Here is a 288,358-nt window from a genome sequence, read left to right on the forward strand (position 1 = left end):
AACCCAAAAATAGCCCGTGTAAACTTTACAAGGTTTGAGAATAAAAGGAGAGTAGAGGATGGGGAGATAGGTTAAGGGGGATAGGGATGGGGCTAAAAGAGGAAAAAAGAAATAAATAGAAATTATATAAATAAAAATAGATGTGTATATAGATATTTACACATCTATATACCTGTACCTGTCTATACTTGTACCTGTCTCTGTATCTACATCTACATCTTTATTCCAGGCCAAGATGTGACTATTTGAAGACCTGAAGTAGTTCTGAAAAGATTTAGGAAATATAAATCCAAGGTGTCTAAAATCTCACAAAATTACCAAGGATGATGATTGAGAAAGCATAGAGAGCAAAGTTATGAGTCAGAAATACAAACTTCTTGTGGAAAATGACTGAAACAAATCCTTCATACAGTATCATATTTCATGACAAAATTAGATTAAGAAAATCCCATCACATGCAGGGGAAAATAATTGTGACTTGCCAGCTTCTCTATCTTCAAATAAGCTTATGCTGAAGATAGAAAATCAAGGAAGCAGACAAAATGTTGAAAATTCCATAAGAGACTGCATGACACACCTGGCATATGAGGCAATTATGATCTTATATTTACTAATATTACTGTTCTAACAAGCTCCTCAGTGCGATATTCTGAAACATTACCATCTGGCAGAAATCAAAAGTAAATGTCTCAAAATTCACTACATACCCTGAAAGAGAATTTAAAGAGACAATTATATATTCAGTATCTTCAAATCCATAGAAATACCTGTTACACTGAATTGGTTCTAGGATACGGTACAACAGTGAATTTTGTGAGGATTAAAAATGCCTTCATGGGATGGAAGATTATCATATCTCTACTTCCAATGCAAATGAGAGACTAGTTCCTAAATCACATACTATAGTATCACTATATACTCATGAAATAGTACTTCCAGAGACAGAAAATCAAGTTGCCCTAAAAATGACATCACGAAGGGCTCACTCGTATACAAATGGCAGCAATAGCCTGACAGCCTTACCACAAAAGGTTACCTCAGGCAAGAAAATGATATATGTGATCATTTTACCAAATGTTTTGTCATGACATAATGAGTTGCCATTTTTCTGTTTCCTGTAACACTTTCCTTGCCTCCTCCCCTACCTACATGGTTTTTGTTCCATCAACACCTCACTTCTAGGTACCAGTAATTGAGTCAGTTTTTGCTGTGGTAACGCTGCAGAAAAACAAGCTAAATATATTCATTTTCACAATACATGTGGCTTCAGGCTGCAGATGACTGAGGGCTGGCTCTATGTGTCTTCTCTTCTTAGTTTGAGACTTGGTCGAAAGAGCCACCTCTCACTGCACATGCTGTTCTGTCATGGCAGAAGATGGGAACAGCAAGCTGTGATGAATCAAGCAATTGTGCTTAAAGCTTTTGTGCAGAATCGGCACATTGCTACTTCTGCTCACATCCTGTTGGCCAAAGTGTGTCATAATATCACATGGCCAACCCCCAAAATCAAGGAGGTGAGGAGAAATACTCCTTTCATAGTGACCACCTTACACGACAAAGGGCGGGGGTGGGATATTCTATTACAAAGAGGGGCTGGGCATGGTGGCTCACACCTGTAATCCCAGCACATTGGGAGGCCGAGGCAGGTGGATCACTTGAAGTCAGGAGTTCAAAACCAGCCTGGTCAACATGGTGAAACCCCATCTTTACTAAAAATACAAAAATTAGCTGGGCGTGGTGGTACACACCTATAATCTCGCTACTCGGGAGGCTGAGGCACGAGAATCGCTTGAGCCTGGGAGGCAGAGTTTGCAGTGAGCTGAGATTGTGCCACTGCACTTCAGCCTAGATGACAGAGTGTGACTCTGTCTCAAACAAAAACCAAACCAAAGGAAAAGAAAACCCCAAAATCAAACAGGGAGCAAGGAGTTGGAAACAATTATCTAATCTATTGTCACTTCAAAATAGTTCCTTATTTCAGGGTGACATTAGTTCATTCATTCATGAATTCAACACTTATTGAGTACCAAATATATACTGGATATTGCTCTTAGTGCTTGGACTACCTCAGCAGACAAAACAGACAAAGCCTTCTCTCATGAGGTTTATATTCTAGCTGGTATTTCTAAATAGAGTATTGGAACCTACACTTCAGGTTTGCTTGCTATTGTCCATGAAGTTAGGTTTGGTGGTGATCTTTCACTTGCTGTTGGACTGCTCTTTTTTTTGTTTTGTTTTAAAATGATTCTACCTCTGCCTCAGCAATGCTAGTTATGAACATTTTGAAGTAGGAAGTGATGCCAGATTATAATTACATGAGTTTATATATGTGAAATCTCTAAAATGTTGCCAGATGATGTTATGTAAAAATGTTAAGTATAAATTGGGAGCTGAAATAATGCCCAGAGAAATATTTGTTATCCACACTAACCAAAATTTTGAAAAAGGGTACAAAATATTATTAGAATGAAGAAGATCTAGCATTCGATAGCACAACAGGGTGACTATAGTCAATAATAATTTATTGTACATTTAAAAATAAAAGAGTAAAACTGGATTGTAACACAAAGGATAAATGCTTCAGGGGATGGGTACTCCATTTCCCTGATGTGATTATTACACATTGCATGCCTGTGTCAAAATATCTCATGTACCTCATAAATATGTACACCTATGTACCTACAAAAATTAAAAATTAAAAGAGTAACAAAACAGAGGAAGGAAAGAAACAGAAGACACCATCTGAAAAGGCAGAGATCCAGCATACAGAGAAGATGGGGAGTTAGACTTTCTATGTCCCTTCCTAAGTCATACGTTCACTCATGATTCAGTTATTTATCCAGTGCTTCTTTCGCATCTCCTACTATGTTACCTGTTCTCTCGTAGGTGCTGGGAATACAGTAGTAGGCAAAATGGACAAATCTTGACTTCATGAAGCCTATGTTTTAGTGGAGGGAGAAAACAAGTAATTAAGTAAAATACGTAAGATGCCAGATGATGCAGCAGTTTGGAAAGTAAAGGTCACTGTCAAAATGGTGAGAAGAGTCTAATTAATGTAGTTAATAAAGAGCTTAATAAAGGTTAGTAATTAATAAAACAGTGCTTAAAGCACAAGGGATATGCTATGCCCTGGAGCTAGTAACAGGGAGGGGCTCTTAACACCTGAAAGTAAGGAGAGGGAGAAGTTACTCAGAGAAGGGAGCTGAAGGGAGAGAGCTGCTTGATAGGGAGTGTGGTCCTCACAAAAGGGAGGCAACCAGCTGGCCATGGTGGCTCACACCTGTAATCCTAGAACTTTGGGAGTCCAAGGCAGATGGATCATCTGAGGTCAGGAGTTCAAGACCAGCCTGGCCAGCATGGTGAAACCCCGTCTCTGCTAAAAAAAAAAAAAAAAAAAAAAAAAAAGGCACAAAAATAATTAGCTGGGCATGGTGGCACGCGCCTGTAGTCCCAGCTACTCAGGAGGCTGAGGTAGGAGAATCACTTGAACCCGGAAGGCAGAGGTTGCAGTGAGCCGAGATCACACCACTGCCTCCAGCCTGGGCGACAGAGCGAGGCTCCATTTCAAAAAAAAAAAAAAAAAAAAAAAAGGGAGGCAGCTAACACACTGGGACTTGGCAGGAGCGGAGCTGGGAGAATAAATTCCCAACCTCTTTCTCTTCCCTCCTTGGATCTCGTTCTGCTGCCTTTTATTGGTCAAACCCGACAGGAAGCGGAAGGACAGCAGAGCTTGTTGATGGAGAGCATCCGGTCAGCCTCCTGGTACACGTGGCAAGGCTGAGACGGTGGCAAGTGAATATGGGGGTGGGGCTGGAAGACATCCAGGGCAGATGACGGTAAGTGCTATGGTGAAAAATAAAGTAGGAAAGAGAGACAAGGAGGAAATAGGGTAAGGGACTGACATTTTGAAATAGGGGGCTCAGAGGAGGCCTAAATCAACAAGATTGTGATATTTAAGCAAAGACTTGGAGGCTGAGGAATCTGAGGGAAGAGTATTTCAGGCAAGGGAACGCAGATGAGAAGTCTCTGAAGCAAAACATTCCCTTGGGGCTGGAATGGAGTCCAGCTGCAGCCACAGCGGGGATGAAAGCAGTCAGCGAACTGCCCCAAGTGGAGCAGCTTCTGTGACCCCTCCACTTTGGGGTCTGAGTGGGCACCGCTCCTACCTGTTCTCTGCCTGTGAGCACCTGGGAGAGACTCTTAGGGTGTAAGTGAGGAGGGGTGGTAGTGGGGCTCTATCTCTTGTGCCATGACCCTGAAGAAAAGAACCTTTGTCCTTTTGAAATGGCATCGTTTGTGTGGGATAAAACTTGAGGTTCGTTGTCTAATGCCAAGGAAATCGAGGACGCCGACAAACACAAGGAGTGAGTTTAAGAGTAGAGGCTTAATAGGTGAAAGAGAAAAGAGAAAAGCTCTGTCTCCTGCAGAGAGAGATGGGCTTCCGAGTGGGTCTTCCAGTTTTGTGGTGAAATGCACGGGGTTTTATAGACGAGCTTGAGGATGCGGTGTCTGCTTTACATAGGGCCTGAGATATTGGTCGGACCAGGTGTGCTGTTTGCATAGCACACGAAGAAACTGGCCGCCCCACCCTAATCTTTTATTATACAAATGGGTTCCCTACCTGGCTAATGCCATGTTGCCTGCTTCTTTACTGTACACGTGGTTGACAAAAGGGAAGATGGAGACTCCATGTTGAACACGCCTGGCTCCCATTGTAGCCTTTTCCTGTTGGCACAGCTGCCAGCATTCACCCGTGCGAGCTTCTAGCTTGCTTTTCTATGCTTGCAGCTTGATTTTTCAGGCTGCTCTTTGTTAGAAAAGAAATGATTTGGGGGTTGCTTTTACATTAAAAGAGAAACCTTGCCAAGGACTCTCTTTCCCTCACTATCTGCCTTAATAATTTCTTTCTAGCTCCTGTATCACTTTCTCTCCCTCTCCCTATCTTTCAAATTTTCCTTGGTTAATAGAGGCAGATGAAGGAATAAAGCAATCTTTTAGAGATGCAATGTTTCTGACTTTTCTTCTTAATTTCTAAGCAGATTTGAAGAAAATTACCTGATTTATGTATGTATGTTTGTATTTATTTCTATTTTTTTGAGATGGAGTTTTGCTCTTATCGCCCAGGCTGGAGTGCAATGGTGTGATCTCGGCTCACTGCAACCTCTGCCACCTGGGTTCAAGTGATTCTCCCGCCTCAAGCCTCCTAAGTAGCGCCTGCCACAACATCCAGCTAATTTTTGTATTTTTAGTAGAGATGGGGTTTCACCATATTGGCCAGGTTGGTCTGGAGCTCCTGACCTCAGGTGATCCACCCACCTCAGCCTCCCGAAGTTCTGGGATTACAGGCATGAGCCACTGCACCTGGCCAAATTACCTGTTTTAAAGAAAACTATTGAGAACCTTAGAATTTTAAAATTTAACCTCCCCCCACCCACCCCATTCCTGTGAAGATATATGTGAGGACAGGAGGGGAGCTATAGCAAGAAAGCTCATCCTCTCACTTGTGCCATGGTGTGTACACCATTCTTTTCTGAAACACAGAGAACTGTACTGAAAGATATAATAACATATTTTTCGAATTAACTTTTCCATGGTGACACTAAAGTGAGTATGATAGAATTGTAAGAGGAAAAAAGCAATTCTGAACAGTTGACCCTGTCTTTAGAGAAAATGTAGTCATTTTACTCATCTATTTTATCTGCTTAAATCATATGGATCAAATAAAATCTTAGGTACAAAGGGTGAAAATGCTTGTCAGAAGCCTTCATAAGAATAAATTCCTATTCAATAGACAATAACGATGCTGTGACTGTGTCTAGATTTTTAAGAGGATTTTGGGTTATTATTCATGTCTCCAGTGGGCCTATGCAGACTTTATTATTGATCCTTCAACAGCAGGAAAATAAAAGCAGCAGAAGTGTTAAATGTATAGAAAAATTATCTTTCATGAATTATGAAGAATATTCCCATGAATAACATTACGATATGATCTGCCAGGAGAAAAGCGAGAAAGTCAGATTTTCTTGGAGTGATTTTTCTAAAACAATCATTAGTTTGATGTTTAAATGTTTTGAATTTCTGATTTCCATTTCTTTAGAATGCAGTAGAAATTACAGATTATTCCCTTACCGCCTTTTAAAATGTAAAGTCAGTCTGTAGTCTATAAATTGGGTTTCCTTTGAATCCACAACTACACTAGAGTGAAAGGTATATTACCACTTTGATTTCTGTTCAAGAAAGAAATATATTCAGTATTAAATTCAGTAAAGAGAAATTGAAGCAGGCTGCTGGATAGTATATCTGATCTGTGACTTTCTTGGATTTGGTGACAACAGAGATGAATATTTCACTCTTAGTTTTTTAAAAAAGCTGTTGAAGTTGCATTGGCTATTAATTTTATTCTCTTCTTTCCCAGAAGAGTCTAGACTAATGCAAAATCTTCTGGAGTCATGAAAAGTAAAATGTTGTTAAAATGTCTGATTATCTGAGCGCCAGTGCTCATAAGTGCCATAAGTTATCATTATGGAATCTGTAAACAATTAATAGAGCAGCTAACTTTCCAGAGTTTCCTAATTCTCTTCTCATCCAGAACGATGAAATAATGCTGAGTAAATAGAGGATATGTTACATACTACTGAAACTGCATATGGGTAAAGAAGGCTGGGAAAAGATGCTGTGTTTAAAAATAAGTATGGCTGGTTGCGGTGGCTCATGCCTATAACCTCAGAACTTTGGGAGGCCGAGGTGGGCAGATCATTTGAGGTCAGGAGTTCGAGACCGGCCTGGCCAACAGGGTGAAACCCCGTCTCTACTAAAAATACAAAAATTAGCCGGGTGTGGTGGGGCACGCCCGTAATCCTAGCTACTGGGGAGGCTGAGGCAGGAGAATCGCTTGAACCTGGGAGGCGGAGGTTGCAGTGAGCCAAAGTTGTGCCACTGTACTCCAGCCTGAGCAACAGAGTGAGACTCCTTCTCAAAAAGAAATAAGTAAATACATAGAGTAATACACTATTGTCTTGCAAACTGACACAAACCTTTTGGGCATTTATACTTCTTAGATAATTTTTTGATAGCGATAGATTATAGCTAATATTTGAAAGTAGATTTGTTGTCAACTTGACTGGGCCATGGGGTGTCCGGATGTTTGGTCAAACATTTTGGGTGTCTGTGTTTTTGGATGAAATTAACATTTAGCTTGGTAGACTGAGTAAAGCAGATTGCCCTTCTTAATGTGGATAGGCCTCATCCAATCAGTTAAGGCTTGAGTAGAACAAAAAGGCTGACTCTTCCTCAAATATGAGGGAACTACTCCCTGACTGCTTTGAGCTAGGACATTGGTCTTTTCTGGCCTTTAGACTCAGACTGAAACATTGGCTCTTCTTGGGTCTCAAGCCTGCTGCTTTCACACTGAACCTTGGCTCTCCTGGAGAGAACCTGGCTCTCCTGGTGCTCAGGACTTGGGACTCAGGCTGGAACTATACATTGGCTTTGCTGGGTCTCCAGCTTCCTGACTGCAGACCTTGGGTCTTAGACTCCAAAATTGCATGAGCAAATTAATGATTATCTATCTGTCTGTCTGTCCATCTGTCCGTCCGTCCATCCATTCGTCTGTCCATCCATCTATTTATTCTTTCATCCATCCACCCTCTTGGTTCTGTTTCTCTGGAGAATTCTGACTAATACAACACCCAAAGAAATTACACACACACACACACACATATATATATATAATGTGTACATGCGTATCCCCTAGAGAAAAAAGTAACTTCCTATTTTATGGACCAGGAAAGTTGAGAACATTATCCAAGAACACATATAGAAATAGATGGACTTGGGATTTGAATCTAGGTGTGTCTGACTCCAGAGGAGACCTCTGATGAAGACTATTATCTTTACTGGCTTGAACAATGAGCAGTTTACTTAGCAAATTGTGGATGAAATATACATGAGGAATAGTATATGAAAAAATAATTCCTAGGGAAATTTCTATTTTGTATTTAATATTAATTCTCTTGTTCTTTAGAATATATCCTGGATCCTTAAAACAGCACAGATGAGTTAAATCTATGAATTTATTCCCAGCAAATGAGTGCTTGGGAATATGTCTGATGCATATTTGAGGGTTTAACAACTCCGCAACATGCTCTAAAAATAAAAATAACACAGCACATGCTGTACATTCACTTGTCAAATTCCTTACATCACTGTGTGAACAGTTTTGTGATTCCTGGAAATACTGACTCGAATGTTTTTCTCATTGGCCCTTACAACTCATAACAAATCGAGGAAGCTTCTGAGAGACTCTCTTAATGGAAATCATCTTTTAAAATGAAGAAGCTTTATCGATTAAAATAAAACAGCAAGTTCCAAACATGTGGCTCTTAGTTTTAGGTTTTATCAATACTTGTATGGCTTAGGCAAGTTTAGGCATATTACTCTGATAAAGAATTCATTTTCTAGTAACAGAGATGGAAGTTAGCAGCAGATTCTTTTTCTCTCCTTACATGAGTATGCCTTTCCTCAGAAATACCAACCCACAAGGTACAAATAAGGTTAGGAGTCATTAGTGCCTCAGCTTTCCTTTTTTGAGGTCCAGTGGAGAATGGAGATGGAAGTGCTAGCTAAAGAGAAGAGATGTACCACAGTTTATTCTCCAGGACAAATGGAGCATGGATGTTCTGTTCATGGACACTTGAGTTGTTTCCAGTTTTAGTTTTTATAAAGATGCCATGAACATTTTTTTGCACAAAAAATAAATAAGGAGGAGAGATGGAGGCTACAGTTTTTTTACTCCAGGGAGAATTTAGCTCATGCTGGTGTGGAAGAGGAGGGTTGGGTCCTCTTGGCAGCCTGCGGGTCTCTGAAGGAAATTGGGACTTCCTAGTTGGTTTGGTGGAGTCACTTTCATCAGAGATGGAGAAGCATTGACTGACAGTAGAGGTGTGGACATGATGTGCACTGTGTTGTCTCAGGGTCAGCAGCAGTGTGGCCACCAGGCATTCCCTGGTATGGGGCCAGTCAGGGACTGTCCTTCCTGACTCTTATTCAGACTAGCCAGCAACTTGGGGACTAGTCTGCCCAGGCACAAGTCATCACCAGTTCTTTAACAATACACAGTGAAAGCCAATCATGTTCTTATAATTCATAGAATAGATGCCTAAGTTAAAATAGCTACATTATTGTTTTCAGCCAGCTTATCAACTGAGTGTTTGTGTGTGATGCCCAGGGAAATAAATTCTAAGTATAAACTGGCATTTGTTCCGTGGGACTAAGTCTCGGAGACTCTTAAGGGGTGGTTCCCAGAACTCCTACCAAAACACAGCTTTGCATTAATATGGTTGTGCGTTAATAAAGATATTTCACCTAACTTTGTATAAACTGCCTGAAAAAATACTTTTTTTTCCTTCAGTGTTTCTGTTTTTTTCCTACCAGTGTTTTTCCTATTAGTGTATCAGTACATTCTGTTCTTTTAAAAAACTTCTTTTATACTTGAGAAATTTTTGCTACTCTTTATATAATTTTGTTCCTTACTTTTCTCCTCCATATTATGTCATATACATCTTCCATATTGGCATAGTTAAAAAAATGTATTCAGATATCATTCACATACTATAAAATTCACCCTTTAAAGGAATATAATTCAGTGTTTTTCAGTATATTGAGGTTGTATTACCATTAACACTAATTCCAGAAATTTCAGCCCCCCAAATAAACTTCATACCTGCTGGCAGTAACTACCCATTTCCCTCTTTCTCCAGCTCCTGGAAACCACCAATCTATTTTCTCTCTATATAGATTTGTCTATTCTGGACATTTCATGTTAAGTGGAATCATATGATATGTAGCCTTTTATGTCTGGCTTCTTTTAGTTAGCACAGTGTTTTCAAGGTTCACCACTCTGTAGTATAAATCAGTACTTCATTTTTTTGGCTTAGTAGTATTCCATTGTATGGCTTAGTCTTTTTTAAACAATATTTTTAGTGAATACACAGTATTGGAAAGGTGGCTATACCATCATTAATATTATTCTATAGAAATTTAAATTTTTTTTTCTGTTACAGATAATGCTGAGGAGAATTACTTGTGTGTGTGTGTTTTTTTTTCTCTCAGATTTAGAATTGTTTTCATAGATAGTGCCTTCTCTCTGTATCCTCACATGGTGGGAAGGAAGAATGAGTTGCCTTGGGCCTATTTTCTAAGGGCACTAATTCCATTCATGAGGGCTCTTCCCTTATGACTTAATTACCTCCTAAAGGTATCACCTCCTAATACCAGTGCCTTGAGCATTAGGATTTTAACACACAAATTTAGGGAGGATATAAATATTCAGCTTATAATGAGAGAGAAAGAGAGAAAAAGAGAGCAATATTAATAGAGGTTGAAAGAGATAGAGAGGCCTTCAAAGACAGAGGTGGCCCAGCCAGCAGACATCTTGGAGGACAGTGGATTTGATTTGGGGCCTAAAAGAGAGTAAAATATGGATAGAAAGAATGCAGCAAGGAGGATATTCTTCAGAGAAAGGATTTACAAAAATAGATGTGGCTAGAGTAAATCTAGCATCCATGGCAAGTGAGAAGTGAAAGGTAGGACTATAGGGTAAAATTGCAGAAGGTTAGTAGGCCAAGCTAAAGAGTATAAGCTTTATTCTAAATGTAATTGGAGGCGGGGCCCAGTGGCTCACACATGTAATCCCAATGTTTGGGAGGCAGAGACAGGAAATTGCTTGAGGGTAGGAATTCAAGACTAGCCTAGAAAACATATGAGACCCTGTCTCTACAAAAATTACTTAGTCAGGCATGGTGTTGTGCACCTCTATAGTCCCAGCTACTTAGGAGGCTGAAGCAGAGGAACGTTTGAGCCCTGGAGGTCGAGGCTGCAGTGTGCTGTGATTGCACCACGGCACTCCAGCCTGGGTGACAGAGTGAGATCCGGTCTCAAAAACAAAAAATGTAATGGGAGATTTTGAAACTTGTTGAGAAAAGTAGAGCATGAGAGGAGTGGTATTTTTTTAAAAATTCATATAGACAGCAGGGAGACACATTAGGAGGCTGTAGTAATAATCTTGGAATAGAACTGGGCCTATTCTTAAGAAAGTGGACCTTCTGGAAGTATTACCAAAAACAGAAAACAAGAATCATTTTAAAGAGATAGTTATAGGACTTTATTAAATAAGAATTATAAATAAAATTAAAAAATAAAGTCAACACATCTGCGTTCAAGACCAGGGAATAATGGGTGTTTCATTATTGACAGGTTTATTGAAGACAGAAGCGGGGGATCTGATTTGGGGATGATTACAAATTCAGATTTGAGACATACATATTTGGTTGAGACCATAGTAGACTATATTAATACACACTTTCCTAAAACATATGCTGCTTTTGTACATCTAATGAAAATTTGCATTGGGAGTACTTACTCCTTCAAGGAATCTTTGGTCAACCCTTTTGTAAAAATAAGATACTTTATTTTATTTTTATTTTTTTGAGACAAGTTCTTGCTCTGTTACCCAGGCTAGAGTGTAGTGGCATGATCACAGCTCAGTGCAGCCTTCACCTCCCGGGCTCATGTGATCCTCCCACCTCAGCCTCCCAAGTAGTTGGGACTATAGGCACATGCCACCACACCTGGCTAATTTTTGCATTTTTTTGGTAGAAACAGGATTTTGCCATGTTGCCCAGGGTGGTCTTGAACTCCTGGGCTCAAGCAGTCCACCCACCTTGGCCTCCCAAAGTACTAGGATTACAGGTGTGAGCCACTGCGCCCAGCCAAAAGAAGATATTTTAATGTAAATTTTGTTTTTTCTCTTTTTGTTTTTTTTAGACGGAGTCTTACTGTGTCACCCAGGCTGGAGTGCGGTGGTGTGATCTTGGCTCACTGCAACCTCCGCCTCCTGGGTTCAAGTGATTCTTCTGCCTCAGCCTCCTGAGTAGCTGGGACAACAGGTGTGTGCCACCACGCCTGGCTAATTTTTGTATTTTTAGTAGAGATGGGAGTTTCACCATATTGGCCAGGCTGATCTCGAACTCCGGACCTCATGATCTGTACCCCCTCAGCCTCCCAAAGTGCTGTGATTACAGGCGTGGGCAACTGTGCCTGGCCGCCCGTTTTTGTTCTTGTTTTTTTTTAAGACAGGGTCTTGCTCTGTTACCCAGGCTGGAGTGCAGTGGCACCATCTCGGCTCACTGTAACCTCTGCCTCCCAGGCTCAAGTGATTCTCCTGCCTCAGCCTCCTGAGTAGCTGGGATTACAGGAGTGTGCCACCATGCCTGGCTAATTTTGTATTTTTAGTAGAGATGGGGTTTTGCCATGTTGGCCAGGCAGGTGTCAAACTTGTGGCCTTGAGGGATCTGGTGGCCTCAGCCTTCCAAAGTGCTGGGATTACAGATGTGAGCTACTGCGCTCAGCCTTAAATCATTATTTTATAAATTTTGGTTTTCCTTCGTTGAATTTTTGAAAGCAGCATATACTTGTAATGTTAGCTGATTGTCATCTGTGAAAGCTAAGGAAGAACTTCGCTATGTATCCTTCCTTTATTTCCACCATGGCCCAGAGTCCTTTACACTGCAGCCCTAATTCTCAAATTTGGCTCTATATTGGAATTGTCTGGGGAGTTTTAAAAAATACTGATGCCCGGGTTTCATTCTTAGGGCTTCTGCTTTAATTGGCCCAAGGAGCTCTGGGCATTGGGATTTTTAAAAGCTCCCAAGTGATTCTAATGTGTAGCAAACTTTGAGAATCACTGATTCACATCCAACAATCATGGAAGAAAAACATTTTCCTGTGGGCTGAAGCCTAAAGGTAATCAAGATAAATTTAGTGAATATTAGAAAGTTTAAGATGAATGATCCTTGCCTTTGTTTAATTCTGTTTGCTTGTTTTTTCAAATGTTCACAATCAGCGAAGGAACGGTGAGTACTGGGAGGCAGCCAGTATTTCCAAAGAATTCAAGAGATAGAGGTTGCAAATTCTCCAGATTTCTAGCCACTGTGTGGTACTTGGGGGAATGAGTTGGTGCACTCATGGTACCCAGGGAAAGAGTTACAAGAGTGGATGGGGCTCATGGAGATGAGTGCCAGAACTGGGGCCATCCATCCTCAGGAGGTGGCCCTCCCTGGCTTGCTAACCACCTCCTCTGCCTCAAATGTCCGGAAGCTCTGACATTAACACCCACTCATGATGGGTCTGCAATTCCACTACTCAGACACTCAAGCATTTTCCATATTATATTCCTTCCCCCTTTACCAACTGAAAACAAAAATAAATTGTAAAATCTACTGACCCAAAATGCCTTCCTATATTTTATAATTTATCCCATATTCTATATTATTTCCAAATAAATGGGTTACCAAATAGTTTGCCATAATGTCAAAAGCCCTGTTGACGCTAGCTACTAAATAGAGTGAAGAATGGCACCTATGGCAACACCTATAAGCAACAATTTATTTAATCAAGGGAGATTAAATTAACTGCCCAACAGTTATTGTAACTTTATGAGCACAAAAGAATTTAAAATATAGAACAGTTTAATCTGAAGGTTAAATTTCATTACAAAACAATAAAAAAGCCAAACAACTTTCAAAACATATTGACTGGCCAGGTGCAATAGCTCAGGCCTGTAATCCTAGCACTTTGGGAAGCTGAGGTGGGTGGATCACCTGAGGTCAGGTGTTCAAGACCAGCCTGGCCAACATGGTGAAACCCCATCTCTACTAAAAATACAAAAATTAACCCAGCATGGTGGCAGGTGCCTGCAACCCCAGCTACTTCGGAGCAAACTCAGGGAGACTTGAAGATTAACCTTGAACAGTTTGTGACTGTTTCAGTGGATTGGACATATCAGTTACTAAACTGAGTTTATGTTTTTGGCTAAGTGATGGAAAACTTTTTATTGCCTAAAAATGACGATCAAAGTTGTAGAAGTTGCTCTAAACATTTTCAAGGTCAGAGAAATACCTAGTCTCACTGAAAGGCTGTGGAAAAAATGAAGCCATGTTTTGAATAGGCACCATAAGTTTTGCATGCTCTATTTATTTTATTATTATTTTATTTTGAGAGGGTCTTGCTGTCACCGAGGCTGTAGTGGGGTGGAGCAGCCAGAGCTCACTGCAGCGTCAAACTCCTGGGCTCAAGTGATCTTCCTGCCTCTGGCTCTGAAGTAGCTGCAACTGCAGGTGTGCACCACCACGGCCTGCTAATTAAAAACATTAATTTTTTTTGTTTGGTAGAGACAGGGTCTTACTATGTTCACAGGCTGGTCTTGAACTCCTGGCCTCAGGCAGTCCTCCCACCTTGGCTTCCCAAAGTGTTAGGATTACAGACATCAGCCACTGCACGTAGCCTGCTTGCTCAATTTTAGGGATATAGGCCTGTTGTACTGCCGGAGAATTGCTGGTACCAAAACATGAATCCTACAAAAGGAAATTGCTAAGTAGTAGACATTGCCTGCTGGAAACTCACCTGAAAAAAGTATAATAACATTTGAAAACATATGCGTTTTCCACTGGCCCCAGAGAAAAGTAAAGAGGATACCCACTACCCATTTATTTCCAGAGTGGGTTCATTAACCTCTGAGCACCACTTGACTTGGGCAAGCTTAATATGCAATCAAAAATCTGACTTTAGGTAATACTGGCTGCTCTAAAAGGGGTGGTATTCTTTTCTCTTTCTACTAATGTACAAGTCAGAATGTTTGTTTGTTTGTTTATTTATTTTTGAGACAGAGTCTGACTCTGTTGCCCAGGCTGGAGTGCAGTGGCATGATCTCAGCTCACTTCAACCTCCACCTCCTGGGTTCATGTGATTCTCCTGCCTCAGCCTCCTGAGTAGCTGGGATTACAGGCATGTGCCACACCTGGCTAATTTTGTATTTTTATTAGAGATGGGGTTTCACCGTGTTGGTCCAGGCTGGTCTTGAGCTCCTAACCTCAAGTGATCCACCTGTCTTGGCCTCCCAAAGTTCTGGGATTACAGGTGTGAACCACTGCACCCGGCCCAGAATGTCCATTTAAAAGAATCTTATTCTTTGTATTTCTAAGGTGACAATATGCAAATATAGGAAATAATCAGACATGAGGAAATGATTTTGACCATCTAATAAATATGGTGTCTAGTCTCTGAGGCAGTGCTAATTATTCTAGTTTTGATAATTTTACATCAGGAAGGAGTAGACAGTTGTCCCACGGCAGTGGAAAAATATTTCTTCTACTCCTATTATATTTCATTCCCTCTACTGCTAAATAAATACAGTCCTGGAGGTAGGTGGTAGGGACAGTTAAAAAAGAAGGGTCAACATGGGAGAGCTGAATGCAAATTTTGGAAACTGAAGCTTATACTATTATTATTTTTCTTTTTTTTTTTTAATGAGACTCTGTCTCGTTCTGTTGCCCAGGCTGGAGTGCAGTGGCACAATCTCAGCTCACTGCAACCTCCGCCTCTCAGTTAAAACGATTCTTATGCCTCAGTCTCCCGAGTAGTAGCTGGGATTACAGGTGTGCGCCACCATGCCTGGCTAATTTTTGTATTTTTAGTAGAGATGGGGTTTCACCATGTGTCCAGCCTGATCTCAAACTCCTGGCCTCAAGAGATCGGCCTGCCTTGGCCCTCCCAAAGTGCTGGAATTACAGGCATGAGCCCCTGCACCCAGCTTATTACTGTTATTATTATTTTTTAATTTAAGAGATGATGTATTTCTGATTATACTGTGGATTCTTTTAAACCTCATCCCCTTGATTTATAGCTTAGTTTTACTTCTCAATACTTTCTTGCCTTTCTGTCTTACAGTTCATCTCTGAGAACATGTTTTGCACTTTTTAAAGGCCCTGCTGACGTTCTCAGTACCATTTTCTTTATAAATTGTTTTTAGTAACCTGGGACATTCTAAAGGTAAGTCATTCTATAGCTTAAGTTTTATCCACAGCTTTATTGCTACCATATTTTATTTGGCAAGTACTATCTTCATGGAAAGTACCAGTTAGACAGAAAAATCTAAATAGATTTTTTTTTGATTTCCCAGGAAATTTGATTTCCTTGAGATTAACCTGAGGCTTACTTTAACCTAAAGGTTATTATTAAAATTCTTGCCTGGGTGCAGTGGCTCATACCTGTAATCCCAGCACTTTGGGAGGCCCAGCGGTCGCATCGCTGGAGTCTAGGAGTTTGAAACCAGCCTGGCAACATGGTAAGACCCCATCTCTCCGAAAAAAACAAAAACAAAACAAAACAAAACAAAAATTAGCCAGGTGTGGTGATCCATGTCTGCAGTCCCAGCTACTCAGGAAGCTGAGATGGGAGAATCGCTTGAGCCTGGGCGGTCAAGATTGCAGTGAGCCGTGATTGCACTACTGCACTCCGGCCTGGGTGACAGAGTGAGACACTATCTCAAAAAAAAAAAAAAAAAAAAAAAGAAATTTTTAATAATCATTTCAGTTTTATCATTATGACCAAGCTATACATGATTTAGTACCATAAATGCCATTCTGTTTTTGCTTTGCATATTCATTTGCATAAACTAGGAATTGGGGAGATGAGATCACTTGGCTAAGGATTAAAGGACTAGAAACTCACAGATTCAAAATTTTTACCCAAGTCTGTCTAACACCCCACTGCTTTTCTAAACTCTTTTATTTTTTTCTCCATAAATAATAATCTGGCCTCTTAGAATATGTGATTTCTTATTTTAGAAAATTTAGACATGCGTCCTTTGGTCTAACTAGACTAGCAAACCAAAAGTATTTAAAATACTTGATTTTTAAAAATAGGTAAAACTTATCCTTCAGATGACCTCTCCCCCTACCATTTTAGAAAGGACACTTGAAACAATCTGTGTGGTTTGCAGTTGTTTTGGTAAAATGTGATTCACAACAATGACTCTGAAGTATCTTGTGAAAATGATTTGCCTTAAGGCTGGAAAGGGTAGATCCATATCTTAAAATTGACTTTGAAATTGTAGACCATTTGGTTCTTTCTTGCCTCATTGTAATTTGGCCTGTTTAGCAGTATGAGTATGTAAAATTCAGTACTTTCCATCTTTTTGTTGTAGATAATTTTGAACTCAATGCATAAGTACCAGCCAAGGGTGCACATCATTAAGAAGAAAGACCACACAGCCTCATTGCTCAACCTGAAGTCTGAAGAATTTAGAACTTTCATCCTTCCAGAAACAGTTTTTACGGCAGTCACTGCCTACCAGAATCAACTGGTGAGTGTACAGTTCACAATTTAGTTCCTGCATAAGAGAAGGATTTAGGAGGTTCTTATATTTTCTTGGAGAGAAGTGATATCCCAGTACTCAAAATGGATGTTCACTTTGCAGAGAGCTATTGAGTTTCAGTGCTAGGACCTCTAAGAGTGTGTTGAGTGACTGTATTACACTATATTTTCTAGAATCTCTACATTATGGGTCAGGTTTTTAACTGCCCACTTCCCCACCCACACCTACCCCAATCTGCCTTCTCACATTTTCTTCTCCAGAAGGTTACTTGCCTCCTTTTACTCCTCCTGGTAACATGTATAACCATGTTCTTGTTGCTTCATAAAATTTAAAAGTTCAGTTTCTCTGCTGAATTAAACACACCTATTCTATCCAACTGCCCAAACTGCTGATACTTTAGATATTTTGTGAGGTTTTATTCAGCTATAATTTAGGGTGAGATAATTCTGGTAAAATGATTTTAAATGTCTTTTTAGATAGTAAACTATAGTATGTAACATCAAGATATCTAATTTATATTATTGAGTTATATGCAGGGTGAGTATCCCTAATCGAAAAACCCAAAATCTGAATGCTCCAAAATCTGAAACTTTTTGAGCATTGACATGACACTCAAAGGAGATGCTCACTGGAGCATTTCAGATTTTAGATTTGTGGATTAAGGATGCTTAACCTGTAAGTATAATGCAAATTCCCAAATCTGAGAAAATCTGAGATCCAAAATACTTTTGGTTCCAAGCATTTCAGATAAGGGATACTCAACCTATATTTTTTACTCTCTGTTGTACATCACATTTAAAATTAATGCATTTTTGGCCAGGTGCAGTGGCTCACGCCTGTAATCCCAGCACTTTGGGAGGCCAGGGTGGGTGGATCACCTGAGGTCAGGAGTTCGAGACCAGCCTGGCCAACATGGTGAAACCCTGTCTCTACTAAAAATACAAAAATTAGCTGGGCCTGGTGGCACGTGCCTGTAGTCCCAGCTACTCGGGAGGCTGAGGCAGGAGAATCGCTTGAACCTGGGAGGCAGGGGTTGCAGTGAGCAGAGATCTCACCACTGCATTCCAGCCTGGGTGACAAAGCGAGACCCCCACCTCAAAAAAATAATAAAATTAAAAAAAATAAACTTAAATTAATGCATTTCTTCATCCATAGGGCTTATTCCAACTTAGTAAATATTTATCAAGGCCATACTAAGGGCCATGTACTGATAGACACTTCCCATACATTTTCTTCTTTTGTGCCCAGCGTAAGCTTAAGGGGCTGTGGCAGTACTACACTCCATAGGTGAGGAAGCTGAAGCTAAGAGAGGGTGAGTAACTTCTCTCCATCAGAAAGGACCAGAAATAGAATTCCTTTTCATACACTTCAATATAAAAGGAAGTCACATGCTCCGTTTACTTGACACATTCAGTTGTTTATGACCTCTCTGTGTCTTTGTATCTTGTGTTTGTTTCATTGGTCATAGGTAGCCAAGACTATTGCTCTCCTCTTGTCTTGATGTTGTTAGGTTTTGGGTTCTGAGTGAGTAGCTATTAGATGCTGCCTGGTAGATGGCTCAGAGTCCAGAGGAGGATGGTCACCTGGAAGCGAGGTGGTGTGGAGACCCTCGGGACAGGCAAGATGAAGCTGACATCACAGCCAGCCTCACAGAAATGAGGTAGTAGAAGCCTGGAAAAGGGATGTGGGCAGATGGCCAGAGTGGATGTATGTAAGGCTTACTCTCCTAGGATTTCTATACAACTTTGAGTAGATTTCATTTCACCAGTGGCTGCTGTTTTCCTTACCTAGCTATTAGGGCCAAGAACTGACCAGACCATTTTAGGGGATTGCTGTGAAGATCAAATGTAGTTGTGTGTGTAGGCTTGTTTAAGCCTTTGGAAGCTGTAAGGTGCTCTGTAAATAAGACGTGGTTATGATGGGGCTATCTCAGAAATGTCAAAAAAAGAATTTGTCACCATTTGTATTTTAAAATTTTAGTGGTGTATTAGTTAATGAGATAGAGAAATTAATGCATAATTGCTATCATGCTGATCATCTTATAGTAAAGGCAAGTATTGTAACCTTTGAATTATCTCCAAGATCATAACACAGGAGTGGAAACATTCAGAGAATGCCCAAACTAAAAGTTGGGGTTTAGATGGAAGCCTACAAAGGCCTGAAGCACTAATGCTGTTTCTTTGCGAATCTGGAACACTGAAACCAGCAATCCTGTTTTTAATTTATTTGAGGGCACGTGGGATGCAAATATCATAGGCTCCAAAAAGATTCCGAAAACATTCCATTCATTTATACTAATTGATTTCATAGCTTTTATGATATACACCATGCTAATATATTCTAACAATTTAAATTTATGCTCACTTAAGAAACCTTATTGATGTTTGGGAATAACATAGACACTTGTCATGTGGAAACCTCATTGCTTTTATCATAATTCTTTTTAAAGAGGGCCAAAGCAGGAGGAGGTAAATTGTTTTCCTCTTTATTTTTTTTAGTGAAAATTATAGAGATGAACAAAAATTAAAGTTTCTAGTAAACTTTAAAGTATAATGCCTGAGATTTGGTTTAATAGGTGAGAGAGCAAGACTACGTAAGTGTTGGCGGGACCTCTCATATCATAGGAGGGTCTTATTTACATAATACGAATAACAGCTAACATTTGGGTACTTACTATGTGCAAGACACCACTTGAATTCATAATCATACTTGATCTTCTCAATGATATCGTGAGATAGGAACAATTGTATTTTTATTCAGCATCGTACAGTTGGGGTAATTGAGGCACTAGTTAAATAAGTCATCTGAAGTGACCTTGCTCCTCCCATTGCAGATTTGAATTCAGGTGGTTAAGATTCAAGAGGGAGTGCCCTTAACCCCTAAGCTGTGAGTGCCTGCTGTTCCCAAAGAAGCAGAACTTCATCCTCTCTCAGCTCTTGGCCCTGATAAGCTCTGAGACATCAATTTTAGAGAGCATCAACTCTTTATGCTCATTTTTTTTTAAACAAATGTGCTGCTCACACCACACATCAGCAAGTGTAACACGATGATGATCATCCTAAACAGGAGGTCAGAATATCTGCTAGTACTCGCTTTATCCAACTGGAACCACATCTTTAATGACATTTTCTAATTTAATTCTTGTTTTTCTACTCGATTTTTTATTTAGAACAAATTTCAGATATACAAAAAACGAAACAAATAGTAAAATGAACCTCACATGCCTTCCACCCAGATTCAGCAATGCCAAATTTGCTTTTCCCCCAAATTTTCTCTTTCCTCCCTCTTCCTCTCTCTATATGCAAACATACTTCCCCTCTTCCTTCCCATTTTCTTCCCTCCCCTTTTGAAACTAAGTTGCATGCTTCCTGACACTTCTAAACACTCTGTAAGCCTATCCTGACAATTAGAACATTATTTTTGTAATCCCAACATCTTTATCACAGCTAAGAAAATTTATAAGAATTTGTTCTTTATATCACCTAATATTCAGTTTATATTAAAATTTTCAGGATAGACCAACTGCCCCTAAACCCCCTCTGAACTAGGATCCAGCTAAAATTCATGGTTTGGATTTATTACTTTTAATTTAGAAAAATCTTTCCACATTTTTTTCTAAACACCTCATTTAATTCTGACACTGTATGCCTTGAAGAAGGCCCCACGAGTCCCATTTTGTAGAATTAGAAACTGAGGTCAGAGTGGTTAAGACATTCACCCAAGGTCACAAATCTGGTAAGTGACAGAACCAGTACAAGGTTTTGATCTTCTGGGTTTTAATTCCTCCTTTTTGGTGGCATCATAATAGATTGCAAGGCCAAGGAAGTGGTGACCACTGACAGTGTCATCGAAAACTGACTTTGAAAATATGGGTAATGAAAATAGCTGAAGATAATAATACGCACATTTCAACATAAGTTGCTCCTTTGGCAAAGGTTTATTTCTAATTAATATCATAAATGGGATCAAAATCTAGCCATCAGTGCCCAGCTATTCTTTCTTGCATTAAGTATAATATTAATAAGATTAGTATGTCATTTCATTGCTGAGTAACCACAATGGAAGTGACTAAATTCAGAATTAATTTTCTCATAGATTCTACTATGTCTGAGTTTATATTTTGATATCCACCTTTAAAACCATAGCCCCTTGCACAAAGCCATATGCCTTTAAAATAGAAATCCAGTTAATAGTCAACAATTTGATTTGGTATCCTAACAGGCCAGTTTTGCAAATGGTTTATAAACCTCGTAAGACCAATCAAAATTCCTCTTGTAGGTGCTCAGTAAACATATGTGCAGTGAATAAATGAACTTGTGGGTTGGCATTTTCATTAGTCCTATGTCATTTTCTAAAGTTATCCTTGACTCTTTCTAGGCCTTCTACCATCTACTGTGACTTCACTGTTCTTTTCCTATAGCATACGATAATGTATCCTGCAGCATATAATAGCCTATAACATATAATAAATATATAGGAAATAAAGTAAATATATACTAGGTATAGTATTAGAATTTTTTCACATACAAAGAACAAAGAGGGAGGAGAAAAGAGAGGAAGATTTAAAAATTCACATTTAGGACCACTTTCATATATCTTAAGCTTTGGATATGACTGCTATTTTTATGTCTATTGAAATCCAAGTCAGAGTTTCCAAAACAATTTGTGAAAAACTTCCTCATTTATTGTGCCTTGTAGTTTCATTTATAAGTAATGAAAGTAGGACCTTTTATTTGCTATTTCTTTCTCTGGTTTTTGCAAGGGAATGATTGCATTTCTTTACATTATTGGATAAAAGCTAAATACATTACACTTTCAACAAACTATTTTATAATTTAAGATTGAAAGGTCATGCATTGTTTTTGAGCAGGCAGACCATTGCTGTAGAGTTGAAGTGTAGGTCAAGTTTCATTTTTAAATGCCTTTGGTCAGATATTTTCCTGCTAATTGGAGAAATGGTCTCTGAGGGCCAATTTTACCTTGTGGCTGGGAACGCTAGCTGGATTCAGAGTCCAGTGATATTATACAGAATAACCACTGCAAAAGGTCCCCTTCTCTTTTGCACAGCAGGTAGTGTCAAAATCTGCCCTCCACACATTTACTTAAAGATAATAGAGATGCCAAAAGAGTGAACATTTTGGTTAGGAATTGCATTATGTTCTATATTATTTAAATACATGAAAAAGCAGGGTTGTGTTTTGGACTGAATTAGTAACTTGGATATATGTAGACCCACACTAAACAGTAGCATTTCTTAAGCACATACTACTAACCTTGCTTGTTAGTGTTTTCTCTTGATGAAGTGAGAAACATTGCTGCTTTTAAGAATTTGTGAGTTATAAAGAAGCCATATCTCTGGTTTCTGTACATACAATGTTTGGTAGCTGATTTATTTTTGATACTTCTTTTAGGATTACTTTTGATAAACGTGATTTGTTCAACAACATTACAAGCTGCAGGCATCCTCTATTCGGACATGAATGAAATGGTGTCCACCTGAAATCACTGTCTGTAACTCAGCTTCTTTTTCTCATCAGTTCTCAGTGTTTTTTTTTTTCAGTTATCCCAAATTTCATAAAGAGATGTAAAACTACACCTTAAAAATGAATTTCTGTATAGCTACTGGTCTTTATTTAAATATTGTGGCATAAACTCTATGTCTGACCTTTTAAAACGTATGATTACCTAGAATGTTAAAATTTTGCTATTTAAAAATTATTTTATCTTAAAATTTAAAAAGTGAAATGCTTTTCCTGTAAATTCATGGTTTCACTTAGTTCATAATTGGTGAAAAGGTGAGATCATATTTCTGACTGTGCTTGTTCTTGAGGTAAAGCTCAACAAATACTTGTGGGATTCTTAATTGTGGACACTCTAGTAGATTCAGAGTCTAGTGACAGTGGGCTACAAGGAACATGGTGGGCTCACAAAGAAGTTTAATCCACAATCTCTGTGCTGCTAATTATTAATACCCCATAAAAGCTGTTCAGGAATGTGTAGCATCAACCCAGAGCTCCCATACAATTTTAGTGATAATAGATCCATTCAGTTTTTTTCTGCTGTCACGTGCAAAAGCAATTATTTTCCCTAGAATTAGATTAAATAGAAATAGAGAAAGTAATTGTTTTGAATTCTTTTTCTAATTAGTGCACTAAAATTAAATCATTGCTGTAGCTAATTGGTAAATCTGGGTGTATAAGAGCACCTGTACTATTCTTGCAACTTTCCTGAAGTTTGAAATTATATCAAAATGTAAAGAAATTTCCACTGATACTCCTAGGAATTATGAAAGTTGGATTAAAATGATATTAGCAGTAGATAATTCTCATAATGAGAGAAAATTCGAAGACATCTGAAAACTCATGTTGAATTTAAGTTACTCCTTTGCTCAGAGTATGGCAGTATTATTAGATATGGTGACACATCAATTGAGCAACACGTGTTTTGAGAGTATGTATTTTCTGTGGTATTAGAGCACTGGAGAATTTAAGATAACTTCTCAATCATATTCTGAGCCAATAGTCTTTATCTTTTGAAAGAAGAACAAGAAATGTGATTTTCAAAATTCTTTTCAGAGATAAAATATGTCAAAAGTCCATCTTTAATCATTAGAACAGATAGGTAATACCTTCTACCCTTTTCATTTGTAAAGACTCAGAAAAAGCTTGATATGATTCATATCTTAGAGAGATGGCTGTAAAAAGTTCTTTCAAAATGAATTTTTTATCAGATATATTATCTGTTGTTGTCTGTAGAAAATTTTATCCATTGGCAAGCCTGTTTACTTTTCAATTTTATAAATGTGCTATTTAAAGGCAGCCTTACCTTTATTGCTCCACCTCACAGTTTCAGTTTGAAATTTTCATGTGGGTTTGATTTACCCTTAATGTCTCTGTTGGAGGTGGTGTCACCTTCTTTAGCATCATTTAGAGCCAGTTCCAGCTCTGATTAGCTGTGCATGTCATCCGACATCTAGCGCAGTGCATGGGCATGGTGATTTATCCTCATTATTTGCTGATGAATTATTGTGAAAGCATATTAATGAACTATAAAGTACTTCAGAAGTAGAACGTATTTTAAGTATAGTTGTTTGTTACAAAGAGACATAGCTCATGTCCTGGAGGATTTTAAAATCTTGTTGATATTTGTAATCGTAGACTCTATCGATTGCCTGGGCTTTAGAGGATGTTTATAATTTATTTCAAACAAAAAAATATTTTCCCCTTCCCTCCCAAAACTGACTTTCAAAAACAAGTCCTAGTTGGAATAAGTGGATGAAACAAGGCTTCATTCTTCAGAGAGTGGTAGTTGTGTGTGAGAAGGTTCGCTGTAAACTCTTTCCTGTATCTCTCTTCATATATATGTCTTAGCTGTTGCTGTCCATGAGAACAGGTTTCTGATTTATGTAGCTTATTTGCTTCCCTGTTTACCAATGCTCATAGCATAGCTATTTTCTTCTAACTGCTCAACAGTGAATGTTCATGGACTAAAAATGAGCATTTCTGAGGCACTGTCAAATTTTTTAAAAATTAATATTATCAAAGAGTTAATCTTATAATTTGCCAGTGTTATTGATAGAGGAGTCTTTCTGGCTGGGTTAGTATGGGGGGTTTCATTTTAAGCGAGGCATAAATAGCTTCTTTGCAGCTTGTGCCTTGGTTCTGAAAGTCTTCAGAAACCATGAAAAAGAAAAAACCTGAAAAAAGAAATTCCTCATGTGTTAACAGTTTAAAGTGTTCTATAGATATACTTTGACTGGGGAGAAAGTTGCTTTTTGGCAAGAGTATTTCTTTTTTTCGTCTTCTTTTTTTTTTTTTCTTTTGAGACAGAGTCTTGCTCTCGCTCTTGCCGCCCAGGCTGGAGTGCAGTGGCGCGATCTCGGCTCACTGCAACCTCTGCCTCCCAGGTTCAGGTGATTCTCATGCGTCAGCCTCCTGAGTAGATGGGATTACAGGCTCATGCCACTATGCCTGGCTAATTTTTTATTTTTAGTAGAGACAGGGTTTCACCATGTTGGTCAGGCTGGTCTCGAACTCCTGACCTTATGATCTGCCCACCTCGGTCTCCCAAAGCGCTGGGATTACAGGCGTGACCCACGGTGCCCGGCCTGGCAAGAGTATTTCAAACTATCTGTTTTGATTGTGTACTCCTTACTTTGAAAGAAGAAGACATGCCTGTAACTTTTTTCCCCTGTTAAGAATCTTTAGCATGCATTTCTCTCTGGAGATGAACATGTGTTCTAATTTTGATACTGAGAAGCTATGATTCCTTAAAGGTTTTCTTGGTTCTAATTCAGTTACTGACCAGCTGAATCTTGGCCCTTGTGCTCTTTGAGTCTGTGTGTGATTATCTGTCAGATAAGACCATGGGCTAGATGGTCTCTCAGCTTCCTTTCAGCTCTAACAATTCCAGTATTTTCCATGTTGAGTATCTTTTAATCAGTGTTTCCTTTATTTTTTCGTTACAACTTAATGTATTCTCCTTCAGAGGCATGGGGCATATAATTTCATGGATCTTTCTACACTAATATTAGTACTATGGGAATTCTGAATACCACAGCATGAGCATTTAATATTTCAGACTGTGATTATTATTAGAATGTGTTTTTCCATAAAAACATAGAGTTTATAAATAACATTTCATGGAAGGATAACAAAAGATGGACTAATTTGATTCTGATTTAGTCCAATGGAAAGGGAAATAGGAGAAAATTTATATTCAGAAGGCTTTATGTCATGTATTTATGTCATGTATATCAATATCATATTGAACATGAGGCTATTATTGGCCATTTTACCTTTTATCTATTATGGTGTGTGTATGTACTCACAGTACTAAAAAAGATGTCACCAAGTCAAATGCATTCTTTCTTTCATTCTCTATCAATGCTGGAATTCTGCATAATTCTCCCATTTAGGTGGTTCTCCCATTCCTCAGTTCAGCCCTAGCCTTTGACATATCATATAATATATTAAATACTGCACACCCCAGTTCACATCTACTTTTGCCTCAAAGGCTCCCGTCCCTAATTGTATCTATCTGTCAACCTCCAGCCTGTCCTCAATACCTCCTCTCTGAGGCCTTCCCTTACCATCCCACCTGGCTGGGATTTGTCCCTCTTGTGAACATGTGTAGCATTTTCCACCCTTCTCACGACACTGAGAAACATTAAGATATTCTTGGTGTGCTATGGAGAATGAAGAAACTATTTATGATTTTACTTCCTTGACCTCAGAAATGATATTGTTTTGTACCCATTCTTTCTCCAGATAACGAAGCTGAAAATAGGTAGCAATCCTTTTGCCAAAGGATTCTGGGATTCCTCCAGGCTCACTGACCTTGAGAGGTAATGAGAATTTTCTGTTTACTTTCTTGTTCAGATAAGATCAAGAGAAGAGGGAGTTTGTAACAACATGCTCCTTTCGACACCAGAGAATCATAACCTTACTATATATAGTCTTCTATTCTCTGCACCCTATTCCTTGTACATATGCAATTGCCTAAGTCTGACAGCTACTGTGACTGGATCTATTATATGCTTAATTTCTGAGTGAAATAGTTTCTTTGGTCAGGACATTTATTCTACTATAAAAAATAGGGCTTTGTTGTTATTAAAGACTTAGTCCTCTTGACATTTTTAAGCTTCATGTCTCAATGAGTGGCAGTCTGTAGAGAAATAGAACCTTGATAGCTTTTTACCTTCCCAAGTAGATATATTTGCTAACACAAAGAGTGTAAGGGTAGTTGGGGAATTTTAAAACAAGGAGATGTAATTTAATTCAAGGTCACATAATTTTACCAATATAGTAGACTGCTTTTATTTAATAGGAGAGACATCAGGCGTCTAAGAAGACAAGTGAAATCATGTGCCTGTAACGTACCCTACTTTTTATTCAATTAAAATGGTTCATGCAGTTTGAGACCATTGAGGTGATGAGTAATGACTATATGGAGATACATATTTTGCCCAGTATGAATGTCAAAAATTGTTTTTCAAAGAGAAGATTTTTAAACCTAATTGATTATTTTTACTTCTTAAACACACTAATTCTTTTATGTGGCCCAATGTCTTGATTGACCAGGGAAGTTCCCTAGCCACCAGAACCACTGATTTTCTTATCTCTACATCTGTGTAATTTCCCTACTAACTGCTGCACATTTCTGCTGCACTCTTTGTTACCTACATAGCCACATCTGCTGACCTCAGCACTTCTGTCTAATGTATCTTGGCAACTCAAATTAAAAGATAATTACATATTTTAACAACCTCTGTCTCAGCCTTCCTAAGCCTTCCCAAATGGCAGAATGTGAGGCGGAGGTTTGATTTAGGGGAACAGACTTAGAGGCTCAGTGGGGAAGCAGAGGAGCAAGCAGGAGAGGCTGAATGTTGGCCAGGAACTATGGGATTTGAGCAGAAAAGAAAGATTAAATAGTTGGAGAGCTGGACAAATTGGTTGGAAGTGTTGGGATCAGGAAAAGAAACTTGAGCTTGTGATTGAAAATCCATTGCAAAGGGCAGAGAGAAGGCAAGTGGTAACTCTCAAATTAGGTGGGATACAAGTCACTGAGAATGTGGTACCAGCAGTGTGGGCAACAAAGGAGTCCACTTGCAAAAGACAACTTCATTTAGGCATGACTTTATTTCCTGTTTCTGAGGGCCAGAAGCCCTGCTGCAGACCGGGTTTATGCAGTTGGGATTGTTATAAGTGAACTTTTTCTCAGTTTTATTCAGGTATTAAGTAAGAATGGAGACAATGATGCAGTGGGGTGATAGTGATCTGTTTTTATAGTGTGTGTCATATTTTCTGTCTCAGACCATGGGGGTACGCATGATATATTGGGAGAAAAAAAAGTTAGGGCTTAGAGTCTCACCTCTGCCTTTTCCTGGGTGAGTGATCCTGGAGAAGTCACCAGACTTCTGAGTCTGTACACTCATCTAGAAAATGGAAAAAATAACCCTGCTCACCTCAGAGGTTTATTCTGAGAATCAAATAAGCTGGCATTTATGACAGCATTTTATAAATCTAAAAATGTAAAATAATTACAAGTTCTTCATCTTGTTATATGAGCATTTCATCTAACCACTTTTATCCCATGTAACTCTATGTTTCATAGTCTTAATAAACTACTCCTAGAGTAAAAATAGCCTTGTAGTTGCACATTGGTTTACAAGATAGGAGGTACTCAGTCTGACTGCTCTTTAGAACGGCAGATTTGATAATGCATACGGCCACATTTTCCACTTATTGGATAAGCATCCTGATGCGGGAGCGCTCACATGTACATGAAGCTAAGTAGCTTTCAATGGTCTGAGGGCAAAGACAGCACTCTTATATGACTAGCTGAAAGTTTGCAAGATGACCTAAGTAGTGTGAAATTGGCCGAGGTTTTGGATTTCATTTCCAGATATTTAAGTCTGAATTTTTCATAAACAGCCCTTGGGGATGGGACAAATCAGATCAATTGATCTTTAGAGACCTAAAGAAATTAAATTAGTCTGGAGTCAGTTACTGCACTAAACCATCCAGTAATTGAATTGCTCCTTGTAACTGATTGAAAACAGCCCTATCCTTAACAATATAGGGAGCTTTTCTTTATAAGAGATCTGAGAGAAAAACACATCTTTTTATGACATGATGACAGATATTGCACTTTTCTAAGCTAATTGAATATGATGTTATAAATATGTGGCCTTAATGATTTCAAGTTTCCTGTTTCAGATTTACAGCTTAATGTGTGGGACACCCAAACAAAAATGCCATTAGGATTGGATCTGTTTGCCTGTACCTCTAAATTCACAGTTTTAATCCTTCTACAGCTACACAAGCTTTTGAGATACTCTTAAAGGTGTTTTAATTTTCTTGCTCTAATTTTACTAGGTTCCATTGAGGTACTTGAATGTCTCACTTTGTGTGTAGCCTTACTCTTCAGGGACATCGTCTTCCTCATTTCTAAAAGAAAACCCACCTCACTGGCAAAAATAGAAAGTGTTTTCATTACTGCTTTGTAATAGACCTACTATGGTCAACCAAGAGGCAAACCAAAAGCCCAGAGGGATATCTTTGTATAATCTAATGTCTAGTTTCTCAGATTGGGAAAACAATTATTGGCTGGTTCCATATAATAACAAGCTTTAGACAGTCATTCAGTTGGCATTTTATGTTTCTTTTCTGGGGGGATGTGGTTCACTTTGTCCAGTACACAAAGGCACAGTGTTACTTCTGAGAAAAGAAAAATAACTGGGAGGAGTTATCTATGTTTTATTCAAAATTAAGTTTCTTTTATTAATTTTTTTCTTTTTACTAAAAGAGTTTGTGTGCATTGCCAAAATATCAGAAAATACGGACAAGTAAGAAAAAGCATAAAAAAGCAGTTAAACCCCATTTCCTTAGAAATGACCCCTGGCAAAACCCCATTATATATTCTTTCAGATACTTTCTTATGCACGTATGAACATTTACTTCCTTTAAAGTTTATCTTGTCAACCATATTATTTTTAATTATTTCTCCTTAATATAAATAGATATATGTCTGCAGCACACTTTTTATTGGCTTTCTAATTTTCCATTATGTGCCGTAATTTATTTGACTAATCCTATGCATTAGTTATTTAGGTTTCTGATTTTTTGCTGATACAAATAGTGCCAGGAGGAAAATACACATCTTTACACATCTTCTTAATTATTACCATGAGATAAATATCCACAAATTAAAATGCTGAGTCAAAGGATGTATTTTTTTATCATAGTATTATTTTTAATTGTTTAAAAATTTAGAAAAAGAACCCAAATATTCAATAATAGGAGAATGGTTTAATAAAATTCATAGTCATGCAATGGAGGTTTTAGAAATTGTGGTAAAATATACATAACATAAAATTGACCATTTTAACCATTTTAAAGTGTACAATTCAGTGACATTAAGTACATTTATGATGTCACATAACCATCACTGCTATCCGTTTCCAGAATGTTTTCATCATCCCAAACAGAAACTCTGTATCCATTAAAATAACTTCCAATTTACTTTCCCTTCGAGACCCTGGTAATCTGTATCCTACTTTCTGCATCTGTGAATTTATCTAGTCTGGGTACCTCATGTAAGTGGAAAGATGTATAGTCATGAGTCACTTAACAGAAGGGCTGCATTCTGAGAAATGCATTGTTTGGAGATTTTGTCATTGTGAAAACATCATAGAGTGTATTTACACAAACTCAGATGGTACAGCCTACTACACACATAGGCTATTTGGTATGGCCTATTGATCCTAGCCTATAAACCGTACTGTGCTGCATGTTACTGTACTGAATACTGTAAGCAATTGTAATGCAAGGGCAGGTATTTATGTACCTAAACATTAAAAAGGCACAGTAAAAATACAGTGTAAAACATAAAAAATGGTACACTTGTATAAGGCACTCATCGTGAATGGAGCTTAAGGTCTGGAATTTGCTCTGGGTGAGTGGTCAGTGAATATGAAGGCCTAGGACATTACTGTACACTACTGCAGACTTTATAAACACTGTACACTTAGGCTACACTAAATTTATAAAGAATATTTTTCTTTAAGAATAAATTAACCTTAGCTTATAACTGTTTTACTTTCTAAACTTTTTATTTTTTTTAACTTTTTGACTCTCCTGTAACATTTAGATTAAAACATACACATTGTACAACTGTACAAAAACATTTTTTCTTTATATCCTTATTCCGTTAAGTTTTTTCAATTTTTTTTTTTTTTTTTTTTTTTTTACTTTTTAAACATTTTTGTTAAAACCTAAGACATAATCACACACATCAGGCCTACCCTGGGTCAGGATAATCAATATCACTGTCTTCCACCTCCACATCTTCTGTCACTGAAGGTCTTCAGGGGCAATAACACACATCTCCTGTAATGATAATGCCTTCTTCTGGAATACCTGCCGAAGGATCTGCCTGAAGCTGTTTCACGGTTAACTTTTTTTTTTTGATAAGTAGAAGGAGTACACTGTGAAATAATTATAAAAATTATAGCATAGTACATATACAAACCAGTAACATCATTGTTTATTATCATTAATCAAGTATGATGTATTTTATACAAACATGTGAGTAACATGTTGTGCTGCTGCATTATGATGGCTATGATGTCACTAGGTGATAGACATTTTTCAGCTCCGTTCTGATGTTAGGGGACCGCTTTCATATATGTGAAACATTGTGGGCTGAAACATGACTGTATATGTTTTTAAGGCATTTTATGCATACTGCCAAGTTTCCTTCAGGAAAGGTTGTTCACAGCAGTTACCATTCCTTTACACCTTTGTCCGCCATAATCATCGTCTTTTCATCTTTGCCAGTTTCATAGGTGAACATTTGTATTTTCTCCTGGGAATTGGCCTGTTTATGTCCTTAGGTTTTTTTTTTTTTTTGGATTGTTCACCTTGTTCTCTAAATGAGCTGTAAAAGCTACTTATGTATCAAGAGTATTAGTATTTTATTGTTCATATATGTTGGAATCATTTTACCAGTTTGAAAATTAGCTTTTTATTTATGCTTTTGATACATAGATGGTTTTATCACCAAATCTGTTGCTCTCGTTCTTTGATTTCTATCCTAGAAAACTTTTCTCACTCCAAAATAATACAAACATTTACTATAGATTTTTTAATCATCTTACTGCTTTTTAGTTTTTCATTTAAACCTTTGACTTGTGTAGTATTTATTTTGGTAAACATTATAAAATAGACATACAACTTTATATTTTTTACAAGTGGCCTGAATACTATTAATATGTATTTACTAACGTATTCATTTCCCACTTATTTTTCATTCTCCCTTTGTCACATGCTGTACCAAATTCTTATGCATACTAGTTCTTACAGTCTCTTTGTTGAGCTGCCAGTATCATATTGTTGTAATTTTCATAAATTGTAAATACTTGATATTTAAATATCTGATATGGCAAATCCCAATCATTTTTACTTGTCATTTTCAAAGTTTCTTGATATTCTTTTATCTTTATGCTTCCAGTCTTTGAAATCTTTTTGTCAGGTCTTCTACATAAATGTTACAGGAATTTAGCTTAGGCTTGTGTTGAATTTATATAATAACCTGGGAGGGAAAATTGATATCTTTACAGTGATATCAGTATTCAAAGACACATATTCCTATTCTCATCTATGAATATGTAATATGTTTGTCCTCTTTCCGAAATCTCCTGTGTTATGTAGCACTTTGCCATTTTCGTGTTTGTATGTTCTGCACAGATGTTCTTAGGCACACATCTAGGCCTATGAGAGCTGCTCTGTCTGATACAATAGCTGCTGGCCACAGGTGGTTAGTGAAGATGTGAAATAATACTGTTAAGTGTGCAAACACACAAGCAGGTTAACTAACTACCAAAAACCACTAGAATTTGAAGACTCAGTATGAAAAAAGTCATTTAAAAAATATCAATTAGATATATTGAAATAATAATTTGGGTTATTATGTTACATAAAGTATATATTTTTATTTTTTTTAATGTGGCAACTGGGCTTATCTAAAATTACATATGTGACTCACATTACATTTTTATTGGAAAACACTAGAGAGATTTTTGGAGGTGCTTACTTTTGTAAAGAGAATTTTAAATTAGAAATCTGCCTAATTTAGTCTGCAAAAAGCTGTTGATTCCTATGTGTCTTTGGCATTGTGCCATTTTACTGAACTTAAAAAATCAGTTTTAATAAATTTTCATTTCAGTCTCTTGTGTTTTCTAGTTAAATTGCTATATCATTTGCAAAAATGATGATTTTATCTCTTCCTTTCTAGTAGTTATACTTTTAAAAATATCTTTTTCTTGTTTTATTACACTGATTGAAATTTCTGGGACACCATTGAAGGATAATAATAGTTGGTATTTTTCTCTTGTTCTTGATACATTGCATATGGTTTTTGGTGGCTGTTGGTTTCAGAAGAATATTCTTTATTATACCAAAGCAATAACTTTCATACCTAAATTAATAATTTTTATCTTAACATTAATTGAATTTATAGTAAATGCTCTTTTAACATCTATTGAGATTATTTCCTTTTTTAAAAATTTTAAATGACATTATAATATAGTCATATTGTCTCTGTTGAACCATCCTTATATTCCTGCCTGGAATTTTTTTTTTTTTTTTTTTTTTTTTTTTTGAGACAGAGTTTTGCTCTTATGGCCCAGTCTGGAGTGCAGTGGCGTGATCTCAGCTCACTGCAACCTCCACCTCCCAGGTTCAAGCTATTCTCCTGCCTCAGCCTCCCTAGTAGCTGGGATTACAGGCATGTGCCACCACGCCCAGCTAATTTTGTATTTTTGGTAGAGACAGAGTTTCTCCATGTTGGTCAGTCTGGTCTTGAACTCCCGACCTCAGGTGATCCGCCAGCCTCGGCCTCCCAAAGTGCTGGCATTACAGGCTTGAGCCACCGCGCCCAGCCCTCCTGCCTGGATTTTATTTGTTTTTCTTAAATTACTGGATTTAAACTACTTATATTTTATTTAAGACCTTTTGTATCAATCTTGAAACAATTAGTTGATTTTGTACCTTCTCTTGTCAGTTGTTGGTATTGGTTTCTGCTAATTTGTTCAAATTAATTGAAATCTTTTCCTTCCTTTTATTGTCAGAATCAGTTTGAAAAGCAAAGAAATGATGATTTACCTGAAGATTTTATAAATCTTGTCCATAAATTCACCTGGGTGCAGTATTCTTTTGGGGAATACCACTTTAACAACTTTCTTAGTCTGTTCCATTGTTTATTGGTCAAATATATGTTAATGTCTGTCCCACGTAACTGTTTTTGTCTCAAGTTCTACTTTAATCTTATATGGCTACCCTTTTTAAATTTTTGCTTTCTTTTGTTTACCCTTTAATTTTTAAAAATCCATAGGACTACAGCAATATTCTCTCTCTCATCAATATCCTGTCATTTTCATTAAGAAGAAAACAACCCTTTCTTGACCCCATTTGTCTTCTGAATTACTGACTTTCCCAGTTCTCTGCTCCTTCTTAAAGTTCCTCAGAAAAAGTTTTATATGTTCTCTTTTCCCATTTCTTTCCTCCCTTTCTGTCTTCTCCTCTGCCTCTGAGACATCCCCACTACCCTCTAGTCCACCCTTATCAAAGTCACCAGTGATCTCCTCATTGCTAAACCCAGTGGTCAGTTCTCAGACCTCATCTTCCTTGGCCTGTCAGCAGCCCTTGGCACAGTCATTCATTCTCTCCTCTTTCCTTTCTGGAAAGAGGCTTCCCAGACCACTCAGTCTTCTGTTTTTTATTCCACTTCATTTACCATGCTTTCTGTATGTCCCTCATTGGCTCCTCCTCATCTCATTCATCTCTAAACACCATGTGTTCCAGACCTTAGTCCTTGCACTTCTCTTCTCAGTCTACATCTGGTCTCTGGGTTCTCTGTCTCGGTTTTATGCCTTTAAGTACCATTATATGCTGATGACTATTGGACCTACATTTCTGGTTCTGGCCTCTCCAGATTCAAATATCTGACTGGCTATTGCTTTTAATTTTCCCTGTCCCCCTAAGAGCACCTCAGATTTCACACACCTATAACTGGCTGCCTAACCACACTCCTCCACACCTACTCTTCCCTTACTGTTCCCATCATAGCTGCTCATAACTGCATCCTTCCCAGTGTTCTGGCCGAAAAACTTGTAGTCATCTTTGACTCTTCTTTTTCTCATATTTTACACATCCAAACAATTAACTCATCTTGTCAACTAATCCTTCTAGTCCAGAGGAGTCCAACTATTTACGGTCTTCACTGCTACCACTCTTATCTAGGCCACTGTCCTTTCTTTCCTAGATTATTACATTAATTTTCTAACTGATCTCTCTGCCTTCATTCAATATTGGCCTTATTTTTATTCAATACAGCAATCAGAATAATCTTTCCAAAAAAAGGAAGTTTGATCCCATTGCTCATACTCAGAGCCCTCCAATTCCTCACCTTCTAATTTAGGGTACAATCCAAAGTCCAGACAAGGCCTCAAAGGTTCTGTAGAATCTACCCCACCTGACCCAGTTGCCTCTCTGAACTCTACTCTCCTCTGCTTGCTGCCTTCACCACACAGACCTGATTACATTTCTTGAACACGGCGAGGGCTGTCCCAGCCTGAGGGTCTTTAACCTTCCTACTGGATTGTGCTGCCCTGCACAATGGTCAAAGCCTTTGCGTTTTGTTTCCTGACCATATCCTCAGATCCCAGAATAGTGTCTGGCACACAGTGAGCACCCAAATATTTGTTGAGTGAGTGAATGATGTGTCTTTATAAAAACAGCATACAGAGTAGCTGTATTTTTAAAATCTTATCTAAGGGTCTTTATTTTTCAATAGAAAAACTTAACCCAGCTTCAAGCATTATGATAACTGATATGTTTGGTGGTGCTTCTTTGAACCATTTCTGTTTTCTGTTTAATATAGCTATTGGCTTTAGTTTTTAATCTTTTTCTGTCTTTTGTTATATTTATCAAGTTTTTTTCCCTTTATTATTAACAATAATGGCCAACACTCCACATGTGCCATGTGTCAGACAGTGGGCTATATATATATATATTTTATTTCAAAATAATCATATAACAAAGAAACTTATTCTTATTTTGTAGATGAGATCACGAAAGCTTTGAGACTAATAATTTATCCAAATTCCTATGATTTGTGATAGCTGAACCTTAAACCCAGTTTAGTTCATCTGAAACCAAAATCTTTTCTCTAATCTTCATTATATTTCTTTTTAATAATTATTGCCTTTAAATTCCAATAGGACATTATTGTAAAATTGATATTTCTCAATTTTTTGCCAAGAATTAAAGTATATATTTTGTTATCCTATAAAATAGGATACTACTCCTCCCTCAGCCAGTAATTTTTGTTTAAATAATCTGGGACTTAAAATCAGATTTTTAGCCCTTGGTCTTTCTTATCATCTTTCTTAAATTATTTTCTTAATGAACATCAGGATTGTGATAGATTAGCCACAATTATTTTTAATTTAATTGCAGGCATATTCACTGTTTACTGCTCATTTCTTCTGTACTCTCTTCAATTATTGGAATTGTGTTCTGACTTTATTGTCAGTTATTGGTAAACATTCAGTAATTGGTTGCGGAAGGATATAAGTGGGTCATCTTCTTTATGAGTTCTTGCATAACTGAGAGGCTCCATTGCCATTATGTATGAACCTAACTAGAGTCACAGTCCTTTTGCTTAGAACTCTTTCAACCTTCCTTTTAAGTATTGTCATCTAGTTTTGAAGTATTGTGGAATAAAAGCTAATGCCAAACCCATTGTCTTTCTTTGTTGGAAACTTACTTGTTTCTTCTCTGTCTGGACAAAATGTTTCTAGAAAGTTTTCTCAGTCTTTGAAATTCAGAAATTGTATCATCTGTTCAGTTGTAGTGTTTTTATTAGTATTTAAATATAACTGAGCCTTTTCCATTGAAAATTCAAGTCTTAATTGAGCTCAGGAAAATTTTCTTCTTTTCTTTTTCTTTTGATATTTGTTTTTTTTTTTTTTTTTTGCCAAGAGTGAAAGTGTATATTTTGTTGTCCTATACAATAGGAAATAGAGATTTTTTTTGTACTTCTCCCTCAATGAATAATTTTTGCTTAAATAATCTTGGACTTAGAATTTTATTCATTGGTCTTTCTTATTGTCTTTTAGAAATTATCTTCTTAAAGTTAATGTAAACATATGTTGCATCTCCTTAATCTACTCCCCATTTATCTTCTCTCTTTAGACTTTAACTCTGAATTTTGGGAGAACTTCTTATATCTTCTAATTTGCTGATTCTGTTTTCTGCAGCATCTAATATTCTGTCTTCTGTCTTTACTGAGTTCCTTTAAAATGTAAGAATTTCTGTTGTGTTATTTGTAAGTGTAATTTTACATGCTCAGATTGTTTCCTTTTCATGGCTACTAGTCCCTATTTTATTAATACAGGGTCTTCTTAAATCTTACTAAAATTTTAAAAGCACAAATTAGAGATTTTAAAATGTGTCCTTCTGTTTCTTGCAATAAGTCTGCTTCAGAAGAAGTCATTTGTTCTGCTCTGTTAATGAATTTTCTTTTGAACTGTTGAATATTTTGTAATGTCCAGTTATTTTTCTTTAGCTCATCTGTAGAATAGAATGTCTCTTTAATATTAGGAGCTGAAATCGATCCTGAGTAAAAGCCTGAAGCTGTTTGTTAGATCTTCCAGGTATAGACTGAAGAAGGGACAATACATTTATTGTCATTTTACCAATGTGGAAATTCTGTTTAAGTTAGAGAGTTGTCGCAGATAGATAAGGAAGTAGTTTCTGAAAAAGGAGTGTTGACCTGGCATTGATGTGGCTACCCTCTCTGTCTCAGCAGCTAGAAACCAGCTGGGGCAGTGGTGGTTCCCTCACCTAGCACAGCAGCCTCATGCCCTCCTCCAGAGCTGGCCATCGTGATGGCCCACACTGTTCAGTGTGCCAAATACACCATGTGCTGGCTGGGAGGGCTGCCGTGGGATTCCTTCCTCCTAGACTCCAGCTGTGTGGCAACCTATTCCCCAAAGAACTGCTCAAAGATCTGCTTTCATCTTTAACCCCATTTGCTCCAAGTTGGGGTTTTGATGAAGTTCCAACAGAAGCCTTGTTTATTTCCACCCCGGGTATCTTTCTTCCTGATGTGCTGATGGATGGCATGCCGGCTGGTGCTGCCCTTACTCCTTACCTGTCTGTGGCTGAAATATTTTAATATATAGTTGGCACCCTCCCTCATTTCTTGAGTTTCTCTTGTTTTCTTGTTCATATTAGTAGGTCAGGGAATTAAATATAAAGGCTTATGTCACCCTATTGTCCAAAATTCATACTAAGAGTCTCTATAAAAGTGACTTTAAAACCACTTGCACTGAATAAAACTTTCAAACACATGAAGTTTGGACGTAAGCCCGGTGGGATTTGGCCCTTTTTGCTCAGAGCTCAGGTGTACTCTATTAGTTTAGGTGAGGAAGGAGACTTTAGGAAAGCAAGTTGCAAATCTAATATTCTGGGAATTTGTGGAAGTTTTATCTGCATCAACATAATGAAGAAGTAAACATTTTGGCAGAGTTGCTAAAGAAGTTCATGGTTGTGAATAATTCCTGGGTCTTTCATAATAATTTATGGTGCTGGAAAGAAAGTGGTGTTTGGTTCTAACACAGCTCTGGGCTGGGTTGTAGAGTTTTCAAAGCATGTTTCCTTAGGAGCAGTGCAGGGTCAGTGGGGCACACATCTAATCAGGTAAATAGCCTAAAGCAGGGGTTGGCAAACTGCAGCCTGGCACCTGCTGGGTACAGCCTAAAGCTAAGAATGCTTTTTTACCTCTTTAAATGGTTGGAAAAATTTTTAAAGTAATATTTCCTGACATGTGAAAATAATATGAAAGTAAATTTTATTGCTTACCAATACAGTTTTATTGGAACACGGTCTGTTTTTTTGTTGTTGTTTAAGTATTGTATGTGGCTGTTTTTGTGTTACAATGACAGTGTTGAGTACATGTGACAGAGACCATATGACCTGTAAAACTTAACGTATTTACTATCTGGCCCTTTACAGAAAAAAGTTTTCTGCCCCCTGCTCCCACTGACCCACAGTGTTCCCCTTGAGACCCACATTCTGTAAGAGGAGTCACAGAGCAGACTAGGCTTCTGAGATAGAGGAGGACAGCTGCATCACCTCTGCTTGGAGGGATAGGATCCAGGAATACAGTGGTGCTTAGATGTATCTTAGTTCATCTGGGCTGTTATAACAAAAGACCATAAACAAGGTAGCTTATAAACAACATTTATTTCTTACAACTCTGGAGGCTGGAAAGGTCCAAAAGCAAGGTACTGGCAGGTTTAGCATCCGGTGAGGACATGCACTCTGCTTCATAAACGGTGCCTTCTTGTGGAAAGGGCAAGTAAGCTTCCTCAGGCTCTTTCATAAGGGCACTAGTCTCATTCATGAGGGCTCCACCCTCTCATCCTAGTCATCTCCCAAAGGCCTGACCTCTCAATATTGTCACATTGGTGATTAGGTTTCAACACATGAATCTTTAGGGGACATAAATGTTCAGACTATAGCAGATGTCAGAACAAAGAGACAGAAATCAAGGAGTGTAAATTGAATTTTATTTCTGGAATATAGAGCAACATATTATAATATTATAATCCTGTAAAAATGGAAATAACTTTAATTATTAGTATGTGCTTTATTCTTTCTCACATATAAAAAATAGTAAAAACATATTTTAAAATTATATTATATACTAAAGTGTACCCTGGTATTTTGATTTTAAACTTCCAGAATATAATTAATTGGTTTTCTAGGAAGTATGTATTTTGAAGTTAGAATGAAATTTAGGAGTTACCTAGTTTATCTTTGTCATTATAATCACACAGCAGTTAGGGCCCCAGGAGCTCAAGTGACTTGCCCAGTGCCACACGAATAGTAGAAGACCTGGGGCTAGAACTCAGGGTTTTTTGCAACTAGTACTGGGATTTTTCAAAACAGTTTTTTTAAAATTTTTACTTTTGTTTATATATTTACAGATTTATAAATCATTAAAACCACAGTAAATCTTCAAGATTGTCTAATCCATTCCACCACGTCTTTATTTTATAGAAGTTCCTTACTTTATAGAAGATACCAAAGCCCAGATATAGATAAAGAATCTGAATGCACAGCTTCTTGGGAAAGAAATAATTTTCTTTAAATCTTTAGCAAAGATAGACTTAGTATAAAAGTCTGCATGCATAAAATGGAAGCAGATTTGCTTGGTAGACAGATTAAAGTCTGCTTTTGGGCCGGGCGCAATGGCTCACACCTGTAATCCCAGCACTTTGGGAGGCCAAGGTGGGTGGATCACCTGAGCTTAGGATTTTGAGACCAGCCTGACCAACATGGAGAAACCCCGTCTCTACTAAAAATACAAAATTAACCAGGCGTGGTGGTGCATGCCTGTAATCCCAGCTACTTGGGAGGCTGAGGCAGGACAATCACTTGAACCAGGGAGGTGGTGGTTGCGGTGAGCCAAGATCGTGCCATTGCACTCCAGCCTGGGCAACAAGAACAAAACTCCATCTCAAAAAAAAAGTCTGCTTTTAAATAAAGTATGTTAATTTAATAAAATCAAAATCTATTGACAACAACAGCAAGAAAGAAGGAATGGCGTTTAACAGAACTAATTTTTTTTTCAAATTATAGAAGGGGTCACCACAAAATTTTTTAGTTAACAAGATGTGTTTCTGCACTTAAAATGCTACTCATTTATCCACAGCTTTTTAGAGGAAGCATTTATTTTATAAAACCGTATGAACTGGAAGTGCCGGACCGGTGAGTCTGATGGAGTAGAGTTATTCACAATTAACTTACGGTTGTAAATTATCCTTCTTTTCTTGCTGTGTCTTTCTATCTGTGTATGAAGAATATTTGTTGCCTGCCTCACAGTTTACTGATGTTTATTTCTAAGCTGAGTAATCTGTACTTTGTCAGAATTTTTTATATGGTTGTCACAGCCATACAACTTAGAAAACTAAGCATAATAGTTTTTGGGTTTTTTCAGTGGTACAGTTTACTTATTTGAGTTTCTAATGATAATACAAAACCAGAAATGTATATTACTGAAAAGAAAAAACAAGATTAAGTCAAATAATTAAAAATAAACTAAAGCCTAAAAGCTTTTTAAAAGATTAAGTTAGAGTCATTTTGTTTTTCCAAAATGGATTGTATATTTCAGTTCTCAAATGAAAATTAATGATTTATAATACCTCCTAAATTGTATTATCTAAAGTTTTAATTTATTAAGTATTTTGTGGAAGTTACGAATATTGATACATTGTCTTCCAGTAATTTATATCTGTATCAATCTTTAGAAAAATGTTGTGACAAGGAGTTATTTACAAAGACTCAGTAAGATGTGATGTAAAAATGAACAAATCAATGAGCAAAAACAACATTATGTATTTTGTTTTTTATAAATTATATTTGATTTTAATGGATTTGACATTTTCTCTTTGAACACAGTTTTGCCAGGTCTATATTTAGGAGAGAAAATGAGAATGTAAATTGAAATAACATTTAATATTAATTTTGTCTCTGGCATGTATAAGGAAGGAAGGTTTAAACAAAGCCTGGCAAGTTATAGAGACTGGTAGTCTCAGGTTCATCTAAAATGATTATCATCATGTAAGCACCTTCTGGAACACATAATCTCAATGCTCAATAATAACAATAAAGATAATTTAATTTTGTTATCTATAAACATTTATTGAGCACTTATGTGTCAGGTACCAATTAAGCTCTCTGTGTATTAATTCACTTAATCTTAATAACTCTAAGAGCTTTATCATATTGATATCCTTATTTTACAGATGAGAAAAGGGAGGCATGAAAAAGTGAAGTAATTTGCCCGTGAGCACACAGCTGGCAAGTAGCTGGTCAGGGTTCAAGATATGCAGACTTGCTCCAGCAAACATGCCCCTAACCACTTCACTAGGGCAGTGGTTCTCAGCAGCATCAGCAGCACCTGGAACATATTGAGCAGCACCTTCTCAGGCCACACCCCAGACCTACTGAGACAGAAACTCTAGGATGGTGCTTGACAATCTGTCCTTTGATGAGCCCTCCAGGTGCTTCTGGTGAACACTAAAGTCTGAGAACCCCTGCCTAGATCAAGAAAGTAGTAGTATTACTTTCAATCAAGGGCCAGCAGCGTAGTAGTGGAGACAGACCTGAAAACATATAATTGCCGTCAATCTAGTAATTGCAGTAAAGGAGGATTGTATTAGGAACAATGGTGTTGCAAAGGAGAATGTGAGGGGAAGGGAAAGTTTTGCTTTTTGAGCATTGAGAAATTTGCACTTTAGTTTCAAAGATAGAGGAAGGGCAACCAGTTTCAGTACTGATAGAGTGCAGGTTTTGCTTGTCTAGAGGTTGAATAAATAGTCCAAATGACCTCAAATGGTTCTGAATGTTTTGGCAGAGCAGGATAATCATTGTAGTGATCCTCTGTTTTGCCCATTTTCTGGCCATGATTGTGTCTCTGACGTGTGTACCATTTCTGAAATTGATGGTTGTAAAGTAGTCAGAGGAGATGTTTTAAAGATCAAAGAAGGTAATGATGGCCTTTTTTTTTTTTTTTTTTTTGCCTAGAAAAAATATTTAGCATTAGATGTTAGAAAGACTGACCTTCAATAACAGTACCCACTTTATCTACCTTATTAAATCCAAAGTTAAGTCTACTAAAACTACAGTCTGTTGCATTGGGATGTGACAAAATTAGCATTACAAGATGGTGTCATAGCTTGTGATACCTAAATCACTTGACCTGTTCGGTGAGCCATTCTCATTTTTCAGGGTACAGTATTTTAGAAATTCTCACAGTGGGCTTCCAGGCTAAACAGATTCTTTGCACTTCTCATTCTGCTGGAAACAGGGATTAGACACAAAGTAAACATCATGGCCTGACTACTCTTTGTAACATCTTCGAAGAGATGGCCCTGATATGCACCACTGTTTTCAATCACTTAAAAGGCAATAATTCAATTATGCCATCCTTCATATAAGAACTGCCATTGCTTTCAGTTCACTTCCAGGCCTGACACAAGTAAATCACTTCAATAAAATCCCTCTTTTCCCCTCCTAGAGACTAGCATAAGTAACGATACCAGTGATCTAGCAAGGGCAAAATGAATATAATGTTCTTTCAGAAAAGCAAAATGTTTCACTGTGTTACTTGGGAAATTATTTGTCTTGTGTGTGTTATATGAAAGATTTAAATCTTATTAAGTGTGCTTTTTAGAGATGTAACTATTACACTCTTTTTTAAAAAACAAATTAAATGCATGAATTTAGCAGTTATGTGCAATTTGTGGGAAGAGGAATACACCTTAGAAAAACACCATCCAGAATTTGGGCCCATGGACAGCAAATCGTTTATAAATGTACAAAAAATATCTTCCAAGATATTGAAACAAGTTCTTTTGCATGTGAAAATAACCACCTAATTCTTTCCTACGTTCATATAAAATTTTGTTAATATGACTTATGCTTCAGACTTAAAGGACATCAGCTTGAATGTATGTTGTCATTTTATTAGAGGTTGCTCAGCTCACTTGACTTTCTTCTTAATGACCTCAAAAGACAGTCACTCTCTAATATTGTAGTAAATTAAGCCTTTGAGTAAATAACATCAGCTGTTTAGGCTGCTGGGGGTTCAACATTATCAGGTGTTTGTATATAAAGATTAAAATATATGGCAGCTGGTAAAATAATTAGGGTCCGTGTTATGCCAGATTATCCTCCCCATTAACTTTTGCTTTGAATATATTCACCAGTACCTTTCAGTGAATGATAAAATGTTTTCATTTCAACAAGCCTGACTCATGGGATTCAATAAGTCTGTTCAAGGGATATTTAAAAATAGGTTACACTTTTAAACAAGTGATAATGGACCCACTAAAGCTTAACATTTCTCTTTGATGTCAGATATAGTTTTATAATAGAACTGCAAGTAATATTCTAGTCAATTTCTCCACCAACTTTAGCATTCAGTCACTGAGAAAAATCCTGTTTGGACCACATTATTCTGAATTAGGATTATACAGACAGGCAGAATAAATTGGAAAAAATATAATCTAAGAGGATAAAATATTTTTACCTGTTTTAGATATACTTTTAAAGGCACTTATATTTACCATCTTCTATGTGCCAGACACTATTTTAGGTAATTCAAATGCATTTTCTCATTTAATCCTTATAGTATTGTTATTCTCTGTTTTATTTTTATTTTCCATAGCACTATTATCAACATCTAACATACTACATGTTTTTCTTGTTCTCTCCCCCACTTTTCACCCCAACACCCAGTCTTCCCTTTACCCTCATCACTCATTAGACAGGGAATTTTTTTTTGTTTTTTGTTTTTTTGCTATCTCTGCAATTCCTTGTTCATAGTAGTGACTCAATACATTTTTTTTCAATGAATGAGTGGCCCTGTGAGGCAGATGTTAGGGTCCCCAGTGTATAGATAAAGAGAGGTTAAGAAAGTAACAAAGTCAGAATGTGAAAATGGTTGTAGATGATCACCTACTCATCTATTCATTCATGCATTTGATAAATGACATTAAAGCCCATGATATTTCCAATATATTGCACTGCTTACCATACATAAATTACATTGATAAAAAAATCAGCATAATTATATTTTTTAACCAACTCACTATAATGGGTTCCCAAAGTACCAATGTTAGACCAGCAGTTCTTTTGTTTTTGTTCATTGGTGGGTTATCATAGTCTCATTTTGTAATGTGAAATTAATTTTAAATAAATAGTACACACATCCAAAATTCAAAAGTTATACAGGAGTATATGGTGAAAAGTATCCATCCTCACACCTATCTTCCATTTCTAAACTTGCCTGCTCATTGGAATCACCAGGGGGGAATGTTAACAATTACGGAAGCCTGTCTCCCACTCCCAAAGATCGTGATTTAATTGGTATGGGACTGTGGTGTTGGCTTTGGAATTTTTAGAAGTTCCCCTGGGAGACATTGCTTTTAGTAAAGGTAAAGCCACAAGGGCCAAATATACCCTATTTCCTGAAACAACTAAGAAACATACAAAATATGCAAAACAATGTTTTTTATGACACTGGATATCAGGCAACAAAAGACAATAATCTCTGAGGGATGGGAAACAAATGAGGTGAGCCCTGTGATGATGCAGCTTATTTCCTGAGGGGGTATAGACCATGGCAGTGGGGGAGAATACAGGCAGAGCCCACCAGACTCCCTGAGTTGTGAGGTCAGAGCTGAGTTTGCAGAGACCAAAACAGTGAGATTTCACAGGACAGGCAATAGAAAAGGTGAAAGCTGCATGGAAAAAGCACTCAAAGATCTACAGAGGATCCCTAAAGAACTCCAAAGATTTATAGAGGATCCCTTTTGAGTGTTCAGCTGAGATTTGCTAAGGGAATCCATACGATGAAACTACCAGAGGCTGCAGGGAAGAGTACCTGAAAAGATTAGGGGGAAACAAACAGTACCTCGTGGTCACCCAGGGATAATGCCTGATGTAATCAGCTGGACTGGAAAACCTTGTGATTTAGAAGGCATTTGGTAGACTATTCAGAAGGGTTTTGCTTCAGTATTGAGGAAGAATTAGCTCTCAACTAAATAGTGTTCCAGTCCTACTTAAAATATCTTGAAAGCAAACTCCCAAAGGATCAAATTATTTCCAGGTAACTTAACTATATCCCAAAAGAAACCTCAAGACATGTCTTATATTTATGTCCTTATAAATAGAATACAAAAATATTCAGCACCTGACAAAATTCACAATGCCTAGTATCTAATTAAAGATTACCAGGAATGCAAAGATGCAGAAAAATATGACCCACAGTGAAGAGATAATCAGTTGAAACTAAGTCAGAACTCACATAGATATTCTAATTAATAACAAGGACATTCAGACACTTACTATGATTGTATTCCATACATTCCAGGAATTAAGGAGAGATGTAGAAGATTTACCAAAAATCAAAGTCACAATTCTAAAGATGAAAACTGCAGTGTATAAAATGAAAAATATACTGGATGGGATTAGTGGCAGATAGACACTGCAGATGAAAAGATTAGTGAACTTGAAGACATAGTGATAGAAACTACCCAAAATGAAACACAAGGAGCAAAGATAAATTTTTAAAAATTGAAAGAGTGTCAGTTGTGGGAAAATTTCAAGTGGCCTAATATCTGTGTAATTGGAGGCCCTAAAGGTGGTTGGGAGGTGGGACAAAAAATATACCCAAAGAAATAATATCTAAAAATTTTTCAAATTTAATGACAATTGTAAACACAATCCAAAGAAGCCCAACAAACCCAAGCTCAAAAAGCATGAAGAAATAATACCAAATTATGTTACAGTCAAATTGCACAAAACTAGTGATATAAAGAAAATATTAAAACAGCCAGAGAATGATAGACATATTACATAAGAAGAACAAAGATAAGGATGAGTACAGATTTCTCATTAGAAACAAAGTAAATTAGGAGACAGTGAAGCAACATCTTTAAAGTATAGGTGCTGTTTGACTAACAATGGGGTTATGGTTGGATAAACCCATCATAAATTGAAAATTTCATAAGTCAAAAGTGTCTAAGTCCAGATATAACACCATCATAAGCTGAGGACTGTATTGAATGCCTACTGCTTTTGCACCATTGTAAAGCTGAAAATTTGTAAGTTGAACCATTGCAAGTTGGGGATCATCTGTACTGAAAAAGAAATCAAGTCTGTTAACTAGAATTCTTTACCCAGCAAAAATATCTTTCAAAAAAACAAAAGAAAAATAAAGACTTTTTCAGACATACAAAAGGCGAAGAATTCACCACCAGTAAACTGCAGTACAGATATTTTAAAGGAAGTCCCTCAACCAGAAAGAAAATTATACCAGATGTCAATCTGGATGTAAACAAAGGCATGAAGAGCACAGGAATAAGAACTACATGGATAAGTAGATTAATTTTTTATTATTTAAATATTTTAAGAAGATAGTTAACCTTTTAAACAAATATAACAATTAGAATGGAGTTTATATAAAAAATAAAATGTTTGACAAGAATGGCACAATGGCTGGAAGGGAGAAATGAAAATATATTATTTTGAGGGTCTTATACTAACTTGAAAGATTTAGTGTCACTTGAAGGTAGATTGTGACAACTTAAAGATATTTACTATAAATCCTAAGTCATTTGCTAAAATAACAAAAGAAAGTTATATCTAATAAACCAACAAAGAACATGAAATGAAATCATTTAAAGAAAACCCAAAAGAAAGCAAAAAAGAGGAAAGAGATAAAAAAGAACAGATGGGACAAACAGAAAACAAATAGCCAGACTTCAACTTAACTATATCAATAATCACCTTAAATATAAATGCACTACATATCTCAAAAAGCAGAGATTGTCAGTTTGAATTAAAAAGTAAGACCTGATTATATGTTGCCTACAAGAAATGTGCTTTCTATGTAAAGACATAAGTTGAAAGTAAAGCAATGAAAAAAAGTAGCATGTTAACAATAATTTTGAAAAACTTAAGGGTTGTATTAATATCAAAGTAGATTTCAGAGAAAAGAATTTTACTATGGATAAAGTAGATAATTTCATACTAATAAAGGGCTCCATTCTTCAAGGGTAATATACAGTCCTACATCTTTATGTCTGACAGAAGTATAAAAAAAACAGACAAATATACAATCATGGTTGGAAATTTTAATATCCCTTTCTTAGTAATTGATAGAACAAGTAGACAGAAAATGAGTAAAGACCCAGAAAATTTGAACAACAGTATCAACTAACTTGACCCAATTGATGTTTAGAAAATATTATCTAAAATTAGGCCGGGCACGGTGGCTCACACCTGTAATCCCAGCACTTTGGGAGGCTGAGGCAGGTGGATCATGAGGTCAGGAGATCGAGACCATCCTGGCTAAAGTGGTGAAACCCGGTCTCTACTAAAAATACAAAAAAATTAGCCAGGCGTGGTGGTGGGCGCCTGTAGTCCCAGCTACTTGGGAGGCTGAGGCACGAGAATCACTTGAACCTGGGAGGCAGAGCTTGCAGTGAGCCGAGATCACGCCACTGCACTCCATCCTGGGGGACAGAGTGAGACTCTGTCTCAAAAAAAAAAAAAAAATATATATATATATATATATATATAATCTAAAATTAGCAGAATATGCCTTCTTTGCAAGTATACACAGAACATTTATAAAGATCTTACAGTCTATGCAAAAGAAGTCTCAATAAATTTAAGGGCATTCAAGTCATACAAAGTGTGCTCTCTGACCATAATGGAATTATATTAGAGAAAATAACAAGAAGATATCTCTAAAGTCCCCAAATATTTGAAAGTCAAATAACACATGTCTAAACAACCCTTGGGGGAAGGAAGACATCAAGAGGGAAATTAGAAAATATTTTGAACGGAATAAAAATGAAAATACAGCGTATAAAAACTTGCAGGATTCTGCTAAAACATTACTTCCAGAAAATTTATAGTGCTACATCTCTGCTTTAGAAATGAAAGGTCCCAAATCAATAACCTCATCTTCAATCTCAAGAAACTAGGACAAGAGTGAATGAGACCCAAAGAAAGTAGAAGAAAGAAAATAATAAATATCAGAGTAGAAATTGATGGAACAGAAAACAGGGAAGAAGTAGAGAAAAATCGATGAAACAAAAAGTAGAGATTAATAAAATTGACCATCTGCTGGCCAAACTGACCAAGAAAATAAGGGAAGAAAATATAAATTACCATAATCAAGAATGAAAGGAATAATATCACTACAGGTTCTACAGGTATTAAAAGGAAAGATAATAAAAATATTATGAACACTTGCAATTAAAATTTAACAATTTAAATAAAATGGACAAATTTCTCGTAGACAGAATCTACCAAAGCTCATTCAAGAGAAACCAGATACTCTGATAGTTTTGAATTTGTAGTTAAAAAACTTTTACAAAGAAAACTCTAGGTCCAGATGGTTTCACTGGTGAATGATACCAAACATTTAAGGAAGAAATAATGACAATTCTACCTGAAATCTTCTAGAAAATTGAAGAGGAGGGAAGAGTTTTAACTAATTCTATGAGACTAGCGTTATCTTGATACTAAAACTAGAGAAAGACCAATATTCTTCATGAATATACATGGAAAAATTCTAAACAGAATTTTAAGAAATTGAATTAAAAAAACGATAATATGTCATAAATAACTAGGGCCTAGTTCAGGACTGCAAGGTTGATTTAACATTTGAAATTCAATGGATGTAATGATCGTACTGACAAACTAAAAACAAAACTATATGATTGTCTCAACAGACACAGAAAAAGCATTTTGCAAAATTCAACCTCTATTCTTGAAAACTCTCAGCAAACTAGGAATAGAAGAGAACCTTTAGTCTGGTAAATTATATGTACAAAAAACCTAGAGTGAATATTATACCTAATGGTGAAAAATTGAATGCTTTCTGTAAGATAAAGAACAAGTTATTGATGTCTGTTCTTTTTTTTTTGAGACGGAATTTCGCTCTTGTTGCCCAGGCTGGAGTGCAATGGCTCAATCTTGGCTCACTGCAACCTCCCACTCCCGGGTTCAAGTGATTCTCCTGCCTCAGCCTCCTGAGTAGCGGGGATTACAGGCATGGGCCACCACGCCCAGCTGATTTTGTATTTTTAGTAGAGACGGGGTTTCTCCATGTTGGTCAGGCTGTTCTTGAACTCCCGACCTCAGGTGATCTACCCACCTTAGCCTCTCAAAGTGCTGGGATTACAGATGTGAGCCACTGTGCCCGGCGCATTCTTACCACTGCTAATTCAACATTGTACAGGTAGTTTTAGCCATTGCAATAAGTCAGGAAAAATCAAAGTCATTGTGATTGAAAAGACAGAAGTAAAACTATCTTTGTGTACAGGCATCGTGATTATCTATACAGAAAACCCAAATCTCCAAAACCCACTAGAACAAATGTGTTTGGCAAGTTCACAGAATACAAGATCAATATACAAAATAAATTGTATTTCTCTCTATTATAAATGAATATCAGAAATTGAAGTTAAAAAGCAATATTTACTATAATACAAAGTAGGGATAAATCTGGAAAGGATATGCAAGACATGTATACTTAAAACTACAAAAACATTGCTTAGAGAAATTAAAGAAGACCTAATGAAACGGAAGGATATACTGGTTCATGATTTGAAGGATGCAATATTAAGATGTCAGTTATGCACAAATTGATATGTAGATCTAAAATAATCCTGATCAAAATCACAGGAGTCTTTTTTGTAGAGATTGACAAAGTAATATTAAATTTTATATGGAAATGCAAAGAACTAGAATAGCCAAAACAACTTTGAAAAAAAAGATAGAGTACTAATACTACCTAATGTCAAAAGTTCTAATACTTTTATTCAGCTACAGTAATCAAGACAGTATAGTTTTGGTGTCAAGTTCCACAAACACATCAATAGAATAAAGGGTCCAAGAGTAGACCCACATGTATGTGATGGAGAAGGGACAGTCTTCTCAACAAGTAATGTTGAAATAATGAGATACTCATAAGCACAAAAATAAACAATTCATAACTCATTCATATATAAAATTAACTCAAGATGAATCATAGACACAAACATAAAACCTCACACTATAACACTTTCAGAAAAAAACTAGGAGAAAACTTTTGTGGTCTTGGGCTAGGCAAAGATCTTAAACTATGGCACCAAAAGCATGATCCATAGAATTACAAATGGATAAATTGCACTTCATCAAAATTAAAAACTCTGCTTTTAAAAAGAAACTGTTTAGGAGAGAGAAAACACAAGCCACAGCCTAGAAGAAAATATTTGCAAATCATATATTCTATAAACACCAGTGCCCAGAATATAAAAAGAAATCTCAAAACTCAGAAAACAAAAAACCTAATTTTTTAAATAAACAGATTATTAACAGCTAGAAATATGGAAGCAAATAAGCACAGAAAAAGATGTTCAACATTGTAGTCATTAGGGGAACACAATTAAAAGTATGATGGAATACCAGCACATGCATATTACAATAGCTAAAATTAAACGTTGACCATATCAGGCGTCAGTGAGAGTATAGAGGACCTGGAATTCTCATACACTGATGGTGGGAATGCTAAATTGTATGACTACTTTGACAAATAGTTTGGCAGTTTCTTTAAAAATTGCACATATATGCAATTTAGTCATTTCATCCTTAGATGTCTTTCCAAGATAAATAAAAGTATATGTCCATTTGTTAAAAAGTATGCATGAATATGTGTAGCAGCTTCATTTTAACATTCAAAAACTGGAAACAAGTCAAATATCCATCAATAAGTGAATAAACCATAATATATCCATGCAATATAATGCTACTCAGAGCAAGAAATATTAATGTATGCCCCAACATGATAAATCTTAAAATATGCTGAGTGAAAGAAGCCAGATAAAAAAGAATATATTAGGTAAGATTTCATCTTTGTAAAAGTTTAGAAAATGCGGACTAATCTGCAAGAACAGAAATTATATTAGTGGTTTCCTTGGAAAGGTTTGTTGCGATGGGGACCATGGAGCATAGGAGCTTGAGGAAGCTAGCTTTTGTAGGTGTTAGATATTTTTGTTATTGTGCTTGTGGCAATGGTGTTACTGGTGTGTACATATGCCCAAACTGATCAAACTATACACTTTATTTTTATTTTTTTAAGATGGAGTTTCACCCTTTTGTCTAGGCTGGAGTGAAGTGGCACGATCTTGGCTCACTGCAACCTCTGCCTTCAGGTTCAAGCAATTCTCCTGCCTCAGCTTCCTGAGTAGCTGGGTTTATAGGTGACCACCACCATGCCCAGCTGATTTTTGTATTTTTAATAGAGACAGGGTTTTGCCATGTTGGCCAGGCTGGTCTTGAACTCCTGACCTTGGGTGATCCACCTGCCTGGGCCTCCCTAAGTGCTGGGATTACAGGCGTGAGCCATCGGCCCCGGCTCCGGCCCCATACACTTTAAATATGTGCCACTTTTTGTATTTTAATCATATCTCAATATAGTTTTTTTGTTTGTTTGTTTCAAGATCCCTAGTTGAGTCAAACATACACACAAATTTGAGAATCACTACTCCAATCCTTCAAGTCCCTGATTTCACCCTGCAGAGGCAACCTCTTCTAGGCAGTTTCTTGTTCTGGAAACTGGAACATTCTAGAAATCCTGTGCATATGCAGGCATATATGAACATACATATCCTGTGTTCTAACTTCACAAATGGTAGCATACTTTACATATCATTCTGTATTTTACTTTTTTCACTTACTATATCTTGAAAATTATTCCATATCTATACATACGGAATGACCTCATTCTTTTTGACACCTGTGTGTTAATGCAGTGGATCTGGATCCTAATTATTTTGACTATAAGAGGTGGTACTTTATTCTTACTCTAAAACAATTTGAGAATAGAGATGTAACTTAAATAGTTGCGGAGTTAATTTTCCTTTTACGCATATCCTTAAGTCCTCATAGTCATAGTCATACTATATATTATAAAATGCCTTCATCTATGTGGGTATATAAGCTTTCTACAACACCAAATTTACTGTGAATTAGGTAGTAATTTTTCACAGGTAAAGTTTGCATATTTATGTGAAATGTTGACAAGTGTTGACATTTTAAAAAGTTATTATGACATTTTATTTGCTTTGCTTATTCCCTCAATATGAAATGTGGTGTTTTGTTTGTCCTTCCTCATTTAACACATATTTTATAAGTCTTCTTTTGTCCTTTGCTGGTCAATTTGGCATTGGTCTTTGGGCCACAGCTGTTCCAGAAATGTGTACCGTGCAGACTAATCTGTTATCAGTATGCACTTTTGGCAAACAAATTGGCTAAAATTGTACTGGCTCTTTTTGTTTTTAAAGCAGAAGGTCAAATTGTCCAATGCCAAAATTTTTTTTTATTTTTTAAAGTTAACCTCACTGTTTGGTTGATAGACTATGTTACAGGAGGAAGACCATCTACAAGACAATGTACCAATTTACCTAGAGGCTAAAACTCCTTATTGGTCATTTGTGTTTTCTTCATGGGTTTTTTGTAATTTTCAGTCCTACAGCAACAAGGATCTTAGTGTTCATTACCCAAACTATCTATATTGTAGGATAATCTATGAATTTGTTTGATTTCTTGGTGAATATTAGAGTCTTTCGCTGACTAATGATAATTTGAACTTTTTGCCAATATTTCATCGGTTGTTGGATCAGTGCAATTTGTATCAACTGAGTATTTGTTTTGTATTTGTTAGGTGATGATGTCAGTAACAAGAGTCATTGCAGCTCCTTGCAGTAAATTCATTCACTCATTATTTTTCACATCATGGAATTCCATATTCCTGTGGTCAGGTTTCATAGCTCCTGTTCACCCCTTTGTCCTTCATTTTAAAGTATTTCAGGGGATTGTCCTTGTCCTAGTCAGTGATGTTTGCTTGCAGTCATACACCTGAGGTCATGTCTCTGAGGACTCACTGTACAACAGAATAAATGTACATGTTTTGAATTTCATCTTTCTGTGCAGTGGTTGCTTTTTGGCTGAGAAAATGGTTTTACTGATTAGTGAGTTACCTCTAAGACCTCTCTCTATCTCTGAGTCCTTTACATTTTAGTTAACCTGTGATATGTCACTCTAACCTAGGGAAAGTGTGGAGAGCCTGATTCAAAAGCATTCCTATGCACCTTCACCCATCCGTACCTATGGAGGAGAAGATGATGTCTTGGGGGATGAGAGTCAGACAACCCCAAATCGAGGTAAGGTAGCTTCCAAGGCCATGGAATTCTGGGAGGCAGAGCACCTAAAGGAGAATGGGGGCAGGTCGTTGATGAGATGGCCAGTCCTCAGAGTACATGATGCCGGGAAAGGATTTCAGGAGCCTCCCTGGGAAGGGAGAGCCCCGACACTGATCCTCACAGATTTCATTATTTTGCCTTTGAATCATAGGCGATGATGCTGCCTGCAGGTTTCCTATGGTTTGTTTTTTTTTTTAAGTGAAAGAATACTGAGCCTTTGAGGCAGGGATCAGGAGTTACTTGTCCATGATTTAGTACATAAGAGCTGTTGAACTTTGGGGGCAGTCACCAAGTCCTTCTGAACCTCAGTTTCATAATCTGAAAGTCAGGGAATATATCTGTTCCATCTATGTCAGGTATAATTTGTTAGAATCAAAGACCAAAATAGAAAACACTTTTAAAAGAGGATTGTCCTAATGAAGGATATTACACAGAGGAAGTGGCCCCAATGTTGACAGCAGGAACTGAACAAAGTTTCTCTGTTCCCAAGGCTTAGAGAGCAGCACTCTGCATCTGGGAAGAGAGTCCAGAGAAAAGAGCCCAGAGGGGCTCCATTCTGGGAACAGTAAAGTTCGTATGGGGAGAGAGTCCTCTGCATTGTTTTATGTCCTTAATATGAAATTATATAATCTGTGAAAACATAGGACATTTCTTTTTTTTTTAATTTTTTTACTTTTTAATTATTATTTTTCCATAAATTATTGGGGGTACAGGTGGTATTTGGTTACATGAGTAGTTCTTTTATTTATTTATTTATTTATTGATCATTCTTGGGTGTTTCTCACAGAGGGGGATTTGGCAGGGTCATAGGACAATAGTGAAGGGAAGGTCAGCAGATAAACAAGTGAACAAAGGTCTCTGGTTTTCCTAGGCAGAGGACCCTGTGGCCCTCCGCAGTGTTTGTGTCCCTGGGTACTTGAGATTAGGGAGTGGTGATGACTCTTAACAAGCATGCTGCCTTCAAGCATCTATGTAATAAAGCACATCTTGCACCACCCTTAATCCATTTAACCCTGAGTGGACACAGCACATGTTTCAGAGAGCACAGGGTTGGGGGTAAGGTCATAGATCAACAGGATCCCAAGGCAGAATTTTTCTTAGTACAGAACAAAGTGAAAAGTCTCCCATGTCTACTTCTTTCTACACAGACACAGCAACCATCCGATTTCTCAATCTTTTCCCCACCTTTCCCCCTCCTCTATTCCACAAAACCACCATTGTCATCATGGCCCGTTCTCAATGAGCCGTTGGGTACACCTCCCAGACAGGGTGGTGGCCAGGCAGAGGGGCTCCTCACTTCCCAGTAGGGGCGGCTGGGCAGAAGCGCCCCTCACCTCCCGGACGGGGTGGCTGGCCGGGCGGGGGGCTGACCCCCCCACCTCCCTCCCGGACGGGGCGGCTGGCCGGGCGTGGGGCTGACCCCCACCTGCCTCCCGGACGGGGTGGCTGCCGGGCAGAGACGCTCCTCACTTCCCAGATGGGGTGGCTGCCCGGCGGAGGGGCTCCTCACTTCTCAGACGGGGCGGCTGCCGGGCAGAGGGGCTCCTCAATTCTCAGATGGGGCGGCTGCCGGGCGTAGGGTCTCCTCACTTCTCAGATGGGGCGGCCGGGCAGAGACGCTCCTCACCTCCCAGACGGGGTCGCGGCTGGGCAGAGGCGCTCCTCACATCCCAGACGGGGCATTGGGGCAGAGGCGCTCCCCACATCTCAGACGATGGGCGGGCAGGCAGAGACGCTCCTCACTTCCTAGATGGGATGGCGGCCGGGCAGAGACGCTCCTCACTTTCCAGAGTGGGCAGCCAGGCAGAGGGGCTCCTCACATCCCAGACGATGGGCGGCCAGGCAGAGACGCTCCTCACTTCCCAGACGGGGTGGCGGCCGGGCAGAGGCTGCAATTTCGGCACTTTGGGAGGCCAAGGCAGGCGGCTGGGAGGTGGAGGTTGTAGCGAGCCAAGATCACGCCACTGCACTCCAGCCTGGGCACCACTGAGCACTGAGTGAACGAGACTCCGTCTGCAATCCCGGCACCTCGGGAGGCTGAGGCTGGCGGATCACTCGCAGTCAGGAGCTGGAGACCAGCCTGGCCAACCCAGCGAAACCCCGTCTCCACCAAAAGAATACGAAAACCAGTCAGGCGTGGCGGCGTGCGCCTGCAATTGCAGGCACTCGGCAGGCTGAGGCAGGAGAATCGGCAGGGAGGTTGCAATGAGCCGAGATGGCGGCAGCACAGTCCAGCTTCCGCTCAGCATCAGAGGGAGACCGTGGAAAGAGAGGGAGACCGTGGAAAGAGAGGGAGAGGGAGGGGGAGAGGGAGGGGGAGGGGGAGAGGGAGGGGGAGAGGGAGGGGGCGGGGGAGGGGGAGGGGGAGAGGGATTTCTTATTACTTAGTCCAAGTGAACCACTAGTATTACAGTTGACTCTTGAACAACACAGTGGTTGGGGAACCAACTCCTGCGTGGTCCAAAACATGCATATAACTTTTCACTTCCTAAAACTTAACTGCTAATAGCCTGCTGTTGATCAGAAGCCTTACCTGTAACATAAACAGTCAATTCACACATATTCTGTATGTTACATGTATTACATTCTGTATTCTAATAATAAATCAAGCTAGAGAAAAAGTTATTAAGAAAGTCATAGAAAGGAGATATATTTACTATTCCTTAAGTGGAAGTGGATCATCATAAAGGTCTTCATCCTCATCTTCACACTGAGTTGGCAGAGGAGGAAGAGGAGGGGTTGGTCTTGCTGTCTCGGAGGTTGTAGAGGCTGAAGAGGTGGAGGAGGTGAAAGTGAGGCAAGAGGGGTCAGGCACACTCAGTGTAAATTGTAGTGAAAAATATCTGCATGTAAATGGATCTGTGCAGTTCTAACCCCTGTTGTTCAAGGGACAACTGTATACAGTCAGAAAATTCAGTGTCAACTCTATTCTAAATTTCTGGATGCTGTGGTAGGAAAACTTACTTTCTTAGGTTCTCACAACAGTTTTGGAAACCAGACAGCCTGGTAGAGATTTAATACATTCAGCTTTCTTTATGACACTACAGACGTCAGAACAGATATCAGGTATTTGCAGCTTTTTTAAAGAGAATCAGGTCATTACCTGCAGGCAGAGTATTAATGTTTTGGTCAGTCTGTGGGAGTGTGCAGGCTATCCAATGAGTTGTCTTTTTCCATTTAGTAAATTCTCTATTCCATGCAAGGTGTAAATATCACCTTCTTACCTAGAAAAGTAGATTTGCCTCGTGACAGATCTCATGTGTGTTTGTCTTTCTAAATTACAGATGTATTAAATATTCTTAAACACAAATTGATCTTTACAGATAATTTAATTCTTGATCTGTACATTGACACAGTGTTTCCAGTCTAATGAGTGTTTTTCCTTACAGGGTCAGCCTTTACAACATCTGATAATTTGTCTCTCAGCTCCTGGGTATCATCTTCTTCCAGTTTTCCTGGGTTTCAGCACCCACAGTCCCTGACTGCTCTTGGCACCAGCACAGCATCCATAGCAACACCCATTCCTCACCCCATCCAGGGTTCTCTGCCGCCATATAGCCGACTGGGAATGCCTTTGACCCCATCGGCCATTGCCAGCTCCATGCAAGGGAGTGGCCCCACATTCCCTTCCTTCCACATGCCGCGATAACATCACTATTTTCAGCAGGGGCCCTATGCTGCCATTCAAGGACTATGCCATTCCTCTGCTGTGATGACGCCATTTGTATGACTCTTCTAAAATAGGGAGAATCCAGATCCAGAATGTGCAAGTGGGTATGGAAATATAGGACAGGGCTGGGTGGGTGGGATGTGGGGTATTGGAGCAGGGGCTTTCCAGGAGACACAGGACCTATCAAAGAGGAGAGCTGGACTCACAATAAAACCTACCACTGAGGGAATGCACCACGGACCAGGATTCATCTGAGGGACAGCTCTTGGGTTCAGGAGAGAATCCATGTAAAGTTCTCAGCCAGCCTGAAAGTTTACTAATACAAGGCTGATGAATCTTAAAGTGCATTATTCCTCATGGTTAAAACGCTGTGTTGATGCAGTAAAAGATAAAAGAATCTTCAAAGAGGCCATACTATATAGCATACTGATCATAATGACTAACTGAAGTCAATTTATCCCTGTAGAAAATGGGAGCCAGTAGAGAAATATTCGTAGTGCTGTAGCATAAGCATGTTTAGTTTTCTTTTGTGTTAGTCTGCTGGGGAAGGAGCTGAGATAATGCTAATGCATCCTGTTTTGTGGATGAATACATGGTAATGACCTCACAAAGTTCTATTTGTAATATTGAAGGGCAAGTAACCAACAAGCTCAGTTTTCACAGTCTTCTTTCTTCCCAGTTCTCTTTATTGCAAATACTTGCCAGAGTTAGGGTTGGGGCTAGAGTTATGGAGGAAAAATCTTCCATATACAGTTTTGAAGCAAGAGCCTCTCTATATTACATGGTGAAACTGAAGTTTGATTTTTCTGGGCTGCATTCTAAACACACTACTGACTAATTCACTGAGGAACACTCCAAAGCCTAGGCATGATGTTCTGTGAGGCTTGCTTTCACTTACAGCTGCAACAGAAGGATGGTTGTTCTATTCCAGAAGGATTTCTCTGCCGTTGGTGCCAGAGATCCCTTCATTTTCACTTCAGTTTTGGAAGACCTTGTGGATGTTAAAATGCATCTGGACAAATTCTCATTTTCAGTAAATCTGCCTTGTGGTTGCTGACGCTGATTGACAAGGATTTGAGAATGACCATTCTAAATGCCAGGATAGCCATGATTTAACTTATGTTCCTGAGTGGAAATGTGTCCATACATCTAATTTGGCCTTTTTCCTTACTGTGTTACATTTAGTGACTCCTTTACCGTTTTGCTAGGTCTGTAATCTTAAATTGCTTGATAACATGATGGCTCCATAACTGAAATGTTGGCAATTCTTATAAGTAATCTAAAGCATTCTTCCACTTTATTTTCAACTTTTGCTATCTTCTTAAGCCTTCCTTTAATGTTTATAATAGTAACAAATATTTTAGTTATATATGACCTGTATATTGTTTTTGAACAGCATATATATATATCTAGATATCTAGATATATATATATATAAGCATTTACAGTCAGGGTAACACATTTGGCATTTTGCAACAATTTATTTCCCTAATAACATAGATTTAATGAAATTAATAGTTTTTCAACTTTAGATTTAATGCACTTCAACTACAGGATGTAACCTGTCGTCTTAGCAAATTTCTCCAAAACTCTAATTTAATTTTTGTATGTAATATTCATTCTACTCTTCTTGCTACAAAAGTATTGAATCTGTTAAAAGGGATGGGAAATATTTCTACTGACAGTAGAAGTGTATTTGGGGGGAAATGCAATATACTATCACATCAGACTCCCGTGGGATTTTATTTGGTGGTTTTAATGTTAGCCTTTTTCATATCACATGCCTTTCTGGGCACTTCCAGCCTATGAAACAAGGCATCATGGCACAGCCTGTCTAGGTGATGCTGTTGTTGGATTTTGCACTTGCTATTCTCCACTGTACTCCAAAGTTTACTTACAGAAAAGCATGGGCTGCGTTAACAAAGCATCTCATGATCCTACAGCAAACACTGTGGGCCAATTTTTAACTCGTTGCATGTTATGCTGTAGTACCCACAGGTAGTTTGTTTTCAAACAAAGTACAGGTGTGCATTTCTTTAAAAAAGCAGTTATGAGTAATGTTTAACTATCCATAGAGCTAGGATAGGGGTTTACTATTTAATAGCTGGCCTGTTGCCAGTGCTCCTTTGAATATAGAGTACTGCTGCTTAAAGCAGGAATAACAAAAGATGCTGTTTTACATAATGCTACTCAATACCCTGATAAATTACTGGTCTACTAAGGTGAATCTGTATCTGAATTTTATTTTCAAAGAAGATGAAAAGATTGTTTTAATACATACTGTTTTGACATTTCTACCAATCTGTGTGTCTCAAAGAGATTTGTGTGTTTTTGTTGAATATGGTTTTACCTAGTATTTCCTGACTTCATAATTTTATTTTGTAATTAAGCAATATAAGACTATAAATAAGAGTGCTTAGGGAAAACAAAGACTAGTCAGACCTAAAATTCTAAATTGGATATATATTTTTAAGTATTATTCGAACCAGAGAAAAGAAGCACAAGTGAAATAGAGCTTAACCTCATCAGAGTCACTTGAGCCATGGAAACCAAGGGGTAGAAATTTCCCCTCCCTGGGCCTTTCTGAGGTATCCTGGTCATTGATTCTTATTAAACCCTTGGGAGTTTAGTATTTAAAATTCCAACGCCCATTCTGGCAAAAGTAATTTCAAGAACTACCTATTTAATGGGAAAGCCAATTGAATAATAAAGGCCATGAATTATAATATATTTAGAATATATTCAGGGTTCCTCCCACGCCTCACCCCGCCCCCCGAGTATATTATAGTGTCAAAAAGCATGGCTAATGGGAAGTGCTGCTAAAAAGAGGTCCTGCCAGACCTGCTTTATCTGATCCTGAGGAATTAATTCAGAACTTAATAGGTTTTGCAGTTGTGGTTTGTTTTTAAAATATCAATAATTCTGAGTAGATTCAAGGTCTTTTTTGTTTTGTTTTGTTTTGTTTTGTTTGAGATGGAGTCTCACTTTGTTGCTAGGCTAGAGTGCAGTGGCATGATCTCGGCTCACTGTAACCTCCGTCTCCTGGGTTCAAGCAATTCTCCTGCCTCAGCCCCCTGAGTAGCTAGGATTACAGGTGCGTGCTACCATGCCCAGCTAATTTTTGTATTTTTAGTAGAGACGGGATTTTACCATGTTGGCCAAGATGGTCTCGATCTCTTAACCTTCTTATCCACCCACCTCGGCCTCCCAAAGTGCTGGGATTACAGGCGTGAGCCACTGCACCTGGCCTCAATTTTTTTTTTTTTTTTTTTTTTTTACTAACTTAGTCTTCTTCTCTCCTCTGTCTACGCTTAGCAATATATAGGTAAACATATCCAGCTTGTCTAACACATCACAGATTATTAGTTAACAAGGTGTAGATTAATGAGCTTATATTGTATTGCTGGATCTTTTGAGTTAATAACAATGGTAACTTGTCCAGAAGGCCTATCATCATTCCTAGTAGGTGGGCACAGAGTAAGAGATATTAAGAAGCTTCCTGATGAGTCGTCATCTAGCAAAGGCCCTGTGTAGGGCTATATTATAGGAGTTACATTGACTTCTGGGGCATTCGAAGGTCTCCCCCCTTATGCATATCTCTGTCATTTTGCTTCTCTAGCCATGACAACACACTTTCCTCTCCAACTGCTCCCTCCCCACCAAAAAAGAAAACCGTCTAAAAGGCCAAGGAATAAATATTCTTAGAAGTAAAGTATCTTCATCCCATGCTGCCTTTTTCAAAGAGGTGTTAGGATATTTATCCTATTTCTGTATTTCACAGTAGCTTTTCAGGCTGTCCTGCTTATGTATAAGCTGATTTATATTGAGAAAAATCACTTTTGAATAAAGAGGATGAAATGACTCTACACCCCATTAAATACTCAGTCAAGCTTAGCCATGACTCAGTAACTAAAAAGTTCAAAAAATCCAGTTATGTAATGTGCACAGTAACAAATTGCAAGAAAAACAACTTAATCTTCCAGTGACTAAGTAAGAAAAACTGTTGTCACTATTAAACATGTAGGAAATTGATAATTATTACAAACAAAGCAATACTCTACCCTAAATCTAGACAAATCACTGGACAGATGATAAGATTTTCAGCTTTCTCCTTTAAAGAGCTGTGCCTGGCTGGATGATGGGTTTTATACAAGTTTTTATGTTATTTTAGAATGTATGGATTTTTTTGTAAACACGCAAAGGGAAGGTTACAAACTCCTTAAACTTTAAAAAACCATCAAATCCTTTCTTTGCTACTTATATTCTATGCCAATTATAATATTCCAAGACTTACCTTTCTTCAGAATGCTTACATATGGAAAGGTTTATTTGTAAATATTTGATAGGTAAATATTCCATAAGTATTTTCTAGCCCTTCTTTCTCTGTCCCTCCCTCAAATAACTTCATTACCCGCTCCTGGATAAACAAAATATCTTGATAATAAGAAAACAAAATCATTTTTTGTGAAATAATACATATGGACAAAAAATACAAGTTGTATTTTACTTCTGGTTCATTAAAATATTGTGTTTAGTTGGATTTTTTCCTCCTTTATTTTCAGAAACATAAAAGAAATTGTTTTATTTCCTAAAGGATAAAATTGGATACAGCCTCTTTAGTAGACACTATCACAGTTCTGTTGTTTGCTGTGTTCATTTGCTTAATGAATTGCGCGAGAACAGTCACTGTAATGAAATATGTGTGCTGGGGGTGGGGGGAAGGGCATGGGAAATGTTTTATGAAAAAAAGTTATAAACCTAATACTATGAAGTAACATCTAATGCAGTTCTTTTTAAGTGCAATATATTTATTTCTGCTAGAAATATATTATCAACCTTATGTAATATATGAAGCATTACATATTATTTGTAAACAGCTTAAAATTATATATTACCCCAATTGTACATAAGTACAAATGTGTGGATATTAGTTTCTTTCATTAAAAATGGTGTTTTTTAAAAAATACATGTGCACCCATTTACACCTTTCATTCACTTACATTGTTTTATGATGTTTGGTACCTGTTTCCTCACCTGACAAAAAAGATTAGATAAGATTGTGGGTCCCAGCTGGCCACTCACAGGCTGGACACAGCCCGGGATTACTGCACAGTATTTTGGGTTTGTCTTTAGTTGCATTTGAAAGCCTTTGGAAAAGACATTGCTCTCAAGTTCCCACTGTTTTCCATTTTCTGCACCCAGTCCCCTTCATTCATGTATGCTACCCAACGAACCCTCAGAATCACATGATTTTGCACCTCTCTGTACTGAATTATACTGAAGACTCCATAAAACTTAAAAACTCCTGTATCTCATTTCAGCCATGAGCACTTGGATATGCTGTAATGATATTACACAAAGCAGAATGACACCAAATAAGATTAGCCAAACTATGTCTTAATCCTCCTTCCACATGACAGTCCTTCAAAATATTTGATGTTATTATTACCCCCTGCTTTCAAAAGTCTACTCTATTACCCTTAATGTTTTGTGCATGCCTAACACCAACCTTTTAGAAATCTTTGATTTGGAAGGATTTTATGCTTAAGGAAGAGTTGCAAGAAGACCATAAAGAAACTCTGTACACCCTTTATGCAGATCCACAATTGTTAACCTTTTGCCCTATTTACTTTATCATGTGCATTTACAGTGAGTGGTGTGTGCATAAACGCACATGCACATGCATAGATATGTAATATATACAAATTATTTTTCTGAACCCCTTGAGAGTAAGTAGCATGTCATGCCCCATTATCTCTAAATAATTGAAAGTGTATTTCCTAAAAACAAGATTCCACTACATAATCACAGTAGGGTTAGCAACTTCAGGAGATTTAACAATGATGCAGTACTTTGACATATCATCTGTATTCCAGATTTGTCAAATTACACAGTAATGTCATTTGTAGCATATCTTTTCTTCAGTACAGATCCACTTCAAGATCACATATTGCATTTAGTCGTCATGCTACTTTAGTCTCCTTAAATATAGTATAGCTCTTCAGCCTGTCTTTGTCTTTCATGGCAAAAGGATTCCTATTGTATTAGAAATCATGAATTCATACTGATACCTCCAATTCCAATGCACTCCCACAGAGTCCTCTTTTCTTGCTTTGCCCCATTCGATATCTGTATGGAATACAGTGGAAGAAGGCTCAACAATTACCTCAACGTATTTATTTACTCAACTCTACCATACACTTAAAACTAATTTCAGATTTCTTCACCTGTACAACTACAACACACAAACCTTCTAAAAAGAGGTCAGGGTTTGTTTGCATTGTTTCCGTGCTACTCAACTAACAGTATATAGCCAAATGATATGTTCAGCAGTTACTTTGATTAATTCATTTTTTATCCTCCTGGATAGTTATGTTACTCATGTGCAATACAAGTGGGTTTATTTGTTCGGTTTGTTTGGAGTTTTAATGGATCTTTTCCTTCCTGTTTTTATTGATATTTTAAAAAAATAGAAAATAATGTGCTTTCAACAAACTCATACATCTAATAAGTGATTATGGCAAGGCTGAATTATAGCAAGGTTAGAGGATACAAGATTAATACTTTAAAAGACCGTTGCTTTCCTATATACCAGAAATGAACAATTGGAATTTGAAATAAACAGTTATATCATCACTAAAAAAAGAAAAAAGAACAAATAGGTATAAACAAAATATTCACAAAAGCTATATAAGGTAAACTACAAAACTTTGACGAAATAAATCAAAGAAGATCTAAATAAATGGAGAGTTAGTCCATGTTCATGGATAGGTAGACTCAATATTGTGAGGATGTCTGTTCTTCCCAACTTGATCTATATATTCAATGCAAACACAACCAAAATTCCAGCCAGTTACTTGTGGCTAAGAACAAACTGATTCTACAGTTTATTTAAAGGCAAAAGACCCAAAAAAGCCAACACAGTATTAAAGAAGAAAAACAGTCAGAGGACTTACACTACCCAACTTCAAAACTTACTACAGAACTATAGTAATAGACAGTGTACTATTGGCAAGAGAATAGACAATTACATAAATGGAACAGAGAGCCCAGAAGTAGGCCCACATAAATATAGTTAAATGACCTTTGACAATGGAACAAAGGCAATTCAGTGGAGAAATAATAATCTTTTCAACAAATGGTACTAGAACAACTGAATATCCACATGCAAAATAATAAGTCTAAACACAGACCTTAAATCTTTTGCAAAAATTAACTTAAATGGATCATAGACTTAAATACAAAATGCAAAACTATAAAACTTCTAGAAAGTAACAGGAGAAAATCTAGGTAGTTTTGGTTTTTTAGGTACAACACCAAAAGTACAACCCATTAACAAAAAAATTAACATGATGGACTGCATGAAAATTAAAAACTTCTGTGAAAAACATTGTTAAGAGAATAAAATGACTAGCCACACTCTGGGAGTAAATATTTGCAAAAACACATATCTGATAAAGGATTCGTATTTCAAATATACAAAGAGCTCTTAAAACTCAACAGTAAGGAAAAGACAAATTATGGGCAAAGGATCTCTCTGAACAGATACTTAGAGATATACAGACGGCAAATAAGCATATGAAAAGATGCTCAACATCACATGTGATTAGGGAGTTGCAAATTAAAACATGAGCTACGACTACATACCTATTAGAAGAGCTAAAATTCAAAACACTAGCAATGCTAATGCTGGCGAGGATGTGGAGCGATAGGAACTCTCATTCATTGCTGGTGGAATGCAAAGTGGTACAGCCATTTAAAAGGATAGTTTGTCAATTCCTTTCAAAACTAACATAGTCTTATCATATGATCTAGCAAGTATGTTCCCGGGTATGTACCCAAGTGAGTTAAAATTTTATGTCCACTTAAAAATCTGCACATGACTGTTGACAGCAGCTTTATTCATAATTGCCAAAACTTAGAACTAAGATGTCCTTCAATAGGTAATGGATGAACAGTCTGTGGTACATCCATTATCCATACAATGGAATATTTTTCAGCAATAAAAAGAAATGCACTATCAAGCTGTGAAAAGACTTGGAGGAATCTCAAATACATATTGCTAGTGAAAAATGAGCTATACACTGGGCAGTTCTAATTATATGACATTCTGGAAAAGGCAAAATTACAGAGATGGTAAAAAGATTGGTGGTTTCCACGGTTTGGGGGGAAAGAGGGAGAAATGAAGGGATGGCACACAGGTGATACTTAGGCCAGTGAAATAACTCTGTGATGCTACTGTAGTAGTAGATACATGAAATCATGCATTTGTCAAAACTCATACTACTGTGAAACTCAGAGTAAACTATAATGTAAACTATGGACTTTTTAGTCAATAATGCACCAATATTGGTTCATCAATTGTAACTAATGCACTACAATAATGCAATAGTTTAATAATGGAGGAGACTGCCAGGATGGGGGAGAGGGGATATACGGGACTTCTAGATTTTCTACTCGATTGTTCTGTAAACCTAAAACTGCTCTAAAAATAGCCTCTTAGTAAAACAACAACAACAATGAGATACCGCTTAACAACCACTGCTATGGCTATAATTATAATTACAATAACAAGTTGGCAAGGATGTGGAGAAATTGGAACCCTTATATATTGTCGGTAAGAATATAAAATGGTGTAGTCTGGCCGTTCGTGAAAAGGATAAAAAAAGGTTACTTACTATATGACCCAGCAATTCCACTCCTAGGTGTACACCCAGGAAAAATGAAGAGATATGTCCACACAAAAACCTGTACACGAATGTTCATAGCAGCATCATTCATGATAGGCAAAAAGTGGAGACAACCCAAATGCCCATCAACTGACAAATGGATAAATAAAATGTGGTATATCCACATAATGGAAGATTATTCAGCTATAAAAAATGAAGTACGATAAATGTTACAGCATGGATGAACCTTGAAAACAGGATGCTAAGAGAAAGAAGCTGGTCAAAAAGGATTACATGTTATATGATCCCATGCATGTGAAATGGCCAGCATAGAAATATCCATAGAGATGGAAAATAGATTAGTGCATGCCAGAGGCTGGAAGGAGGGAGGAATGGAAATGATTGCAAGTGGGTATGGGGTTTCTTTTAGGAATAGTGAAGATTTAAATTCTGTTAACACTTATAACTAAGACACTGCACTAGCCCTTTAAATATTTCCAAATTTTAATTTTTTAAAAAAGTCTACCTTGCTTTTTTTGAACCCAGGTATACAGCCTTAATTAAGAAATATAAAAGCTGCAAAACTCGATGGTTTTTCTACTAATGGATTATAAATTGTCACTAATAAGTATCTCAAAAAGGGTTTCAACGGATGGTACCGAAGATGAGAGCATTTTAAAGTTCCATATTTATCTTTAGGGGATGGGTCCATACCTATGTGAAAGCAGAGCTCTGCTGCCCCCAACAAGTCTGGTGGTCTTGATATAAACACTTATTATTTATTTAGGGCTGTCTCACTCTCCTCCTTATTCTCTAGTTGCCATTTAGGCTACTAGTAGATAGAAGTAATTAGAAAATAGGAACAAGGAGGCCCACCCTACTTAGAGACTGGGCAGTGCAGGTGAGAAGGAATCAGAGGAATAAAGTTCAGGGATAAGGGGGAGGCCAGGTTGGGGCTGGGCCGAAGAGATGAGAGAGAGATAAACTCAGCCCTCTGGGTGGGCAATGACAAGTGTAGGTACTAGAGGACAAACTGTGGGATAGATTGCAGAGTAAGACCCTCAGGGTGGAGTCTGAACACATAGCTGGAGGCAGAGGAGGAGGGAAGGAAAAAAGTGGTAAAAAGAGATCTTAGTACAGGCCACTGTATGACTTAGCAGGTGCATCTACCTAAATATTTGTACAAATACCAACTAGAATCAAATAAGTTTAAAAGACCTTATTTAGGCCATGTCATCCAAAGTATTTTATAGTTGAGGAAATCAGAACTAGAGAAACAAAGTAAATTGACCAAAGCATACTGGGCCTAGTCTAGTGATATATCTTCAACTCTATATTATAATCAAAGTTCAATCTTAAACCAAACTAAAATATTATATTATGTAAAATACAGCACACAGATTCATTATGTATCATTGGCACTTTTACTATGTTTTGCATTTAATCTGCCCATAAATATTCTGAAACTCGTTCTTTAAATCATTTCCTGTTTGCCCCAAAAATACTCATCTCTAATCCTACTGTAACATCATCATCTACATTTCTGTTACATTAGGATTAGAGACAAATTCTGTTTATAAATAACTCCAAGAACAGTTTTTATATTTTATTTTCATGTTGAAAATCAGTCAGATTTGCTTCAGCCTCAAATAAAGTGTTTATGTAAAATTAAATGAGCACTGGCAGCAAGCTGCACTTTTTTTTTTACTAAATGGGGAAAATGGACCAATATAGTAGAGGCTTTTGCTTATTAATATTGAATGTAGTAGTTCTTATATTAGTTACTTTGGTGAAAAATAAAAATAATCTCAATATGATGGAGTTTGTACATAGTATATTACCATCAAATCCAGGGAAAAATGGATTTTGTAGATTTGGGGATGTGGTACATGTATATAAGTATAGTTGTGTATATGTTGGTTAAGTCATTTAACAGTGATAACTGAGTACCAATCTGGTTCAAATGAATGTGCATATACTATGCAATTGTGCAGTCTCTCTACTTGGAGCTGAAAGAATCTCCCAATTAATTTATGGATCACCTCCCTCCCTTTGAATAAGACATGCCTTTATAAGGCATGTCTTATCTGATAAAGGCCTGGAGTTGTTTATAAGGTATGTCGTATCTGACATAGGCCTGGAGCACTACACGACCAGGGCATGGGTGGCTTACAGAGCTCTAGTTTTTTGGTTTTGGGGTTTTTTGGGGGAGGCTAGGAGTGGGGAGTGGATAGCCACCTCATGGACACAGAAAAGAGATTGGAACTCTTGGAAATTCCAACTTGTTATTACAGATGCCTTTCTCCCATAGTCCAAAAGAGCATTATGCAAAGTATCACTTAGAGATGCATTTACATCTAAACTTGCTGTATGCTTCACGGCAAGTTGGTGTCTTTCCACTTTCTCCTTGATGAAGACCTGCATCCAATATGAATTTAAAGAGGCTCTGTAAAGTAATTCGACAGCAGCAAATAACTATTTAAAAATGAGTCAATCCAAGATATGTAAATCCAAGAAAGGTTTTAGACTGAAGCAGTTGTTTTATAAAATAAACATGTCCAAAGACACTTTTTTAGTGGAGGCCATTTGCTGAAGAAGAATTTGAAAGGATCTTTTAACATTTATAAACAGACCAATTTGAAATTACCTAGAAAATAAGTAAGCTCCAAGAAGAACATACCTATGGCTATCCTATTTTTCGAAGGCAAAAATGGAGCTACAAAATTAAACAAAGGATGTATTTCATGTTTGAATTTGTAGAAAAAATCTTAGAAAGGTATAATGAAAATAAATACAATTACTAAATAAAATAACTATGAGATCCTAAGAATTTTGCCACCATCTTTGGGAATAACTAATGCTGATAAAGTAGAGACTAATACTTTGGTGCCAATTCCAACTCCTTGCACTGTACAAAGGGCGAAAAGTATCTTAATGCATAAGAAATTATGAGACAGCACAAATAAAAACCAATCTTTTATGCAGAAAGTTTCAATTAAAGTGAAATTCATATTTTAAATTACCAAATTATAACTGGAAAAGTTTGTAATGTTTTCAAAATGGTCTTCGCTAAACTACCTCTATCTAGCCTGGAGGCTAGAGATGGAACTTAACTATCCACTTAAATTATATCTATGTATTTGTGCAAAGTTAAAACTTTAAATCTAATAAATTATTTGAATCAATTAAAACAAAGTCATTATTATTTGGAAAACTAAATCTTGGCCATGATGAATATCTTAATTATTTTGACATATGAAATATGCAATGTAATTTTTATGTGGGGTTACATTTGGAATTTTCCTACATTTCATATTTAGTAAATGGATTTATTATAAGAACAGTGATTTTTTTAAAGAATGAATTTAATAAGTAACTGTTTTGAAATTTTGATTTACAGATCATTATTGCCATCTGCTGGTTACATAGTTTAATTGCATTTTTAAAAATTCCCAATTGTTTTACTAAAAGACAAAGGAAAAAACTGAGGCAAGTTTTCGATATCCATAACCGGATTAGAGATCTCTATGTAAGTCAGATAATTTGCAGCCAGGTGCAGTGGCTCATACCTGTAATCCCAATACTTTGGGAGGCAGAGGCGGCAGGAGTGCTTGAGGCTAGGAGTTTTAGACCAGCCTGGGCAACATAGTGATACCCCATCTCTACAGAAATAAACAGATTAGCTGTGTGTGGTGGCCTGCACCTGTAGTCCTTGCTACTCAGGAGGCTGAGGCAGGAGGATCCCTTGAGCCCAGGAGTTCAAGGTTTCAGTGAGCACCATCACACTTTAGCCTGTGTGACAGTGAGACCCTATCTTGAGAAAAAAAAAAAAGCTAAATCATATGCAGCCAACAGACACATGAAAAAATGCTCGTCATCCCTGGCCATTAGAGAAACGCAAATCAAAACCACAATGAGATACCATCTCACACCAGTTAGAATGGTAATCATTAAAAAGTCAGGAAACAAAAGGTGCTGGAGAGGATGTGGAGAAATAGGAACACTTTTACACTGTTGGTGGGACTGTAAACTAGTTCAACCATTGTGGAAGACAGTGTGGCGATTCCTCAGGGATCTAGAAGTAGAAATACCATTTGACCCAGCCATCCCATTACTGGGTATATACCCAAAGGATTATAAATCATGCTGCTGTAAAGACACATGCACACATATGTTTATTGCAGCACTATTCACAATAGCAAAGACTTGGAACCAACCCAATGTCCAACAATGATAGACTGGATTAAGAAAATGTGGCACATATACACCATGGAATACTCTGCAGCCATAAAAAATGATGAGTTCATGTCCTTTGTAGGGACATGGATGAAGCTGGAAACCAGCATTCTCAGCAAACTATCACAAGGACAAAAAATCAAACACCGCATGTTCTCACTCACAGGTGGGAATTGAACAATGAGAACACTTGGACACAGGAAGGGGAACATCACACACCGGGGCCTGTCGTGGGGTGGAGGGAGGGGGGAGGGATAGCATTAGGAGATATATCTAATGTAAATGATGAGTTAATGGGTGCAGCACACCAACATGGCACATGTATACATATGTAACAAACCTGCACGTTGTGCATGTGTACCCTAGAACTTAAAGTATAATAAAAACATATATATAAAAAAGCTAAATCATGAGGCATCTCTGTTTCAAAGATGATAATATAATGCAAGAATATATTGCATCTTATCTAATTATAATGTGCTATTTTAATTGTCAATTAATCATAGATTAAATTATCAACCTAACTGCTTTGTTATTAGTCATTATAGTGGTTAGTTAGTTTACAGCTAAAATGTGACTCAAATAACCATTCAAAATAATGAGGTCAAAATAAGTGACCACTGTTACAGAAGCTGTAAAAACATGAAAACATCCATGATTCTATTCAACTGCACATAAAACTAAGTGTCATGATTTCCCTCTTATACACAAATCTACTCCTCTCCTTAGTAGGAGTAGATACATAATGATTTAGGCAACTTTCTCTCAGTTAACTAATGAACCTAAAACATGTATTACTGTTTAATAATTACTAACATATCACTTGATGACAAAGAAACCAAGTGAGCAAAATATTAATTGGAAGTGTTGGCAAAAATAGCAATAACTTTTGCACCAACCTAAAAATCCTCACTACTGCACTATAGGATGGCCGGTCTAGAACATAATAAAGGAACGTTTGTCTAAGCATGTGCTGTGTTTTTGATGCTTTACAAGCATTAATTCATTCAATCATACCATCAGTAAGACAAATAATAACTGTCTTCATTTTTCAGATGAGGAAATTAATCCTAGAGTGGCTAAATTACTAGCTCAAGGTCATACATTGGTAATCTTCCTATATGAGTCCCGTGTGTAAAAGATTTAGAGCAGCACATGGCACACAGTTAATTTTATGTGTTTACTAAACATATGAATCATAAAATATATCCTGCTTCTTTTTTCCTTTAACATTATATCATGACTATTTTCCTATTTCATTAAATATCCATGCAAAATGACTTTAGTGGCTGTAATGCTTCACTATATGAATGTTTCATAACTTAGTGTTTGATACTGAGGCCACTTCTATTTTTTAACGACATAAATAATAGCACAATGAACATTCTTATAAAAAGATTAATTTTTTAAATGATAAAAATGACCAGATTTGTACTTTCAAGGGCTAGACCATGGGTAAGAGCATTTTGTATCCCATCAGGACACCAAGTGATGCAAAAGGCAATTGGAAACTCCAGAAAAAACAAACTGACCAAAAAGAAAAACAATCACTCCACTTCACTTATTGTTCCAAAACACATTAAAACAGTCATATTTTAAAATAAGGTGCTTTGAGTTTGCCTAGCCATTCAAGAATATATTCTTCTTAACCACCGTAAATACTTTGTATTTTAAATGGAGTATTGGATAGATAGAATTTATTAGCTGTTAAAACTTGGGCAAATAACTACATCCTGATGCTTGATTTTAAAATTTGCATACAGTTATTGCATGAATTAAGTGAGAAAACATTTTGAGCACCAAACACAATGCCAGGAATGTAGAAATGCTCCTTGAAAAAAATCTCCCAAAACAAAAAATGAGCAGTAGTAGCACTTACTGAATATAACTGAGTGAGAAGATAAATAGTACTGTCAGTTAAGTGCTCTAGACCTTCAGAAAAAGCATAATTAATATGGGCTGGAGAAATGGGCTGGGGCTTGGAAGGTGACAGCATTCAGATGGGCAGGGAGAAAAGGATGCAAAAGCCAAGGGATGGCTTTTCCACATGAATAAAGGAATTCAGCAGTTATGATGTCTCAGGCTGTGGACTTTACCTGAAATGACTGAGATGGAAGATTTTGTGCCCGAGGAAGTGGGAAATTAAAGTTGAAAAGGTATATTGGGCAAATATTGAAGGCATTGGTGAGCAAGCCTAGGACTTGATTTGTGGGCCACGAACATTTTTGTGCTGTGTTGCATCAGGAAAAATTAACCTGGCCACAATAAGCCATGCTTTAGATTGGTCAGTTAGGGTATGGGAGTTCAATGTAATCCATCATCAAACAGATGGGAAGTGAAGCGGTGTGGGCTCCAGCATGTGGCCCGTGACAGAGGACATGGAAAATGTCAGTGGCCCCAGTGCATCTGTGCCAGCCGCTTTGGCCTCTTGTAGGGCTGTGCGGTGACTGGGAGCTAAGCGCTTCCCTCTTAGTTGGTCCTGGCTGGTGCTGAAAGCTCTTGAGGACACCGCTCCTAGGGCTGATGACTTCTGAGGAACCTTATTGGAAAAGCATTTTGCTCTAAGATTCAGTAAACGCTGTCCCGTGCCAAGGAAGTGGCGTCAACCTGAGGCTCTGGGATCAGACCCACCGGACTCACGCCGGCTCTGCCACTTGTTGCCCGCAGTCTCGGCCCGTTCCCTCTGCGTTGGCAACGGGCACTGACTGTCCGATACCTCAGCGATCGTAGGGGAGCAGAGACGTTCCTAATGCCGGGCGCACCGCCGGCGGGCCGGCGGTTCCGTTGGCTTCCCTGACACACTTCCTACAGTCATTTCTTTCAGCTGAGATCTTTCCCTTTAATACCTCGTTAATTAACGTGTAATCTTTTGGTTAAAATGTCAGAGCTAAGACTAAACCCGAAGAAAAGAATGAAACCACGGGAAGTTCCTCAGACAGTCGCCAGCAAGGTTATGGCCCGAAGTGGTGCAGGGGCGGCGCCCGGGGAAGCGACTGGCAGAGCTGTGCGCACTGGGGGTGCTGCAGGCGCTGGGGAGAGTGTGGAGAGGCTGCGTGGAGCTGCGCGCTCGGGGTGGGGGCTGCACTCCCAATGAAGCGCGTGAAGGGCAAGAGGTGATGGGTTCTGCGCCAGTGGGGCTGGGAGCCTGTCCGGGGCTGTACATGGGGCTGCGCGCAAGGTGAGGACTGCGCATGTGGGCTTGGGGCCTGCGCGCACCGGGGGCTGCAGGCGCTGGGGAGGGTGTGGGGGGCTGTGCGTGGGGCTGCCCTCACCGGAAGCTGCACGCTCGGGGAAGCGCGGAGGCGGGGGTGCTGCGCGCGCTGGGGAGCACGTGAGGGGCCACTCAGGGACTGCCCGCGCGAATGGCTTCCAACGCATGCGCCCCACCCCACATTTCACAGTCGCCATGACGACCGGGAGGTCCGCAACGGCTGCGGGGACAGGTCCGTTGAGGCTGCCAGGCGAGTCAGGCCTTTCTAGACCTCGCCTGACTGGGCTGGGCTGTGCCTGAAATTGACCCAGCTCCACCATACTCCTTGATTATGAGAAAACAAGGAGTAAGCTCAAAGCGGCTGCAATCTTCCGGCCGCAGCCAGTCTAAGGGGCGGCGCGGGGCCTCCCTCGCCCGGGAGCCGGAGGTAGAGGAGGAGGTGGAAAAGTCGGCCCTAGGCGGCGGGAAACTGCCAAGGGGCTCCTGGAGGTCCTCCCCGGGGAGGATCCAAAGTCTGAAAGAGCGAAAAGGCTTGGAGCTAGAGGTGGTGGCCAAGACCCTTCTTCTCGGCCCCTTCCAGTTCGTCCGTAATTCCCTGGCGCAGCTCCGGGAAAAGGTGCAGGAACTGCAGGCGCAGCGGTTCTCCAGCAGAACCACTCTCGGCATCGGTGAGGAGAGGGCAGGAGAGCCCTAGGAGGGAGCCGCATGGCGCTTTTCTTGAGTCTTGAAGGAGATCAGTTTAACAAGCAAGGGTTTGTGGGTGCCTAGTAGGAAATAATAGCAAGGTCCGAGTAGAAAGAAGTTGGCTAAAGATCTTGTCATTGAACCAGGGGAGAGAGAGAGATAGGGAGTATATTGGTTTGAAGGGCTGTCAGATCGCAGAGAGTGTTTTAAGGTCTAGGAGTTTTAAAGGCTGAGGGGAAGGATCAAGAGAAGATGATGAGATTAAGATTCCAAGAGAGGAAATAATTAGTGGAGCAAGTCTTGGAATATTTGGGAGGGGTAGAATTAAAGGCACAAATTTGAGAAGCTAACTGTGGAAAAGAGGAGAGAGAATTCCTTTTCTGAGATGGCAGGGAGTAGAAAAGTCAGGATTACTATATGGAGAAATGTTAAAGTGGAAATAAAAGAAGTTGGGAGTGCTGGCATCTAATGGTCTTTGTTTCAGTGAAGTATGAGGCTGGGTCACCTTCAGAGGTGAGATTGATAGGATGCCGGGGTCCAGGGGACATTCTTCTGTCACAGCTTGGAAAGGGCATGTGATAAGCCCTTCAAGCATTTAGAATACTGGCATCGTTACACCATATCATTTTTTTTCAGATGTGGTATGTGGGTTAAGGGAGGGAGTGAGAGACACAGAAAGATTTTGAGCATCTTTGGAAAGCTGGATGAATTTGGTAGTATATTTGACCTTTTCCTTATATATCATCTGAAGAGTTTTTGCCAGTGTATATAATTGTTAGGAGAATTAGAAATAGGATACAAATATAGTTGAACAGGATAGTCTCTGTATATTTTAAAATGAATGAAGCCTAATAAACAGTTAATGAGCATCTTTACAACCATTTAAAGTTTTCAACCTTTTAAAAATTATAGCAACCGTGCTTGCATACAGTCCAAAAATGCACCATGGGCCATACTTTGCCTATCCTGGTATAAAACAAGTAAATCTTCCGAGAAGTATTTAAGATAAGCCCAGGACAGTTAGTAATATAGGAAAAGATATGGATAAGCATGGTTGAGAATTTCAACATTGCAATTTTTTAATTTTTAAAAATTTAATTTCTTCAATAATTATTGAATTAATTTGCATTTATGTTGTTAGCCAAGTGAAGTAATTTTTGAATTTTTAAGAGGCTATTATTGGTGGTTTATAAGATGACTTGCCAAGTATATTTAGGATAACCATAAGAAATACCATTATAAAATCTCAGAAGGGAGGTGGGACTTCTGGAATAGCCAAGGAAATGCACTCCTCCGTGACGACAATGAAAATACTTGGAAAATTATCAAAATCATTTTCTTCAAAACTTTGGAAATTAACCAAAGGTTTACAACAATCTAAAGGGCATTAATTCAAGAAAAGCTGCGGAACCTCTATAAGAACAGCAAAGTTTGTGGTGTTTTAACTTGTTCTATTCCCCACCCTTCTCTCTCCAGGGGAATTGAAAACAAGCAGTTCCCCAACCAAACGGGCACAGGCTGCGTTTGCAGCTCCTGTAAAAGCTCCATACCCAGAGGAGTGTCTCCTAGCTCCCAGGTGAAGTCTTATGTATATATGGGGCGTTGGCACAGGTGACTCCAGACTAGTCTCCTAGGCCATCTAGTAGCTCCTAGGTCTGGGCTCTTGGAAAGAGCTTGCAATTCATCAAGGGTTGAGCTGCACATTGGGGCTTTTAGATGTGCTGCTGAGGAAGTGATGCCTGCATTTAATCATCTTCTGATGAATGCTAGAGAAACTGATCTAGAGTGGCTCGTCTTGGTTAGAACTAGCTGAAGCATACTGTATATACTTACTTCTTTTAAAAATTTCATATAAAGGAATAGAAAATAATACTGAAAAAAATCAAAAAAGGTCACAATCATCCATAATTCCATCACTCTTACCAATTACCTGAAGTAAAAAAACCCTCTCAAGTTTCTCCCTTTGCTTGTCAAGCCCTGCTGCAGAGAGGTAAGCTCTGTTCAGAATTTGCTTTGTGTCCTGGATTTTTTCCTATGCTCTTAGAGACAGGATTAGCTGGCCGTCTTGCTTTGTGTGCTATCTTTCTAGACATGTAAAATAATACATTTGAAATACTTGTTTTAATGGTATTTTATAATAAAGCAGCTATTAATGACTTTCCTTTTTTTCTTTATTCCAGCCGTCTTTGTGGCAATTTTACATTGGTAAGATTTAGTTTCAGTTTGAAATATTTAAAAACATTTGAATTAAAAATTGCCATCACTCTTTGCATACAGTAAAACAATAACTTCTGGCTATATTTGTAGAACATCTTTACGTGCACCAATTTATACATGTATTTTGCTTTTTTACAAACCTCATATGTGAAACAGCATTTACAAAATAGATGCATTAGGGGAATAGTAACTTATGAATTAGAATATTTTTGCTTTACCAAATAATTCACCACACGTTTCTTTAAATATCTAGCTTTTCTAGTGTATTTTGTATGTGTAGTTCATTTAAAACCTTCCTTTATTTTATGGTAATTATATGTTGCTAGTGAAATAACTTTTTTTTTTTTTTGAGACAGAGTCTTGCTCTGTCTCCCAGGCTAGAGTGCAGTGGCGTGATCTTGACTCACTGCAACCTCTGCCTCCCAGGCACAAGTGATCCTCGTGCCTCAGCCTTCCAAGTAGCTGGGATTACAGGTGTGCACCATCACACCCAGCCAATTTGTTGTATTTTTGGTGGAGACGAGGTTTCACCATGTTGGCCAGACTGGTGTCAAGCTCCTGGCCTCAAATGATCCACCTGCCTCGGCCTCCCAAAGTGTTGGGATTACAGGCATGAGCCACCACACTCAGCCAGTGAAATAACTTTGGTGATAAAGTTTTAGTAACACCTGCCAATTGGAAATCAGGTAAAAAAGAAGATAAAGATTCTGCAGTGGGTATACAGAGTTAAATGGCTCTGAGTCTTTCAGTGTGCAAGCCTGTGTACATTATTTTACAAAAGTGTTTATAAAAATTTGTAAAATAATATTTCCTTCTGGAATATTTTATTTTTACCTGTGCTCAGTGATTTCTACCCTTGGGAGGTATGAGATCTGCCCCTATGTTCTATTGACACAGTGCTGCTGTAGACGTTTAGTCTGCAGGGAGATTTTGATGTTAGAACTGAGGCTGCAATGGTAGGGAATATTCCTGCAGTTTTTGGTACCCTGGCATATGGCCTACATGTAAAGAAGGGTTAGTGGAAAACAGGGTTAATATATGGAACTTTGCTTTATTTTCAACTTCACTGGAAAGTCTGACTGCATAACTTAGCTATAGCATAATTGTTGACCATAGCTAATTTTGTTTATCACATATGCTCCTTTCTTCACTGCCGACAGCTGTTGAGTTTCACTACTAAAAGGTCTTCAAGTACACACCTGTATTCTTTGGCACTTGAAAGTTGATCCTTTATGTGATATTATACTTATTGTAAGTCTGCTTTGATCTAAAGTAATTTTACTTAAAATTATATTCTGAACCCTTTTCAACAGTTATGGAGGTATTTCCCAAGGCCAGTACATTAGAATCACTTGAAACTTAAAAAACAAACACTAACCTGCCTCTGTTCTGATTTGGAGGCCTGGGATGGAAGGAAGGGTGAAAAAAGCCACAAGAATTTTAGATATACAATTGAGGTTTTGTTTTTTTTTGTTTTTTTTTTTTAAGACAGAGTCTCACTCTGTCGCCCAGGCTGGAGTGCAGTGGCATGATCTCTGCTCACTGCAACCTCCACCTCCTGGGTTCAAGCAATTCTCCTGCCTCAGCCTCCCTAGCAGCCAGGATTACAGACATGCACTACCATGGCTGGCTAATTTTTGTGTTTTTAGTAGAGACGGGGTTTCATCATGTTGGCAAGGCTGGTCTCGAACTCCTCACCTCAAGTGATCTGCCCGCCTCGGGCTCCCAAAGTGCTGAGATTACAGGCATGAGCCAACGTACCCGGCCACAATTAAGCTTAAAAACCACTGAGTTAAGGAATTTCAGGTGTGTGCCATACTGGATTATAAATGCTGAAAAACATACAAGTTAGTAAGCAAATTATAAAATTAATATTATAACAATTTATTGTTTTCTTTTTTATGGCTTTCTTATTGCTTATTTTACTGTTACTTTTGAAACTCGTTCTTATTGTAATATGATACTTCATTTTTTTCTAGGTTACATTTAGTAACACTTTTTGAAAATGATCGTCATTTCTCTCACCTCTCATCTTTGGAACGGGAGATGACTTTTCGCACTGAAATGGTTAGGTTTCTTCTTCTAACGAATTAATTTGTGGTTTAAGAATAGCGAGACTATGAGGTAGAAATGTATTAGGAATTGAAGTGAACTTCTGGTCAACTGCACTGTTTCATAAGCTATAAACCAGGTTTATTATTTAAATAGTAAAGTGTTTGAGATTATTTTTCTGTTACTTCATTATCTCTCACCCTTTCCTAATGCAGACTTCTTTTTAAGATAATAAAGATGAATTATAATAGCTGAGGAAGGAGGACAAAGAAGGCACTGAAGAAGTGATAAAGGGGAATGAAATGAGATGTTATCAGAAATTGCTTTCTCTTTGGCTACAGTTAGGAGATTCCATGTTTTACCTGGGCCTTTTAATGATGACGATTATTATTTGGCTCTCTTTTGATTTCAAGATAATCTCTTTTAAGAGATAACTTTTTATATAATTTTTAAATAATTTTCTGTTTTTCAATACTTAATCTTTAAAATGGAGTTTTGTGCTGTACATATCTCACATAATTATTGTGAGGAGTAAGTGGGATAGCAAATGCCAAAATTGTGCAATTTTACATTTAGAAGACACCACAACCGTCCATCTTCCAGATCTGCTCACAGCTGGTCGGGGGCCTAGTGAAGCATTGAAACTGGCTCTCCTCAGTCTAGCCATTGCTTTTTGTTTAAATTATGGTAAAATTTAGATTTAAATTTGTAATAAAAAATTTCAATGTTTATCATTTAAGCGTACAATTCAGTGACATTAAGTACATTCGTGTTGTCTTGCAACTATTACCACTGTCCACATCCAGAACTTTTTGCTATCCCAAACAGAAACTCTACCCACTAAACACTAATCACACCCAGCTCTATTTTCTGTCTCTATGATTTTGCCTATGCCAGGCCCCTCAGTCACTGCTTTTTAATTTTCATCCCTATATTGCCCCTATAAAGTTTCAAAGCATTGGATACATTAACATATGTATGACATTTGAACTTTTTAAAGATATTTCCAAAGACAGAATATAAAATATTGTTAAATAAAGAGTGTAACTGTGGCAGAGTCTGGACTTTGGTGACAGATCACTGGATTCTAATAGCAGTTCTGTACTTTATTGTATGATGGCTAGTCAGGTCATCTCTCAGATTCTCAGTAATCTCATCTGCTCAATAGAAATAATGCCAACCTTAGAGGGGTTTAGGGAAAATGAAGGGAGATAATGAATGGCAACACATAGCAGAATACTTAACACAAAATAATAGCTGTTACTAGTAACTTATTTATATATTTAATATTTCTTTAAATATAGTCTTTTGCATATTAGATATCCTTTAATTGTTGTATTGCTTTGCTATCCTCCTAAGCAGAAAGGAAAATTCTTTATGAATTCATATTTTGCCAATCAACTATGAGGTAATGGCCTTTCAGACATCAGCTAAAACAGACCTGTAATTTAGTAGTTACTCGTGTTGGATGAGGCAGATATGATTATAGCATATAGCATTTTTTAGGGAGAATGCATTTTAAACAATGTGGCCCTTTTTGCTTTTAGATTTTAGGAGCGAAAGCAAGAAATTGTTGGGGAAATAAGACACAATATGCTGTTGTTAATCCATGAATTTTAACTCAACAGCACTTTTGCTATCCTAATGAAGCCTTTATTTTATATGCTGAAGTGTAAGACACTAAAATAATCTGCTTTTTAGTACATAGTATTTGTGAGCAACAGTAGTCAATTGACACTGAGCTTTCACTTTGCACAGAGGATTAGATGGAGCTATGAATTAAACTAGAAGCACTGGATTCCTTGCTCATGATGCTTATGGTCATTATATTTTATTTCCTAAGAGCATGGGGAAAAAAGTAATTTTCTATATGCAAAGTTGTACAGAGGCATGAAGGCATCCCTGTTTATGATAGAATTAATGAGATGTCAACCTTCAAGCATCTCAAATGTGGGGGATAAAACCAGATTTGGGAAAATCAAACATATACTGTCTACACATTTTAAGACATTATTAGAGAAACTCTTTAAATTGTTTGACCATCCCTCCATCTCTTTAGTTTGAAAACCTATAGAAAATTTGAAAGAATGTTACAGTGATCACCTGAAAATACGTGTTCTTTAAAGACCAAGAATGCAAAATAGCGAGGAGTGATTAGGAAGTCTTATTATTAACCTTTTTTTTTTTTCAGACAAAAAGTTCTAAAGAAGTGATAAAAATAAATATTTTAAAGTTTTAATTACATTGACAATATATGTCTTTTTTTTTTAAAAAAAAAGGGACTTTATTATTCATACTTCAAGACCATTATTGAAGCACCTTCATTTTTGGAAGGACTGTGGATGATTATGAATGACAGGCTTACTGAATATCCTCTTGTAATTAATGCAATAAAACGCTTCCATCTTTATCCAGAGGTGAGTCATAATTTGAGACAAATAATGTTTGTAGAGTGATCCTCTTTGTCAGATAAAAATAGTAAGCACAATCTTCTTAAGAAAGGGAGGGGACGTTTCAGGTTTATTAATTGTGTGTATCCTTATAGTTGAGTAGAATATCATAAGTTCCTCTCTTAAAATTTAAAGACCCCAGAAACTGTTCTCTCATGAACTCGAAGAATGAACCTTAGTGTGTAAATAATGGCCAGGGTAATAGACAAGCCAAATGGAAAAGAGAGTCATAGGAGCCAAAAAGTTCTAAATAGGGATGGGCTTTTGGCTTTGGACACCTCATGGGTGAGCACGATGACCACGTGAAGGGACAGTGAGAGTGATGAGCTTGAATAGTGATCTTGGAGTTAAGTTAGTAAAGTAAGATTTATTTAGTCACACAGCCAGAAATCTATTACTATTTTCCAACACTTAGCCTGAAAGAGTATGGTTGTTATAGTAGTCTATAAATGCTAGAAATTTGAAAAACGGAGACAAAATTAGTGAACTCAGTTTGTGAACTCAAGATAAATGCTAAATTTGACATCATGGTAAATACTACTGTTGAGTTTAAAATTGTCTCAGAATCCAGCATATTAATGAAAAGTTACTGCTTTCTAGTCCTTTATTCATATTTTTATAGCTTTTAAAAATTATTATTCTTTAGATTTTGAAATGCTTAAAACTACAGACTTAGAAAATAATATTCAAATATGTGTGATCAACCATCTAAAATAAATAAATGCTAATCTTTGTTATTTTTGCATCAGCTATTTTAAAATAATTAAAATATTATAAATACAGTTAAAATCACCTTTGTTCTGCTTCTAGTCCAACTTATACCTTTATTAAAATTTGGTGTGTGTATCCATCCAATCTCTGTTTTCAGAGATTGTTTTATTGTATGCTTTAAGTCCACATAAATGATCTCATACTGAATGTGTCACTGTAGGATTTTTTCTTCAAAATTGTATTTTTGAACTTTCTGTAGATATATATATTTCTTTAATTTTAACCGTTTTATGAATTGTAAAGTTTATGTATTTCCCCATCTTAATATATTATTTCCAATTTTTTTATTATAAGCAATGTAATCTAAAATGTACACTTTTGTATGGTTTTCTTCTGTATATGTGCAATATTTTACCTAGGATATATACCTAGAAGTGGAATTGTTGTTATAGAGTGTGTGCTTTTTCAGCTTTACCAGATATTGCTAAATTGCTGTCTGAAGCAAATGTAGCAGTTCACACTGCTGTCTAGAATTTTCTCATATCCTTATTAGATTTGAATTGTCAGACCCTGTGATTTTTACTCTTATGATGGCTGTGATATGCTTTTTTCTTTTAATTTGTACTTCCCTTATTATTTATGGGGATAAATATATTTCCATGTTTAATAAGCATTTGGATTTGTTCTTCTGTCAACAACATATATAAATCTTTGTCACCAAATCAGCTTTTTTGAGGTATGACTTACATGTAATAAAATGTGCCAATTTTGAGTGTACCATTCTCTGAGTTTTGACAAATGTATGAAGCTATATATCCATCACCACAATTGAGTTACAAAACATTTTCGGAATGCCAAAAAATGCTCCATTGTGGTAACTGTCTTTTCCCCCATTGAATTAATTGTCTCAGTACAATCGTTGAAAATTGATTGACCACATTATATGTGAATCTGTTTCTGGACTCTATTATTCTCTTGATCTATAATTATGCCAATACCACACTGTCTTGAAAGAATAAATCTTGAAAGTAGATAGTTCTCTACCTTTTTCCTTTTTAAAATTGCATTTCTATCTAAATGTTAGGGTCAGCTTATTAATTTCTCAAAAAAAAAAACCTGCTGTGATTTTGGTTGGGATTATGTTGGATTTGTACATGTATCTGGGAAGAATTGACATCTTAACAATATTGAATTTTCCAATCCACGATCATGGTATAGATCTCCATTTTGCTGATTATTTTTAATTTGTCTCAGCAATGTTTTGTATTTTTTCAATGTACAGTCTTCCCCAGTACTCTTTTATTATAAATGGTATTATTTTAAAATTTTTATTTTTCCATTTTTTGTTGCTTTGGTATAGAAATATAGTTGATTTTGAATATTAACTTTGTACCTGCATCTCGATGAAGTCAGTGGTTCTAGTAGCTTTTTTGTAGAATCCTTTGGATTTTTCTATGCACATGATGATACAGTCTGTAATTAAAAGCAGTTTTACTTTCCAGTAGATATACCCTAAATGTTTTTAAACAGCTTTATTGAGGGATAATTGACATATGATAGCTGGTCATATAGACGAAGTGTAAAGTTTGATTAGTTTTGGCCCTCCTGCAAAACCATCACCAGTCAAGACAATGAGCATATCCCTCATCCCGAAGTTTCCCTGTGCTCCTTGGTAATCCCTCCTTCCTTCATTTCTCTTCGCCCACATCCCATCCCTAGGAAACCACTAATATTCTTTTTGTCATTATGGTTTAGTTTGCATTTTCTAGAATTGTATAGAAATAGAAACAGAGTTGTTCTGTGCCTAGGTCTTAATTTATGCGGTTGACTGAGTGATGACACAGATAGATCAGTGCCGCTGAAAGAAGAATTTATGAGTAATACTTCCTTGGAGAAGAGGACAAGTCACATCACACAGAGCCACAGGAGAGAGATAGTTTGGTCAGGTGGAAGCAGTATTGAGGGTAAAGCCTAGGCCATTGCTTTTATTGGGGTTTCTATGGAAAAGGCAAAACTGGGCAGAGTTTAAAAAAGAAAAGAAATAAAATCAAAAGACAGTTGACAAACTGGGAGAAGATATTTGTTTGGTTTCTTTTTGTTTGTTTTGAGACAGAGTCTCACTTCATTGCCCAGGTTGAAGTGCAGTGACGTGATCTCGGCTCCCTGCAGCCTCTGCCTCCTGGGTTCAAGCGATTCTCCATCCTCAGCCTCCGAATAGCTGGGATTACAGATGTGCGCCACCATGCCTGGCTAATTTTTATATTTTTAATAGAAACGGGGTTTCACCATGTTAGCCAGGCTGGTCTCAAACTCCTGGCCTCCAGTGATCCTCCTGCCTCAGCCTCCTAAAGTGCTGGGATTACAGGCGTGAGCCACCATGCCTGGCCAGGAGAAAATATTTGTAATATATCTCACAGATAAAGGGCTAATACACCTAATATATAAAGAACTCTTAATTCTTTATATATTTAGCTTCTGGAGGCTTCAGGTGTCAATTTGGTGATGAAGAGAGCTGGAATGATGGCACTCTCATTCCTACAACAAGGAAAATAGCCGGACAAACTGCAATATAACACCTTTTCTTGAACCCTTCTGAAAACGGAAGTCAGAGGACAACCAACACAAAATTTCAAGAAGGACGGGTGCCTGCAGAAAGCACAAAGAACTGAGCATTCTGCAATAGGAACTGCTTGACTGAGATAGATGCTTTTGAATGCCATATAAGCTGGTACAAAGATTAAACCAGACATTTTTTAATGAACTGCTACAGGCTTAGTGTGAGCTGGTATGAAATGTGAAGGTGAGCAGGCTCTGTCAGGGAAGATTGGGGAAGTATTTAGAGAAAGTTTTCCCTATGGTGCTGGCTAGGGGACAGGAAAAGCAATCATTGCTCAGACTCTGCTCACACCCATGTTGTGAAATCTCTCCTAAGGAAAAGAAAGCCATGATCTGCAGGGAGAACGGTATCAAACCCATTGTCTGAGGACACTGGTGGGTATCCAGTGAAGCTGGTGAAAGAGAACAGGCAGGAAAAAAAAAACCTAAATGTTAAAAAACAGTCATATTCCTTGAGGAAGGAACACTTATGAAGGGTGCAGCCCCCAAATCCCAAATTCACGGTACCTGTCTAAGACTGAGGCTTAATTGGAATATCAGAAAACCTGTCACGCTTCCCCCATTACATTAACAAGCCTTTGGTAAAAATTACAGTGGAATGTGACTGAGTGAGTTTTGCAAGGCATTTTCTTTCTAGGGAGCAGCACAAAGGAAAACCCAAAACCAAGTTCAAAACAAGGTACCACTAGAGGAATTTGAAATCACTAGTGTCCAAAGCGGCAACAAACTCCAGCTTTGGTAACTATAACAATTACAAACTTCAAATCCAGCCCACCCTAACTAGATTAACACAAATCCCTACAATAAAGACCTAACGGTAAGAAAGATGTTCTTAATTTCAAGCATAAAAATACTGACCTCTATGTCTACTGTCTTATACAACATGTCTAACTTTCAGCAAAAATTATGAGGCATACCTAAAGGTAAGAAAAAGCACAGTCCGAAGAGACAGAGCAGTCATCAGGCAGACCCAAAGAAGATACAGATATTGGAACAACTGGACAGGAGATTTAAGTAACTATGATTAATATTTTAAAGACCCAAATGGAAAAGACAGATGATATGCAAGATCAGATAGATAATTTTAGCAGAGTTGGACACTATAAGAATCAAAGGGAAATGCTAGATATAAAAAAAATGAAGTAAAAAATGCCTTACATGAGCTCATCAGCAGACAGCACAGCAGAAGAAATAATCAATGAGTTTGAAGATGGGTCAATAGGAATGCAAAGAGAAAAAAAAGTGGAGGAAGGAAATCATAGAACATCTAAGAGCTGTGACACCATATCAAATATTCTAATATATGCATAATTAGAATCCCAGTGGGAGAGGAAAGGATGAGGTAGAATAAACATTTGAAAAATAAATGACTGAGAATTTTCCAAAATTAGTGACAGATACCAAACCACAGATCCAAGAAACTCAGAGAACATCAAAAAGGATAAATATCAAACAAATGCATGAATGAATAGATAAACAAACCAAACATGCATATGCAAACCTAGGGGTAAATGTAAACACATTAAAGAGTATAAGACAGAGACTATCTCACAAAGCCTAAAATACTTATCGCCTGGCTCTTTATAGGAGAAGTTTTCTGACCTCTTATCTAACAGAATGAATAGACTAGGGATATAATGTGAGTTTCTTGGGCAGCACCAAGGGCTTCATTTGAGGTTGACGGTCTTGAATTGAGAACAAAACCAGCCAACAGAATTGTGTTCCTCCAGCTATAATCAGATTCTCAAGTATAAACACAGAGAAAATGGAGAGTTGGATTTAATCATGTTGGGTCAGCTTTCCCTTGGATGTAGAAAGCCAAAAAGAACATTCCTTGTGGCCTTCCAGCAATGTCAGCAGCAACAACAACAAAAGCCAGACAGTCTTCAAATTTACAACATTTCCTGAAGCGGTCAGGGAGCTGAGGTCACAGGGCAATCAAATAACCCAAAATAAATTAAAAAGATAAAGCATGCGCAAGGAGAACAGAAACAAGCATTTAATTACATGGGTCATGCCAGTAAACACAATGGTAAAGAATTAAGCTCAAATTGTTCACCAGTCAGTCGGTAAATGCCTAGTATGGGTTAGCAAGGGTATTTGCAATTGCTTACAGACATTTTTACACAGACCTCATAAGGTGCTGACAAAAGATCAAGAGTGCTCAGAAACCATCCTCCATGGTAAAGCCTGGGAGAACAGGAGCCACTTAGAGAAAGGCGTGAAACCCACCCCCCCACCTTCGTTATCTCCCCTATAAGTCTTACACTCTCTTATCTTAAACTGCTGGGGGAAAGGTAACAAACAATGTCCTTTTCACATTACTGGTACAAAAATAGGCCACAGATCCTGATATGGTCCTTGAGCCTTACTTTTGCTAACCCCTTGATGCCTGTTTCATATCTTCTCTCTCCAGTTATCCCAAACCTCCTGTCCCCCTTTCACTCTCAGCAAATGACCTTGTTTTCTACTGTTTTCCCATGCCCATTATGTATTTCCTAGCTGTATCCCAGGTGCCTACTTCCTGGAATATGGAGTTGATTCAATATCATATTTGTTGAATGAATGAAACTATGCAAATTTCCTTGTGCTACATACTCAGTAGTCAATGGATACAACGTAAGCACAACCAAAATTTGGTTTATCTGTATCACCACCTGCATTTGGTATTGTCACTATTTTTTATTTTACTCATTCTTACACATATGTAGTGATATATCATTATGGCTTTAATTTGCATTTCCCTATTGGTTAATGACGGTGTACATCTTTTTGTGCTTATTTGCCATCTGTATGTGCAACGTGTCTTTATGTATTTTGCTCCATTTCTATTTGAATTGTTTGTTTTATGAATTTTGGATCTTAGGATGTTCCTTATATATTATAGATGCTAATTATTTTTCATATATATGACTTGTAAACATATTTTCCCAGTCTGTAGCTTGCCTTTTCATTCTCTTAAACAGGGTCTTTTGCATAGTGTTGTTGAGTTTGTCTCAATTTTGGGGGAATTTCTGTCTATTTCTTCTATCAACTAAAAGAATTAGTTGAAAATACTAATTCTAGTTTTTTGACAGAGGGATTCTGAAGTCTCCTAGTAAAATTATGTATTTGTACATTTCTCCGTTGACGTCTATCTGTTTTTCTTCACATATTTTGTAGCTCTATGTTTGGCACATATGCATTTAGGATTGCAGGGTCTTCTTGTTGAATTTTTTAAAAAATAATTTAACAATGACTTTTTCTTCCTTCTCTGATAATTTTGCTTGCTCTGAAGTGTGCTTTTTTCTGATAATGGCATCGTCACTTCTGCTTTCTTTTCATTACTGTGTATATGATAAATTCATCATTTTCCATCCTTTCACTTTCAGCCTGACTTTATTATTATATTTGAAGCGAGTTCCTTGTAAACGGTTGGATAATATTTTTAAATCCAATTTGTCAATGTATCTCTTAATTGTTATGTTTACCAATTGGCCACTTACATTTAATATAGTTATTAATATGTTAGAGTTTAAGTCTGCGATTTTATTTTGTGGTTTCTATTCTTGGTTTTCAATTTCTGTTTGCTTTTATTTTAACCTTCTTGTGGCAGAACATTTTATTTGAACATTGTTTAGAGTTATATTTTGATTTATCTATTTTTTAAATATATCACTTTACAAAGCTTTTTTTAGTGGTTCTAGTGATTGTATTAACACAATTTATTACAATCTGTTGCTGCTGTCGTTTTACTGTATGTTTTAATCATCAAACTTATTTTAAACTCAAGTTTTACACATATTTTATAAACTCAGGAAGAAAGTGAAAGCCTGTTTTATTTTATCCATGTTTTTTTATTTCTTCCTCTTTGATGTTCCAACATTCCTTCTTTTATCATTTCATTTCAGTTTAGGGGATTTTCTTTAGCTACACTTTTAGAATAGATGTCTGTTCTAAAAGTTCTGCTGGCTGCATTTTTTTTTGTTTGTTTATTTATTTTTATTTTTTTTTAGTTTTTCTTAACTCAGAATGCAGTTTCTTTTCATTACTGAAGGATATTTTTGCTGGACATAGGATTCTGGGTTGATAGTTCCTTTCTTTCAGCATTCGGCAAGTGTTGTGCCATTTTGTTCTGGCCCTCCATAGTTTCTAATGAGAAATCCACTGTTAGTTGAATTCTTTTTCTCCTTTAGGTAAGGGTTTGTTTCTCTCTTGTTGGTTTCAGTATTTTTTTAAATTTCATCTTCAAAAATGTATCAAAGTATAATGTTCAAAGTTCAAACGTTTTCTAAAGTATGTTATGTTTTAGTATGGATTTGTTTAGATTTTTTTCTGTTTGAGATTTGCTCAGCTTCTTGATTATTTAGGTTTATATCTTTTGCCATATATGGGAAGTCCAGTCATTATTTCTTTTTCTTTCTTTTTTATTTATTTATGTATGTATTTATTTATTTTGAGACAGGATCTCACTCTGTCGCCCAGGCTGGAGTGCAGTGGTGAAATCTCAGCTCACTGCAACCTCTGACTCCTGGAATCAAGGGATCTGCCCACCTCAGCCTCCTGAGATGGGCAACCACCATACCTGGCTAATTTTTTTGAATTTTTTGTAGACATGGGGTTTCACTATGTTGCTCATGCTGGTCTCAAACTCCTGGGCTCAAGCAATCTGCCTGCCTGGCCACCCAAACTGCTGGGATTACAGGCATGAACCACTGGGACCAGCCTCAGTAATTATTTCCTTGAATTCTTTTTCAGCCCTGCCTCTTTTCCGTCTCCTTCCAAGACTCCAATGACATGAATGTAGGATCCTTTGTTAAAGTTCCACAGGTCCCTAGGGCTGTTTTGTTTGTTTATTCTGTTAGCATCTGTTTTTTTCTCTTTTGCTCAGATTGAGTAATTTCTATTGTTCTGTCTTCTAGTTTACTGGTTATTTTCTTCTATCTCTGCCATTCTCCTCTTGTGCCATCCATTATTTAAGGTTTTTTATTTTGATTATTTTATTTTTGAGTTCTGAAAATTTTGACTTTTCTTTATGTGTTCTACTTTTCTGCTGACACTTTTTCTTCTTCCAACTTCTATTTTACGTTCATGGGATACATGTGTGGGTTTGCTGTATAGGTAAATTGCATGCAGTGGGGGTTTGGTGTATGGAGTATTTTGGCAGCCAGGTAATAAGCATAGTACTCAATAGGCAGTTATTCAGTCTTCACCCTCCTCATACCCTTTACCCTCAAGTAGGCCCCAGTGTCTGTTGTTCCCTTCTTTGTGTCCATGTGTACTCAGTGTTTAGCTTCGCTTATAAGTGAGAACACAGAGTATTTAGTTTTCCGTTCCTGCATTAATTCACTTAGCATACTGGCCTCTAACTCCTTCCATGTTGCTGCAAAGGACATTATCTTGTTCTTTATAATGGCTGCATAATATTCATGGGGTATATGTACCACCACATTTTCTTTATCCGTTCCACTATTGATGGCATTTAGGTTGATTCCATGTCTTTGCTATTGTGAGTAGTGCTGCAGTGAACATACATGTGCATGTGTCTTTATGGTAGGCTAATTTATATTCCTTTGGGTATATACCTAGTAATGGGGTTGCTGGGTCAAATGGTAGTTCAGTTTTAAGTTCTTTGAGAAATTTCCAAACTGCTTTCCACAGTGTTTGAACTAGTTTACATTCCCACCAGCAGTGTATAAGCATCCCCTTTTCTCCACAACCTCACCAGCATCTGTCATTTTTTGACTTTTTAATAATAGCCATTCCGATTGGGTTAGTGTGGTTTTGATTTGCATTTCTCTAATGATTAGTGATGTTGAACACTTTTTCATATGATTGATGGCCACATAAATATCTGATTTTGAGAAATTTGTGTTTATGTCCTTCACCTACTTTTTTTTTCATGTTTTAAAAAAGTGACATTGTATTATTACTATCCACAGGTGGGGCCTGCATGATGTGGTAGGTATGCTGGGCTCAGGGGACATGTGGGCTGTGAGGAGGAGATGATGACAGAAAGGCTGGAAGGAAAGGGGGTGGGTTTGAAGGCCAGGCCCAAGGGGTCCTCAGGTCCACTTCTGGGAAGGGACAGCCTTGAGGAAGGAGTCATGGCAAGCCGCAGCTAGGCCACCAATCAGATTAAGAAATTTTGGGAAATCTAACTGCCCATCGCTGCTGACATCCAGTTTCTTCATGCGGTCAAGGACACCAGGGTCCTTCTGGTTCTTTGTAAAGGCAGCCAGCTCTTTATTCATGAAGCTTGGGAACTCCGTCTTGGAGAGATTGCAGTTGTAACCATCCTTTCCAGCATACTTCTGGAAAACAGCTATCAGGGACTCAATGCACCGCACAGTCTCTGTAGGGCTGGAGATTTTTGCCATGTTGGAGCTGAGCAAGGCACGGGAGGCTGTGACTGGGAGTGGCACGGAGTACCCATTTTTTATTTGGGTTTTTTTTTACTTTCGATTTGTTCCTTATGGATTCTGGATATTAGACCTTTGTCAGATGAATAGTTTGCAAATATTTTCTCCCTTTCTGTAAGTTGTCTGTTTACTCCCTTGGTAGTTTCTTTTGCTATGCAGAAGCTCTTTAATTTAATTAGGTTGCATTTGTCAATCTTTGTTTTGTTGCAATTGCTTTTGGCATCTTCATCATGAAATTTTTGCCAGGGTCTATGTCCAGAATGATATTTTCTGTTTTCTTCTAGGGTTTTCATTGTTTTAGGTTTTACGTTTCAGTCTTTAATTCATCTTGAGTTGATTTTTGTGTATGGGGAAAAGAAAGGTGAAGTTTCAGTCTTCTGCATATGGCTAGCCAGTTATCCCAGCATCATTTATTGAATAAGAAGTCCTTTTTCCTATTGACTTGTGTTGTCAGGTTTGTTGAAAATCAGATGGTTCTAGGTGTGTGACTTTATTTCTGGGCTCTCTATTCTGTTCCATTGGTCTATGTGTGTGTTTTTGTGCTAGCACCATGCTGTTTTGGTTATTGTAGCCTTGAAATATAGTTTGAAGTTGGGTACTATGATGTCTCTGGCTTTGTCCTTTTTGCTTAGGATTGCTTTGGCTATTTGAACTATTTTTTGGTTTCATATGTGTTTTATTTTATTTACTTATTTATTTATTTTAACCTTATTTATGTTGAAGGAGTATCCATATAAGTTTTAGAATAGTTTTTCTAATTATGTGAAAAATGTCATTGGTAGTTTGATAGGAATAGCATTGAATCTGTAAATTGCTTTTGGTAATATGGTGATTTTAACAATATTGAATCTTCCTATTCATGAGCATAGAATGTTTTTCCATTTGTTTTTATTGCCTCTGATTTCTTTCAGCAGTGTTTTGTAATTCTCATTGTAGAGATTTTTCTCCACTCTAATTAGCTGTATTCCTAGGTATTCTTTTATAAGTTTTTTTATTACTTTTTTTGTGGCTATTGTGAATGAGATTGCATTCTTGATTTGGCTCCCAGCTTGGACATTGTTGGTGCATAGACATACTACTGACTTTGGTAGATTGATTTTACATCCGGAAAGTTTGCTGAAGTTTTAAAAAGACATATCTAGGAGCTTTTAGTCAGAGACTATGGGGCTTTCTAGGTATAAAATTATATTGTTTACAAAAAAGATAGTGTGAATTCCTGTCTTCCTATATGGATTTATTTTCTTTCTTTCTTTTGCCTGATTGCTCTGGCTGGGACCTCCAGTACTATGTTGAATAGGAATGGGGAGAGTAAACACCCTTTTGTTGTTCCAGTTCTCAAGGCAAATGCTTCTAGCTTTTGCCTGTTCAGTATGGTGTTGGCTATGGGTTTTTCATAGATGGCTCTTACAATTTTGAGGTATGTTCCTTCAATGCCTACTTTGTTGAAGGCTTTTAAAATGAAAGGATGTTGAATTTTATCAAAAGTCTTTTCTGCATCTATTTAGATAATCATGTGGGGGTTTTTTTAGTTCTTTTATGTGATCAATCATATTTATTGATTTGCCTGTGTTGAACCACCCTTGCATCCTAGGAATAAAGCCTACTTGATTGTGGTGGATTAGCTTTTTGATGTGCTGATGGATTCAGTATGCTAGTATTTTGTTGAGGATTTTGCGTCTATGTTCATCAGAGATATTGGCCTGAAGTTTTCTTTTTTACATTGTGGCTTTGCCACATTTTGGCATCAGAATGATGTTAGCCTTATAGAATGAGTAAGGGAGGAATCCCTCAAGTTTTTGGAATAGTTTCAGTATGATTGGTATCCGCTCTCCTTTTATGTCTGGTAGAATTTGGCTGTGAAGTCATCTGTTCCAGGGCTTTTTCTGGCTGGTAGGCTTTTTATTGGTGAGTCAGTCTTGGAACTTGTTATTGGTCTATTCAGGATTTTCATTTCTTCTTGGTTAAATCTTTGGAGGTTATATATTTCCAGGAATTTAGCCATTTCTTCTAGGTTTTCCAGTTTGTGTCCATAGAGTTGTTTGTAATAGTCTCTCAGAGTTTTTTGCTTTTCTGCAGGGTCAATGGTAATATCTCCTTTGTCATTTCTGATTGTGTTTATTTGGGTCTTCTCTCTCTTTTTCTTTATTAGTCTAGCTAGTGGTCTATTAAATTTATTTGTTCTTTCAAAGAACCAACTTGTGGTTTTGTTGATCTTTTGTATGGTGTTTTGTGTCTCACTTTCATTCAGTTCATCTCTGATTTGGTTATTTCTTGTCTTCTGCTAGATTTCGGGTTGGTTTGCTCTTATTTTTCTGGTTCCTCTAGGTGTGATGTTAGGTTGTTAATCTGAGATCTTTCTAACTTTGAAGCGGGCATTTAGCTCTGTAAATTTTCCTCTTAACACTGCTTTAGCTGTGTTCCAGCAATCCTGGTATGTTGTATCTTTATTGTCATTAGTTTCAAAGAATTTCTTGATTTCTACCTTAATTTCTTTGTTGACTCAAAAAGTCATTCAGGAGCAGGTTGTTTAAATTCCATGTAATTATGTGGTTTTGGGAGATGTTCTTAGTATTGATTTCTGTTTTTTTGCTGAGACTATCTATTTCTCTGGTAAACTTTTTAAATTTTCCATTTGTTTTAAGCATGCTCATTAGAGTATATTTATGATTGTTGCTTTAAAATCCTTGATAATGCTAATATTTCTTTCATCTCAGTATTGGAATCCATTTATTTCTCATTCAGTTTGAGATCTTTCTGGATCTTGATGAGTGATTTTCACTTGAAACCTAGATATTTTGAGTATTATATTATGAGACCGGATTTTATTTAAACCTGCTATTTTGACTAGATACCTCTGGTATCACTCAAGCAAAGGAAGGGGAAAAGGGGGAAGGCACCATCTTGTTGCTTTCAGGATCATCTGAGGTCAGGAGTTTGAGACCAGCCTGGCCAACATGGTGAAACCCTGTCTCTACTAAATATATAAAAATTAGCCAGGCATGGTGGTGGGCACTTGTAATCCCAGCTACTTGGGAGGCTGAGGCAGGAGACTTGGCTTGAACCCAGGAGGAAGAGGTTGCAGTGAGCCAAGATCACGCCACTGCACTCCAGCCTGAGTGAAAAGAGCGAGACTCTGTCTCAAAAAAAAAAAAAAAAGCCCAGGGAAGGTGGAAGTCTAGCTTCCCCACTTGGCCTTTGTTTATACGGTAGGGGTAGAGCCACATTTTTTTTACTTTTGACTTTTTGGGTACTTTTTGTATATTTGTCTTAGTCTGTTTTGTGCTGTTTGAACAAAGTATCTGAGACTAGGTAATTTATAAAGAATAGAAATTTATATCTCACAATTCTGGAGTCTAAGAATTCTGGAGTCCAAGGAAGTCCAAGATCAAAGCGCCAGCAGATTTGGTGTCTGGTGAAGGCTGCTCTCTGCTTCCAAGATGGTGCCTTGATGTTGCATCTTCTGAAGGAGAGGAACACTGTGTCCTCACATGGCAGACAGTAGGAGAGTAAGACGCTTTAATCTCACTCATGACGGGGGAGTCTTCATGGTCTAATCACCTCTTTCAGGTCCCATCTCTTAATACTATCACATTGGCCATTAAGTTTCAATACCTGAATTTTGGATGGGACACATTCAAACTATAGCAGTGCCCATTGGCATTTCTGGATTGCCAGCCTCTTTAACTCCAAATCTGAGAAAATGAGGCACAAAGAGAGCCCATGGAACTCATAACCATATGAGTTATGGTACATTTCTAAATGTACATTTCTGCTTCTGGGCTCTACTCTATTGCAGTTATCTATTTGTCTATTGCTGTGCCAATATCATAGTGTCTTTTTACATTAGCTTTATAATACAGCAACAATTGATAGTGCAAATCCTCCTTTTTCAAGAATACCTTGACTGTATTTGGCCCTTTGCATTTCTGAATAACTTTTAAATCAGCTCATCAAAGTCAACAAAAAATGTGTTGGAATTTTGACTGGTAGAGCATTGAATCTATAAAGCTTTTTAATATCAAAACATGCAGTGTTTGGTTTTTTGTCCTTGCGATAGTTTGCCAAGAATGATGGTTTCCAGCTTCATCCATGTCCCTACAAAGGACATGAACTCATCCTTTTTTATGGCTGCATAGTATTCCATGGTATATATTATTATTATTATTATTAGTATTATGATGATGATGAAGAGAATGTACTTACCTCAATTATCTCTTTTTTTAATCTTTTTTAAGGTAATCATAGCCTCCTGGTATTGCACATTCATGGGAATAATGAATTTATTTGGACTAGAAACTAAGACCTGTTGGAATGTCACCAGAATAGAACCTCTTAATGAAGTTCAAAGCTGTGAAGGCATGTTTCTTCCAAAAATGCTGTCATTTGTAAACATTCATAAACATTTAATAATATTATGATTCACTTTTAAGAATTATTGTAAAATTCTGTTGTTGATTTAAAAAACATTAGAACTGACTCACATCAATGAGTATTTTACATTTTAAAATAGTTTTCTGAGAAGGCTGTGTACTTAAAAATTTGAGTATAAATTTTGGAATTTGAGTATTAACATATCCCATTGTAAGGCAATCTTGACTATAAGTTAGTCTTCTATTTCAGAATGAGAAGATACAGAAAGATGTTTTTTGGGGTAGCTGCAATATATAAATTTTGAGGATACATTAAATAGTCAAATATCTATTTGTAATAGCTAATGTATAAATTTAATTATGCATACATATTTAAAAATTGGATATGCCATAATAGATTGATTTAGAAATATTACTTTTTTATATATGCTCATAGTCCATGAGTACTATTAATAAAACTCTTCCTATTTATCTTCTACATTGGTTTCTTTGTCAAAGAACCACTTTTGGAATCATCTAACAGCTTTCCAGGATATGTAGTGGTCACTTCCATTTAAGATGTCTGCATTTCAGCACTTTTACAATTCAAGTATGGTGCTGTCCCTTGAGACTCTCATTCAGAGCCACTTTTATCTGTTTTCATAACACTAACACTGTTGTTTTTTCTTTGTTTCTTCAAATTCTTAACAACATGACTTACTATATTTTATGAATAAATTTTTAGACTTGTTTGTAACAACATTCAACTCTTGGGATATAAACTAAATCTATTTTCCTTACATTTTTTACTGATTCCCTCAGTAAAAATAGAATTGATGAGGATGTTTGAGGGGCAATTATACTTTTTTGTGTACAATGTAAAGGATTGGAGAAAATGCCTCATAAAATGAAAGACTTTGCAATGATTCAGTCAGCTGGAAGGTGTGACCCTGTCTGAGTGGTGAAAATGATCACCTAAGTATGGTATTAGTTACATTCCCAATAAGTGATAAGTTAGTGTTTAGCACTTGGGACACAGAGATGAACCAGCTAGATGTGGGGCCTTACCCTCATAGAGCTTATGCTGTAAGGGGGCTGTTAGCAGTTACAACTGTGATGGATATTACAAATAAGAAAATAAGGTTACTGACACTAGGAGTAAGAGAGGATAAGTATTTTAAGAATAGGGAATAATATATTCAAATATCCTGAAGCAAGAGAGAACTGAAAGAAGGCTAGAAATCCTAGAAGCGATGGAGAAGAAAAATGATGTGAAATGGTGCTGGGAATATAAGCAAGGATCAGATCATGAAAGGGGTGCACTGGTGAAGGATTTTATACTTTATCCATTGAAGAATTTTAACAGAGTTCCATTTTAAAACATTATTTAGTCAATGGTATGGAAAAAATATTAGTAAAGGAACAAAAGTAGGTTAAGGGAGGCCAGGTAGGAGACAATTATATTCTCAACAAGTGATTGCAGGAAAGATAATGTGGAAATGCCTGGGTATGAGAGAGAATTTGGAAGCAGAATGGACAAGACTTGGTAATTGTTTGGTAAGAGAGGAGAAGGTGAGTGAAGAATCATGTGAAACACAGTTTGGTTTCTAGCTTAAGTAACTGAGCTCCTTTGAGTGATAGGAAACATTTGAAGAGCAGCAGGTTTGTATTGTTATGTTTCATTGTGTATGCATGAATTTGAGGTACTTGAGAGACCTCAGAGTGGGGACATCAAGTGGCTATCTGGGTATAAGAATAAGGAGAAAGTTCTGGATTAAATGTAGAGTTGGAGTCATCTGTATATAGATCATTGGAGCCGTGGATGTGGAAGAATTTCCTTATGGAGAATATGCAGATGGAGAAATGAAGGGGGGATATGACAGAGCCTAAGGTGGTCCAATATTAAAGAGTGGTACATAAAACGAGAAGTTACTAGAACTGACTGAAAGGAGCGATCAGAGAGGCAGGGGGAATCAGAAGGCCAGCCTTCAGACCTTGGCTCCAGCCAGTTAAAGTGAAATAACCTTTGACAAGTTGAATATCTTATGTTCTGTTTTCTCAACCATAAGAAAAGTACGTTTATACCAGCTAATATCATAAACTTGTTCTGAGAAAAATGTGGGATGATTGTTAAGTACATATTGCCACACACACACACACACATGATCTTCTATATGGAATATACTAAGATTCTAGCTATACATAATAATGGATCAAATGACTGGATCATTTCATATAGACTAAAGGTGTACCCTAAAGTCAAAACCATATCTTAACTCTTCCTAGAACCTAGCAAAAGATAAAAATAATGTAATGGATTTTCTTTTGTATTCATTCATTAAGTGGTTCTACAGACAGTTCCAGACACTGAACACTAGCAGCATCACCTAAATAAATGTGAATCCCCAACAAATCATTACAGTATAATAGTAATTCATTGGAGGAAAGTATAAATGCAATTATAAAAAGTATAAAGTATAAGTGTAACTATATAATCACTCATTAAGGGTGAGCTTATGTATGTGTATGTGTATATATACACACACATATATATACACACACACACATATATATGTGTCTGCAAGCACACACACACAAACTCTTATAAGGGTAAATAATTAAACACAGCAGCAATCTGGAAAGCAAATGCTTTCAGCAAATTCATGAGCTCTTGATTGCAAAGCACTGAGATAATTATGCCCAATTGCTTTAGAGTCATATATTCATTAAACACTGATTATCTGTATCTTTTCAAAGGATTGGGAGATCCTGCTTGCTTTTATGTTGGTGCAATCTTTATTTTAAATGGACTAATGATGGGATTGTTCTTCATGTATGGAGCATACCTGAGGTAAGACTACTACTGAATTAAGAGACCTTTCAGTGGGCTTTTACAGACTGGCTGATATTTGTTGATTAAATGAAAAGGAAAATTAATGAGATTAGATTCATATCAGGAAAGTTTGTGGATTTACTTGATTTTTCAGAAGCTTAACCAATATCATGTAACCAGAAACTGGAGATGTCACTAAAATTCTATCTCAAAGTCATCCCTTTTATTCTGTTGTTTAAACAGATTTCCTAACAAAGGCTTTAATGGAATATCTCCTAGTTCATGTGTAAAATTAATAAAACATTGGAGGAGATCTTTGGTTAGCAGTAGTAGCAGCTTATTTCTAATTGTATTCTCTAAGGATGAAATTAAGAAAGCAGTAGGAAAAATTGTGAATCACATGTGGCAGGCACTTACATCTGCTAGCATGTCTATCTTGATAAGAGTACCACAATGAAGCAGCAGCGAGACCGGTCTCAGGTGATAAGTTGAAATTAATTTCAACGGTCATGTGTTTTGCCCCCACACTTAATTGCTCCCTGAGATAGCCATATCAGCTAGTTTTTGCCAATGAAAACTAAGTTGAGTCAGTTTTGGTTACATCTAGTAAAGTATCTGCCTTTCTCACAAAAGGACAGACTTAGCTGCCCCTTCTCTGTTTCTTCCTGCTTTTATTACACTAGGATGTCATGCCCAGAGCTGTAGCAGTCATCTTGTGACCATAAGGGAAAGGTCATAAAAATAGCAGATATATCTGGCCTACCATCCTTCTGCTGCTGAACCAATGCCAACAGATGCTTATCTTTCATTTTCTTGTTGAATGATACAATAAACAACATCCATATTGTGTAAGCCACTTTTGTTAGGTTTTCTGTTTCTTTCAGTGGAGCGTATTCCTAGCTGAATCATCAGATTTCTTTACAATGTTATTCTTGTCATGCAAAACATTTAAAATTAAAATTAAAATTAATTGATAGCTTTACTCTTTCAACAAATATTTATTGAGTTTTCATGGGGCTTATGTCAATATAGAGGTTAGTAAATATACACACTCTTTGTTTTAGGAAGTTTTCAGCATAAAAAAGACTAGCATAGAATCAATGAAAACTAGTGACATAGTCAGTGTTGTACCAGGAATACTATCCAGCACGGTACATAAAAAGAAAAGTAGTAATAAGTATAAGGATTGGAAAACTTGAAAAAAAAGAAATAAGTGTTCTTAAAAGTAGATTACATCATGTATCTAGAAAAATTTTAAAAGTTTATGGATACAGTATTTGCAATAATAAGAAAATTTACAGTGTTACTAGATGTAAGCATTAATATTAAAATTCAAAATTATAAATTTTATACTTTAGCATCAAATAGAAAATGAAATTTTGAAAGGATGCTATTTAGAATAGCATTAAAAGCATGATATTCCTCAGAATAAATCCAACAAAAGATACATATGACAGCTATGGGAAAATGATTAAAACATTCCTGAGATATGTCTAGGAAAATCTAAGTGGAGAGATATTCCACGTTCGTTGATTGAAGACTTGATATTAAAAAGCTTTATAGATTCAATGCTCTACCAGTCAAAATTCCAACATATTTTTTGTTGACTTTGATGAGCTGATTTAAAAGTTATTCAGAAATGCAAAGGGCCAAATACAGTCAAGGTATTCTTGAAAAAGGAGGATTTGCACTATCAATTGTTGCTGTATTATAAAGCTAATGTAAAAAGACACTATGATATTGGCACAGCAATAGACAAATAGATAACTGCAATAGAGTAGAGCCCAGAAGCAGAAATGTACATTTAAAGGCCTTTGATATATGGAAGAGTGGGTATCGCAGATTGGTGAGTAAGGACAGGCATTTTAATAAATAGTGCTGGAATAATTGGGAGATCATATGGAACAAGGAGAAATTGGAACTATATAAGTAATACATCCAAGTTGGATTAAACACTCAAATATGAAAGACAAACTTATAAAGTGTTCAGCGTATAATATAGAAAAAGTCACTTGGAATAAGAAGTGATTTCATAAACAAGATAAAAAATCCAGTCATGAAGAAAAACTAATACATTTGATGAAAAGAACTTCAGTTCCTCAAAAGAGCTGTAGGATAAAAAATAAACCACAAAGTGAGTGAAGATATTTACAAAGTATATACCCCACCTACTATCCAGAAATTTCATTCATTAATTTGATAAATATTTATTGAAAGACTGTTGTGACCAGGAGCACTGTTCTAGGTGCTTGGAATACAGGACAGAAATCTCTGTCCTTGTGAAGTTTATATTAGAGTGGGAAGATAAGGAAGAAAGACAACCTGATAGAAAAATGGACAAATTGTTTATGAACTGATATTTCCCAGAAGAACACCAAATGGTCAATGAACATATGTAAAGTTGACCACCATCATTAGTCATAAGGAAAATACAAATTCAAACCACAGTGAAATACCAACTCACATCTAATAGATTGATAAAGGAGCTTTCATCCACCACAGGTGGACATATAAATTGGTACAACTATTTTGGTAAACAGTGTACATTATCTGATAACGTTCAAGATATAGATACCTTGTAACTCAGTAATTCTAATTTAAAGTATATATTCCCAAAAAAGTCTTGCATGTGTGTACTGGGAAGTACATACAATAATATAGTAGCATTATTTGCAATAGCTTCAAACTGGAAACAACCCAAATATCCATTAACAGAGAAATGAATACATTTTGGTTTATTAACATGGTGGAACAGTACACAATAATGAGAATGAATGAACTATACAGCTACACACAACATGGTTGAATCTTACAAATATAATTTTGAATGAATGAATCCAGGTCCAAAATTAAAAAAAATACTCCATACTTCCATTTGTATATTGTTTAAAAACAGATTAAAGCAAATCATAGTTTGATATGTATATAGAAATGGTTATGTTGATAATCTCAAAAATCAGGTCAGTAGCTGATTCTTATCTTGGAGGCTGGCAAGTGGAGACTCAGTATAATAATTTCTGTATTTCAGTTAATTATATGGTGACTACATGGACGTTCCTTTTACAATAGATCTATGAGCTAGAAATGTTATGCACTTTTCTATGTGCCATATAGAAAAAATATAAGCTCATTAAAGTATTTTGAGGGAAAAGGATTCCTTTGAGATTGTTTGGGCAGCTTTAAAAATGTTCTTTTTTTAAAAAAAGTTCTGTTTTTGGGCTGGGAGCAGTGGCTCACTCCTGTAATCCCAGCACTTTGGGAGGCCGAGGCGGGCGGATCATGAGGTCAGGAGATCGAGACCAACCTGGCTAACAAGGTGAAGCCCTGTCTCTACTAAAAATACAACAACAACAACAAAAAATTAGCCGGGCGTGGTGGCGGGCGCCTGTAGTCCCAGCTACTCGGGAGGCTGGGCAGGAGAATGGCGTGAACCTGGGAGGCAGAGCTTGCAGTGAGCCGACATCGCGCCACTGCACTCCAGCCTGGGCGACAGAGCGAAACTCAGTCTCAAAACTAAAAATAAATAAATAGATAAATAAATGAATAAATAAGTTCTGTTTTTGAAAATGGTTTGTATTTCTTATCTTTTTTGTTTTTTCATATGGAAAATGTTACACAACAATGACTAAAATTTAAAAAATCAGTATATTTCATTAGGAGGGCTACCGAAGAGGTGCTAGTCTCTCTAAATTGGTTATATAGTCCTGGAATGTAAAATACAATATTAGGCTCTATCTAGTCTTTAAGAAGGATATACAGAGTCAACCAATATTGACTGTAGAGGTGTCATCAAAACTGTGAGGATATTGGAAACTGGCATTTGAAGAACAAAAGAAATAGAAATTTGGGGAAAACTTTTGTATTTGTTACCATGGCTACCCTCCCCACTGACACTAACTGGGAAGGTAGATATTCTGCTTCTATTCTTTTGGTGGCTAACCATAAAATTTTAACATACAGATATGATTTGTTCAAGTATAAAATACATTGATATCTTTCCCCTTCTTCCAATCAAACAAGGAATCTTGGAATGCTTTTCTTCAAAATATCCTCTCGTATCTTTTTTTAATTATTATTATACTTTAAGTTCTAGGGTACATGTGCACAACGTGCAGGTTTGTTACATATGTATACTTGTGCCATATTGGTGTGCTGCACCCAATAACTCGTCATTTACATTAGGTATATCTCCTAATGCTATCCCTCCTACCTCCCCCAACCTCATGACAGGCCCCGGTGTGTGATGTTCCCCAAACTGCGTCCAAGTGTTCTCATTGTTCGATTCCCACCTATGAGTGAGAACATGTGGTGTTTGGTTTTCTGTCCTTGCGACAGTTTGCTCAGAATGATGGTTTCCAGCTTCATCCATGTCCCTACAAAGGATGTGAACTCACCATTTTTTATGGCTTCATAGTATTCCATGGTGTATATGTGCCACATTTTCTTAATCGAGTCTATCATTGATGGACATTTGGGTTGGTTCCAAGTCTTTGCTATTGTGAATAGTGCCACAATAAACATATGTGTGCATGTGTCTTTATAGCAGCATGATTTATAATCTTTTGGGTGTATACCCAGTAATGGGATGGCTGGGTCAAATGGTATTTCTAGTTCTAGATCTTTGAGGAATTGCCACACTGTCTTCCACAGTGGTTGAACTAGTTTACCGTCCCACCAACAGTGTAAAAGTCTTCCTATTTCTCCACATCCTCTCCAGTACCTGTTGTTTCCTGACTTTTTAATGATTGCCATTCTAACTGGTGTGAGATGGTATCTCATTGTGGTTTTGATTTGCAGTTCTCTGATGGCCAGTGATGATGAGCATTTTTTCATGTGTCTGTTGGCTGCATAAATGTCTTCTTTTGAGAAGTGTCTGTTCATATCCTTCATCCACTTTTTGATGGGGTTGTTTGATTTTTTTCTTATAAATTTGTTTAAGCTCTTTGCAGATTCTGGATATTAGCCCTTTGTCAGATGGGTAGATTGGGAAAATTTTCTCCCATTCTGTAGGTTGCCTGTTCACTCTGATGGTAGTTTCTTTTGCTGTGCAGAAACTGTGTAGTTTAATTAGATCACATTTGTCAATTTTGGCTTTTGTTGCCATTCCTCTTGGTGTTTTAGTCATGAAGTCCTTGCCCATGCCTATGTCCTGAATGGCCTAGATTTTCTTCTAGGGTTTTTATGGTTTTAGGTCTAACATTTAAGTTTTTAATCCATCTTGAATTAATTTTCGTAAAAGGTGTAAGAAAGGGATTCAGTTTCAGCTTTCTACATATGGCTAGCCAGTTTTCCCAGCACCATTTATTAAATAGGGAATCCTTTCCCCATTGCTTGTTTTTGTCAAGTTTGTCAAAGATCAGATGGTTGTAGATATGCAGCATTATTTCTGAGGGCTCTGTTCTGTTCCATTGGTCTATATCTCAGTTTTGGTACCAGTACCATGCTGTTTTGGTTACTGTAGCCTTGTAGTATAGTTTGAAGTCAGGTAGCGTGATGTCTCCAGATTTGTTCTTTTTGCTTAAGATTGTCTTGGCAATGCGGGCTCTTTTTTGGTTCCATATGAACTTTTAAGTAATTTTTTCCAATTCTGTGAAGAAAGTCATTGGTAGCTTGATGGGGATGGCATTGAATCTATAAATTACCTTGGGCATTATGGCAATTTTCACGATATTGATCCTTCCTATCCAGGAGCATGGTATGCTTTTCCATTTGTTTGTGTCCTCTTTTATTTCGTTGAGCAGTGGTTTGTGGTTCTCCTTGAAGAGGTCCTTCACATCCCTTGTAAGTTGGATTCCTAGGTATTCTCTTTGAAACAACTGTGAATGGGAGTTCACTCATGATTTGGCTCTCTGTTTGTCTATTAGTGGTGTATAGGAATGGTTGTGATTTTTGCACATTGATTTTGTATCCTGAGACTTTGCTGAAGTTGCCTATCAGCTTAAGGAGATTTTGGGTTGAGACAATGGGGTTTTCTAGATATACAATCATGTCATCTGCAAACAGGGACAATTTGACTTCCTCTTTTCCTAATTGAATACCTTTTATTTCCTTCTCCTGCCTGATTGCCCTGGCCAGAACATCCAACAATATGTTGTATAGGAGTGGTGAGGGAGGGCATCCCTGTCTTGTGCCAGTTTTCAAAGGGAATGCTTCCAGGTTTTGCCCATTCAGTATGATATTGGCTATGGGTTTGTCATAGATAGCTCTTATTATTTTGAGATATGTCCCATCAATACCTAATTTATTGAGAGTTTTTAGCATGAGGGATTGTTGAATTTTGTCAAAGGCCTTTTCTGCATCTATTGAGATAATCATATGGTTTTTGACGTTGGTTCTGTTTATATGCTGGATTATGTTTATTGATTTGCGTATGTTGAACCAGCCTTGCATCCCAGGGATGAAGCCCACTTGATCATGGTAGATAAGCTTTTTGATGTGCTGCTGGATTCGGTTTGCCAGTATTTTATTGAGGAATTTTGCATTAATGTTCATCAGGGATATTGGTCTAAAATTCTCTTTTTTTGTTGTGTCTCTGCCAGACTTTGGTATCAGGATGATGCTGGCCTCCTAAAATGAGTTAGGGAGGATTCCCTCTTTTTCTATTGATTGGAATAGTTTCAGAAGGAATGGTACCAGCTCCTTCTTTTACCTCTAGTAGAATTGGGCTGTGAATCTGTCTGGTCCTGGACTTTTTTTGGTTGGTAGGCTATTGATTATTGCCTCAATTTCAGAGCCTGTTATTGGTCTATTCAGAGATTCAACTTCTTCCTGGTTTAGTCTTGGGAGGGTGTATATTTCCAGGAATTTATCCATTTCTTCTAGATTTTCTAGTTTATTTGCATAGAGGTGTTTATAGTATTCTCTGATGGTAGTTTGTATTTCTGAGTGATCGGTGGTGATATCCCCTTTATCATTTTTTATTGCGTCTATTTGATTCTTCTCTCTTTTCTTCTTTGTCTTGCTAGCGGTCTATCAGTTTTGTTGATCTTTCCCAAAAACCAGCTCCTGGATTCATTGATTTTTTGAAGGGGTTTTTGTGTCTCTATCTCCTTCAGTTCTGCTCTGATCTTAGTTATTTCTTGCTTTCTGCTAGCTTTTGAATGTGTTTGCTCTTGCTTCTCTAGTTCTTTTAATTGTGATGTTAGGGTGTCAATTTTAGATCTGTCCTGCTTTCTCTTGTGGGCATTTAGTACTGTAAATTTCCCTCTACACACTGCTTTGAATGTGTCCCTGAGATTCTAATATGTTGTGTCTTTGTTCTCGTTGGTTTCAAAGAACATCTTTATTCCTGGCTTCATTTCATTATGTACCCGGTAGTCATTCAGGAGCAGGTTATTCAGTTTCCATGTTGTTGAGCAGTTTTGAGTGAGTTTATTAATCCTGAGTTCTAGTTTGATCGCACTGCCGTCTGAGAGACAGTTTGTTATAATTTCTGTTCTTTTACATTTGCTGAGGAGTGCTTTACTTCCAACTATGTGGTCAATTTTGGAATAAGTGCGGTGTGGTGCTGAGAAGAATGTATATTCTGTTGATTTGGGATGGAGAGTTCTGTAGATGTCTATTAGGTCCGCTTGGTGCAGAGCTGAGTTCAATTCCTGGATATCCTTGTTAACTTTCTGTCGCGTTGATCTTTCTAATGTTGATAGTGGGGTGTTAAAGTCTCCCATTATTATTGTATGGGAGTCTAAGTCTCTTTGTAGGTCTCTAAGGACTTGCTTTATGAATCTGGGTGCTCCTGTATTGGGTGCATATATATTTAGGATAGTTAGCTCATCTTGTTGAATTGGTCCCTTTACCATTATGTAATGGCCTTCTTTGTCTCTTTTGATCTTCGTTGGTTTAAAGTCTGTTTTATCAGAGACTAGGTTTGCAACCCCTGCCTTTTTTTGTTTTCCATTTGCTTGGTAGATCTTCCTCCATCCCTTTATTTTGAGCCATGTGTGTCTCTGCACATGAGATGGGTTTCCTGAATACAGCACACTGATGGGTCTTGACTCTATCCAGTTTGCCAGACTGTGTCTTTTAATTGGAGCATTTAGCCCATTTACATTTAAGGTTAATATTGTTATGTGTGAATTTGATCCTGTCATTATGATGTTAGCTGGTTATTTTGTGCGTTAGTTCATGCAGTTTCTTCCTAGCCTCGATGGTCTTTACAATTTGGCATGATTTTGCAGTGGCTGGTACCGGTTGTTCCTTTCCATGTTTAGTGCTTCCTTCAGGAGCTCTTTTAGGGCAGGCCTGGTGGTGACAAAATCTCTCAGCATTTGCTTGTCTGTAAAGGATTTTATTTCTCCTTCACTTATGAAGCTTAGTTTGGCTGGATATGAAGTTCTGGGTTGAAAATTCTTTTCTTTAAGAATGTTGAATATTGGCCCCCACTCTCTTCTGGCTTGTAGAGTTTCTGCTGAAAGATCAGCTGTTAGTCTGATGGGCTTCCCTTTGTGGGTAACCTGACCTTTCTCTCTGGCTGCCCTTAACAGTTTTTCCTGCATTTCCATTTTGGTGAATCTGACAATTATGTGTCTTGGAGTTGCTCTTCTCGAGGAGTATCTTTGTGGCGTTCTCTGTATTTCCTGAATTTGAATGTTGGCCTGCCTTGCTAGACTGGGGAAGTTCTCCTGGATAATATCCTGCAGAGTGTTTTCCAACTTGGTTCCATTCTCCCCATCACTTTCAGGTACACCAATCAGACATAGACTTGGTCTTTTCACAAAGTCCCATATTTCTTGGAGGCTTTGTTTGTTTCTTTTTATTCTTTTTACTCTAAACTTCTCTTCTCGCTTCATTTCATTCATTTGATCGTCCATCACTGATACCCTTTCTTCCAGTTGATCGAATTGGCTACTGAGGCTTGTGCATTCGTCATGTAGTTCTCGTGCCTTGGTTTTCAGCTGCATCCGGTTCTTTAAGGACTTCTCTGCATTGGTTATTCTAGTTACCCATTCGTCTAATTTTTTTTCAAGGTTTTTAACTTCTTTGCCATGGGTTTGAACTTCCTCCTTTAGCTCAGAGTAGTTCGATCATCTGAAGCCTTCTTCTGTCAACTCGTCAAAGTCATTCTCCATCCAGCTTTGTTCCATTGCTGGTGAGGAGCTGTGTTCCTTTGGAGGAGGAGAGGCACTCTGATTTTTAGAGTTTCCAGTTTTTCTGCTCTGTTTTTTCCCCATCTTTGTGGTTTTATCTACCTTTGGTCTTTGATGATGGTGACGTACAGATGGGGTTTTGGTGTGGATGTCCTTTCTGTTTGTTAGTTTTCCTTCTAACAGTCAGGACCCTGAGCTGCAGGTCTGTTGGGGTTTGCTGGAGGTCCACTCCAGACCCTGTTTGCGTGGGTTTCAGCAGTGGATGCTGCAGAGCAGTGGATATTGGTGAACAGCAAATGTTGCTGCCTGATCATTCCTCTGGAAGTTTTGTCTCAGAGGAGTACCCGGCTGTGTGAGGTGTCAGTCTGCCCCTACTGGGGGGTGCCTCCCAGTTATGCTACTCGGAGGTCAGGGACCCACTTAAGCAGGCAGTCTGTCTGTTCTCAGATCTCCAGCTGCGTGCTGGGAGAACCACTACTCTCTTCAAAGCTGTCAGACAGGGACATTTAAGTCTGCAGAGGATTCTGCTGCCTTTTGTTTGGCAACGTCCTGCCCCCAGAGGTGGAGTCTACAGAGGCAGGGAGGCCTCCTTGAGCTGCGGTGGGCTCCACCCTGTTCGAGCTTCCTGGCTGCTTTGTTTACCTACTCAAGCCTTGGCATTGGCAGGCGCCCCTCCCCCATCCTCGCTGCCACCTTGCAGTTGGATGTCAGACTGCTCTGCTAGCAATGAGGGAGGCTCCGTGGGCATAGGCCCCTCCGAGCCATGTGCGGGATATAATCTCCTGGTGTGCCGTTTGCAAAGACCGTTGGAAAAGCGCAGTATTAGGGTGGGAGTGACCTGATTTTCCAGGTGCCTTCTTTCACCCCTTTCTTTGATTAGGAAAGGGAATTCCCTGACCCCTTGCACTTCCTGGGTGAGGCAATGCCTTGCCCTGCTTTGGCTCATGCTCGGTGCGCTGCACCCACTGTCCTGCACCCACTTTCCGACAATCCCCAGTGAGATGAACACAGTACCTCAGTTGGAAATGCAGAAATCACCCGTCTTCTGTGTCGCTCACGCTGGGAGCTGTAGACTGGAGCTGTTCCTATTTGGCCATCTTGGCTCCACCCCCCACCAACTCATCTTACTTTGATTTATCCGCATTTCCCCAGTTCCTCCATGTACAATTGGTCCTTGTTACTCACACATTCTTTCTTTCAATTTCTTCCTCTTTGAAGTTCATCCTTTGTATTTTCTGTGTGAAACTTTATTAAATGGTAAATCATTTCCCATGAGCTTTCCTCTGCTGTTTTCCTCCTTTCTTCATTAATTCAACCAGTATTTATTAATCTTCCAAGTGTGAAGCTGGGGATATAGTAATGAACAAGACAGATAAAGAACCTGTCCCTGTCCTCATGGTGCTTAGAATGTGTTAGGCTAGGGAAGTGGTGTATGGAGGGAAGATAAATGGAAGCATGGAAACGCTACACAGATGTGGGATTGAGCATCTGCATTGTCATACACAGACATGATCACAAAAAGGCAATTTAAGAAATGGTTTTTGGCCGGGTGCGGTGGCTCACGCCTGTAATCCCAGCACTTTGGGAGGCTGAGGTGGCCGGATCACTTGAAGTCAGGAGTTTGAGACCAGCCTGGCCAACATGGTGAAACACCGTCTCTACTAAAAATACAAAAATCGCCAGGTGTGGTGGCATGTACCTGTAATCCCAGCTACTCGGGAGGCTGAGGCAGAAGAATCGGGTTGAACCAGGGAGGCAGAGGTTGCAGTGAGCCGAGATCACGCTACTGCACTCCAGCCTGGGTGACAGAGCGAGACTCTGTCTCAAAACAAAACAAAACAACAACAACAATAACAACAACAAAAGAAATGGTTTTTATCTTTCATCTGATTTTTGTATTCTGCATTATTGCTTCTCTGGGACTCAAGTAAAGAATATTTGCAGTAGTTTAGACAGTTCTAAGTTATTGCTACATGAAACTGTTAGAATCTCGTCTTCATCTCTCAGTCCCTTAAATCCAATTTCAAAAGATAAAAATTTACTTTTATTCAGAGTATTCAAAGGATGTGATCTAGACTCTAAAGTGCTAGCCTGTTTCTTAAAAATGATTTTATGTGGCTGGGCACGGTGGCTCACGCCTGTAATCTCAGCACTTTGGGAGGCCGAGGCGGGTGGATCACGAGGTCTGGAGTTGGAGACTAGCTTAGCCAACGTGGTGAAACCCTGTCTCTGCTAAAAGTAAAAAAAATTAGCCAGGTGTGGCAGCACGTGCCTGTAATCCGAGCTACTTGGGAGCCTGAGGCAGGAGAATCGTTGGAACCCAGGAGGCGGAGGTTGCTGTAAGCCGAGATTTTGCCACTGCACTCCAGCCTGGGCAACAGAGCAAGATCCCATCTCAAAAAAAAATTATGTTCACACCTTGTGTATTTTATTTAGAAAGTATTTTAGCTATAATAAATTATAAAATTGAGATTAATTTATATGTACACTTTTTAGAATTATACATTCAGGATTTAAACTTCAACCACATGGGTATGGTTTAGTACTATGATGTTTTAAATATAGAAAACTGTGATTTTAAATTCTGAGGTAATTTTGTGAAAAACTCACTGTATTTTACATGAATTTTGATTGTATTCTCTCTTTTTTTTTTTTTTACAGTGGGACTCAACTGGGAGGTCTTATTACAGTACTGTGCTTCTTTTTCAACCATGGAGAGGTTTGTTTTCTAGAAAGCAATTTTTAAGAAATAGAAGAGGCTGTAGAGGAACAAGGAAATATACTCATCAAAACAATATTTAATTGTATACTACTTATGACTTCACAATATATTAAAGACCCTTGTGTTATAAGTTGATATTTTAAGCATGTTGATTGAAATGTTTAAATAGCCAGAATTTCAAACATGAAATCTCTTGCCTTATTTTTAGTAAATATATACATATACATATATTCTGTAGAGAAAAGGAAATATTGTACTTGTTGAGTTGAATCGTATCATGCACATTATCTGATTTATTCCCACTAAACTTTTTTTGTGGGTGGTGGTAGCCTCACCATACAAGTTATGAAATTTAAATTTAGAGAAAGTTAAGTTACTTATCCACATTCCACATTTACTACATGATGAAGCTGGATTTCCCATTCTATATCTGTCTGCCTCTAAAACCTCACATATATGTTAATTTATATTTTATAAATTATAAAATTATAGTTATATTTTATAAAAACTTATATATTATATATATAACATATATATTCAACTTTTTTATTGTGGTCAGAATAAGTAACATATGATCTGCCCTCTTAATAGATTTTTAAGTGTACAATATAGTATTAACACAATGTTGTATAGCAGATCTCCAGAACTTATTCATCTTGCCTAACTGAAACTTTGTATACATTGCACTCCCCTTAACAACAATGAAAGAGGCCTCAGGCCTGACAGCAGGGACACAGTTAAGACACTGCCACCTGCTCCCTCACTTCTTTCTGTTACATCATGCTGTCTGTTCAGTAATGCAAAATGCTCAATTCAAAATAGACATTAACTTACTAATTCAGCCCAATGAAACATAGTCCACCTAAAAAAGAGCTCATAGAAGCTTATTTCAAATATGACGGATTCATTCAACAAATTATTGAGTACATACCATGTCCATGCTCTGCTAGATGCTGAGGATATGGCATTGAAAAAGAGAGAGATTCTGACTACTAGCTCTTGGGAGCAAAACATTTAATATGTTATGACACAGGTTACATAGGGTAGAAGTACTTTTTTTTTTTTTTCAAGATAGAGTCTTGCTTTGTCACCCAGGCTGGAGTGCAGTGGCGCGATCTCAGCTCACTGCAACCTCTGTCTCCCAGGTTCAAGCAATTCTCCTGCCTCAGCCTCCTGAGTAGCTGGCATTACAGGCATGTGCCACCATGCTCAGCTAAATTTTTGTATTTTTAGTAGAGATGGAGTTTCACCATGTTGGCCAGGCTGGTCTCGAACTCCTGACCTCATGATCCACCCGCCTTGGCCTCCCAAAGTACTGGGGATTACAGGCGTGAGCCACCACGCCAAGCCAGGGTAGAAGTACTTTTATCCATTGCTCTTGGGTTAATTTTTAAAAATCAATTAGATAAAGGAATCATAAAAATTATACATAAAATCTTTATATATATTCTTTTAAAGCAAACAAATGCATTGTCATTCAACAATGTGCTGACATAAAGACAAAGGCTTTTCTCTGAGTGTTCCAGACAACTGTTGGTATAAGTTGACTTTCTTATATGTATCATAATTCCTCTTCCAACATTTACAATTTTGGTATCTTGGAAGAGAAGCAATAACTTTTAAGACTCTTGCAAAGTAATAAGAGTTCACATTCTTTCTAGAATTTCAGAATTTTTGATGGAAAATTTTTCTGATACTCTGACCCATATGTCTTAGAAGTAATTTTAAAGTTCGTATGAAAATTTAATACTTTCATTACATGCATCACATTTGTAGTTCCCAAATACTTCTAGTTGTTTTTAAAATATATACTTAACCTTTTTTTAAGGTACATTTTACAAATTCTGAGGCAATCGTAGCTATTCGAAGTGTGTATTTATATTCATTCATACTTGTTATGTAGAAACTCTCTTGGTGCTTGCAAGTGACCTAGGTGACATTTGTTTAGCTATTTGTCTTGGCATGCATATATCCCAAAGCCTGGGATGCCAGGATCATATGCCAGGATCATATTGCAGGACTGGGCTGTGGATCTAGTTGGTCAGTTCCAGAATTTTCACAACTCTTATACGTACAATCTTGTTTGTCCCTTGGGTTTCCTTTTGCTCGGTCTGATATATCTGTTGCTGGTTTCTGGACATGGTAGTTAATTGCTCTCTACATAATGGCCTCATGAGTTAAGAGAGCTTCAAAAACTGAGAAGCTATGCCAGACACTCAGAAATGGGATCTAGTGAGCCTAGTATTAAAATTACTAAAACAAACTCACCCCTGGTTTTTTAATATGTTTGTTGTAGTAAATAGGATGTAAAGTGGGCATTTTGTTGATTTCAGGCCACCCGTGTGATGTGGACACCACCTCTCCGTGAAAGTTTTTCCTATCCTTTCCTTGTACTTCAGATGTGTATTTTAACTTTGATTCTCAGGTAACTTCGATTTATAAAACAAAGGCAAATAAATTATAATTTAAGTTTCTTAAAATATACTTCAATTCAGCACTTTGGGAGGCTGAGGTGGGTGGATCACTTGAGGTCAGGAGTTCGAGACCAGCCTGGCCAACATGATGAAACCACATCTCTACTAAAATACAAAAATTAGCCGGGCATGGTGGTGTGCATCTGTCATCCCAGCTACTTGGGAGGCTGAGGCAGGAGAATTGCTTGAACCCAGGAGGTGGAGGTTGCAGTGAGCCGAGATTGTGCCACTGCACTCCAGCCTGGGCAAGAGAGCAAGACTCCCTCTAAAAAAAATGTAAATATATATATTACATATATACACTTCAATCTATGAAGTTGTAATTACCAAATTTAGACCATTTTTTTAGTTATTTTAAAAGTAAATTGAGTATAGAGTTAAGAAAATAATTCAAAATTGCTATTTAAAAACTGCTCTCCATTTAAGAGTGTAGGCTACAGGTTTTAGATAACTACATTATGTTTTAATAAACCAAAAGTTATGCGTTTGTATATAGTTTGCCAAGATTCAAAAGTTTTTGAGAAACAATTACCTTTTCTCTTCACAGTTTAAGTACTCTGACATTGTTTTCTAACCTGTGGTTTTGATAACTGTGCCATGAAAAAAGTGTTCTGTGTGCAAATGAATTTGGGAAATGCGGAGTTAGATGGATAAGGAGTACATATATTCACATATTTATGAAGCATTTCTGAACAGCCAATGTTTCTAACAGGACAACCAGTTTCATTTCAAACTTTTTTTTTTGGATACACTTTTTTTGTAAGGATTACATTTATAAGAATTTTAGATATTTAAGGGGTCTGAGAAATGAACAAAAAACCCCATAAGTGGTAGAATAGTATAAATAACCTTATCAGAGAAATAAGTTTGATAGAATACTAATGAGAACTCTCACTGAATGAAATAATGATCACTATCTCCTCCAAACTCCCAGAGGACCCCATTCTTCACCTACTAGTCCCTGGGAGATTCTGCCTTATATAAAAGTCATTTGTTTGTCTTCCTTGTTTTTTAAAACAGTAAATTTATGAATCTTCCACACATACACAAATTTTTATTTATTTATTCAGAGATGAGGTCTTGCTCTGTCACCCAGGCTGGAGTGCAGTGGCACGATCGGCTCACTGCAACCTCTGCTTCCTGGGTTCAAGCGATTCTCCTGCCTCAGCCTCCCAAGTAGCTGGGATTACAGGTGCACGCCACCATCCCCAGCTAATTTTTGTATTTTTAGTAGAGGCAGGGTTTTACCATGTTGGCCAGGCTAGTCTCGAACTCCTGACCTCAAGTGATCTGCCCGCTTCAGCCTCCCAAAGTGCTGGGATTACAGGTGTGAGCCACTGTGCCCGGCCAATTATATGTATTTAAAAGTACCACTGGAAACAGGGACCATGCCATATTTATCTCTTTAACCACAGAACACTGCACACGTCCATGCAAATATTTGTGGCACTCAGATAAAGCTAATTGAAGAGTGGTAAATAGTAGTGTACTGGGGTGGCACAAACCTTGAGAATGGAGCAGGCTAACTTCTGATTTCTTACCAACCTGACAAGTATATTCTGGGGTTGAATTTGGATTTAGGAACCTCCTCCTCATTCAGATTTCTATATCTTTGCTCTACACTTTGCCTTCTCTCAAAGATTAGGTGATGGAAGCTGCCCATTCTTCATCACCCCTTGCTATTCATTCCCAGTTTAATTCCTAGGAAGGTGGGTTATTTTTATTTTTTGAAGTGATATCAGTCTGGTCAGTCAGGGGTTTCATGGAATAAAATGTCTTAATTAGAACATTTAGGGTTGTATCATTGAGGGCATGTGCTATACTCTGTGTCTTCATCAAAAGTAATTTTTGTTTGAAAAATACAAGATTACAAAGTACATAATGAGTATTTTATGATAATATTAGTAAACAATATGAACATTTAGAATTTTGTTTTTGAAAATTATATATGATTGTACAAAGATTCATCAAAATCCAATACAGAATTTATAAAAGGAAGAGTTACAGTTTTACTATTTATGTAAAATGTTTGTGTTTCTTTTTTCATATCTAAAAGTTACTGTAATTCTCTGTGGTAAAAGGTATTGGTTCCCAATACATCTCAGTAATGCAGAATGGACAATTTAAACTTCCACATGCTTCAGCTGAATTCTAGAATGATTTTTTAATTTTTAAAGATTCCTTCTCCTTAAATTTTTCCCATAGTTTTTAACTTATTACTTTGTCAGCACTTATATTTCTCTTCAAAGTTTTTTGAAGCACAAAAGTGGTGGCATATAAAAGTTGTTGCTATACATACAGGAGAAGCATGTTGAGGTGTGCAGGGGCAGCGCTGCATCCTATTTTCTGACCTCCTTGCTGGAGTAATAAATTTCTAATGTCATGCGTATGTAGAGGAAAAAGAGCTTTTGTATTTAAAATATTTAATGGTAAATTACAATGTTAATATTAAAACTCTAATTTTGATTGCTTCATGCAAGGAATGAAGTATTTCAAGTTCTTTTTAGTATACTTTAAAAAGTTAACTATATTTTGTTGTATTATAGTAAAGGTAATGGAATAATGTAGATTTTATCATTTTGCAATTAGTCTTTCTTTTCAGTGACAGCCCATTTTTAGGGTGAAACTTACTGGTATCAATTCTCTCTATTAAGGACCTCAAGCAATGATAGAAGGCCCTTCATTGCACTCTGTCTTTCCAATGTTGCTTTTATGCTTCCCTGGCAATTTGCTGAGTTTATACTTTTTACACAGGTAAGATGATTTTTTAAATTAATTTTTATTTTTATTTTAAGTTCTGGGGTACATGTGCGGGATGTACAGGTTTGTTACGTAGGTAAATGTATGCCATGGTGGTTTTTGCATCTATCAACCCATCACCTAGGTATTAAGCCCAGCGTGCATTAGCTGTTTTTCCTAATGTTTTCCCCACCCCATCCCTTGACAGGCCCCAGTGTGTGTTGTTCCTCTCCCTGTGTCCATGCATTCTCATTGTTCAGCTCCCACTTATGAGAACATGTGGTGTTTGGTTTTCTGTTCCTGTTGCTGAGGATAATGGCCTCCAGCTCCATTCATGTCCCTGCAAAGGACCTGATCTTGTTCCTTTTTATGGCTGCGTAGTATTCCGTGGTGTATATGTACCACATTTTCTTTATCCAGTCCATCACTGATGGGCATTTGGGTTAATTCCATGTCTTTGCTATTGTGAATAGTGCTGCAATGAAGACATGGGTGCACGTGTCTTTGTAATAGAATGATTTATATTCCTTTGCATATATTAATTAAGTTGAATGCAAGATGTACTTGGTTGTTTCCATAGAAATTTTTAAATATGGTTACATTTACGCCCTAAAAGATTTTCAAAATAGGGAATAAAGTTTACTTAAAGGTATGATTTTTATGAAATAATATAATTCCACATGCTTTTACTGTATTGGTTAGTTTGACAGATTTTAAGGCTCGGCATGTGAAAGACTTTTTCTATTATTTTTATTCACAAATGTTATTTTTGGTGTTTGAGATAATATCTGTATATATCTACCTATAGATTTTCCTTTTGTCCTGGGAATCATTCTGGGTGCCAAGCTACACAGCATGCTAAGGGCCAATCCTGCTCTTCACAGCAGGCCGTTCTGCTTCTAATTCAGCTGAATGTTGGCTGTTTTGTCTGTAGAGCAGAATTTTACCTGGAACCATTTCTGTGAGCTTTAATCATAAAGCTCATCATTGCTTAAGTGAGCTGAGCCCATATCCTGTTTCTAAAGCAACTACATAACTAGTAACAAGAAACTGAACTGGGGAAGCAGAGAGTAAATGGAGAATTTTGATGACATTTCTTGATCCTAAGATTTTCCATCAGAGCTCCTTCCTACATAACAAATGCTGATGATAATAATAATATTCTATATTGGAAGTGAGAAATTCTGCCAAGAAGTCTCATGCTGCCAATAGCCTACAAAGAATGAAATTATAACCCCAGCTCAATTGGTGCTGCATGTTTAAAGTATTCCGTCTGTTTAACTTCATAATAGTTGGCCCCTTTCAGGTTATAACACAGACATTATTCTATGGTTTTCATTATTTGCACATGCCAACAGAGTAGAATAGATTTTTAATGACCATCATTTCATTGCAAGCAAATTTATTAATCCAGTGATACTGATGAAACTAAGAAGCTCTTTGGGGCCGGGTGTGATGGCTCACGCCTGTAATCCCAGAACTTTGGGAGGCTGAGGTGGGTGGATCACTTGAGGTCAGGAGTTCAAGACCAGCCTGGCCAAGATGGTGAAACTCCATCTCTAGTAAAAATACAAAAAAATTAGCCGAGCATGGTGCTGGGCTCCTGTAATCTTGGGAGGCTGAGGCAGAGAATTGCTTGAACCCAGGAGGTGGAGGTTGTAGTGAGCCGAGATTGCACTACTGCACTCCAGCCTGGGTGACAGAGTGAGACTCAGTTTCAAAAAAAAAAAAAAGAAGTTATTGGGTAAGTTTGATATTGCTGTTAATGATTTTCTAGTCATTCTCTGCATATATACTAGGCTTTTATTTTTCTTTACTAATATATATAGTTTTGTTTGTGTGTGTGTTTCATGCTTACAGAGGGATAATTCAATGTTATTTTCTGGGAGTACTTTAAGATTTTATTCTTAATTGTGTTTTTCGTAGATTAAGGTTAAAATTAGTTAATTGTGCAACCACATCTGGCTAATTTTTTAATTTTTTGTAGCGATGAGGTATCACCATCTTGCCCAGGCTGCTCTTGAACTCCTGGGCTCAAGCAGTTCTCCTATCTTGGCCTCCCAAAATGCTGGGATTATAGGCGTGAGCCACCATGCCTGGCCCAATTTTTTTTTTATGACTTCTGTGCTCTCCTGGAATTTTCAATCCTATCAGTTATTTCCTTGAACATTTGAAGCATAGTTTAAAGATATATCTGATTATGCCAGAGAAGTGTTTGAGTGATCTCCAAGCTAAGAATAGTTTTTATATATTTAGAGGGCAATAGAACAAAAAGAGAAAAAGAATATACAAGAGACTGTATGTGACCAACAAAGCATAACATATTTATTATCTGGCCTTTTATATAACAAATGTGCTGATCCCTGATCTAAATCTTTTGTGGATCTATTTCTATCGTGTTAGTGATAGTGTCTTATCTCCATCTATGTTGGGTTATTTTTGATGTGGTGCTGGACATCATACATGAAAAATTGGAGAGGCGAGTAAAAAGCACTGATAAATCTTGAACCACCTTTATGCAATCAGATTGAGATGATCCGTAGATGGGTTTCAGTCTTTCTGAGGGCTGCTTGATTTCTGGTTCACTATTATAGTATGGCCTTTTGAAACTCCAAACTAAAGCACCCTTCTTGGTGCACTCTGCTGAATCTGCTGAAATGCCTGCTCAGCTTGTTGGTCTTCCAACTGCCTCTCAGCTGGAAGGCATCTGCCTCTGTTGAAATTGGCAGATACCTCTGGGAGAAAAGTGGCCTAAAATGTCATGCTCATCGGTATAGATTGCCATCTATCTTTTTAATTCCTCATTTGCTTTGTTAATAGTCTGTGGCTTTTATACGTATTTAAAAAATATTTTTATTTATATATTTATATTTTTCCTAGCCATTCTAGTTCTTAGTGGGAAGGTTGGTTCAAATTCCTTTGCTTACCATTATTAGAACTGTAGCCCTCCTCTTATATTTACTTTGCCTGTGAATAGTAAAGTGTTAGTTTTCTATACTTTTTTTCACTTTTGCTTTTTTATATTATTTCAGATAGCATCATTATTTCCCATGTATGTTGTGGGATACATTGAACCAAGCAAATTTCAGAAGATCATTTATATGAACATGGTAACATTTTTAATATATATAAGTCAAATATTAAGATAGGTTCTCAGAGTTTATAAAATCGAAGTGATTCTGTTTTATACGGTACCTCCTCTTTGGTAATATTTAATACATATGGTATTGGTGATATCCAGAAGGAAAACTGGAAATGTATATTATAGATGACATATTATAACAGATTATACTTTCAACTGGACTGTAGATGTGTTTTATTCTCTAGAACTTTTATTTTTGTTTTACTTATTATTATTACTACTTTTAAAACTGCCTTTTCTTTCTCAGACATGAGATTTTTAGCATTTTGCCTGAATATGACACTCTAACTGAAATTTTATATTCTTGCAATTTTGTTTTTGGCTTAGGTCCCAAACATAGCTTCCTTAAAAACATAAGAAGTTAGTAAAGCTTCATAAATAATAGAAGTCCTGAAGTCTAACAAAAATATGATTAGTAAAACTGGTATTTATAACTAAGTCTTTCTTATTATATTACTCCATTGTTAAAACAATAGAAATCATAGACTTATTTTTCATTGTTCCAAGTAGCAGATGGAGAAAAAGTTAAATTCTGCCAGATAGAGTTTATGGTCTTGAATTTTAATACTTAGAATCTAGCAGTGACTTGAAATTCTGTTATCATTTGGCCAAGAGTCATTCATCTTTATGCAAATAAATTTGCGTTAGAAATGGCTATATACCTACAAAATATGCATTATGCCAATATATGTAATAACCATAAAATGTATTTTTTTCATTTTTTTCAGATTTCAGTTACCCTTAGTTTCATTTTGATGTTTGGAAATTCAATGTACTTATCTTCTTATTATTCTTCATCTTTGTTAATGACGTGGGTAAGTGTTTAGTTCATAAAGTTGGTTTTTTTTAACCTGCCAAATAGCATGTTTTCCTGTCTAAAACAGGTATAAGAGAATAAATAGGCCCTTTCCTGATTATCACTCAACATGACAAAATTCTTCCCAAGCAAAGCTTTTTATCTGTCTTATCCTTGAAAAATACTATAGTAGGAAGTTTTTCTTTTTAAGACAGTGCCCAAGTAAATATTTAAAAATGATCATAAAGTATTAAGACTTACTTTAATCATATCCCATTTTATGATAAAAATGACTTCTTTTCTCCTAAGTCACTTGAGGAGATTAAGTACTCATTGCAGTGACACTGCCATTGCCCAGAACATTTTTGGAACTCCTCTGAGTTTCCTTCACAGACTATGGCACATTCTTTAGTATGTCTTGCCTTTCAAGAGTGGATTTGATTTTTGGAAATGACCAAAATTTTGTGAATATTTTGTGTGATTGGGCTGGGTAATACAGATCTCGCTCAAACGATGGTGTGACAGTAAAGTCATAAGACCGATTATTTTGCACCTATAACTAAATTATTTCTGAAGGCAGTTTAGAAAGTGTAGTTCCAAACTACTTTGAGTGATGGCAAGATAATTAGAATAAGTGTGCAGTCTCCTCATGGGAACTACATGGAATGACACTCTTTTGGATATGTGTTTGGAAGGGTGGTTTAGTAAATCAGTTCTATTACATTGTAGTTATACTTCTGATATCTATAAGCCAGAACCTAGAATATTCTCCTGTACCTCCCATCTCCACACTGATCAGAAATGATACCAACTACGGTAATGCCAAAATATAGCACTTTTCCGTGTATGGTGCAGTGATTTAATCTTTTGGGATTGCCCTTATGTTTTAACATTTTTGCTTTCCATATCCTTCTTCCCTCATAGTAATCCCTCCTCTTTCTCTCCCAGAAAAAATGCTCTTTCTTTCCAACATTTTGTCAAACTATTTCACCATTACAGAGTAGAGGACTCCTAATAGTGTGCTCATCTACCTCTTTTAATGAAAACTTTTTTATTTTGAAATATAGTACAGATAAAACTGCATAAAGCAAATGTTTTGTGTGCTGACTTAGTGCTGGCTAATACTGATGAGTACAATGTCCCCTTCGTGTCTGCAGGGATTGATTCCAGGACACCCCCAACCCCTGTGGATACTAAAATCTGCAGATGTTCAAGTTTCTTATATAAAATGGTGTGTTATTTGCATATAATCTATGTACATCTTCCTATATACTTTAAATCATCTCTAGGTTACTTATAATGTCTAATGCAATATAAATACTATGCAAATAGTTGTATACTGTATTGTTTTTTCATTTGTACTTTTTAAACTGTTGTATTATTATTATTTCAAATATTTTCTATCTGCTGTTGGTTGAATCTGCAGCAACTGGAACCCATGGATGTGGAGGGCTGACTGTGTTATGTATTATGTGGCAAACATTCTTAAACTACCATTATATCAAAATTATAACTCTCTAAATGAGTGTAGAAGCCTCCATGTGACCTGTCCCAAAGCACTCCCTTGTACTGCCCTAAAACGATAATGACTATCTTGACTGCTATGATAGTAACTTTCCAGCATTCCTTTATAGTTTCATCACTTAAGTTTCTCTTTTTAGCTTCAAGTTTCCTGCATATCTGCCTGGTTTTATCCTCATGAAATTTATTTGTTGAAGAACCACAGTCATAGAACATGTGGAGGATTTCATGGTCCAGATTTTGCTTTTTGAGTTCTTGTGGTGTAGCTAAGCATGTTCCTTTGTCTCATGGTATAGCTTGATATATTAGAAATTGGATCTGAAACTTGGATTGCTTCAGGCTTGATCACTTTTGCAAGTCTTTAGTATTGTTCTTTCATTAAAAGGCACATAATGTCTCTCTTTATGGTACTAGCCTTCAGTGCCTTATGCTGGCTCTGTTAATTCATTAGGGATTGCAAAGTGGTCACATTCTAATCTGTCATCTAAAGTTCATTTAGGAGAAGTAAAGTAAATGTTGATTTACCTCTTTATTTGCAAGTTTTAAAAATAATGAATTGATTCCCTGTCATCTTCCAAATGTAGGCTCTTTGGGCTGTGTATGTGTGTGTTTAGGTTTCATTGGGAACATAGGGATTTAAACATTTTTGATGTATTTCAAGTTAATTGAAATTAACATCTTTACTCATTCTCAGATTGTTTCTTTGTTGACCAGGGGAGCCTCTTTAGGTTTCTCCTAAGTTCTCTGACATGACACTGGTGGTCTGATAGCATACTTGTGTCATGTATGACAAGTTTTTCCAGGTCTCTCTTGTGTACTCCTGCCCAAAACCTGGAGGAAGCCATTCCTGCAAGGCACCCTCGTTGCCTTTACTGGGGAAATGGTGTTTTAAGACTGCAGTCTGGGACCCAAGGATGCTCATTGATACTGAGTAGGTCATTGTTTCTAGGCCTTATTAGTGGGCAGAGCTAGGAAATATTATAGGTTGCAGGCTCTCTCTCTTTCTTTAAAAATCTACCATGAAAATATGTGTGTGTGCATGTGTGTATGTGCATGCATTTATGGTAAACTAGCTCACAAGTTCTGATGGGTATTTCCAAATCAAATTCAAGAATGTAGGGTTTTTACTTAACTCTTTCTATCCTGTATTTGCTTTTTGTTTCTCTTGGGTCTCAAGAAGCCAGGGGATGATAGACTATCATATATCCATTTGCCTTCTCCCAAAGTGTATGCATGAGAATTGCTATACTGCACCACGCACATGATTATGAGAAATAAAGAATTTTTTGCATATCCTTCTTTCATTCTCTTCACCCATTTTATTTTTTTTACTAATTCTGTATCTATATTGTCAGAACAGAGTATTGCATACTGTACTTTCTGCCTTATCAACCTTATTTCATGTTTTTATGTGAACAAATATGCATTTATTTATCACCAGTCTTTATGTCGTTATCTCCCAGTTATCTTGGTTATTTTAGTCTTGTTCTACAAGAGAATTCCTTCAATTCTGATGTGTTTGTCAGTTTGTTTTGTCGCCTTTTACTTGAAAGTGAAGTTGGCTCTATGTAAAATTCTCGTCTCTTTTATTTTTACTTTTTCTTTCTTTTCTTCTTTTTTTTTTTTTTTTTTTTTTTGAGACGGAGTTTCACTCTTGTTGCCCAGGCTGGAGTGCAATGGTGCAGTCTTGGCTCACAGCAACCTCCAACTCCTGGGTTCAAGAGATTCTCTTGCCTCAGCCTCCCATGTAGCTGGGATTACAGGCGCCTGCCACCACACCCAGCTAATTTTTGTATTTTTAGTAGAGAGGGGGTGTCATCATGTTGGCCAGGCTGGTCTCAAACTCCTGACCTCAGGTGATCTGCCCGCCTCGGCCTCCCAAGTGCTGAGATTACAGGTGTGAGCCACCACACCCAGCTGTCTCTTTTATTTTTTGCTTTGAGAACTTGTTTTACTTCTGTCCAAAAGGGTTGCTATTAAAAGTGTTACAAGTTTTGATACGTTATAAACATATCACTTTCTCTTGAATACTTTTTATCTTATTTCTTTTTTTATTTCTAAAAGTTTCTTCTCTTCACCTTTTATAGCTCTTAAGGCATTATTATTATGTTCATTTCGTCATATTCCTTCTAGTTTTTTATGTCTGAAATTATTTTTGTTTTATTTCAAATTATTTGATTTCTGTCAGCTCATTTCTCAGTTTTTCTAATTTTGATTTGTGTCATTCTTTCACATATTTTAGTATTTTTAAATATCTTATTTTAAATGGCTCATTTTGAAATGTAAGTTTTGTTTAATTGTTCAGTCTTTCATCCTTAAGTAACTGTGTTAGCTATAGGATTTTTCAGAGAAGCCCTTTATCAGGTTAAAGAAGTTCCCTTCTGTTCAGTTTGCTGAGTTTTTTCACAAATGAATTTTGAAGATATGATATCATATGGTTTCTCTTTTCTGTTTTGTTAATGTGCTGCATTATATTGGTTGATTTTCAAATGTTATAGCATATTTGTATTCCTTGAATAGACCTCACTTTGGTCATGCTGTTTTATTATTTTTTGTGGGATACAGCTTTCTAAAATTGTACTTACGATTTTGCACCTAAGTTCATGACAATAATTGGTTCATAGTTTTCTTGTGACATCGTTGTCTTTTTTGGTATCATGGCAATGCTGGCCTCATAAAATGAGTTATGAAGTGTTCCCTCTTCTCCAGTTTTCTGAAGAATTTGTGTAAAATCCTCTTGATTTCTTCCCTAAATATTTGGTAGAATTTACCAGTGAAACCATCTAGGACTTTCTTTGTAGGAATGTTTTTAACTACAAGTTCCATTTCATTAATAAGGTATAAGGCTATTCGTGTTATCCATTTCCTCTTGAGTGAACTTTGGTTGTATCTTTCAAGGAATTTTTAAATTTTATTTACGATGTCAAATTCATTGACAAAGGCATAATATTTTATTTCTTTTATGTATCTATAGTATCTGTAGTGATAGTTCCTCTTTCATTCCTGGTATTAGATGTTTGTGTTCTATTTTTTTTTCTGATCAGTTTGGTTAGAGGTATATCAATTTTATTAATTTTCTTAAGGAACGAGCTTTTGTTTTCATTGATTTGCTCTACTGTTTTTGTTTTCTGTTTCATTGATTTCTACTCATTCTTTATTACCTCATTTCTTTTGCTTCCTTTGGGTTTTGCTCTCCTTTTTTCCTAGTCTTTTTTTTTTTAAAGGTATAAAGCAAGGTCATTGACTTGAGACCTTTCTTGTTTTTTGTTTTTAAACACAGGTGTTTAGTGCTATAAACTTTTCTCAAAGTATGGCTTTATCAACATCCCACATATTTTGATAAAGTACATTTTTAAATTTATTTCATGTTATTGTCATACATTTTACTTAAACATGTGATATAGAAATCTCAATAAATTTTTGTTTTTACTTAAACAGTAAATTACCTTTTAAAAGTATTTGAAATTTTTAAAATGTTATATATTTACCCTGTAGTTACCATTTTCGGTGCCTTTTACTTGTGTACAGCCAGATTGACCTACTGTATTCCTGCTGTCTGAAAGACCTCCTTTAACATTTCCTTTAGTGCAAATCACCTGGTCATGAAGTCTTTATTTTGCCTTCATTTTTGAAAGGTATGTTTCCTGGGTGTAGAATTGCAGGTTAACAGCCCTTTTATTTAAGAATTTAAAAGATGCTGCTTGACTTGTCTTGTTGTTTGCATTTTTTTCTTATGAAATCTGTTGACATCCCTACGCTTTCGTCTGTAAATAATATGTTACTTCTCTAGCTATTCCTAGCTAGAGATAAGATTTTCTCTTTACCACTGATTTTGAGCAGTTTGTTTATGTAATGTGCCTTACTATAGCTTTCTTTATGTTTCTTGTATTTAGGATTAATTGAAATTCTTAGATCTTTAGGTTTACAATTTTTACCAAATTTGGAAAAATTTTGGCCATTATTTCTTCAAATATTTTTCTGCCTCCCCACTTCACTTTCATTTAGGGACTCTCACTACATGCATATGGGGCTGCTTGAAATTGTTCAGTGGTTCATGGAGCCTATGTTTATTTTTGTTCTTAATTTAATTTTGGATAGTTACTATTGCTGTGTCTTCAAGAGTTCACTAGTTGTTTTTCTGCAGTATCTAACCTGTTGTTAATCACATCCAGTGTATTTCTCTTTTAAGTCATTGTAGTTTTCATATCTAAAAATTCATTTTGGATCTTTGAAGTATTTTTGTGTCTCTAGTTAACATGTTCTTTCTCTGTTACCACTTCTTCACCATGTGTAATACAGTTATACTAACTGCCTCAGTGCCTCCACCTGCTAATTCTGTCATCTGTGTCGGTTTCAATTAATTGTTTCTTCTTCTCATATCGGGGTTGTGTTTTCTTAAGTGTTTGCATGCTTGGCAATGTTTACTTTGATGCCAGGCTTTGTGACTTTTACCTTGTTAGCTGCTGGATTATTTTCTTATTCCTATAGATATTCTTGAACTTTTTTCTGTGATGCAGTTAAGCCACTTGAACATAGGCTGATCTTTTCAGGTCTTGCTTTTAAGATTTGTTAGCTGGAATGAAAGTACTGGTTAGTTTATGGCTAATATTGCTGCTCTCTGAAGCAAACTCTTCTGTGTAGACTACCTGATGTGCCCTTTGGCTGCACTATTTTATATTCCCACCAACAGTGCATAAGCATTCCAATTTTTCTACGTTTTTGCCAAGACTTGTTACTTCTGGTTTAGTTTTGGTTTGTTTTGTTTTATAATGGCCATCCTAAGTTTTGAGGTGATATCTCATTGTGGTTTTGATTTACATTTCCCTGATGATAAGTGATGTTGAACATCATTTTAAATACCTGTTGGACATTTGTATTTATTCTTTGGGGAAATGTTTATTCAAGTCCTTTGCTCATTTTTAAAAGAAATATTTGTGTGTGTGTGTGTGTGTGTGTGTGTGTGTGTGTGTGTGTGGTTTTTTTTTTTTTTTTTTTGCTATATTCATCAGAGATACTGGCCTGTAGTTTTCTTGTAGTATCTTTTTCTGGATTTGGTATCAGAGTAATGCTGGCCTCATAAAATGTGTATAGAAGTGTTCTCTTCAATTTTTTGGAAGAGCTTGAGAAGGATTGGTGTGAATTCTTATTTAAATGTTTCATAGAATTCTCCAGTGAAGCCATCTGGTTCGAGGTTTTCCTTTGTTGAGAAAATTTTTATTACTGATTCAATCTCCTTATTAGTTATAGATCTGTTGAGTTTTTTTTATGTTTTCATAATTTACTCTTGGTAGGTTGTATGTTTCTAGAAATTTATTTCTTATAAGTTATCTAATTTGTTGGCATATAATTGTTCATAGTTGTCTCTATAATCTATTTTTCTTGGTATTTTAGTTTTTTAGGGTGAGAAAGTAAATGTGGTTCCTGTTATACAAACTTGGACAGAAGCAGAAGTTTCATTCTGATTGATTTTAGTTACTTTGGGTGAAACATTACCATGTTTCAATGAGGAAGATATATGTATATAATGATACTCAGAAAATACTTCCCACTATTCCTTCCAGCACATTCGCTCCACCTTTCTTTTCACCCTGTTACTGCCTATTCCCTGTAGGTAAGAAATCTCATTAGTTTTCTGGTTGACCCATTTAGTTGGCTTTTTAAAGTACTAATAACTGTTACATGTATATTTTTTATATCTCCTCTTCTTAAATTAAAGATAGTCTTTTGCCTTTTTTTTTTCATTTAACAACCTATCCTGGATATCAGTTCATAGAGATTTTCCTCATTCTTCTTGGTAGTTTCCTAGTGTTCTACTGTGGATTTACTGTAATTCAGTCACTCTCCTATGTCTGGGCATTTAGGTTGTTGCCTAACTTTTGCATTTACAAACAATGTTGCAATGAATAATCTGATACATTTATATTTTCCTATTGGAAGTTTAGTAATCCTGGCTCACTTTGGGAATTTCTACACCAACTAAATTATACAAAATTGGAATCCAAGTCTAAATAATACGCAAGTCCGAGAATTCAGTTTCTCATGAGAGCACTGTTTTCACCCCAAACTTGGGAATAAACAAATAACCTATCAACTTGTAGAGATGGTAGGTGAAGTATTCTTAGTCACTGTGTGTCTTAGTCAGTTTGGGCTGTTATAACAAAAGTACCACAGACAGGATGGCTTAAACAACAGGAATTTATTTCTCACAGTTCTGGAGGCTGAGCAGTTCAAAAATCAAGGTGCCAACTGATTTGGTTCTTGGTGAAAGCCCTTTTTGTGGTTTGCAGACAGAAGCCTTTTTGCTGTGTCCTCACATGGTAGAGAGAGACATCAACTCTCTAGTCTCTTGTAATATGGGCACACTAATCCCATTCATGAGGGTTTCACCCTCATGACTCAATTACTTCCTAGAGGCCCACCCTCCAAACACTATCACACTGGGGATTAAAGATTCAGTCTGTGAATTTGAGGTGCACACAAATACTCAGTTCATAGCACTGCAGGTATAGTTTTGAGGACCCTAGCTTTATGTATTAGTGTCAATTACAACTTCTTACCTTGCATAGACCCAAGGCCTCTTCTGCTGCCCTCCCCTTACAATACAAGCCTATAGTTGGAACCTTATTCTACAGGCCTTTATAAAGACTGCCAGGGGTGGTGCTTCTCTGCTGATTAATATTGTATTTTTTAAAAATAATCTTTTTTCTAGCATTGGAGAAGTTCTTTCTCTTTCACATGAGTATACATTTTTAAAACATGTTTAAATATTTTATTCGGCAGTTTGGAGAGGAAGGATTTTCATGTTAGTTTAGTTCACTAATGTTGCTGGATAACTGACATACAGACTTGCATGGTTGTTCTCATCTGCTCACATACCATTTATCTTTGTAGAGGAATTAGCCTGCAGAAAATGGCCAGGGTATTTAAGCGAGGAAATAATGAGGCAACTTTTTGACACACAAACCATTTAACTCTCACCTCAAGGAAATTTGCCAAAATTTGTCCAAAATTTGAAAAATCAACAGTTAAGGAGGAAAATGGCTGGTGATAGCTGACATGGAACAGGGTGGCTATATAATTTTTGAAATGTACCATTTATACAAAATATAAATGTTAATTGTATTGAATTGTTTCATTTTCCCTTATGTGCATTTTAGGCAATAATTCTAAAGAGAAATGAAATTCAAAAACTAGGAGTATCTAAACTCAACTTTTGGGTAAGATTCAATGTTTTTAATGCAGTTTATTTAAATTCTACTTTTTATTTCTATAAACTGAACACAGTATGCTTTAAAATGCTAATGATTTATAGTTAATAAATAGCTACTGTCTTAAAAATAGTTACCATCTAAGGTAGATAGATATGTAAGGAAATAGTCCTTAGCAAGGACTAGAAATCATTTTCAAGAAGTTAGCTCACATATTTCACAACTAACTTTCAGGCCACTCTTCCTTTATGTTTCATTCTGCTATATCCATACAGCCTTGCTTTTTAAAATTTGTTTGTCTTGAGTTTCTCTCTTTAGCTTCAATTAACCTTCCCTTCAACATAACTCAAGTATGTAGTTTCTTGCCAGCTTTCTCCTTTTCTTTCCTCTGCATCTATCTGCATCTGTCTCTCTTTCCTTCTGCTTCCAACTTTAGACTCTATTACTTTTGTCCTTTTAACATTTTCCTTACAGTCTCCCAGCCCCTTCTAATTTGAACTCAGCCACTACCTAATTTTTGTTTGGCTTCTTCCCAAATATGCAGATGGATGGCCCATATTACCTCCATGGTTTCCTAGTAAAATAAGTTATTAGGCAGGTAGTGCAACTCCTAAATTCTCTTAATATGAGACAGACAATATTCTTTTTCTCTGGTCTGTGATGTTCTTCTATTAAAAAATAAACCCTGGGCCACACACACTGGCTCACGCCTATAATCACAGCACTTTGGGAGGCCAACGTGGACAGAGAGCTTCAGCCCAGGAGTTTGAGACCAGCCTGGGCAACATGGCAAAACCCTGTCTCTACAAAAAGTAGAAAAACTAGTTGGGCATGGTGGCATGAACCTGTGATCCCAACTACTCAGGAGGCTGAGGTGGGAGGATCGCTTGAGCCCTGGAAGGTTACAGTGAGCCATGATTACCCCATTGCACTCCACCCTGGGTGACAGAAGAAATGAACTGTTATCTTTACATGTTATATATTGAAAGGATAAGTCTGGAAATGTTACAAGTTGAGGAGGTAGGTTCCCACCCACAATACAAGAGAACAAAATGGAAGGAGTTGCTATTTTCTCCTTGTTGGAGGCGTTCTCCCATCCTTTATGGTGAAAATATAGAAAGATTTGTCCACTAAGTTGTTGAATGAATGGCATGATGCTTTTTTTGTCTTTTTATTATTCTTTGTTGGTTCTACCAATTTGACTCTTTACCCAGGTCACCTGTCCTTAGGCATGCAGGCTTTGTAGAAATTCACATGTCAACATTACACTTGTAATATATAATTCTTTCACTTCAGAAAAATTGAGCAATTTAATAACTCAAAAGGAGGTCAGAATTTCAGTTGCAAACTATTGAAAAATGACAATAAATAGAAGAGTGTCCATAAACATCAAAAAAAATTTTGCCAAGGCTGCACTCAAAGGAAAATTAACTGTCTTCATTTTCAACAACATTTTCAGTAATAGACTGGAAAGAACATGAATTGACTAAGTTTTAAAATCAAGAATATCAAAGAAACAAAAAATCTAAGGAGGGAAAAGTTGAGATTTAACCAAATGTTCAGCTTACATGTTTTTTAAGCTTCCCTAGGTATTATTTTCTGTTTTTAGCTCTGTGTATCTTTGGCAAAAATAAGTATTTATTACACACAACCTGAACAAGGTATTTTTAGATCTAAGTGATTCACTTTAGAGTTTAATGTCAATAGAAGCAAATTCACTGTTTAATGGGAGACTCCAGTTTTTGGTGACGAAGTAATTGTTGAATTGAGCTCATGCTGAAATTTACAAAATTTACAAAGGGGAACTTTGTGTGCATCATGAAGCATGAGAATCATTACAAGAAGGGAAATGGAACCTCCAAGATAATCTAAAGCTCAGTACTAAGGCCAGATAAGGATAGTATGAGAAAGGATATTCTTACTTGTGAGCATAGATTCAAAATTTCACCTAGATTAAAAACATTCCTTACACACAAAAGTGTAAAAGATTAGTAACCCAAGAACAGCCATATATTTGATAAAGATAATCCACTTGTGATAAATCTGGCTTATTCTAGGAATCCAAAGATGTTTCTGGAAAATCCAAAAATGTAAATTATCACACTAAGAGATTAAAAGAGAAAAATATCTTATGATCGTCCCATTAGATGCAGAAAATAAAATTGATAAAATTGAACACCCATTTATAATGAAAACATTTAACACAGTATAAATAACAGTTTTCTCAACCCAGTAAAATTCTTCAGCAGTCATTAGTCTTACCGATAATAAGGTATTTAGAGTGTTCTGTTTAAAATCAATATAAAGATAAATGTGCTTTTTCACATTTTATTAAAGGTCCAAACTAGCCTAGTAATGCAAGAAAAGTAAATAATAGGAAAAGGAAAGAAACAGAAAGAAGCAAAATTTATTATAGTATCATATTTACCTAGAAAGAATAAAATAATTGACAGACAAATTATTAGAAATTAGAAGAATTCAATACCATGGCTAGATATAAGTTTAATATTAAAAAATCAATTGGATTTCTATTCTTTGGCAACAAACAGAAAACATATTTTTTAAAAATATGCCTTATGTATTAGGAAGAAAAATGCATAGGATCTGAATGAATCTAACAAAATACATACAGTATTTGTATGGGGAAATTTATTTTAAAATTTCTAAGATATAAATAGAAAAATAAAACACATTTATGTGTATGAAGGTTCGTGTAATGCAGTTCTCCCCAGTTGATGTTCAGATTCAAAGCAATTTCAGCAAGATTGTCTTAAAGGTCACATGTCACTAAATGATGCTGGGATAGTCTATCTATATGAGAAAAACCAGATGTTATACACAAATATCAGTTCCAGGCCTAGCCATTTTGAATGTTCCTAAGCTAGATGTCTTTTTGATATGTCTTTATAAATTTATAATGCTCCAGGCTTTTCTTGATTTTCCTTGTGCTAGCCTTGGAATCAGCCATTTTTCCAAGGAGCCCTGGTTCCTTTTAGAGGAGAATGGTATTTGGAAACCAAGACCTGAGTGGTATGTGCACTCATTACTACCAGTGTGTCCTTGTTTCTAGGCCCTTTCACTGCACGTGTGTGCACACGTGTGTGTGTATGAAATCATGATTTCATAACTATAGCTCCAATCCCAGCCTAATGCTATAGAAAGGCAGACTAGTTAGGTACCTCAGAACGCACAGAAAAACACCACAGCCTGCCATCTCCTGAAACTCCATCCAGCGGCAGAAGACACTCAGAAAGAGGTTCCAGGGAAATGCTCTCTATGCTGTGGGTCTGGTATCTACTATTCCCTCCAAGAAGCCTGCCCATGCAGGTAGCAGCAGCAGGGAACTAACAGGTGCCCTGCTAGGACTAGGCAGCCCAGGAAAGAGCCCTCTGCTCTTTACCGACCTCCTAGCCCACAATCCTGGTGTCTCTCACCCTCCACCCCATGGCAACAGGACATGGGAAGTACATTCTTCCTACACTGGTAGCATGATTTGGGGCTGAGACGGAGCACCAGGGCACCAGATGAATCAAGCTGACCAGAATAGCACTAGCACTGCAAAGGCTCTGAAAACTAAACTGTCATTGTAACTATAGTAAACAGAAGTAGGCCAGGACTCGTGTGATAAACCTAAAAACAAAGTGACTATCTGCTGAAATAGAAATTTAAAATAGGATCCACAGTCTCTAACATAATATAAAAAATGTACTGGACACAGTAGAAAAACCACTCATCATACCAAGAATGAAGAAAATAACAACTTGAATGAGAAAAGACAGTCAACAGATGTCAACACTGAGATGAATAGGATGTGGGGATATGTGACAAGGGTTTTAAAGCAGTCATCATAAAAACACTTCAATGAGCAGTTTTAAATACTCTGGAAGCAAATGAAAAGGCTATAAAAGCTCACCACAGAATTTTTTTTTTAAGAAAGAACAACTTGGTGATTAGAGAACTGAAAAATACAATAACTGAAATTAAAATTTAATAAATGGACTTGGTAGCAGAGTGAATATTACAGAGGAAGCAATCAGTGCTCTTGAAGACAGAACAATAGAAATCTCCCAATCTAAATTGAGAGAAAATCACAGGAAAAAGGACAGAGCCTCCGGGACCTGTGGTGTAGTAACAAAAGATCTAATATTTGTATCATCAAAATTTCAGAAGGAATGGAAAAAGAGAGTGGGGCTGAATAGTATTTTAAGAAGTAATTGCTAAAACTCCCCAAATGTGGTGAAAGACACACCTGCAGAATCTGTACCTGCAGAGTGAAGATACTGAGCGATTCCCAAGTAAGACAAACCCAGATAAATCCATGCCAAGATACATTATAAGTTAACTTTTAAAATGAAAAGAAAAAAGTCTTGAAAGCAGGTATGGAGAAATGACACATCACCTACAGGGCAAAATTGAGTTGAATTGTAGCAGACTTGTCATGTGAAAGTAAGGAAGCCAGAAGGTTGGGGCAGAACATTTGTCAAGATGAATTACATATCCAGTGGATGTTTCCTTTAGGAATGAAGGGGAAATAGACATTCTCTAATCAATGAAAATTAAGATAATTTGTGGCTAGCAGAGAACCTTAAAGAATGGTTAATTGAAGTTCTTTTGTAAGGTTTGTGGAAGACCAGATGGTTGTAGATACGTGGTTTTATTTCTGAGTTTTCTATTCTCTTCCATTGGTCTATGTGCCTGTTTTTGTACCAGTACCATGCTGTTTTGGTTATTGTAGCCTTGTAGTATAGTTTGAAGTCAGGTAGCCTGAGGCCTCCAGCTTTGTTCTTTTTGCTTAGGATTGTCTTGGCTATATGAGCTCTTTTTTTGATAGCATGGAATCAACCCAAATGTCCATGAATGATAGACTGGATAAAGAAAATGTGATACATATATACCATGGAATATTATGCAGTCATAAAAAGAAATGAGATCATGTCCTTGGCAGGGACATGGATGGAGCTGGAAGCCATTATTTTCAGCAAACTAATGTAGGAACAGAAAACCAAACACTGCATGTTCTCACTTATAAGTGGGAGCTGAACAGTGAGAACACATGGACACAGGGAGGGGAACAACACACACTGGGGCTTGTCAGGGGAGGGTAGGGGAAGGGAGAGCATCAGGAAAAATAGCTAATGAATGCTGGGCTTAATACCTAGGTAATGGGTTGATAGGTGCAGCAAACCACCATGGCACATGTTTACCTATGTAACAAACATGCATATCCTGCACATGTACCCCAGAACTTAAAATTTAAAAAGTTCTGGAAACAAAAAGGAAATTGAAGAAGGAATCCTAGAATGTAGGGAAGAAATATAAAACAGCAAAATAGATACACAGAGGGGTAGATATAATAGACTATTCTTCCCATGAGTATTTCCTTTCGTGTACTTTTTTTGCTTTATTTTGTTATTCTTTATTTAGATTTTTAAGTCAAGGATTTAATTCATTTATTTTCACTCTTTCATTTTTATTGATAAAGCTTTTGAGGCCATGAATTTGCTTCTTATCCTTGCTTTAAATGTCTTCCTTAGTTTCCATATGGAAATGGCATTTGCCTGCCATGCTGCTGCCATCATTCTATTTTTCACCTTTCTGAATCTGTTTTTGTTTGTCTTCCCTGTGTAGCATAAATTGAGTCTGTCTTTGCTTTGTGAGATAATGTGAAAACCTTTGTTGTAAGTTTTATGTATATTTGACTATATTTGCTTTGTTTCTGTATATGATCCTCTTTTATTTTAAACTTTTTGAATTTAGGAAAGTTACTGTTATTTCCTCAATTGTTGCATATTTGAAACTTTTTAAAATAACGTCTATACTTGAATGACAGATTGGCTAGATATAAAATTCTTGGTTCTCAATTTTTAAAGTTTCTTAAAAATACATCTACACCACTGCTTTGGTTTGTATGTTTCTTTTAACAAGTCTGATGCTAGCCAAATTCTTCTGTCCCTTATAAATTATGTGACTTTTGTGCCTGGAGGTTCTGAGGAATTTTTCTTCATTTTTCATAGTTCTACTGAAAGATGTCTTGAGTTAGTTTACCATACCAGATTAATTTTTTCCAGTATCCCCTGGATCCTTTCCAAATGCCGATTCAGGTCTTCTTTTATTTCTGGAAAGTTTTCTTGGATTATAATTTAAACACTAGTTTTGATTCATTGCTGTGGTTTTCTTTTTCAGGCACTCCAGTTATAATTATGTGCCTTTCTTCCATTTCTACCACTTTTCTCGGATACTTCTCACATCTTTCTCTGGTATCATTTTCATTCTTCATCATTGTTTTAGTGCCTTTACTTCAATTCCTTCATTATTTGAATTTTTCTTTTTATCATCTTGTGATTCAGTTTTTATTTTTTTTGATAGTATTCTCCTTTTCTTCCATTCCCTTTCTATGTCTAATAAACTCTTTATTTCTTTCTGCTTTTTTCCCCATTTCTGTTCTTGGTTTTTGAATTTCTTGTTTAAATTGCTTTTTTAATATTTCTGAATGCTCGTTTGAGGATATTTAGTTCAACTTTTAATTCTGCATAATTTTCTTCTGTTTTGTGAGATTTTATCGTTCAGTGGTATGGATTTCATTAGCTGAAATATTTGACTTTCATGTTTGTTATCTTCTTAAAGAAGCTTTGGATATTTATAAAGGCATTTTTTCATCTATTAATTATTTTGTGTTTTCTAGTCCAAATGCAAACCTCTTCTGAAAATGTAGCATAGTGTGATTTTTTTCAATGAATAACTTTTCTCTTTTTTTGTGCATGATGGCAGTAGTGATGGATAGTCTTTTGGTTTGGGTTCTCATTTTTCCTGCTGGATACTTTTTCCTTCTTGCACTCCCCTTTTTATCCTCCTTTCTTTCCAGAAATAATGCCTTTCTAACATCAGTGCTTTTGTCCCTACTCACTGTTAGGCCCTGCTCTGTACTCCCATTTACCAACCTCCCAGAGCTCTTTTTACACATAGGATGGACTTTTCTCTTTCTTGGGTTATTTTATTTCCAATTTTGACCCCTGTCTTTCCTTTTCTTCTTTATCCTTTTATGGGTCTCCCCTCATTCTCTGCAAAGGCTTAGGTCAGGGACTTGAGGTATAACTCTATAGATTCATTGCCCCCTTTTCGATTCATAGGTAATTTGAAGTTTTTTGCCATGTATGTGGTTGTATTGCTCTACTTGTTGGTTGATATATGCAGAGATTTGAATTTAGGCTGCTGTAACTTTCTCCAGGCTAACCGGAAGTACACAATTGTTCCCTTTTTAATCAAGGCTAGTCAAAAAATAAACAACAACAACAACACAGAAGCCTCATTGCCGTTCTAGTTCATATTCCTCTTTCTTAAAGGAAAGCTTAAGTTTTCACATTTCAAACTGTTATTTCTTGATGATGGGCTCATATATTTCCACAGGAGTGGTAGAAGAACTTTTAAGGTAGTGTTTTAAAAAATGGATTTTCAGCTGAGAAATAATATTTGGAAACAAACACATAAACACTCCCTTTTCTTAACAGAAATCAAAAGGAAGTAACCTTTTAAAACTTCCTTTAGATTGGCTGGGTGCAGTGGCTCACGCCTGTAATCCCAGCACTTTGGGAGGCCGAGGCGGGTGGATCACGAGGTCAGGAGATCAAGACCATCCTGGCTAACACGGTGAAACCCCGTCTCTACTAAAAATACAAAAAATTAGCCGGGCATGGTGGTGGGTGCCTGTGGTCCCAGCTATTCGGGAGGCTGAGGCAGGAGAATGCCGTGAACCCGGGAGGCGGAGCTTGCATTGAGCAGAGATCGCGCCACTGCACCCCGGCCTGGGGGACAGAGAGAGACTCCGTCTCAAAAAAAAAAAAACCAAAAAACTTCCTTTAGATTTAGGATATGTATAAGCAGCCACTTTTCCGATGCACACGGGGTTTTTTCTTTGTTCAAATCCCCCCTTCCTCTGTCTCTGTACGGGGAGCTGTTTTCTTCTTCCTTCTTTCTTTCTTGACTATTAACCTTTCACTCCTTAAGACAAAAAAAAAAAAAAAGATTTAGGATATGTAGAATTCTAGTGTTGCTATATATTTTATACCAGTGTCATCAGTTTTAATTCTTTGCTTTTAAACAAGATTTTCTAAAGGAACTTTTTTAAAAAACTTCACCATTTATACCTCACATAATTAAATTTTTTCTATGTCATTTATAGATATAATTGAATACTTTAGCTGGGTGATTTGTAGTTTTAAATACTGGACTTCTATTTTATTTTCTAGCTAATTCAAGGTAGTGCCTGGTGGTGTGGAACAATCATTTTGAAATTTCTGACATCTAAAATCTTAGGCGTTTCAGACCACGTAAGTACTTTTTAGTTAAAACATGAAAGTTCTTATAAATATGTAGCTGAATGAAAACTTTGAAACCATCTATTCTTATCTCTTCATTTTACAGAGGTTAAGTGCCTTCTCTAAGGTCTCTAGACGAGTTATTGGCAGAGTCAATAATAAAGTCTTGCAGTTCAGTGATCTTTGCAACCCACTAAAAAGAAAAAATATTCATGAATGCTGACTTGCCCTTTTAGTAAAAAAATACTAATAGTTTGTTAAGTAGTTATTTGTTTATATTTCAGTTAAAATACAAATAATTAGTTGTTTACATCATAAGTTATCCATTTATTGCAGATGTTAACATATGGGAGGCTGTCCTCAGCTTTGAAAATATAGAACTCTTAAAATCTCAATATTGTTTTATTTATTTATAACTATGGACTAAAATCAATGTATGATTTGATGTTTTAAGGCCTTGTTATATAAAAAGAGAATGTTAAAAAATTTTGATCTTTTCATTTTCTAGGACATACATGCAGAGCATTTATCTCTCATGTAGTATTTCTGTTTGTTAATGTTTTAAAGAGTAGCCCTTTTCAAGGCCTAAGTCCCTGCTTAACTAACTGGTTTAGGGAATAGAAAACAATGCATGAATCTACTTTTTATTTCTAGCACTTTCTGTTTAGAAATAAGCATACATGAGTATATCATACAATAATCAATTTTGAAATTTACCTCATTTAATGCTATCCAATTAGGGCCCTGTTTGATGCTGAAATTATGTACTTTGGTAAGGGATTATAGTATTACTTCTTTAAAAGGTCAAATGCTATCTCTATGCAATATAACATGCAACATGTTTATATTAAATAAAATTTCTAAATGTAAGCATTTGCCATTTATTGCTAGTTTTGCATGGTGGTTTATTAGTGTATTTGTTGCTGCTGTTCTCTGGCATGTCTGACAGATTTCCCCATTCTCCTTTCCTTTTTATTGTTTTTAACTTTATTATATATGTCTTATGATAAACTTTATTTAGACCTTCTAAGTTATTTATTTATCTGTTAAGTTTGTTCATGATTATGTTTCTTGCCTTACTTCACATTGACCCCCAGATCTTTACAAATCTAAATCTTTTTTTTTTTTTTTTTGAAACACAGTCTCATGCTGTCACCCAGGCTGGAATGCAGTGGCCAATCTCGGGTCACAGCAACCTCCATCTCCTGGGCTCAAGCGATTCTCGTGCCTCAGCTTCCTGAGTAGCTGAGATTATAGGCACGTGCCACCACACCTGGCTAATTTTTGTATTATTAGTAGAGATGGGGTTCCAGCATGTTGGCCAGCCTGGTCTCAAACTCCTGACCTCAAGTGATCCACCTGCCTTGGCCTCCCAAAGTGCTGGTGATTACGGGTGTGAACCACCATGCCTGCCCTACAAATTAAAAAAAAAAAAATGCAAACACACTTCCTTGGTAGTCCTGAGTGACTTCCTTTATGTGACAGTTACGAGGAATACCTGAGATTATAGTGGTTTGGTTAAATTACTGTTAGTCACCAGGCCTATTCTAAATTAGAAAAATTAAGTGCAACTCTAAATTATCCTTGAGTACTGGTAGATTAGGAAAAATAATTGAATGAAAACCACTCATAATCATCAAATTTGTTATAAAATAATTTCTGTCACTATAAAATAATTTGAATTAAGAGTTTACTTGCCAAATATTTTCCTTTTTCTGGACTTCTGAGGATGCTGTGGAAAAATAATTGTCTCACCAAGAGCAGGTTGTATATAATCAGTAGAAAAATAGAAGTTCTGCATTGGGTTTGGTTGTTGGTATCTACTTTTAGCCTTGGAGATCAAATAGCTAAGTCAAAGATCAAAGTCGTATGTATAATTATTGTAATTCTTATGAGGATCAGGTCTTATATTCAATGGTTTGAATATATGTCTATAAAATATCAAGAAGTACCAAATATTGTAATCAGTCTGCGAGGCTTTGTGAAAATGACAGTGCACAGAAAGCTTATGACCTACAATGTATGTTGAAAGAGGTTAAGTAAAATAGTTTTTCATGATAAATTGTCTTATTATAAAATGTAATTAACTACATGGTGGTTTATTCTCAGCAGATATTGATTTTAGCTCACTCTTTATCATCTTCTCTTTATTTTTTCTGACTTCTTTCTACTTTTCATTTTTCATGATATTTCTCTTTATTTTCAGTTATCTTGAGAAGTCAGCACATGGTATATTTGGTTCACTGTAGTTTTTTGTTTTCTTAGAGGGATGTCTAAATATATTGGATTTATCTGCTCTATAAACTTTGTTATTCTTACATCAATAAAGTATTACTGTCTATAGGCTATAATCACTTGTGTAATTTTAATTCATTTTACTTTATTTTCTCCCAGATTCGCCTGAGTGATCTTATAGCAGCCAGAATCTTAAGGTATACAGATTTTGATACTTTAATATACACCTGTGCTCCCGAATTTGACTTCATGGAAAAAGCGGTATGAATGTTTCTTTTTTCCTTCTCTACTAATATGAGTTTTTTGCTCCAGGTTTTTTTAAAATCTGAAACTCAAAATTTTTGCTCAGAAACAGTCAACTTATTTTATATTTTTTACTGTAACTTTTGCTAATCTACATTCCTCACTTGTTTTTTTTGTCTGTTAAAAAAAAAAGATAGCCTCTATCTTATAGAGTTATTGATGATGGTTAAATGAGATAATCTGAAAAGAGTATTTAACATACTATATGACCCATAATAATTACTATTATTACAAATCAATTACTTTTGATAATCTAGGCCACTTGGAAATATGGGACCATTCAGGAAAAAGTCTAAATTCTTGTTTCTGTTTTTAAGAAATTCAGTTTTATTACAGTTAACACCCCAAATATTATAACATTTTTAACAAGGTGTTACCAAGAAAGGTATGCTACTGATGAGTTTTAATGAACATATAAAAATTCATTTTAAATTATACAAATGCAAGGTATTATTCTTTTTAAAAACTTCATGTTATACAGCTTTAAAATATAGGCTGGGCGTGGTGGTTCATCCCTGTAATCCCAGCACTTAGGGATGCTGAGGCGGGTAGATCACTTGAGGTCAGGAGTTTGAGACCAGCCTGGCCAACATGGTGGTAACTCCATCTCTACTAAAAATACAAAAATTAACCAGGCATGTTGGTGCATGCCTGTAGTCCCAGCCTGAGTAGGAGGCTGAGACAGGAGAATTGCTTGAACCCTGGAGGCGGAGATTGCAATGAGCTGAGATCGCACCAATGCACTCCAGCCTGGGTGACAGAGTGAGACTCTGTATCAAAAAAAAAGAAAAAAAAATTGGCCTCTTTGTAGAATCATGGAACACAAGATCAGGAAGGGCTCTTAGAGACCATGCCATATAGTTCTTTCATTTGCAGATAAAGAAAAGCTTAAAAGATTTGCCTAAAGCACACACAAGCCAAGATCAGGACGTGGATTCTAATGGATTCTAGAACTCTCAATCCAGGGCTCTTTCCTCTATTTGTAGCTCAATTTTCTTCATAGGACATAACAAAGTTGCTACTGGATTGATTATTCCTTGTGTAATCATTATGAATTCTGAATTAGTGGTAAATAATAAAATTTTACATTCTTCTCTTATCCATCCAACCAGTCATCCCATTCATTCAAAAACTATTATTGACCACTATATGAGGCAGTTTGCTATAGCACGACAAATAGGAAAATGAACTGGTTTCTTGCTTTTAAGAAATGTATAATTTAGTTACATGGTAAATTACTCCTTATCACAATAACAGGTCATCAGAATTAGTTAGCCAATGTTATTTCTGTACTTATTCATAGTTTTAGTCATTAACTTTGGTTAGCGTTCTTTCTTGTTAGCTCTAGTTTCACTAATGAAAATAATGGAGCTGTGTAGTACAGAAAGTTACAACGTAGGACCCAGGTTCGGTAGACACACATTTTAAAACTTAGTATTATGTAAATAAAAAACAGAAAAGAAAAAATAGATATAGCAATTCTAGTTTTATTAAAATAATAAATTTTTCATTAAATTTTTGGAATACTTTTTGTAACTATTTTTATAATTTTAATTATTTTATTAAGGCATGGAAGACAATAAATATATATTCTGCTGATGACAAAGAAATTTAACCTTTTACTTTTAAGGAATGTTATCATGGCACTTAGTTTGACATAGATGTTTACTAATTTAATGTAAAAATTGTAAGTAACCATTTTGAATAATTTGGTATATTTCAGACTCCGCTGAGATACACAAAGACATTATTGCTTCCAGTTGTTATGGTGATTACATGTTTTATCTTTAAAAAGGTATTTTTAAACAAATTATTATTTGTTTTTGGCATCAATATAAGGACTATAAGAATGCAAATTGCTCAGAATTCCATGTTATTTTTAGGATGAACTCTTTCTCTCTCTAAAAGTTTGCTTTTTATTTAGATCTTTCATCGATCTTTTTATAAAAAGCCATGATAAAAGGTATTCTTATTTTTTCTTTCAAAAGATACATACCAGTCACCAACTGTGTATCAAGGACTACATTAACATTGTAGGTATACCCGGACAAATAAAACCTGGCCGCTCCTGTCTTGGAACTTACAATCCTGGATTATTGGGGGTGGGGGTGCAAACATGAAGCAAATAATCACACAAATGTCTAAAGAATTAAAATTTTTATAGGTGCTATGAAAGAAAAGTCCAGTGACAACAATGTTAGTATCTTTCAAATATAAAGCACAGTGAAGTCTTGATCTATTTTGAGTGGGCCTGCGTAGAAGAAATCTGTATAGCTAATTAAAAAATACTTTTCTACATGTTCACTGTTTTCATGACAGAAGAAAAGAACATCTCAATGAAAAAAATAATCTTTAAAATACCACTGGTAGGTTTTCTTGGTCTGGGTGGAGTTTATCTAAAAGCATGGTTAAAGACAGTGGGTATTTTTTTAAGCAGTCTTGAGCCATCTTTATTTATATTATTTACAAGCTATCAAGTCTTAAGCCAGTATGTATTTATTGTATACTTTTAAGCAGATAACAATAATGCAGTTTCCCTACCACCATACCAGTTGTGTTCTTGTTGAAAGGAGTTTTCTGTATTTACAGTCAAATTGCATATCTTCTCTATGTAGTTTTAGTTGCCACACTTCTCACTCCTTTGTTTACACAGAGATGTGAGTAATTTAAGAGTAAGAAAGGTATCTCCCTCGACATCTCTGTTGTTTCACCCTTGATCCAGTTCCCTGCAGACCACGTGGGAAGAGTCAGGATAAAGGAAACAAGGAGGAATGAGTAAAATGTGAGCAGGTTTACCGCCCTGCATCCTTTCGGCCCATGCTGGCTTAGAATGAAGATTTTCTCTACTGGCCTGTTTCTTTTCCATCAAGGCAAAATGTCAAATTATTCTTCTAAGGCTCCACTTAGAGGGGCCAATGCATGAATTAACTATTCAGCGGAGAGTCAGCAATGTGAGAGAAACTGATAGCTAGATCCGCAACTGCTATATTTTAAAAAATTAAGATCCAAGACTTATAAATACATTACTAGTTTCCAGACACACCACAACCTGAACTATGCATGTGCACTAGCAGGGGCATGTGCATACACACACACACACACACACACAGACACGCACACACACGTCCCTGCAGCCAGTCAAGTTTCATACACACACACGCGCACGCACACACACACACATACAAACATCCCTACAGCTAGCCAGGTTTCATACACACATACACACATACACACACACACACAAATCCCTGTAGCCGGCCAAGTTTCATACACACACACACACACACACACACACACACACACACTATCTCTCTCTCTCTCATCCCTGCAGCCAGCCAAGTTTCACTCCTTCCTTTCTGCTTTCTTATAAACCCCTCAGTCTTTATTTGTCCTATTGTGGCTTATTTTTCACCCCAAGGATACTTCTGATGGTCATTTAGTTTTCAATGATGTGAAGTCACTTCTCAGAAGGAGAAAAGGAAGGCATCTATAGTATGACCGTCCTGTTCCTGAGGACTCCCTTAAACATTAAAAAATACTTCTTTCCTTGGCAGAGTGTTTATATTAATGAATCAGAGCATTTTAAATATTGCAGTATTCCTTACAAAAGTTTCATTGATTTGATTCTATTCACAGACTGTTCGTGATATTTCGTATGTTTTAGCTACAAACATTTATCTAAGGTAATTATATCATCATTGTTTTTAAAACATACAGTATTCCATTATTAAATAACTTACTGTAACATTAATTTTTCAAATGAATATGCATTAAACTTTAGCATTGTGATTAAGAAAGGAAATATGAACCAAACTTAAATGTTTCCTTAAAAATATTATTCTTACAGATTTCTTATATCTATTTGGACTTGTTTTGGAGATATATGTATTTGTGAACCAACTCAAAGTTTAAATTGATAAATTATAATATTAGAATTTAAAGTCAGTAAGCTAAAGATTTATTTTTTTATTTTTATTATTATACTTTAAGTTTTAGGGTACATGTGCACAATGTGCAGGTTAGTTACATATGTATACATGTGCCATGCTGGTGTGCTGCACCCATTAACTTGTCATTTAGCATTAGGTATATCTCCTAAAGCTATCCCTCCCCCCTCCCCCTACCCCACAACAGTCCCCAGAGTGTGATGTTCCCCTTCCTGTGTCCATGTGTTCTCATTGTTCAATTCCCACCTATGAGTGAGAATATGCGGTGTTTGGTTTTTTATCCTTGCAATCGTTTACTGAGAATGATGATTTCCAATTTCATCCATGTCCCTACAAAGGACATGAACTCATCATTTTTTATGGCTGCATAGTATTCCATGGTGTATATGTGCCACATTTTCTTAATCCAGTCTATCATTGTTGGACATTTGGGTTGGTTCCAAGTCTTTGCTATTGTGAATAGTGCCTCAATAAACATACGTGTGCATGTGTCTTTATAGCAGCATGATTTATAGTCCTTTGAGTATATACCCAGTAATGGGATGGCTGGGTCAAATGGTATTTCTAGTTCTAGATCCCTGAGGAATCGCCACACTGACTTCCACAAGGGTTGAACTAGTTTACAGTCCCACCAACAGTGTAAAAGTGTTCCTATTTCTCCACATCCTCTCCAGCACCTGTTGTTTCCTGACTTTTTAATGATCGCCATTCTAACTGGTGTGGGATGGTATCTCATTGTGGTTTTGATTTGCATTTCTCTGATGGCCAGTGATGATGATCATTTTTTCATGTGTTTTTTGGCTGCATAAATGTCTTCTTTTGAGAAGTGTCTGTTGATGTCCTTCACCCACTTTTTGATGGGGTTGTTTGTTTTTTTCTTGTAAATTTGTTTGAGTTCATTGTAGATTCTGGATATTAGCCCTTTGTCAGATGAGTAGGTTGTGAAAATTTTCTCCCATTTTGTAGGTTGCCTGTTGACTCTGATGGTAGTTTCTTTTGCTGTGCAGAAGCTGTGTAGTTTAATTAGATCCCATTTGTCAATTTTGGCTTTTGTTGCCATTGCTTTTGGTGTTTTAGACATGAAGTCCTTGCCCATGCCTATGTCCTGAATGGTAATGCCTAGGTTTTCTTCTAGGGTTTTTATGGTTTTAGGTCTAACATTTAAGTCTTTAATCCATCTTGAATTAATTTTTGTATAAGGTGTAAGGAAGGGATCCAGTTTCAGCTTTCTACATATGGCTAGCCAGTTTTCCCAGCACCATTTATTAAATAGGGAATCCTTTCCCCATTGCTTCTTTTTCTCAGGTTTGTCAAAGATCAGATAGTTGTAGATATGCGGCGTTATTTCTGAGGGCTCTGTTCTGTTCCATTGATCTATATCTCTGTTTTGGTACCAGTACCATGCTGTTTTGGTTACTGTAGCCTTGTAGTATAGTTTGAAGTCAGGTAGCGTGATGCCTCCAGCTTTGTTCTTTTGGCTTAGGATTAACTTGGTGATGCGGGCTCTTTTTTGGTTCCATATGAACTTTAAAGTAGTTTTTTCCAATTCTGTGAAGAAAGTCATTGGTAGCTTGATGGGGATGGCATTGAATCTATAAATTACCCTGGCAATTTTTGGAATTCCTCCCTCCCTCCCTTCCTCCCTTCCTTCCTTCCTGCCTTCCTTCCTTCTCTCTCTCTCTCTGTCTTGTCTTGTCTTTCCTCTTCTCTTCTCTCTTTTCTTTTCTCTTTTTTCTTTTCTCTTCTCTTGTCTTCTCTTGTCTTCTCTTGTCTTCTCTTCTCTTCTCTTCTTTTCTTTTCTTTTCACAGAGTCTTGCTCTGTCAGCCAGGCTGGAGTGCAGTGGCATGATCTCTGCTCACTGCAGCCTGGACATCCCGGACTCATGCGATCATCTCATCTCAGCTCTGCCAAGCAGCTGGGACTACAGGTGTGCGTCACCATGCCCAGCTAATTTTTGTATTTTTTTGTAGAGAGGGGGTTTCACCGTGTTGGTCAGGCTTTTCTTTTTCTTTCTTTTTTAACTTTCAGAGGGGGTATAATTATTTGTGTTCCTGAATATTTATGAATTTTCTTCTAAACTTATTGTTAAAACTATTTATTGTATAACATTTTTGGATGGTTTTAGTAATGTCACTAGCATAAGCAGATGCCAGCAAAATGTATCGTATCAGTCACACATAAGTAAATTGCTACAAAACTCAAGAAGTAAATTGTGAAGAAAATTTCCTTCTGAGGGAAATATGATCTCAAATGACATGTTTTTTAGTGTTCAACTTTTATTTTTGATGCAGGGGGCACATGTACAGGCTTGTTATATGGGTATATTGTATCCAGGTAGTGAGCATAGTACCTAATAGTAATTTTCAAGTTACATTTTATATTTGTAAATAGAATATTTGATTTTATTTTGTGACTTCTACTTTATAGAATAGTTTTAGATTTATAGAAAAATTGTGAAGACAGTAGAAAGAGTTTCTATGAACTCCATACTCCATGCTTGTATTTTTAATAAACAGCTGTGTATGGTTGTCAGAAGAGCTAATTAAGCTCTTAGGTGCATCTGTTGAAATTGTTTCCAAAATAAAGGGGATAATAGAACCATTCTATATTGTTCCAGACAGATGGAGCACAGGGAAATGTGTCTTGGCATTCTAAAAAAGAATGAATGGAGAACCCTGGACACTGTTCCCATAAGGAGTACATGAAGGGACTTGGGATATTTAATTGGATAATAGAAGATTGAAGGGTATGTGGCAACTGTCTTCATATATTGCAGAGGGTGTAATGTGGAAGCGACAGACTCGGAGGGGTCAATGGATGGAAGATAATTACTCAGAATATGGAAGTCTATGTATTGATTACATATTTGAAAGTGACAGGCCTGTTGTGTATGGGCAGAGGGTTCCGGGTTAAATCTCAAAAATAATAATAGCAGGGGCTAGTAGTAATACATTCTGAAAAACCAGCGTATCAAAAAGAGAGGGAATACTCCCCTCTCTTAGATCTGCTCCCCTGGGTGCTGATTGTAAGTAGCTTTGTATGTTTTATTTTAGAAAATACATATAGAAACACAATATTTAAAAAAAATAGAATTGTATTCTTCTTATTCTGCAACTTGTTACTTGTATTTAATAGTGTGTCTTGGGCCTCTTCCTTGATCTTCATTATATTTTATAATGGTCTTAGGATTTTATTGTTGACCATCATGCGTGACTGCCTTTCCCATATCAATGAAAGTTTAGATTATATATAACTTTTGTCTTAAAAAAACCAATGTTTTGAGGATTGAACATCCTGGTTCGTGTATCTTGGTACACTTATTCTAAGTATTTCTATAGTATGAAATATTTGAATTTGGACTGCTGATTATGAGGCCTGCATATTTTAGAATTTGTTAAAACTGAGAAATTATAATGATGAGAATGTCCATTTCTCTGCAACTCCACCAACATCGTTATCAAGCTTTTAATTTTTTCTGATAGGTAAAAACAATTCATTTTATTGTATCAATTCTTTGTCAGTGGAGTTTTGCAGCTTTTCATGTGTTTGTTTACTATGTTTCTTTTTGACCTTTAAAAGTTGTTTTGTGGGTTTTTGTTGTTGTTGTTGTTTTGTTTTGTTTTGTTTTTTTGTCTCGCTGCTGTGTATGCAGTGGCACAATCTCGGCTCACTGCAACGTCTGCCTCCGGGGTTCAAGCAATTCTCCTGCCCCAGCCTCTGGAGTAGCTGGGATGACAGGCACCCGTCATCACACTCAGCTAATTTTTATATTTTTAGTAGAGACAGGGTTTGCCATGTTGGCCAGGCTGGTCTCGAACTCCTGACCTCAAGTGATCCAGCCACCTGGGCCTCCCAAAGTGCTGGGATTGCAGGCATGAGCCACTGTGCCCGGCTATGTGTTATGTTTTTGCTTTTTCCATAGACGTAACGTTTTGTCTCTTATGTGCATTACATAGTTTCTTCCAAGATGTCAACTTATAGTTCATTTATGGTCTCTGCTTTGTAGAACCTCAAAATTTCTGTACAATCACAGTTATATATTTTTTCTGGGTTCATATGTTGCTTAGAACACTTCCCTATACGAAAAACATGAAAATTTTTTTTCATATTTTCTTTCATAAGTTTCTATTTACATATAGGTTATTTATTACTCTTGCGTTAATTTTGTGGTATAGTGACATAGAGGAGTCTACCTTTCCCCCTCTAATGAGGTATTGTCCCAACACAGTGTTGCATAAATCTTTTTTCCAAATGTCAGCTTTTATCACTTATCAATTCTCATTGTACTTGAGTCTGTTTTAGATTGTCTCTTATATTGATCTTTTAGTTTATAGGAAAGCTGCTTTACTTTTTTTTTTTTTTTTTTTTGCAACACGTTTTTATCTAGCCACATTATCAAACTTTCTTTCTGGTTCTGATAGTTTTTCCATTGATGTCTGGATTTTCTAGGCAGGTTATCATATAATCTACAAATGGTAATAACTTTCTAATATTTATACTTCTTTACTTTCTTGTCTTGCTAGAACTTCCAGAACAATTTTGAATTGCAGTGATGATGGGCTTGCCCTTATTTTGTTTCTGACTCTAAAGTGAAGAATGCCTTTAGTGTCTCACTGTTTCATTTGCTGTTAGTATATAATAGATAGCCTTTATTTCATTAAGAAAGTTTCCTTGGCCAGGCACGGTGGCTCACGCCTGTAATACCAGCATTTTGGGAGGCCAAGGTGGGCGGATCACGAGGTCAGGAGATTGAGGCCATCCTGGCTAACATGGTGAAACCCCGTCTCTACTAAAAATACAAAAAATTAGCTGGGCATCGTGGTGGGCGCCTGTAGTCCCAGCTACTTGGTAGGCTGAGGCAGGAGAATGGCGTGAACCCGGGAGGCGGAGGTTTCAGTGAGCTGAGATCGCGCCACCGCACTCCAGCCTGGGTGACAGAGTGAGACTCCGTCTCAAAAAACAAAAAAAAAAAAGAAAGTTTCCTTTTGGTTTATATAAACCAGGATAATTTTAAAAATTAAATTAGAGATAGATGTTGAAAGTATATAATGTGTGAATTGTAACTCAATAAAGCAGTAAAAAATGAATGTTAAATTTTTAAAAAATGGCTTTAAAAATATTTTGGGGATTATATATTTTTTCTCCTTATTAATAACTACACTTGTTTTTAAAATTTGGTAAGAATGCTTAACATGTGATCTACCCTCAACGATTTTTTAATTGTATAATACAGTATTGTGGACTATAACATTCTATAGTCGATCTCTTGAACTTATTCATCTGGCTTAACTGAAACTTTAAAAATATTCAGTAAATCATGCTGTGACAGATGTGCTGTCATCCAGGCTTTGTTGTTCCATTTGTAGAGTAGAGGCAGAGTAGATTTAGCATAATTCTGAAAAAAGGCCTCAGGATTTTCAAAGTGGTAAATGAACATTGGCTTCAACCGAAAGTCACCAGCTGCATTAGTCCATAACGAGGTCATTCTTTTTTGGATTTTTCATAAAACCAGCTTTTGGTTTTATTCCTTATATTTATGAAGGTTGTTCTCCATTTTATTAATCTCTGTTCATATGTTTATGTCCTTAGTTTTTCTTTTGGTGCACTTTTGTTGTTTTTCTGTGTCTAAAGTTCACATCATTTATTATCAATCATTATTGTGTCCTAGTAAATACATTTAAAGTTATAACTTTTTCTTTGAAGAAAACGCACACTGTATCCCATGATGTGTGTAGCATTACCATTAATGTTGATTTCTGTGTAGTCTGTGATTTGAGTTTTGATCATTTAATCCAAAATCACTTAGAAGAATGTCTTAAAATGTCTAACTAGTTTTAGGCCAGGTTCGGTGGCTCATGCCTATAATCCCAGCACTTTGGGAGGCCAAGGCGGGCGGATCACGAGGTCAGGTGATCGAGACCATCCTGGCCAACACGGTGAAACCCCGTCTCCACTAAAAATACACAAATTAGCTGGGTGTGGTGGCACACACCTGTAATCGCAGCTACTCGGGAGGCTGAGGCAGGAGAATCGCTGGAACCCAGGAGTTGGAGGTTGCAGTGAGCCAAGATTGCCACTGCACTCCAGCCTGGCAACAGTGCGAGGCTCCGTCTCAATAATAATAATAATAATAATAATAATAATTTTTTAAAATGTCTAACTAGTTTCTTCTGTTGTATACTTTGCCTTTAAAATTAACTTGCTATTTATTGAGATGGATGTTCAGTTTTAGTAAATGCTCTGTGAGGATTTTTTAAATGTTCATTTCTTATTTAGGGGAAGTTCAAAGTTACATGTTATATCATGTTAATTAATAGTGCTATTCTAAATGGTCTAGTACATCAACTTATTTTTCTACTTTATCTGTTTTCTTAGAATGCTATCTTCACATACAACATTAAAAATGAATTTTTCAAAATTGTCTTGTAATTTTAATAGTGTTTGGTTTATATAGATAGTGCTGTTGTTCATTGCATGATTATTATAGGATTGTACTTTTATTATAAAGGATATTCTTTGCTTTACTTAGTGGTTTTTTGCTGTACATTTTTCTTTGTATAAAATTAATATTGCCACATCTGCTTTCTTTTTTATAGATTTTCCTGGTTTACCTGTATTTATGCTTTTTTTAAACATTTTTGTGACATTTTGATTTAGGTATATTTCTCATTGTTAGATTTTTTCTATTCAAATTCCTCTAATACTCGTTTTCTAATTGGTGAATTTAACCCATTTTCATATTAACTGTGATAACTGCTGTATTTGTACTTCTCCCTGCCATCTGATTTTATGTTTTATATTCATTGTGCTTTTCAAAAATTATTTTCTTGATACTCGCTGAATTGTTAGCTATATCCCATTTCTGTATTTCCTGGTGGTTTCTCTTAAATTATTAGCAAATATATTCATCTTGATATTAAGAATTCATCAGCATCTAAAACCTGTTACCACCAACGATAGTAGCTAACAGTTATTATTTCCTGTGTGTCTGACAGTATTTTAAGCTTCTTACCAGTATTAACTCAATAAATCCTCACAGTCACCTTGTGAGAAGGGAGTCAGTTATTCCCATTATTTGCAGATGAGGAAACCAGTAAGAAGGTAAGTAATTTTCTGAAAGGCACACAGCTAGTGAGTAGTGGAGGCAGAATTCATACTCAGGCTCTGTACCTAGAGACCTGCTTGCTTCAGCGCTGAGCTGTTGGAATATTTCTACTTGTCCCTGCCTAGACACCCTCTCCTTCCAGGTTATGCTGAAATTTACTTTCTAGATTGTTGTCTTATCTGTTATGTTTTAAGAAGTCTCTAAACATTTACATTAAAGACACCAGCAATCTTTGGACTTGACTTCAAATTTTACTGATTTATTTTTCCTTGACATGTAGAATTGGCATGCTTTCTGGGTGCTTTCTTACCTGAAAAATGGCTTTATTTTGCCCTCATATTTGATTGATAGATTGGTTAATAGATATTTATGGGTTTCATTCAACATTTTGTTGACATTGCTTCTTTGTGTTCTAGCATTGAGCATTACAGATGAAAATTCCTATACAGTTTTTCTCTCTGGAAATTCATAAGGTTTGGAGGGGTGATGTGTGTGTGTTGTTGTTCTCTTATTCTTTCACTTTAGCCTCTCTTTTTTGAATTTCTGTTATTACTTTTATCACATTATCTATTTCTTTTCTTTCTGTGTTCTCAGAGAATATCATCACTGAGTCTTTAATACTGTCAACTTCAGCTGTGTACATTTTGCTCTTCAACTTTCTTTTGAGGCTTTAAATTAGGCAAATATATTTTTCTTAGAATTTCTGAAAACTCCTTTTCACTGGAGCTTATTTTAATTATATGGATGCAGTATCCTCTTAAACTTCTGTGAAAACAATAATTGGAGTTTTCATTTGCATTGGCTGTTTCATGAGAGGTCAAGCTTTTTGCTTATTTATTTTGATGTTTCCTTTTCATGATATCTGTGTCTTGGGATTTGGTTGTATATTCACATTTTTAATTAGCTACTTGATTTAAATAAAGTATCAGTAGTTACTTTCAGGGTTCTTGGTGATTATAATAATTACTCACCTACCAGGCTTCTTCCTTGCATGCAGCTCACTACAGGAATCTGTTGTGCCTAGAAGATTTCGGGACAAGTGGGGAAACCCCACTCCGTTAACTGCATACACAGGGAAGGAGCTATGAGGGAGACAGAATAATTTGGTCTCTACTATTACCTTAAGAGACCTTCCCCTGTCTTCGATTTAAAAAAAAAACTACTGCATACAAAGGGTAGGAGCTACAAGGGACATAGAATAATTTGGACTCCACTACTACCTTAAGAGACCTTCCCCTGACTTCTCTTTTAAAAAACCTATGGGTCTCTGTACCCCTGAACTTACTTTCCACACCTATTTCTCTCTTCAGCCCCAAAATCCATATTAGAATGCCCCTGCAGGCTATAAAGCCTTTCATAAAAGTAAAATACCCAGTCTTTTCAAGAGAACAATAAAATAGGCAGTCTCCTACCTCTTGTCTTACTCTAATATAAACTCCATGAAGATAAGTATTGTCTCCATACTGTTCATGCTGCACAGCAGTTGCCCTTATCTGCAGGGCGACGCATCCCAAGACCCCCAGTGGATGCTTGAAACTGCAGAGAGTAACACACGTGATTGCCACCATCGGAACACATTTCTGTTCACGTCTTCCACCCACAGATTTAATGCCTTTTCCGTCTTAACTAAGCACTCATCATGGACTGTGGCCATAACTTTTGCAGTTTTAGATGCAACAGCAAAACTAACATTAATTTTTTCTTCTTCTTCACAATTTCATGGGTAGATTTGTTCTTACCGTAGATCTTAGCAACCTCAGCATATGATGTTTTTTCTTTTGAGAACTTTCACCTTTTCTCTTAAAGAAAGCACTTTACAGCTTCTCTTTGGCATATCTCAACTGCCAGCATCACTGCTCTTGAACTTTGGGGCCATTATTAAGTCAGAAAAGGGTTACTTGAAAACAAGCACTGAGATACCACCAGAGTCCATCTGATAACTAAGATGGTAACTACATGACTAACAGGCCGGTGACGTATACAGCATGGATATGCTGGACAAAGGGGTGAGTCATATCCCAGGTAGGATGAAGCAGTGTGACTTGAGATTTCACTATTCAGTATGGTGCACAATTTAAAACTTAGGAATTGTTTATTTCTTGGAACTTTTCGTTTAATGTTTTTGGACTACAGTTAGCCACAGGTAACTGAAACTGTGGAAAGTGAGGATCGGAGGATAAGCAGAGACTGTGGTATTCATTTCATTGCACAGTGCCTAGAATACAGTAGGTGTACTATAAATATTTTGTAAAGGGACAACTTTTCTGAAACTAAAAATATTTATGTTTTACCCAATAATTTTTCTTCTGGAAATTTATGCTAAGGAAATATTCAGAGATGCTTACAAAGTTTTATGCATGAGTGTCCATGTTATTTGTAATTGTGAAAAATGAAAATAACTCGAAAGTTTAACAGTGGTCATCTAAAGTATTGTATACACTGTATATATAGGTTGAATAGAAGGTCATCCTATTCATTTATTAATGAGAGGTACAATCTCTAGGGATCTGTAAAATCTATTTTGTCTTAACCAAAGAACAAATTTTTGACATATCTTGAATAGGATGACTATAAATTATGACTTTTAAATTGTTGTAATTTTTGTACTATTATCTGATATTTTTATTTTTATGTATGTTCCTAAGTAGTTTAGAGATAGTCACATTTTAAAAATCTAAGATCAAGCAAATGAAGCTTATTTTTATGTATTCATAGTATAAAAGACCTTCAGTAAATAGGTAATATTTTTGTTTTATTCTAGAAAACAGCTCCTTGAACACAGTGAGGTAAAGCTTTCATTTTAATCTCTGGTAGACTTGTGTATTAAATTCTAGTTTGAGGATAATTGACAAAGGTATAACCTTGCTGCTGATGCACCTTCAGTAGTGAGTAGTTCAGCATTGGTGATAAATTTCTGCTGATCCTTCTCACTCTTTCATCTGCTCTTACTTTTGAATAGTAATAAGGATTTAAAAGCTAGAAGGCTGATTTATGACTATAGTACAGAATTAAATTAAATTGCATTCATTTAACAATAACAAGCATTCAGTTTCTAGCCTGCTGAGCTAATCAGCTACAGTCCATTAGGGCAGGCACCCTTGGCCCTGTGACTGGTGGCCATCTGCCACCACGTAGATTTGCTGGTCAGTCAGTGACAAACTCAGAAGTGTTGAAGGATACACAAGATACTAAAGTCATGTTCCTGCCCTTCAGTATGGTAATTTTACAAAGGAGACAAATAAGACAACATTTTATATGGTGTAAAATTATTTTGTGGCATAAAAAGGAAAAGATCAGTGTGGGCTGGAAATATTTCCTATTTGATAGAACTTTAAGTGGGTCTTGAGGTAAAGGTCAACTTTACAGGAGTGGGTAACTGAATTTGAACTTAATAGAGATAGTTTATGACACATGTTGAGTATCCCTTATCCAAAATGCTTAGGACTAGAGGCTTTTCAGATTTCAGATTTTATTGAATTTTGGAATATTTAGAGTGTAGTTACTAGTTGAGCATCCCTAACCTGAAAATCCAAAATCCAAAATGCTTCAATGAGCATTTGTTTTAGCATAACCTTTGAACATCATATTGGTACTCAAAAGTTTCAGATTTTGGAGCATTGTAGATTTCAGATTTTTGGATCAGGGATGCATTAGTAACTTTGTCACTTTACAGTGAGGCCCACTGTGTTGGTCCTCCACCTCCTCACACCACCTCCTGCTCTCCCTAGCTCCTCTGCCTGCTCCATTTTCTTGCCAACTGCACTTATTGCCTTACAGTAGACTATGTAATGGATTTATTTATTTGCTATTTCTATGTATTGTCTGTCTTTCATTACTAAATGTAGTTAAATGTAATACAAGGACAGAAATTGCTCACTGCTGTATCCGAAGCACCCAGAAGAGTACCTGGAACATAGTAGACATTCGATAAATTATTGTTGAATGAATACTGATAGGCTTATTACTAAGTTAGAAGATCCTTGTCTTAATGAATAATATAGTTTTAATATACTTCATTAATTTAAAAATATGAAAAGTAAAAATGTGATTTTGTCTTATTTGTGTTTTATAGCTGGCTTTTCACACATTGCAGTTGTTAGTGTTTACTGCCCTTGCCATTTTAATTATGAGGCTAAAGATGTTTTTGACACCGCACATGTGTGTTATGGCTTCCTTGATATGCTCTCGACAGGTAAGGGATTCATTCTTGTATAACAATACTATAAAAACTATAGCAGCTATACTTAGTAGTTACTGTGGCTTTGCTGACTAATTCAAAATATAAACACACTAAGTGTTTTTAACTTAACTAAGTTAAATGATTTAAAATATTACTTCATGATTCACTATAAGCAAGAAAAGCAATTTCAAGTGGCTTTGAAAAGTATTTCTGGATTTTAATTGATATTTCTATAACAAGTGATTAGGCAAACATTTCCCCTCTGTTAATATCCTGTCCATGAACATAACCTTTTAGAGTTCAGGTTTGTGTAAGAGTGCCTGGCACAGTGGCTCACACCTGTAATCCCAGCACTTTGGGAGGCCGAGATGGGCAGATCACTTGAGGCCAGGAGTTCGAGACCAGCCCGGCCAACATGGTGAAACTCCATCTCTACTAAAAATACAAAAATTAGCCGGGTATGGTGGCGAGTGCCTGTAATTCCAGCTACTTGGGAGGCTGAGGCAGGAGAATCGCTTGAACCTGGGAGGCAGAGGCTACAGTCAGCCAAGATCGCATCACAGCACTCTAACCTGGGTGACAGAGTGAGACTCTGTCTCAAAAAAAGAAAAAGAGAAAAAAAAAGAGTTTCCTGGTGGCCAGGCACAGTGGCTCACACCTGAAATCCCAGCACTTTGGAAGGCCGAGGTGGGCAGATCACTTGAGGTCAGGAGTTCAAGACCAGCCTGGCCAACATGGTGAAACCCTATCTCTATTAAAATACAAAAATTAGCCGGGCATGGTGGTGTGTGCCTGTAATCCCAGCTACTCAGGAGGCTGAGGCAGGAATATTGCTTGAACCCGGGAGGTGGAGGTCGAAGTGAGCTGAGGTCGCACCACTGCATTACAGCCTGGGAGACAGAGTGAGACTCTGTCTCAGAAAAAAAAAAAAAAAGAGTTTCCTGGTTCACCAAAAGTACCCTGAAATACTCATCCAATACCAGAGTAGATGCAGAGTAATTGCTCTAATATGGTCCTGTTTGGCTCGAAGAATCTATAAGAAATTCTGGGGTTCTATCACTGTTATCTAACGTACAAAAGAACTAGATAAATTGCTAGAATATTGGGCCTAAGGTACTTCTACAAACACCTTACTTCGTTTTTATTATGAGTGTATAGCCTTAAAATATCATAATGCCTGTTTTCCTGAGAAGAATCTATATATATCATGCTAATAGGGCTTCCCTACTAACCATGTCCACAAAAGGCAACCAAGGATGAAAGGATTTAGTTCTAAGATGTTTCACAGTTGTGATTTGTTTATTTTAATCCTTAGTAGTAAATTAGTACTAGAAGGATCAGGTATATCTTCCTTAATTCTTCCCAGGGGAGAGAAAGTTCCATTTTCACCTGGGCCCTGTAATGCCAATATATTCGTTGCTTTAGAAACAATCGGAGATGATAATTCTGTATACATGTGTGCTGATATCAAAGGGTAATTCACATTGGTTTGAGTAACAAGGTGAGAATTTATTGTTGACCCTACAGTACTCTTCATATAAGAACTAGAAATAAACGGTTTCTTTCGTTTCAGCTCTTTGGCTGGCTCTTTCGCAGAGTTCGTTTTGAGAAGGTTATCTTTGGCATTCTAACAGTGATGTCAATACAAGGTTATGCAAACCTCTGTAATCAATGGAGCATAATAGGAGAATTTAATAATTTGCCTCAGGAAGAACTTTTACAGTGGATCAAATACAGTACCACATCAGGTGTGTAGGTATTTGGTTATATGCTAGTTTTATACAAACATACAGACACATTTGTGTATACTATATATAATTATTGTCATTTCTGATATATGTGTGTATGTGTGTATGACAGATTTACAAATAGGCATTCATACTCTCACAGACTTTGAGCAGACTATTGCAATGTCAATCAATTAAACCCTTCCAAAAGGCAATTTTGCACCCCTTTTAAGCCCCTCCCAGATAATTATCAAAGAATTTAAATTAGCACCAGGAAATTAATGATTTTTCATAAGTTATGTCCTTTAACTCTCAGACAGCATTATAGCATTTTAACCATAACAATGACAAATCAAATAAGTAAATCTTTAAAACTGAAATTTCACACCTTGTGCCAGGCTACAGCAGAAGATACTTTTGATGGTGGGGAGTTAACCAGCACCGCTTCTGTCACTGCAATCAGTGCTGTCTCCTCTAATTCTGTAAAACAGGTCATTGGCAGAAGAGTTAAAATCTTGGATATTCTATTTTCTTCACTAAATCATCTCACAGAGATAGTATACATCCTACTTTTAAATACTCCAAAATTTTCTTTTTAGCTTACCTTCTTTTCTTCCTGTTTTTATTCAGAACTACCTCAAGCAGATAGATATTTTTAAATACCTTTCCAGAGAATAAGTCTATAACATTTTCTGTAACTAAATTTGTAAATCAAAGATTATTTTTGATATTTAGAAACTTACTCTGGCACAAGTTCTTCACTATGATTTATTTAAATTTTCTTATGACTCCTGAGCTTGTTTCCTTTTATTTCTTATTTGATAGCCACTTTTTTGCTAATTAACCTTCATTAAGGTAAATCTTTATAAGCTCTAAGTAAGATACTTGGTCTATAGCTTTCAAAGGGTGTAGGTGACAGTGCCTCGTTAAACTGCCAAGCCAGTTTAATTAGAATTTTAAAAGTAATCCCCAACTGACTTTTTCCACATAGGAGCTCAAGGTAATCACTCCCTTTCTTTACTCTCCCTTGCCCCTCCCCAGTTATAGCTATTTTTCCCAAGCTTTTAAAAATAGCTGCCCTTTTAATCTTTTCTTGTGTCTTTCTTTGTTCCGGTGTTTGTATTGGGTTCCTGACAGAGAGCCTACATTTGGCAACTTATCCTTCTAAGATAACTGCCACAAACCCCTGTCTCACTTTTAGATGCCTCTTCTTTGATCTTCTTTTTAATCTGTCTTATTCTTCTAACTACTCTTATTATGAGTTATCTCATGGTTACCACATATTAAAAGCTGTATGAAGTTTTGTAGTATTAGTGGAACTAGTGCTTATATTGAGGTCTGCCATATACGGTTGTATAGTTTGTGCACTGCACAAAGGTGACCAATTGAGAGGATAAGTGAAAGCTTAAATCCAGCTTGTGGTCCACTCATCAAGCCATGTATAATGGGGCTCTGTCAAGTCAGGGGAATACCTTTTTCTAATCTGTGTAGTAGGCTAAATGGAGACTTCCATACAGTGATAGGAAAATATCTGATTTTTCCTTGTTATGCTCATTTACTTCACAGCCAAAAAGACAGAAGGTGGAGTGGGAGGGTATTTCTTCCTCTCTGTCTGCCATAGATGACAACTCAGTGGGTCCAGCTCTTGCTGGACAGGTGTGCCTAGTTTTTTTTGGAAGACCCTGGCCCTGGGCTTTCAATTCTTCTTGCTCAGCATTTCTCAACCTTAGCACAGTTGACATTGAGGCTGTCCTATGTGTTACAAGAAATCCTTGGCCTCTATCTACAAGATGCCAACAGCATCTCCTCCCTCCTCCCCATAGCATGACATCGAAAAATGTCTCCAGAAGTTGATAGTGCTCCCTAGGGAGCAAAATCATGCCTGCCTGAGAACCACTTCTCTAGCTTAACAGCTTGTCATCATAAATTATTGAGTCTCCAATAATAAATACACATTCTTTGACTAGCTTACATATTTTCAAATTTGAGGCATATAAAGAAATTTTCATTCAAAGTTGCACTTAGAATGCTTAGTTATACTGGAAAGTAAACACTCAGGGTTCTTAAAGTTTTTAATTTATGTGGGTACAGAGCAGGTGTATATATTTATGGGGTAGATGGGATATTTTGATACAGGCATACAATGTGTAATCATCACATCAGGGTAAATGGAGTATCCATCACCTGAAGCATTGATCCTTTGTGTTACAAACAATCCAGTTATACTGTCTCAGTTATTTTTAAATGTGCAGTAAAATTTTGTTGACTATAGTCACCCTTCTGTGTTACCAAACACTACATCTTATCCATTCTATTTTGTTTGTGCACATTAACCATCCTCACTTCCCCTCCACCCCCTCACTATCCTTCCCAGCCTCTGGTAACCATCATTCTATTCTTGATCTCCATGAGTTCAACTCTTTTAATTTTTAGCTCCCACAAGTAAGAACCTGCAAAGTTTGTCTTTCTGTACCTGGCTTATTTCAATTAATGTAATGACCTCCAGTTCCATCCATGTTATGGATAGGATCTCATTCTTTTTTTATGACAGGTTCTCATTCGTTTTTATGGCTGAATAGCACTGCGTTGTGTCTACGTACCACATTTTCTTTATCCATTCACCTGTTGATGGACACTTAGGTTGCTTCCAAATCTAGACTATTGTGAGAAGTGCTGCAATAAACATGGGAGTGCAGATACCTCTTCTAAATATTTATTTCCTTTCTTTGGGGTATATATCTAAGAGTAGGATTGCTGGATCATTTTGTAACTCTATTTTTAGTTTTTTGAGGAACCTCCAAACTCTTCTACATAGTGGTTGTACTAATTTACATTTTCACCAAAAGTATATGAGAGTTCCCTTTTCTCCACATCTTTTCCTGTCTTTTGGATAACAGCCATTTGTTATTGCCTGTCTTTTGAATAATAGCCATTTTAACTGGAGTGAGATGCTATTTCACTGTAGTTTTGATTTGCATTTCTCTGATGATCAGTGATGTTGAGCACCTTTTCATGTACCTGTTTGCCACTTGTATGTTTTCTTTCGAGAAATGTCTATTCAGATCTTTTGACCATTTTTAAAGTAGATTTTTAGATTTTGTTTTCCTACAGAGTTGTTTGAGCTCCTTATATATTCTTGTTATTAATTCCTTGTCAGATTGGTAGTTTGCAAATATTTTTGCTTATTCTTTGGGTTGTCTCTTCACTTTGCTGATTGTTTCCTTTGCTGTGCAGAAGCTTTTACACTTGGTGTGAACCCATTTGTTCATTTTTGCTTTGGTTGCCTGTGCTTCCCAGGTATTTACTCAAGAAATCTTTTTCCAAACCAAAGTCCTGGAGAGTTTCCCCAAAGTTTTCTTGTAGTAATTTCAGAGTTTGAGGTCTTAGATTTAAGGCTTTAATCCATTTGGATTTGAGTTTTGTATATGGCAAGAGATAGGGGTGGAGATTCATTTTTCTGCATATGGATATTCAGTTTTCCCAACACCATTTATTGAAGAGATTGCCCTTTCCCCAGTGTATGTTTTTGGGACTGCTGTAAAAAATGAGTTTACTGTAGATGTATGGATTTCTTTCTGGGTTCTCCATTCTGTTCCACTGGTCTGTGTGTCTGTTTTTATGGCAGTACCATGATGTTTTGGTTACTATACTTCTGTCGTATAATTTGAAGTCAGGTATTGTGATTCCTTCAGTTTTGTTCTTCTTGCTCAGGGTAGCTTTGGCTATTCTAGGTCTTTTGTGTTTTCGAATAAATAAGGATAGTTTTTTCTATCTCTGTGAGGAATATCATTAGTAGTTTGATGGGGATTGCATTGAATCTGTAGATTGCTTTGAATAGTATGGACATTTTAACAGTATTGATTCTTCCAATGCTTGAACATGGAATAGCTTTCCATTTTTTGTATCTTCTTCAATTTCTTTCTCCAGTTTTGTATAGCTTTCATTCTAGAGATCTTTCATTTCTTTGGTTAATTTCTAGGTATTTAATTTTATGTGTGGCTACTGTAAATGGAATTACTTTTTAAATTTTCTTTCTCAGGTTGTTCTCTGTTGGCATATAGAAACATTAATGATTTTTGTATGATTTTGTATCCTACAACATTACTGAATTTATCAGTTCTAATAGTTTTTTTTTGGTGGAGACTTTAGGTTTTTTCTAAATATAAAATCATATCATCTGCAAACAATGATAATTTGGCCTCTTCCTTTCAAATTTGGATGCCCTTTATTTCTTTCTCTTGTCTGATTGCTGTAGTTAGGATTTCCAGTACTATGTTGAATAATGTGGTAAAAAGTGAGCATCCTTGTCATGTCCCAGGTCTTAGAAGAAAGGCTTTCAGTGTTTCCTCACTCAGTATGATACTGCTTGTGCATTTGCTGTATATAGCTTCTTTATGTTGATTAATGTTTCTTCTATACCCAGTTTATTTGAAGGTTTTTTATCATGAAGATATGTTGAATTTTACCAAATGATTTTCCCGCATCTATGGAGATGAGATGATCATATGATTTTTCCCCTTCATTGTGTTGATATGACGTATCACATTGATTTGCTACGTTGAACTATCTTTGCATCCCTGAGATAAATCCTATTTGGTCATAATGAATAATCTTTTTAATGTGTTGTTGAATTCAGTTTGCTAGTATTTTGTTGAGGATTTTTGCATTAACATTAATCAGAGATTTTGGCCCGTAGTTTTCTTTTTTTGATGGGTCTTTGTATGGTTTTGGTATTAAAGTGATATTGGTCTCATACAATGGGTTTGGAAGTATTCCCTCTTCCTCTATTTCCTGGAATCGTTAGAGTAGGATTGATATTAGTTCTTCTTTAAATGTTTGATAAAATTCAGCAGTGAAGCCATCAGGTCCTGGGCTTTTCTTTGCTGAGAGACTTTTCATTAGAGAGTTGATCTCATTACCTGTGATTGGTCTGTTCAGGTTTTGGATTTCTATATAGTTCAATCTTGGTAGGTTTTATGTATCTAGGGATTTATCCATTTCTATGTTTTCCGATTTATTGGCATACAGTTGCTCATGGTAGTTTCTGATGATCCTTTAATTTCTGCAATATTGGTTATAATGTCTCCTTTTATTACCTCTGATTTTATTTATTTCGGCCTTCTCTTTTTTTGTTAGTCTGGCTAAAGGTTTGTTAATTTTATCTTTTCAGAAAACCAGTTGTTCTTTTATACTGTTTTCTTCATTGCAATTTCATTTATTTCTGCTCTGATCTTTATTATTTCATTTCTCTTACTAACTTTGGGTTTTGTTTGCCCTTTTCTAGTTTTTTAAGAAGCATCATTGAGTTGTTAATTTGAGGTTTTTCTTCTTTTTTGATGTGGGCACTTACAGCTATAGACTTCCCTCTTAATACTGCTTTTGCTGTAACCCATAGGTTTTGATGTGTTGTGTTTTCATTATCATTTGTTTCAAGAACATTTTCAATTTCCTTCTTGATTTCTTTATTAACCCACCGGTCATTCAGGAGCATATTCTTTAATTTGTATGTTTGTAGAGTTTCCAAAATTCCTTTTGCTACTGATTTCTAGTTTTTTTTCCATTGTGGTCAGAGAAGATACATTCTATTATTTCAATTTTTAAAAAATGTTTTAAGGCTTGTTTTGTGGCCTATCCTTGTTTTGTGGTCTATCCTTGAGGAATGATCCATGTGCTGAGGAGAAGGATGTGTATTCCGTAGATGTTGGATGAAATGTTCTGTAAGTATCTATTAGGTCCTTTTGATCTATAGTGCAGATTAAGTTCAGTGTTTCTTTGTTGATTTTCTGTCTAGATGACCTGTCCACTGCTGAAAGTGTGGTGTTGAAGTCTCAGGCTATTATTGTATAGGGATCTGTCTCTCTCTTTTGCTCTGATAATATTTGCTTTATATATCCGGGTGCTCCAGTATTGGGTGTATATATATTTACAATTGTTATATACTCTTGCTGAATGAACCCCTTTATCATTATATAATGACTTTCTTTGTCTCTTTTTATAGTTTTTGTCTTGTAAGCTATTGTGTCTGATGTAAGTATGGCTATTCCTGCTCTTTCATGGTTTCCATCGGCATGGAATATAATTTTCCATCCCTTTGTTTTCAGTCTATATTTGCCTTTATAAGTAAAGTGTGTTTCTTGTAGGTAACAGATTCTTAGTGTTTTGTTTTATTATTCAGCTACTCTTTGTTTTTTGATTGGAGAGTTCAGCCCATTTACCTTCAGTGTTATTATTGTTAAGGACTTGCCCCTGCCATTTCGTTATTTGTTTTCTCATTGTTTTGTGGTCTTCTCTTCCTTCCTCTTTTTCTTTCACTGAAGGTGATTTTCTCTGGTGGTGTGTTTTAGTTTATTGCTTTTTATTTTTTGTACATCCATTTTATGTTTTTAAACTTGAGGTTACCATGAGGCTTGCAAATAATATCGTATAACCCATTATTTTAAACTGATGACAACACTGATTGCATAAACAAATAAGCCAAAAGAAAGCTAATAAAAATTCTAAACTTTAACTTCATCTCCCCACTTTTTACCTTTTTCTTGTTTCTATTTATGTCTTATTGTACTGTCTCTTGAAAAGTTGTTGTATTTATTTTTTATTGGTTCATCTTTTCATCTTTCTACTTATCATATAAGTAGTTTATATACCATAATGACACTGCTTGAATATTGTGTTTCTCTGTGTACTTACTATTACCAGTGAGTTTTGTACCTTCCGATTATTTCTTCCTCATTAATGTCCTTTTCTTTCAGATTGAAGAACTCCCTTTAGCATTTCTTATAGGTAGGTCTGGTGTGAATGAAATTTCACAGCTTTTGTTTCACTGGGAAGTCTTCTCCTTTAGGTTTGAAGGACATTTTCTCTGGATACACTACTCTCAGGTAAAAGGTTTTTTCCTTCACTTTAAATATGTCATGGCATGCTCTCCTGGCCTGTAAGGTTTCCACTGAAAAGTCTGCTGCCAGATCTATTAGATCTCCATTGTATGTTATTTGTTTCTTTTCTCTTGCTGCTTTTAGGATCCTTTATTTGTCCTTGACCTTTGGGAGTTTGATATTAAATGACTTGAGTTAGTCTTTGGGTTAAATCTGCTTGGTGTTCTATAACCTTGTGCTTGAATATTGATATTTTCTCTAGCTTTGAGAAGTTCTCTGTTACACTTTTGAATAAACTTCCTACTGCTGTCTCTCTCTACCTCCTCTTTAAGGCCAATAACTCTTAGATTTTTCCCTTTAAAGGCTACTTCTAGATCTCGAAAGTATGCTTCATTCTTTTTTATTCTTTTTTCACCTCCTCTGTGTATTTTCAAGCAGCCTGTCTTTAAGCTCACTAATTCTTTCTTCTGCTTGATCAATTCTGCTATTAAAAGACTGATACATTCTTCAGTATGTCAGTTGCATTTTTCAGCTCCAGAATTTCTGCTTCTTTTTAATTATTTCAATTTATTTGTTAACTTTATCTGATAAGATACTAATTCCTTCTTTGTGTTATCTTGAATTTCGTTGACTTTCCTCAGCACAGCTATTTTGAATTCTCTGTCTGAAAGGCCACATATCTCTGTCTGTCCAGGATTGGCCCCCTAGTGCCTTATTTAGTTTGTTTGGTGAGGTCATGTTTTCCTGCATGGTTTTGATGCTTGTGGATGTTTGTCAGTGTCTGGGCATTGAAGAGTTAGGTATTTATTATAGTTTTTGCAGTCTGGGCTTGTTTGTACCCATCCTTGTTGGAAAGGCTTTCCAGGTATTCAAAGGGACTTTGGTGTTGTGATCTAAGTTTCTGGTCACTGCAGCTGTATCTGCACTAGGAGGCACCCCATGCCCAGTAATGCTGAAGCTATTGCAGACTCTTAGAGGTACTACCTTGGTGGTCTTGGATAAAATCCAGAATTCTCAGGATTAGCAGGCAGAAGCTCTTGTTCTCTTCCCTTACTCTCTCCCATATGGAGTCTCTCTCTCTCTTTCTCTGTGCTAAGCTGCCTGGAGCTGGGGGTGGGGTGTGATATAAGCATCTCTGTGGCCACCACTACTGGGAATGTGTTGGGTCAGACCTGAAGCTAGCACAGCACTGGGTCTTACCCAAAGCTCATTGTAACTACTGCCTGGCCACCACCTATGTTTGCTCAAGGTGTAGGGCTCAACAGTCAGCAGGTGGCAAAGCAAACCAGGCTGGTGACCTTCCCTTCAGGGTGGCAAGATCCCCCAGGTCATAGTCAGATCCAGAGATGCTGCTGTCCAGGAGCCAGGGCCTGGAGTCAGACACCTTAGAAATCTACCTGATGCTCTATTCTACTGCAGCTGAGCTGGTGCTGAAACCACCAGACAAAGTCCTTCCCACCCTTCCTTCCCCTTTCCCCAGGCAGAGTGGTCTCTCCTCATTTCCACCACTACCACAGGCCCATGGGAGGTAGTGCCTGGCTACCGCCGACATTCACTTAAGGCCCAAGGACCTTTCAGTCAGCTTGTGGTGAGTGCTGCCAGGCCTGGAACTCACCCGTCAGGGCAGTGGGCTCTCTTCCAGCCCAGGGCAGGTCCAGAAATGCCACCCAAGAGCCAAGGCCTGGAATTGGGGACCACAAGAGCCTGCTTGGTGCTGCTCCCCACTGCGGCCAAGCTGGTACCTAAGCTGATTTTTGGTTCTTATGAAAGTGCTTTTTGTGTAGATCGTTATCACATTTGGTGTTCCTGAGGGGAGGATGAACAGTGGAGGCTTCTACTTGGTCATGATGCTCCACCTCCTCTCCAACGTAGTTTTTTATAGTAGATCTGAATAATGTCTTATCTTTATTACTGATTTTATTGTGCTGATTAAAAATGATAGTAACCTTCACAATTTTGTAATTGTTTTTTATACAAAAGTACCAGGAAGTAAGCATTTGGTCTTCTGGTATTTCAAGAGATGAAATGGAAGCCAGATAGATTTTGATGTATCTCTAGTTATGACCAAATTTATACATGTTATTACTCCAAAAAGTACTGGCAGCAAGTAGTGAAATGATTTCATGGCATGTATAAATGGTGTCAAGTCAAATGGTAACTCTGAGAACTGAAAGATGATCTGCGGGAAGAAAACAATGCTTTCCTTTTTTATGGCACATCTGCAGGACCACAGTTCACCAGCCACAAAAGTCATTGGAAAAAATGTCCCATGAGACTTGCCCTTCATAGCAGTCTCTCAGCTCCTGGCATTTCACATTATTGGAACAGATGCGACATTTTACATTCTTTTTGTTTCATGTGTGTCTGTAGTCCTGCTGTTAGCATGGTACTCTAGCATAGCAGGAAGCTTCAGTGAAGCAGCTAAGAGGGCAGGCTCTGGAACTTCCTAGCTGTACAGTCTTGGGCAAGTCACTTAACTTGGCTGTGTCTGTTCATCATCTACAACAGCAGTCTGCAACCTTTTTGGCACCAGGGACTAGTTTCGTGGAAGACCATTTTTTCCACAGAATTGGGGGTAGGGGGTGGTTTCTGGATGAAATTGTTCCACCTCAGACCATCAGGCATTAGATTCTAATGAGTGCACAACCCAGACCCCTCACATGCTCAGTTTGTAGATTCTACAAAGTAAGAACAGAGGACCTACCCCTTAGAACTGTGAAGATTAGGTTATTTCTTGTTAAAATATGGAGCACAATTTCTAGCCCCAAGATAGTATTTAACAAAAGTCAGCTATTATTGTAGTAGATAATGAATAACTATTGAGTCAATAAAAGAATGAGGTCCATGGTCATGTAAATAGGCATCATCCTTCTTAATTTGGGTTCACATATTACAGGTAAGTTTAACTTCTGATTTTCTTTAAAACATTTAATTGAAGAATATATCCTTTTTTTTTTTTTTTTTCAGATGCTGTCTTCGCAGGTGCCATGCCTACAATGGCAAGCATCAAGCTGTCTACACTTCATCCCATTGTGAATCATCCACATTATGAAGATGCAGACTTGAGGTTGGCAGCTGATGAGTATTTCTTCAAGACTCACTTGGCAACTCCCAGTTCTTAGGAATTGGGAAAATTTTTACACACACACACACACACACACACATACACACACACACACACACACAAACTCATCCTCATTTTCATACTGGAAGTTAAAAAAAAATGACAATAACCATCCAGAAATGACAATACGTACCTGTTGCCTCTGGAGCAAGCAGACCTCTGAAAAACTGAAAAATGCAAAAGCCAGTTTTTCCCAAAGTGACAAATGTGTCACATATTTATGATGTGTGTGTGTATTCCAGTAAAACTACTAGGTAGTTGGAAGAGTAGGTAGGATGGATTTTACTCACAGCCATGGTTTGCCAACCCCTGCTCTACACCACAAGCCCCACTCGGATTTAAGAAATGATTTCTAGATCTTACTGGTGGCCAATGACTAGCTTTTTGTGACAGGTAGAAAAAGTACATGAAAGTTGCTATTATATATTACGTGCTTTCATGACAATGTAGAGTATTTTTACTAGTCGATTATGAGAACTCTAGTTTCCATTGATGTCTAAAAGTTTTGCTTTCCTTAAATGGCTGGTTTAAAAAATTATTTTGGTTATTCTAGTAGTTGTCAGGGTAATCGTTTTTAAAAGTGGATTTTTGGCCTATTGTTAGAGGCAAATGTTTAAATTATTTAAAAGTTTTAGGTCTGCTGTCTAGGAGCCAGGGCTTGGAGTCAGACACCTTAGAAATGTACCTGATGCTCTCTCTGTTCTACTGTGGTGAACTGGCGTGGAAACCACTGTGGTGACTGAGCATCCCATATGCTTGAAATTCTAAGCAACATCCAATGCATAAGTGATAGTTTGTTAGGATTTTGTAAGAACTCCCACTACGGTCAAATCACCTATTGTACCATATTTTGGTGACCATCCCCATTTCTCAAGATTCTGCAAAGGTGCTTTTCCTACCTCTTCTGACACCCTGGATGCCCATTGTCTAAGTGTTCTACTTGATACACTAAATTTCAATTCATGTATTTGTCAGAGCTTCTTTAGATGAAATTAAGCATTGAAAGATGTGTTTTCACTACATTCAGTCTCTGTCAGAATATATTCTCTGAAAACTGTGTGAATTATGAGAAGAAAATTGTATATCCTAAGCTGCTCTCTGCTACCCAGTACAACTTTAGACTATCTTATACAGTAATGAGCAGTATATGCAAAATTAAATTGCTGTAAGTTTTCTTACATTCAAAATATAAGTAGGAATGTGGAAACTGCCATCCCCAAAATAATTGATGCTGTTTTGAGTCATGTATATCGGTGTTCCATCCAGTGAGTATTGAGATTTCAATTTGCTAGTAAGATTTTTTTAGTCTATTCTATTATCATTTATTTTAAAATCTTTTAAATTATTGTTTAAATTTAAAGGGCTCGGACAAAAATAGTTTATTCTACATATAGTCGAAAATCTGCCAAAGAAGTAAGAGATAAATTGTTGGAGTTACATGTGAATTATTATGTTTTAGAAGAGGCATGGTGTGTTGTGAGAACTAAGTGAGTATTAACCCTATGCTATCTGATATGGTATATTTTTGAGCAACAAATGTTTCACTTTATTACAGTAGTCCTGATTCTTTAAGAATTTTTATTTTAAATTTATTAAAATATTATCCTGGTACCTTAGTTTAAATTATTTCATCTAGAGACATAAAACTATACTATCAATGAAGTAGAATTTAATTCCAAACATTATAGTATATTTAATATCCTGATTTTTCAATTTAACATCTTCCACTTAGCTTTTTTCATAATTTTTGAAATATTTATGAAAATTTTTATTAGATATCTGAAATATGGATTTGAATTTACAACAAAGTGAGATATTGGCATTCTGTATTATAGCTGAATTATATTGGATTTGTAAGACTTAAAAGAAAAGTGACAAAACCCAAAATGACATAAGGAAAACATTCCTAATTAAAATTTTTTAATTTCTGAATTTTGAATCTCTAAAAATCATAAAATTCTAAGATGTATAATTGATCTTATGAGGCCTTTGTTTAGGCTCCTAAGCACAGATATTAGCTGCTGCACATGACAGGAAATTCAGGCACATTAATTGTCTCCTAGAATGACACATTGGCAATCAGAAGAACAAAACAGGTTCTACAGTCACTTCAGTATATCATTTACAATGTGCAAAAAGTTTCAGAGATGCAAACTAAAATGAGAAAGTATGACCAATACTCTGAAAAAAATAAGTTAATAGAAACCGATTCAAGTAGGTCCAGATGTTGGATTTAGCAGCCAAAGACTGCAAAGCCACTATTACAAATACATTCAAAGGCTTAAGAAAAATGTATTCAATGAATTAAAAGAAAACATGGTATCCATGAGTGAAGAGCTATGGAATCTCAGCAGAGAAATAGAAACACTCCAGCCCCCACGGAAATTCTAGAGCTGAAAAGTATAATAAATGAAATGAAAATCATTTAAATGTACTCAACAACAATTTTGAGACGAAAACAGAACATTTGAACAGAAAATGCAGTGAATTTGAAGATAGATCAAGAGAGAATAGTTAATCAAAAGAACAGGAGCCAAAAAGATTGAAAAATAACCAAAGTCACAGACCTATGTAACATTAAGTAGTTCAACACATGCATAATTTTAGTATTAGATGTAATGAAAAAAAGAACATTACCGAAAAAATATTGAAGAAATGTTGGCCAAAAATTTCTCAAGTTTGATAAAAGCTACTAACTTAGAGATCTGCTAAGCTCAACAAATCCAACTGGGTGAAGCCCAAAGAAAACCAAAGCAAGGAACATTATAGTCACAACGGTAAAATCAAAGATCAAGAGAAAATCTTGAAAATAAGAGAAAAAAATGATATGCTATATAAACATCTGACTTCCCAACATAAATAGTGGAAATTATCAGACACTGGAATGATTATTCAAAGTGCTGAAGAAGAAAAATCAACAATTCTATATTTAATGAAACTATCTTTTTAAAATGGAGGCCAAAAATACATTTTTCAGATCAACAAAATCTAAGATAATTTGTTGGTAACAGATTTATACTTCAAGATGGACAAGAAGTTCTATCAGCTGATGAGAAATGATGCCAGATGGTAACTCAGATATACAAGAAATACTCAAATACGCTGGAAATGGTAAATATGCAGATATTAATCACTATACGTTTTTCTTCTCTGAAAATCTTTAAAAGACATTATTTAAGGCAAAGGTGATAACATTATATTTTTTAGTTTATGACAGAAATTAAATATACATGTAGCACAAAAATTGAGTAAACTGTGGAAATGTACGATTTACTAGAAATAACCCAATTTAAATGGTAAGTAAATCATGATATGTTAAAGATGCTTGTTGTCATCCCTATCAAAACCACTCAAAAAATAAATAAAACAGTGGGGAAAAAAAGAGCGTAATGGCAAGCCTAGATATGGATAAGCCTGGATACATTAAGTGAAATAAGTCAGCCACAGAAAGATGAATAGTCCATGTTGTCACTCATGTGGAAGCTCAAAGAAGTAGCTCATAGAAGTAGAGTAGAATTGTGGTAATTAGAGGCTGAGTGGGAAGGGTAGGGAGGAGAAGAAGATAAGGAGAGGTTGGTTAAGAGATACAAAACTACAGATAAATAGAAGGAATAAATTATAGTGCTCTCTGGCACTGTAGAGTGAATATTAGTTAACAGTAATTTATCGTTATATGTCAAGAAAGCCAGAACAGAGGATTTTGAATGTTCCCAGCACAAACAGATGGTAAACGTTTGTGGTGATGGATAGCCTAATTACCCTGATTTGATCATTACACATTGTAATGATGCATTGAAATATCACTCTATACTCCATAAATATGTACAAGTATTACTTGTCAAGTAAAACTAAAAGGGGAAAAACCCTAAACATATAACTAACTTAAGACCCAGCAATTGTATTGGGCATTTTTTCCCAGAAAGGTGGAAAGTTGTGTTCACACAAAATTCTGTAGAAAAATGTCTATAGCAGCTTTATTTGTAATAGCCTAAACCTGAAACAACCCAGATGTTTTTCGCAAGGTGAATGATTAAATAATAGTGATCTATTCATACCATGGAATACTGCTCAGCAATAGGATCAAACTATTGATACACTCAAGATCCTGGATGAATCTCCAGAGAATTGTTTGAATGAAGAAAAGACAATCCCCAAAGGTTACATACTATATGATTCCATTTGTATAACTGCCTTCAAATGACAAAATTATAGATATGGATGATTTGTGGTTGTGAGGGGTTAGGGTGGGGTGGGAATGTGGGGGGAGTATAGTGTGTGTGGCTATACAAGGGATCTCTGTGGTGATGGAAATGCTCTCTTTCACCATTCTGTCAATGTGAATTATCTGGCTGTGATATTATACAAATGTTCAAGATGTTACCATGGTGGAGGACACTGTCTAAAGACTGTACAAGAGCTACTTGTATTATCTCTCACTTAATGTGGATCTCCAAATGTCTTGAAATAAAAAGTTTTTTTAAAAAAACAAAAGAGCACTATAGCAAGCCTATATCAAACCATATCAGTAATTTCAAAGTGAAAGAGGACTAAATTCTTCCAAACAAAAGGTGGAGATTGGCAAACTGAATACAAGAGCAAGACCTATCTATGGACTGCCTGCAAGAGGTGCATTTTAAATACAGATATGTATATTGGCTGAAGGAAAAAGAATGGAAAAGATATCATGTGAGTAAACATTAGAAAAGCTGAAGTGAAAAATGTATGAATATCAGAGAAGACAGATGTTAAGACAAAGAATATTACTAGAAACGACTATGTTTTATAATGCAAAATAGTTCAGTACAGGAGAAAGATACAATAATTTGAGTGCATATGAACTTAAAAGAGAATTTCAAAATATATGAAGCAAAAATTGACAGAACCCAAAAGGCAACAAACAAGATTAACATGGAATTATAAAAATCACTCAATCCAAAATAAGGCAGAAGAAGTGGAAAAGGGAGATGAAGATCAGATGGAACAAAGAAAACACCGAGATGACAGACTTAAATCTAACCATATCAATTATCACATTAAGTGTAAATGGACTTGTGGTAGGCTGAATAATGAGCCCCCCATGATGGCCATGTCCTAATTCCCAGAAATTGTGAATTACGTTACTCACATGGAAAAAGGAAATTTGCAAATGTGATTAAATTAATGCTCATGAGATGTGGAGATTATCCTTATTATCCAGGTAGGACAAATGTAATCACAAAGTCTTTATAAGGAGGAGGCAAACGAGTAAGAGATCAAAAAGGCGATGTGATGGTAGAAGCAGAAGTTGGAGTGATATAAGGCCACAAGCCAAGGAAGGAGGCCAGCTTCTAGGGCTGGAAAAAGCAAGGAAGTGGATTTTCTTCTAGAGCCTCCTGAGGGATTGGAGTCCTGCCAATACCGTGATTTTAGACTTACGAGCTCCAAACTTTGAAAGAGAATAAATATATGTTGCTTTAAGCAACTGTTTGTGGTAATTTGTTATAGCAGCAATAGGAAACGAATATAGCTCTAAACACCACAAATGAAAAGCAAGAACTCTCAGATTGCACAGCAAAGCAAGACCCTACTATAGGCTACTTTCAAGAAATTTACTTAAATATAAAGAAACGAAGAGGTTAAAAGTTAACAGATAGGAAAAGGACATGTGATGCTACTACTAGTCAGTGAAAGGGTGTGACTGTAATAACATCAAAGTATATTTGAATGCTAAGAATATTATCAAGGTTAAACAAGGATTTTTAAATGAAGAAGGGATCTATATTTCAAGAGGATGTAGCAACCCTGAACATTTATGCACTTAGATAACAGAGCTTCAAAAATATGAAATACAACTGATAGAACTTTAGGAAAAAATAGACAAATCTACAGTACAGTTAGAAATTTTAATGGCCTTCTCTAAATAATTTGTAGAACAAATAAAAAGAAATTTGGCAAGAATATGGAAGACTTGAATGATGCCATCAACCAATATGACCTAATTGACATTTATAGTACATACCACCCTAGAACAGCAAAATAGACATTCAAGCACACGCAGACTATTTATCAAAAAAGACCATTTTCTAGGCCACAAAGCAAGTATTGACACATTTAAAATACTTTAGATCATGTAAAATACAATCTCTGACTACAATGAAATTAAATTAGAAATCAGTAACAGAATTCTATATGGAAATTCCCTCAAATGTTTAGAAACTAAGTAATACACTTCCAGATAATCCATGGTCAAGAAGAAACAAAAGGAGGGTTAGTTTCAACGTATGTTGACCTAAGGGAAAATGAGAACACCATCCCGCTATTTGTGGGATGCAGATGCAGCAGTAGAGAGATTTGTTTTTATGTTGAATGCCCATAATAGAAAAAGAAGAAAGGCCTCATATCAGTCACTCAGCTTCACCTTAAGGAACTAGAAAAAAAGAATAAGTAAACTCCAAAGTAAGGAGAAGAAAAGAAAGCATAAAGATTAGAATCAAAATCAGTGTGTATTTCCTCCCAAAACAGGGAGAAGTCAGTAAAACCAAACACTGATTCTTGAGAAGATTAATAAAATTGATAAATTCCTACCCGAACTAAAAGATTGAAGACAGAAATTACTAGTATCAGGAATAAGAAAGATTTTATCACTACAGGATCTGAAGAAATGAAAAGCATAATGAGGGAGTTTTAGGAACAACTTTATTCCACTAAGTAGGACAAAATAGATAAAATGGACAAGTTCCTTGAAAGATGCAAAATCAAAGCTCACTTAAGAAATAGAAAATCTTATATCTATTACCTTATTATGAATGACCTTGTATCTATTAATAAAATTATATTTGTAGTAAAAAGAATGGTCACAAAGAAAACTTCAAGACAGATATCTTCACTGGAAATAATTCCAATTCTACAAACTATTCCAGAAAATTCAAAAGGAGGGATTACTTCCCAACTGGTTCTGTGAGGTCAGCATTATCCTGATACCAACATGAGAGAAACATTACAATAAAAGGAAACAACCAATCAAAATTTATCATGAACACATATGTGAAATTTTTAAGTAAAATTGCAACAAATGAATCTAGCAATATATTAAAGAAAGACAATACATAATGTACAAGTGGAGTTTATCCCAGGAATGCAAAGTTGTCTCACTATTTGAAAACCAATCAAGTGAAGTTACCATAGTAACAAACTGAAAAAGAAAGACCGCATCATCGCGCATCATAGTCTCGTACATTCAGGAAAAAGTATTTGACACAATTCAGTATCCATAACTGATTAAAAACCCTCAGCAAACTAGGAGTAGAAGGTAACTTGCTACTAAGAATCCAAGAATATAAAATTTCTGGAAGAAAATATGGAAGAAAATTATTGTAACCTTGGATTAGGCTAAGATTTCTCAGATACAGTAACATAATCATGATCCACAAGAGAACACATTGATAAATAGGACTTCATTAAAACTGTAAACCTCTGCTTTTTTATAAACAGTGTTAGGAAGAATTAAAAGATAAACCACAGTCTGGGAGAAAATATTTTCAAAGCCTATGTCTGATAAAGGACTTTCTCTAGATGTATAAAAAACTCTCAAAACCCAATAATAAGAAAACAACCCAATTAAAAATGGACAAAATAGGCCAGGCGCAGTGGTTGGCTCACGCCTGTAATCCCAGGATTTGAGGAGGCTGAGGCGGGTGGATCACCTGAGGTCAGGAGTTCGAGATCAGCCTGGCCAACATGGCAAAACCCCATCTCTACTAAAAATACAAAAAGTTAGCCAGGTGTGATGGTGGGCGCATATAATCCCAGCTACTCGGGAGGCTGAAGCGGGATAATTACTTGAACCTAGGAGACGGAGGTTGCAGTGAGCCAAGATTGTGCCGTTGCACTCCACTTGGCGACAGAGCAAGACCTTGTCTCAGAAAAAAAAAAAAAAAAAAAAAAGGACAAAAGGACAGATGGCAAATAATCACACAAAAAGATGCTTGATGTTACTAGTGATTTGTGAAATGCAAATGAAAATTACAGTGAGACGTAACTAAACACTTAATAAAATAGCTATAATTGAAAAAAAAACTGCCAAGTGTTGCTGACACTATGGAGGATTTAGAACTCTCATACACCAGTGGTGCAGAAGTAATATGGTACAACCACTCTGCAAGACAGTTTAGCAATTTTGTAAAAAGTTAAACATACAACTACTGTATTTATTAAAATAAAAGAAAGCATATATCCATCCCAGTAATTGTACACAAATGTTCATAGCACTTTATTTTCTGTATTAGCCCCAAACTGGAAACAATCCACTTATTTATCAGCAGATGAATGTATAAACACACTATTAGAATATCCAAACAATGTAAATATTACTCACTAATAAAAATGAATGAACTATTGATACAGCAATATGGATGGATCTCAAAATAATTCTACTGAGGACAAGAAGCCAGACAAAAAAGAAAGCATGCAATAATTAGGATTACAAAAGGGCAGAAGTAAACTTTTGGGAGAGATGGATATGTTCATGATTTTTATTGTGGCTGCTGTTTTACAAGTGTATACCTATGTTAATATGTATCCAAGTGGATACTAAATATGTGCAGCTTATTGAGTAATTATTGAGCAATTACGCCTTAATACATCTGCTAAAAAAATCTGGCAGACTTTTACCCAGAATATACAAAGAACTCTCACACCTCAATAAGAAACAACACAAAATTTGGCACAATATTTGAATAGAAATTTCACCAAAGAAGAGATTTTGAATCATCCATAACCATACTATAATGATTAAAATTACAAAAACTGATACAACTTAAACTCTCATGCATTGTTGGTGGAAATGGAAAATGGTGCATCTACTCTGGAAAAGAGTTTTGAACTTGCTTATAAAGATAAATCCACACTTAATCATACATAACCATGCAACCCAGCAATTCCACTCCTAGGTGTTTCCCTAAGAGAAATGATAACATATGTCCACAAAAAGCCTTGTCCATGAATGTTTATAGTGGCATTGTTCATGGTCACCAAAAACTCAAAACATCTCAAATGTTCATTAACTTGCAAATGGATAAACAAATTGTGTTCTCTATATACAATGAAATATTATTTAGCAACAAAAAGGAAGGAACTACTGAACCACAACAGAAGTTGTAGGAACTACAGCTCAGATATGAGTATCAAAAACATGCTATGGTAAAGAAGCCAAAAATGAAAAGACTACATAATATATTTATATGAAATTCTAGAAAAAGCAAAACTATAGTGCAGAAAGCACAGTAGTTGCCTGAGGCCATGTTTGGGGAAGATGGTAGATTGCAAAAGGGCACAGGGAACTTGTGGGGGTGATGGACATTTTCTGTATTACGATTGTGGTAGTTCTTACACATCTATACACATTTGCCCATACCTGGCAAACTTTACACATAAAATGGGTGAAGTTTTATTGTTTATAACTTATACTTCAATATAGATATTAAAAAATTAGAAATCAATTTTGTCTGACTCCTTCCCTTTAATGACTGCCATGCAGGATTACTCTCTAGGGAGGAGAGTGTCTCATTTAGCCTAGTCATAGGGCCACCCAAAATGGGAAAGCATTGAAGAAAACAAATTGCTGTAAGAGTCTCCTGTCCCTGCCTTGGATCATTTCATGCTAATCCAAGGCAGTTTACGCTAAAAAATGTGAAATTCATCAGGAATTCGATTAGGTTTTAATTTGTCTTATTTTACTACAAATGGGCCTTATGTTTAGATGGTGATGGCACTTGGAAAGTATATTTATGTTTGTTTCATCTTGAAAGTGTGCTTTTACATATATATTTATGAATGTATATTGAAGCTTTATTATTAGGATATGTCTTTCCTTTGGTTAAATGAGATGTGAAAATGCAACATGCTTAATTTCATTCTATTTTTTAAATTTCTAAACATTGAAATTGTTTTTTGAAATGACGCTTTAAAATATTTAACTTATGAAATAAATTTGTCTCTGAAAATCTAGATGTTATGTATCTATTGTCTCTAGACAGGAATACATTTCTAATATGGATATATATGTCTGTCTTTTTTCAGGCCTGGTTGCAGTATGCTTGAAATCTGGGATGTGGAAGACCCTTCCAATGCAGCTAACCCTCCCTTATGTAGCGTCCTGCTCGAAGACGCCAGGCCTTACTTCACCACAGTATTTCAGAATAGTGTGTACAGAGTATTGAAGGTTAACTGAGAAGGATACTACCCATTATACTATGGCACAATGCCGTGTGTCAAAAACAATCACCCTTTGGCTTATTCACATTAATAAAAATCACAAGCTTTAATAACAGACACTTAAGATAAAAATGGATTGGAAATTTTTCTGATTACTAAAAGGTAAATTACTTTTCTGTTCATTGAATGTCAGCCTTATTAAGCTTGTCATATAAGTTATTAAATCATTCATGTCATACTGCTTAAACAAATGTTCATTTCAGAATTTTAAAGAGAAATGTATATAAAAGAACAATGAATTTTAATAAATCAGGGGTACGTAAGTCCTTTTTCATCCAACTAGGTGAATTGCTTCAGATTTTCTCTAGTACCAGAGGGTACCTGCTCAAACTCTTTGAACCACTTAAGGCAGAAGAATGCAAGCTCTGAAATGACATCCTTAAAATGCTGATACTGGTCACAGCCTCTTTACCTCTGTGAGGAAATTGTAACAGTGTGTCTTTTAAGGTGTTTTTATTTTACCAGCCCTTAAGAAAGATCTCTAATACCTTTTAATACTTTTTTAAAATAATTTCAAGTTGAAGTGTTTTTAAAAACACTTTGTTTTGTAATGTTTTGAATCTCTTGAGATGTGTTTACCCCACTAGATACATATTTGCCACTGGTTAGTTCTCCATCTAAGCTCAAGAGGTTATTCATCTCTCTTTAGATTGCAGTGGTTTTTCTTTTAACATCCAGGTAAAATAGAAACTGCTATGGTATACAACCAAGTTTTGGGGTTAAACATAATCAGAAAAGAAAATCCAGTTAAATTTATGAAGTGAGATTTTCAGATCCTAGATCTTGAATAAAGGAAAGGTCTTTTCATCTTGATGGCCCCAAAGCTTGTTGGTCATGGTCTTTATTTCTGGCCACTATCTTCTTAAATAATATATTTTTAAGCCCTCATTTATTTTTGGTTTTGGATGAGGAAAGTCATGTTTTCTAAGTCCTCTCCCCTAATAAAACCTACCCAACAATAGTGCTTTGAAAAGTGGTAGTTATCTTGAAGATACTCTTGCCAAATGCAAAGATAAACATTCTTTTTGTCTGCTTTATAAATATGAAATATGCCAGATCTATAGTATTTTAATGTGCATCTACTTTAAATGAGTCATCTTGGGGTTTTTATAATTCCCTTATGTTCTTGCCCCTCTACACTTGAAATAACAAAATGCCTTAATTTTATAGATTAGTTCTCTTATAGTAGACAGGCAGCCATATGCAGCAAAACCAATAAAGTTATTTTTCAACTTTCATAGTTGTAAAATATTTTATAACAGAATACAAAACAGCTAAGAAAACATGCCACGTTTTATTTTAGCATTTTCAAATAATTTGTTTTTGGTGTAAGCACAGGATAAAAAAGGAGAGCGTCAAAGAAAAGAGACATAACACCTAACATTCATAAAAATTAACAAAGTATATTTTGGATGATGTTTTTACAGGAAATATTTTAAATAAGTTGGTAGAATTTTTAAAATGGTACTGTATTAGCTAATAAAATATTCAGTACAAATATATGTTTGGATTTATGCATTAAAAAACTAATAAAATTATTTCCAACTTTTGTATTTGTAAATTATTTTGGTACAGGAGACAAAGCATCTAAGAAAGCATGCCACACATTTTACTTATTTTAGCATTTTCAAATAATCTGTTTAAGTGATGTGTGGGGCAAAAAAGGAAAAGAGACATAACACCTAACATTCATAAAATTAAAGTAACACATTTCAGATGATGTTACAGTAGCAAAGACTTGTAACTAACCCAAATACCCATCAATGATAGACTGGATAAAGAAAATGTGTCACATACACACCATGGAATACTATGCAGCCATAAAAAAGGATGCGTTCATGTCCTTTGCAGGGACGTGGATGAAGCTAGAAGCCATCATTCTCAGCAAACTAACACAAGAACAGAAAACCAAACACCGTATGTTCTCACTCATAAGTGGGAGTTGAACAATGAGAACACATGGACACAGAGAGGGGAACATCACACACCAGGGCCTGTTGGTGGGGGGTGGGGGTGGGGGGCAAGGGGAGGGAGAGCATTAGGACAAATACCTAATGCATGCAGGACTTAAACCCTAAATGACGGGTCGATAGGTGCAGCAAACCACCATGGCACATGTATACCTATGTGACAAACGTGCATGTTCTGCACATGTATCCCAGAACTTCAAGTAAAATAAATTTTAAAAAGTCAGTAGAACTCAACAAAAAATGGATGAGCTGTACTAATAAAATGTTCCATACACATACGATGTTTTCACATATATGTTATTTTCATGTACTATCTGTGTTAAGTAACTGTAAAGCCCTTGAAGATCCTGTTTTCTGCCTTTTCTCATCCTTCACAATGCATACATTTTGAAATTGAAATTGTTCTCATATAAAGGGAGAAATCATAGGTTGCTGGGCTTACTAGCCATGTTTACACTGGCAGTGCTCTTTCTTAGCCATTTAAAAATGATTCTGTATAGTCTTACACAGAAGGCAATATACTATGATGGAAATAGTGTGAGCTGTGCAATGAGATGTATCTAAGTTTGAATACTGCTTCTTCCATTAGTTAGGTACCTACCATGTATTCAAAAGATATTCATTAAACACTTACTGTATGTCAGGCACCCCATGGTGGGGGCAGCTGTTTCCTGCTGTCAGTTCTGCAAAGGTCAGGTATTGTTGCTGGCAGGTTTGCTTTGAGTCCTCTCATAGTTACTATCAACTGACCAATATCCTTAAGTTTTTTTTTTTTTCAGACAGTTTCAAACTCACAAAAGTGGAGATCAGATTCAGATTTGATTTTTGACAAGAGCACTTCAGAGGCGGTACTTCTGATTGCAACAGGTCAGGAGGCATATAATGGCCAGCTGTTTCTCTTTTTGTGTTGTTAAGGTTGATCAAGTGGGTTCAGGTATTATCAACCTGGTCCATCTAGCATAACTGTCCAATCAGCCTTTTTCCTAGTAGTATTGGTTGGCATTAGACTTTTTTTTTTGAGAGAGAGTCTCGCTCTTGTCACCCAGGCTGGAGTGCAATGTCGCAATCTCGGCTCACTGCAACCTCTGTCTTCTGGGTTCAAGCGATTCTCCTGCCTGAGCCTCCTGAGTAGCTGGGATTACAGGTGCCCACCACCACGTTCAGCTAATTTTGTATTTTCAGTAGAGATGGGGTTTCACCACATTGGCCAGGCTGGTCTTGAACTCCTGACCTCAGGTGATCCGCCCACCTTGGCCTCCCAAAATGCTGGGATTACAGGCATGAGCCACACTGCACCCGGACTCAGTTGGCATTAGAGAATGGCATGGGATAGGATAGGGAATAAAATTAATTCAAGGACAGAAGATTTATGGGAACAACTTACTCCTGTTCATTCCATTTTTTTCCCTGTGACAGCTTTCATCACCTCTTTGGTCTTAGACCTAGTGGACCTGCCTTTGACTCCTATGGTGTCAGGGTGAACAAGCCATCTTAGAAGTTTATAACTGCAAACCATAAGCAATTGAGTATGCATATGTTTGTTGGACTTACAACAAAAATGCTCTACATGTAGCAGGTGTTCAGAGAAGGTTAGCTGTTATTGTCATACGCTATTTTAAATCCTATGTTTGTTTGTTTGTTTATTTTTTGAGACAGAGTTTCACTGTTGCTGCCCAGGCTGGAGTGCAATGGCATGATCTCGGCTCACCACAACCTCTGCCTTCCGGGTTCAAGCGGTTCTCCTGCCTCAGCCTCCTCAGTAGCTGGGATTACAGGCATGCGCCACCATGCCCAGCTAATTTTATATATATATATATACACACACACATATATATATACATATGTATATATGTATATACATATGTATATACGTGTATACACGTATATACACGTATATACATATGTATATACGTGTATACACGTATATACATATGTATACGTGTATACATGTATATACGTGTATATATGTATATACATATGTATACGTGTATACATGTATATACGTGTATATATGTATATACATATGTATATATGTATATACATATGTATATATGTATATACATATGTATATATGTATATACATATGTATATATGTATATATGTATATGCATATGTATATATGTATATATGTATATACATATGTATATATGTATATGCATATGTATATACGTATATATGTATATACATATGTATATATGTATATATGTATATGTGTACATGCATATGTATATATGTATATGTGTACATGCATATGTATATATACATGTATATATGTGTATAGTATAGTATTTAGTAGAGACGGAGTTTCTCCATGTTGGTCAGGCTGGTCTTTAACTCCCAACCTCAGGCGATTCGCCTGCCCCTGCCTCCTAAAGTGTTGGGATTACAGGCATGAGCCACTGCGCCTGGCCAAAATCCTGTTTTTAAACTTCATTTGGTAACAAAAATAGTTTCTCATGTTATAACTAATGCTTTGTAAATTGTTTTATGCTATAGATATCCAAAAATGGGTATGTGGATATCCATTTTGAGGATGTGCCATAATTTATTTAACCTCTCCTTATTTTTAGGTATTTAAATAATCTAAAGTTACACTATAGTGTGTATTTGTATAGTTCAGCTTTCTAACCTAGAATTCTCATAGTATTTAGCAGCCAGGCTCATCTTCTGTGTACAGGGCATTCTGTCCATATGACAGCACTTTTCTTAAGTAAAAATCACCTAATCTTCTGAAGTGCAATCCAATGGTAGGAATTTGTTGATAAAAGTTTTCAAGCAGCTAAAAATGATGCTGTTCAATCCAAGCACTAAAGTCACTGTATTGAACTTATAAGAAAGTGCACTGGTGCTTTTTCAGAGACTATTTATTCTTCTCTTATGTGTAACTAATCCAGTTTTTCAACTGATTTCCCAACTCTTAAAAAAATAAGGGATGGGAAACTAGAAGGCAATTTGAGGAAAGATATTAGATGGAGGCACAGTGGAAACTGAAAGGAGTAACTGACAGGTTGACAGTGATAAAGGATAAGGAAAAATTATAAATTCAGATGGAAGAACACAAAGGCACAAGACTCTAAGCGATATGATGTGTTTCATAGAGATTTACACAGTCAGTCTCCCCAGTCATCGAATTACAGCCTGGAATAGCAACAAATATTCTTAACGATGACTTTGACATTTTAAAAAATGTTTAATATTTTTCTGTTTAAAATAAGGGCACTCCTGGTGCGATGCTCATGGCTGTAATCTCAGCACTTTGGAAGGATGAGGTGGGAAGACTGCTTGAGCCCAGGAGTTCGAGAGCAGCCTGGGCAACATAGTGAGACTCTGTCTCTACAAAAAGCTTTTGCAAATTGGCTGGACACAGTGGCACGAACCTGTAGTCTCAGCTACTTGGGAGGCTGAGGAGGGAGGATCGCTTGAGCCTGGGACATTGAGGCTGCAGTGAGCCATGATTGCAACCCTCACTCCAGCCTGGGTGATAGAGCAAGACTCTGTCTCAAAAAACAAAACAAAAAACAAAACAACAACAAACCAAGGGCAGTCTGTAAAGCTATAGTGTATAGTGGTAAAGAGCCTAGGCTCTGGATCCCAGTCTACTGAGCAATGTCACTTATTTGAGACTGACCTTAGGCATGTACTTAAAGTCTCTAATATTTATTCTTACCTATGAATTTAAAAAAGTAACATTACCTACCTCATGCGGTTGTGCAAAGATTAAATTCGGTAATGTATTTGAAGCACTTAGCAATAAGCCTGGATAATAAGCACTCAGTAAATTATCACTATTAAAATCAATAGTTGTAAAACAAAATTCTCCTAAAAAAGTTTTATTAGAAATTATTTTAAAACGATAAAAGGTATCATTAGAAAAATTAAGGTAATGAAATTATTTTTTTCTTGATGATATTGTGTTGGTGAGGCATTAGAGTGATAAATACTAGTTGATTAATTTAATTTAATTAATCTTTTTCTTTTTGAGACAGAGTCTCGCTCTGTCACCCAGGCTGGAGTACAGTGCTGCCATCTCGGCTCACTGCAACCTCCACCTCCCTGGTTCAAGCAATTCTCCTGCCTCAGCCTCCTGAGTAGCTGGGACTACAGGTGCATGCCACCACGCTAGGCTAATTTTTGTATTAGTAGAGATGGGATTTCACCATGTTGGCCAAGCTAATCTTGAACTCCTGACCTCAAATGATCCACCCACCTCGACCTCCCAAAGTGCTGGGATTACAGGTGTGAGCTGCTGCGCCTGGCCAGTTGATTTATTTAAATATCAGCATCACAATTAAAGTCAGGCATCCTAATTAAAATTTTCTGACTCTTAAACATAAAGCTTTATGTTGATTTAACGAGCAAATTTAACAAATTTAACAGTAGCTTCTTCTTGTTGAGACTAGAAAAACAAAACATTTGTTGGCCTTTATTCTTATTGATTTATATGATATGCAATACTAGAGGAGATCATTATTCTATTTGATCCAGCAACCCCATATTAATACTACAGTCTTCCAGCCAGGAGATCAGGAGAGGAGTTGGTCCTAGCTCTGTCATTAGCTTTCTGTGAAATCCTGAGCAGGTCATTTGGGGTCTTGACCACTGTTTCCTTACCTGTTAAATGAGAACATAACTCAAATGCTCTTGCTGGCCTGAGAGCACAAACAAGGCCACATAATTCTGATGGCTCTTATCAGCTCTTGCTCCACCCAGGTTTCTCACCCTGTAGTCCCTGCAGCCTATTACTTCCGATATCCCTGGGTAGTGGAGTGGGGAGGCATCTCAAATGTTCTCGTCAAGTCTGATCTGGTTTCCCACAATCTCTTATTGCCAAGGTACCTTAGTACCACTTCTTTTGCCAATGCCCTTCCAGAGAATGATGGCTTCAAGGCCATTCATTGTTGATCTTGAGTCCTCAGAGTATCCCAAACTGCACTGAGCCCATGGTACAGTGAGGATCAGGCATGATCTCCAGCCAGTTCTGCTCGACATTTGTTAACCCAACACCAAACTTGCTCTCCTTACTCTCAGATACTCATGAAATCATTCAGAAAACTAGTTCTTTCAGCATCTATCCCCCAACAAAGGCTCAAAAACAGCTCTTTCAGCTACTGGCAGTTGATTGCCATCTCGTTTCCCTCCTCTGTCTGGCTATTACCTCACCCCAGAACTTTAATCTTGCTCCCTGACCCTCCCACCCAAAGCAAAAACCAGATCCTTTCCTAGAAACCCATGGAAACATAGAATGATTCAAAAAGAATTGATTTCTTAAAAAAAAAAAATGAGTAGGCCGTGCATGGTGGCTCACACCTGTAATCCCAGCACTTTCGGAGGCCGAGGCAGGCAGATCATGAGGTAAGGAGATCGAGACCATCCTGGCTAGCATGGTGAAACCCCATCTCTACTACCAACACAAAAAATTAGCCAGGTGTGGTGGTGGGTGCCTGTGGTCCCAGCTGCTTGGGAGGCTGAGGCAGGAGAATGGTGTGAACCTGGGAGGCGGAGGTTGCAGTGAGCCGAGATCGTGCCACTGCACTCCAGCCTGGGCGACAGAGCGAGACTCCATCTAAAAAAAAAAAAAAAAAAAGAGTAATGAGGTTCTATATGTAGTCAATGAGGTTCTTTATGTAGTCAATACCAATTTATAAAGAAATTACAGCTGTCCCTCTATATTCATGGGGGACTGATTCCAGGACCCCCTGCAGATACCAAAATCCACAAATGCTCAAGCCTCTTATATAAAGTGGTATAGTATTTGCAGATAACCCACACACATCCTCCTGTACACTTTAAATAATCTCTAGATTACTTATATAATGCGTACACATCTCCTCATTCATGTGGATTCAACATAGTGCTCAGTGTGTGGCAAATTCAAATTTTGCCTTTTGGAACTTTGTGAAGTTTTTCCCCCCTAAATATTTTTGATCCATGGTTGGTTGAATCTACTGATGTGGAACCTATGGATACAGAGAGCCAACTGTATTTCTATTAATGTTTCCAGTTATTTCTATGATATTTAAGAGAACAAAAAATATTTGTATCATCTTTAAGCCTATTATGAGCCCCTCATGTCACATGGTACACAGCAATCCTGTAATCAAATTCATCCCAGGCCACATTCAGCATCAATGATTAACATGCTGCCCATGATGCTACTTCATTTCCTGAAGGCTGCCAGAAAGAGGTGGTACAAACAAGAGTTTCCTGACATAACTCCATGTGCATAGGAATGTAAATTTAAAGCTAATCACTGAGAAATAAAAATTTTGAAATTGTTCAATTTTTAAAAATTCACTCTGTTCCTAGCACCACCAGCCAAATAATCCTACCTTAATTCTACCCTAATCCTGTTTTACAGCCTGGACTCAGCTAGACCCTGCTACTAAAACATTAAACCAAAGGATATTGAGGATTCCTTTCCGCTCTGTATCATACGGTTATATACTAAAGGCACATAGTATTGTGAGGGCGATAAATGCAAACAAAATTAAAGAGAACAAAAGACAACAGTACTGAAGGAGCACAGAAAAGAAGAACGACATCAGGGAATGATTATTAGTCTTAGCTTTGGAACTGGAACTTGAAGAATGAGTAAGATTGGCTGGGTGGAGTTGAGATGATACAGTTTGGCTGTGTCCTCACCTGAATCTCACCTTGAATTGTAATAATCCCCACGTGTCAAGGTTGGGGCCAGGTGGAGATAATTGAATCACGGGGGTGGTTTCCCCTATACTGTTCTCATGGTAGTGAATAAGTCTCGCGAGATCTGGTGGTTTTATAAACAGGAGTTCCTCCGCACACGCCCTTTTGCCTGCCGTCACGTAAGTCGTGCTTTTGCTCCTCCTTTGCCTTCTGCCATGATTGTGAGGCCTCCCCAGGCAGGTAAGACTGTGAGTCAATTAAATGTCTTTCCTTTATAAATTACCCAGTCTTAGGTATATGTTTATTAGCAGTGTGAGAACCAACTAACACATGAGGTAAGGGCAACCCCCAGGAGAGAAAACCATAATGTTCTTTTGGGGAAGAACTCTCTCTCCTTTGTTTTTTGTGAGTCTTTCATAATTTTTCTTTTAGCAGTTTGTTTCCATCAATTACTTTAAATTTAATGTCATCTTCTCACGAACAAATTAGTATTACAAAGCAATTTATTGTCTGATCACTGAGCCAGTTATAACTAAATGCTACTGATTAACATGGATATTTGGTCCTTGCTTAATGTTATTTCAAAAATTAAATTTTCAACTTGTTGAACTGCCTATTCTCAGATCTTTTCATAGGAAATAATCTAGTGCCTTAAGCTGCTTGGACTATACAGGAGCCCATTAAAGTTGATAACATTTTAATTTGTTTCTAATGAATCCTATTTATATTTATTCTCCCATCATATTGTTACTTATCAAATTAACTCTATTTCACTTGTCACTTTTTTTTATAGAAAAATGGAGTTTATTTTCTGTCCATTTTAAAGCAAAACGTCTAGATTTGTTTTCTGTAGCATGAGATTCTAAGGTGAATTCCTTAGCCTATAAAGCAAGGTTTCTATTTCTTCTTCTTCTTCCTCTTCTTTTTTTTTTTTTTTTTTTGAGACAGAGTCTTGCTCTGTCACCCTGGCTGGAGTGCAGTGGTGTGATCATGGCTCCTGCAGCCTTGACCTCCTGGGCTCTGGTGATCCTCTCACCTCAGCCTCCTGAATAGGTGGAACTACAGGCACGTGCCACAAAGCCCGGCTAATTTTTCTATTTTTTGTAGAGACAGGGTTTTGTCATGTTTCCTGGGCTGGTCTTGAACTCCTGGGCTCAAGTGATCAGTCAGTCTTGGCCTCCCAAAGTGCTAGGATTATAGGCGTGAGCCACTATGCCCTGCCCATGGTTTCTACTTCTAAAACCACCAGAGAGACTGTTAAAACATCATTTTTATCTATAAAACCAAGTTGTGGTTAGGACATATAGAACACTGAATGGAAAACTACATTGGGATTAACAAAACCTAGTCCTATATTAACTTTGCATCAGATTTGTATCATCCTGGATAAGCACATAAACCTCTGAATTGTGGTCTCTTCATTTCTATCATCATTCCTGTTATGTTTGTGGGAATGGTGGGAGGGTTAAAGCATTGTCAAAAGCCTTAGTTTATTCTTTGAATCTCTGTGGTGCTTTTGAAAACTATTGTTCAATCAACTTAATCTGGGATGAGGTAATATATACAGTAGTGCAATACTAGAAATCATTGCCTGGTGACCAGAGCCAGTGATTTTAGGTACATGAGTTTAAGTATAATTTCAAATTTAAACTTTAATGTAACCAAGTAGGTATCTCTTTGTGAAATCTCCCCTACTATCCTAGAAATTTAATTTCTCCTTTCTAATTCTGTACCTTGTATAACTAATCTGGCACATATCTTGATATACTGTAATTTTTAGGGTCCATTATTGTACTGCACATTCCTTAAGGAAAAGCGCTGGACTTCATATATTCTCAAGGGCAGCAGGGTGGAGAATGAGTAAGACACAGGCTCAAAAGCCAACCTGCTGGCTTTAAATCCAGGTTACACCACTGGCTGTCTCTGTGATCTTAATATCTCCCTCCCTTAGTTTTCTCAGTTTTAAAATGAAGACATTAATAAAAACATCTTGCTAGTTGGGATTAAATAAATGAATATATGTCACTGGGATCAATTCAAGTTTTATGGACCTAAAGTTTAAACAATTTTGTAGTACTCCTTAAGAGAAAGAAAACAAAATTTTGTGTGGAAATATATTTAAAGTGATGAAAGAACAAGCTACACACACACACAAAAAAATAAAATACAGAATGTAGCAAGCTATCTTAAGAAAACTAAGAGCCTAATATAGCTCTATAATTTTTCCTTCTTCTTTGGCTATATGTTCTTTGATTGTATTTTCATATAAAAAGTTAAATATTGAGATAACAGAAAGATTTTAGTATTTAGCATAGCTGATTGAAGTTTGTTTTTTATTAATCATTTAGAAACGTTTATCTCTGCTTTACAGCTCATCAGTAGTGTCATACACATTTTTAGGATTATTGTCAAATTTGGGAAAGCCTCTATCAAGATATTATTTCTGGGCTGCAACTTCATGTTATAATGCCTGGTGAGTTTTCTTTTCTTTTTTTTCTTTTTTTTTGAGACGGAGTCTCGCTCTGTCGCCCAGGCTGGAGTGCAGTGGCGCGATCTCGGCTCACTGCAAGCTCCGCCTCCCGGGTTCACGCCATTCTCCTGCCTCAGCCTCCCGAGTAGCTGGGACTACAGGCGCCCGCTACCACGCCCGGCTAATTTTTTGTATTTTTAGTAGAGACGGGGTTTCACCGTGTTAGCCAGGATGGTCTCGATCTCCTGACCTCGTGATCCGCCCGCCTCGGCCTCCCAAAGTGCTGGGATTACAGGCGTGAGCCAGCCTGGTGAGTTTTCATGGTGAGTGGTTGGAGCGTTCCTGGAGGTCAGTCCAACACTGAATGACTAAAAATAGGTTGCTTCTACAAGACAGTGACTGCCAAACACAAATATTCTCTAGAACAGAAACTAAATATATGATGAATTTAATTTCCCCTTAACTGGATCTGCAAAATTCTTGTGGTAACTTCCATGCCACTCAACATGACATTTTGCAGAATTTTAGGATGTATTTGTTTAGGTGAACACATTGCTAAAACCTCTTCCAAAGTTTTGAAAGGGGCTGTGGAAATGAGGGGACCTGAACGTTAGCTTCATTAGCTTCATGGTAATCTGCCTGCTGCTTACTAAGAACTGTGTAACAAGTGACTATTCCAGCACAGTTAGCACAGCACACAAGCAGGGGCACACCAAAGACTCAAACCGCTAGAAAGACATCTTCCTGGCCGGGCGCGGTGGCTCACGCTTGTAATCCCAGCACTTTGAGAGGCCGAGGCGGGTGGATCACGAGGTCAGGAGATCGAGACCACGGTGAAACCCCGTCTCTACTAAAAATACAAAACAAATTAGCCGGGCGTGGTGGCGGGCGCCTGTAGTCCCAGCTACTCGGAGAGGCTGAGGCAGGAGAATGGCGTGAACCCGGGAGGCGGAGCTTGCAGTGAGCCGAGACTGTGCCACTGCACTCCAGCCTGGGTGACAGAGCGAGACTCCGTCTCAAAAAAAAAAAAAAAAAAAAAAAAAAAAAAGAAAGACATCTTCCTTCTTCATCCTAGCTGAGAGTTAATTCCTCAGTGTGGAAGAAATTAAGACTGCTACCAGCCTTCCTTGAATTCCCTCCAAACCCATGTGAGTAAACTTCTGCATCATTTTCTCTGCTTAGCACTCTATTTTCTCACCAAACTGATGCCCTGTCAGGAGTTCCAGTTCATTTGGCTAGAGTGAGAACATCTGTTTAAGTTATCTGTTGTTGCCTAACAAATGTCAAAGAAAAAAATTATTCGTGACACTCGGTAAAGCACTGTAAGGCAGACATTTTTCAGAACATCTTGGTAGGTGAAGGGATGGCACAGTGGGGTCCTGCAGTAGGGGAGAGAGATTGTGCTCAACCTCAAACAACAAAAAAGTGGACATTTCTATCTAGAAAAAGCAGGGTGGGGTCAGTGGGTGGAAAATTACTAACTGGAAACATCAGGGGTAAGGGAAGATTCTGGCTGAACTGACCTAACAGGATTCTTGCTAAAGGCAGGCAGTGCTGATCAGACATCACCTGGGTGCCGGTGGAGGGGGAGGAAAATGATCAGGTATCGAGGGTGATCAGATACTGAGGATGGGGAATTCTGGCTAAATGGACTTGGCAGGATTCTTGTTAAAATTGCATTCTATAAGGAAGGATACTGGAGTCCAAGAAGAGACTGATCTAACTTTGATTCTTTGTCACAAAGTATCGAAAAACAGCTGCTTAAAACAACAATTTTATTGTTCATAATTCTGTGGGTTAGGAATTAGGTGGGGTTCACTGGGTATATCTCATCTCCCTTCCATGTGGTATCAGCTGGGGTCACACATGCTGTTGCATTCAGCTGAGAGCTCAGCTGGGGCTGCGACATTCAAGACGGCTTCACTCACATGGCACCTAGGCTAAGTGTGACTGGAATGGCTGAGGACTGGCTGGATCTCTTTCTCTCTGTCTCCCGGAAATCCATTATTTAACAGCACGACTCTTGCTTCCGTGCTGGCTGGATCCTAACACAATGAAAATGGAAGCTGCCAGGTCTCTAAAAGGACAGACCCAAACTGGCACTGAGTATTGCTGCTACATTTTCTTGGCCAAAACAAGTCACAAGTGAGCCCACATTCAAAGGGAAGAAAGATAGGTTCTACCTCTTGATGGGAAAGGCAACATGCATGTTGGTGGCTGTCTTTACAGACAATTTTCTACAAGTGTCCTCTGGCCACAACAATTCACGTCTCTCCCACAGGCAAAATATACCCAACCTCCTTTCCTTCTCTCTACCTGCTAAAGCCTCATCTAGTTACCCATTAGACTTAAACTCCAGTCTGCATCCAGTCCTGATAGCTCTCTGTAGAGAATAAGAGACTTTGTAAAGAGAGAGACCATGCAGAGTGGAAACAATGGATCCAGGTTGACAGCCAGCACCAAAGCCCCAGATGGATGAGCAAGACCATCTTGGACCCTCCAGCCCTAGTTGAGGGTCTCAGACAGCACCATGTGGAGTGGAGAAGAATCACCTCAACTGATCCCTGCTGGAATTTCTAACCCACAGAGTCATAAGTAATAAAATTATTGTTTTAGGCCACTAAATTTTTGGATATTATACAGCAACAGCTAGCTGAAACAATATTCGACTTAGACTTTATCTTCATTTATTTCTTGCTTCTTTTATTACCATAGGATTTGCCTTGGATTCACCTTTTGTCATTAAGCCTGACATTGAGTTTCCATTCCTCCACCCCGTATCCCTTAAGCTTGTTTGCCCCAGATTCCTCATTCTCTGTATCAGTGTCTGTGGCCAAAATCATCAAATGTTTCATGCCTCCCTTCCATACAACAAAGATCATTGGATTTGTGATTAGGATCTCATAAGTTTCCATTTCCATGACAGATATGTGGATAAGAGCCAGGTTGTGAGATTGAGGAGTGGTGAAAAAAACCCAAAAATAGCCTGTGTAAACTTTACAAAGTTTGAGAATAAAAGGAGAGTAGGGGATGAGGAGATAGGTTAAGGGGGGTGGGGATGGGGCTAAAAGAGGAAAAAAGAAATAAATGGAAATTATATAAATAAAAATAGATGTGTATATAGATATTTACACATCTATATACCTGTACCTGTCTATACTTGTACCTGTCTCTGTATCTACATCTATATCTTTATTCCAGGCCAAGATGTGTCTATTTGAAGACCTGAAGTAGTTCTGAAAAGATTTAGGAAATATAAATCCAAGGTGTCTAAAATCTCACAAAATCACCAAGGATGATGATTGAGAAAGCATAGAGAGCAAAGTTATGAGTCAGAAATACAAACTTCTTGTAGAAAATGACTGAAACAAATCCTTCATACAGTATCATATTTCATGACAAAATTAGATTAAGAAAATCCCATCACATGCAGAGGAAAATAATTGTGACTTGCTAGCTTCTCTATCTTCAAATAAGCTTATGCTGAAGATATAAAATCAAGGAAGCAGACAAAATGTTGAAAATTCCATAAGAGACTGCATGACAAAGCTGGCATATGAGGCCATTATGATCTTATATTTACTAATATTACTGTTCTAACAAGTTCCTCAGTGTGATATTCTGAAACATTACCATGTGGCAGAAATCAAAAGTAAATGTCTCAAAATTCACTACATACCCTGAAAGAGAATTTAAAGAGACAATTATATATTCAGTACCTTCAAATCCATGGAAATACCTGTTACACTGAATTGGTTCTAGGATACGGTACAACAATGAATTTTGTGAGGATTAAAAATGCCTTCATGGGATGGAAGATTATCATATCTCTACTTCCAATGCAAATGAGAGACTAGTTCCTAAATCACATACTATAGTATCACTATTTTGCGTATACTCATGAAATAGTACTTCCAGAGACAGAAAATCAAGTTGCCCTAAAAATGACATCACGAAGGGCTCACTCGTATACAAATGGCAGCAATAGCCTGACAGCCTTACCACAAAAGGTTACCTCAGGCAAGAAAATGATATATGTGATCATTTTACCAAATGTTTTGTCATGACATAATGAGTTGCCATTTTTCTGTTTCCTGTAACACTTTCCTTGCCCCCTCCCCTACCTACATGGTTTTTGTTCCATCAACACCTCACTTCTAGGTACCAGTAATTGAGTCAGTTTTTGCTGTGGTAACGCTGCAGAAAAACAAGCTAAATGTATTCATTTTCACAATACATGTGGCTTCAGGCTGCAGATGACTGAGGGCTGGCTCTATGTGTCTTCTCTTCTTAGTTTGGGACTTGGTCGAAAGAGCCACCTCTCACTGCACATGCTGTTCTGTCATGGCAGAAGATGGGAACAGCAAGCTGTGATGAATCAAGCAATTGTGCTTAAAGCTTTTGTGCAGAATTGGCACATTGCTACTTCTGCTCATATCCTGTTGGCCAACCCCCAAAATCAAGGAGGTGAGGAGAAATACTCCTTTCATACTGACCACCTTACACGACAAAGGGCGGGGGTGGGATATTCTATTACAAAGAGGGGCTGGGCATGGTGGCTCACACATGTAATCCCAGCACATTGGGAGGCCGAGGCAGGTGGATCACTTGAGGTCAGGAGTTCAAAACCAGCCTGGTCAACTTGGTGAAACCCCATCTCTACTAAAAATACAAAAATTAGCTGGGCGTGGTGGTACACACCTATAATCTCGCTACTCGGGAGGCTGAGGCACGAGAATGGTTTGAGCCTGGGAGGCAGAGGTTGCAGTGAGCCGAGATTGTGCCACTGCACTTCAGCCTAGATGACAGAGTGAGACTCTGTCTCAAACAAAAACCAAACCAAAGGAAAAGAAAACCCCAAAATCAAACAGGGAGCAAGGAGTTGGAAACAATTATCTAATCTATTGTCACTTCAAAATAGTTCCTTATTTCAGGGTGACATTAGTTCATTCATTCATGAATTCAACACTTATTGAGTACCAAATATATACCGGATATTGCTCTTAGTGCTTGGACTACATCAGCAGACAAAACAGACAAAGCCTTCTCTCATGAGGTTTATATTCTAGCTAATATTTCTAAATAGAGTACTGGAACCTACACTTCAGGTTTGCTTGCTGTTGTCCATGAAGTTAGGTTTGGTGGTGATCTTTCACTTGCTTTTGGACTGCTCTTTTTTTTGTTTTGTTTTAAAATGATTCTACCTCTGCCTCAGCAATGCTAGTTATGAACATTTTGAAGTAGGAAGTGATGCCAGATTATAATTACATGGGTTTATATATGTGAATTCTCTAAAATGTTGCCAGATGATGTTATGTAAAAATGTTAAGTATAAATTGGGAGCTGAAATAATGCCCAGAGAAATATTTGTTATCCACACTAACCAAAATTTTGAAAAAGGGTGCAAAATATTATTAGAATGAAGAAGATCTAGCATTCGATAGCACAACAAGGTGACTATAGTCAATAATAATTTATTGTACATTTAAAAATAAAAGAGTAAGACTGGATTGTAACACAAAGGATAAATGCTTCAGGGGATGGGTACTCCATTTCCCTGATGTGATTATTACACATTGCATGCCTGTGTCAAAATATCTCATGTACCCCATAAATATGTACACCTATGTACCTACAAAAATTGAAAATTAAAAGTAACAAAACAGAGGAAGGAAAGAAACAGAAGACACCATCTGAAAAGGCAGAGATCCAGCATACAGAGAAGATGGGGAGTTAGACTTTCTATATCCCTTCCTAAGTCATACGTTCACTCGTGATTCAGTCATTTATCCAGTGCTTCTTTCGCATCTCCTACTATGTTCCCTGTTCTCTCGTAGGTGCTGGGAATACAGTAGTATGCAAAAGGGACAAATCTTGACTTCATGAAGCCTATGTTTTAGCAGAGGGAGAAAAACAAGTAATTAAGTAAAATACGTAAGATGCCACATGATGTTTGGAAAGCAGTTTGGAAAGTAAAGGTCATTGTCAAAATGGTGAGAAGAGTCTAATTAACTTAATGTAGTTAATAAAGAGCTTAATAAAGGTTAGTAATTAATAAAACAGTGCTTAAAGCACAAGGGCTATGCTATGCCCTGGAGCTAGTAACAGGGAGAAGCTCTTAACACCTGAAAGTAAGGAGAGGGAGAAGTTACTCAGAGAAGGGAGCTGAAGGGAGAGAGCTGCTTGGTAGGGAGTGTGGTCCTCACAAAAGGGAGGCAACCAGCTGGCCATGGTGGCTTACACCTGTAATCCTAGAACTTTGGGAGTCCAAGGCAGATGGACCACCTGAGGTCAGGAGTTCAAGACCAGCCTGGCCAACATAGTGAAACTCTGTCTCTTCTAGAAAAAAAAAAAAAAAAAGGCACAAAAATAATTAGCTGGGCATGGTGGCACGCGCCTGTAGTCCCAGCTACTCAGGAGGCTGAGGTAGGAGAATCACTTGAACCCGGAAGGCAGAGGTTGCAATGAGCCGAGATCACCCCACTGCCTCCAGCCTGGGCGACAGAGCGAGGCTCCATCTCAAAAAAAAAAAAAAAAAAAGAAAGAAAAAAAAAGGGAGGCAGCTAACACACTGGGACTTGGCAGGAGTGGAGCTGGGAGAATAAATTCCCAACCTCTTTCTCTTCCCTCCTTGGGTCTCGTTCTGCTGCCTTTTATTGGTCAAACCCGACAGGAAGAGGAAGGACAGCAGAGCTTGTTGATGGAGAGCATCCGGTCAGCCTCCTGGTACACGTGGCAGGGCTGAGACGGTGGCAAGTGAATATGGGGCTGGGGCTGGAAGACATCCGGGGCAGATGACGGTAAGTGCTATGGTGAAAAATAAAGTAGGAAAGAGAGACAAGGAGGAAATAGGGTAAGGGACTGACATTTTGAAATAGGGGGCTCAGAGGAGGCCTAAATCAACAAGATTGTGATATTTAAGCAAAGACTTGGAGGCTGAGGAATCTGAGGGAAGAGTATTTCAGGCAAGGGAACGCAGATGAGAAGTCTCTGAAGCAAAACATTCCCTTGGGGCTGGAATGGAGTCCAGCTGCAGCCACAGCGGGGATGAAAGCAGTCAGCGAACTGCCCCGAGTGGGGCAGCTTCTGTGACCCCTCCACTTTGGGGTCTGAGTGGGCACCGCTCCTACCTGTTCTCTGCCTGTGAGCACCTGGGAGAGACTCTTAGGGTGTAAGTGAGGAGGGGTGGTAGTGGGGCTCTATCTCTTGTGCCATGACCCTGAAGAAAAGAACCTTTGTCCTTTTGAAATGGCATCGTTTGTGTGGGATAAAACTTGAGGTTCATTGTCTAATGCCAAGGAAATCGAGGATGCCGACAAACACAAGGAGTGAGTTTAAGAGTAGAGGCTTAATAGGTGAAAGAAAGAGAAAAGAGAAAAGCTCTGTCTCCTGCAGAGAGAGATGGGTTTCCGAGTGGGTCTTCCAGTTTTGTGGTGAAATGCACGGGGTTTTATAGACGAGCTTGAGGATGCGGTGTCTGCTTTACATAGGGCCTGAGATATTGGTCGGACCAGGTGTGCTGTTTGCATAGCACACGAAGAAACTGGCCGCCCCACCCTAATCTTTTATTATACAAATGGGTTTCCTACCTGGCTAATGCCATGTTGCCTGTCTCTTTACTGTACACGTGGTTGACAAAAGGGAAGATGGAGCCTCCATGTTGAGCATGCCTGGCTCCCATTGTAGCCTTTTCCTGTTGGCACAGCTGCCAGCATTCACCCGTGCGAGCTTCTAGCTTGCTTTTCTATGCTTGCAGCTTGATTTTTCAGGCTGCTCTTTGTTAGAAAAGAAATGATTTGGGGGTTGCTTTTGCATTAAAAGAGAAACCTTGCCAAGGACTCTCTTTCCCTCACTATCTGCCTTAATAATTTCTTTCTAGCTCCTGTATCACTTTCTCTCCCTCTCCCTATCTTTCAAATTTTCCTTGGTTAATAGAGGCAGATGAAGGAATAAAGCAATCTTTTAGAGATGCAATGTTTCTGACTTTTCTTCTTAATTTCTAAGCAGATTTGAAGAAAATTACCTGATTTATGTATGTATGTTTGTATTTATTTCTATTTTTTTGAGATGGAGTTTTGCTCTTATCGCCCAGGCTGGAGTGCAATGGTGTGATCTCGGCTCACTGCAACCTCTGCCACCTGGGTTCAAGTGATTCTCCCGCCTCAAGCCTCCTAAGTAGCGCCTGCCACAACATCCAGCTAATTTTTGTATTTTTAGTAGAGACGGGGTTTCACCATATTGGCCAGGTTGGTCTGGAGCTCCTGACCTCAGGTGATCCACCCACCTCAGCCTCCCAAAGTTCCGGGATTACAGGCATGAACCCCTGCACCTGGCCAAATTACCTGTTTCAAAGAAAACTATTGAGAACCTTAGAATTTTAAAATTTAACCTCCCCCCCCACCCACCCCATTCCTTTGAAGATATATGTGAGGATAGGAGGGGAGCTATAGCAAGAAACTCATCCTCTCACTTGTGCCATGGTGTGTACACCATTCTTTTCTGAAACACAGAGAACTGTACTGAAAGATATATTTTTCGAATTAACTTTTCCATGGTGACACTAAAGTGAGTATGATAGAATTGTAAGAGGAAAAATGCAATTCTGAACAGTTGACCCTGTCTTTAGAGAAAATGTAGTCATTTTACTCATCTATTTTATCTGCTTAAATCATATGGATCAAATAAAATCTTAGGTACAAAGGGTGAAAATGCTTGTCAGAAGCCTTCATAAGAATAAATTCCTATTCAATAGAAAGTGATGATGCTGTGACTGTGTCTAGATTTTTAAGAGGATTTTGGGTTATTATTCATGTCTCCATTGGGCCTACGCAGACTTTATTATTGATCCTTCAACAGCAGGAAAGTAAAAGCAGCAGAAGTGTTAAATGTATAGAAAAATTATCTTTCATGAATTGTGAAGAATATTCCCATGAATAACATTACGATATGATCTGCCAGAAGAAAAGCAAGAAAGTCAGATTTTCTTGGAGTGATTTTTCTAAAACAATCATTAGTTTGATGTTTAAATGTTTTGAATTTCTGATTTCCATTTCTTCTGAATGCAGTGGAAATTACAGATTATTCCTTTACCGCCTTTTAAAATGTAAAGTCAGTCTGTAGTCTATAAATTGGGTTTCCTTTGAATCCACAACTACACTAGAGTGAAAGGTATATTACCACTTTGATTTCTGTTCAAGAAAGAAATATATTCAGTATTATAAAGAGAAATTGAAGCAGGCTGCTGGATAGTATATCTGATCTGTGACTTTCTTGGATTTGGTGACAACACAGATGAATATTTCACTCTTAGTTTTTTAAAAAAGCTGTTGAAGTTGCATTGGCTATTATTTCCACGATAATAACTTTCCCAGAAGAGTCTAGACTAATGCAAAATCTTCTGGAGTCATGTAAAGTAAAATGTTGTTAAAATGTCTAATTGTCTGAGCGCCAGTGCCCATAAGTGCCATAAGTTATCATTATGGAATCTGTAAACAATTAATAGAGCAGCTAACTTTCCAGAAGTTTCCTAATTCTCTTCTCATCCAGAACAGTGAAATAATGCTGAATAAATAGAGGATATGTTACATACTACTGAAACTGCATATGGGTAAAGAAGGCTGGGAAAAGATGCTGTGTTTAAAAATAAGTATGGCTGGTTGCGGTGTCTCATGCCTGTAACCTCAGCACTTTGGGAGGCCGAGGTGGGCAGATCATTTGAGGTCAGGAGTTCGAGAGCAGGAGAATCGCTTGAACCTGAGAGGCAGAGGTTGCAGTGAGCCAAAGTCGTGCCACTGCACTCCAGCCTGAGCAACAGAGTGAGACTCCTTCTCAAAAATAAATAAATAAATACATAGAGTAGTACAGTATTGTCTTGCAAACTGACACAAACCTTTTGGGCATTTATACTTCTTAGATAATTTTTTGATAGCGATAGATTATAGCTAATATTTGAAAGTAGGTTTGTTGTCAACTTGACTGAGCCATGGGGTATCCAGACGTTTGGTCAAACATTTTGGGTGTCTGTGTTTTTGGATGAAATTAACATTTAGCTTGGTAGACTGAGCAAAGCAGATGGCCCTTCTTAATGTGGATAGGCCTCATCCAATCACTTAAGGCTTGAGTATCACAAAAAGGCTGACTCTTCCTCAAATATGAGGGAACTACTCCTCCCTGACTGCTTTGAGCTAGGACATTGGTCTTTTCTGGCCTTTAGACTCAGACTGAAACATTGGCTCTTCTTGGGTCTCAAGCCTGCTGCTTTCACACTGAACCTTGGCTCTCCTGGAGAGAACCTGGCTCTCCTGGTGCTCAGGACTTGGGACTCAGGCTGGAACTATACATTGGCTTTGCTGGGTCTCCAGCTTCCTGACTGCAGACCTTGGGTCTTAGACTCCAAAATTGCATGAGCAGATTACCGATTATCTGTCTGTCTGTCTGTCAGTCCGTCCATCCATCCATCCATTCATCTGTCCATCCATCTATTTATTCTTTCATCCATCCACCCTCTTGGTTCTGTTTCTCTGGAGAATTCTGACTAATACAACACCCAAAGAAATTACACACACACACACACACACACACACACACACACACACACATAATGTGTACATGCGTATCCCCTAGAGAAAAAAGTAACTTCCTATTTTATGGACCAGGAAAGTGGAGAACATTATCCAAGAACACATATAGAAATAGATGGACTTGGGATTTGAATCTAGGTGTGTCTGACTCTAGAGGAGACCTCTGATGAAGACTATTATCTTTACTGGCTTGAACAATGAGCAGTTTACTTAGCAAATTGTGGATGAAATATACATGAGGAATAGTACATGAAAAAAAATAATTCCTAGGGAAATTTCTATTTTGTATTTAATATTCATTCTCTTGTTCTTTAGAATATATCCTGGATCCTTAAAACAGCACAGATGAGTTAAATCTATGAATTTATTCCCAGCAAATGAGTGCTTGGGAATATGTCTGATGCATATTTGAGGGTTTAACAACTCCGCAACATGCTCTAAAAATAAAAATAACACGGCACATGCTGTACATTCACTTGTCAAATTCCTTACATCACTGTGTGAACAGTTTTGTGATTCCTGGAAATACTGACTCGAATGTTTTTCTCATTGGCCCTTACAACTCATAACAAATCCAGGAAGCTTCTGAGAGACTCTCTTAATGGAAATCATCTTTTAAAATGAAGAAGCTTTATCGATTAAAATAAAACAGCAAGCTCCAAACATATGGCTCTTAGTTTTAGGTTTTATCAATACTTGTATGGCTTAGGCAAGTTTATGCATATTACTCTGATGAAGAATTCATTTTCTAGTAACAGAGATGGAAGTTAGCAGCAGATTCTTTTTCTCTCCTTGCATGAGTATGCCTTTCCTCAGAAATACCAACCCACAAGGTACAAATAAGGTAAGCAGGCTTTAGTGCCTCAGCTTTCCTTTTTTGAGGTCCAGTGGAGAATGGAGATGGAAGTGCTAGCTAAAGAGAAGAGATGTACCACAGTTTATTCTCCAGGACGAATGGAGCATGGATGTTCTGTTCATGGACACTTGGGTTGTTTCCAGTTTTAGTTTTTATAAAGATGCCATGAACATTTTTTGCACAAAAAATAAATGAGGAGAGATGGAGGCTACAGTTTTTTTTACTCCAGGGAGAATTTAGCTCATGCTGGTGTGGAAGAGGAGGGTTGGGTCCTCTTGGCAGCCTGCGGGTCTCTGAAGGAGATTGGGACTTCCTAGTTGGTTTGGTGGAGTCACTTTCATCAGAGATGGAGAAGCATTGACTGACAGTAGAGGTGTGGACATGATGTGCACTGTGTTGTCTCAGGGTCAGCAGCAGTGTGGCCACCAGGCATTCCCTGGTGTGGGGCCAGTCAGGGACTGTCCTTCCTGACTCTTATTCACACTAGCCAGCAACTTGGGGACTAGTCTGCCCAGGCACAAGTCATCACCAGTTCTTTAACAATACACAGTGAAAGCCAATCATGTTCTTATAATTCATAGAATAGATGCCTAAGTTAAAATAGCTACATTATTAAGTTGTTTTCAGCCAGCTTATCAACTGAGTGTTTGTGTGTGATGCCCAGGGAAATAAATTCTAAGTATAAACTGGCATTTGTTCCGGGGAACTAAGTCACGGGGACTCTTATGGGGTGGTTCCCAGAACTCCTACCAAAACACAGCTTTGCATTAATATGGTTGTGCGTTAATAAAGATATTTCACCTAACTTTGTATAAACTGCCTGAAAAAAATACTTTTTTTTCCTTCAGTGTTTCTGTTTTTTTCCTACCAGTGTTTTTCCTATTAGTGTATCAGTACATTCTGTTCTTTTAAAAAACTTCTTTTATACTTGAGAAATTTTTGCTACTCTTTATATAATTTTGTTCCTTACTTTTCTCCTCCATATTATGTCATATACATCTTCCATATTGGCATAGTTAAAAAAATGTATTCAGATATCATTCACATACTATAAAATTCACCCTTTAAAGGAATATAATTCAGTGTTTTTCAGTATATTGTGGTTGTATTACCATTAACACTAATTCCAGAAGTTTCAGCCCCCCAAATAAACTTCATACCTGCTGGCAGTAACTACCCATTTCCCTCTTTCTCCAACTCCTGGAAACCACCAATCTGTTTTCTCTATATATAGATTTGTCTATTCTGGACATTTCATGTTAAGTGGAATCATATGATATGTAGCCTTTTATGTCTGGCTTCTTTTAGTTAGCACAGTGTTTTCAAGGTTCACCACGTTGTAGTATAAATCAGTACTTCATTTTTTTGGCTTAGTAGTATTCCATTGTATGGCTTAGTCTTTTTTAAACAATATTTTTAGTGAATACATAGTATTGGAAAGGTGGCTATACCATCAGTAATATTATTCTATAGAAATTTAAATTTTTCTGTTACAGATAATGCTGAGGAGAATTACTTGTGTGTTTTTTTTTCTCTCAGATTTAGAATTGTTTTCATGGACAGTGCCATCTCTCTGTACCCTCACATGGTGGGAAGGAAGAATGAGTTACCTTGTGCCTATTTTCTAAGGGCACTAATTCCATTCATGAGGGCTCTTCCCTTATGACCTAATTACCTCCTGAAGGTATCACCTCCTAATACCAGTGCCTTGAGCATTAGGATTTTAACACACAAATTTTGGGAGGATATAAATATTCAGCTTATAATGAGAGAGAAAGAGAGAAAAAGAGAGCAATATTAATAGAGGTTGAAGGAGATAGAGAGACCTTCAGAGACAGAGGTGGCCCAGCCAGCAGACATCTTGGAGGACAGTGGATTTGATTTGGGGCCTAAAAGAGAGTAAAATATGGATAGAAAGAATGCAGCAAGGAGGATATTCTTCAGAGAAAGGATTTACAAAAATAGATGTGGCTAGAGTAAATCTAGCATCCATGGCAAGTGAGAAGTGAAAGGTAGGACTATAGGGTAAAATTACAGAAGGGTTAGTAGGCCAAGCTAAAGAGTATAAGCTTTATTCTAAATGTAATTGGAGGCCGGGCCCAGTGGCTCACACCTGTAATCCCAATGTTTGGGAAGCAGAGACAAAGAGAATTGCTTGAGGGCAGGAGTTCAAGACTAGCCTAGAAAACATATGAGACCCTGTCTCTACAAAAAATACTTAGTCAGGCATGGTGTTGTGCACCTCTATAGTCCCAGCTACTTAGGAGGCTGAAGCAGAGGAACGTTTGAGCCCTGGAGGTCGAGGCTGCAGTGTGCTGTGATTGCACCACGGCACTCCAGCCTGGGTGACAGAGTGAGATCCGGTCTCAAAAACAAAAAATGTAATGGGAAATTATTGAAACTTGTTGAGAAAAGTAGAGCATGAGAGGAGTGGTACTTTTAAAAAAATTCATATAGACAGCAGGGAGACACATTAGGAGGCTGTAGTAATAATCTTGGAATAGAACTGGGCCTATTCTTAAGAAAGTGGACCTTCTGGAAGTATTACCAAAAATAGAAAACAAGAATCATTTTAAAGAGATAGTTATAGGACTTTATTAAATAAGAATTATAAATAAAATTAAAAAATAAAGTCAACACATCTGCATTCAAGACCAGGGAACAATGGGTGTTTCATTATTGACAGGTTTATTGAAGACAGAAGCGGGGGATCTGATTTGGGGATGATTACAAATTCAGATTTGAGACATACATATTTGGTTGAGACCATAGTAGACTATATTAATACACACTTTCCTAAAACATATGCTGCTTTTGTACATCTAATGAAAATTTGCATTGGGAGTACTTACTCCTTCAAGGAATCTTTGGTCAACCCTTTTGTAAAAATAAGATACTTTATTTTATTTTTATTTTTTTGAGACAAGTTCTTGCTCTGTTACCCAGGCTAGAGTGTAGTGGCATGATCACAGCTCAGTGCAGCCTTCACCTCCCGGGCTCATGTGATCCTCCCACCTCAGCCTCCCAAGTAGTTGGGACTATAGGCACATGCCACCACACCTGGCTAATTTTTGCATTTTTTTGGTAGAAACAGGATTTTGCCATGTTGCCCAGGGTGGTCTTGAACTTCTGGGCTCAAGCAGTCCACCCACCTTGGCCTCCCAAAGTGCTAGGATTACAGGTGTGAGCTACTGCGCCCAGCCAAAAGAAGATATTTTAATGTAAAGTTTGTTTTTTTCTTTTCTTTTCTTTTTTTTTTTTTTTTTTAGACGGAGTCTTACTGTGTCACCCAGGCTGGAGTGCAGTGGTGTGATCTTGGCTCACTGCAACCTCCGCCTCCTGGGTTCAAGTGATTCTTCTGCCTCAGCCTCCTGAGTAGCTGGGACAACAGGTGTGTGCCACCACGCCTGGCTAATTTTTGTATTTTTAGTAGAGATGGGAGTTTCACCATATTGGCCAGGCTGATCTCGAACTCCGGACCTCATGATCTGTACCCCCTCAGCCTCCCAAAGTGCTGTGATTACAGGCGTGGGCAACTGTGCCTGGCCGCCCGTTTTTGTTCTTGTTTTTTTTTAAGACAGGGTCTTGCTCTGTTACCCAGGCTGGAGTGCAGTGGCACCATCTCGGCTCACTGTAACCTCTGCCTCCCAGGCTCAAGTGATTCTCCTGCCTCAGCCTCCTGAGTAGCTGGGATTACAGGAGTGTGCCACCATGCCTGGCTAATTTTGTATTTTTAGTAGAGATGGGGTTTTGCCATGTTGGCCAGGCAGGTGTCAAACTTGTGGCCTTGAGGGATCTGGTGGCCTCAGCCTTCCAAAGTGCTGGGATTACAGATGTGAGCTACTGCGCTCAGCCTTAAATCATTATTTTATAAATTTTGGTTTTCCTTCGTTGAATTTTTGAAAGCAGCATATACTTGTAATGTTAGCTGATTGTCATCTGTGAAAGCTAAGGAAGAACTTCGCTATGTATCCTTCCTTTATTTCCACCATGGCCCAGAGTCCTTTACACTGCAGCCCTAATTCTCAAATTTGGCTCTATATTGGAATTGTCTGGGGAGTTTTAAAAAATACTGATGCCCGGGTTTCATTCTTAGGGCTTCTGCTTTAATTGGCCCAAGGAGCTCTGGGCATTGGGATTTTTAAAAGCTCCCAAGTGATTCTAATGTGTAGCAAACTTTGAGAATCACTGATTCACATCCAACAATCATGGAAGAGAAACATTTTCCTGTGGGCTGAAGCCTAAAGGTAATCAAGATAAATTTAGTGAATATTAGAAAGTTTAAGATGAATGATCCTTGCCTTTGTTTAATTCTGTTTGCTTGTTTTTTCAAATGTTCACAATCAGCGAAGGAACGGTGAGTACTGGGAGGCAGCCAGTATTTCCAAAGAATTCAAGAGATAGAGGTTGCAAATTCTCCAGATTTCTAGCCACTGTGTGGTACTTGGGGGAATGAGTTGGTGCACTCATGGTACCCAGGGAAAGAGTTACAAGAGTGGATGGGGCTCATGGAGATGAGTGCCAGCACTGGGGCCATCCATCCTCAGGAGGTGGCCCTCCCTGGCTTGCTAACCACCTCCTCTGCCTCAAATGTCCGGAAACTCTGACATTAACACCCACCCATGATGGGTCTCCAATTCCACTACTCAGACACTCAAGCATTTTCCATATTATATTCCTTCCCCCTTTACCAACTGAAAACAAAAATAAATTGTAAAATCTACTGACCCAAAATGCCTTGCTATATTTTATAATTTATCCCATATTCTATATTATTTCCAAATAAATGGGTTACCAAATAGTTTGCCATAATGTCAAAAGCCCTGTTGACGCTAGCTACTAAATAGAGTGAAGAATGGCACCTATGGTAAACACCTATAAGCAACAATTTATTTAATCAAGGGAGATTAAATTAACTGCCCAAGAGTTACTGTAACTTTATGAACACAAAATAATTTAAAATATAGAACAGTTTAATCTGAAGGTTAAATTTCATTACAAAACAATAAAAAAACCAAACCAACTTTCAAAACATATTGACTGGCCAGGTGTGATAGCTCAGGCTTGTAATCCCAGCACTTTGGGAAGCTGAGGTGGGTGGATCACCTGAGGTCAGGTGTTCAAGACCAGCCTGGCCAACATGGTGAAACCCCGTCTCTATTAAAAACACAAAAATTAACCCAGCATGGTGGCAGGTGCCTGTAACCCCAGCTACTTTGGAGGCTGGGGCAGGAGAACCACTTGAACCCAGGAGGCAGAGGTTGCAGTGAACCGAGATCGCACCACTGCACTCCAGCCTGGGCGACAGAGCGAGACTCTGTCTTAAAAAAACAATAAACAAAGAAAACCTGACATGCCTTATATGTGGACATCAAAGCATAACCAGCAGGTAATAATATTTAATTGAGAAACTTGCTTACTTAAGCAAGGATCATAAGCTGTTTAAATTATTTTAGTTTCAGTTCTAGGTTTCCAAGATGGTAGGTGCTGCATTCCAACAGGAAATGTGAGATACTTGAGTTATTAAAGAGTTGAATTAAAACTCATTGTATGATGCCTAAATTGCTCTTCCACATAAGGTTGTAAATGAGTTAGAAGTTTGGAGATTGGAGGAGGATTCTGAGAGGGCTGTTTTGTCCTAGGAGGTCTTACATCCTCCTCCCCAAAGGCAGGGTGTGTGTGTGTGTGTGTGTGTGTGTGTGTGTGTGTGTGTGTGTGTGTGTGTGTGTTTCTTCCAGCCTTGGGACTGCATTTATCTTGTCCAAGGGTGCTGCCTTGAGAGAGGTGAGAACCAAGAGAAAGGAAAGTGGAGATATATGCCAGGGGATAAGAGGAAAGCTGCAGGTGACCACCCAGAAAAACTGTTTCACTCTAGGGAAAGGAATACTGGGGAGAGTCCCTGTGATCAGCCTCCAAAAGAACTCACTGAAGCTGCTCAGTGAGAAAACAGTGGCATCAGCCAAGTAAGATCCTTTTTCTCCTCATTCCTTCTTCAAACCACCTGCCTCCAAAGACCATAAACTTGACTAACCGTCTATCTGAAGATAGGCAGAAGCCAAGAATGTCCCTTTTTGTTTCTTAGACAGTCCAAACTCAGGGAGACTTGAAGATTAACCTTGAACAGTTTTTGACTGTTTCAGTGGATTGGACATATCAGTTACTAAACTGAGTTTATGTTTTTGGCTAAGTGATGGAAAACTTTTTATTGCCTAAAAATGACCATCAAAGTTGTAGAAGTTGCTCTAAACATTTTCAAGGTCAGAGAAATACCTAGTCTCACTGAAAGGCTGTGGAAAAAATGAAGCCGTGTTTTGAATAGGCACCATAAGTTTTGCATGCTCTATTTATTTTATTATTATTTTATTTTGAGAGGGTCTTGCTGTCACCGAGGCTGTAGTGGGGTGGAACAGCCAGAGCTCACTGCAGCGTCAAACTCCTGGGCTCAAGTGATCTTCCTGCCTCTGGCTCTGAAGTAGCTGGGACTGCAGGTGTGCACCACCACGGCCTGCTAATTAAAAACATTAATTTTTTTTGTTTGGTAGAGACAGGGTCTTACTATGTTCACAGGCTGGTCTTGAACTCCTGGCCTCAGGCAGTCCTCCCACCTTGGCTTCCCAAAGTGTTAGGATTACAGACATCAGCCACTGCACGTAGCCTGCTTGCTCAATTTTAGGGATATAGGCCTGTTGTACTGCAGGAGAATTGCTGGTACCAAAACATGAATCCTACAAAAGGAAATTGCTAAGTAGTAGACATTGCCTGCTGGAAACTCACCTGAAAAAAGTATAATAACATTCGAACACTCCTCCCTATGCGTTTTCCACTGGCCCCAGAGAAAAGTAAAGAGGATACCCACTACCCATTTATTTCCAGAGTGGGTTCATTAACCTATGAGCACCACTTGACTGGGGCAAGCTTAATATGCAATCAAAAATCTGACTTTAGGTAATACTGGCTGCTCTAAAAGGGGTGGTATTCTTTTCTCTTTCTACTAATGTACAAGTCAGAATGTTTGTTTGTTTGTTTATTTATTTTTAAGACAGAGTCTGACTCTTGCCCAGGCTGGAGTGCAGTGGCATGATCTCAGCTCACTGCAACCTCCACCTCCTGGGTTCATGTGATTCTCCTGCCTCAGCCTCCTGAGTAGCTGGGATTACAGGCATGTGCCACACCTGGCTAATTTTGTATTTTTATTAGAGATGGGGTTTCACTGTGTTGGTCCAGGCTGGTCTTGAACTCCTAACCTCAAGTGATCCACCTGCCTTGGCCTCCCAAAGTTCTGGGATTACAGGTGTGAACCACTGCACCCGGCCCAGAATGTCCATTTAAAAGAATCTTATTCTTTGTATTTCTAAGGTGACAATATGCAAATATAAGAAATAATCAGACATGAGGAAATGATTTTGACCATCTAATAAATATGGTGTCTAGTCTCTGAGGCAGTGCTAATTATTCTAGTTTTGATAATTTTACATCAGGAAGGAGTAGACAGTTGTCCCACGGCAGTGGAAAAATATTTCTTCTACTCTTATTATATTTCATTCCCTCTACTGCTAAATAAATACAGTCCTGGAGGTAGGTGGTAGGGACAGTTAAAAAAGAAGGGTCAACATGGGAGAGCTGAATGCAAATTTTGGAAACTGAAGCTTATACTATTACTTATTTATTTATTTTTTTTTTAATGAGACTGTGTCTCGTTCTGTTGCCCAGGCTGGAGTGCAGTGGCACAATCTTAGCTCACTGCAACCTCCGCCTCTCAGTTAAAATGATTCTTATGCCTCAGTCTCCCGAGTAGTAGCTGGGATTACAGGTGTGCGCCACCATGCCTGGCTAATGTTTGTATTTTTAGTAGAGATGGGGTTTCACCATGTGTCCAGCCTGATCTCAAACTCCCGGCCTCAAGAGATCGGCCTGCCTCGGCCCTCCCAAAGTGCTGAAATTATAGGCATGAGCCCCTGCACCCAGCTTATTACTGTTATTATTTTTTAATTTAAGAGATGATGTATTTCTGATTATACTGTGGATTCTTTTAAACCTCATCCCCTTGATTTATAGCTTAGCTTTACTTCTCAATATTTTCTTGCCTTTCTGTCTTACAGTTCATCTCTGAGAACACGTTTTGCACTTTTTAAAGGCCCTGCTGACGTTCTCAGTACCATTTTCTTTATAAATTGTTTTTAGTAACCTGGCGCATTCTAAAGGTAAGCCATTCTATAGCTTAAGTTTTATCCACAGTTTTATTGCTACCATATTTTATTTGGCAAGTACTATCTTCATGGAAAGTACCAGTTAGACAGAAAAATCTCAATAGATTTTTTTTTTGATTTCCCAGGAAATTTGATTTCCTTGAGATTAACCTGAGGCTTACTTTAACCTAAAGGTTATTATTAAAATTCTTGCCTGGGTGCAGTGGCTCATACCTGTAATCCCAGCACTTTGGGAGGCCCAGGCGGTCGCATCGCTGGAGTCTAGGAGTTTGAAACCAGCCTGGCAACATGGTAAGACCCCATCTCTCCAAAAACAAAAACAAAACAAAACAAAACAAAATTAGCCAGGTGTGGTGATCCATGTCTGTAGTCCCAGCTACTCAGGAAGCTGAGATGGGAGAATCGCCTGAGCCTGGGCGGTCAAGATTGCAGTGAGCCGTGATTGCACCACTACACTCCAGCCTGGGTGACAGAGTGAGATACTATCTCAAAAAAAAAAATTTTTTTTAATAATCATTTCAGTTTTATCATTATGACCAAACTATACATGATTTAGTACCATAAATGCCATTCTGTTTTTGCTTTGCATATTCATTTGTTAAATATTTTAATTTCAGAGATTTGACCTATTTTAGGAAACTTCTTCCATAGTACTACTCTTTAAAACTTCTATTAACATTTTTTGGGTAGTTTGTACTGATCTTTGACATAAACAGAGTGTTTGCTAGATAAAGTATTACCAATTATATTTGAACCTTGACCACTTAATAACCTTGATATCAGAGTATAATACATTTCCCCTTGACTATGGTCTATACTTTTGTAATGCATTTTTATAGCTAACTATTATATGAGATTTACCTCAATTTTCAGGAATTTATTTCTTTATAAATATGATATCCATTAAAAAGCTTTATATGCTTTAAAAATAGTTACTTGCACAATATATTTTAGGTAAATACATAAATAGTATCATTTTATAGATTTTCTTAAAGGTCCAGTATATTTTTTTCTTTCTTTTATTTTCTGTTTAGGCTTGGATTTCCCTATCATTACTCTCCCTGCACCCCTTACATCAGCTCTGGTATCCTGGAGTTGGGTGAAGGAGCTGATGTAAGGGGTACAGGGAGAGTAAGGATAGGGAAGTGATTCATAACTTAGTATGAACCACTCCAATGAATTCTATGAATCAATCCAGTAAATCAACCTGCAGTTTTCCTTGCACTTATGTAATAATACCTTACTGATATGTGTGTATATATATGTATGTATGTGTGTGTGTGTGTGTATCCAAATAATATAGGACTTCCAAATACAGGGATCTCCTTCTCACTTTCACTTCCCCAACCTCACCACAAGTGTAATTTTATATGATTTTCTACTTCTTGCAAACTGGAAAAGAAGTAAAATTAGCCTTATATGTAGACAACATGATCTTACATTTAGAAAAAGCTAAAGATTCCACCTCAAAGCTGTTAGAATTAATAAACAAATTTAGTAAAGTTGCAGGATAGCCAACATACAAAATCAGTAGCATTTCTATATGCCAACAGCAAACAATCTGAAAAATAAATCAAGAAAGTGATTTCATTTACAATAGCTATAAATAATATAAAATACCCAGAAATCAATTTGACCCCAAATTTGAAACATCTCTACCAGAAAAACCATAAAACACTGATGACAAAAATTGAAGAGGGCACACAAAAAGGATATTCCATGCTCATGAATTGGAAGAATGAATAGTTTTAAAAGATCATACTACCCAAAGCAGTTTATAGACTTAATGCAATCCCTATCAAATAGCAGTGACATTCTCCACAGAATAAAATAGACAATCCTAAAATTTATGTGAAACCACAAAAGGCCCCCAAAAGGTCAAAGCAATCCTGAGCAAGGAGACCAAAGCTGGAAGTGTCACACTACTTGACTTCAAAATATGCTACAAAGCTATAGTAACTAAATCAGCATGGTACTGACATAAAAACAGACCCATAGATCAATGGAACAGAATATATAAAAATCAAATAAAAATGCATTAAAGACTTAAATCCAAGACGTGAAACAATGACACTAATAGAAGAAAATGTTGAGACAATGCTCCAGGACATTAATTTGGACAAAGATTTTTTGTGTAAGACCTCAAAAGCACAGACAACAAAAGCAAAAAGAGATAAATGGAATTACATCAAGCTAAAATGCTTCTGAACAGCTAAGGAAACCATCAACAAAGTAAAAAGACACAGAATAGGAGCAATATTTGCAAATATCCATCTGACAAGGGATTAATAACCAGGATACATAAGGAGCTCAAACAATTCAATAGCAAAACTCCCAGATAATCCAATTAAAAATAGGCAAAGGATCTGGATAGGCATTTCTCCAAAGAAGACATACAAATGGTCAAATGTATATAAAAAATGCTCAACATCACTAATCATCAGGGAAATGCAAAACAAAACTACAATGAGATGTCATCTCACTCCAGTTAGAGTAGCTTTTCATCAAAAAAAGACAGGGAATAGAAGATGCTGTTGAGGATGTAGATAAAGGGGACGCCTTGTACACTGTTGGTGGGAATATAAATTAGTATAGCTACTATGGAGAATGAGAATTACTATATGATTCACCAATTCCACTCCTGGGTATATACCCAATATAAAGGAAATCAATATATTAAAGAGGTATCTGTACTTATATGTTTATTGCAAAAAAACTCAAAATAGGCAAAATATGGAATCTGAGTATCCCTTAGTGGATAAATAGATAAAGAAAATGTGGTATATACACACAGTGGAATATTAGTCAGCCATAAAAAGAATAAACTCAGTCATTTGCAGCAACATAGAAGTAACTGGAGGTCATTATGTTAAGTGAAATAAGCCAAGCACAGAAAGACAAATATTGCCTGTCCTCACTCATATGTAGGAGGTAAAAAAATGGATCTCACGAAGAGAGAGAGAGTAGATTGGTGGTTGCCAGAAGCCAGGAAAGATTGGGAAAGGAGTGGGTGAAGAGAGGTTGTTAATGGGTACAAATATCCACTTAGAAAAAATAAGACTTGGTAGTGGACAGATCAGTAGAGTGACTGTAGTTAACGTTAATTGATTGTACATGTCAAAATAGCTAGAAGAGAATAATTCAAATGGCTCAGGCATAAAGAAAAGATACACTTTTAAAGTGAAAGATATCCCAATTACCCTGATTGTATGAATATAAGAAATTATTATATGACCCACAAAAATATGTACAGTTACGATGTATCAATAATAAATAATTTTAAAAAGAAATTTCAATGACCAATACATTTATAAACTATATAAATACATGACATGGTGGGGAGGAGTGTCTAGCTTATACCTAAATGATTTCTATTGGGATTTAGAAATACCTGGCAGGTTGATGAAGTGAGTCAACCAATATCCATTTATGTGAAGGTGAGGAGACTCAGGGAAGGAAGGAGTGAGAACTTGTCTTGAGGGAAGAGAACAGGCAAGCATCAATACAAAACAAGTCATTGGAGGCGGAAGAGGCAATTCTGAGCATTGCAATTACTGCTTAGATGAGTAGGTCTCTGTTTTTCTCCCCAAAGCTTTCTGTCTGATTCATAACATAATGCATGCAGCTGGGAGGAGGTAGAACAATGTAGATGATGACTGAGAGGCTGTTTTCTTAAAAGGGGCTCAGCACCGCTACTTTTATATATTACTCAATAGAAATGGACAGAGGATTCTGCCCCTTAACTATGAAATACCTTGAAGTTTTGTATCTCTGGCCTCAGGGCATCGGTATCAGTGTGACCAGCAAAGGTAGTGGTTCCATGCAGAAGTGGCAGCAATAGCAAGCCTACCTCTCATATAAATAGACTGAGTGGTACCCAGTGGAGGTGGCAGCAGTAACTTACGGAGGAAGATGATTCCCTGGATTGAGAGTGGAGCCCAACAATATTGGTGGAGCCCAAATAATATTGCTATTCCTTTTTCTGGACACCTGAGTTAATGGCAAAGTCCCTACATGCAGTTTTTCAGGCAGTGGAGACTGCAGATATCTTTGAAGGAAGCCAGGTCAGGAGAAAGAAGAAATTGGCAGATGCCAAATGGTAGTCAGCAGGGCTTGTGTCTCTTCTCATGTGAGATATGTATGGGCACAATTAAAAGGACTGTGGTCTGGCTGGGCACGGTGACTCACGCCAGTAATCGCAGTACTTTAGGATGCTGAGGTGGGTGGATCACTTGAGCTCAGGAGTTTGAGAGCAGCCTGAGAAACATGGTGAAGCCCTGTCTCTACCAAACATACAAAAAATTAGCCACATGTGGTGGCTTGCACCTGTAGTCCCAGCTACTAAGGAGGCTGAGGTGGGAGAATTGCTTGAGCCCAGGAGGCGGAGGTTGCAGTGAGCTGAGACTGTGCCACTGTACTCCAGCCTGGGTGACAGAGCGAGACTCCATCTCCAAAAAAAAAAAAACAAAAAAAAAAAGACTGTGGTCCTATAATAGCAAATGGAGACGTGAACTAGTATTAATAATATGGCCTCCATTTAAAATCTCCATAGTGTGGCATGAGGGGAGAAAAAATAGAGAGAAAACTGTTGAATTTCACTAGTAGTCAAAGAAATTCAAATCTAAACAGCAATGAAATATACCCCTCTTCCCGTTTCATGTTGGCAGGTACTGAGCAAAGATTATGAATATGCCCAGTGCTTCCAAGAGTGGGCCATTCTTTTATGCTGCTGATAGGTCTATACATTGGCATAACTCTTCTGAATGGCAATTCAAGAATACGTAAAAAGATTCTCATGTAATAATTCTATTATCTAGAATGTAAAAAGTTAATGAAGTAACACGAAGATTTATCTTCTCAGATATTCATCCTAACATTATCCCTTTTTTTTTTTTTTTTGAGATGGAGTCTCGCTGTTTCACCCAGGTCAGACTGCAGTGGCGCTATCTCGGCTCACTGCAAGCTCCGCCTCCCGGGTTCACGCCATTCTCCTGCCTCAGCCTCCGGAGTAGCTGGGACTACAGGCGCCCGCCACTGCGCCTGGCTAATTTTTTAGTAGAGACAGGGTTTCACCGTGTTAGCCAGGATGAGTCTCGATCTCCTGACCTCGTGATCCAACTGCCTTGGCCTCCCAAAGTGCTGGGGTTACAGGCATGAGCCACCGCGCCCGGCCCATCCTAACATTATTCTTCAGGGCAATAATTAGAGCTAAGTTAGAAGAACCATAATAATATTTCTTCTTAGAATTTTTTATAGTTTCTGATTTTCTTTGGTAAGCATGTGTTACTTTCATAGAGGGGAAAATAATAAGAATCAGTAGGCAATTCAGATGTTAAAATAAAAATACAATCAAATTTTAATTACTTCGGAGTCACATGGCCATGACCTGAATGGCTTATGTGTGGTCCACTACCAAAACAAGACAAAAACACTGTTCTTCAGGTGATTTATAGTGTTCATGTAGAAGAATATGTCAGATAATAAATTTAATTTCAGCAATTGCAGCAAAATTAGAGAAATTTTCCACCTATCCTATTTTCCTTTCACACAGTTGTCACATTTTAACTGACTGGAACATCCAGATGTAACCAAAGAATGTTGGTTCTTTTTTTCTTTTTTCTTTTCTAAGATTGTATAAAACTTTTAAATTATATTTATATTTTAAATAATTTTATTTATTTTAGATTCACGGGATACATGTGCATGTTTGTTTTATAGGTATATTGTGTACTGGTGAGGATGGGGCTTCTAGGGTTCCCATTACCCAAATAGCGAAAGAATATTGTTTCTTTTCTCAAGTAGTGTCAATACATGTGTTTAGATCCCACATACACTTTCTACATTAAATTTAAAATAAGTTAAATTCTTATGAAAAAAGAGGTGGTAGACTGAGAGAAGGGGAACCTAACCTAATATTTAAAAGGAATATAAAAGCAAAGAGGAAGTTGCAAGACACAGAGTTATGTTAACATATTTATTTTTAATTTTAAGAAGTTATGATAGGTTCTGATTCTAAAGTAGCATATTGTTATTTCTATTTTATTAGGTTGGTGCAAAAGTAATTGCTGTTTTTGCAATTGAAAGTAGCTTCTCTGAGTGAAGCTACTTTATAATGTTGAGGTTATTAAGTATTTACAAATCTCTGTCATCCTCTAGACAGAATCCATATCAAACTGGTCACAAGACTTGTTCATTTCATTCCTAAATGTTCCTCAAATCCTTTCTTTGCTTTCCATTTTTTCCCACCACCAGCATTGGTTCAAACAATAGCCTCCTTAGTGGTCTCTGTTCAGCCTTTGGGTACCATAATCAATCCATTTTTTTAAAATAATGCTTGTAGGTTGATGTCTTAAACAAGCAAACTTTCTGCTTAAAAAACTCAAATCCGGCCGGGCGCGGTGGCTCACACCTGTAATCCCAGCACTTTGGCAGGCCGAGGCGGGCAGATCACTTGAGGTCAGGACTTCAAGACCAGCCCGGCCATGATGGTGAAACCCTGTCTCTACTAAAAATACAAAAATTAGCCGGGAGTGGTGATGTGTGCCTGTAATCCCAGCTACTGGGGAGGCTGAGGCAGGAGAATCACTTGAACCCAGAAAGCAGAGGTTGCAGTGAGCCGAGATTGTGCCACTGCACTCCAGCCTGGGTGACAGAATGAGGCTGTCTCCCAAAAAACAAAAAACAACCCAAAAACTCAAATTTTTCATTTTATTCTGAAGATAAAGACAGTATTAATCGACGTGGCCTACAAGGCCCAGTCAATTCCCACTCTCCTTCTTGTTCTCTTTCCCTTTCAGCCACACGGGCTTAAGTTGTTCTCATATTCTTCAGGCCCCTTCCTATTAGTGGACCTTGGTCCATGCTGCTTTCTCTGCCTAGAACTTTCTCCCATTCATCGTTCAGATTTAGTTTCCAGTGTTTCTCCATCCCTTCCTCAACACTTCAAAAGCTTTCATAGCCCATGTCCTTCTATTTTATTGTACTCCTTATGGTTGCAATCTTACTTTTGTGTGTAAATAATGCTTGTCTTTATAGACTATAAGTTTCATGAAGGGAAAGTCTTGCTGTTCTTTTTCATTATTGTGGTTATTTTGTGCTGCTCAAGTCACACCTCTGAAACCCACTAATTCTGTAACCATGGACAAGTTGTTTGATGCCAAATTTGAGCTCCTTCCCTTTTATTTGCTTTTGGGCAGGGTGCTTTTGTTTCCTAGACTCCCTTGTTAATTAGATGTGACTATATAGCTGAGTTTTGGCCAAAGGAACATAAGTGGATGTGATGTGATTTATAGACTCTAAGGCCCTAGGGTATGTCAATATTATAAGAGGGAAAGAGCCTGAATCCTTGCATGACCTTGTTGAAGATTGCTTAACCAATATTCCTACATTGGACTATGCTATGAAATATAAATTTTTATTGTGTTAAGCTACAGGAATTTTGGGCTTTATCAGAAAGGTAGTATTACTTACCCTAACTAAAACAGTTACCATATATGAGTTGACATTTCCATCAGAAAAGTGGAGACAAATAACGTTTACAGTATAAAGCTTTGATAGGGATTAAAATAAATGGGTACAATGCCTTGCATGTTGTAGTTATTCAATTGATATTACTATCATTGTTATCTTTATCATTTTACTGTAATTATTTTTTCCTCCTCTCGGGAAAAATTTATTCCTCTGTCTCCTTTGCTATTTTTTATTTTCATGGTGAACTGGAAATACTTTCATGGTGGAATTAAAACACTTTCTCTTTGTTCATTAGAGGAGAAACGGTATTCATAAGATTTTTTTTTAAAAAAACAGATTTGTAAGAAAGCTTCTGTCTTCTTTATTAACAGAGCCTGTGAAGGAGGTGATTTGTGAAAGAAGCTACAGTGGTTTGATTCTTAAATATCCCTCCATCTTGCAAAGCTGTTATTTCTTTCTTTCTATAATTTCTAAGTGAGTTTTAGCATGGAATTAAGTGTTGCAAAAGGATGAGTTGATTCTTCTTGGAAACAACTCCGCAAGTCCTTCTGTAGTAGTATTAATGCCCCAGAACAGCAACAAAGAAAGGACACTTTTGATAAAAATTAATAACAATTATTCGAGTGGTACAATTGGGCTTGTGCCCTCTTCTCTTTCTGCCTAGAGATTTAACATTTTAAAATGAACACTCCTGAAACCTCCCTGGGGTCATTGAACTCCATGCTTATTTTACTTTGTCTCTCAAGCAAACCTAGGCTGTTAAGATTTATCCAACATACTTCCCCACCCCCCTGCCCAGAAATTGATCAATAGCCAAGAATGTGAGCAGAGTCCAAATACAGGAAACAAAACCTAACCTACTACATCTCGTTTGCAGCTTGTTCTTGCCTTTACACCTTGGAAACACATCATTCCAAAGCTCATTTGGGAAGCTGTTCATTGTTAGCAAGTCCCTCTGTGGGGAAGGTGGGTCTGTTGATGTAGCAGTTATAGGTGTTTACCCAAGAGTTATTTCTGGTTATTGTAATTAGTTGCTCTTGCTGATTTGTGACTTAAATAATTGTCTCATATATATTCAATCATTATTTAAATACTTTGGCTGCAAGGCATTTAATTCAAGGTTTGAATTCAGGAAGAACAACATTAGATATTGGGAGAGTTTTAATTTTTTCTTCTTTTCAGATATTTTGGCTAGGTTCTAATTAAGCTGCTTTATTTTAAGAATTAGGCTAAGACATCTTACCTGGGTATCATTTCCAAAGTGACTTAGACATTTTGGAGTGATTTTAGCCTTACAAATATTTATGGATTGTATAATTGCAAGAGTAATAGTGATCATGATAATCATAACTGAAGTTTATTGCCCACTTTCTATGTGTCAATCACTGTGTCATAGTCACAAATAAGATAGTTGTCTGCATTATCTTTAATTTTTTAATTTTTAAATTTATTTTTTATTTTTAAAATCTTTCAAAATTTTCTGTTTTTATTTTAGATTCAGGTGTACGTATGCAGGTTTGTTACAAGGGTATATTGTGTGATGCTGAGGTTTGGGCTTCTATTGATCCCATCACACAGATAGTGAACATGGTACCCAATAGGAAGTTTTTCAACCCTGCCACCCTCCCAATCTCCCTCGTTTTGGAATCTGCAGTATCTACTGTTCCCATTTTTATGTCTACGTGTACTCAAGATTTAGCTCCCACTTATAAGTGAGAACATGTGATACTTGGTTTTCTGTTTCTGTGTTACATTGCTTAGGATAATGGCCTCCCGGTCCATCCATAATTTTTAAATCTTTTTTTGGTAGTGACAGGGTTTCACTATGTTGCCCAGGTTGATTTTGAACTCCTGGGCTCAAGTGATCTGCCTGCCTCAGCCTCCCAAAGTGCTGGGATTACAGGTGTAAGCCACTGGGCCCAGCCTTAATTTTAATTTTTAAAGAAAGAGGGAGAGTGGTTGCTTTGATCTCCATCCTTCTAGAATGTAGCTTTTGGTATTAGGCATGATTTTCTGCTACTGCCTTTGTTTTTAACCTTTAGGGTTGGATGCAGTCAAGCTTTTAGCATTTCCTTAGCCATTTTTCTTATCAGTCTAGAATTAACTCCTCTTTTAGGCTTAAGACTAAGCCAGCAAAAAAAAAATTACTTTTAAAATACATAATACATATAATTTTAGCTTCATAAAACACACATCAGTATATTATTGTATATTTCTGGAAATAGACATTCATACACAAAAAACCCAATCAAGTAATTCATACACAAAAAATTGAGTTCAACACAATTTTTAAAACACCTTCTTCCTATAAAATCTTCAGGTTTTTAGTTAAACCTTTAAACAATTTTTTGGAGGGTATCTTTCTAAAGAGATCAATATGATTAAGACCCTGAAACCTCCGAATAAAGTGTCTACTTCAATAAATATGTCATATGCCTGTATGAAGCACAGCACCCAAGGATTTTTTGGACTGAATAAATGCTTTAAAGTGTAAAACAAATATCAACAATGTGCAAGAATTGCTTACAGTTATATTTATTTAAATTTCAGTTTCTACACATGCTTCCTGCTAGAAAAGGATTATTTACTTGTAATACAAACAACTCTCTACCCTCTGGCTTTTAACAATGCAGGTTTCCTCTGAGGGAAAAGTTACTCCAGTTTATTCTATTTCCAGTTACTGAAGTTAAGATTTGGTTGTTGCAAGAGTTTCTTTTAGTGAAATAGGCTTCTCCTGGGAAGGAGTTTTTAGCCACCTTATAAGAATGACAACCTCCACTGGAGAAGATAACTTCTTCTGAAGGGATGCTGGATATTTTAAATCCATCATTTCTAGGATGTGTCTTCCTGAGGATTCAGAGAATTTAGCAATTTTGCATTGAAGCAATCTGATGGAAGAGTCCCTGGCGCCCTGTGGATGCCTGTGGATATACTCTGTATAAACTATGAGATTAGAGTATTAGTGTTAAGATTAGATATGTCAGTAATAAGAGTATAGTATTAGATGTATTAAATTAGTATTAGATTGGTATTACATTACATACTAACTAAATATTGGATATTAAATTAGATATTAGTATTAGATCAAATATATTAGATTACTATTAATATTAGATGTATTTATAGTAAGATTATTAGTGTTGGATGGCATAGGGTGGTATTAGATCACTTCACTGGTGATGGGAGAAGAGGGACCCAATAGTGTTTCTTAAAGGGGACACTTTCCACGTGGGAGGCATTTGATGAAGTTCTGGGAGGAGTTGGAAGTTATTTCAATAAGATGAATTCTACAAATATTTGTTGCCTAGGACTAGTTCTGCATTATATCTGGCAGTCCTACACTAGCAAGAATTGTTCCATAAGGACAAATCAAAATTAAAAATAAGAGGCTTTCCAAACAATTGAATGTTATTCAGTGCTAAAAAGAAATGAGCTATAAAGCTGTGGAAAGACATGGAGGAATCTTAAATGAAAGACAGGGAGGAATCAAGTGAAGCTACTCTGAAAAGGCTGCAAAGTGTATGATTTTCACTGTATGTCATTCTGGAAAAGGCAAAACTGTGAAAATGATAGTAAAAGGATCAGTAGTTGCTAGGGGCTAGTGGGGAGGGAGAGACGAATAGGCAAAACACAGAGGATTTTTAAAGCAGTGAAACTACTCTGCATGATACTATAATGATAGATATATGTTGTTATATGTTTTTCAAAACCAATAGACTGTACAACCCCAAGAGTGACCCCTAATGTAAACTATGGACTTTGGATGATAATGTGTCAGTGTATTATAGATTCATCTATTGTAACAAATGTTCCACTCTGATGTGGGATATTTATAGTGGGGCAGGTGGTATATATGTGGTGGCAGAGGGTATATGAGAAACCTCTGTACCTTCCATTCAACTTTACATGAATCTAAAACTGCTTTAAGGTTTATTTTAAAAAGAGGCTTCTCTCTTGAAAATAAGGAAAGAGATTCCTCTGTTTCCCCTTTCTTAGAGCATTTACTTTAGAAAGCTTGTAAGTACTTTCTCCTCTTCTTGAAATGTATATAAAGCCTTTTGAAAGCTAGATAGACCTTTTGTTTACTTTATGACCCAAGTATCTTTCTCAAGAACCTGGACACCACCTCTTTGAAATATAAACAACAAAGAAGATAGCACCCCTCTCTTCCAGTTTCTGTGAAAGGGTAGGAGCCTAACTTCGGGGGCTTCTTGCTCCAAGTTGCAAAAGTACCTCCTTTCATCAAATATGAGAAGCTTGCTTCTGCCCTGGATAAAGTCAATTAGCTAACACAGATGGTCACCCTAATTACCAGGTAAAGTTAGGATGAACCTTGTGGAACAAAGGGTGCTGTCAAGTCCTCTTACTTGAAGACTAGTTATTGTTTATCTTCGAATGATGTATGTAATGGGTTGTACCTACCTGCTTTGTAATCTCTTAGCAGATTGCCTGTGATATGCATCACATTCTGGTTTAATGTTTATTCAACATTAAATCTTTTTTTCTATCTTTGCGGAGAGGATTTCTAGGTTGGGAATAGATTTTGTTTTTGGTTATACTTCCCCAACAGCTCCTATGGCAATGGGGAAACCAGAGTGCACATCATTCTTACGGGTCTAGGAGAGTAACATATGGGAATGGTTGTGGTTTATTTGGTCACTCATTTTTTCAATGACCTGTTGTTATTTTTTAATTTTTTATTTCCATAGGTTCCTGGGGGAACAGGTAGTATTTGGTTACATGAATAAGTTCTTTAGTGTGAGTTGTGAGCTTTTGGTGCACCCATCACCTGAGCAGTATACACTGCACCCTATTTGTAGTCTTTTATCCCTCACCCCCTTCCCACCCTTTCCACCTGAGTCCCCAAAGTCCACTTTGTCATTCTTATGCCTCTGAATCCTCATAGCTTAGCTCCCACTTCTGAGTGAGAACATACAATGTTTGGTTTTCCATTCGTTAGTTACTTCATTTGGAATAATAGTCTCCGTTCTCATCCAGGTTGCTGCAAATGCCACTAATTATGTTCTTTTTATGGCTGAGTAGTATTCCATTGTTCTATATATATATATATTATATATATACAAAATATATATAATATATATAAAATATATATATAATATATATAAAATATATATATCAGTTTCTTATATATATCAGTTTGTTTTTTATATATATATATCAGTTTCTTTATCCACTCATTGATTGATGGGCATTTGGGTTAGTTCCCTGTTTTTGCAATTGCAAATTGTGCTGCTATAAACATGTGTGTGCAAGTATCTTTTTCATATAATGACTTCTTTTCCTCCGGGTAGATGCCCAGTAGTGGGATTGCTGGATCAAATGGTAGTTCTACTTTTAGTTCTTTAAGGAATCTCTACACCGTTTTCCATGTTGGTTGTACTAGTTTACATTTCCATTAGAAGTGTGGAAGTGTTTTCTGTTCATTGCATCCATGCCAACGTCTACTCTTTTTTGATTTTTTTGATTATGGCCATTCTTGCATGAGTAAGGTGGTGTATCAGATTATGGTTTTGATTTGCATTTCCCTGATTATTAGTGATGTTGAAATACTAACATTAGTGATGTTAGTATTTTCATGTTTGTTGGCCTCAATGACCTACTTGTTTTTAAATAGTATAATTTTTAGGTTTAGTTACAGCATAAAGAACCTGGGTACTGGTGATTCCTTTAATATTTGAGTGTTTGGTTCTTTGCTAGGAGGATTTCTACAGTCTTTAAGTTATAAGGAGAGATACATTTACAAGTCTTCAGAGTGAAGAATCTCAATGGGAGCCATGAAATTTCTGAGTGTATGCAAAATAATCAGGGAGTGCTTATATAAATTGAGTCCAAGGATATGGGCCTCAGACTCCTAAAGGCAATCTCTTTATTCTTTTCAAGTTCTGAAGCCTATGTTGTAGCAAGTTGCAACACACAACTTAGTGAATTCCATCAGTGTCATCATCAATACTCTCATTAGTGTCTTGGTTTAAATCTCTGGTTATTGGTACTTTCAAGCATGCTGAGAAGGTAACTCAGAATTGCTTGGGATGATGTCAATGATGTCACAGTTTTCTCTGTTGGTCATGAGAGAAATTGCTTTGGATGCCTCCATCTCTTACTTCCTTGCAAAAATCTCTTAGAGTATAACTAACAAATGAAATGAAAACTGTCTTCATTAACTAGTATGCTTCCCCTAGCTGTGGAAAGATGTAACTCCACCTAAATATAGGTGAGTTCAAGTAGTCAAAACTGTTCATGTATTTGTTATTTTATAGCCTTTCATACGGTATCTGGCACATGGATATAGACTATATCTGGAAATAGACATTCACACACAAAAACCTATTCAAGTAATTCATATACAAAAAATTAAATTCAACACAATATATGTTTTGTACAGTGTTGAATTCAATACAATGTAAAAATTGTGTTGAATTCAATATAACAGTGTTTGTCACATGACAGGCACTATATAAGTATTTGCCATTACCATTGTTACTTGTCATACATAAGAGAACTTGGTCAAAAACAGTCAGTCTTATAGCTCTAATTTGAAGTATCCAGTTAAGTAGTTGAGACTTATGATCTTAAGTTGATATCTTACTAAATTTATGCTTAATATAAAAATAAGAGAAGTTTAGATTCAGCTTATTAAAAGTTTAATTTGTTAGATACATTAGTATTATTTAGTGCTTACAGAGGTTTTACTTGAGAAAAGTAGTTAAAAGGGAAATTATCACTTTAAAAACTTTTTTATAGTAAAAGGGACCTTCAATTAATTAGTTTATAACATTGCAATATTTTTAATTAAGTTTGCAAATAGGACCAAATATTCACAGGCTCTTTGAAAGTTATTGCAACAATTTATTATTGGATCAAAGAATATATTTTTCAAGCTAAATTTGAGTGAGAATGGAGTCTCCAGGTTTTTACTTCCTTGTAACAGCTTCAGCCTAGAGGGGAAAGGGCATTTCCATTGGCATCGCACAGACTGAGTACAGAGGGAATGTGGGAGAACTGCACAGATTCCAGTAAACTTCCATCTTCTGCTCTGGACTGGGAAAGTTCTGAGGAGCTGACTTCTCATGTTCCTCTCTTTCAAGTGTCTTTTGCTTTGATGAAAAACATTACTAGATAGGTAAACATGTATACACAGGTATTTCATGTGTAATTTGAGTAGCCATTCAGGTGGCGGTGGGTGTCAGAGGAAAGGGAGGGTGAAGAAACCATCCCTACCCTCTTCAAAATGGAAGAACTGCTAAGCATGACGTAGCCTACCAGTTAGAGGAATAAAGCTGGTCTCAACAAATAATAGACCTTTAATGTTTTACTGGACAAACACTGTGGCCCTTTTCAAGACTATGCTCTCCGCATCCCTTAACATGAGGTTTTGACATTTGCTAACTTGTGACTATCCTTTCTTCCTCCTAATATCACAGCATTTTCCCTCCACTTAGTAAGACAAAGCCCCTCCTCCACTGTATGAGTGTAAGGAGACCTGCTTCTGCCAGAAGAGCCAAATAAAAGGCAATTTTCTGAAGGAGTCTTAACTTCTACTTATGGATAAAAGGAAACCTGTAATTTTGAGGCTTTAATGGATATGGTAGCTCTCCAACTATTGGTTAGTAAGTTCCTTCTCCATTTTCTTCATGCAATGCCATCCTTAATAAATGAGAAAGGTTTATTTTTATTTATTCATTTATTTGTTTATTCATTCATTTATTTATTTTTGAGATGGAGTCTCACTCTGTTGCCCAGGCTGGAGTGCAGTGGCATGATCTCAGCTCACTGCAACCTCCACCTCCCGGGTTCAAGCGATTCTCTCGCCTCAGCCTCCTGAGTAGTAGCTGGGACTACAGGCACGCGCTACCACACCCGGCTAATTTTCATATTTTTAGTACAGATGGGGTTTCACCATGTTGGTCAGGCTGGTCTCAAACTCCTGACTTCAAGTGATCCACCCGCCTCGGTTTCCCAAAGTGCTGGGATTACAGGCATGAGCCACTGTGCCTGGCCAAGAAAGGTTTATTTTAGACTCTTGAGTCTGTGATGTCTTTTCCACAAGAGGGGAGGGTAACAAAATTTTGTCTACTGATGGAGCCCTTTGTAGTAGGGAGGATAAAGAACCATTATAGCAATTTTAAAGAGCATGCATACTTTTATTTTCACTTTCATTGTAAATATTTCTGTTTTTCCATTCTCTTTGGATAAAAAAGGTTTGCCAATTTTGCTGCTATACATGTCTCCCCTAGTGTACAAAGTGTTATGGCCTTTATTCTGAAATTGTTTCCTTTCAGATTTATTGTTGACTTTGTTTCTAGGTTGCTGTTTTCCTAAATACTAACCAAGCATAAAATCTAATGTCACATACATTTCTGCCCCTCTTCTTTGACTTACTAAAATTTAAATAAAGCTCAGCCTATTAAAGTATAAGTGTTTTTTGGGTGAGATTTCTGACTTAATACATATTCAAATATACTTAAAATTCAAATGTAGCAATCACTAAATTATAGTTGCCCAAATTATAGTATAATTCAAACATCTATTTGACAGTTTCTTAAAATAAATGGAGAATAGTTCATTGTAAATGGTAATTAAACAGGCAACTGGAACCCATGACTTAATAAATGTTTTGGAGCTTAATTTAAAGCTTCCATATGCTCTGCAATCATTAGCAAATTCTCTTGTCAGTTAGTGTGTTATATTTATTTTTATATTGACAAAATTGAGATTCAAAAAAATATTTTTTTCCAGGCTTGCCAAGTTAATAGAAAATCTGAAAAGAAATCCTAGCATTTTTTGATTTTTTTTTTTCTTTGAGTTGGAGTTTTGCTCTTGTTTTCCAGGCTGGAGTGCAATAGCGTGATCTCAGCTCACTGCGACCTCTGCTTCCTGGGTTCAAGTGATTCTCCTGCCTCAGCCTCCTGAGTAGGTGGGATTACAGGCATGCACTACCACACCTGGTCAATTTTGTATTTTTAGTAGAGACAGGGTTTCTCCATGTTGGTCAGGCTAGTCTCGAACTCCTGACCTCAAGTGATCTGCCTGCCTCGGCCTCCCAAAGTGCTAGGATTACAGGTAAGAGCCACTGCACCTGGCCTGATTTTTAGTTTGTTTCATAAAATTTTTCTTTTTGCAGTTTTTTTTTCAGTCCATCAACTCAAATGAATAGGCTATTGAGCATCTATGTGGAGGCCTTATAAGAAGTCGTGATGCATTAAAATTGTTTACAGATTGTAACTAGTGGCAATTTGGAAAGTGGATAGGAACTAGGAGGAGTTGATGGAGGAAAAACCAGACAAAAGGCCATTTCACTAGTCCCACTAGACATTTGGAAGGCTTGAAATGAAGTAGTGACAATAAGGATAGAGAGAGGGACTAGATATGCAAATTAGTCTTATAAAAATTGACTTGATTTGGTGCTTTGTGAGATGTAAATATTGAGGCTGACCTAAAAGTTGAAGAAAATATTGACATGTCTAGTATGAGTGACTAGGTGAATGGTGATGTCTTTTACCAAAAGAAAAATTTCTAAAGTGGGATAGGTGGGTTCATGAGCAGGATGATAAATTCAGTGTAAAAAAATACTTATTTTTAACAAATAAGCCATAATTCTGGGTACAAAATTTTAAAAGTATAGAAGAATATATGGTGAAAAGTAAGTTTCTCTTTTTCTTTCTTTCTTTCTTTTTTTTTTTTTTTTTTTTTTGCTGTTTAACAAAGCAGTTCTCATAAATAACACTTCAAACAAGCGGAGGACATGACATCCAGGCACTTTACTGCTTAAGCTTACATAATACAAGCGTAGTACTGGAACATTCTAGATGATGAGGTAGCACTTATATCCATTAGTTTGTCTCTCAAATATTGGATGTCTAAAGATTGCACAGGTGCTGGATTTCATTCTGTTTGCCAATAAATCCTCTCATAAATGTCTTAATTACAGATATCTATACTGTTGATTACATGAGAACCAGGTAAAGAAGGGCAAAAGGGATCTCCTCTGGGGAAAGTTGAATAGCCAGGCTGTTACCTCCTGCACACACGCACACGCGCGCGCACACACACACACACACACAAAGCCCAACTCCTTCCAGTATGGAAGCCACAAGCATCCTTTCTTAATGGCTTTTGATCATTTGTCTTCCCCCAACCTAGGTTTTATTGAGGTATAATTTACATAAAAATTGTATATATTTACAATGTACAACACGATGTTTTGATATTCATATACATTGTAAAATGATGAGTACAATCAAGCTAATAAAAATATCTACCATTGGCCGGGTGTGGTGGCTCATGCCTGTAATCCCAGCACTTTGGGAGGCCGAGGCGGGCAGATCACGAGGTCAGGAGATCGAAACCATCCTGGCTAACACGATGAAACCCCATCTCTACTAAAAATACAAAAAAAATTAGCCGTGCGTGGTGGTGTGCGCCTGTAGTCCCACCTACTCAGGAGGCTGAGGCAGGAGAATGGCGTGAACCCGGGAGGCAGAGCTTGCGGTGAGCAGAGATCACACCACTGCACTCCAGCCTGGGCAACAGAGCGAGACTCCATCTCAAAAAAAAAAGAAAAAAAAGAAAAAACAATATATCTACCGTCTCACATAGTTATCTTTCAATTTTGGGGAGAGGGGATGGTGAGAACATTTAAGATCTACTCAGCAAATTTCATGTATATAACACAGTATTATTAACTATATTCACCATACTGTACATTAGGTCTCTAGAATTTATTCATCCTGCACATCTTAAACTTTATACCTTCGATCAACATTTCTCCATATTCCCCACTCCCTAACCCCTGGCAACTACCATTCTGCTCTGTTTCTATGAATTCGACTTTTTAAGATTCCCTATATAAGGTAGATTATGTAGTATTTGTCTTTCTGTGGCTGGTTTATTTCACTTAGCATAATTTCCTTCAGGTTCATCCATGTTGTTGCAAATGACAAGATTTTCTTCTTTTTTAAAGGCTGAATAGGCTCGACACAGTGATTCACACTTGTAATCCCAGCACTTTGGGAGGCTGAGGCAGGTGGATCAATTGAGGTCAGGCGTTTGAGACCACCCTGGCCAACAGGTGAAACCCCGTCTCTACTAAAAATACAAAAATTAGCTGGGTGTGATGGTGCATGCCTGTAATCCCAGCCACTTGGGTGGCTGAGGCACGAGAATGGCTTGAGCTGGGGAGGTGGAGGTTGCAGTGAGCGGAGATGGCAGCATTTTACTCCAGCCTGGGTAACAGAGCAAGACTCTGTCTCAAAAAAAAAAAAAAAAAAAAAAAAAGGCTGAATATTATTCTATTTGTGTGTGTGTGTGTGTGTGTGTGTATCACATTTTCTTGTTACATTCATTTGTTGATGGACACTTTGATTCTATATCTTGGCTACTGTGAATAATGCTGCTATGAATATGGGAAGGCAGATATCTCTTCAACATACTAATTTCATTTCCTTTGGACGTATATACAGTAGTGAGATTGCTGGATTATATGGTAGTATTATTTTTAGCTTTCTGAGTAATATCCATACTACTTTCCACAAAGGTGGTACCAGTTTACATTCCTAAACAGTGTACAAGAATTACCTTTTCTCCACAGCCACACCAACACTGGTTATCTTTCATCTTTTTGATAATAGGCATTCTAAAAGTATGAGGTAATATGTCATTGTGATTTTGACTTGCATTTCCCTGATGATTAGTGATGTTTTTAGTGAACCTGTTAGCCATTTGTATGTCTTTTTTTTTTTTTTGACAAATGTCTATTTAGGTTTTTTGCCCATTTTAAAATCAGGTTATTTGTTTTCTTGCTATTGCGTTGTTTGAGTTCCTTATATATTTTGGATATTAACCCCTTATGAGATTTATGGCTTGCAAATATATTCTCCCATTTAACAGATTATCTCATCACGCTGTTGATTGTTTCCTTTGTTGTACAGAAGCTTTTTAGTTTGATGTAATGCCATTTGTATTAGTTTTTGCTTTTCTTGCCTGTACTTTTGGAGTCATGTGTAAAAAAATGGTTTCCAAGATTAATGTCAAGAAGATGTTTCCCTATGTTATCTTTTAGTAGTTTAAGAGTTTCAGAGCTGACTTTTTAAATCATATCCATTTTGAGTCAATTTTTATATATGGTGTAAGATAAGAGCCAATTTTATTCTGCATGTGAATATCCAGTTTTCCCAATATTATTTATTGAAGAGATTATCCTTTCCTCTTTTGTGTTCTTGGCACCTTTGTTGAAGATCAATTGACTCTAAATGCATGGATTTATTTCTGGACTGTCTGTGTTGCTCCATTGGCCTATATGTCTGTTTTTATGCCAATACCATGCTGCTCTGATTACAATAGCTTTGTACATATATTGAAATCAGGTAGTGTGATGCCTCCAGTTTTGTTCTTGCTCTAGATTGTGTTGACTGTTCGGAGTCTCCATGGCTATTCATGGCTCCATATGAATTTTAGGGTTTTTTTTCCTGTTTATGTGAAAAATACCGCTGGAATTTTGATAAGGATTGCATTGAATCTGTAGATTGCTTAGGGTAGTGTGGACATTTTAACAATATTTATTCATCTAATCCATGAACACAGGATGTCTTTCCATTTATGTCTTCTTCAAATTTGTTCATCAACCTCTTGTAGTCTTCAGGGTACAGATCATTCGCTTACCCGGTTAAATTCATTCCTAAATATTTAATTATTTTTGATGCTACTGTAAATGATATTGTTTTCTTGATTTCTTTTTCAGATAGTTTGTTGTTAGTGATTATAAATGTAACTGATTTTTCATGTTGATTTTGTACCCTGCAACTTTACTGAATTCATTTATTAGTTCTAACAGTTTTTAATTTTTGTAAAGTTGTTGGGATTTTCTATATATAAGGTAATATCATGTACTTATTTCTTTCTGAGTAGAATGTCTTTTCATTTTTTAAATCTTGCCTAATTGCTTTGGCTAGGACTTCTAGTACTATATTGAATAGAAGTGGGGACAGTGAACATCCTTGTCTTGTTCCCAGTCTTAGTTTTCCACCATCAAGTATGATGTTAGCTGTGGGCTTGTCATATATGGCTTTTATTATGCTGAGTTACGTTTCTTCTATATACCTAATTTGTTGAGTTTTTATTGGGAAAGGATGTCAAATTTTGTCAAATGCTTTTTCTGCATTCATTTCAATGATGATATGATTTTTATCCTGTATTCTCTTAATGTGATATATCATATTTATTTACTTGTGTATGTTGAAACATCCTAGCATCTCTGGGATATATCTTGCTTGATCATAATACATAATTGTTTTAATGTGCCGTTGAATTTAGTTTGCTAGCATTTTGTTGAGGATTTTTGCATCTATGTTCATCAGGGTTATTAGCCTGCAATTTTCTTTCTTTTTTTCTTTTTCTTTTTTTTTTATTTTATTATAATTATTTTTTAAATAGAGTCTTGCTCTGTTGCCCAGGCTGGAGTGCAGTGGTATGACTGAGGCTCACTGCAGCCTTGACCTCCTGGGCTCAAGCAATCCTCTCACCTTAGCCTCCCAAGTAGCTGGGACTACAGGCTCACGCCACCATGCCTGGCTAATTTTTGTATTTTTTGTAAAGATGGGGTTTCATCATGTTGCCCAGGCTGGTCTTGAACTTCTGAGCTCAAGTGGTCTGTTTGCTTTGGCCTCCCAAAATACTAGTTTTACAGATGTAGGCCACTGCTCAAGTGGTCTGCTTGCTTTGGCCTCGCAAAGTGCTAGTATTACAGACGTGGGCCACTGTGCCCAGCCTGCCTGCAGTTTTCTTTACTTGTAGTGTCTTTATTTGGCTTTGGTATCAGAGTAATGCTGACTCTGTAAAATGAGTTTGGAAGTGTTTCTTCCTCTTCCGTGTTTTGGGAGAGTTTGAGAAGGATTGGCATTAATTCTTCTTTAAATGTTTGGTAAAATCCACCCATGTAGCCATCTGGTCTTGAGCTTTTCTTTCTTAGGAGGTTTTTGGTTACTGATTCGATCTCCTTACTTACAAATGGTCTGTTCAGATTTTTATTTTATGTTATTTTATTTTTTGAGACAGGGTCTTGCTCTGTCACCAAGGCTGGAGTACAGTGGTATGATCATGGCTCACTGCATCCTCAACTTCTGAGACTCAAGCAGCCCTCCCACCTCAGACTCCAGAGTAGCTGGAACTACAGGCATGTGCCATCATGCCCAGCTTATTTTTGTATTTTTTGTACAGATGGGTTTTGCCATGATGCCCAGGCTAGTCTTGAACTCCTGGGCTCAAACAATCCTCCTGTCTTGGCCTCCCAAAGTGCTTAGATTACAGGTGCGAACCACTGTGCCAGCCCTGTTCAGGTTTTTTATTTCTTCATGATTCAGTTTTGGTAGGTTGTAAATTTTTAGGAATTTATCCGTTGCCTCTAGGTTTTTAGTTTTTTGGCATAGTGTTGTTCATAATAGTCTTTTATGACCCTTAAAAATTTCTGCAGCATCAGTTGTAATGTCACCTCCTTCACTTATAATTTTAATTATTTTAATCTTCTCTCATTTTTTCTCAGCTAGTCTAGCTAAAGTCTTGTCATTTTTGTTTCAAAAAAATCAACTATTAGTTTTATTGATCCTTTCTTTTTAAAATAGAATCAAATAATGAATTTTATTTTATTTTTAGTTGACATGTAATAGTGCATATTTATGGGATATAGAGTGATATTTTGATACATGTACACAATGTGTAATGATTAAACCATGATAATTAGCATATGCATAACTTCAAACATTTATTATTTATTTGTATTGTAAACATTCAAAATCCTTTCTTTGTTGATCTTCTCTATTTTTATAGTTTCTCTTTCTTTTATTTCTGCACTTTATCTTTATCATTTTCTTCTTCCATTAACCTTGGGCTTAGTTCGTTCTTTTTCTAGTTTCTTGAGGTATAAAGTTAGGATGTTTATGGAAATCTTTCTTTCTTCTTACTATGGGCATTTATCACTAGAAACTTCTCTTTTAGAACTGTTTTTGCTACATTCCGTAAGTTTTACTATGTTGTGTTTTTGTTTTCATTTTTCTCAAGATATTTTTTATTTCACTTTTGATTTCTTTATTGACTTATTGGTTGTTTAGAAGCATATTGTTTAATTTCCATATATTTGTGGATTATGTAACTTTCCTTCTGTTATTGGTTTCTTGTTTCATATAATTATAGTTGGAAAACACTTGATATTATTTCAGTCTTCTTAAACTTGTTATGACTTATTTTGTTGTCTAACACATGATCTATTCTGGATAATATTCTGAGTGTGCTTCTAAAGAATGTGTATTCTGCTGATGTTGTGTATACATAACAATAAGGATTGTTATGTATATGTCTGTTAAGTCCATTTGTTGTATAGTGTTGTTCAAGTCTGCTGTTTCCTGATTGATTTTCTACCCATTATTAAAAGTGGGCTATTGAAGTCCTCTATTACTATTATTATGTTGCTGTCTATCTCTCCCTTTAGTTCTGTTAATATTTGCTTTATATATTTCTGTGTTCCAATGTAGGGTGCATATATATTTACAATTATTTTATTCTGTTGATGATCTGATCCTTTTGTAATTGTATAATCACCTTTTTTGTCTCTTTATTTACTTAAAATTTATTTGTCTTTTTGGCTTAAAGTCTATTTTGTGTGATATAAGTATGGCTACCCTGTTGTCTTTTGGTTACCATTGCATAGATTACCATTATTTCATCCATTCACTTTCAGCCTATGTGTATCTTTAAAGCTAAAGTGAGAGTCTCTTGTAGGCAGCATATATTTGGATCTTGTTTTTTTTTTAAATCCACTCATCTGCTCTGTCTTTTGATTAGAGAATTTAATGCATTTACACTTAAAATTTTTATTATTAGGTAAGAAATTACTATTGCCATTTTGTTGTTTTTTGACTGTTGCGTGGTTCCTTTGTTTCTTTCTTCCTCTCTTGCTGTCTTCCTTTGTAACTTAACAATTTTTTATAGTGGTATAAATTGATTCCATTCTGTCTTTTCTGTATCTACTATAGGTTTTTCTTTGTGGTAGCCAGAAGGCTTATATAAAGCATATTATAGTTTTAGCAGTCTATTTTAAGATAATAACAACTTAACTTTGACTATATACACAATATCTATACTTCAACCTCTCTTCCCTCCACACTTTATGTAATTGATGTCACAATTTACACATTTATATATTGTGTATCCATTAAAATATTATAGCTATATTTTAATACTTTTGTCTTTTAAATTTTATACTATGTTTAAAAGTGCCTTATGTAGCACTATCAAAATAGAGTATTTTGAATTTGACTATATTCTTACCTTTATAGTGAGTTTTATACCTTTTTATGTTTTCATATTGTTAGTGTCAATTTGTTTCAACTTAAAGGACTCCCTTTTATATTTCTCATAAGGTAGATCTAATGGTGATGAGCTGCCAGAATACTGGGATGCTGTTTTGGAAAGGGAATATTGTTTCTAATTTACCATTTCAATCTTGTACTGAGTTAGAAGTCAAGATAAAATCAGAAGATTGAAGTCTGAATATTGAAGGTAGAATATTGAAGTCTACTGCTATAAGACAAAAATTTCAAGACTGGCGTGGAGATCTAAGGTCTGTACATATCATCATATGCTCATTGGCTTTGAATACTTGCCTGAAAGATTGGCATTTGGGATAAATAAACCCTGAAAACCAAAGGTTTGGTTTATTAGCCTCTATCCGTAGACCTCAAATTAATAACAATAGGAAGGAGCTGCTAATGTTAAGAGGATTTCTCCCCAGTGACTTCCTCAGAAGTGAGCTTCGAAAGCATTGACAGGAACAATCTTCCTAGGGAGTAGAATTAAGAAACTCAGAGTAGTTGGCAGTCATTGTTTATAGCTTTCTCCTTTCTGCTAAGTCAGTTACTAGTTTTATATACACTTTCTGCCTTTTTATTTATTTTATTATTTTTTTTGATATGGAGTCTTGCACTGTTACCCAGGCTGGAGTGCAGTGGTGTGATCTCGGCTCACTGCAACCTCCGCCTCCTGGGTTCAGGTGATTCTCCTGCCTCAGCCTCCTGAGTAGCTGGGATCACAGGCACCTGCCACCATGCCCAGCTAATTTTTGTATTTTTAGTAGAGACAGGGTCTCACCGTGTTGGCCAGGCTTGTTTTGAACTGGCCTCAAGAGATCTGTCCGCCTCAGCCTCCCAAAGTGCTGGGATTACAGGCACGTGCCACTATGCTTGGCCTCATTTTCTCTCCTAAAAAAATTTCTGATATCTCCAAACCATTCAAAGAAACAGTTACTGGAATTATTAGAGTATGTGTTCCATCAAAAGGAAAAAAGTAAATCTAAGAGGATTTAAAAATTAAGCAACAAATGAAACAAAACATTTTAAAATAAAAAGTTGAATTCATTGAATTTTCCTTTCTTTTTCTTTTCTTTTATTGATCTTACAGATATATTTGTTTTATTGAAAATTTGTATATAAAACATTTGGCGCCCCAGATTTCTTACCTTATAAAAAATTATAACAGATGCTTATTGTATCAAAAATGCTGTATACTTAGAATACCAAATTCTGAATGGTAAAATCTTCAGTTCTTACCCACCACTTTGATTTTTGAACTTAACTAAAAGGCATATGCACTCTCCTGCCAATGATATCCAGACAGGAGATTGGAGTATTATTTTCTTGAGGAAAGGCTTCCAGATATTCGGGGTGCCTCAATGAAAAGACTGGCTGACTTCTCATTCAACCCATAATGAAGCTCATGGGTTAACAAATGCCATCCACCATGAATGTGGAGCCTTCAAAACACTGTTTTAATATTTCACTGTGAAATATAAAATTAATTACATACCACTAGACATTCAGAGAATAACTCCAGACTGAAAGGCAGATTAAAACAAACAGGCAAACAAGTGGAAAAATGTAATCTTTAGATTATTGAGAAGAACTCTAAATAAATATTATCTATCCTCAGATAGATAATAAAAATGCTGAGAACATGAAACAAGAACAAGGTACCCTAAAAGATAACCAGTCAAAGAACAAAAAAACTCCTAAAAAATAAAATAAGCAACAAAATATAAGATTAAATAGAATGGTGAACTTAAAAGTTGAAGAAAAGTTCAACTCAAAAGTTAATGAAATTTTCTCAGAAAGCTGGACAAAATGCCAAGTAATTTGGAACATAACAGATAAAAGATAGGAAAATTTGAGGATTTATCTTGGAGGACCAATAGCTTACCACTAGTAGTCATAGGAAGCAAAAACAGAAAAAAGTAGTGGAGAAAATTAAATGACAAAAAAGTTTCCAAAAAACTCTCAAGGGCATCCAAATCAAGATTGGTAGGGCATACCAAATGCCAAAGACAATAAATTTTTAAAAGGTTTATATCAATTTTATATCGTGAAATTTCAGAGAAACAAGAATAAGGTGAAGATCATAAAAGCTTTCAATAAAATAAACCAGCTATGTACAAATAAATTAGAATGGCTTTAGATTTCTCAATATCAATACTGGAAATTGGAAAATAATAAGGCCAAGTCTTCAAAATTTTTAAAGAAAATATTTTCCAAGCTTGAATTTTATATTTAGTGGAGCTGTTAATCAAGTATAATGAGGGAAAATAAAGAAATATTTATATATGTTAAAACTCCAAGTTTAACTCATATTGCCCTACTCTCAGGGAGTTCCTAGATTAGATGCTTTAGCAAAATGAGAGCATAAACTAAGCAATAGGAAGACTTGGGATGAAGAAAACAGAGAATTCTGCACAGGAAAACAACAATGAAAATTTCAGGATAACAACTATGCTGAGGGTCAGAAAAAAATCCTAACTGAAGTAGAAGGATGGATTATTCCAGGAGAGAGGACAACACAGAAAAAAAGTGAAATTGCTGTATTATTTGATATGTTTGAGCATTGGGGAGAGAATTCTGTAAGTTCTGTAAGTAAGGGAAAGTTCTATAAGTAAGGGAAAGTTCTATAAGTAAGGGAAAGTTCTATAAGTAAGGAATATGACTCATGATAATATAAGCACTAACTATGAACCCATTGGGATGATAGGGAAAGGGTATGAGGTGAAGGGGGCCATATCAAGGAGTCAAAAAGTAATGACAAAACGGATAAATCTAGAAGTAGGAGCATACACATATTTAGAAGCACAGAGGAAATAAAAAACGCAAAATAGTTGAAGAGTTACTGTCTGAAGGCAGTAACTTGGGGTGGCATGTGGTTGAGAGAAGAAGTGCTTTTTTGGATGTATCTTTTGGTAATATTTGATTTTTAAAAACCATGTGCAACTATTAAAACAGTTGCAACTATTTTTAAAAATAAAGATATATTTGATATTATTCTAATATATATATAATGAAAAACTATTTTCAAAGATATGACAGAGGAATATAAAGAAACTCTAAGACTAAAGAGTCTGACATAGTAAAAATAAAACTGAATATATCGATGAACATACTATTAATTTTATAAAGACACATGAGAGGGAAGGGGGAAAAAAGCAAATTACCATTATCATAAACATTAAAACAGATGGAAGAAATAAGATGAGAATGAAAAAGTCTTTAGCTTTCAAGTTTAAAACAGAAACTCAGTTCTGAGCATCCTATTACTGACATATAATTAACACTCGAAAAATTTTGTTTCAGCAAAATCACTGGTAGAAAAGCTGACATTTTATATTCTTTAAGTTATTAGATTATATTTTGATTTTGAGGAAAATGAAATTCAAGAGACTAAGAAAAATGATACAGAACAAAGCTACAAGCAACTCACCAAAATGTTGCTGATAAAATTAATATGAGACATAACATTCATTAAAAAGCATTATTTGGATAAAGAACCATTTCCAAAGATCTCTAGAATGAAAGTTCAGGAAATAGGAGAGTAAATAATAACGTTTAATAAATATGAAGAATGCAGAGAAAAAAAGGCGCAATGAGTGGTTTAGAAATTGTATTTCACCTGAAAACCAAAGGCTCATTGGTAAGTGGAGTAGACCCAAAGAAGAAACGTTTTAATGAAAATGTTTGTAATTATTGATATATTTGGGTTTAAATCTACCATGTAGTTCTGTGTTTTCTTTTATGTACCATTTTATTCTTGTTTCTTTTCTTCCTTTCTTGCATTCTTCTAGATCTAGATTTATTACTTATTTCTGGACATTCTATAGGCACCCCTTTATTTGTTTGGATTTTATTAAAAGACACATTTAAAAATTAATGGTAATACTAACATTTTTTCCTGCCAATTAAGAACAAAAATTGTTAACATCAATTTGAAGTAAATATTATTTGGCAATTAATTCATTTATGTACTATCCCAATGTAATTTAAGAATTGTAGCACATATTTAAAGTCAATTTATTCTACATTGACTTTGAGTTATTGTATATTCATGAAAAAAAACTAAAACCAAATCCTCAGAATTAAGTATTCAATCTTCTGAGGTGAGAGTGAGCATCTTACAACTAATCATATTATATCTGTAGTTTCTCTAACTTATGCTCTCACATTATCACTTTGAAATCTTTCAGCTGTTACTATTTTTATAGAGCCTGACACTAATGGATCTGGACTATTCTTTGTTTATATTGAGTATTCTATATGAATTTCTCTGAAACAAATTGCATTAAATTTTACAATGATAATTTTAGTGTGGAATGGTTTAATTTCTTAAGGATGCTTATATAGGCTAGAGTAACTTCACCTTTATTATTAGGAAAGTCTATCGACTAAAAATCTTTTATGTTGAAAAGGTTCTTGAAACTTCATTTGATCCAGTCTGATGCCTCTAGACAGGTACTATTATTTCCATTTTGTTTCTGGAAGAACTGAGACCTAGAGTAATCAAACTGCTAGCTTAACCTCTCACAACTAGTAAGTGACAGAGGGTAAAGGGATATCTGAGAATCTTATAGGGACACTACAATTTTCTTCTAGTAAAATATGCTGATTTTTTTTGGTGCATGTTAGATCAAAAATCAAGATGAAAAGTAAATAATTTTAGTTAATCTGTTTTTCCATATCTTCAAGGTCAGTGTACCATAATTCATTTCTATCCCTCCCCCAAAATCAGAGGAAAAGAGAAATACATAATCTTTAATAGAAATTACTTCATTTGAAATGAGCGTTTCATGATTTCAATCTCCTCCTGACATTTACTAATTCAGTAGCAGAAGAGAGTAAGATCAGGATGGAATCTATTTTCAGATGTCTTGACACAATTCCTTCGATTTCTCCTTCAATCTCTTGGATGAGACTTCCATAGTTAAATCCAACCATGTGCAGTTTAATAGTTCAACACATTGTAATATACATGTGTTTTTAATAAATACTGACAAAATAGCTCTGAAGGACAAGTTAATGGGCTTAATCTCACATTTATTTGCAATTACACTTTAAATAGATATCCAATTTTAGTTTTCTTCTCTAACATATAAAAATTCAACAAGAAAAATAGGATGCAGTTCAGATATTGGTGATGAATAATACCCAGTTAGACTAAGCTTATTTACAAATGAAGACATTGACTTGGATTCCAGTTCTATTCTGTATTATGCTACCCTTGGGAAATTTGCTTTAAAAGAACTCCATTAAGTACTATTTGTTAGTGGCTTGCAAACTCGTATGTGTCAAAAGTTTTCACATGTGTTGTGGTCTGGAATGAGCAGAGCCAAGCCCAAATTGAGGTATGAATATCTTTGTAAAATGTTCTTTTTTTTTTTTTCAAATACTAAAGATTAACAAATAGGCATAGTGGATGATTTTGTATCTGTATGGTAAATCAGTGCTTAATAGTTAACACTACTTTCCCAAATACTGATATTACTCATAACCATTCCCACAAAATCTATTTCAAGTATTTTGTTCACATTTTGGCTTTGGTTAGTCTTCAAGAGTATCACTTATGGATGTAATAAAATATTTCAAAATTGATAATGACAGGAGATAGATAAATTCCTAGGTAGACAGGGATGGGTCCCTGGTGAAACCTGACCTTCAAGCCAAAGACAGTTTAAAGCCTGAAAACTGGGCTGCTGGTTCCGGATAGAGTCCATGACTGGAGTGAGAACTTTTGTCTCTGTCTTACTCCCTCTCTCTGGATTGTTTCCTTCTGAATGACGCCTTTTAACCAATTGAATGGTGCTTTTTCCAAAGACCACCCATGGACCAATCAGCATTCACTCCCCCATTCTGAGCCCATAAAAATCCGGGACTAGCCTTACAGGGAGTGACCCGCTTTCTGGCCCCCTCTTGCAGCTGAGGGCGACCTGCTTTCCGGCCCCTTCTTGCAGTTGAGAGCTTTCCTTCAGTCACTCAATAAAATTCTTCTCTGCCTTACTCACTCTCTGGTGTCCATGCACCTTACTGCTCTTGGTCGTGGGACAAGAACCCAGAATTCGCTGAGCTGTGGGGAGCAGGAACGAGAGAGCTCTAATATGCCCCTGTTTGCCGGGCTGTGGGTGGCAGGAAGAGAGAGCTGTAACACACCCCCATTTGCCCAGCTGCAGGTGTGAAGAAGTAAAGCTGCCAGGTGCTGCTCCCTCCTGCTCACCAAGCAATGGAAATGAAAAAGCTGTTGGGCATCATTCCTTCCCACTTGCTGAACTACAAAAGCCTCAATATTTCTTGGGAGTCCAGACCTTGGGACTCCCCAAGCAAGAGCTATAACAGCCCTTGGGGCTTTGCAGTTGCTTGCATCTCTGAGTTTTCAGGTGCCATCACATTCCCATCTAGATGCTGGTGCCCAATGCAGAAGCTGCTCATGGCATGCTCGTTTCAGCCGCGGGTTGAGTGTGGAGCTGTGGTGGGTGCGAGATCAGGGCCAGGGCATGAGCTGAATGCAGCCTGCCGGTTCAAGCTGGCAGGGTGAGCCCAGCAGGCCTGAATGAGGCCCTGGGCAGAGGTCACGGTGGCTGCAGAGATTTCTGGCTGGTGAAGTGGCACCAATGGAATCCTGTAACATAATTAGGTGTTTGCTGATGTGACCTGGTGTGGTGTTTCTCAAAGTAGAATCCCAGGCCTTTGTGGTCCACAGATATAATCCTATGAGAGTTTTTAAATTTTGTATTTTATGTGGATGAAAATCTTAAAAAAAAAAAAACAATATATTTGGGGTTATTTGCATGTCTGCCTTACCAATTGTGGTGATTTCAGTGCTCCTGTCTGCTTTTGTGTTGGTCAGGAGCTCATCTTAAGTAATGTTTGTGTATTCATAGGGCAATAGGCTCTTCGCATCACCAGACTCAGTGGATATATTTTCAAGGTTAAAGAATTCTCAAGTTTGAGATGTACTGGTTTAGTTCATTAGAAATGAGGACAAAGCTGAGTTTTTAATCTGGTTATTTTATTGCTCTTGAGTCCCTTACATATTTTAGATATTAACCCATTATCAGATGTACGGTTTGCAAATATTTTCTCCTATTCTGTAGGTTGCCTCTTCACTCTGTTGATTGTTTCCTTTGCTATGCAGAAGCTTTTTAGTCTGCTGTAATCCCATTTATCTGTTTTTGCTTTTGTTGCCTGTGCTTTTGGGGTAAAATCCAAAAAATCCTTTGCTCAGACCAATGTCATGGAGCTTTTCCCCTATGATTTCTTCCAGCAGCTTACAGTTAACAAATGGGCAAAAGATTGAAATAGGTATTTCTCAAAAGAAGACATACAAATGCCCAGCAGACACAAGAATATATGCTCATTACCACTAATCTTCAGGAAAATGCAAATTAAAACCACAATGAGATATCACCTCATACCTGTTAGAATGACTATTATCAAAACGATGAAAAACAAGTGTTGGAGAAGATGTGGAGAAAGAGGAACCCTTGTATACTGTTGTTGGGAATGTGAATTAGTACAACCATTATGGAAAACAAAACAGAGGTTCCTCAAAAAACTAAAAATGGAGCTACCACATGATCCAGCAATTCAACTACTGAGTATATATCTGAAGTAAATATGATTAGTATGTTGAAGAGATATCTGCATTCCAATGTTCATTACAACATGATTCACAATAGCCAAGCTATGAAATTAACCTCATTGTCCATCAGTCAATGAATGGATAAAGAAAATGTGCCACATATACACAATGGAATACTATTCAGCCTTGAAAAAGAAGGAAATCCTGTCATTTACAACAACATGGATAAATCTGGAGGACATTATGTTAGTTGAAATAAGCCAGGCACAGAAAGACAAGTACTGCATCATTTTGCTTACCTATGGAACCTAAAAAAGTCAAAGTCATAGAAGCAGAAAGTAGAACAATGGTTACCAGGGCCAGGGGGTCAGGGGATGAGAGAGATGTTGGTCAAAGGATACAAAATTTGAGCTAGGTAGGAGGGATACGTTCAAGAGATCTATTGTAAAACATGGTGACTTTAGTTAATAAGAATGTATTGTATATTTGAAATTTGTTAGGAGAGTAGATTTTAAGGGTTCTCAACACAATAAAAGGATAAGTATGTGAGATTAAAAAAAAAATAAGGACAAAGCTGTTGCCTATTGCATAGACCAGTACTTCTTTGGAGAGGTCTATGACTTGGCAAATATTTAGTCATACATTTTTGGGGGCTGTTGCTATCTTTTCTGATAATTTTCTGAAACACATTTTTTTAAATTGGGCCATGTAAAACTGCCTTGATTAAAATAATGAGTCCCTGTTCTCAGTTTACACTATCTTCCCAGTAGGATTTTCTCTCTTCCCTCAAAAGTCTACCTGTGATTTAAAGACTACCTTTTGCTCTTAACCTTTCTAAATGACTCTAAGTAAAAGTGATATATATATTTTTTTGTTTTGTAACCATTTTCTTGATATCCTGAATACCATTTTCTTTGGAATCCAAGTGTAGTCTTACTTGTTTCCACTGTTATTGGTAATGATTCATGTTCTTCCTGGTGGCATCTATTCAGCAATATTATGGCTAGAAAGGATTCATCAAACTATCTGGTTTATTTCATTGTCAGATAAATTATTGCAATTCTTATGAGAAAGTGAAAGACTTGCCCAAAGCCAAAAACTATCCAGCAAGAACTTATATCCATAGCTTTCTTTCTTTTTTTTAACTTTTAATTTCAGGTGCACACATGTGGGTTTGTTCTATAGATAAATTGCGTGTTACCAGGGTTTTGTGTACACATTATTTTGTCATGCAGGTAATACACATAGTACCCAACAGATGACAGTTTTTCAATCCTCTCCTTCCTCCCATCCTCCATCCTGTAGTAGGCCCTGGTGTCTACTGTTCCCTTTTTTGTGCCCATGTGTACTCACTATTTAGCTCCCACTTATAAATGAGAACATGCGGTATTTGGTTTTCTATTCCGAGATTAGTTTACTTGGGATAATGGCCTCCAGCTCCATCCATGTGGCTACAAAGGATATTATCTCATTCTTTTCTTATGGCTGTGTAATAGTCCATGGTGTATATGTACTACATTTTCTTTATCCAGTCTACCATTGTTGAGCATTTAGGTAGATTCCATGTCTTTGCTACTGGGGATAGTGCTGGAATGAACATACGTGTGCATGTGTCTTTATGGTAGAACAATTTATATTCCTTGGATATATAACCAATGATGGGACTGTTGGGTCAAATGGTAATTCTGTTTTAAGTTCTTTGAGAAATCACTACACTGCTTTCCACAGTGGCTGAACTAATTTACATTCCCATGAACAGTATACAAGTGTTCCCTACCTCTGGAGCCTTGCCAGCATCTGTTATTTTTTGACTTTTTAATCATAGCCATCTTGACTTGTGTGAGATGGTATCTCATTGTGGTTTTGATTTGCACTTCTCTAATGATTAGTGAAACATACATAGCTAACTGGTACAGCAGAGCTCTTTCCTGGATATCAAGTCTCTGGTCTAAATATCCTCAAACAAGGAGTCAGAACATCTTTTCACAATAATTAACATATGCTGCCACTTGCTGATGTTGAGATCCTGAGTTTAGTGCATTTTTGATATAATTGAATTTAGTATTCACCACAACCCTATTAGATAGGTACTCATTACCTGAATCTGTTCTGAATCATTCTAATCTCCCACATTTCCTTCTCTTACTACTTTGTGCATAGATAGTTTTGCTTATAACTATGAATACGTGGTGGGGAAAAGTGCAGATCATGCTTGCTTAGTGATTGCTACTACTTTTGCAGGGCTTTCTTCCCCAACCCCTGCTTTTTTCCCACCAAACCCTAATTTAATATTCCTCTGAAGCTTCATCAGAGTCATGTAGAGTTCCTTTTCTTGTTCATTTTATACTGATAAGATGCAAAGTGTTAACGTCTTCAAAGCAACATCATATTGTGAGATAACGATTTCTAAAATTTCCTATTGCTTAGCTGATTTAATCAGTTGTGTTGCAGCAGATGCATTGTCATGCTCCCAGACTGATAGAGATTAATAATTTACAGTTAAATAATTGAATCACAGTTCATACTTACTGCTTACTTAGGACAAAATAGTGTTGCTATTTCTTTACTTTAGTACAAAGTGTAATCTTCTAAGATGGATTCTTTTGTCAACATAATTAATATGCTTTAAAATTGCCTTAGATATCAGTAATGACAAATCAGTAAAAGTAAATATTTTTCCAGTGTTAACAACTCTGATAACATAGACATTTGGCAAATATTTTCCTTTTACTAGGTTTGTATTTTAATATTAGCACATGGCTATGCTATTATACATGTCAATTGCAAACAATTTTGTAAAACAGTCAAGATTTGAGGATACTGTTTTAACTTAGACTCTACTTACTCAGTCTAAACTGTAGAAAAACTTTCATTGCTGTTTATTCTTCAAAAATGTCTTTAAAATATTTTTTAAGTGAAAGAACAAAAAATAAACTCTTTAAAATAGTTTATTGGAATAAAAATTCACATTTTTTTTGGCTGAGGCTATTGTAACAATGCTTATGATTTTATAGGTCCTTCTTATTACCTTTTAAACCTATTTCTTAGTATTGTTTTCTTCTTTAAAGAATTAAAGATTTCCATTAATAAGTAGCATAATTAGCTAGTAATATTCAAAAAATTTTCATAATGTTTTAGAAATTTTAATTCATCAAATGTTTCTTGAGTATATCCTATATGCAAGATTATAAACTAAATGCTGGGACTTTCTGGTATAATGCAAAAAAAAAACTTTTCTCTGACCTCTGGAAGTTTTTGGCATCTGTATATTTCTCTTGACTCATCATTTTGGTGGATTAGAGTCTCTGTCTTCATACCACAAATGGGAATGTCTTAAGGGAAAATCTGCCTTTACCTTTGCTTTTGTCCCTCTGGAACATGAGTGTGTGTGGTAGGTTGAATAATGGCACCCAAAGATGTCAGGTACTAATCTCTGGAAACTGTAAGTTTGACATTATTTGGAAAAAAGGTATTTAAAAATGTGATTAAATGAAGAATTTTGAGATGAGATTATACTAGATTATCCAGCTGGGCCCTAAATACAATCACACATATCCTCATAAAAGAGAGGAAAATGGTAGTTTGAAACACACACACATACACAGAGGAGAAGGTGGTGTGAAGACAGTGACAGAGATTGGAGTGATGTGGCTACAAAGTAAGGAATCAAGAAGCCACCAGAAGCTGGAAGTTAAGTGGGGAAGGAGGCAAGGAATGGATTCTCCCCAGGAGCCTCTGGGGGAAGTGCGGCCTTATTGACAGCTTGATTTTAACCCAGTGATATTGATTTTGAACTTTCTGGCCTGAAGAACTTTAGGAGGATGAATTTTTGTTGTTTTAAGCCATGTAGTTTGTGATAATTTGTTACAGCCACCATAGGTAACTATATACGGCAGGTAAACCACTGAATGGTAGTGGGTAGGCTGTGGGGTAGCACAGAAACAGCAGGAAGCTGTGGATTCCAACATACCTGAGTTTGTTTCCTGGCTCTGCCACTTTCTAGAATAATGCACTTAAATTCTTCGAGTTTCAAGGTCCTTGTTTGTACAAATGGGAATAGAAAAACCTCTCTATGTGATTGTAGTAAGTTAATTATTTAAAAATCCTTATAAGAGCACCTGGAATTGAGTAAGTGTTCAATAAATCACAACTCTTATCATCATCAATGTTTAAAACCTGCTAGCATTGAAAATCTTACTTCCATGCTTAGAACGTGATGCTTTGTTTCTCACTCTCAAGTGCCTGAAAAATAGGAGCACAGAATAGAGCTACAGAAAACCATGTGCAAAAATACATCAAACTGGATACCAGAGCATTTTATTCTTTGCCAGACACTTGAACTACCCATTTTAACCCCCTCTCTACTTGTTAAGGAAACTCTTGTGTTCAGCTAAATCAGAATGTTATTGGCTAAAGTATGGATTTAATGAGTGTTAATTAAGGTGAATCATACTATTTCAAATACTGTCATTGGCCCAGAATAATTAATTTTGTAATAAACAAAATTTAATGTTTTCTCAATTAAAAATTGGAAGCAGTACAAAGGAAACCCGGGAACTGATGGCAACAGTAAAGCATGCAAAGGAAGAGATCCTGGTGATCCCTGACTCTACAAAGTGAGACCTACTTTAGGTGCCCTGAGAGGGGATGACTGGCTGAAAGATGTTACTTCTCCCAATTCCATTCTCTGCTCAGGAAAGGCGCTTTCGAAGGTTGAATTTCTTGGTGATTCTTTGTGTCACTTCTGAAATTATATTGCACCTAACTTTGAATTAAATTTGAGTAATCTAAGTTAATGGACAATGGCAGCAGAAGTAAAAGCACTGTAAAATGTCCCTCTTCATCTCTGAAAGAAAGGCAGCAGCCCCAGTCAGGGGCTTATAGATAAAACTCCCATCTGCCTGGAACAGAGCACCTGGGAGAAGGGGCAGCTCTGGGTGCAGCTTCAGCAGACTTAAACATTCCTGCCTGCTGGCTCCGAAAAGAGAGCAGCAGATCTCCCAGCACAGTGCTCAACCTCTGCTAAGGGACAGACTGTCTCCTCAAGTGGGTCTCTGACCACTGTGCCTCCTGACTGGGAGAAACCCCCCAGCAGGGGTCGACAGACACTTCAATAGGAGAGCTCCAGCTGGCATGTGGCCAATGCCCCTCTGGGATGAAGCTTCCAGAGGAAGGAGCAGGCAGGAATCTTTGCTGTTCTGCAGCCTCCGCTACTGATACCCAGGCAAACAGGGCCTGGAGTGGACCCCCAGCAAACTCCAGCAGACCTGCAGAAGAGGGGCCTGACTGTTAGAAGGAAAACTAACAAACAGAAAGCAATAAAATCAACATGAGCAAAAAGAACACTCATGCAAAAACTGCATCCAAAGATCATCAACATCAAAGATCAAAGGTAGATAAATCCATGAAGATGAGGAGAAACCAATGCAAAAAGGCTGAAAATTCCAAAAACCAGAACGCCTCTTGTCGTCCAAAGGATCACAACTCCTCACCAGCAAGGAAACAAAACTGGATGGAGAAGGAGTGTGATGTATTGACAGAAGTAGGCTTCAGAAGGTGGGTAATAACAAACTCCTCTGAGCTAAAGGAGCATGTTCTAATGCAATGCAAGGAAGCTAAGAACCTTGATAAAAGGTTACAGAAACTGAAACTAGAATACCCAGTTTAGAAAAGAACATAAATGACCTCATGGAGCAGAAAAACAGAGCACAAAAACTTCGTGAAACATACAAATATCAATAGCCAAATCAATCAAGCAGAAGAAAGGATTTCAGAGATTGAAGATAAACTTAATGAAATAAAGTGTGAAGACAAGATTAGAGGAAAAAGAATGAAAAGGAATGAACAAAGCCTCCAAAAAATATGGAACTATGTGAAAAGACCAAACTTATGATTGATTGGTGTACTTGAAAGTGACGAAGAGAATGGAACCAAGTTGGAAAACACACTTCAGGGTATTATCCAGGAGAACTTCCCGAACCTAGCAAGACAGGCCAACATTCAAATTCAGGAAGTATAGAGAAACCCACTCAGACACTCCTCGAGAAGAGCAACCCCAAGACACATAATTGTCATATTCACCAAGGTTGAAACGAAGGAAAAATGTTAAGGGCAGCCAGGGAGAAAGGTCAGGTTACCCACAAAGGGAAGCCCATCAGACTAACAGTGGATCTCTCTGCAGAAACCCTACAGGCTAGAGCAGAGTGGGGGGCCAATGTACAATATTCTTAAAGGAAAGAATTTTCAACCCAAAATTTCATATCCAGTCAAACTAAGATTCATAAGCAAAGGAGAAATAAAATAATTTACAGACAAGCAAATGCTGAGAGATTTTGTCACCACCAGGCCTGCCTTACAAGAGCTCCTAAAGGAAGCACTAAATATGGAAAGGAAAAACTGGTACCACCCACTGCAGAAACATATCAAAATATAAAGACCAATGACACTATGAAGAAACTGCATCAACTAATGTGCAAAATAACCAGCTAGCATCATGATGACAGGATCAGATTCACACATAACAATATTAACCTTAAATGTAAATGGGCTAAATGTCCCAGTTAAAAGACACAGACAGGCAAATTGGATAAAGAGTCAAGACCCATCAGTTTGCTGTATTCAGGAGACCCATCTAAGGTGCAAAGACATACATAGGCTCAAAATAAAGGAATGCAGTAATATTTACCTAGCAAATGGAAAGCAAAAAAAGCAGGAGTTGCAATCTTAGTCTCTAATAAAACAGATTTTAAACCAACAAAGATCAACAAAGACAAAGAAGAGCGTTATATAATGGTAAAGAGATCAATGCACCAAGAAGAGCTAACTATCCTAAATATATATACACTCAATACAGGAGCACTCAAATTCATAAAGCAAGTTCTTAGAGACCTACAAAGAGACTTAGACTCCCACACAATAATAGTGGGAGACTGTAATTCCCCCTCTCAATATTAGATCAACAAGACAGAAAATTAGTGATATTTAGGACTTGAACTCAGCTCTGAACCAAGCAGACCTAATAGACATCTACACAACTATAAACCCCAAATCAACAGAATATACATTCTTCTCAGCACCACATCACACTTATTCTAAAATTGACCACATAATTGGAAGTAAAACACTCTTCAGCAAATGCATAGCAGACAGTCTCTCAGACCACGGTGCAATCAAATTAGAACTCAGGATTAAGAAACTCACTCAAAACCACACAACTACATAGAAACTGAACAACCTGATCCTGAATGACTACTGGGTAAATGGCAAAATTAAGGCAAAAATAAATAAATTCTTTGAAACCAATGATGAGAACGAAGACACATTGTACCAGAATCTCTGGGACACAGCTAAAGCAGTGTTTAGAAGGAAATTTATAGCACTAAATGCCCACAGGAGAAAGTGGGAAAAATCTAAAATCAACACCCTAACATCACTATTAAAAGAACTAGAGAAGCAAGAGCAAACAGTTTCAAAAGCTAGTAGAAGACAAGAAATAACTAAGATGAGAGCAGAACTAAAGGAGATAGAGACACAAAAAACTCTTTAAAAAATCAGTGAATCCAGGAGCTGTTTTTTTGAAAAGATTAACAAAATAGACTACTAGCCAGACTAATAAAGAAGAAAAGGGAGAAGAATCAAATACAATAAAAGATGATAAAGGGGATATTACCACTGATCTCACAGAAATACAAACTACCATCAGAGAATATTATAAACACCTCTATGCGAGTAAACTAGAAAATCTAGGAGAAATGGACAAATTCCTGGACACATACACCTTCCCAAGACTAAACCAGGAAGAAGCTGAATCCCTGAATCGACCAATAACAAGTTCTGAAATTGAGGCAGTAATTAATAGCCTACCAGCCAAAAAAAAAAAAAAAAAAAAAAAAAAAAGCTCAGGACCAGACGGATTCACAGCTGAATTCTACCAGAGGTACAAAGAGGAGCTGGTACCATTCCTTCTGAAACTATTCCAAACCATAGAAAAAGAAGGACTCCTCCCTAATTAATAGTATGATGCCAGTATCATCCTGGCCTCATAAAACCAAAACCTGGTTGATACCAAAACCAGGCAGAGACACAACAAAAAAAGAAAATGTCAGGCCAATATCCCTGATGAACATTGATGTGAAAATCCTCAATAAAATACTGGCAAACCAAATCCAAGCAGCACATCAAAAAGCTTATCCACCATGATCAAGTCAGCTTCATCCCTGGGATGCAAGGCTGGTTCAACATACACAAATCAATAAATGTAATCCATCACATAAGCAGAACCAATAACAAAAACCACATGATTATCTCAATAGATGCAGAAAAGGCCTTTGATAAAATTCAACACCCCTTCATGCTAAAAACACTCAATAAACTAGCTATTGATCGAATATATCTCAAAATAATAAGAACTATTTATGGCCAACCCACAGCCAATATCATACTGAATGGGCAAAAGCTGGAAGCATTCCCTTTGAAAATTGGCAAAGACAAGGATACCCTCTCTCACCACTCCTATTCAACATAGTATTGGAAGTTCTCGCCAGGGCAATCAGGCAAGAGAAGGAAATAAAGGGTATTCAAATAGGAAAACAGGAAGGCAAATTGTCTCTGTTTGCAGATGACATGATTGTATATTTAGAAAACCCCATCGTCTCAGCCCCAAAACTCCTTAAGCTGATAAGCAACCTCAGCAAAGTCTCAGGATATAAAATCAATATGCAAAAGTCACAAGCATTCCTATACAGCAATAATAGAGAGCCAAATCATGAGTGAACTCCCATTCACAGTCACTACAAAGAGAATAAAATACCTAGAAATACAACTTACAAGGGATGTGAAGGACCTCTTCAAAGAGAACTACAAACTACTGCTCAAGAAAATAAGAGAGGACACAAACAAATGGAAAAACATTTCATGCTCATGGATGGGAAGAATCAATATCATGAAAATGGCCATACTGCCCAAAGTAATTTGTAGATTCAATGCTATTACCATCAATCTGCCAGCGACTTTCTTTGCAGAATTAGAAAAAACTACTTTAAATTTCATATGAAACCAAAAAATAGACTTTACAAACAAGACAATCCTAAGCAAAAAGAACAGAGCTGGAGGCATCACACCACCCGACTTCAGACTATACTACAAAACTACAGTAACTAAAACAGCATGGTACTGGCATGAAAACAGATATATGGACCAGTGGAACAGAACAGAGGTCTCAGATATAACACCGCACATCTAAAACCACCTGATCTTTGACAAACCTGACAAAAGCAATGGGGAAAGGATTCCCTATTTAACAAATATGTGTTGGGAAAACTGGCTAGCCATATGCAGAAAACTGAACCTGGACCCCTTCCTTACACCTTATACAAAAATTAACTCAAGATAGATTGAAGACTTAAACATAAGACCTAAAACCATAAAAACCCTAGAAGAAAACCTAGGCAATACCATTGAGGACATAGGCATAGGCAAAGACTTCATGACTAAAACAGCAAAAGCAATGGCAACAAAAGCCAAAATTGACAAATGGGATCAAATGAAACTAAAGAACTTCTGCACAGCAAAAGAAACTATCATCAGAGTGAACAGGCACCCTACAGAATGGGAGAAAATGTTTGCAATCTACTCATCTGACAAAGGGGTGATATGCAGAATCTACAGGGAACTTAAACAAATATACAAGAAAAAAACAACACCATCAAAAGTGGATGAAGGATATGAATAGACACTTCTCAAAAGAAGACATTTATGTGGCCAACAAACATATGATAAAAAGCTCATCATCACTGTTCATTAGAGAAATGCAAATCAAAACCACAATAAGATACCATCTCACACCAGTTAGAATGGTGATCATTAAAATGTCAGGAAACAACAGATGCTGGAAAGGATGTGGAAAAATAGGAACGCTTTTACACTGTTGGTGGGAGTGTAAATTAGTTCAACCATTGTGGAAGACAGTATGGCGATTCCTCAAGGATTGAGAACCAGAAATGCCATGTGATCCAGCAATCCCATTACTGGGTATATACCCAAAGGATTATAAATCATTCTACTATAAAGACACATGCACACATATGTTTAATGCAGCACTATTTACAATAGCAAAGACTTGGAACCCATCCAAATGCCCATCAGTGATAGACTAGATGAAGAAAATGTGGCACAGAACCTGGAATACTATGCAGCCATAAAAAGAATGAGTTCATGTCCTTTGTAGGGACATGGATGAAGCTGGAAACCATCATTCTCAGCAGACTAACACAGGGACAGAAAACCAAACACCGCATGTTCTCACTCATAAGTGGGAGCTGAACAATGAGAACACATGGACACAGGGAGGGGAATATCACACATCAGGGTCTGTTGGGGGGTGGAGGGCAAGGGAAGGGAGAGCATTAGGACAAATACCTAAGCATGTGGGGCTTAAAGCCTAGATGATGAGTTGATGGGTGCAGCAAACCACCATGGCACACGTATACCTATGTAACAAACCTGTGCATTCTACACATGTATCCCAGAAAGTATAATAAAATAAATAAATAAAATGTCCCTTTTATATCTCTCTTCCTATATGCTATAAAATTTTTATTAAGACATGAAAGTATAACTGAACATGGAGCGAAAATGAATTTATATTTTTGCATGGGAAGATTCACCCCTGTAAATGTCAAGTCTTCTCAAAATAAGAGTCAATGCAACCACAGACAAAACTTGATGGGATTTAAAAATGGAATTTAAAAGCTAATGCTAAAGGTCATGTGTAAGAGTAAATGTCTGAGAATTGTCAAAAAAATTATAAAAAAGGAAAAAGAAAAAGGAAGAAGTGACCTGATTAGATGTCAAATTGTTCCATAAAGCTAGAATTTTGTTTAAGTATCTATAGGCAATAAATGAATGAAGAAAAAATGAGTAAACAGAAATACACCTATGTATTTAAAGCCTAAGCGTATGGTAGAGTTTGCATGTAGTGGTTAACTACTTAGCTAATAGCATTAAAACATTAGCTATAGATCTGAAAAGAAAATGCAAGATTGCTAACATACTATACATATAAATGAATTTTAGATTGTCCATACATAACAAAACTAAAAAAAATACAAAAAGAAAATTTAAAAAGTTTACCAAATTTTGGATTGATAAAAGATCCTACTAAGCAATAAACACATCCCTGAAAAAATAAAGGGATGACCTAAATTTTTGGTTATCAAAAATTTTTATGTTTAAAGACTTAAACAAACTTAAAGGCAAACAGCAGAGAACATATTTGTGACATTTGTTAGTAAAGGTAAATATTCATAAAATATAAACTTTCTAAGAATCAATAAGAAGGAAAGTGACAACTCAGAAAAATTAATAAATGATAAAGATTTAACACATGTATGCATGTTAATGGGAGTGGTCCACCAGCAAGAGGGAAAGACTGATAATTCATGACAGGAGAGTGACCCAAGGTTTAACATTCTCTCTCTTTTTTTTTAATTCAACACATTTTTATTGAGCATCTACTATATATTTAATTCAACACATATTTACTGAGCATCTACCAGTTAGTGTTCCAGGTACTGGGATATAGCTTTGAGCATGTTCCAGTACCTAGGACCTGGAGCAAGGAGATCTCACGGAGATTACATTGTGTTGGAGAAAAATGGACAAGTAGGCTAGTGTGTAAATGACCTGACTTCACATAGAAGGCTAAGAGGAAAATTTTTAAAAAATAAAGCATGGTAATGGGATAAAGTAGGTGGGAGGTTGTAGCTGAATTGGTGGTGGAGGTTGGAGGATAATTTAGTGGTTACCATTTAATAATTTCTAAATGTTACCTTCTAGCAAATGCTTGCAAATTATTTATCTACCTAATGAAAAGATGCCATTCAAAATAAAATAGTAAGCTCAATGGATAGAAACATCAAAAAAGATTCCTTTCCATAGTACCATGTTCTACTTTTCTATTGTTTTTAAAATCAACACTTTTATTATAGAAGTAGCACATTGTAGTGAAAATAATTAGATCATATAAAAGATCATTAAGAAAATAAACTCACCACAATAAAAAAATCACTTTTAAAATTTTACTATATATCTCAAGTTTTTTTCTGTGCATACAGAGATATGATTTTGACATAAGCCACTTTGTAACTAGCTTTTTGAACAAACAGCATATAATGAACATCTTTTTTATTGTTTTTTATTTTTAATATTCTTAAAAAGGATACAAGTGATGAGTTCTACAAAAGATGAGAACTATTCCTTGCCAGATGTAATTGGTAGAAACATGGAGATGAACAAGTTTGCAGGTTAAATGTGTAGAGTTGGTGGTTGCAAGATGAAGGGATTGTCATCTTATGGCCTTAGTTTTTGTAATGATGTAGACTAGAGACAAAGTTTCTAGCTGAGGATAAGGAGAAGGGAGGAAAAGTAAGTGGTGTGAGGGGAGTAAGAGAGCAGACTTACTTGGAGTAGGATTGCTAGATAAATTTGACAGGTCATATGAGGTTTGAGATGACTGATGCGAAGTGAAATAGTTTACTCAGGTGTATGGCTTTGTCCAACTATTTTCAGATGCTGAAATGTAAATAACAGAGAAGGCAGAGGATTCACAGACAACTAAAGAATGAGTTCAAATTGTCTTTGTTGGAAGCTTATCAGTTGACAGGTAACTATCTGTAGGCTATTCCATGTGGGGCAATGTTAGGCACTAAGAAAAATGCAAAATAGAAGAAAAGATTTCCTGTGAAGATATTAGAGTCTAAATGAGAGATAATGCCTATCCAAGAAAGAAGTCAACAACAAAGCATTGGTACAAGGACATCGTAATGAAAGATTATTTGAATTCTCTCATAGGTAAGAGAAAAAGTGAATTTGGGGAATTTGGGGGTTCAGTGCACAGTGAAGGGAATATTTACTGGAAATCCTTCCTGAATGATGTAGGAAGTCAATGGCATCAGGGAAATGCATGTAAGAACACAAACTTGAATCTCAAGGAGAAGAAATTTTTTAAAAAATGGCTCCATTATTTTGCCAAGACTAGTTTACTACTCACATTTAGGTACTGGTCAATTTACTTACATCAAGATTACTTTCTTACTGTCATCTTAGGATAGTGTCATGTATTGGTTAAGTGTACAGATTTTCAGTTAGAGAAGTCTAGGTTCAATAAAAATTCCACCACTTATTAACTTATCAATCTTGTACCACAAACCATGGAGAGTTTGAGATTTTTATGCCACTTTCAAGCTAGCAAGTTAGACTGCCACAATTTTATGGAGACTGGCAGAAGACAAGAGACTCTGGAGTCAGTGACAAAGGACTTTCTTACTCATAGCAAGCAGATGGTATGAGCTTCATGTCAGCCTAGTTTCCCCTTGCCCCCATGTTTCAGGGAAAGTGACACAGCCACCACAGTAGTTTGTGTTATAGCTGAAGGATCCTGAGTTTAGGAAACCCGAATCTTTTTTAAGGGTGCTGCCAGAAAGCCTGTCCAACTTTTGCCCCAGAGGAGGACATTATTATTATATACTATTTTTTAAAATTTTACTTTAAGTTCTGGGATACATGTGCTGAACATGCAGGTTTGTTACATAGGTATACATGTGCCGTGGTGGCTTGCTGCACTATCAACCCGTCATCTAGGTTTTAAGCCCCGCATGCATTAGGTATTTGTCCTAGTGCTCTCCCTTCCCCTTGTCCCCCATTCCCCCAGGCCCTGGTGTGTGATGTTCCCCTCCCTGTGTCCATGTGTTCTCATTGTTCAACTCCCACTTATGAGTGAGAACATGCAGTGTTTGGTTTTCTGTTCCTGTGTTAGTTTGCTGAGAATAATGGCTTCCAGCTTCGTCCATGTCCCTGCAAATGACATGAACTCATTCTTTTTAATGGCTGCATAGTATTACATGGTGTGGTATACATGTGCCACAGTTTCTTTCTCCAGTCTATCATTGATGGGCATTTTGGTTGGTTCCAAGTCTTTGCTATTGTAAATAGTGGAAGGACATTATTTTTATTATCCTGAAAAGCAAGCAAATCTATCCTCTGCTCCAGAAGGAGATACTGTCACTAACTTCCATGGTTATTTGCTATACAATTATCCTAAAAAAGATAGTCCAGAACAAATGCTGCAAAACCTCTTTTCAGAAGAAATGCAGAATTGCAAGAAACATTAACTGTCCCCCAAAACCTTTAGAAAACAACTTGACTTCTCAGAATGATTGAACCCTCCAATTAGTTTCCAACTAGAACACTGAGGCCTCAAGCAGCAAGTACTCAGAGGAATATATGAAGCTAGAGGCCTTAACACATCAATGGAGTATTTTTTCCTTGGTTCTCTGATCTGTGAAAATGGAGGTGATAACTATTCTATAGTATTATTTAACCAGCTAATGTTAAATCATTAAATCAGCCAGTGTAGGAATCTGTCCTGAATTTATTATGCATCCTAAAATATTAGTGTTTCTTCCCTTCAACTGGAATTAGGACCCATTCTTGAGAAACTGAGATGAGTACATAGGTTTTTTGAATCTTCATGCCTCTTAAATTTCTCTCATATTTATCTTCATTTCCATTGCAGAGTTCTTACATGTTTGAGCCTTGGAGAATTTTATGTTCCCTGAGTTTAAGTCATTTTCACTTCAAGCCTGAATAGTGTACAGAACTGAAAAGAAAACCTAGATATAATTTTGTCCTAACTCACTATTTTATAGGTAAGGGACTATTATCTTAGATTAAATAGGCTAAAGTAAATTTTAAAAATTCTTTTGTTTAAAATATTCATAATTTCCTAATATCTATGCCAAGTCTATTTGACAATTTAAAATATCAGGAGGACTAACTCAAAGTTAAGATAGATTAAAACATAAACATATATACATTGCTAAAATGTAGAACTGCAATAAGACATCATTTATTTGCTCACTTAAATAAAATAATTGTGATAGAAACAAGTTCAGTTTTCTCAGCTAAAAATGGGGAATATAATAAAACTTGCCTTAGAGCAAGAGTTGACTGAGATAAAAAGGACTTTGTAATTTGCAAATTGCAGTTTTACAAAAATATTCTTCTGTGTTTTTAGAAATAAATAATTGTGAAAAACAAGAAATATAGCATTAAATGCAATAATGAATAAGAAAGCATCTTGAAAAGTGTAAATTTGTTGCATAAATCTAAGTTATGGAGACTGTAGAAATACCAAATGTCACCACTTTAAGTAGTTGGTACCTTAAACTATATAAGAGAAGCCCCATTTTTTTTTGGCTTACTTTCAAAAATTTTGACTATAACAAAATAACATTGTGTAAGTCATAGGTTGGTCAGGAAAACAGAAACATGTCTAGGTGTTTCAAGCAGGAGTGGATTTGAAATAGGATGTTACAGCACCAGGAGAAAGGCTGGGGCAATAAAAGTCAAAGAAAGTTGCAGTTTGCTTTTGGGAAATCAGAAAGATGCAGAGATAATTGAAAAAATGTCATGAATGATCTTGGTGGCCAGTACCATCAAAGTGAATGATTTGCAAAGCCCCTACTAGCTTAGCTGCTGCAGAGCTTCCTGTTGGCTATCTTCTGAAGCCCATACTTGTGTCTGCTGCTCCAAAGGAGCAACAATAGTTTTTGCTTCTTTTTTGCCTTCCACATCTCGTGGGTGTTTCTCACAGGAAGAATCTAAAATAAATTCTCCTGGCAAGGGATACTGGAAAGTACAGCTGTTAGGTGTCCAGTGTATAAAATTTGAACGGGAGTATAGATGAAGTGGGAACGAATACTAGTAGAGGAGAACAAACAAACAACTCACAGAAAACATGCCATCATGAAAACACTGATATAGTAAAGTGCATATCACATTTATATACACTTGTTATCATAAACTGAATCCCATCCCACCACTGGTTTGAGCCCAGCCTGGGCAACATGGTGAACCCCATCTCTACTTTAAATACAAAAAATTAGCTGGGCATGGTGGTGTGCACCTGTAGTCCCAGCTACTCGGGAGGCTGAAGTGGGAGGATTGCTTGAGCCAAGGAGGTGGAGGTTGTGGTGAGCCAAGATTGTACCACTGCACTCCAGCCTGGGTGACTGAGTGAGATCCTGTCTCAAAAAAAAAAGTTGGGGGTGGAGGGGTGTACCAATTTATTTGCCAACAAGCAGAGCAGGATTCCTATTGCTCCACATTTTCAGCAACACATGTAAGAGTTTAAAATTACTGCTAATCTGCTGGGAGAGTAATATAATCTAATTGTGAATGTGATTTGTATTACCCTGGGTGCTAATAAGTAAAAGATAACCCAGTATGAAAATGAGCAAAACATTTCACCAGACACTTCACAAGGAGGGAAGGCACATGTCGTTTTTCATGTCCCAGTGCATGAACTCTTCCTGTCTCGCATCATTTGCACATTATCCTATCACAACCCAGGCTGCTCTCTCCTCCCTGCTCTGTGTGTGGCTGGCTTTTTCTTGTCCTTCAGTGTTCAGCTCTCTCTGAAAGGCCATTTTTAGCCATCTTATCTAAATGTGTCCCTTCCCTGTTTTCCTCATCAGGATATCTATGGTTTTGCTTGGTACCATTTATCACAATTTTTGTACTTATCTAGTTGTTTTCTTGTTTCTCTCTTTATTTTGCTAAATTATAAGTGCTACGAGGGATAAGACTATGCCTATCCAGTTCATGATGCTATCCCATTTTGAATGGCGCATAGTAGATGCTTCATAAATATTTGTCAAAAAATTGAATGAAATGACTTGTGATTGAAAACAAAGTTAAATTAAACTTTAATCTTTTTCTTATAATTTATGCTTAAACAAATTCCATATGTAGTAAAGAGAGTTAAATATTAATAGTGATATCCTCAAAGTGTTAGAAGACTCATATATAGGAGACAATTTTTCTAAGCCGTTGTCATAAAGGAAAAGGTTGATTAAATAGCCTAGCTAAAGATTAAAACTTTCTATTACATAAAAACTTCATAAATAACATTCAAAGACAGATAACTTAAAAAATTTTGCTAAATATATAATGAGTACTATATAAATTATATCTATGATAACTTTAAGAAAATACAAATCTCAGTATTCAGCAAGAAAAATGCTAACAGACAGTCATAAAAATAGATGTGGCCCAATAAAGGAATTTTCTACAAAAAGATATAGATTCAATGAACATATTAAGAGATGCTTAACTTCTTTTGGAATTACATATCTCAAGTGAAACAGAAAAAGTTCAATTAAAAGAAATAATATTATATAGGAAAGGATAAAAAGAATAATTTTATTTGTTTTGGTGCATTGAGAACAAAAATGGGTCCTTTTATATCTTCTTTCTGGGAGTTTAAATTGTCATAACTTCTCTATATTAAAGTTGACTGGAACAGTATCCTCTTATAGCCAGGCATTTATTCTTTGTATATTAGACAAACAAATGATGATACATGTGTAAGGTTAACTGTAGGATTGTGTAAAATTATGAAAAATCAGGACTATCTGAAACTATTATTAGGAGGGCATAGTTTAACTAAATTGTGGTATAGAACTATAAGATAGAGTAGTATACAGCCACTATAATGTGGTTGTTATTTATGCCATGGAAAAATATGCACAATATATGTATATATATTATATATATACACAATATATGTATAGGTACTCAATATATATATACACACACTGCAAACTCTTTTTTCAACTGCAACATATATATGCATACATATACTGTTTATATAAATATATACACACACCACACACAATATATATTCAACAACATAGAATAGCTATATATACATACATACGTATATATATGTATAGCTAAACATATATGTTTAGGTATTCTATGTTATTGCTGTTTTTTAAAGTAGCCATTTTGCTTGTCTAAGCATTATCATCCATCCATGTATTAAAAAACACGGTTATCTTTGGGTACTATGTTTATAGTTAATTGTACCATTTCTATATGAACATTATATAATTATTATATTATGTAACATAAGCAAACAAATATATAACATAATCCCCCAAACCCAATATAACTATTTTCACTTACAAAAGAGAAGTGAGAGTATAGAGAATACAAAACTGTTTGGCAGAAAAAGCACAAAATGTATACGTATATGAAAAATAATACCTAAAAACATTGGAAGTTTCTTAACTGTTTAAGAAACAGAAGTTTTCTGTTTCCTTTTGGTATGTATTTAATCCACTCATTATAGTTCCCTCACTGTAAAAAATACACTTGAAATTTCTCATGAGAAAGCTGATTGTCAATTTCCTGTATTTTTTTGGCTTTAGTCACAAGTATGGCATACGTGACTATTTCAGAACTTCCATTTAAGTAAATAAGAAACTTCATAGATACTTAAGAACTATTACAAAGAAATCTTGGATTTCTTTCCAACTTTAAATGCAGTCTTTTCAGTTTTATTTCAAGTCTTAGAGAAAACCTACACATATATATTTATTTTTTGTCTTAGGTGAGTAAGTTCACATCCTGCTGGACAATTGGGATGTTTATTTTTTCCAGATTTATAAGCAAAGTTCAGCTTCCTTGAACCTTGTGGGCTAGAGGTCATTTAAAATTTCCCAATTATGTTCCTTAATATTGTACAGTCAAAAGCTAAATGAAACACACTGGGAAGCTTTGCTATGCTATCCCTGCTCTGAATGGTTGGTGAAAGTTGTCAGAGTGTGGTCTCTGGATCTGATTTTAAATATTGATCCTGAAACTGACTGTGAGATCTGAGGCTGGCTAGCTCCTTGAAGTTTTTGTCCCCTAGTTTTCTCTTTTTAAAGTGGGCATAATATTGTACTTATTTCATTAGGTTATTATGAGAATTAAGAGAGAAAAGGCCACAACAATAAGGAATTTCTGGAAGATATAAAACAGATGAAGAATACATAATCCAATATAAGTAAAGGAAATAAAAATGTGGGTTTTCCCAGAAGAATCCAAGAATAACCCCCACTCTAGTTGAGTATGGATAAAAGCCAGGGCGATGGGCAGTCAACATTTTAATTAAAGAATGGAATAACAGTTGTGTTCATTCCCCCACTCTCAAGTCAAAGCCCACTAGTAAAAGTCCTCTGAAGTGGGAGTTTTGATGCCAAAGATACCCTGAAAGAGTGCCTAAGCCTCATTGTACAATTTAAATGTCCACCTATAAATATATAAATAGGATTAGGTAATTAAAAATTAGCAGTTATTTGAGAAAAGTCAATATCATGAAGGAGAGGCTCAGATTCAGGAAACAGGAAAAGAAATGGCCCAAGGCAACAGAGTTAATACAGGGAAAAGAGAAAGTTTTAGAATAAACAAAATAAGTATCCTAGAGATTTGAAGCATACTTTGCCCATAAAAAAGAAAAGTATATTATGAGAAAGAAGCAATTTTCTTGGAAGTTGAAAACTTTTTAATAAAAAAGAGAAAGAAATGACTGAACTAAATAGCAGAGTGGACATTACTGAAGACCGCATTACTGGACTGGGTGATGGTTCAGAGTGCTACATCCAGAGCTGAATGCAAAAATCCAAGGCAAACACATGAGAGCAAAGATAAGTGTCATGGAGGTAGATCTAGAGAAATGTATGGTTTTATGGAGGTATTGAGAAAGAACAGCGTGGGGAAGATGAACAAATTATCGAGGAAATAGAATAATGACTCTAGTCTTTAGATTGAAGAGATCCTCAGACTGCTGGGTAGAAGGATTCAGGGTGGTGGGGGGTGGGGACAGCACATCTATGCCTATAAACAGCATGGTGACATGTCCGAACGCCAAAGATAAAGAAAATAGCAAGAGCCACAAGAAATAAAATGCAAAGTACCTGTCATAAAAATATCAGACTAAATCACACGACTCATTAATAACACCAAATACGTGAAGATAAGGCAGTGATACCCTCAAAATCTGAGACAGTGCTGTTGTTTTAGCCAATACCTTTATACAGAAAATTGGTATTCAAGTGTGAAAGTAAAATAAAGACATTTTCAGACTTGTTAGTCTCAGAAAGTTTACCGTCTAAATACTCTTTGGGAGAATTCCTTGAGGCAGGAATCCAGAAAAATCCAGGAAAAGTAAAAATAAATTGAAAAAAGGGGAATTTGTGATATAAAAATAATATAAAAATATTATTAAAGCATTCAGAAGAGAAAAAAAGTCAAAACCCCGTGATTTTTTCTCCCTCAAAACCTGCTCGTTAATGTCTTTTGATAAAGAAAAGAGAGAGAAACAAAGACACAAAAAAAGAAAGTAAAAAAGGGAAATTGCCAGAAATAGAATGAATAACCAGAGAAAACAAAGAACCAACGAATAGCCCCCACCTCATCCCAAAGTCCTGATTAATCCAACATGAAAGAAAAAAGAGAGCAAAACATAAACAATCAGAACATGAAACAAAATGGCAGGAATAAGGCACAATTTAGACATTACAGTGAACAACGATGATTAAATCACAGAAATTGTCAAATAGTTAACAAACAAATGAGCAGGAAGTTTGAAAATAAAAACAGGTAACAATAAAACAGCAAAATGATAATAAAGTTGCAGTAATATTAAAATTAGAAAGAATATTCAAGGTGGAAAGGATTGCATGGCATCATGCCATTATGCTAATTATAATACAGTATGAGGTGCTTGTATCTTTATGCAAAAATTATAGAGCAAAAATGTTAGGGATACAAAGAGATTTTAAAAAGCCTTTTATGTTTTCATCATTGTTGTAACAAATTATCACAAATTTATTGGCTTACAACACCACAAATTTACTATCTGATTCTCCAGAAGTCTAAAATGGGTCTCACTGGGCTAAAAGCAAGGTGTCCTCAGGGCTGTATTCATTTTCGGAGGCTCTGAGAGAAAGTAACAATGACGGTATATTGTTGACAGTATTTTCAATAGTGCTGTTTCCTTGCCCTTTCCAGCTTCTAGCAGCCTCCCACATTTCTTGACTTATAGCCCACTTTTTCCATCATCTACTTTTCAGAGCCTTTGTGATTACACTGGGACTATCCAGATAATCCAGGATAATCTCCTTTTTTTTTTTTTTTTTTGAGACAGAGTCTTGCTCTGTTGCCTAGACTGGAGTGCAGTGGCAGTGATCGTAGCTTACTGCAGCCTTGACTTCCCGGGCTCAAGCAATCCTCTCATCGCAGCCACCTGAGTAGCTGGGAGTACAGGTATGCACCACCACACCTGGCTAATTTTTTTATTTTTTGTAGAGACAGAGTCTCGTTAAGTTGTCCTGGTTGGTCTGGAACTCCTGGGCTCAAGCGATCACCCACCTCAGCCTCCCAAAGTGCTGGGATAACAGGCGTGAGCCCAGCCAATCTCCCTATTTTAAGGTCAGCCTTTTCGCAATATTAATTCCAACTGAAACCTAATTCTTCTTTGCCATGTAAAGTAACACATTTACAGTTTTCAGGGATTAATATATGGACGTCTTTGGGGGATCATTATTCTGCCTACCCCAACTCTGTTCTCAGAAATAGTCAAATCGAGAAAATTAAAAATATAATTATAGGGGATTTAAATAACAAATTAAAAAAATTTGAATTAATATCTAATGAAGAATTTTGTCTTGAACAGGGAATGAATATTATTTGCAAATACCTACGGAACACAAATATGTTTGATCATATATTGGTTCATAAAGAAAACTTCAATAAAAATAATTAAAGCCCACATTCTCTGAACTCATAATAATGTAAACAGATTAATAATAAAAAGATAGGATAAAATGTATTCAAGTTAAAAAAAGTGAAACACTTTTCTAAATAAATTGTTGTTTAAAGGGGATGTAAAGATTGATATTACAGACGATCTAGAAAACATGACAAATAAAAATGTATTCAGAGAAATGTCTATAACTTTATATGCAATTACTTGAAAACAAGAAAAATGGAATAGCTGAGCATTCTAATTAGAATCAAGAAAAGTAATTAAAACATGCTAGGAAAGCATTAATTATAAAAAAGAATAAAATAGAAAACAAACAGAAAAAGCAATCAAAGCTGCTTGGCTCTTTGCAAAAATCAGTAAGTGAGACATTGTTTGGAACACACTTAGAGAAATAATAAAAGACAAAATATGAAAGAGAATATAAAGTACATAATGGGACTTCCTTTTCCATAGTGGCTTAGGTCAGTTCGCCAGACTTTCCTGCTGTAAACTATTAAAAATGCTGGATGAAACATGTAAACTATATTTTTTCTCTTCTCTTTTCTTTTTTTTTGAGACAGGGTCTTGCTCTGTTACCCACACTGAAGAGCAGTGATGTGATCACAGCTCACTGCAGCCTCAAACTCCTGGGTTTAAGGCATTCTTTCACCTCAACCTCCCCAGAAGCTAGGACTATAAGTGTGCACCACCACGCCTGGCTACTTTTCAGAATTTTTTTGTGTGGAGATGAGGTCTTACACTATGTTGCCCAGGCTCTTCTTGAACTACTGGCTTCAAGCAATCCTCCTGCCTTGGCCTCCTAAAGTGCTGGGATTACAGGCATAAGCCACAGCACCCAGCCTACTATATTATTAAAAAGCACTAAAAATCTGACAAAATAGTAAAAAGATATCAGGCCAAGGTTGAAGAGGATTTGGGAAGTCAGAGAGATAAGGGGAGTAGAGATGCTACTTTGTCCTCAGAGTTTTGCCCATTGTTGTCAATTTGAATACCGACTTTGACAGCTTCCTAGGAAAAGCTAACAAATCAAAGCCCGATAATTTTCAAAGTAGGATGTCTAATAAGTGACTGCCCTCACTTTAAATTGTGAACCCAAGGAGACATACTCTCAGGGCAAAAAGGAACTAGTAGTATACTAGCACTCAAGAAGCTGGGCAGCCCTCAAATTATATCACCCGGGAGGTCCAAAATATGTCAAGCCACAAATGTAATTTAAAATGGTACCAGACTAATATGCTCCAAGGACACTATAAGATCTTCTCTGGAGAAATATATTTTCATTCCAGGCTTCAAGTTATTTCTACAAATAATACTTTATTTATTTATTTTGAGATGGAGTCTCACTCTGTCACCCAGGCTGAAGTGCAGTGGCACAATCTCGGCTCACTGCAACCTCCTCCTCCCAGGTTCAGGCAACTCTCCCTGCCTCAGCCTCCTGAGTAGCTGGAATTACAGGTGCTGCTACCATGCCTGGCTAATTTTTTATATTTTTTAGTAGAGACAAGGTTTTGCCATATTGGCCAGGCTGGTCTTGAACTCCAGACCTCAGGTGATCCACCAGCCTTGGCCTCCCAAAGTGCTGGGATTACAGGCATGAGCCACCATGCCCAGCCTTTTTAGGGTATTACATACAGCATATAATAATATACAGCATACAGTCAAAGACAACACAAAGAAATGAAGTATTACAGATTAGAACCAGCAGACACTATAATCAAAAGAAATCCTGCAAATCTATAGATACTAGAATTATGACAGTCTGTAAAACAACACTATTTACTATTTAAATAAAAGGCAAAATGAAACTGGATTCAGGGGACAGAAATCTATCAAATGTGATCTAGCAGATTTGAAAATGAATCAAATAGAACAAGTTAGTCAAACCTGGAGAAAATTTATGTACAGACAGATAAGGCAAAAAAAAAAAAACTATCCAGAATGAATCAGAAAGTAAAAAAGATGAGAGGAAAATAGGTGAAGAAACAATACTAGATAAGATCGTAAGGACTAACATGAACTTAACTAAGCATTTCAGAAAGAGTGGAGAGAAATAATAGGTAGGAGGATATTTGGAGAAAATTTTTGAGAAATAATGAAAGTCAACAATCAACAAGTTTTTTTTTTTTTTTTTTTTTTTTAAGACAGCGTCTCACTCTGTTGCCCAGGCCAGAGTGCAGTGGTGAAATCTCGGCTCACTGCAACCTCTGCTCCCGGGTTCAAGTGATTTTCCTGCCTCAGCCTCCTGAGTAGCTGGGATTACAGGTATGTACCATCACGCCTAGCTAATTTTTGTATTTTTAGCACAGATAGGGTCTCACCATGTTGGCCAGGCTGGTCTCGAACTCCTGACCTCAAGTGATCTGCCTGCCTCGGCCTCCCATTGTGCTGGGATTACAGGCAATCAATAGGCTTAAGCACAACAAATCACAAGTAGGTTAAATATAATGAAATACACATTGTAATAAAGCTACAGAAAAAATATGATTTAGAGAAAAACATAATTCTGTTTAGTGGATTAAGGGTGAGACTGACAGTCAACTTCTTGATAGCACAATAGAAACTGGAAGCTAGGAGGCAGTAGATCGATAACCTCAATGCACAGAGAAGCAAATAACTGCCAGCTCTGAATGTCTATACCCAGTGGAAGTATTTTGTAAAAGAGAAGGTGAAATAAAAACATTTTAAAATAAAAATATATAGTCTGTCATTAGAGAAATTTCTAAAGATGTACATGAGATGGAAGGACAGAGATTCCAGAGGGGGGAGGGCTGGGATGCAGAAAAGAATGAAAAAGAAACAGGTAAATATGTCACTAAATCTAAAGGGGCACTGACTTTATAAACAAAAATAGTAATGTATGTGGGGCTAAATATGATTATTTATCATGTGTATATATAGTGATGATAATGATGATGGTAATAATGACCATTATTTAATGTTTAGTACATCCCAGAGATTGTGCTAGGTGCTTCTATTACATAATCTCAGTGAATCCTCATACCAACCCATGAGGAAGGTACAATTGTTATTTCTATTTTGCAGGTAAGGAACAGAAAGATAAAGAGATTGCGACTTACCTGAGGTCACACACTGGTAAGCAGTGGAGCTGGTACTTTGGTTCCAGAATCTATGCTCCTAACTATGCTATGCTGCTTCTTATTTCATCTGGAAGAGTGTACACATACATTCTTAAAATCAATAAGCGTTTAGCAAGTTTGATAGATACAAAAATGAATTTATTTCTATGAGCAAAAAACAAATAGTTAAAAAATAATGGCACAAGTGTGTTAAAAATGATCAAGTATTCAGAATCTATGAAAAGATACACAATGCTGCATGGAAAACAGTTTTAAAAATGGAGGGATTTTAAAGATCTAAGTAAATGGTGACATAATTCATCTTCAAGAATTGAAGACTGCATATTGTAAAGATGTCAGTTTACCCTAAATGATGTACAATTCAATGTAATCCCAGTCAAAATCTCATCAATGATTGGACGTGTAAATTCATTAGCTGATGCTAAAATTATGTGAAAATTCCAGAGGCAAAGAATAACCAAGTCAATTTTAAAGAAAATCAAAGCTGGAGGATTTTAAACTCCAGATATAGAGGCTTATTACAAAGCAATAATAATTGAGTGAGTCTGATATTCGGAATGTACAGAGAAGAGTTGACACACACAGCAGGCCTGAGTGCTAGCATTTGGTAGGACTGTTTAGAAAGGTTGACCGTGGCTGGTATCTGAGAACTTGACTTTTGGGAGGGTTTCCACCACTTTAATGGATAAGAGTGGCTAACTATGCCTAAACTCTTTGTGCAAACAATTTGGTTTATACTTAACACCTGTTCTCCTCCTGGAGCCTAGAATTTTTGCATATTCCAGGCAAAGCATGCCCATTGACAAGCCACCGATAAAAACCTTGAGTGCTGAGGCTCTAATGAGCCTCCCTTTGACCCAACAATTCTACTCCTAGGAATATATTTTAGAGCTGCTTGTGAGTATCTGCGTCAAGATACATGTATGAGTGTTCCCTTCAGCATTGTTTGTAACAGCATTGTTTGTATCAGTTTTATCCCAAAGCTAGAACCAATCCAAATGACCATGAAGAATATAATTGATAAATAAATTGCAGCATATTCACTCAAAGGAGTAGACTATGGCATTGAAATTGTACATATGATAGCTACTGGCAACAACACTGATGAATTTTATGAACATAATTTTGAATAAAAGAAGAAATAAATAGCATAGAACATATAGCATGATTCCATTTATGTTGTTTATAACTGGGTGAAACTAAACTTTATTGTTTAGGCATGCATGTATAGCCATAGGTCTAAAAAGAAAAGCAAAATGAACAAAAACAAATCTCAAGGGTTATAAGAGTGGTCATTTCCCTAGGGAAGGTAGAGGTTCTGATTGGGAATGGACAAATGGAGGGATCCTTGGTGCTGGCAAGACGTTATAGTTTGAGTTGTGATGACATAGGTGCCCATTTTATATTAAACTTGAGAATTTGTGTTTTACACATTTTGTTCTATTTTATAGTAAAACGCTTATTAAAATAATTTTCACATGGCTTTATTCCAATAAATTTCAATCTTTAGTTGAAACAGATGTGCTTCTTGGAAAATAAAAATTGATACATCAAGATAGAAAGCCCCTCTCAAGTCCAACTGTGCCAAAAAGTACCATGCAGGAGGACTGCTTAGTGTGAATGAATCTTTCAACTTTTTAAAGGAAGCTAGAAAGCTGAATGTTTACATGAAAGCTCCTAGTTTCTTTATTTCTTTTTTTTTTTGAGAAGGAGTCTCACTCTTTTGCCCAAGCCGGAGTACGGTGGAGCGATCTCGGCTCACTGCAGCCTCCTCCTCCCAGGTTCAAGTGATTCTCCTACCTCAGCCTCCCGAGTAGCTGGGATTACACGCCTGGGCCACCACGCCTGGCTAATTTTTGTATTTGGCCAAGCTGGTCTCAAACTCCTGACCTCAAAGGATCCACCCACCTTAGCCTCCCAAAGTGCTGGGACCACGGGCGTGAGCCACCATGCCCAGCCGAGAGCTCCCAATTTCTAAATGTACGTTCAGACGAATTTTAAACGCTGTGTGAGCCAACAAAACACATCTTCAAGGTTAAAGTTCGCCTGTGAGCATACACCTGTAATCACAGAGGTTTGGCCTCAAAGGTAAAATAGAAAAGTTAAAAGACTATCAAGGTTTCCAAGTTAACTGGGATTGAGAGAGTTAGGTATATTTTGAAAATTATTTATATACTTTTTTCCCCTCTGCCTTTCTGAGCACATAACATTGACCCCATTCTACTTGAAACATCGAATCATTCATTGGCCTGTGGGAACAAATTAGTAATTTTTCACTGTACAAATTTAAAGACCAAGATAATATTTAGCTTCCGATGTTTAAAAGCTATTTTCTTTTGTGTACTACATCAGCAAGCAGTAAGTAGCCATGAGTGGATCTGGGAACCAGATAATAGTCTTATATTCCAAATAGTTAAGCTCCCCGTAGGTAAATCTAAAGAATCCACAGAGAATTCAGCATGTTCTTGCACTCAGTGATACCTTTTCTATAAAATAGACCTCTCTTCTAATGAGAAAAGCCTAAATAATTACTTGATGTCATGCCAGATATGTAGCAGCAGGACAATGTTAGTCAGACAGGGAATAGGTACTGAGAGAGCCAAGCAAAGTGTCCATTTCTGGAATCAGTGATTTAGGAGTTAAAAGTTCGATGTGAACAGTAGCTTAGAAATGAGAAATCATGTCAGAATCTAGACAAGGTATTTGCAGCACAGTCACTACAGAACAAGATAGTGTGAGAATCATTAGGTCTCAAAAGTCCATGGAGGTAAGATCTAGAACTGCCCTGTTTGATATGGTAGTCTGTAGCCACATGGGGCTAGTGAGCACTTGAAATGTGTCAAGTCTGAATTGAGATGTACTGTAAGTGTAAAACATGCACTGGCTTAGCAGACATTATTTACTAAGAATGTAAAATGTCTCATTATAAATTTTAAATTTTGATTACATGTCAAAATGATAGTATTTTAGATATATTGGGTTAAATAAAATATATTGTTAAAATTCAAAAGCAAATTGATAATGATGTACAAAACCCAAAGAGACAAATAAATATAAAACAAATAATAATGATTGTTAAAAATCTAGCTCTTTCTCCAGTCAGCACCACCAAAGCATCAGGCCAAGGGAGTTTTGTGGGCCAGTGATATGAAATATTCAAAGAATAGATGTTTTAGACTTTTAGAGACTATAGTAAAAGATGGAGAGATTCTTAACTCTTAAAAATGCATCTTACTGTGGCAGTGAATACAGTAATATTATAATTCTATGTGTCCATATCTTATTTCTTTCTATGAGATTGTAGAAATACACATACACTATGATGTACCCATACCCTTGACTTGGAGGTCCAAACTATCATTAGAGTCATCTTTCTGTTCTCCTGGGTTAACTACCACAGTGCTTCCAATAGATTTACTCATGGAACATTAATTAAAATAACTTGTCCAGGAATGTACTTAATAGTTGAGTCTCTTGGTGGGTGCTTCAGAGATCATTCTGCTACATTACCTAAGCTTGTAGTGTTTTGCTCGGAAATGTTTCACTCTTAAGAGATTCACATAATTTATAAGAATGATGTGTAGTTCTGCATGTGAAGAGAGCTGAAATCAGCAGATAAAGATGTATGAGGTAACTAAGCAGGCCAATGATGAATCTCATTAGCAGGATTTCAGCTGCTTGGCTAAGGAAGGTCTTAGTGTTTTTATTAGACTGAAATGTAAATTACTTGCCTTCATGATTATTCTTTAAAACTATAATCACATTTTGTGTCAGGTGAGACTAAAACTATGCCTGTGATGACACCACTGAAGCATCTATGGCATGGATGCCCACTCTTCTGTCAGAGCCCACATGTCAGCCAGTACCAAGGTGACAGGAGATTTCTATTACCAAGATACTCAGTACCTTGTGAACTGTTAATAATATCATTTTCTTTTTCTCTCTTTCTCTCTTTTTTTTTGAGATGGATTCTTGCTCTGTCACCCAGGCTGGAGTACAGTGGTGTGATCTTGGCCCACTGCAACCTCGGCCTCCTGGGTTCAAGCAATTCTCCTGCCTCAGCCTCCCAGGTAGCTGGGATTACAGGTGCGTGTCATCACACCTCGCTAATTTTTTTATGTTTTGGTGGAGACGGGGTTTCACCACGTTGGCCAGGCTGGTCTTGAACTCCTGACCTCAGGTGATCCACCCACCTTGGCCTCCCAAAGTGCTGGGATTATAGATGTGAGCAGTGCTGGGATTATAGATGTGAGCAGTGCTGGGATTATAGATGCGAGCTACTGTGCCCGGCCAATAATATATTTTCATACACAACTCTTTTTTCTGTGGGACTTTTGGGTAAGACATCTAAAATATGGTATGTCCAAGATTTTAGAGACTTCTTTTAGGAAACTGAAATGCTTCTGCCCTGGCATTTCCTCATGAGAGGAGTTGTTGATTGTGCTTATTTAAATGAAGAATAAAGATGCATGAATTGTGAACATCGAGGAGTTCTCTTACCTGGGTATTGGTCTGAACAATAATAAATTGTGTTTAGAATCCCTGTGTATGAGAGTAAACAATGCAGAATTCAGCATGTACATTATAATGAAAACTGCTAAAATTTCTTCTTATCATCTAAAAGAAGCTACAGAATGACGAAGTTGAGTGTGATTTGACTGTGTGGAATAATGCCAGGATCGCTGCTCTGACAACTATAAATGATGAAAAAGGAAAAATATCAAAGAATGAATGTTGTTGTTGTTCATTCTTGCCACCAAAATGGCACTTCAATGTTTTTCTGTAGTGAGCAAAGTGGAAAGCTGATTTCTTGTCTTGGCAGACCCATGAAATTAGCATGAATGTGTTCTCTTTTTACAGGTCAGGAATCATAATTTTTCATAGTTTTATATTACCAGCAGATACTCATTTATATATATATATATATGTATATATTTTAAAAGCCTGTTAGTATCTGGGAATTTCTCTTTGATGTCATTTTTCTTAAGAGAGTCAAAGTTTTTATAAACTAAAAATTGCTAACAGAACATACCTAAAAATATCAGTCATCTGACTCTATCTTTTGCACAGTTTTCCATGCTTTGATTGCTCTGACAAACATTTCTAATGATTCAGAAATTATGTTTATTTTGGTAGACATAGTTCTGTTTTCTACAAAATTAGATATAAGGCTTCAAAGACATATAATAAGGTCATCATCCTACTAGTAGTGGTTTTGCAAGTAGTAGCAAAACTGTACCTTTTCTCTTTTATATCTTGATATTCAACTGGTAAAATAAGATTCATTTATTCACCCATTTAATCAATATTTATTTTGTGTCTGCTATGTGCTTAGAACTGCTGGGGATATAATAAGAATAAAATAAAGTTTCTATCTTCATGGATGTAATTACTAGTTAGTAGACCAAAAACATACATATATACACATACACACATACACATGCACACACATGTCATAACATAATACAATAGGATGTCAGGTGGTGATACATGCTATATAAGGAAAAACACAGAGGAATGAATAGAGTAAGGTGTTATTGGAGGGCTGATTGGACACAGAGAGTGAAGGGGTGTTATTTTAGGCAAAGTGATCAGGGATAGTATCTCTAATGAGGTCACACTTGAGCAGAGACCTGAATGAAATGAGAGAACAAGTGTCAGGCATTTGGCCTGAAGGAGAAGAGCATGCTAGGCCGTTGGAACAGGGTGTGAAATTTGCCTCGGAGGGCTCAATAGGACTGTGTTGGAACCCCTAGGAAAGAAAACAGAGGATCCGACTTTATGGAAGAAAGTCAAGGACATTCTGCACGTTTCTGAGTAGTGAAATCTGGCTCATTATAGTAGAAAACCAGCTCAAGAGATGGCTTAGCCAGAAATAAAGCAAGCACATTTAGCTGGAGCATTCTGGTGTTAAATCTCTTGGGAACTGAAAGCATATAGATATAGTATCAGAAGTTGAGGTGCATCTGGCTGTGTAAAGGAGACCACCCAACATTTGGTGAAGTCAGTAGGACAAAATCCCAACACCTGACACATGACTAACAAATATTAATTAATTCATCATTTCTATTCCTCACTTTATTTCTCTTTAAGGTTCCACTTCAGTTTTAAGGTAGCAACATATTCATATGTTAAAAATGTGCAAGTTTCTTAAACATATACACAGATTGACTCACACACATCACCAACTTTTTTCCCAATTTTTAACATCAGCCAAGAATTTGCAAGATTTGTTGTCTATAATTTGTCTTTATTTCATTTTCTGAATTTGAATTTGCATAAAATAATATGGTTTTCTTATTTCATATCCATTATCTTCTACCCAGTATACTGAGAATCCTCCCCTATCTTCCAACTCCCCACGTTGAGAAATCATTATCTTAAGGCATTCTGTCCCTGCTCAGGTTTTCTTTGGTAATATTTACTTACATGAAGTGGTCTGGTTTACTTACAGGGGCTGCTCTGCATAAACTACATGTAGTTTCCATTAGTAGATAGGATTAAAAATGTTTTCTCCATCTTGATAGTTTAGTCTTCTGTTTCTTGTTGTCCACTGACACTGAAAAGTTCTTTTATTAAAATAAGCAGAAAATCTAGTAAGATTTGTTGATTCCACAAAAGAGGAATTCTCACAGAGGAAACAAAGTAAATTTGCAAGAACAAGTATTTACTGAATACCTATAGTGAGTTGAGGATGTAGCAGTGAATATAATATCCACAGTCCTGCTCTTTAGATCTACTTTAATCTGATTGGAAGCAGGTGAAGAATAGCTTTAATGACCCTGGAAGGTTACTTTGAAATGTAACTTAATTCATTCTCTGGCTTCTAGGAAGATAGAAATTTTAGTCAGAATACCATTTGTCTATTTGCTGGTTAAAAAATTATAAAGTAATAAATTAATTCTGCAAACACACTCTTGGACCACAGCACAATAAAAATAGAATTCAGGAGTAAAAAATCAGTGAAAATAATGCAATTACATGGAAATTAAATAACCTGCTCCTGAATGACTTTTGAGTGAATAATGACATGAGGGCAGAAATCAAGAAGTTCTTTGAAACTAATGAGAAAAAAGATACAACATACCAGAATATCTGGGACACAACTAAGGCAGTATTAAGAGAAAAATTTGTAGCACTAAATGCCCACACCAAATAGTTAGAAAGATCCCAAATTAACAACCTAACGTCACAACTGAAAGAATTAGAGAAGGAAGAGCAAACCAACCCCAAAGCTAGCAGTAGTCAAAAAATAATCAAAATCAGAGCTGAACTGAAGGAAATCAAGACATGAAAAACCATTCATAAGATCAACAAATCAAGAAGTTGGGTTTTTGGAAAAATTAATGAGATAGGCCTCTAGCTAGACTAATAAAAAACAAGAGAAGATCCAAATAAACACAATTAGAATCAACAAAATAGATGTTACCATGGATCCCACAAAAATAAAAATAACCATGACAAACTATTATGAACGCCTCTATGCACACAAACTAGAAAACCTAGAAGAGATGGATAAATTCCTGGACACACATATTCTCCCAAGACTGAGCCAGGAAGAAATTTCTCCCCTGAACAAACCAATAACGAGCTCTGAAACTGAATCAGTAATGAATAGCCTACAAACCAAAAAAAAGCTGAGGACTAGATGGGTTCATAGCTGAATTCTGCCAGATGTACAAAAAAGAACTGGTACCATTTCTACTAAAACTATTCCAAAAAATTGAGAAGGGACTCCTCCTTAACTCATTCTATGAGGCCAGTATCATCCTAATCCCGAAACTGGCAGAGATACAACAACAAAAAAGAAAACTTCAGGCCAATATCCTTGATGAACATTGATGCAAAAATCCTCAGCAAAATACTTGCAAACGGAATCAAAAACTGAGTCCACCATAATCAAATAGGCTTCATTCCTGGGATGCAAGATTGGTTTAACATATGCAAATCATAAGTATGATTTATCACATAAACATTACTAAAGACAAAAACCACATGATTATCTCAATGCAGAAAATGCTTTCAATAAAATTCAATGTCCCTTTATGTTAGAAACTCTCAATAAGTTATGTATTGGAGGAACATACTTCAAAATAATAAGAGCCATCTATGACAAACCAACAGCCAACATTATACTGAATGGGCAAAAGCTAGATGCATTCACCATGAAAACTGGCACAAGACAAGGATGCCCTCTTTCACTACTCCTATTCAACATAGTTTTGGAAGTCCTGGCCAGAGCAATAAGGCAAGAGAAAGAAATAAAGTGCCTCTAAATAAGTGAGGAAATCAAACTATCCCTGTTTGCAGACAACATAATTCTATCCCTAGAAAACCACATAATCTTGGACCAAAAGCTCCTTCAGCTGATAAACAACTTCGACAAAATTTCAGTAATTTGAACACAAATTACTAGCATTCCTATACACCAACAACAGCCATGTTGGGAGCTAAATCAGGAGTGTCATCCCATTCACAATTGCCACGAAAAGAATAAAATTCCTAGGAATACAGCTAATCTGGGAGGTGGAAGATCTCTACAATGAGAAATACAAGACACTGCTCAAAGAAATCAGAGATGACACAAACAAATGGAAACACATCCCATGCTCATGGATAGGAAGAATCAATATTATTAAAATGGCCATACTGCCCAAAGCAATTTATTCCTATTTAACAACCAATGGTATTCTTCACATAACTGGAAAAAACTTCATATGGAACCAAAAAAGAGTCTGAGTAGCCAGGGCAATCCTAACCAAAAAGAGCAAAGCTGGAGGCATTGTGTTACCTGACCTCAAACTATACTACAGGGCTACAGTAACCAAAACAGCATAGTACTGGTACAAAAACAGACATGTAGACAAACGGAACAGAATTAGAGAAATGCAAATGAAAACCACAATGAGATACCATCTCACACCAGTCAGAATGGCTATTGTTAAAAAGTTAAAAAATAACAGATGCTGGCAAGGTTGTGGAGAAAGGTTAATGCTTATACATTGTTGGTAGAGTGTAAATTAGCTCAACCATTGTGGAAAGCAGTATGGCAATTCCTCAAAGAGCTAAAAACAGAAATACCATTCGACCCAGCAATCCCATTACTGGGTATATACCCAAAGGAATATAAATCATGTTACCATAAAGACACACACATGTGAATGTTTATTGCAGCACTACTCACAATAGCAAAGACATGGAATCAACCTAAATGTCCACCAATGATAGACTGGATCAAGAAAATGTGGTACGTATATACCATGAAATTCTATGCAGCCATAAAAAAGAATAAGATCATGTCTTTTGCAGGAACATGGATGGAGCTAGAGGCCATTGTCCTTAGCAAACTAATGCAGGAACAGAAAACAAAATACTCCAGGTTCTCACTTATAAGTGAGAACTAAATGATGAGAACTCATGGACACATAGAGGGGAACAACAGATGCTGGTGCCTATTTGAGGATGTAGTGTGGGAAGAGGGAGATGATCAGGAAAAAATAAATATTGGGTACTAGGCTTAGTATCTGGGTGATGAAATAATCTGTACAAAAACTCCCTGTAGCATAAGTTTAGCTGTATCACAAACCTGCATATGTACCCCTGACCCTAAAATAAAGTTAAAAAAAAATTTTTTTTAGGTAATTTTGGTTTAGATACTTAAAGGTTGCTGAGGTTTTGTGCTTTAGTTCTTTTTCTGCTAAAATTGATGTGAGGTATTTTCAACTTATTCCACTGGTTCTTTTTGTAAGTCTTTTCTGCTTGAATCTTAGAAAAAAACTTGCTGATTTCAACAAATATTAAATAAAAATTCTCTGTAGTGTCCATTTTATATAAATGTAATATTTTAGAACTACTCCTAAATTCTATTGGCACAATCTAGTAAATGTGAAGAAGGGTTATTAAAAAGAGTATATCAGTTTTTTTTAAGTTTTAGAATAAATTAACAGCTAATAGAAAAACAAAACCTATCTCAATCAAAAAGCCTGTCTCAATTAAAAAAAAACAGGAAATGGAAGGCTTGTTTAGAATTGAAAGGTGAATGATGCTTCTTTCTTCTCAATGATTTTTTTAACTAACTGTAATAAAGTCTTCTTTGAGGTGCAGTAATAGTGTGACATAAATAAAACAACAAACTTATCTAAAAAGTATTTTTCTTCCCCACTCATTTTTTTTTTAATGGCAAGTTCCAATTCCCCAACAGAGAGTTTCTTTTCAGAGAACTGCTGGGTTTCTTAAAGTTTGTAATGAGTTCTTTTTTTAAAATTTAATTTAATTTTAAAAATTTTTCCATAAGTTATTGGGGTACAGATGGTATTTGGTTACATGAGTAAGTTCTTTAGTGGTGATTTGTGAGATTTTGGTGCAGCCATCACCTGGAGCAGTATACACTATACCATATTTGTAGTCTTTTATTCCTTATCCCCTCCCACCCTTTCCCCCAAGTCCTCAAAGTCCATTGTATCATTTTTATGCCTTTGTGTCCTCATAGCTTAGCTCCCACATATCAGTGAGAACATAAGATGTTTGGTTTTCCATTCCTGAGTTACTTCACTTAGAATAATAGTCTCCAGTCTCATCCAGGTCACTGCAAATGCTGTTAATTCATTTTTATGGATGTGTAGTATTCCATCATCTATATATACCACAGTTTCTCTATCCACTTGTTGATTGATGGGCATTTGGGTTGGTTCCATGATTTTGCTATTGTGAATTATGCCGCTATAAATTGTGCAAGCATCTTTTTCAAATAATGACTTCTTTTCCTCTGGGTAGATACCCAGTAGTGGGATTGCTGGATCTAATGGTAGTCCTACTTTTAGTTCTTTAAGGAATCTCCACACTGTTTTCCATAGTGGCTGTGCTAGTTTACATTCCCACCAGCAGTGTAGAAGTGTTCCCTGTTCACTTGTTCCCATGTTCACATGTTCCCTGTTCACTTGTTCCCTTGTTCCCATGCCAACATCTGCTGTTTTTTTATTATGGCCATTCTTGCAGGAGTAAGGTGGTATCACATTGTGGTTTTGATTTGCATTTCCCTGATCATTAATGATGTTGAGCATTTTTTCATATGTTTGTTAGCTACTTGTATATCTTCTTTTGAGAATTGTCTGTTTATGTCCTTAGCCCACCTTTTGTTGGGATTGTTTGTTTTTTTCTTACTGATTTATTTGAATTTGTTGTAGATTCTGGATATTAGTCTCTGTCAGATGTATAGATTGTGAAGATTTTCTCCTACCCTATAGGTTATCTGGTTACTCTGCTGACTGTTGCTTTTGCCGTGTGCAAGCTCTTTAGTTTAATTAGGTCTCAGCTATTTATCTTTGTTTTTATTGCATTTGCATTTGTTTTTGGTCATGAAATCCTTGCCTAAGCCAATGTCTAGAAGGGTTTTTCAAACGTTATCTTCTAAAGTTTTTATGGTTTTAGGTCTTGGGTTTAAGTTCTTAATCTATCTTGAGGTGATTTTTGCATAAGATGAGAGATGAGGATCCAGTTTCATTCTCCTACATGTGGCTAGCCAATTATCCCAGCACCATTTGTTGAAAAGGGTGTCCTTTCCTCACTTTATATTTTTGTTTACTTTGTTAAAGATCAGTTGGCTATATTTGGGTTTATTTCTGGGTTCTCTATTCTGTTCCATTGGTCTATGTGCCTATTTTTATACCAGTACCATGCTGTTTTGGTGACTATGGCCTTATAGTATAGTTTGAAATCAGGTAGTGTGATGCCTCCAGATTTATTCTTTTTGCTTAGTCTTGCTGTGGTTATGTGGGCTCTTTTTCGGTTCCATATACATTTTAGAATTTTCTTTTCTAATTCTGTGAAGAACAATGGTGGTATTTTGATGGGGATTGCATTGAATTTGTAGATCGCTTTTGGCAGTATGGTCATTTTCACAGTATTAATTCTACCCATCTGGATATATGCTGCAGTTATTGGATGAAATGTTCTGTATTTATCTGTTAAGTCCATTTGTTCCAAGGTATAGTTTAAATCCATTGTTTCTTTGTTGACTTTCTGTCTTGATGACCTGCCTAGTGCTGTCAGTGGAGTATTGAAGTCCCCCACTATTATCGTGTTGCTGTCTATCTCATTTCTTAGGTCTGTTAGTAATTGTTTTATAAATTTGGGAGCTCCAGTGTTAGGTGCGTATAAGTTTAGTATTGTGATATTTTCCTGTTGGACGAGGCCTTTTACCATTATATAATGTCCCTCTTTGTTTCTTTTAACTGCTGTTGCTTTAAAATTCGTTTTGTCTTATATAAGAATAGTTACCCCTGCTTGCTTTTGGGTAAGTTACCCCATTTGCATGAAATGCCTTTTTCCACCCCTGTACTTTAAGTTTATGAGAGTCCTTATGTGTTAGGTGAGTCTCCCAAGGCAGCAGATAGTTAGTTCATGAGTTCTTACCCATTCTACAGTTCTGTATCTTTTAAGTGGAGCATTTAGGCAATTTACATTCAATGCTAGTATTGAAATGTGAGGTACTGTTGCATTCATTGTGTTCTTTGTTGCCTATGTTCTTTTTTGTTTTGTTTTTTGCTTTTTAATATGTATTTTTGTTTTATAGGTTCTGTGTGATTTATGTTTTAAAGAGTTTCTGTTTTGATGTGTTTCCAGGATTTGTTTCAAGATTTAGAGCTCCTTTTAGCAGTGCTTGTAATGGTGGCTTGGTAATGGCAAATTCTCTCAGCATTTGTTTGTCTGAAAATGACTGTATCTTTCCTTTATATATGGTGCTTAGTTTCACTGGATACAAAATTCTTAGCTGATAATTGTTTTATTTGAGGAGGCTGAAGATAGGGCCCCAATCCCTTCTAGCTTGTAGGGTTTCTACTGAGAAATCTGCTGTTAATCTGATAGGTTTTCCTTTGTAGGTTACCTAGTGCTTCTGTCTCACAGCTCTTAAGATTCTTTCCTTTGTCTTAACTTTGGATAACCTGATGACAATGCGCCTAGGCAAAGATCTTTTTGCGATGAATTTTCCAGGTCTTGTTTGTGCTTCTTGTATTTGGATGTCTAGGTCTCTAGCAAGGCTGGGAAAGTTTCCCTCAATTATTCTCCCAAATGTGTTTTCCAAGCTTTTAGAATTCTCTTCTTGCTCAGGAATACCAATTACTACCAAGTTTGGTCATTTAAAATAATCCCAGACTTCTTGGAGGCTTTGTTTATATTTTCTTATTCTTTTTTCTTTGTCTTCATTGGATTGGATTAATTAGAAGACTTTGTCTTTGAGTTCTGAATTTATTTCTTCTACTTATTCCATTCTGCTGCTGAGCCTTCCCAGAGCATTCCACATTTTTAAAAGTGTGTCCAAAGTTTCCTGAATTTTTTTTTTTTTTGAGATGGAGTCTTGCTCTGTTGCCCAGACTGGAGTGCAGTGGCACCATCTCGGCTCACTGCAACCTCCACCTCCTGGGTTCAAGTGATTCTCCTGCATCAGCCTCCCAAGCAGCTGGGATTATAGGCACCTGCCACCATGCCTGGCTAATTTCTGTATTTTTAGTAGAGTCAGGTTTTCACTGTGTTGGCCAGGCTGGTCTTGAACTCCTGACCTCAGGTGATCCACCCTCCATAGCCTCCCAAAGTGCTGGGGTTACAGGTGTGAGCCACCATGCCTGGCCAGTTTCCTGAATTTTTTTATTGTTTTTTCTTTAAGCTGTCTATTTCCTAGAATATTTCTTCCTTCACTTCTTGTATCATTTTTTGGATTTCCTTGTATTGGGCTTCGCCTTTCTCTCATTCCTCCACGATTAGCTTAATAACTAACCTCCTGAATTCTTTTTCAGTAAATCAGCAATTTCTTCTTGGTTTGGGTCCATTGCTGGTGAACTAGTGTGATTTTTTGGGGGTGTTGAGCCTATTTTGTCATATTACCAGGGTTGGTTTTCTGGTTCCTTCTCATTTGGGTAGGCTCTGTCAGAGGGAAGGTCTGGGGCTGAAGACTGCTGTTCAGATTCTTTTGTCCCACAGAGTGTTCCCTTGATGTAGTACTCTCCCCCTTTTCCTATGGATGTGGCTTCCTGTGAGCCAAACTGCAGTGATTGTTTTCTCTCTTCTGGGTCTAGCCACCCAGCGAGTCTACCTGGCTCTGGGCTGGTACTGGGGGTTTCTGCACAGAGTTCTGTGAGGTGAACCGTCTGTGGGTCTCTCAACTGTGGATACCAGCGCCTGCTCTGGTGGAGGTGGTGGGGGGTGCAATGGACTCTGTGACAGTTCTTAGCTTTTGTGGTTTAATGCTCTATTTTTATGCTGGTTGGCCTCCTGCTAGGAGGTGGTGATTTCCAGAAAGCATCAGCTGTAGTAGTGTAGAGAGGGACTGGTGGTGGGCCCAGCCCTAGGACTCCCAAGATTATATGCCCTTTGTCTTCCACTACCAGGGTAGGTAGGGAAGAACCATCAGGTGGGGACGGGGCTAGGTGTGTCTGACCTCAGACTCTCCTTGGGTGGGTGTTGCTGTGGCTGCTGTGGGGGATGGGGGTGAGATTCCCAGGTCACTGGAGTTGTGTACCTAGGAGGATTATGGTTGCCTCTGTGGAGTTATGCAGGTTGTCAGGGAAGTGGGGGAAAGCTGGCAGTCACAGACCTCACCCAGCTCTAACACAAACTGAAAGGCTGGTCTCCCTCCCACCGTGCCCCACTCCAACAGACCCAAGTCTGTTTCCAGGTGAAGGGTGTGATGGGCTTGAAAACTTGCCCTGGGCTACCCACCACCCAGCTGCAAAAGAAAAGGGCTTGGTTCTTCCCCCGCCTGTGGAGTCTGCATGCCGGACTGGTGCCCTTCCCAGGGTTCTGGCCAGAAGGCTTCTCACTCCATTCAAATTGTTACAAAGTTCAGATAGAGATTTCCTTCTCCCTGTGGAGTTTTACCCTCTGCTCCTCTGGTCACCCTTCCGATGGATCCCTGTGGTGCCAGGCAGGAATGGCCTGCTAGGGGATGCAGTGAGCTCCCAGGGCCTTTCTGCTGCTTCCTGTACCCCTGTATTTCACTGGGCTCTCTAAATTGTCTCAGCTCCAGGTAAAGTCAGAAACTTCTTCCGCAAACAGACCTTCAGCTTCTCCAGTGGGGGTGTGTGTTTGGGAAAGGAGGGTTTCCCCTTCCCACTTCTGCAGTTGGGGCACTCACAGTATTTGGGGTGTCTCCTGGGTCCCACAGGAGCAGTCTGCTTCCTTCAGAGGGTCTGTGGGTCCTCTCGGGATTGCTGGCTTGTACTTGCAGTCAATCTGTAGCTAAAATTCACAATGTGAGCTTTCAGAAGCTGCTCTGTCCAGAGCTGCAATCTAGTCCTGCCTCCCATCCGCTGTGATGATCCGTAATGAGTTATCTTCTAGATGTTTAAAGAGCTTAAAGACACAAGCTCTCCAGTTGCTCCCAGTGTAGCAAAGAGCAAGAAAGTCTCTATTTTTCTTCCCTCTGTTGAGAATTAATGAAATGTTAATTATATTACTTTTAATTTATTGTCAAATGCGTTTTATTTTCTAGAGTGACAGATCATTCTCTCTGAGCAAATGATACTAAATTAAGGCTTTATAATTCTCGGAAGTGTGAGAGATAATGTTGTTTCTCCTTGTTTGGGCAGTCAATATTAACACCCCAGATTTAAACAACACTTACACATTCACACACAAGTCTGCTCAGAGTTATTGCTTGAATTGTCATTTTTATGAGGCAGTAGGACTCCATTCAAGTTCCCTATGTCTGTCAGTATTTACCCAAACTAGAAATGTTCCACGTGATACATGGCCTTGAGCATTTTATATAAAAATTGTTTACTGAGAACTGTGCTATGCAATATAATAGCTAATAGCCACCTGTGGCTATTTTAATTAATTAAAATAAAACAAAATTAGATATTCAGTGTCTTAGTCACTCTAGCCAATGTCAAGTACTCAATAGCCACATGTGGTTTGTGGTTTATGGCTGCTATATTGGACAGCACAGATGCAGAACATTTTTAGAGAAGTCTATTCAACAGTGCTGATTATAGGACTATCCAATTAGTAGGGTTTTTTTATTTTAAACAAACAGCATCATTATTTACTTTTTCTGTTCCCTTAATCCCTGGAGGACATATCTATAAAATTGTTTCTAAAAATACATTAGTAAGCTTAATAATGTATTTGCTATCATGTACATTGTATGACCTCATGCTCTAGAGCAAAGATCTTCCCATTTTGTTATAAAAAATTTATTTCTTGCCTCTTGAAAGTGAAGAGATTTTGGATGGTGGGATACTGACAGGCTGGGGTGGCCAATGGGGTGAAGGTTCTAGTGTGACTAACTGTTCCAGTTTGCCTGGGACCAAATGGAGTTCCTCCCATGTGGACATTCAGTGCTAAAACTTGAAAAGTTCCAGGCAAACTGGGATGAATTAATTACTTTAGGTGGGGCTGTAAGCCTGAGCTTGAAATAGGACAGCCCTGTTGTTGAAATCTTGGCTATACTGTTTACCATGTGATCTTGGAAAAAACAACTGGACTCTGATGAGCCTAGAAAATGAATTTCTAAATACTTGTACTCAGTTTTAAATGAATATATTGAATGCATTCACTGTGGAAATGTTATTATAATTAATGATAACAAAACTCCTGAAATATAGTACTTGCTTATTAAATGATAGCTTTATTATCATTGATATAGAATTGATGGCAAATGTAATATAGAGATAGCAAAGATCCTTGAGAAAGAAGTTCTCTACTTATCTGATCATTAGCTGCTCAGTTGTTACCATATGTTGAGATGGTCATTTTGACTGATTTGGGTCACGCATGTCTTTACATCAGAATTCACTTAGAATCAACAGAGATGGTTATCAGCAACATAACTGACTGGAAAGTTAATGACATGGAGACCTCTGATTTATGATATTAAGGAAATTAGGTTGAGGTATTTAAAAAAGAGGGCAAACATCCTGTCCAGTAACTTTCCTATTTCCAAGGATTAGTATATATAATAATTATTTGAGCAATGCTTACTGAAATTGAAATTCAGGGCAAATAATTACAGAATCTTCAGGATCCTAATGCTATTAATAGATAACATAATTGTAGTAGAGAATGGCCATGATCTTTCACTATATGTTCTCTCCCTTTCCCTTTTATGATAGACCTTTCAAATTTCAGCTGAACACATGGACACTCACAATAAAGACCGTAATTACTCACCTTCTTTGCAGCTAGTTGTGGCCATCTATATTTGGCCAATAGTATGTAAGCAGGAGTAATGTATGCAACTGTTTTTTCTTCCCCTCTCCTTCTGGGTCCTTGTGGGTGAAGATGACCCTCAAGTTCTGGCTTTGCCTCAGGCTTTGACACTGTCATACTTCTGAATTGCCCATGCTCAGATACAGAAAAGGAAACTAAACTTCTATCTTAAGTCACTATTATTTTGAGTTTTATTTTAGTAGTTCATAGTAGTAGTTAATACAATAGAACTAATACAATAATCAATATAGTACTGGAATAGAGGGTGAATATAATGGAAACATTTTCAGATTTTAAAATGCATTTACCCTCATTGTTCCGTGTAGATTTCATTAACCAATTTATGAAAGAGAATCATTTCATCATGTGGAGTTTTCCAGTGTAAATATCTGTTTGCTCTTCTATCAAGGTAAACAGGTTTTATTCATGATAATACAGTATGTACAGACATAATTTTTTATAGTTTAAAAAGTCACTTTTACATTTGTTATTTTAATCTTTGTACAAATTCTATGAGATATTATCATTTCCTTCATTTTGTAGATGAGAAATCTGAGATTGAGTAACTAAGGACACATGTTGCCAGTAAGTAGTGGGTCTCGAATCCAAATTCAGAGATGAAAACCCACCAATGAATCCAGCATGTAATTACATTTCTCTTTTCTATAGGCAAATGTATGATTGTGAGTAACAGCTGTTATTATTTGGTGAAAAACTAGAAAACTTTCTAATGTGGAGATCATGGCTTCTATCCCAATAGTTAGTATTCCTGAAAAGGTTCCTTGGATCATTAGTGACTACCTTAAAAAGAGATTCTGTGTCAATTGTTCAGAAAGTGCTGCAAACTCTTCCTGTCCTGAAGTTTCACATTTGTGTATTAAAGACCTTGAGAAATCCCATTGTAAAGAGGCCTATTTAACTTAAACTCTGCCGTGTTCAAACTCATTCACTACAGAACCACCTTTTATGTATATTTTAAGCAGAACACCCTTTAGTAAGTCCTGCCATACTACAAGACAGTTCTTTTTCTGCTAGAGACATATATAATAGTGGTCTAAAATTTGAAGACATTTTATACACAATAATTTAATGAGCTTCTAGCCATATGCACAAAGTCCTATACCCACAAAGATGCTTAGGGATTTGAGGTATGTGGGAAGCAGACAGCTCATTCATTCTTGGACTTTTATGTTCTCCAATTCTTGGAAAGTTATTTTTATGGATTTGGCAATACCAGTTATTCCTCAGGGAAATTGTGTCTGCTATAGATCCCATTCTGTATTACTAATTTTTTAGAGTTCTCTGACTCAGGATAAGGCAAATGTATTTTAAGTTGCTTGATGGGAAAATTTTATAATTATATGTACCTACATAAGGCCATGAGACGGGGCACTATAGTGATTATGAGAAAATTAAAAAAAAACTATTAATAATTTCCCAGTTTCCTCTGTGGAAAAAACTAGAAGGAGACTGCTAATGCCTTTCAAGATTTTCCAAACTGAGAAATGCTTATTGACTTTAGATTTTTAGCTTTGATATATTATTTACATATTAGATTCTTTGTCACCAAAGAGCTTGGAGTTTCTGTATTTTAATGTTAGAGGACATGGAAGCCAACCTGGATGATTAAAAAGCCCGATATGACTGTTATAATTATTATATTATTACTATCTTTTGCTGTAATGGGACATACATGGCAATGGCCATGTTTATTAGGGCTGGAGACAGGACTATGAAATATTCCCTGGGAAGCCTCGAGTTCATAAAAATAGTCCTGATTTTAATAAGATGACTTAGGGTTTAATAACTATAAGAATACCAAGGAGACCAACTATTTTAAGAATATAATTCTCTGCAAAATAATTTGTATGTTTAATGTAATTTTAATACAAATCTTCACAGACGTTTTTTGTGAGATTTGACATAATCATTTCTAAAATCATCTGGAAGAACAGATGAGAATGTCCAAAAACATTCTGAGAGAGAAAAATTTTGTGTGAAATTGAACTTTCACTTGCAAATATTAAAACATATTATAAAACTTCAGTTATGTACCATAGTAGTGACAAAAGAATAAATCATAGATGTAGAATAGAAAGGCAAGAAATAGACTCTAAAATATATAGAAATTTATACCAAGCTAAAGGTGGCATTTTAAGTTGATGGTGAATGGCAAGATGATTTAATAAAACAGAAAATATAGCATTGTCATTTGGACAAAAAAAGTAGATTTTCCCTCATCCCTCTGTTGAAATAAATTCCTGAGAGTTTAAAGAGTTCAAAGTAAAATTAAGAAGCTATAAAAATTTAAAAGTATAAAAATTTTTCCAAGGCTAAAAGCAAAAGACAAAATAAAATACTAATACATTTTATTACATTAAAAATTTCAAAATTATAAGGTAAACTGGGGAAGTATTTGCAACATATATGACTGACAAAAGTTTCCTATCTTTAATATAACAAAAACTCTCACAAATTATTAAGTAAAATATGTGCTCATTAATAGAAACATGAGTAAAGGAGTGAATAGGACATTGGAAAAAGAAAAGATGATACATATATAAACTTAGTAGTCATAAAATAATTAAAAAATACGACGTTACAATAGAAAAATAAAGATTTTTTTCAAAAAAACTATTTTTTGGTGGGGGTTAAGTAAAATGAAAATCACTTTCATTGCTGGTTGGAAAATAAATTAATATCATCTTTATGAAGGTCAATTTGGTAATATATATCAAGTATCTTATACATGCTGAACTCCTCAGATTCTTAATTCTACTTCAAACAATTAATCCTAAGAAGATACTTAAATGTGCACAGAATTTATGTATAGAGGTTTTTATTGTTAAAATTTAGATATTCCCTAAAAGATGAGTTTTTATTCCATAGAATATTGTACTTAAGACTATCAGCCTTGGAGGATGCAGGTCTGGTTTGAATCCCAGTTTCTAATAAACATTTTGCCCTTAAGCAAGTTACTTAACTTCAAAAATGCTTGCCTCATGAGGCCGTTCTAAGGAATAACTGATAATACATGTAAGGTGCTTTATACAATACCCAGAATTCCTCAATAGCAGAGCTCAATAAATGGTAGTTACTGTTATCATTACTATTATACATAGATGAATACATAATTTTAGAGAATATTGTCATTGAGAAATACCTATGATAAAATATTGTGGCGAAATCTAGACACGAAACGGATTCAGATACACACATACACCAAATGAAGGAAATACAACAAGTGTTTTAGAATGGTAGATGATGATTTGTTTTATTTATACTTTGCTGAATTTTCTAAATTTTTTTTATTTTTATTTTTTATTTTTTTTTAGTTGGAGTCTTGCTCTGTCACCCAGGCTGGAGTGCAGTGGTACAATCTTGGGTCACTGCAACCTCCGCCTCTGGGGTTTGAGCAATTCTCTTGCCTCAGCCTCCTGAATAACTGGGACTACAGGTGCTGGCTACCACACCAAGTTAATTTTTGTATTTTTAGTAGAGACAGGGTTTCACCATGTTGGCCAAGCTGGTCTCGAACTCCTGATCTCAAGTGATCTGCCTGCCTCGGCCTCCCAAAGTGCTGGGATTACAGGTGTGAGCCACCGTGCCTGGCCTGAATTCTTATTTTTTAAAACAATGTATCAGTAGCCATTTTATGATCTGGAAAAAAATTCTCTGAAATAACCTTTAGGGAGTGTCCTCATATTGTATTAGATGGAATATGTTCAGATAGACTGGAACACTGTATCTAAGAGCTCCATAAGCAAAAATTAAATCTTTTGTTTTTTTTTTTTTAGTTGTAGTGGCATTCATTTTCATACAATATTATTGAATCAACTTACGTATTATGATTTACCTTTTTCTTATTGACTCTTAGAATAGATTTTGATGAATATTTTGGCTGCTTTGAAGAGAAATTTAGAAAGCTGTATCACATTTAGATGTAGGCAAGAGAAGATGTACACCATGTGAACATACGCACTGGGAAGGACACAGATATCCCTTCTGTATTCAGCCAGTTTACCCCTAATTATCCACAGTATACTGTATGGTATTTGCAGCCTTTTAAACAAAAATCATTAATTAACTTCAATGCTGTTCATTATGCTATAACTGAAATATGCTTTGAAATACAAAAGGCATTTTTTTCTTTTAAAATTTTAAACATTTTAAATGTTATTGTAGTAAGAGTGTGTAACATGAGGTCTGCCATTTTAACAAAATTTTAAATGTACACGCAATATACTTAACTATTAATAAGCGAACTATAGGTTCAATGTTGTATAGCAGATCTCTAAAATGTATTAATCTTGCATAATTAAAAGTTTATGCCCATTGATTAACAATTTCCCATTTCCCTCTATTCCTACCCCTGTTAACCACGTTTCCACTCTCTGGTTCTGAGTTTGACTCTTTTAGCTACTTCATATCAGTGGAATCGTGTGCTGTTTGTCCTGCTGTAACTGCCTTATTTTGCTTAGCATAATGTCTTCAAGGTTCAGCCATGTCATTGCATATTCTTTTTATGCCTGAATAATATTTCATCGCGTATATCACATTTTCTTTATCTATTGATCTTTTGATGGACATTTAGATGTTTCCGCATCTTAGGTATTGTGAATAATGCTGCAATGATCACCAGGGTGCTAATCTCTTCAAGATCCTAATTTCAATTCTTTTGGATAAATACCAAGATCACATACTAGTTGTATTTTTAATTTTTTGAGGAAGCTTCATCCTGTTTTATGTAGTGGCTGCACCATTTTGCATTTCCATCAACAGTACACAGGGTTTCAATTTCTTCACATCCTTGCCAGCACTTGTCTTTTCATAAGTGGCTTGTTTTCAGAAATTTAAGAGATTTCCACACTTGTTCACATGTGTGTCAAGATGGGCACTTTCTTCTATTAGCATATTTATCATCTTTGTCCAATATCAACACATAAGAAACAAAGAAAGAAAATATACTCCCATCCTCAGATTCCCTTAAATTGTACAAAAATTAAATACCTAGTTAAAGTCTTTTTACATATCTAAATCAGTTAAAATAAATTATGTTATTCAGCAGTAACAAACATCCTCCAATATTTCAATGACTTAAAACCATAGAAGTTCATATTTTGCCCCACTACATGTCCAATAAAGATCAGCAGAAGTGACTTCCTCATTAGTCATTCAGATCCCCAGGCTTTTGGGGTCTGCTGCCCCTCTAGTACATGGGAAAAAATGAAGTGGAGCATGGAAGGCCAGCAATTAAATACTTCCACAGAGAATGACATATGTCACTTTGTTCAAGTTCATTGGCCAAACAAGTTAGCCATGGTGGCAGGAAGGTATAATTATCTCGTGTGACCAAAGGAGAGTGAAATTCCATATTGCTGAGAAGTTAGTAATATCTGCCACACACATCCAATAATATTATATCATCTCTCTTAAAGTGAATTCTAATCCCCAAAATCACATAGATGAAAGACTTATTGTGAGGAAGTAAAAGATTGCTTTTCTATATTCATGGCCAACTATAAAATGAGATTAGTTTGTGATGTGCCTAATGAAATGATACTATCATGCATTCCAAAATTAACAGAAACTTATTTTTTTACATTGTAAAAGTACATGTTATCCATTCTGCAGGAAGAGATTGCTCAAATTCCAAGTTCAAGCAAGAGAAAAACCAATATACTTGCAGTCCAGAGAGTACAGCGGTTTTTCTTACTACTTTTTATATTTCCTTTCTGTGAGTTCCTCATTTGCCTTCTAGTTATTTGAAACCAGGAGATGGAGCCACACAATTGAAGACATTCTAGCACCCAACTTCTCTGGGTGCTTCTGAGCAAACTCTTCCCATTATTCAAGAAATGGAGTTTAACTGACAAACTTGCAAAGAGAAAAGAGGTTTATGCCACTGTCTCATTCTCTTTATAAATAGATTAATTTACAATAAATATAAAAGAAATATAGTTGGGTCATATGTTCAGGACTATTGTTTTACAAGAATAGTTTACATTTCACAAATGTTTCTTCTGTATCCTAGCTATGTGATCAAAAAATACATATTCTATTCTACATATCCATTGTTCCATGGAAAGTGTGCATCAGTCTGTAGTGATCATTAAGATCCTTTTGGCTGAAACATAACAAAATCTGATATTTTAATCAAGCATTAATCAAGGATGAAGTATCTTATATGCTAACAAGGGCCAGAAATGTACACTGATGGATGACATGAGCTGGGTGGGAACTGTTGTAAATGGAGACTGCATGAGTATGTATGGTGATGAGGACTTTTATTCATATCTAGCTGATTGTGGCTATGGGAAAATGCAATTCTGTATTGCCGGATTTCTTATTTTAAAGAGATACCCAAATCCCATATTTTACATGACATACATAGATTCTCAAAATTTAAACAACAGTATTTTCAAAAACTTACAAAAACTCTCCAGGCTAAAGAAACACCTTGGGGCTACCAATTTATGACCTTATTTTAAATAGTTTAAAGATATTTTTACATATTTTGTCTCATGAGTCCTAATAAGAAATGCTACAAAGTAATTTTTATGATTGCTATTTTACAATTGTGGATTATGAGGCTAAGAGCATCAGGTAATTTTCCTGAAGTCACAAAGTCAGTGTGTGCATCTTTTGATACAATTCTATCTAGTTTTCTTTCCACTTTGTTTTTTTTTTTGTTTGTTTGTCTGTTTTTTTGAGACAAAGTCTCACTCTGCTGCCCAGGCTGGGGTGTAGTGGCAGGATCTTGGCTCACGGCAACCTCCATCTCTAGGGTTCAAGTGATTCTCGTGCCTCAGCCTTCCAAGTAGCTGGGATTACAGGCGTGTGCCACCACGCCCAGCTGATTTTTCTGTATTTTTAATAGAGACGGTGTTTCACCATGTTGCCCAGGTGATCCACCTACCCGGCTTCCCACAGTGCTGGGATTACAGGCCTGAGCCACCACGCCCAGCCTCTTTCCACTTTTTAAAGCTTTTTTTCCTGAATATTGAAATGCATATGGGATCAGACATCTGGATATTTTTCTGTCCCTAATTTCTGTTGTTTCCATGTGACTTTGAATTTGTCATTCTTATTGCAATTCATTTGTTAGATGGGAGGACTACTAGACCTCAGCTTCTGTGGTCACCCCCAGCTGTGAAACCCCATTGTTTCCAGGCAACAACCTCATTGCAGAGACTCAGGTCACCAAATTACATTATGGCCATGATAGTTTTGTTTGTAATGACTAGTCAGCAGATGTAGGTTACCCTTCTGGCCTAGGCTATTTACATTTTTGTTACTCTGTTTCTTGTCTCCACATGGTCTAAGAACACCACATCTGAGATCCTGAATGAATTTGGTCTCTCTTTTTAAACTAAGAACTTTGATATTGATCTTTCACTTTTTCCTAGATATATATATTTTCATAATGTTTAAGTATAAATTTCAAGGGGTAGAGCAGAGATAAAGGGGCAAAAAGGCAATTCTTGCCTGGAGCTATCCATTAATTATAAGCTCTACTCTATGACTCTCTCAATGAGTTTCTCTACTCCTTAATTAAATAAGGGGCCATTAAATCAGTAACTCCAAGGGCTATTAACTCCTTATAATACTTTTAAATATAAATGCCTATTTTCTTGTCTCTTGAGAAAATTCTTTGAATAGCTATTTAGTTTTTAAAGGGGTTAGGAGATACCATGGGAATTCATTTGAACTGAAAATGCACTCTGCCATTTGGATCACATCAAAGGGGTTGCCATAGTTTTCCTCTCATACTTTCTTCTTGGCTACCACCACACCTGAAGGACTTAAGACATTCATACAGAATTAAGCTTTAGAGTGGCTAGAGAAGGCACATTTAATTAGAAGCCAGGGTTCCATAACTGTCCAGTATGGGCCTAGCACTGCTAGGCACTTTGTATATACCATCTTACAGGCTCTCCCAACACCAGATGACAGATGTCAGGTCTCTAGGTTTAGAATGGTTAACTAACTTTCCCAAGGTCACATGGCTATTTAGTGATGGAACTTGAATTAGAATTCAGGACAGGTTCAAAGCTCTTTCTCCTTGTGATGGTTAATTTTATGCATCAACTTGACTGGGCCACAGGGTGCCTAGATCAGCTCTCCTGGGTCTGTAGCTTACTAGGTGAAGATCATGGGACTTCTCAGCCTTCATAATTGTGTAAGTTAATTTCTTATATAAATCTTTTTCTGTCTTTGTACAAATATGTCTATTTTTCTTGTTTCTCTGGAGAACCCTGACCACCACACCCCCTTACAGGTCACAGCTGTATTATTGTTCTCATTCCACATTTGATTGTGTGTCAATCACTTTGATTTCTGTCCATCTTTTTGCTCCATTTATAAGAATTATTTGAGAGTCATCATAAATGGAAACTAATTGTAATGAAAAGAAAAAGTTTTGAAATCTCAGGTAAATTTATTAATTTATATAAACTTAGAACACTGCCAGAGATATGCCAATAAATAAGTTTGCTTTTAAAATTATTATTATTTTTGTTACCTTTGTACCATTGCAAGCACAATGTTTTGCAAAGACAAGGTATTCAATACATATTTGTTAAATAAATGAGAAACAATTTGAGGACCTACTTATTACTGGGGCACGTTTCCTTTCATTTAGTTAAAATCTCTGCCATCATCTCTGAAATATAGGGGAAAAAAGCCTTTATATGGTAGTATCTCTAAGTTTACAAAACTCACATATTCATTCCCTAAAAATAGTCTTCAATTGCAATTTGCCTCTTGCCACATTTAGATAGGTTTCCCACATC

At 36.9% G+C, this 288,358-nt stretch overlaps 3 protein-coding genes across 11 annotated transcripts; 2 read left to right on the forward strand and 1 right to left on the reverse strand.

Moving 5' to 3' along the window:
* Positions 1 to 2,913: 2,913 nt before the first annotated feature.
* Positions 2,914 to 63,377, forward strand: LOC117975399 (T-box transcription factor TBX20-like). Its single transcript, XM_055096519.1, has 5 exons — positions 2,914 to 3,836; positions 17,042 to 17,200; positions 26,482 to 26,558; positions 53,464 to 53,576; positions 57,005 to 63,377. Exons 1-5 carry the CDS (start codon positions 3,831 to 3,833, stop codon positions 57,262 to 57,264), a joined length of 615 nt encoding a protein of 204 aa, XP_054952494.1. The 5' UTR covers positions 2,914 to 3,830; the 3' UTR covers positions 57,265 to 63,377.
* Positions 63,378 to 73,397: 10,020 nt separating this feature from the next.
* On the forward strand, positions 73,398 to 177,007 carry DPY19L2 (dpy-19 like 2). Of its 9 annotated transcripts, XM_055096518.1 has the most exons (23): positions 73,931 to 74,068; positions 75,561 to 75,660; positions 76,265 to 76,289; positions 78,281 to 78,368; positions 80,633 to 80,770; positions 94,767 to 94,887; positions 97,638 to 97,731; positions 109,461 to 109,518; positions 111,855 to 111,946; positions 114,650 to 114,749; positions 117,767 to 117,844; positions 118,605 to 118,691; positions 127,351 to 127,410; positions 135,645 to 135,725; positions 138,108 to 138,209; positions 139,975 to 140,046; positions 141,888 to 141,934; positions 152,066 to 152,090; positions 153,377 to 153,496; positions 155,058 to 155,232; positions 165,051 to 165,150; positions 166,569 to 166,694; positions 175,264 to 177,007. In XM_055096518.1, the coding sequence occupies exons 4-23, from the start codon at positions 78,348 to 78,350 to the stop codon at positions 175,412 to 175,414; spliced, it is 1,848 nt and encodes a 615-aa protein (XP_054952493.1). In that variant the 5' UTR covers positions 73,931 to 74,068; positions 75,561 to 75,660; positions 76,265 to 76,289; positions 78,281 to 78,347; the 3' UTR covers positions 175,415 to 177,007. The 9 variants fall into 9 exon arrangements, with proteins under 9 accessions (XP_054952490.1, XP_054952491.1, XP_054952492.1 ...); XM_055096515.2 differs by lacking the exons at positions 73,931 to 74,068; positions 75,561 to 75,660 and adding an exon at positions 73,398 to 73,632; XM_034935519.3 differs by lacking the exon at positions 75,561 to 75,660 and having other exon boundaries at positions 73,479 to 74,068.
* LOC117975401 (protein S100-A11-like) lies at positions 90,081 to 90,614 on the reverse strand. The gene has a single exon (XM_034935521.3). The coding sequence runs from the start codon at positions 90,487 to 90,489 to the stop codon at positions 90,175 to 90,177; it is 315 nt and encodes a 104-aa protein (XP_034791412.2). The 5' UTR covers positions 90,490 to 90,614; the 3' UTR covers positions 90,081 to 90,174.
* Positions 177,008 to 288,358: the final 111,351 nt, after the last annotated feature.

The sequence above is a fragment of the Pan paniscus genome, chromosome 10, assembly GCF_029289425.2.
Source record: "Pan paniscus chromosome 10, NHGRI_mPanPan1-v2.0_pri, whole genome shotgun sequence".
NCBI lineage: Eukaryota > Metazoa > Chordata > Mammalia > Primates > Hominidae > Pan > Pan paniscus.

Bases quoted from the DNA above. Each gene is read 5' to 3' on its own strand.
- LOC117975399 (XM_055096519.1), top strand. The intron at 17,201-26,481 runs GTGAGTGTACAG...TTCTTTCTCCAG, and splicing joins CTGCCTACCAGAATCAACTG to ATAACGAAGCTGAAAATAGG. The intron at 53,577-57,004 runs GTAAGGTAGCTT...TTTTCCTTACAG, and splicing joins TCAGACAACCCCAAATCGAG to GGTCAGCCTTTACAACATCT.
- DPY19L2 (XM_034935519.3), top strand. From the start codon at position 73,732: ATGAGAAAACAAGGAGTAAGCTCAAAGCGGCTGCAATCTTCCGGCCGC. The intron at 97,732-109,460 runs GTAAGACTACTA...TTTTTTTTACAG, and splicing joins ATGTATGGAGCATACCTGAG to TGGGACTCAACTGGGAGGTC. The intron at 152,091-153,376 runs GTAAAGCTTTCA...TGTGTTTTATAG, and splicing joins AGCTCCTTGAACACAGTGAG to CTGGCTTTTCACACATTGCA.
- LOC117975401 (XM_034935521.3), bottom strand. From the start codon at position 90,489: ATGGCAAAAATCTCCAGCCCTACAGAGACTGTGCGGTGCATTGAGTCC.